General features: G+C 41.8%; 12 protein-coding genes across 24 annotated transcripts; 5 read left to right on the forward strand and 7 right to left on the reverse strand.

The window, feature by feature from the left end:
- The first annotated feature begins 7,841 nt into the window (after window positions 1-7,841).
- LOC100649250 (protein Fe65 homolog) lies at window positions 7,842-157,922 on the forward strand. 9 transcript variants are annotated; one of them, XM_048414415.1, is made up of 16 exons: window positions 7,842-8,153; window positions 33,185-33,241; window positions 44,874-45,226; window positions 97,492-97,810; window positions 148,122-148,274; window positions 150,121-150,350; window positions 150,498-150,616; window positions 150,698-150,810; window positions 150,921-151,119; window positions 151,204-151,331; window positions 151,434-151,439; window positions 151,517-151,767; window positions 151,838-152,040; window positions 152,107-152,283; window positions 152,359-152,529; window positions 152,638-157,922. In XM_048414415.1, exons 3-15 carry the CDS (start codon window positions 44,935-44,937, stop codon window positions 152,506-152,508), a joined length of 2,340 nt encoding a protein of 779 aa, XP_048270372.1. In that variant the 5' UTR covers window positions 7,842-8,153; window positions 33,185-33,241; window positions 44,874-44,934; the 3' UTR covers window positions 152,509-152,529; window positions 152,638-157,922. The 9 variants fall into 9 exon arrangements, with proteins under 9 accessions (XP_048270372.1, XP_048270371.1, XP_048270367.1 ...); XM_048414414.1 differs by having other exon boundaries at window positions 152,653-157,922; XM_048414410.1 differs by having other exon boundaries at window positions 152,359-152,497; window positions 152,680-157,922.
- On the reverse strand, window positions 18,805-24,946 carry LOC100649441. Its single transcript, XM_048411226.1, has 2 exons — window positions 22,883-24,946; window positions 18,805-20,941 (listed from the first exon to the last, which is right to left on the reverse strand). The coding sequence occupies exons 1-2, from the start codon at window positions 24,368-24,370 to the stop codon at window positions 19,448-19,450; spliced, it is 2,982 nt and encodes a 993-aa protein (XP_048267183.1). The 5' UTR covers window positions 24,371-24,946; the 3' UTR covers window positions 18,805-19,447.
- On the reverse strand, window positions 27,803-29,711 carry LOC100649871 (cytochrome P450 9e2). The gene has a single exon (XM_003393818.4). It carries the CDS (start codon window positions 29,561-29,563, stop codon window positions 28,073-28,075), a length of 1,491 nt encoding a protein of 496 aa, XP_003393866.1. The 5' UTR covers window positions 29,564-29,711; the 3' UTR covers window positions 27,803-28,072.
- LOC100649988 (cytochrome P450 9e2) lies at window positions 30,565-32,248 on the reverse strand. Its single transcript, XM_003393819.4, has one exon. The coding sequence runs from the start codon at window positions 32,144-32,146 to the stop codon at window positions 30,656-30,658; it is 1,491 nt and encodes a 496-aa protein (XP_003393867.1). The 5' UTR covers window positions 32,147-32,248; the 3' UTR covers window positions 30,565-30,655.
- A 166-nt stretch (window positions 157,923-158,088) lies between the features above and the next one.
- On the reverse strand, window positions 158,089-185,951 carry LOC100650109 (bicaudal D-related protein homolog). The gene is made up of 5 exons (XM_003393820.4): window positions 184,309-185,951; window positions 164,246-164,578; window positions 161,967-162,136; window positions 161,020-161,338; window positions 158,089-160,629 (listed from the first exon to the last, which is right to left on the reverse strand). Exons 1-5 carry the CDS (start codon window positions 184,546-184,548, stop codon window positions 160,012-160,014), a joined length of 1,680 nt encoding a protein of 559 aa, XP_003393868.2. The 5' UTR covers window positions 184,549-185,951; the 3' UTR covers window positions 158,089-160,011.
- A 1,496-nt stretch (window positions 185,952-187,447) lies between these two features.
- On the forward strand, window positions 187,448-191,236 carry LOC100650234 (coiled-coil domain-containing protein 63). The gene is made up of 7 exons (XM_003393821.4): window positions 187,448-187,752; window positions 187,980-188,360; window positions 188,439-188,773; window positions 189,185-189,408; window positions 189,564-189,826; window positions 189,951-190,240; window positions 190,402-191,236. The coding sequence occupies exons 2-7, from the start codon at window positions 188,010-188,012 to the stop codon at window positions 190,580-190,582; spliced, it is 1,644 nt and encodes a 547-aa protein (XP_003393869.1). The 5' UTR covers window positions 187,448-187,752; window positions 187,980-188,009; the 3' UTR covers window positions 190,583-191,236.
- On the reverse strand, window positions 190,747-192,325 carry LOC100644838 (cilia- and flagella-associated protein 73). The gene is made up of 3 exons (XM_020868342.2): window positions 191,567-192,325; window positions 191,238-191,477; window positions 190,747-191,156 (listed from the first exon to the last, which is right to left on the reverse strand). Exons 1-3 carry the CDS (start codon window positions 191,927-191,929, stop codon window positions 190,827-190,829), a joined length of 933 nt encoding a protein of 310 aa, XP_020724001.1. The 5' UTR covers window positions 191,930-192,325; the 3' UTR covers window positions 190,747-190,826.
- A 120-nt stretch (window positions 192,326-192,445) lies between these two features.
- On the reverse strand, window positions 192,446-194,852 carry LOC105667087 (protein sly1 homolog). The gene has a single exon (XM_012320154.3). It carries the CDS (start codon window positions 194,474-194,476, stop codon window positions 192,587-192,589), a length of 1,890 nt encoding a protein of 629 aa, XP_012175544.1. The 5' UTR covers window positions 194,477-194,852; the 3' UTR covers window positions 192,446-192,586.
- An 88-nt stretch (window positions 194,853-194,940) lies between these two features.
- Window positions 194,941-201,916, forward strand: LOC100650431 (jmjC domain-containing histone demethylation protein 1). Its single transcript, XM_048414409.1, has 8 exons — window positions 194,941-195,211; window positions 195,320-195,599; window positions 195,676-196,363; window positions 196,441-196,765; window positions 196,852-197,149; window positions 197,242-197,537; window positions 197,612-200,439; window positions 201,705-201,916. The coding sequence occupies exons 1-7, from the start codon at window positions 195,161-195,163 to the stop codon at window positions 198,623-198,625; spliced, it is 2,952 nt and encodes a 983-aa protein (XP_048270366.1). The 5' UTR covers window positions 194,941-195,160; the 3' UTR covers window positions 198,626-200,439; window positions 201,705-201,916.
- Window positions 200,465-204,443, forward strand: LOC125387172. The gene is made up of 3 exons (XM_048414422.1): window positions 200,465-200,610; window positions 201,757-202,727; window positions 203,337-204,443. The coding sequence occupies exons 1-3, from the start codon at window positions 200,512-200,514 to the stop codon at window positions 203,557-203,559; spliced, it is 1,293 nt and encodes a 430-aa protein (XP_048270379.1). The 5' UTR covers window positions 200,465-200,511; the 3' UTR covers window positions 203,560-204,443.
- A 1,003-nt stretch (window positions 204,444-205,446) lies between these two features.
- On the forward strand, window positions 205,447-215,417 carry LOC105667088. Of its 4 annotated transcripts, none has more exons than XM_020868341.2 (4): window positions 205,447-205,607; window positions 211,685-211,857; window positions 212,609-213,970; window positions 214,608-215,417. In XM_020868341.2, the coding sequence occupies exons 2-4, from the start codon at window positions 211,850-211,852 to the stop codon at window positions 214,861-214,863; spliced, it is 1,626 nt and encodes a 541-aa protein (XP_020724000.2). In that variant the 5' UTR covers window positions 205,447-205,607; window positions 211,685-211,849; the 3' UTR covers window positions 214,864-215,417. The 4 variants fall into 4 exon arrangements, with proteins under 4 accessions (XP_020724000.2, XP_048270377.1, XP_048270376.1 ...); XM_048414419.1 differs by lacking the exon at window positions 205,447-205,607 and adding an exon at window positions 205,637-205,904; XM_048414420.1 differs by lacking the exon at window positions 211,685-211,857.
- Window positions 205,660-211,664, reverse strand: LOC100650553 (glutamic acid-rich protein). 2 transcript variants are annotated; one of them, XM_012320167.3, is made up of 8 exons: window positions 211,491-211,664; window positions 209,045-209,291; window positions 208,483-208,770; window positions 207,650-207,969; window positions 207,321-207,564; window positions 206,771-206,972; window positions 206,427-206,706; window positions 205,660-206,359 (listed from the first exon to the last, which is right to left on the reverse strand). In XM_012320167.3, exons 1-8 carry the CDS (start codon window positions 211,662-211,664, stop codon window positions 206,198-206,200), a joined length of 1,917 nt encoding a protein of 638 aa, XP_012175557.1. In that variant the 3' UTR covers window positions 205,660-206,197. The 2 variants fall into 2 exon arrangements, with proteins under 2 accessions (XP_012175557.1, XP_003393873.2); XM_003393825.4 differs by having other exon boundaries at window positions 206,771-207,047.
- Window positions 215,418-259,012: the final 43,595 nt, after the last annotated feature.

The raw sequence follows: 259,012 nt of genomic DNA on the forward strand, positions 1-259,012 counted from the left end.
TGTCGATTTATGTCTTAAATTCCACTGTAAATTTCTCATATACAACGGCTCAGGAACTAGTTGCCTCGCGTGCAGGTAATTTCTCGATATCATCAATAATTTCATCATTTTCATCTTCTACCTCGACATTTCGAAAGAATCACGAAACGTAAAATTGTCTTTTAATAAATATTCGTTATAAAAACGATCGATGTTGAACGATGAGTATTTCCCTGAATATCGATGGTCGATAATAAAAGCTGATTTTACGTTTTCCAAGAAAGTAGAACGAACAAATTAATGGCAATTGGATGCCATATTTTCAATATTTATAACTGAAGAAGTGGCACAGGAATATTCTGGGACGATCCCAATTTTCTCTTCAAGATACGATAAGATAAATAACGTGCACAAAAATGTATAAAAAAGAGGTATGGAGATAGCGACAAACAAAGCAGCCAAAAGCAAAGGCACCAAAGAACTTTTTCCTATTACGCGTGGATTCATTCGTTTAATTATCTTCCGGACGGCATTGCAGTTGGCAAAACATTAATTGTTCGGTTGATTGAAATGTCTAATGAACCCTTTCGAACTTCTTGCTTTACGAACGCGTCTAAACTTTTTTAATGGATCCGCATTTCATTTTTCTCGACTTTATCCTTCCTTCCATTTTCATCAAGGTAATAACCAGTCACAATGCTACCTCTTCTTCGTCAGACCTTCGGGGCTCTCAATGTCTCTTAAACACGAACGGATACTCCAGTCGTTTATCGATCACTGGTTGAATCGGCAACAAAACAAGCGGACATACCGATTTAATTTGCTCTCGAAGAAATATTTTAATCCTTGAATTGTACGGATAAATTAATTCATCGCCACTTCCGGGTCACGAATTACGCTCCATTTCCAGCATTTACGCGTCTCCAGCAGTTAGGTTCCATAGGTTCCATCGATTGTCTCGATTTGACGGATTTCCGGATAATCCGGATAACACGATCGTACCCGCGCAGAATCGGCAGAACTTAGTTGTATTGGATGGAAGCCAATCCGGGCTACTGGCGATTGACAATTGGCGGTGTGGGAATGATTTCCGATGAGCGGACCAGAGAGAACGATGGCCGATCGAAGGCGGGTCGAGGACAGAAGAGAACAATGACGCGGAACAGCACAGATATTAAAGGGGAAATATGATGAAAAGCGTCCTGGATTCACCTCCCGCGAACTAGACGGTTTTTTGTTCGCCGCTGTTTTATGCAGAAAAAAGTCAAATAAAACTACTTGTAGGATGCGCACCCGAAAGGATGGCGCCGCAAAACGATACCGCATCACCGGTGCTCTGTTGAAAAACCTTTGTACCAGAAACAGTTGTATCCGATTTAGGAAATTAATTAGGACAGGATCCACGAGAAAATGAAATGCTCGATCAAGTATCCGTTAAGGTAACATTAACGAATGCAAAACGGAAACGCGAATACCATGAATACCGAAGGCACCCTTTAACCATAATGCTTTTCGAATAACAGAAGAGATAACGCGTTTGCGCCTGAGCCAATCCGCCGTACCACCAGCTGACAATTGGCGGCGTGGCAATGATTTCCGATGAGCAGAGAAATGGAAGCGAGAGAGGGAAAAGGCGGGGTGACGAGGAAATTTGAAAGGGGGGAAACTGAGCAGAAGGAGAAAGAGAGGAGACAAAGACACACGAATATACGTACGAAAGAGAATGAGAAAGGGACGAATATATTTCGTTCGGCATTTGCGGTTAGCCGCGCACGGATTGCACCCGATTTCCCTCTTTCTACCCAATAATTTTACAAACGGCCATTCAACCTTCGTTTGTCTCACTTTCCACGTTTTCCAACCCTCCTCCCTTCGTTCGCTCTCTCTGTTCGGGCGTGATGTTGGCGCGCGCGATTCGCAGTTGTTCGGGGGTGAGAAAAATTCTGTGAGAAGAGGCTGGAAATTTTTTTTACGCTCACAGGTTTGTAACGCGTCGCATCCGCGCCGATATCATCGGTGTGTGGTTAAAATCGGAGATAAAAGCGACGCTGATGGTTTGTAAAAGATTTTTCGTACAACATACAGCGCAAGGTAAACCAGCACGCCGGGATTAATCAAGCGTTATTCGCAGAGCGTCGGCCCGTTTCCCTCGATAAAACTGAAATATACGCGAACATCAGCTACGAATTATCTTGCCTGTTTACAGTGCGCGTTTCAATTAATCCTGCAACATTTGCCCACCTTTCGTCGGAGAAAGAGAGGAGAAATTGCATCTATTCTATGTGAATGATTAACTTGTATTTCCATCTGAAATAAGATACCGTACAACGGCAGAGGAATAATTAATTTTTTAATGAATTCTTAATCCGTTACGTCCGAAAGAATAAACTAAAGCGAAATGTAAAATACATATTGGAGGAGTTATTAAGATTTCATAGAAAGAGTGAGTCGGAGACAGCTCGTCTCTAAATTACATTTTCCAGCGTTTTCATCGCGACCGGCGTGGCATGGAAAGATTTAAAATAAGATCGCTCGGTATGATAAATCTAGATTTCGGTTTCTATCGGTTACTCACACCGCAATATACGTAGCCGATGAAAGATTCGACTAGAAAATATGTTGAGACGTCGATGTTATTCTCAACTATAAAAGTTTGCGAGACCGAGACTCGAATTCAAGAAATAACAAGACGTCGATTGGGGAAATGGCCGTAAATTCAAATGCACGCTGTTCAAACCCAGCCCTAGAGGCAGTGGAAATAAATTCAAACAAAGTGGCGAACCTGAAGTGCGCAGGGCGGGAGAACCAAACGAAGGTTCGTCGGAACTTTCTCGAAGGGAAAGTTAGTTTCTCACGATTAGACTTTCACCCCCTTCCCGGTATCACTACTTTCGTTTCCGCTACCTCTAAACCGCCTCGAGGATCGAGATAGAGAAGCTTAACCTGGCCGAATGAAATTTTAATTTTTGATAAGACGCTCCATTACTGGAGCCACCATTCCATCCCTTCTGCTTTTTCTCTATCTCCTTCTCGACCACCTCATCTTCTGCTCTTCGATTTCTTTCTCGCCTAGTAGGGATAATGCCGGTTTAGAGATATTAAATATCACCGAAACACACAAGGGTCAAAGTAAAGAAAATACCATTGGCAGAGCAGAAACGCAGAAACGTAGAAGCTTCCTAAATGTTTGAGAAGTGAGTGGCGAGTAAGGAACGTCGAGTCTTGTAGTTATGCAAAAAGAAATGTGCATCCACGAACGGATAAATGGGTTCGTAAGGCACGAATGTGCCGCGAAGTTATGCAAAGTTTACGTAGGGAATTAATTGCCAAAGCTATGCCAAGATAAAGAGCGTTTAATTAAAGGAATAATCAATAATCCTTGGGGCGACTAGAGCTTTTAATGAACAAACTTCTTGAAGTGTGCTTCGAGGAAGTACAAGTTTGAAGGTTTGTACGATATTTTTAGAAATTTATAGTTTAACCCTGGCTCGTAGTTTAGTTGGCTAAACTGTGCACGATAAACCGAACGAGACAAATTCATTGATCTTTAAAGCGTTTCTTCATCCCCTTGGATATAGCTGCTTTTAAAGCAATAAAGCAAACGGACATCGGATGATACCTCAGACGTATTCGACGATAACCAACATTTCTAATATCGTTCGTTTCGAATGAAAGACAATGAATCTCGCGCGTGTGCCTAATTCTTTTCAGCGCCCTTTCAATCGAAAATTTTAATCAGTACTGAACTATCAGTTGGTGGTTGTCACTACAGAAACGATTGCGATTTCACGATGATGCTGGTAGAAAATTGAGATACAACTAGAGGTAGAGCCACGAGAAGTGTTGCCTGTTAAACTGATAACGGAAGAGACGAGGAGTTTCATACCGAGGAAGAAAGAGACGAAGTAAGAAAAAGAGAGAAGTAGCGAGAAGGAGGATGAGAAATAAGGACCAGCGAGTTTTCCATAGTTGGTGTAGATACATGTATGTTGAACGTACGAAAGCAAAATACAACGGAGGCAAAGTGACGTAGAGGAGTGGTGACGGCAGAAAACGTGGTAGGGGGATGCGTTATGTCATGTGTGAAATTACAATCACCCACCCCTAATGCGTTTGCCTTGACTCACTCCATTCTGTTCAGGTACAACGGTGTGAGCATGCACGTACATCCGCATGTTACGACTATTTCTATAAGCACATGCTATTATTACACACACATAGTAGAGCGTTTGTGTATATACGAGTTACACGGTCACGCTGTTTGGCATTCCGGGTATAGCTCTTTATACCGGTACGCGAGATAATGAACACAGTGTCTGCAGGAAAGTGTGCACCATATGATGCGAAGGTCCGGTGCATCGGCCCTGAAGAACCTTTGGTAAACTTTGACGTGTAAACTAGTAGCTAGGACGCGACCCCGATCAGACTGCTCGATTATACGAGCGAGCTCGAAAATATAATCGTTTAATGTTCGTGCATGCTTTCGAGCCGGTCAGGTGAACCTAGTAAATTGATACACCGGATGATACAATGGTTGTTAATTCCCTGTCAGATACAACGGCACATTAATTAATTACGTATATGCAACTTTAATGTACTCTGTTTGTCAGTTTGTGCAGAATAAGTGGTCGTATTTAACGTTTACGAAGTTCTTAGGTATTTTAAACAACCACTCACTGATGCGCTACGATTTCTTGTCGACAAATAATATATATAACACGTATTAGAAGTTGTGAAGTATCGGTTGGAAAATTAACGGGAGTATAATTTAAATCTGATCGCATTAGATTGCGTGCTTTTGTTAACGAATGAACGAAAATTATCATTGATCAGGATTACTGTGCTTAATATTGTGTTCAGACGAACGGATGCCTGATACGGAATATGAGTCAAGAGTTGTCAGCACGAATGAGATTAATAAATATTAGAGGAACAAAGATACTCGAGGGATGCGCGTGATTTAAAGAGGTTCATGCCGCTGAGTGTTTTAATAAATAAACGGCCGCCGAAGTAGTAGCACACAAAATTACTTGGGAAATAGTACTTTTTTTCACGAGTCGACGGGTAATCGTTCCTGTCCGACCTACCGCTCGGGATAATTAACACGTCTGGGATCCTCGAATATTTGTAAATGTCACACGCAAAGCCAGTCATACATAAAGCACAAAGTAGGAAACCATATGAGACTATTTCAAAGTTTAACGTATGTTTTATGAAATGTTTTTGCTTTAACGTTGAATGATGGAAAGCAGTTTTTAACGATTCGCCCAAATGAATGGCTTACGGATATCACCTAAAAGCGCAACATGTGTACATATTAGATTCACAATATACTTAAATATATTCAGACTCTGTATTTGAAAGCCAGAATAACTGAATTCATTTTTTCCAAAATTTATTATTGCACCCTTCCTTTACCTCTTTCATTCTCTCATTTCCTTTGTTCACTCGCGCTCTTCCCTTTTTCTTCTCTCTCCCTTTATGTCATTCCATTAATTAATATACTAATGGCTATACGACTTTTATAAAATTTGTATTTATGGTATATGCATTGTGTTAAATTCGTCCCTATTTCTCTTAACTATAAATACCTATATATCCAATAAAAATATTTTTCCCATTTTATCATAAACATTCTCATCAAATAATAACAAAATCCTCATAAAACCTCTAGCTATTTCTTCAATACCAAATATATTTCTTTTTAGTGTCTGATGTCGTGCTGTTAAGTAGGCGACAGACTTTAATCATGATGTACTGAGCGTCAAGTATATCGCGAGTTCAACGTTTTACAAAACTGTTGCGAGTAATTACGAAAAAAGGGTGAAAAAGATGGGATCATTTAAATTAAACCGATATATATGGTCCCAGTATAATTACTCCATAACGTGTTCTCTTGGTGATCTAACGAAAATTTCTAATTTAACCTGGCGTCTGATGCGAACGAGCTCTAGCCTCGTTATTTTTATGGTGTTTGAATTTAACACCGTTTAACCACACCCTCTGAAGGATCGCAGTCGGCTCTGCTTAAAGGGTAATGGCGCGATATGCGATATCTCGGACTCGTTTCCTCCGAGTCGTGCTTTTACGAAATATTACATGACTGTTTTTATTTAAAAAAGCGGTGCAAGATACGCGTAAATTACGAGTACACGAACCGTTCGTATTGATTTTTGCACGCCTGTCCTAGGAAGCGTGTGCCACGACCCTGCAACTCACTTTTGTGGCCCTCCCTTCTGGCAAATACACAATTACACATACCGTTCGTACCACGCTTCCTGAATCCATTGTCTATTATAATCATTAACGGGATTTCGATTATCCGGCAGAACGCCTCGCCGCTGCACACGTAAGCTTTTCCATTTTCTGATTGTTAGAGATTTTATCGATTATTCGCTCCCTCATTGAAGGCTCGTTCTACGCCAAATGCTTGCTACAGATTATCATTCGACAATGGCTATATCTGATTTTGTTGTAATTATCGGATCGATCTAAAAATTTCTACAATGCTCGTGGTATTTACCCTTAACGCCATATATGTACTGTATGAGAATTATAGTTGTGCAGATAAGTTCATTGCTACTTTTCATAAATTACTGTTCTATGTTTATTGTTACAAAAAGTTCGTATTTTTTCAAATCATAAAACTGCATTGCGGCAGAGAATAATGTTTTAAGTTAATTAATTATAAAAATACAGGAATTCAAATTTTTAAAATGTCGGCTTATGGCACTGTAATTTCCAAACCGATATATTATTGGGACTCTATTAAATTCTTTTCCTTAATAATTATTGTTGTTTTGAACTATTAATTAATGTCAATGCAACCTTCCATAACCTCCAATATATTTCTATTACTAAGAAATTTAAGGTTATCCGAAAGACATATTAAGATCATAAAATGTTACTTCTAACATAATGATATATATATATAATGTAACAATTCAACATCATAGGAATTCTTAATATAACTCCATATGAACACCCAAAACACGATCAAATCGGAGCAATCGATAGGAAACGTACGAAATTACTCACTCATTTGTGTCTTCGATTGTTTTTTCTCGGGAAGCAAAACGAACCCAGTTCTTAAAAAGAATTGCGACTTGTTTGATGTTCCAAATGAATATTTCGATCCCAGTTGCATTAAATCTCGCGTTATAAAACCGTATTAAACATTCTGATATCTTGTTCGAAGTTTACACAACAGTACCGGATTATATATGTATGTGCATCAACCGTTGTTATCGTCCAAAAATCTGCCACGTTAACAATTTTGTCGGTACAAAAATCTATTTACACATTTACCACCGTTTATGCAACCAATAAAACAAAAATGCATGACGTATCGATCTATCGCATACCGCGTAACCGCCATATTACGATCACTGACACTTTAATATTTGAACTACTAAATACATACAATATTCCAAATTTCTCAAACATTACCAATAAAACACAAATGCGATCAATATAATCATATCTTAATTAAATTATGTATTTTAATAAGTATAATATTCTCTATGAAAGTGATACTTATTAAAATCAAAGTAATTAGCAATATTGCGTATGACTTGCGAACTATGTTGTTTGAACTTGCATCCAATCGGGAGTCGACTTCAGTGAATATATAATTAGTGCTTGTTTCCACGAGGAACCTGTACGTCACATATATGGAAAACGGTGGTGGAAATTTCGGAAAATCGTTTCGATAGTTGTTACGAGGGTAATCGTAGAAATTAGCGAACAATACGGATGAAAACCAATATTCCTGGATGGTGGCTGTTGGTGGGGATTGGAGGGGTGGCCAATAGCGTTTGCGCGGGAGAAAGGTACGAAACGGGGGACACATTCGTAGGGGGATCGTAGGAACGCGGTCGCATCGTCGCTCGGCAGCGCCGCGACGCCCTCGAGGCGAACTAGACGTGATACTCTGTGCTCGCCACTACTCGGACTTTTTGGCGTTTCTAACCTTGTCTTTGCGCTGGTGTGTTGCTCCCTTTGTTCATACGTATAACATAGTGTCGTGCGTTATCTTTTTTGCTCTTCTTTCTTACATACGTTCTTAGTTTGTGATCGTCAGTTCGAGGTGAATCGTTCGATTTGTGAGCAAGGAAAAGAAGAAAGAGTCCGCCGACGCGGATTTTCGTCTTAAAATGCAACAGATTTATACGGTAAGTGTTCTTTCTTTCCTTTAGTACGAGTCTTTTCGAGGTCAGTCGCGTCTTTCACGATCAATTTCAATCGCTGTCACTCGTTCGCGCTCACAAACATTTGAACGTGCATCTCTTTGAATCAACTCGTTCTATAGGTCCATTCGCATGCTGCGTATTTCGCGCGAAACTTTCGAAGCGAAAAATTATGAATCGAGTAATGTTATAAATTACATATTAATAATTGCGTTACGTGATCGACATTTATCGTGAAATGACGTTTTGTTCGTTATTACGTTGTAAGGACATCGACGTTTAATGTCGCATAAATCGGCCTTCAAATTTTATTCGAACGACGCGACTGACAATATCACCTCACCTGCTGTTTTGCAACATTTTGCTTGTAATATTTACGAATTGCGAAGCGTTGGGATATTCGGGGTATGGGATAAATAGGACACAAGTTTAACATGCCCGCAGGTAATTTGTTATTTTTATATTAATACATATACGCGGCGAAGGTAAGAAGCCAGTTGCACTTTAGAAGAGCAATATATTTTTCTATAGAGGGCAATAGTGTAATTTTCTGTGTATGCCCTTGACACGGTTAATTTGCTTGGACAGTCGATAACATCAACTGTCTACAGTTTTTAGAACACACTTAGCGTAATAATCCTGAATTAAATGTCTCCACCAAGAAATTCAATATTTTATGTATTTTTATTCTGATTGATCAATACAATCAGGTGTTTGTGATTTTTTTTTCTACGGTCAACTCTTATTTTTTACGAAGATTGTACGTAATGACGATCGAGCTACGATCGATCCTTTTGAATAATATTTAAAGACATAGCTAAAGGTCGACCAACTTGACTGTTAAATTTCCTCATACGCTCTTCGCTGTTGAAATTCTTCTATGATATAATGTAGATTTTACGGTTCGTGAACAATATTGGTAATACTTTATTTGCATTATTTCTCGTGTATATGCGTTCACTGTATATTATTTATAGTACTCCGGCATTTCCTACGAAACATCTAACCATCTATCCCAGAACATCAGAATCTAATCCGGATCGTTTAGAAAATATATTTATTAAACATATAATTCTAATGACAAGATCGGGGTGTTGAAAAAGGGAAAAGCGACAAAGGGAATATAACCATAGTTTCGTCTCCCATCAGAAGACCTCTTCTTTTTATTCTCTCGTTTCCATTCTCTCGAAGCGTCGAACGTGTCTCTTGTACAAACGGCAGAACCACGCTACCTCTCTCCGTGTATTATTTTTTTGCTCTTTCCTTGCTCTCCCTTCGTTCTTGTTTTTTCTCGTTTTTCTCTCTACTTTATCGTGGCACCGGGGACGGAAAGACTGGTCACGGATGTTGTTTCTTCCCTTGCTCTTCTCCACCGATTCTTCCCCGTTCTCACTCTCGTCCTTCGCCTTTCTGCATTCCATCTTCTTTCCTCTAGGCTTTTCCTTTGTCTCCCTGGAAACCTTGCGGTAGTTATGCGACGTTCAGCCCAGCCGCTCGGCTGGTGGGGTTGGAAAAAGGGGAAGGGGGTGACTCGAGGTTGTGTAGGCGGGAGGGGGCATCGGAGTTGAGGGTTGAAGGAGGAGAGGATACGGTCCTGAACGTGACTTGGATGCAATATTTAAAAGCGGCACAACGTCAATACTCTACTCTCTCCTCTTTCTCCTTCTACTGCTGTTTCCCTTGGTTTCTTCTTCGGCGACATCTTTGCGATCCCCTTTACGATCGGTTACAACAAGACGATCCTGAATCGGCTGCTTGGTCTGACCTTAACCCGGCATCATCCCCTTGTTCTTTAGAGGAGACCCTTTGCTATGGTCTGAAGGGAGCTAGACCCTAATGTTTCCTAAAATTCGTTACTTCATCCCTCGGCGCACCAATGACCGGTGGCCGGTTTACGAAATTCCTCTCCGTTTAACTTTCATATTCTTTGAAAATCTTATCCGATTACCTTTTACGGATCGAGCAATAGGAAATTAGCGAAGGGTGAATTTTTGAACAGTTACGTTCACGAATTCATAAGGAACATGAAATATAAGAACGTGTGCCATTTATCGTGCGGTAATTCATTGGGAATGACGCTTAAATTTTAGATCACTCCCGACCGAGAGTTATTGCCGCGCTCGTCTTTGCTAATATTGCCGCTTCGGGAATATTTTATCAATTTTTGACGCTGTTCGGTAATTTATCTCTAACGTCTTTCTTTGTGGTGGTCGGAGGAAGGACAACGAAGCGAAAAGGAGAAAAAAAGAAAGACTAACGAGCAGTGTGATATAAAAGGGCGAGAAAATGCAGGAAGTTATGACAATTATGAGCAGGGGAGGAAAGAACCGTCTAGGTGTGCGACGGCTCGTGAAATGAAATCGGTACGAGGAACGATCGTTTATAAGTTCGACAGATGGAATTTTTCTTTTCATCCGTTTCTTTTGCTCTTATCCTTTTTCTTCCTTTTTTCCTTTTTTTTTTTTTTTGTCACGAAACTACGGATCAGCCGATAAATGGGTCTTCTATAATTCAATTAGGATATGAACCGACAGGGAAAAACGAGCAGAATACATTCGTCCGCTAATATTCGATTTTTGGAAATGTTATTAAGGAAAACAAAAATCTTGAGGTTCATTAAATTATACCGATCGATTCGTTTTCTTTTCCGTTTCTTTATCTCTTTGTTCTTCGATCACGCGTGATGTCACGTTCGTGACTACTAAATCCATCGGGAAATTTTCAAGCTTAGCATGCGAGTCACGGAAAGAAAACTCTTTGTACTGTATGTATGTGTACTGTGTTCTAATTAAAAGGGAACTATAAAGTTCACCCGTTTCATGCTTATCTTTATCTTTATTACATTTTCCCGAAACTTTGTTTTTCGTTCTTTATCGAGTTTAGCTATTTTAAAATATCATCAAACTTTCCTTTTTGCTTGTCTTCTTTAACTATGTAGTCCTATTTCGTTGTAGTAGGTTATTGAATATATCGGTTACATTTCCAACATTATGACTTATTCATGAATTAAGTCAAACTCGACACAGTTTCATTTTATAGACAGTGTCTATATCAAAGATATTTGTATAAAACATTTCTCCAGATATTCATTGCGATAAAATAACTGCTCATCGGATATGCTTCATTACGTAAAATATTGTATTTGTTGATCATATTGTTGTACATTTTATGTAGATACTACTTATAACCTCAGGCATTTAATATTCGGAAAAATCGAGTTACTTAAATGTTAATTCTAAAAATACGAACTTTTTATTACCGACTGTAGGATGAAGCATCCTTGAGAAAATAATTTTAGCAATGTTATCATATTAATCAATAACAAACTCACGTGAATATCTTACACGTTGTTTTCTTCGCTGATAGCTAACTATGGTTATAAAACCGATTATATAACGCAAACACGGTATGGCCAAGGATTTTACGATGACCTTTACAAAACTCAACTTCTTGGAATTCGTAAAATTTAAAGGTTTATTTCTTTAGCGAATCGTTAGAAGAGGTAAAAATGGATAAAATAGCCGGTAAAACGCTAACACTGTCTGATCGATTTTACATTGCGCCCTTTTGCGCGCAGTTAAACATTGTCAATAATTCTCAGACATCGCTTTATCCGAAATTTAATGTCAGATTAAATCCGGGAAGACATAGGAAACGAGAAATTATTTTCAGGAGATAATTTTGAAGATTTTCTGGAATTATTTGAAGAAGCTGTTAAGGACTCGAAGAGACGTAAATTGATTCTGATGCAAAAATCGTATTAAATGGGATATTTTGATTTTTTCTTCATTCAACGCATAACAGAATGTAAATATTTGAATTCCTCCCCCGTTGTACGATCTCTTTTTCTTGTATTTCATTTTATCTGCACGCCCTTGCCCTTGACTTTCTCACCCTGACTGCCTTCAGATACCACCTTATCCCGAGCTTAATTCACGGAAGGAACGGTCGATGAAGGGCGTGTCTGGATGTTCGAGAAGAGCAGTTAGGAGGAGAGAAAAATTTTATGCTTACATAAGAAATGCTTGCTCTGTAATATATTCCAAAGTTGAACATTTCGCGGTAACGTCGGGATGACATTTAGCGTATTTTCAATGCCTTTACCATACAGCTGTGTTTCCTCTGTATCGTTCATCTTGTACAATACATTCTTGTATTATGTTTTGTTACATATTCATAACACAGGTTACAACGTCGATATTACAAGTTTTGTGTTAATGCTAGTAATGCATATTCGAGCATATTCACAACGCTTTAGCCAAGGACTATCCGTAATCAATATTTGCGTGTTGCTTTCACGTGCAGTACTAACTGTTATTGACCGAAATGCCACTCGGCCTGAGCGTCGCTTCGTATCGTTTCCTTCTATAATGATCCTATAAGGATTCCGAAAGGCATCCTCGAATCTATAGGTTTACACTTAATTCTGATACGTTGGCTATTCTGAGAACCGTTTAGGTGGTAACTGCTTCGTGATACTGGATTTATGAACTTATCACGCTCCTGTTAAATTCAATAATGACACCAAGATGATGATTTACGAAAGCTGCAGCTCACGAGATACAACGATCCGAGTTGTAAAGTCGATCGCGAGACGGTTTAAAAGCTTCTAGCAGGATTAGAATGGAGAGGGAAATGAATTCGTTTATTTACCATTAAAGTCGGGTGTCAACGAATAAATTTCGCACGTCACACCTTAACACGCGGGGGTATAAAACGAGACACGGGTGAAATATTTATTTTAACGCTGTTGTAATTACGTATTCTGCTATAGTAGCATGTAATTTAGCTGTTGAATGCACTTACGTCACGGCAAGAGTTTACGAGCTGTGCGTTACGAGCGATTCACATAAGTAAAATTATAGTGAAAAGATGATTCAAAGTAACAGTACGAAGCTGCGGGTCCGAGAAATTCGCTCGAATAATACAAAAATCTAAAAGTATATTACGGTGGCTAAAAAATTGCGTGAAAGAAGAATTAATCTTGGTCCTATTATCTGCATGGAAAACGTAATAAAGTTATTCGTATTGCGAGCACGAATTGATTTTCATCTAGATTGGAGATACTAATTTCGCGACTTGTCTCGCAACTTGCCCCATCAACTCGTCCAGACTTTGTCTCCTTGCTATGGTTTACAGGAAGCTCTTCACGTTGTGTTACAACGTAGCGACGTAACTGAGGGAGTCTCCCGAGAACTTTCGACCTGGAAATTCAATTTTCATCGCGAGACTCGCAGTAATGTCTCGCGACTTCTTTTTTTCTTTCTTTCCTTCTCGCCGCCTCCTTTTTTCACGGATCTTATCTCACCCGGGAGACGTGGAATGCCTATAACGGGCGATTTTTGCATCTTTTCTCTTCGCATGTCAAGAATGAGAGAGGTCGCGAGAAAATAGGAAAACCGTCTGGAAATAAAGCGAGAGAAAGGATAGATAGAAAGTGTACGTGGGCGATAAGAGGCATGACAAAACGAACAGAATAGTTGGCGTTCATAGGGACATTTTGCACAGCGAGAACCCCGAGTTATTTTGAAAAATTCAGAAACATTGCTTCTTACGGATTGTATTTTACGACTTGTTTCCAAGTAATGGCAAAGTGAAAATCGATTTCTCCCTTAACTTTATAGTCGAGCGTAATACAAACTGGATGATAGAAGTGTTGCCACCGACAGCTGTCAGACGTATAAAATACATTCGACTGTTGTATTCGATGCCGCGGACATATAAAAGTTTTAAACTAAAAAATAATCTTCTTGATGACTGCCCGTGCATAACGCAACATAATTCGGCTTTTGTGCTTCTGTAGCAGATTATATGATAATATTTGAGCACCGTATATCCATGTTAATATCTAAGTTAGATTGACCGGAAAGGAAGATCGTATCTCTCACAGAGGAGAAGGAATACACCTGTTACGCTGTTGAATGGACAGGCCCGGCCGTATGTAGATTTGCATATGCATATTCACACTCAGCAACGGTGTGGGATTACAAACAATTCCTTGCACGTTATCCTCGAGCAAGTATTTAGATCGTCACACACAACGCGAAAAGAAAATGGACGTACGAATTTGCTTTTACGTCGCCGTAAATAATTTCCAAAATAAAGGGTGTTTCCGTGCCTTCGACAATTTCGTCACTTTTATTCAGGAAAGGCTTCGTTGTGGTAGAACTGGCTTATCCTCCTTTCTTCCGACAATATTGAGGTTTGTACTGTCCAACGGTTCAAGGGTGATGCTTACAGGCTGATGTCCTATCGCTATCCTAGTATCTCGGTGAGACTAACTGGCAGAAAGGGTCGTGTTGCTTCAATGTGGCGTGGTTACATGTGTTTGCCTCATAGGTGATCGTGGTGTCACGTGCGAGGGTGTGCGCGCACCGCCTTTACTAGAGAACCAGCTACAGAGGGATAACACCATTTTATGTCCTTGGGAGGTCGTAAAGATACCAGCAGACGTGCCTTCGCCTTTTCCTTCTTCTTTCTCCACCCGGGGCTAACGCACGTTTCCATCCATTCGTACACGCAGGAAACGTGCGGAACACAAAATCAGGCGCAACGAAATTGCCCTATCGACCTGTCTTTCTTCGCAACTTAGGAGGAAGATCGATCGATTCATTTAGTAGCCAGACCAGGAACACGATAAAAAAGAGGAGGAAAATAAACGGTGTATGTTAAGTTTCGGATAAAATAGAATCTAGTCTCGAATCGAATTAAAAAATATCTAGATAATCTGATTGATTAAAGTTACTTAAATCGTGAAACGTTGAATTCAGTTCTGTGGCGCCTCTCTCTTTCTCTTTCTCCAAAAGCTGGTGTGGACGACGATGCTTTATCGGCTAGGGAATACCAGCGCATCGTGACTGGCTAGAGATTAAAGCTATTGTTTTCGCGCTTACTCGAATCGAATGACCTAAGGGAGGACGAGAAATACGAACTCGTTTCGAAGCAGCTTCTCTGTTCATTTCTTGCCATATACCGACTATACCTATACGTGCTTTGCTAATTTCCGGTAATAGATCTTCACCTCTTATATCAACAAGCTCCTCTTGTTAGTGGCCCTCTCGGTGGTGATAGGATTTTATCGATGTTCAAACAGTTCCCCGTTTCATCTTGTTATTGTTCGGAAGGTCCGTTTTATTTTTGCTTCAGCGGTCGGTCAAGTGATCGATACTTTTCAAACTGATAACATTTGCTACATAGACTTTCTAGTTATTACGAGTTTCATCGTGGGCCCGCGTGTAAACCGTGTAAATCGAATAAAACGATCCACTTCTCCATTGAAAGCTACTTGCTCGTGAAACGAAAAAACAGACTACACGCGTGTATACTGTTTTTCCAATGGCGCGCCCCTGTAGGTAGATTGCGCATATTTAACGTTGTAGCCAGATAAGAAAATTCCGTTGTGCGAACGGCGGAACAATTTCCAAGAAACCGTCGCGTTATCACACTGCGGATGTTGAAGACACTAATTCCTGAATTGACAAGAACCAAAATGACTTATTCTCTATAATCTGCCAGGGATCCCTGAGCACTCGCGAAAGTTTCACCGGCTAAATGAACTCCTAAATCACTCAGACACGATTTATTATCGTTATTACGCGTCGTCGCGAGGTGGGAGGCTGCCAGAACCAGAGAAGCGAACAAAAATCGAAAAATGGATAGACAGAGCGGGAATAGAAGGGAGGAACAGGATTGGCGTTAGTGTTTACCGTCCGTTCCCGCGGGAATCAACCGTTGTGTTGGTAGCACTGAATGGCACTATCTAACTTCACCCTGTTCGCTGATTCGCAGCAGCAATGTTTCAAACTCTCTTCCTCTCTTTAGTTTTTGTTGGCCCACTCTACTACGCTGCCCACTACCGTTTGATACGTCCCTGTTTCACTCGCGGTGACGCAATCTCAAAAAAATCCCCCGGTTATAAATGGCGTTAGAGATGAAAATGAAATTTCTCGTTGCTGCACAGTTCGCATTACACGCAATGCCGATAGTCGCATTACAGGTGAAAGCTTTGGTAGTCCTCGCGCCAGAAAGCTTTCATCCCTCTGATAAATCCTTTAGCGAGTCAGCATAATACGTATTTAATGACCTCCGCTCTTTGTTTCTATTCGGAATCACAGTTTTCCGATTTCCACGAAAAGGATGGGCCAATTTTCGAGCTATGGCTCCCTAATATTTTCTATAGTAGTTACTCGCGCGCTGTGGTGGTGCGTATTTGTGTGTCGAGAGGCGCTGACGTGGATTATAGGAAAGCGTGAGAGGGAGAAAATCTGTGTACGTATATATAATCGAACGAATGGTAGAAGGAGGAAGGATAAAGAAGGACAAAGAGATACAGGACGAAGGGAGGGAGGAAAAGAGAAGAATTCCAGCAGGAACACTGAACAAGAGGGACCCTTTCCAGGGCGATGCCTAGCTCCTAATTGCATGCCAGAGAGTGACTGCATCTCCACCCTTTTCCCTACTATTTTCACCCTCTCTATTGCACTCTCATTCTTCCTCTCTCGCGCGGTGAGTATTTGCAAGCTACCCCAACCCCCAACAGCACGCCACTCCGGAAACGTGGCATAAGAAACGTTATTGCGCCACTCCGTGAAATTTCCTGGTACGACCCTGTCTCTATCCCCTTTCTCCATTTCGTTACCCTCTCCCCCCTTTACCCTCGGCGATGTGCATTCGGAAAAGGCGGCGAGCAAGTATATTACGTTCTGGGTTGACGTTCTTCCGGTATCCTTCCAACCGGGATGCTAATATCGCTGAACAAGAGTAAAGAAAGAAACACAACGCTGAGAACAAGAACGAAAGCAGTCGAGGGAAATCGTTTCATGGTCGTTTAAAAAATTTATCTTTCATACTTGGGCTGCAATTGGTAAGCGTACGCTATATTTCAGTCCTTATGAAAACATTTCTTGAGAGAATATCAATCGTCCTTTATATTTTTCACCAACTTTTCGTTGTCGGAATACTTTTATCAAAGATTGCAAATAATTAACCTGTCAAATTTGTGAGTGAATACATGGTGAGTTAGTATACATGAAACGACGATAAATTAAAGCAAGAGAATGGACATTGTGAGATTGCATAAGAGAAGGTGAATAGTAGGATTTAGACATCAATGCTAGCAAGTATTGAACGTCCACTGAAGGGGATTGATTTATTGCCATAGCTTTAGTCAAAAACAATCGAATTTGTCGAGTTCTCTGTACCATGCCGCTAGTAATATTCCATTTAAGAGGATTAGTTCGCTCCGTAATTTTCAATTTACCGCATCACTGTTACCACTGTCCGTTTTAATTAAATTAAATCCAACTTCTACCTGGTCTCTCCTATTTCGAGTTGTCTCTGTCTCTGCGTGATCTGTATCATCAGCTTAACAAACCAAAATTTTCAATACTGTCCTTGTGTTTCCCTCCGATAATATACAGTGACAAACGAATTCATATAAATTCGTATTCCTAATATCTGTTGCGATATCTCTGTACATTAAAGGATAGCGGCTGCGATTTCTAGTCGAGGGATAGTGTCCTGTACCTGTTGATCCCTTCCTGGGGTCCTCGATCCTCCGATTCTGTTCGTCTTCTGTACGTAGATAGAAGGGGGTAAGTAACTGCTAGTAGGGAACGGGGGTGGAATTATGCTAGCTTCTCGAAAAGCAATAAAATAAATCATGCCATGCGAGAACACGCGTTGCGACTCTGTATCTATCTACCTTTCTCTATCCTTCATACTGCTCTACCTTCGATACGTAGCAGAAAGCTACCGAGACGACTTCTCCCACGGGAAATCAGAGAAAGATGCACTACGACGTGAAGGACTCTTTTCTCATCCCTCGAACCACTCTTTCTTCTTCATCGTTCTATGCCCTGCCTCGTTCTCTTCTTCTTCTATTCATAGAATGACGCCACACATTTTCGCTTTCCGTGTGCGCACGTGTTCTTTCCACTTTCTTGTTTTCCGGCAGGCGAACGTACAAATCGATCGGTCGTGAACAGGGATAAGATAGAAAAAGGACAAGGAACTGGCAGAAAGGAAAGAGAAAAAGAACGGAGGTACTAACCGGGAACGCGAGTGTATTGTGCTTCGCCTTGAAAGCGTCAAAAGGAGTTGCTCAAAGATACAATCTATCATTGAGAAAACTCAAAAATCGATCATTATTCGATTTACTTGTAAATTTATAAACAAGAATCTGGATATTTATTAAAATTGTTTCATATAATTTTGATGCAAATAATATGCCGAAATATATACTCGTTATGATATATAGAGGATGAAAAACTTCAAAGTTGGAAGCTAAAAGATTAGATTAGAAATTAATCTCTATTTCGCCTGTAGTTCACTTTTACTAAAAGTGATCTGAATTATTGCATAAACATTTGTAATCTATTGATAACACTTGTACCGCCTCAATATATCACAATTGTGTCATCAGGTTATGTTTTTCTTTTTTCTCAGAATTTTCATCATCTCTACAATTATCAGTTCGATATCCACAGTTCCACTCTTTTTTTTTTATGTCATTTGCAAAAAACGAAAAACAATCTTAAAGAATTACGTCAATAGTGTTACTATATTTTGTTTTATCTATTTTGTTACGAAAAATCACTCTTTTTTTAGTCGTATTACCGTGGATCAGTCTATATGATACGTTATAACAAAGGATTATTTATTTTCGAAAGTGCACACCAATTTGTCGCATCTTTCTATATACATATATTACGTAGCAGATAATACGATATATGTACTGTGTATATATAAAATATAGAATATGTACGCCACACACATACGTATATTTGACGCAGTTATGTATATATAGTCAGGGTGAACACGGGAAACCACTCAGAAAACTCGCTCGAGTCCCTTCGTTTTGAGACACGGAATATAGACCCGTATACGCACTCCCATAAATGCTATACGTCTAACTTTTTATTTTATTTTATTCATTCGTCTTTCACGCTTGCATCATGCTCAAAGCTTACATAACTTCCGTATCAATTTCGTGATGTTAAATTCCCTTCTATTACTAAGGTATATATATAAATATATATATATATATATATATAGAATGTCAAATCACAATTTATTATCAAGTAATAAAGGTCACTGTCATGATAACTTTATTTTTACCGATTAAAAGAAGCAACAGTGTAGTGATAAATATATTACGCCTATAATTATCTTTTCTTTATTCTTTTAGCAAACGTAACAATTCTTAGCCAACAGAAACTTCGTAGTATTGTACATCTAAATATAAACATATGAAAATGTATAAAAACTTTTCGATAACTTTAAAGCTTAGAGATATATACCCAAGCACCACCACGTGGGTGCGTTAGGAAATAATGCGGCGACATTTTCAATGGAAGTTGCATTTTTGGTGACAATTCCAATTTGTAGTTTCTCAATAAAGTAGCGAAACAAGCCTTCACCTGTAGCAAACCCATTCTCATTCCAACGCAAATTCTTGGTCCCTCACCGAAAGGAAGATATACCATTTTTTCTATAGTTTGCCTTCTCTCATCGCTGAATCGTTCCGGATCGAAAACTTCTGGATCAACCCAATAATTGGGATCGTTGTGCAGACCGTGAACGGATAGGAATATGTCAGTGCCAGGTTTCGCGCGATAGGTCAATCCATCGGATCCTTGAAGCTCGAATTCTTCCGTGCACACTTTATGCATGAAACCTAGAGCTGCGTGACATCTTTGAGATTCGCTAATTACTTGACTCATGTACGTCATCTCCTTCAACGCCTCGTACGTCAAACCGCCGTGCTTCTCGATCGTAGATATCACTTCGTTTCTCACCTTTTCTTGAATCTCTGGACGAGCAGCCAAGTCATATCCAACGTAATTCATGGTGACGCTGGATGTTTCGATACCATCAAGGTAGAAGGAAACTGCATGGGCTGCTACAATCTCTTCGGCGATGTGCTCTCCTGCTTTCTCCATGTCGATCATTAATTGAAGGAAATCTTTCCTAGGTGTCGATTCACTTCTTCTAACTTCCAAATTTTCAGCGACGACCTTTCTGAAAAATTGATCCACGTGTTTAGGCAGGAATTTGATTTTCAAAAAACGATTGACGGAAGGAAAGTGGAATCTGATTATAGATAATAATGATTCGGCGAATGCTTCTCCAGAAAGTTTATCGAATGCATTAGAACGTGGTTCATCTTCGAAACAGTGACCCTCGATTCCTAGGCCGGCGTTCGCCACAATTTCACCAGTGAATTTTAAAAATAATGTTTTTAATTCGATTTCGTACTTGTTGTTTCTTTCTAGTCGCCTGTTCAAGAAATTTTCGAATTTCTGACACACTCCGCTAATAGCTGCAAACAGGATCTTCAATCTCACGTTAGAAAACGCATAGGTTATACGTTTTCTTCCAGTTGACCATATATCTCCGGAACAGAAGAACGGATTTGTATATAAAAGAGGATCCGCGTCTGGATCGACATGAAATCCATTTTCGTGGAAGCTGGAGAAATTATTTTGCAGCACGATTTTCACTAATTCAGGGTCCCGAACGACTAGTGCCGGTACTATTCCTTTGTACACTCCAACCATACTGTAATCTTTGTAATCTTCGTATATTTGACGAATAAGTCCGGCAAGATTCATTCTTCTTATTACTACGGGTAATAAGTGGCCCACGATTGGAATACATCCTTTGGCAGTTGGAATTCCATTTCTTTTCCAATGATTGTATACCAAATACAAATAAAAACAGAATAGTAAGAACGCTCCTATAAGGAGCGTGACAAATGCAGAAGCCATAAGTTACTCACAGAGATAATATCGTTAAATTATTATTCGAAATCACAACTACTCCAACAGTTTCAAAAGCACAATGTAGAATGATCGTCGTGTTTCAGTTCAATTCGATTTAAGCTTTAATGCCCAAAATGATTCTCCCACTCTAGTTGCCTCAGTACGTATTATATTATGAAATCAAATTTTTCGGCCACAGTCGTTTATCTGAAAAATGTAGAAAGAGGACATATTGCATACTCCTATCTATTTCACAATTGTTGTGTTTTATGGTGATAACACTTTGAGGAAAACAATATAGTACATATACATATTATATATATAACTAATTACTACTGTTTACTAATTACTATTGTTTGATATCAATATATTTTCTAGATTAATAGTCTTTTTATGTAATTTATAGTTAAGAAAGGTCAGTATTTTCTTATAGAAATTAAGCATATGATTTCTCTACACTTCACTGACCCCACTGGGAATACCTAGTTGTAGTACGTAACAAGAAAAATTAATCACGTTAAATTAGATATATTCCTGCTAAAAAGTCTTAATCTTCCTTCAAAACACCTGTCAATATAGTAAACAATTGTGTAAGAAATATGTAGCAAATAAAATTTCGAGTGGCGCGACCTTGAAATATGCGAGCCTCATTCCTAAAAACTATACTACACTCTAAAGATACACCCTTTATCTAGTAGTCGATTGTCACATGCCACGCTTACGTCACGGTTATTTCTCTGTTGTGCTATTTCTTATCTGATTAACTGTGCATTGAGTGCAGCTATTTTATGTTATACCTCTACTGTTTATAATGCAGTCGTCATATCGAAGCAATGATCTTTATGAAAGCTACAGTAAGTATTATACAGATTCGTAATTTATCTTCCTTCCGCAGCAATACAGTCTGAAAGAGTGAGAGAGAGGGAAAGATTAGGATACCCGTTAGACTCTCCGAATGCCTGTTCGTTTTCACGCTAGCGAAATTATCTGAAAACTGTTTTGTTTCCCGAGAAACTCTTACTCTATTCCGTTTCGAAATGCAATAGATCAGACGAGACGAATTACCTGATTTTTCGGATTCTTGTTTGTCAACCTACCTCTTTTTTACATATTTCGTTTTAACTCAAATAAAATTGATGAATTTGTAATTTCGCCATTTACCATTTGGCAGTGTAATAAAATAACGAAGCGTTCTAAATGAATAATTTAGAGAGTAATTCTTCTTTATCTCTTCATAATTCTTCTGTATATCTGATGTCTCAGATACAAAAACTACATACTTTTAATCTTTTTACCTAAAACTTAAAAAATAAGAAATGAACATTAATAATCACATTACTTGAAATGTGGAATTTATGCTACTATATTTCACAGTTTACCTGAATCTGATTTAGGTTATACAAACGATTTAAAAAATGCCTGATTAAGAGACGAATCGGTATACCATAATGTGTATATATATGCAATATAGCTATATAAATAATATATATTTAACGAAATCATTGTACTTACCCAGAAACGCTGATCAGGGGAAATCAGTTCGGCAGTTCGAACGACTAGCTTTCTTACAAACGGGATATAGATCGGCACTCAACATACTCATCATTTATCTTATTTTATTTATTCATCTTCCATGCTCATATCGCGCTACGCAACTTCTATACCAATCCAATAATGTCAAATATTCCGCCGCAATAAGATATATATAATACGAAATCTTAAATTATCATAAGGTACACAACAATAATAGAATCACGATAATTTCCTTTTATTGTCATATGTTTTAAAAGAACAAAGAACATAGCATATACAATTACATTATTTTTTTACTTCTGTATATAGAGATACGTTTCCATGTAAAAATGTCCAACATAGCAAAAATAATAATTTGGCTTCGCATAATAGAATTTTGTATTATATAAACATAATTATGAATTTTTAGAAACATTATAGCTTAGAGATATATACCCAAATACCACCATCTATTTCCGACAGAAGATACTTCGGCGATATTTTCAGTGGCACTTGCGTTTTTGGTGATAATTCTAATCTGTAGTTTCGCAGCAGACTAGCTATACACGCCTTCATCTGTAGCATAGCCATTCTCATTCCAACGCAAATTCTTGGACCATCGCCGAAAGGAAGGAATGTCATTTTTTCTATAGTTTGTCTTCTCTCTTCGTTGAATCGTTCCGGATCGAAAACTTCTGGATCGATCCAATACTTTGGATCACAATGCAGACCCTCAGCGGGTATAATTATATTCGTCCCAGGTTTCGCACGATAGGTTAATCCATCTGAGCCTTGTAGCTCGAACTTCTCTGTGCATATTTTATGCATGAAACCTGCAACCGTGTGACATCTTTGAGATTCGCTAATCACTTGATCCATATACGTCATCTCCTTCAATGCTTCGTACGTAAAACCTCCGTGTTTTTCGATCTTAGACATCACTTCCTTTCTCAGCTTTTCTTGAACGTCTGGATGAACGGCCAAGTCATATCCAATGTAATTTAAGGTAAGACTGGACGTCTCGGTTCCATCAAGGAAGAAGGAAAGTGCATGGGCCGCTATAGCATCTTCGTCGACTTTCTCCCCTATTTTTTCCATATCGATCATTAATTGAAGGAAATCATTTCTGTATATCGGCTCGCTTCGTCTGATTTCTAAATTTTCTGCAACAACCTTTCTAAAGAATTCATCTAATCGTTTGGGAAGTAATTTGAGCTTCAACAAACTGCCAATAGCGGGAAAGTATCGCCAGATTAAACTTGTTAGTGATGCGACTAACGCATTTCCAGTAAGCTGATCGAAAGCATTAGGAGTTGTTTCATCCGCGAAACAATGACCTTCGATTCCTAAACCAGCGTTTGCTACAACTTCACCAGTGAATCTTAAGAATAACGCTTTCAACTCGACTTCGAACTTGTTCTTCGTTTCTAGTTGTCTGTTCAAGAAATCTTCGAATTTCTTACAGACCCCGTTGACAGCTACGAAAAGAACCTTCAATCTAGCGTTAGAAAACGCGTAGGTTAGACGTTTTCTTCCGTTCAGCCATGCGTCTCCAGCGCAAAAAAACGGATTTTTAGCCGCAAGAGGATCCACATCTGGGTCGATTTTGAATGCATTTTCGTGGAAACTCGAGAAATTACTTTGCAGCACGGTTTTTACTAAATTAGGCTCTCGAAGAATTAGTGTTGGTATTGTTCCGTTGTATATTCCGACCATGCTGTAATCTTTGTGCTCGTCGTATACTTTTCGGATAAATTGGCCAAAGTGTATTCTTTTCATCAATACGGGTAACATGTGGCCGAGGATTGGAACATATTCCTTAGCAGTAGGAATTCCATTTCTCTTCCAATGGTTGTACCTCAAATACAAATACGAACACAATAGTAGAAACAGCCCTGTAAGGAGCGTAAAAAATGCAGACACCATCTTCTACCGCAGTGTTGTCAGAGCACTATTCTGAATTACACTACTCGAACAGTCTCGGAAGCACAATGTGGAATGATCGGCGTATCTCAGTGGAATCCAGCTCAGGCTCTCATGGTTGAATCGTTTCCTCCCACTCCACTTGTTATCGTTCGAGTGTTTACGATCAAAGTATACGGTTATTTTTGTCTTAAAAATATAAAAGAATATTATATATCATGCCTTTACCTACATTCCTGTTATGTTTGTGTTATTTAATGATAAGGTGCGAGGAAACACAGAAAGGCAAATATATATATACATGATGGTACATGTATGTAGATAACATGACAGTTATAAGCGTATCATTTCAATGCCACATAGGCGTCATTGACAGGAACGGAGGTGTAAACGTGTCAAAATGATGCTCGTACCCTAAACGTTTGTATTATCTTCTGTCAATATCGCGTGCTAATGTAAGTAATTAATCATTGCATAGAGTGAACTATACTTACTTTCTAATATTTAATATTAGAATATTTCCTAAATAAACGAGCTTTAAGTAATCTTCAGATAAATAGCTTAATACTTGTTTATGGAAGTTAAATATATGATTCCAATTGGAAGAAAAATAGATTTAACCTTCACAGAATAGCTATAAGTGCACCAAATTCGACTTCGTTCTTGTTCTTCGTTTTTTGTCATCTGTTCAAAAAATCTTCGAATTTCTTACATACGCCGTTGACAACTACCAAAAGAACCTTCAATCTGACGTTAGTAAACGCGTAGGTTAGACGTTTTCTTCCGTTCTGCCATGCGTCTCCAGTGTAGAGAAACGGATCTTTAGCTGAAAGAGGTTCCACATTTGGGTCGATTTTGAATGCATTTTCGTGGAAGCTCGAAAAATAACTTTGCAGCACGGTTTTTACTAAATTAGGCTTTCGAAGAATTAGTGTTGGTATTGTTCCGTTGTATATTCCGACCATGCTGTAATCTTTGTGCTCGTTGTATACTTTTCGGATAAATTCGATAAAATGTATTCTTTTCATTGCTACGGGTAACAAGTGGCCCAGGATTGGAACATATCCTTTGCTAGTTGGAATTCCATTTCTCTTCCAATGGTTGTATTTCAAATAGAAATAAAAGCAGAATAACAAGAACAGTCCTACGAGAAGCGTGAAAAATGCAAAAGCCATCTTTCACCACGCACCGAAACAATGTTGTTAAAACACTATTACGAATCAGCACAAGTCTAACGGTCTCGAAAGCACAATGTAGAATGATCGACTTATTACTAAGCAATGAGACTTTAAACAAATGGCTAACTCTTGTATCGAAGGCATTTCTTTCACTTTGCTTGTTACGATGCATGTTATATACATGTATGCAATCAAATTTATCGATTAATGTCGGCTATCTCAAAAACTTATGTGAGAGATACATTATTTATGTTAATCCATTACTGAATTATTTGTTTTATAGTTTATCGAAAAATGGAATAATACATTGCAACGATACATGTATATGTAGTTGATTTTTCGTACATGTAAGCCATATGGTAACTGATAACCATACCACGTAAGCGCAAGCACGCGGAACGAAATAGTATTGCAAATCTGCATTGTCATCTCTAAATACCGCGAGGTTACTGAGAAACCTGATAGTTGTATAAAGTGAAATGAAAATTACTGCTATTTAATATGAGAATGTTTCTCAATTGAATAGCTTTTCTAATCTGCCGATAAATAGCTTAATGCCTTTTTGTGGAACTCGAATTGTTTTGTGGAAGACACGAAAGTAAAGGATATAACTAATTATATCGAATTATATATCTTCCAAAATCACTGATGCCTTATTTATAAAATCTATAAATACGCCTATCAGTTCTATAACACAGCGTTTCGCGAATAAAACCTCAAGTGATACGGCCTTGAAACATGCAAGCCTACAGTTCTGACTCTATATGTGATTTTAATGATACATCCATTACTTAAGTGGTTGTTTCCGCCACTATTATCCCTTGTACGTACTATGTTGTTTTTCTCTGAATTGTGCTTTATTATGTTTAACGCAGTGGCATTTTGCGAGTAATAAATTTTATGAAAGCTTCGCCAAGTAACGCCCAGATTTGTAATTTATTCTTCTTCCGCAATGATACATCCTGATATAGTGAGTGAAAGAGAGAAAAAGTGTTCCTCTGTCCTAGGCTAATGACTAGGCTCCACGAATTCTGTTAAGTTTTCACGCTAACTGCACGAAACTATCGGAAAACTGTTTTGTTTCCCGAGAAACTTTATCTCTATTCCGTTTCGAGGTACAGCACGCGTAATGTACGAAAGATAAGTAATGAAACAATACGTCCACAAGAATTTTCATATTTGATAAGCAACTTTTAGAAAGCAACCTTTTCTATTTAATCGCGTCAAACTATACGAAGCAATATGTAGCATTGATCGCATTTATTTTCACATAAATTTTGTATCGTAACCGTTCGGAATCAATGTGTTTTTTAATCTGTTAACCAGAAGAAACGAGTTAGCTGGTTACTTAAATTGCCCATTCCGTGTTTGAGTCCCCCTTTCCTCCCATTATTTATATGCCGTTTCACTTGGTCACAAATGATTTAAATGATCGCGGTAGGTCCAGCAGGGGCAGGATGGTTAGATTCCCAACAGCGGGCACACTCTAATACATGTTTACTATCGTTTATCATTCTACACACTGTTTCAATGCCGTTGTTTTATCACACGGTATGCGAATCACAAGATCGGTTAGATCGTAGCGATTAATTATGTATCACACCATTATCATAACACGATGTATGTATGAGCACAGCATATCCTATTTAAGATAATTTAAAACTCAATTGAAATTGATGAATCTGTAATTCCGCAATTTATCAACCGACGGTGTAATAAAGTAACAAAACACTCAGAATCTCTTATTTCTTTGTCTGTAAAAGTTGTCATTTTCCGCAATGTGAAATTGTCATATCTTATATTTGGTAATTTACCTGAGTCTCCTTCAAGCGACACAAAGGATTAAAAACAATTCCGATTAAGAAACGACTCAGTCAACAGGCCAATAGATCGCACATAAGTTACGAGACAACTAATAGGATATACATAGAAAATATAGAATGTGTATGTGAACATACATCCGTATATATTTGATACATTTGTATATATTTGACTTACCTAGCAATATAAGACAGGAGAAACCACACCGGAAACTCATTCGACTCCCTTTGTTCTGAAGCACAGGATATATATCAGCTCTCGACACACTCTCATAAATTCTATATATCGCATACTTTTTAATTTTTCACGTTCATACATCTTCCATGCTAATATCAAAGTTTGCTCTACTCCTGTATGAATTCGATAATATCAAATTCCCGCCGCAAGTGAGATGCATATAATTGCAAATCGCAATTTATTATAAAATGTACAAAAATAACATGGTTACGATCATTTTATTTTGCAATCTGTCCATTAAAAAAAGAAATAATGTAGTGACTAATACATTACGTAGAAAATTACAATATATATGTACTTCTTTATATAACACATAAAAATGTTTTACATAAAAATAGTCAATACAGCAAAAATAATAATTTGACTTTATGTAGTACAATTCTGTATTCCGATATTATATTGTAATAATAATATAATATTCTATAATATTGTAATATTAATACAAGCATTGAAAAGTTCAACGATAACTTTAAAGCTTGGTGATATATACCCAAATACCACCAACTACTTCCATCATAAAATAATTCGGCAATATTTTCAATGGGACTTGCGTTCTTGGTGATAATTCCAATTTGTAATTCCTCAGCAAACAAGCCAAACAAGCTTTCATCTGCAGCATAGCCATTCTCATTCCAACGCAAATTCTTGGACCATCGCTGAAAGGAAGAAATGTCATTTTTTCTATAGTTTGTCTTCTCTCTTCGTTGAATCGTTCCGGATCGAAAACTTCTGGATCGATCCAATACTTTGGATCACACTGCAGACCATCAGAGGATATGATTATATTCGTCCCAGGTTTCGCACGATAGGTTAATCCATCTGAGCCTTGTAGCTCGAACTCATCTGTGCATATTTTATGCAAGAAACCTGCAATCGTGTGACATCTTTGAGATTCGCTAATCACTTGATTCATATACGTCATCTCCTTCAATGCTTCGTACGTAAAACCTCCGTGTTTTTCGATCTTAGACATCACTTCCTTTCTCAGCTTTTCTTGAACGTCTGGATGAATGGCCAAGTCATATCCAATGTAATTTAAGGTAAGACTAGACGTCTCGGTTCCATCAAGGAAGAAGGAAAGTGCATGGGCCGCTATAGCATCTTCGTCGACTTTCTCCCCTATTTTTTCCATATCGATCATTAATTGAAGGAAATCATTTCTGTATATCGACTCGCTTCGTCTGATTTCTAAATTTTCTGCAACAACCTTTCTAAAGAATTGGTCTAATCGTTTGGGAAGTATTTTGAGCTTCAACAAACTACCAATGGAGGGAAAGTATTGCCAGATTAAATTTGTTAGTGATGTGGTTAACGTGTCTCCAGTAAGCTGATCGAAAGCATTGGGAGTTGTTTCATCCGCGAAACAATGACCTTCGATGCCTAATCCAGCGTTTGCTACAACTTCACCAGTGAATCTTAAGAATAACGGTTTCAACTCGACTTCGAACTTGTTCTTCGTTTCTAGTTGTCTGTTCAAGAAATCTTCGAATTTATGACAGACCCCGTTGACAGCTGCGAAAAGAACCTTCAATCTAGTGTTGGAAAACGCGTAGGTTAGACGTTTTCTTCCGTTCAGCCATGCGTCTCCAGTGCAAAAAAACAGATTTTTAGCCAGAAGAGGATCCACGTTTGGGTTGATTTTGAATGCATTTTCGTGGAAGCTCGAGAAATTACTTTGCAGCACGGTTTTTACTAAATTAGGCTCTCGAAGAATTAGTGTTGGTATTGTTCCGTTGTATATTCCGACCATGCTGTAATCTTTGTGCTCGTCGTATACTTTTCGGATAAATTGGCCAAAGTGTATTCTTTTCATCAATACGGGTAACATGTGGCCGAGGATTGGTACATACCCTTTAGCAGTAGGAATTCCATTTCTCTTCCAATGGTTGTACCTCAAATACAAATACGAACACAATAGTAGAAACAGCCCTGTAAGGAGCGTAAAAAATGCAGACACCATCTTCTACCGCAGTGTTGTCAGAGCACTATTCTGAATTACACTACTCGAACAGTCTCGGAAGCACAATGTGGAATGATCAACGTGTCGCAGTGGAATCCAGCTCAGGCTCTCATGGTTGAATCGTTTCCTCCCACTCTACTTGCTATCGTGCGAGTGTTTACGATCAAAGTATACGGTTATTTTTTGTTTTAAAAATATGAAAGAATATTATATATCATGCCTTTACCTATATCTCTGTTATGTTTGTGTTATTTAATGATAAGGTGCGAGGAAACACAGAAAGGCAAATATATACATGATGTTACATGTATGTTGATAACATGACAGTTATAAGCGTGTCATTTCAATGCCACATAGGCGTCATTGACAGGAACGGAGGTGTAAACGTGTCAAAATGATTCTCGTACCCTAAACGTTTGTATTATTTTCTGACAATATCGCGTGCTAATGTAAGTAATTAATAATTGCATAGATTGAACTATACTTACTTTCTAATATTTAATATTAAAATATTTCCTAAATAAATGAGTTTTTAGTAATCTACAGATAAATAACTTAATACTTGTTTATGGAAGTTAAATATATGATTTTAATTGGGAGAAAAATAGATTTAACCTTCACAGATTAGCTATAAGTACACCAAATTACACACTAGAAGAAAAATTGAATTATTCTAAATTATATTCCATCAGAAATCACTGAACCTATATTCAAAGAATCTGTATATATATATTTATTTCCGCGATAAAATATGTTGCTAATCCCTGTGGTTGATCGAACATTGCGATCGTTCAGGGTTTATTATATTTTTCACATGATTTGCTCGAAGAACCACCCACTAATGTGGAAAATGATTACTGGGCGATTGCTAAGAACAAAGATAATAAATAAACTAGCGAAGACGAGATCTAATTCGAGACAACAGGCTTTTATTGGCAAGGATAAGTGGCGACTACGAGTGTTGACTCGGAGGAGGATAACTAGAATTAAATAAGGCAAAATTTGAAATTGTAATTTATTATCAAGTAGAAAAAGATAGCAGGGATAGGCACCTGCCATTAAAAGTCGTAACAGTGAAGCCATACAATAACTTCAAAGCTTAGAGATATATACCCAAATTCCATCAGGTACTTCGGATAAAATATGGTTTGCCGAAATTTTTAACGGGATGTGGGTTTTTGGAGATAATTCCAATTTGTAATTTCTTAACAAATTAGCCAAACAAGCCTTCATTTGTAGCATAGCCATTCTCATTCCAACGCAAATTCGTGGCCCCTCACCGAAAGGAAGGAATGTCATTTTTTCTATTGTTTGCTTTCTCTCTTCGTTGAATCGTTCCGGATCGAAAACTTCTGGATCAATCCAATATGTAGGATCAGAGTGCAATCCATGAACGGATATGAATATATCGGTGCCAGGTTTTACACGATAGGTCAATCCATCTGACCCTTGCAACTCGGACTCCTCTGTGCACACTTTATGCATGTAGCATATAGCTGCGTGACATCTTTGAGATTCGCTAATCACTTGATTCATATACGTCATGTCTTTCAATGCCTCGTACGTCAAACCTCCGTGCTTCTCGATCGTAGATATCACTTCGTTTCTCAACTTATCTTGAATGTCTGGATGAATAGCCAAATCGTATCCAACGAAACGTAAAGTAACACTGGATGTCTCGACTCCGTCAACGAAGAAAGAAACTGCATGAGCCGCTACAACCTCTTCATCGATATGCTCCCCTGCTTTTTCCATGTCGATCATTAATTGCAGGAAATCATTCCTAGGTACTAGTTCCTTTCTTCTGACTTCCAGATTTTCTGTGACGATGTTCCTAAAGAATTGGTCCAATCGTTTAGGCAGGAATTTGATCTTCAAGAAGCGATTAATAGATGGAAAGTAGAATCTGATTATAGATACTAATGATTCCGCGAATGTATCTCCAAAAAGTTGATCGAAGGAATTTGCATTTCGTGCATCTTCAAAGCAGTGACCTTCGATGCCGAAACCAGCGTTCGCCACAACTTCACCAGTGAATTTTAAAAATAACGATTTCAGTTCGACTTCGTACTTGTTGTTCTTCTGTAGCTGTTTGTTCAGGAAATTTTCGAATTTCTTGCACACTCCGGTGACAGATACGAAAAGGATTTTCAATCTAACATTGGAAAACGCGTAGGTTAGTCGTTTCCTTCCGTTCGACCATACGTCTCCGTAACAGAAAAATGGATTTTTGGATACAAGAGGATCTACATCCGGTTCGATTTTCAACCCATTTTCGTGGAAGCTCGTAAAATTACTTTGCAGCACGGTTTTCACTACATTAGGGTCTCGAACAAGTAACATTGGCTTTATTCCTTTGTACATACCGACCATGCTATAATCTTTGTACTCTTTGTATGCTCCTTGAATAAATTTGGCAAAATTCATTTTTCCCGTTATTAGGGGTAACAGGTGGCCCATGATTGGAATACATCCTTTGACAGTTGGAATTCCATTTCTCTTCCAATGGTTGTGTTTCAAATACAAATAGAAGCACAATAGCAAGAAAGCTCCAACGAGGAGCGTAAAAAATGGATAAGTCATCCTTTATCAGCAGAAACGATATTGTCAAAACACTATTCCGAGTTAAAATTACTCTTGAACTCGCGATGGCACAATGTACAATGATGAGCATAGTAGATAGCAATCCACCTTAAACTCTCATACTTTGTGCGTTTCCCCTACTCCGTTTGCTATAGTGTGTATTATACGCGGTCGAACTGCTGATTTCTTATCGTTTGCTTTAAAAACAAAATATATCGACTGATAATGCGTTCTATAATACGTTTATCTATTTGTGATTTACTTTTATATTCTGCTGTGATAACACACTAAAAGAGAGAACAGTACATGTATGATATAAATCGCTGATGCTGCATTGTGTAATATGTAGGCGATACGGTATTAGTAGTTGTATCATTTCAATATATGTATATTTCAATAGTCATATAGGCATCAACGCAAGGAATGAAATTTTATCATTATCATGAGCGTTATCAATATCGAAATGTTGTGGTAGTTAATCTGTATTACTCCGTCCTAATATCGTGTGTTAATTTTAAAGATCTAAGAATCGTATTGAGTGAAATTAGTTAAATTACTCTCATTTGAAATTAAGGTATTTCCTAAGTTTTTCTAACCAATATATGGTTGACTAGCTCCTTTTTTGTGGAAGTTAAATATATCCAAAAATATATGGTCACTTTCAGAATAAAGATAAATTATTATTATTACTTTCTTGAATGCTGTACAGTTACACCAAGGAGTAAAAGAAGAAACTAATTGCATCAAATTATGAACTTGTTGAAATCAGTCAATATTTATACAAGAAGTTTATCGATATGTTAAACAATTTCTGAGATGATCATGTATATCAATTTAAATGGGTCAACCTATATAAATAAAATAAATTAGGTTTCAAGTGTTTCGACATTGAAAAATACAGGCATAAAGCTTTAATACTATCTATTACTGTAATGGATCAGCCATTATTTAATAGAATTCTTGCGTCATTGCTATCTCCTCTGCGTGTTAGTTCTTATTTAAATTGTGCATTGAGTGTAACTATATTTTCTGTTACAGCTCTACCGTCTTTAAAGCAGTGGCCTTTTCGAAGTTGTGAAGTTTATGAAAATTACGGTAGGTAATGCGCACATTCGTAATTTATCCTGTTTCAAATATGAGACATAATCCTTACTCTTTGTACGATATGAATATTAATAATTACATTACGCATGGTGACGCCTAAGATGAAAAGATACTATTATATTTGACATTTTTCCTGTGTCTCCTTCAGACAATACAGTTAGAGTTAAGTGACGATCCACTCGATAAATGAAATTATTTTTGAAACTCAAATCTTGAAAGAACAATTTAATTTAATAGAGAAGGAGATCGATCTCTCGGTGAATTTTGCGCTCGTGGAAGTCTGCTAAATGGAGCTTAGACTCAGATCGCTTCCGATAAGGTGTCCTCTCGCCTCTCTTTACCTCGCTGGTCTTTGCCAAAGGCAGCCTCTGGTAATTAAGTCGAGCCCACAGCAACGTCGCTTCCATTGTGTTGGGCAAATGGGCTGTTTAGCCCGGACACATGACTTCATCCCCCTGTTATTGTGCATGTACCGACGCAATCGATCACCACCCTTGCTTTATTCTCGCCATCTCAACCCCACCATCCTCTATCTCTTCTCCCTCTCTTTTTCTTCTTCGACTTTCCACCGATTCCGTTCCAACCCTCTTTTTCTCTGGGCTAATCCTGCCCTCCTTTCCATCAACCTCGATGTCTCGTCGGGCCTTCGATAATCGCGTGACATTAAATCGGAACGTTTAAACGAACAGGTAAAAAAAATGTACTCCGAAAGTTGATTCGAATAAATTCGGTTTGTCGTAATACGGAAAAGATAGACACTCGTCTCGTAGCCGAATGACAAAAACTCCCGTGTCAGTCTCTGTGCTGAAACCCTAGAAACATCCGGACGGAGGATTTGCTAGAACAAGTTTCCAGTTCGAGTCGAATCTGGCCGAATGAAACGTGATTCGACGGTAATAATACGTGGTGTATGTTTTCCCTTTTTCGAGTACATGCCGTCAAACAGTCTAGGCACAGATCACACACGAGAGGAAAACGAAAGTATTGTTCCATCAAGATACATTTTGTTTGCGTCGGCCAAGTGGCGCTCTGTCATCTCTTTGTACGTGTATGCGACCATCTCTGTTGAAGTATACCCGACTGAAAGATGGGAAATCCAGTTGAAACGAATTCAGGAAAATTCTCTCTAAGGAGTGGACGACGATTCGTGCTGCTTCCCCGCAAGAGTTTCTGCGAGCTCTTTGACACCGGATGCTTTGAAAACGTGCGACGAATATCTAAAATATGTCACTTTAGCGGTAACTATTTCCTTGGATATAAGCAGCACTTTTTGACACTATCGAGACGGAATTACTCCTCGTCCAAGATCGTGCTTTTTCCAGATTTTCATTCGAAGTATGAGATCTTTCCATACATACATACGTTACATACATAAAGTAACTAAATACTTCGGAATTTTTATGTTTATTTAGATAAAAGAAATTTGCTCGCTATATTTTTGAAAGACACGTTTGCCCACAAATTCATTCAAACTTGTTTGCAATTATATCTTCCGTTGTTTCGCGTTAACTTTCAAGTTGTTATATTCCGGAGGAATAGCAGACAGCTCATAACTTCGGAGCGTCGAACGAATCTAGTTTCGCGAGAAACTTTGGCGACACGGTGAACTTTCGCGACACGTTGCGAATATTTCACGTACGTGAAAAGAATGTAGGATGTGACTGGTTGGTTATTCTGTAGGTCGAGAAGAGAAAACGAGATGGTTCTGCAATTGATGACAATCGGTATCAATTACCATCGACCACGTACGATTGTCTTCATGTACGACGGATATTGAGCGCTCCATCGACGGTGCCCCTTGTCCTTAAACCACGTTTCTATCGATCAGATGTGGTTTGGGAACCACCTGACGCTTCGAGGATCTGCCTCGTTCCTGAGGAATTACACGATGTTCACCACAGATGCACCGATCCTTCGGTGAATAATGGCCTCCCGAACTAAGGAATCTTGTCACGAATTCTTAAAGCGATAAATCAACCGACGCTAAATACGTTGTGAATTTGTGAAAAGCGAACGATGCATGTCTAATTGGAAAAAAATGTTAACTAGAATCTTTCTTTGCATTATGAAACATCGTTGGCGGAGCAATTGCTGCTTTAATAAATTTATGACGTATGGAAGTTGGTTACAATTATGCGCTTTCAAATTAATAGTGTAATTATTCACGGGCGGCGATATGCGTCGCGCTTTCCACAAAATGTAATAAAGTAGACAGGTGGTTTTCAATGCGCCTGGCGACCGACCTCTGAAATGTCCGACAGAAAATAAAGCTCTGATATGTCGGTGTTGAAGCTAATAACTTAATTTATAATGTAATCACATAATTTTTAATAACAGAGAGAGAAGGAGAGAGAGAGAGAGAAGGAAACATCTATCTTTTTTGTAATGTTTAATAAAATGTTAACAGAGAATAACGTGAGACACTTTCCTGTTTTCGTTCTGGAACAGTATTAGATGTGAAACAATCTTATTTTGAATAAGACGTATGTGTCCTACACGTCTAATGTTATATAATATCTAATATGATACGATGTTATGTGAAGTAATCTTATCCTGCTATACATACATTAGTAAAGAATGTAATATAATGTTCCATATCAAGAAACTATAAATATAAGTATCTTCTTCACGGCTATTCATTTCGACTTATCGAAATCAAAAATTAAATCGACAAGCAGAAGATTCTCTGGCATAAGAGACATTTACTATAAGGATACATTTAAGGACAAAGAAGTTAATTCTGAGAGAATTTTCGATCAAATGGGCATTAATCTACGTATTACTATGAACGTCGTGCGTATTTGCATTCCTCAAACGAATATTCTCAAATTCAGCATCTTCAAATACCCTGACAACGTCATCATTGTAATTCCATAATGATTTGAACTATAAAATATTTATATTTACTAAATGACTGTGACTAGATATTTGTAATTGCACAAAAACAGTTTATATTCATGAAATAAACAATAATATTGTATTATTATTTATTATTACGGATATTACGGATTTATTATTACAGATATATATATATATATCTGTTTAATACATCTACTTTTATGTAAATATAAACATAAATATTTTACAGGAATGTCATTGATAAATGTATTTTTCTCGACCATCATACACAGAGTATCTTTCCACTTATCAATTGAACGCTGCTTGATAACATGTGGCAATGACTTGCATGAATCTCTGCGCAGTTATGGTTCAAATCATATATATATACATTAACAGAAATATTAAATCATTACTGGAATGACTTGCGATAAATTTTTATCCAATATTTATTACATGAAGGTTAAGAATTATTTCTGCAAGCTAATCTGTGTATTTGCACATCTCTCAATCTTTCACAAATGCATAAGCATCAGCAATCTATTTGTAAAAAAATCGTTTTTCTCACTGATTCGATCGACGATCGCAAGGATTTATTTTTTTCAAAAAATGCGTGTTCTTCGAAATCCTGATACGAAGGTATCTTCCATGTAGCACGTGCAGCATAATTTTCTTATGTTTCATTCAGTGGCATCCTGGATAAAGATACGGTTTGGCGAGCAACCTTTGCCGATTTATTTCGACACCAAATCCGACTGAGTACTACGACAATTTTGGGGTAGCCTCTTAGCCACCCAAGGCTCACGGTAGCTGAGTTTTCTCTGCGTTCGTTCTGAGAACCGTAAACTAGAACAAGCTGCCGTGCTCTCTCTGTCTTCTCTCGAGTGTGACGAAGTGGTCTAGAGTTCACTCTCCTCTCTTTGCATTCAGAAGTCTCTCTTCTTGTCCATCCTCTTTTGCCGTTACTTCCCTTGTCGTTTCTCCGTCCAATGTTCACGGATTTTAAAATTACGCCGAGGTCATCTTTCGAGTGTGTCGCACTCGCAACAAGTTCTCCGCTACTTTAAAATCAATCTGTTTAATCCTCGATCATTAACGTTGCACCGTGGGTAATCCACAAGATTTTAGGATGAAATACTTAATTTTAAAATAACTGGCCTTAATTTCTGTTCTGTGTTTTATATAGTAAACACCAATGCGCGCAGAGAAAATGAAATAAAATGAAACATAATGAAAATTAAATCGAATCTAATCTATCGTAATCACCTACGAACTAACGATCAAGGATTAATTCGATATTCCATAGGTTTCGTTTTCTCTCGTCTCGTATTCTATGATCAACAAAGAAACGAAATAATAATAAAAAACAGAAATATTTGGAAATATTTCCATGTACGTGAGATAAACGACGATCATCGAGTTCAAACGAGCGGAACGATTTTGGAAAGTTACACTACGGGAGTGGAAGCTAACTCTAGACATATTAGCGTTGGCTGGCGATGTCGTATCGTGCACAAAAGAGCGCCACTAGGGCGGAGGGAACAGAGTGAGGTCAGTGCATTTTATCGGGCGTATTTTCACGGAGCGGCAACACGAGCTCGCGGCCAACAGCATGAATGTTTGATGGAGCGAGTCAGATTGCTCGGAAGTAGCAGAGTTGCTTCTCTCTCCAATATTAGCCATGATAACGTCACTCGTCGATCAAAATGAAAGGTCCGCTCTTGTGCGGGAAGCCACGGGAAGAGAAAAAGATCAAATGAATAAGTGATTGACAGAAAAAATCCGAGATAGAAACGATAGGTAGAATCACGATTCCTGCGAAGCTGCAGTTTCAAACATTAAAAACTCGATCGTTTCCTTGTCGAGTCATTTTCCTTGTTTACCGCATCGTGACTAAAGAGAAAAAAGAAAAAAGAATAGATGAATCGTGATTAAGCGAAAATTCATTCGTTCGTTTCAAGGTCTATTTCATTCTCCGTAATTGCTTTGGATATATTTATCATTTGTGTATCATTCAAGAAAATTACGAGTCAGAAAATTTATGCCTTAATGTCGTGTAGATAAGAAAGCGAGGACAGATCGTAGAACAAGCTGCATGCTAGTCAGAGATATACCTAGCATGGCGCCAGGTTGAGAAACTCTGTGCTGGCGCCAGGTTGGCTGGAACCTGACACGCGATCAATCAACCCGCTGCCCTGTCCACTAGCCGGGTTTACCTGCTGGTTTACCTCATCACTTTAGTTTGAATTCGCGCTCTAAATGCGCTGCATAATTTCTGCCTGCAGAACGGAACTAAACAGAAACTTTTAATTAAAATAGCGAGCAGTTTGTTCGTCCGAAAGGTACGGCGAATTTAACGAACGTAGTTATGTACGAACGCCCTCTCAATTAAAAAACTCTTCCAATGATTCTCGAACAATAAAACGTTTAGACAGGCCTTTAGCGATTATTAAATAAAGATTAACGATCACTTGTTCGCAAATTTACTACATTAAGATACTGTATTCAAATCGACGTAAGTTTCTCCACTTCATCGACTGATGTTGATCTCTAACCTCTGCTGACATCGACCATCTGATGTAATTCGTACTCTAATTTTCTTCTTACGACGATGACACGTAAGATATTCCAGTTCATCGAAACGCGAAATATACTCGGTACATTTGTGAATTTAGATCAACGATAACTTTCTTACAAATTTACATACGTATCAAGAAATCGTGCTCGACCGACGTAAATACACCGATGCTTCCATGATGTCGTTTTCTAATCTCTACTAACATCGAGATCTTGATATAGTCTGTACCCTAATTCTCTTTTAACGATGACACGTAAGAAATTCTCACTCAATGAAAGTCAAATATATTCAATATATTCGGGTATCTGCGTTAGGGAACTGCAAAGTAGCATCCTCGCCCCTAGCTAACTATGTATATCGTCGTGTAAATTCACCTTCCGTGAGGATAATCTCGACTCAATGGCAAATCCCATTGCCAAGCAATCGCGATATCAAAACCCACTTCTATGTAATGGTCTGTCGTTAGTCGCCGATCGAAACGCGATACTGCTTGCCCACGTCCATTCCGTTAGTATTCATATTAATTCGTCGAATATTGTTTTCGGTAACGAACGTCTACTGCGCAGCTACAGTAAAATGGAATCGAGTCGCGTGATTCATCCTTGGTAGGCAAGATCAACGTCCATGAGTTATTTCCAACGTCATGCGTTTTGCGTAAACGCCGTTTACTCTGTCGCAAGTTCTCCAGTTTGCTCGCCAGAGTGAGGAATAAGACTCTCGTTTTTTCTTTCTCGTTTAACAGGAACCGTAGCTCGCGCGAGGATGTAAAATTACATCAAGTAGAATCAAGGTAACTTCCTGTTGTAACGCGAGAACAAAAGGAAGACGAAAGGAAAAACGCGATGGGAAATGCGGGTTAGATGTTGCGAACCGTTTTATTTTCATAGGCGAGCGTAGTTAGCGCGTGTCGCGAGAAAAAGGCGCGCGGAAGTACCGTCTTACCTGGCACGAAGTAAAATCTCATTTGGTCGAAGAACGAAAGGCGTGTATGTGTATATATAGGAGCGGCCAGACAGGATAAAATTACGTCGAGTCTGTCGTCTTTACGAGGTACGCCATGGCGACAGGGCGTCGTACGGCCGGTGTAACAAGCAGAAACCAGTAAATTACGTCTTGGCTTACCTGGCCGCTGTTGCACACGGCGAAATCCATTTCGGCCCCGGCCGCGTGTCTCTTGGCCCGAAAGGTTTTCTGAACCCTGAAATCTTAATTCGAGTGGAAAGCTTCCAGCGATGAGATCGAAGGAACGACGCGTTGTTCCTGCGAGATTGACAAAGATAATAGAAAAATTGCAAAGAAACGAAAGAGATAAAATGCGAAATAAAAGAATCTATCGTTGTTTTATAAAGACGATGATTACTAGAAAGTCAATGGGAATTGCGTTGGAAAGATTCGCATCGACCGAAGGTTTTCGTCCTGCTTCAGAAAATAAAGTCTATTTCCCTTTACGGCGTAAAATATCTGGAGAGATAGAGAGAACGAAGGCGTGAAGAACTAGAAACCTATTTGCATTCAAATCAAAAATCTTAATGACGAGATTCTTGTCGGCGCGGGACTCGTCTTCGATTTAGAAGATTTCGTCTTTTCCTTGGAGCTAAGGGGGAGCAAATGACATCTCTCTTATCGAGTCGACTAGCTACTTTTAGACGCTGTATGCAGTCAGATAAAAAATCCGTTCAACTTTCTCGTCGATAGAACTCCTATCTTCGCTCGTTCTAGTTTTTCTCCTTTCTTCTTCTTCTTTTTTTGTTTTTTTTTTGTACGTATTTGATGTTTGACGTAGTGTGTGTTCACAGTATCGCACATAAATCGAAGCGACGAGCTCGGAAAACTGTATGTTGTCCTTTTTTCGTCACGCGCGCGTTATTCATATAAATATTTTATCATCGTACGTTTGATATCTCTGGTCCCGTTTTGATTGATATTTCCGTAGGCGTACGCTTACATACCTTTACAAGCCTCGCTGGTAGCAGGTTATCAAACGAAGAATCTGTCCTACAGCTGTAGGGTAAACTCGATGTGTAGAGGTTAGCGGGGTTGTATGCTCCGAACGAGCGACATTGCGATATCGAGCTCGAGTTTACCATACATAAGCTCGACGGTTCGACGACGTCACGATTTTCCGCCAGGTGATATCGAGTCCCGCCGGATTTTCGCGGGCATAGTCGAGATTGGAGTCGGTAACGCCGCGTCGACGATGTTTACCCAGACACGAAGGGGTGAAAACGATCCACCAGGATTCGGTGTGTACGTGCTCGCAAGAGTACTCACCGAGTTCTGTACCGAGAGAAACTTACCACTCGTTTATATATCTATCGACCCGCGCGAACTTCGACTACTTTGTGAATGCGGCAAGAGTTCAACGGCCCTCGGGAATCGAAGCTACAGGGGATAAGAGAAATTCGTAGCTGCAAACAACGCGCGACTAATTTGAAAATCTACTATCATTTTCCCTGCAACTTGGGGTAGCCTGCAGGAAATTAGGACGCGAAATTTGTCGATCGGACCAGTGGCTACCACTGTTCTGATAATTCGCAGCACGATGAATCATGATAATTCGACGTGATGGAAATTATACGTGGGAATATACTCGAGAGACGAAAATAACCGAAAATGACTGCTGAATTCGTTGTCCACCCATCGTTGTTCCTTCTTACCTTGAGCCTAACGATCCGTGAAATCATCCGTTGAACACGAATATACTGTTATAAATCACGGCGTATTTAGCGGTTAAAAGCTGCGTTTAAGGTTATTTTATGAATGGCCACGGAGGTGGAACGAATATCTCGTGCCCAGTGCTCATACGTTTCGTGCTCTAGAGTCGAGCAAGGGGTTGTTCCAGTTTTGGATAAGCCGTTGAATAAAGGCAAGAGTGGAGTGGGGTGGTCATGGCGCCCGTTCGTCTGCCGCTCCTGGTCGATGGCTTCCTTCAACCCCTCCTGGTTTCCCGGTGTTATCTGCAAACTTCTTAGTATCGGTATCGCGGTAGTCCCAGCCGGTCATGACTCATTCATACCGGTAATAGTGTAACTCGACGATCATGAACATTATCCGAATCGCGTGCAATCAAGGAAAAACGAACTGGAGGAGCCAACAGAGTTGAACACGGTGTTTCGACTAGGTAAATTTTATTGATTCAAACTCGCCAACGCCACGCGTTTATCAATTTTGCATGTCTCGATCCCGAGCCACGATTGTTCTACCTGCCCCTTTTATGCATTGTTCTAACGATGGGTTTTTATCGTTTCGATTAAAAAATAGAAAAAAAAGGTGGGGAAAAATCGACTTGTTTCGTTATTCATTGCATCATTATTCTTTTTGAAAGACAGGGAAAACATCTGTTCGTTATTGTGATGTCTTGGCGAGACGCGTCGGCAAACAGCGCCCTATGCTGACAGGGAAAATGTATTGTTAATATTTGCACCTATCGCGCGTTGGCGCCGATCAATTTGAAACTTGTTACTCGATCAGAGTCGGAACGAAATTTGATATAGATGATGGAAAGTTGTGGCATTTACCAATGGAACATTATATACGCACGCGTCCGTTCCGTGAATATTAATGAACGGATTGCAAATGAAAAAGCCGAAACAAAAAATTCTCTCGGATACGTAGCTACATTTTCGAATGCGTTTATTATATCTGTATATCTGTATATGTATATATATCAAATTGAACATACCGAATATCTGTGTTACAAACATATGACAAATTGGAATAACGTCCCAATTTTAAATACGGGAAATAAGCTATACGGTTCATTAATCTTTAATAACGATATCATTAAACTAATTTGTCGTACGATACGTTATTTTGTATCGATTAGGAAGCCGAACGTTATACACATGTATATTTCGGACGATTTTCAGACTAAATTCACACACCAAGTCACGTCACTATTCAAGATTTTGTAACGTTATCTCCTATAGAATATTCCGTTCGCGTGTGCGCTATGCACAGTATGCTTTTTGGCGAAAATAGTGCATCGTAAAAGGTCGTTCTTCCTTGCTTGGGATTCACCGTCTTGCAGTAGCGTAGCGATGCGCACGTGTTTCTGGAAAATTAAATCACTTTAGTAATACTCGTTCTCTCCCTTCCTCTCTATCTCTTACAGTCGTTACACGGCATGAACATTTTCCTCGATTTCGAACCAAATAATAATCGTCTCAAAGCTGTCGTCGTGTTAAGAAAAGATGACCGTGAAACGATGTTTGCATATTCTACCTGCGATATCGACTGTGTCTGTTTTCGGTCGAGCAGCGCCGCAAATCGTATTACGCGTTTCTAGTTCTTGTAATTTCCAAAGCAACGAGCGATGCAGTTAGACTCCTCCTGTTTTCCGTGGGAGTGTTACACGGCTGCGCTTGTTCGAATAACATTGAATTTACAACGTGAGAAACGAGAGCAACTAGGTAGGAACGAGAGGATATTCAGTCAACATCTGCGTATTATTCCCGAAAATAGATTCGTTGAAAATTGGTAATCGATCTTGGTGTATCTGCGTGGCGTTACGCCAATGCACGCTACACACGTTCGAAATTCCGATCAGGAATTTCTGGAACTCAAACTCTACTACGATTTCTCGCGATGTAATCCGAATTCCCATGAAATATGTATGTCGCAGATAGTTCGTACATAGACGATCGAATTAACGGGAGATCATTTCCCTGGGTATTTCTCGCTTCTGATCCGTTACGGTTCACTCCGGTTGATCCGCTGAAAGAAATGCGTGCCAGTAAAGCAGGGCCGTATCAACGTCACGCACTTCGTTTCAAGCGACACTATTCTCGATACTATTGTGTAAGCGAGTCAATCTCTTTTCACAATGAGTTTACCGATCGCGTGTCCCTTTTGTATTCCTCGCGTGTATCGACGGTAGACTCCCTTACGCGTTTCGATTCAGAAACGTTGCAGTTCCATTCGATTTCTCGGTTGTCTTTTTCTCTGATTCGAACGGGTGATTTATGCGCGCGATAACGCACGATCGACGATACGAATCGATTAAACGAATGAACGCCGCGCTCCGCAGGAAATTCTTGGTGCGGCACCGCGAACGTGAGATCATCCAGTGTCCACACCCACGCACAATTCACCAGTGACGTCAGTCCGACAGAACAGCAACGCGAGTGGCCGGTCCCAGAAGAATGTCTCCGTTGCTATTGGATCGCTTCTGGTTTTCTCTTCGTCACAGTCCATTTACGCCCGTCCACTGCCGCGTTACCGGCTCTCCCTCGATCGTGCATCTCGACTGGTTCTCGCGAGAATACCCGTAAATTTCTCGTGAAAGTGATCCCTCGTCTCCGCTCTTTCGAAATTTTCACGCAAGATCAACGAGAAATAGAAGATTCTTGTGCACGTGGATGGATGGCACCGGTGGGTTCAATTTCCGGCTGTTTCGCCGTTGAAAACTTTACGATCGAACCACACGTCGACGAAAGAATTGTCAAACGCTCTCCTCGATCGCACGTTTCTATAAAATTCCAAGGCGTGTGTCGTGACGGACGAATCGATGCGAGCGGACTTTTACGAGTCGTCGAGTGCATCGAACGTTTTTGCATAACGCACAGGCTCCACCTCCGAATATTATCTTGTATAACGTAGGTCCATATCTCATCGGTCTGTGTGTATTGTATACTCGTGCCTCGCACACGTGTTTGGATAGCGTATGTATATGTGCGTGTAGCATTAATTTACGCGCATTTCGCGATAATTGTGCAGAATCGTATTGTTCCAGCCGCGGTGTGTCCAGCGTGTTACGCCAAATCTTTTGTTATGCAGATGTTTCTCCAAGTTTTGTTCTCAACGGCGCATAGCGCCTTTCGTTACGGCATATTATTCGGTTTCGTGGTCGGAAGCTGAAAGAGTAACGACCTTAAGTTACGTGGCATGCCGAGAACAATTTAACACGGTCCACGTTTCGGGTGTTTTTCTTCTTTTAATAGCTATATTCTTCGTGTACGCTTCTCGTTGCCTTTTTTCTCATTTCATGATAAAGATTCGTAAGATCGTAAAGATCGAGAGGATGAAGCGAACAAGATATCGTTTCTGCGGAAGGGTTGAAACACCGACGAAATTTCAGTCGACGAAGGGTAACGATCCCTGTGACAATTTAAAACGATTATCTTCTTCTTTTAATTCGATCTAGGCTAAACTGCGTAATCCCGCGACTTTTGTTTAATCCGACCTCCGTTGAATCTGTTGATGCAGGTAGTCGGCATCGAGGCGTTGCCAAGGTCACGAGGGAGGAGCTGAGGTCATCGCTGCACCTATGTTGTGCGGCGAACTCCTGAACGGTGGCTTCGTCAGTACCGGAGCGGTACCGGTGATTCCCTACGGTCTCTTAGGATTCTGGTTGCCGGGTTGTCTACGTGCTACCAGTCCCACTTCTCTCAACTCGTCTTATCTGACCTTGTTGGCCGAACTTCTGGCCACGGGCCACCTGGATCATCGAAGCGAACTGATGGACCTCGCGAAGAGGAGCCGTCAGGCTCCCACCAACGGGGCAGTCGACCTTGACCTCGACCTGCACGCCGACGACATCGATGAGAACGTCTTTCTCGGTGAGTAATCGTCTATGTTTGTTACTAGGAAAATGACGCATGATCCAAACGTGAATTTTTCATTCGTGATTTTCAACACCGTCGTGATTTCCTTGCGGACGAAGTTTTCTCGATTTAACGAGGACAAGTTATCCGTCAATGTGTAATTAACAGTATTAGGTCAAGGAGAATCTTTTCCATTAAACGCCCAGTACGTTTCTCGATAAATGCATGCATTTTAATAAGACGCTTTGAGTGTCGAAACGCGGATACTTCTAACTCGGTATTATAATCAAATCGATTTTTCACGGAACATCGGATTTCTTTGTCTTTTGTGCGCGTACTTTTAACGAACACCCCTCGAGCCAGCTTCGATATGAATAGTATATTGAATTCCGTTTCTGTCAAACAATCGGTCGAGCACGGTTTTACCGGCCCGCTCTACATACGTCGAACAAACAACGTCCGATGTACGAGTATCACGGTATTATAACGGCTCTATTTCGAAAGTGAACATTCCTTGGTAACGAAGGCGTCGTATTTCGCGTTAATGGGCAATACCCTGGTATGACGACATCGCGAAAGTAGTTGCGCGTTGGCAGAAGTGAGTGTGGCGTAGGAATCGCGATTGCGACTATGAGTAAATATGTCTGTCTGTTGGCTGGGAACTCTCTGTAATATTCCTCGTTTTTTCACGCGGTCTCTTGGCACGACATTTGTAGACTGATGCACCAAGAACGTACATAAATGTATATAATACGTTTGACAAATTTCACCAGCAAGCTCGTATATTAAATCTCGTTTAGAACGAAAGAAACTTTTTCGCGAAATTACGCAGAATGACTCGCGATGCACGCGTCCATTTAAATCGACGAAAAACACAGATATAGGGCGTAGGTTTATTTTAACTCGCGACATTCCAGTCGGCTCATGCATTTCAATCATTCTCGCGACAAAACGTTCGCGACGCCCACGGCACAGTCCTATAAAAGATCCGACTTTTTGGCGATCGACCATTCAGTCCTGAATACCCACGGAGCCTGGCCGGCATCCAACTTCTTTTCTTCTTCTCCATCCTTTTTTTTTTTTTTTACTTTTCCATCCGATTCTTTCCTTTCCTCTAGTCTTCCGAATTCGCGAGAACTCGGCCTCTCCTCTAAATAATGGAAGAACGTTAACAATCTTTGCAGCTGTTTATCAAGATTTAGACCCCAACGGGTCGTTGGGCGAATGTACCGCGCTATCGTTGTTCCCTTTCCGTCTCTCGACGAGAATTTAAGGGTGTCCTATATTAACAGGGAGCTTCCTCTAGCCAGACAGATCGTGATTCTTGGCAAGCTCTTTCGGTTCATTACGTCTGTCGTCGGCGCGCGACTTTTAATTCCGTCGATTCTTCTTCGAGATTCTTCGCAGTTTCGCCATTCCGGAAAACTTCCTTTCGACGCTAGAAAGGAGTAACACCGATGTGCGACGCGAAATAGGATCTATAAATCTGGATTTTCCAAGCAACAAGTCCAGCTGTAAACAAAATTTTTGTCGATCCTCCAGCCATGAGATTTATGTTCGTACGTGTGCAAGCAGACTTCGCCTTAGCTGGACTCTGCGGGAGTATTAAGCTTCCCCTGGACAAGCCGCTTTCTCCCAGTCGGGTCATCCTTCTTAGCTCGGCTACCTCGACTGAACCATGCAACATCTCGCATTTTGGTTTTCCTTCTGCTTTTCGAACTTTCAGGAATCTTAATAAATCGTTTCGTGACTCAAACCTATTCCGTTGGTGGCCCTCGAGAAAAATGGACTATCATCGTAGATCCTTCGGGATCTTTCGAGTAAAAATTATCCGATACTCTACCTTCTACTGCTCTGAACGCTTTTAATCCGAGGATAATATACCTCTATTGTCGCGCTATCTGCCTAACGGCCGACGATTACGGTAATTTCTTTTTTGCGATTCGTTGGAGAGAAAACGATTTCGGTGGAAAAGAGCAGACCATCTTTTCCCGGTTACATGTAAAGTGGGAATTTTTATTACGATATACCTGGAAGTATGGAAAGGTAGAGACGTAATATAGTTTCAGTATGAAAGCAAAGGTATAATTAAATATACTGCAATAATTCCAAGTTATTATAGTATTATACAATACATCACAATACACAGCTGTCGTTGAGGAACATAACGCAATATCCTCTAATATCTTCGTATTCTCTTTTTCTTTGTCTTCCCACTTCTTCCACTTACTTCAAATTTTCTTGACGTTTACACTTATAGAGCACAGATGCAAGTAGATTAAAAGCAGAATAAATTCCATTTTGATAGGATGAAAACAAAGTTGATCAATTCGCCAATCTTGTTTACCTTAGGAATACGATTAGTAGGATTAAATTGACCATAAGAAATATGGTGTTATTCTTCAAATAGAAGCGTTTATATATTTAATCCATTTATGCATTCTTACTCTGTCACTCGTAATAGAAAGTCGCCTAAAATTTTCGTTTTCTCTGCACGTTCAAACCTATTACCCAGAAATTAATATCAAAGAGAACGAAAGCGTCCTCGCTCGATCAGACGATCGATTAACGCCTCGAGGATACGAGCGCCTAGATAACTTCCGGTGATCGTCGAAGGAAATTTTGATCTCGCTCACGTACCACAATACACGAGTTACAAGCTTGGCATAATTCACGTAACAAACTCGTGGCCTATTATGGGGGCTGATCGAAGGTCCGCTCTGCGTTAGACGTCCCTAATTGGAATACTATTCCCCATCCGTCTTATTCGGCGGAATAATGCATCGGCTGGGAGACTGAGAGCTCGGGGCATCGAAAGTGGATTTTCGTGGTCCGTTCCAAAACCACTCGTCCTCTCTAGCCTGCAAAGTGGATGCGAGTTTGATGACAACACTCCGTTGCGTTGCCGCCACACGGCGGCCGAAAGTTGTCGAAATTGAATCGAACTTGCCAGCTTTCGAGCTACTTTTATCGGTCATCGCTTGCTGGTTCCCCTTAAGCCGGTCCGCGCACAAAGAGGCAATAACCCGCGTAGTCGTGTCTGGCTAAAAATAATTCCCATTCGAAGTCCTCTCGCGATATTACATTCGCTGGAACGAATTTACCGAGCGGGAACAGAGGCACAAAAGAAACGGTTTTCCGGTTTATTGTGGAAGAATATGAGAACACGTGGCATAATTCAACCGCCGCTAACTTTCCGCTATTCCGAGCAAAAATCGGGCAACTACCCGCTAAGAAGCTTCTAAATCGGGTTTGCCAGATCTTTTACATTCGTCCTTGTAAACGACTGATAATAATTAGAAATGTTTGTACATTTATGGGATTTTTAAGCGCACAAAGAAAGACAAAATGCAGGTAATATGCAAAAGTATACGAAATATCAGATCAAGTGTTCCCTGCGATATACAGAGTGCGACTAGGACGATATACGTAAACATTTGAAATTGTAGATGAACTGATTCATTCTTTTGATGTCTAAAATGAATCCCGTAAGCGGCACTCATTTTTGTACTTACACCCTGTATAGAAGATAGAATAGATTTTTATTTACGTTCCATTCCTTCGATTGTTCCCATAAAAATGCGAATTTAGAGTTAAAAATAGCTGGTACACGTTGGATTTTTCAATTAACTCGATCGGATCTGAAGATTCCAAAGAATTTCTCCGAGAGATTGAATCGAACCGTAGGGTTTGTTACTCTTATCAGTGACCGGTTAAACCGTGACAGTTTCTGAACACGGAATGGTCTATTGGTCACGACCAGGCATAACGTTCGGTTGATGAAAATACGACGAATCGTGGGCGACGCAAGCATGTTTCTTGATTATCTGAGGAATCGACGGAAACACGAAACGAACAGAGCAGGAATAAGAGAGAAAAAAGAACGAAAGTAAAATCGAATCGATGCTTTCGATAGGTATTGGAAATTACTCGGCAAATTAATTCGTTTGGCGGAGCAGCGAGTATACCATTTCGCTGATGTATTCGAACGACAGATTGTTCTCTTCCTATCGATTGAATAAACGTTTCAATCTATCCTCCCCGTTTCGTTTTGTTTTCCACGTTCCACTTCGAAGGGATACGATAGAATATGAGCGCGAGCAAACCTTTGTAAATAAAAAAATAAAAAATGAAACGCAGGGCGGCAGATAGAACAAAAAAAAAGACATACAAAAGAGCCGCGACAGAGTCGATTTATAAATATATCCTTCACGAGGTTAAACAATCGCGCGATTCGAGGTCGCGCTCGGCAGGGGATAAAATTGAGAAACGAGATGGAATCACAGTCTTTGACGAGAATTGAACGTGAACACGTAAATGGGGTTACACGTTTTACTACAGGAGACCGATCAAAGTGAAAACGAAATACGTCGGTTGATGTAGCAGAAGCATAGAAAGACGTGATATCTGTCTCTGATGGGAGTTAATAAAATTGATTTGCTCTGTATAATACAGTGATACAAGATGAAAGACACGTAAACATGCTATGTTACGTTAGTCTGTGCGTCGTTACAACCCTGGGCGAAAGAAGATATAAAAATCCTATTCGATAAGCGACCGTGTAGAACGAGCTTGTAAAGACGTAGAAATGCGTTAGCACTAAGAAGGATGGATGCGTGGAAAGCGCATTGTGCCGTGGGCAAAAAAAAAATTGATTTATTCGGCGAGAAAGCATCGCGACACAAAGAAGTATTACAGCTCCCTTTCTCCGTGTCGAATAAATGCTTCAATCTGTCGCGGATACTTCTCCTTCACTCCGGAGCCGTCTAAAATATGGGAATACGTGTGCCATTCGACAACCACTACGACTCGCGATGGTTACAAGTGGGTTGAAAAAAGATGAAGAAGCAACGTGGCGATGCATGAGACAGACGCGAGATAATGAAGAGAAGAGAAAGGAAGGAGGTGAAGGGAAATGATGAGAGAGGTAAAAGGGAGCTAGCGAAACTCGACAATGGAGAAGGGTTCCTAGAACAGACCCCCGATGTTAGCGGCGAGTGAATGAAGCGAGACACATACAGAAAAGCGAAACGAGAACAATGGCCGCGGTATTATTTTCTGTTTGCTGCGTCAGACCAACCACTCACTATCTCCCCCGTTCGTCGGTGTTCGTCCACCTCCAGTTTCTACCTTTCTTTCTTTCCCTCGACTCTTCTCCCTTTTTCTCCCTTTTTCCCCTTCGATCTTTCTCTCTTCCTTTTTCCGTCTGTCTTTCTAGCCGTGTTCGCTCCTTTTTCCCGGGTTGCTGCAACGCCACTGCCATTCCGGACCAGAATCCAAGATTACGGGCTCGATATTTGCCAAATAAACGAATAATCTCCGCCTGGCTTCGCTGTTTCGTTCGATCGACCGAATAAATCATCCCCCTGCTTAATTTCCTTGGCTGGTTCGTCTCATCGGGGCAAAAAGGGCGTCCTTCGTTATCGAATTTCCTCGATCGTGTCGCGAACGTGTTCGTTTAATTAAAAGAAATATTTATCCCGTTAATTCTTCCTCTCTTTCTACAGAGGTAGAACTTTTCAATCGTATTTCCTTCTTCGCTACCAAAGCGACGTCGGATGGAAATATTTCGCCGGGAATTGTCTCGAAGAATTTTAATCTTTCCAACGAATTGCTAACAACTGTTGAATCTGTACGCGTACTTCGTAACAACGCTGTTTTACAGGAAATAGTCGTGGATTTTATTATCCCTTTGAACGCTCGAACATCGCAATTTTTATAAGGTCCGTGGGCTGAAAGGCTCGTGGGCGAAGATCGTAGATAACGAACGCGATGTTTCTCAAATAAACGGACATTAAATAAATCTCCCCCATATCCTAATCGTTTAACGCGTGGGGGATGGAAACGGATAGTATTTACTGCTCGAGTTTATCGATAAAGTTTGTCAAAGCACCTGTACTTCGAAATTAGTAATATCCACGCGAAACAATCGACCTTCGTGTCTTCTTATCTTTAATTCCCGTGGTAAAATTCGCCCATTGTAGAAAACACAATGGGCACGAATTAATGGTAGATCAATAATTAAAATGTTTCTATTCGTTGGTAACTGGAAATCCGTCGAAGCCACAGGGTAATTGCACGGTCCTGTTCATTTTGTTCACGTTCGAGATTTATTTCTTCTTTCGTTCGATCGTCTCCATCCCGATCACGGAAAATCCGACGGAGACGTCCTTTTGTCGTTAATCATTTCCGTGCTCCTCGTCAGACCGTCTGCCCTCCCCCTTGGAAACGAAACTGTTCTCGCAATTAAGCGTATTCAAAGGAAAGACCTCGTTTCCTGCGGAGCACTCCGTCTACACGTGCTTTCGGCATTGCTCGCTTCGCGGCTAATTCTCGGCCGTTTCCTTCGTTCCGTCAAAGTAGACCGTCGTTTTTCTCGTTTCCGTTGTTGACATCGATATTTCAATATCTCTAGGAAAACCCCGTCGCAAACAATCTCTCAGCTCGTTCACAAATACTCCGATAGACTCTCATAATTTTTCCCTGTCTCTTTTTTCCTATCTGTTATCAACACCTTTGAGATCGAGACGAACATTTTCTGTCGAAATTTCCATCGTCGCGATGCGTCGCACGTTTACGCGCGACGATCCTTTTTATAAAACACGAGAATGGGTCGCTTATTCGTGAAAAATAGAGCGTGCCGTACCGCCATTTAAAATATTCCAGTGATACGTCCAGCGTCGATATTTTATTAATTCCGCCAGAATCATTTCCATTGGCACGAGACGGTCGAAAGAGCATAGCTGAAGTGTTGAGGTTTGGGATTCGGGTCGAGTTTTCGTAGCCTGTATGGAAACTATGACGCCGGAAATCACCGGTAGGCTTTAAAACGAGGACGAGCATGCAAATTGCACCTCGTGGATTACAGGTATATACGGTATATAGGGGTATGTACACGATGAAGAGACTCGTTCCGTGCCAGTTTTGCCGCGGGGCTTTGGAAACGCGGCGTAAAAGTCCTGTCGGGGGATCGAAGTGGTGTATAAGGTTTCCCTCAAAACTCACGGTACGTGAATATCAAACGACCCTGACGAGAGATCCGGAAAGAGCCAAGCTCGCGGACCCTTCCAAGCCAGATTTTCAAAGTGTTAAGAGAGCCACAGTGCCATTCACCGACCCATCCTGCTTCTAGCTTTCGTTGTCATCGTCAGTCCTCCAGGTTCATCTTGCTCTCATTCTGTCGCGTCTCCGTTCTAATTGTATTTTCTATCGATTTTCCTTTTCTCCACAGTGTAACTTAATTTACGTTTCATCGGATGTCTGGAGATCATTCACCTTCTTAAAGATGTTAAGAACTAGTGCATTCCAATCTGCATATACACTACCAGTCGCAGAAATTCGATTATTCAAAATAATTATGGCACGCGCTGTTCGCATAATCGGATTCGATGACGATCCCTATCAAATTATTTTATAAATATCGATATTAAAGTTTTCGAATGAAATGTCATCGTATTACGCAGAAGAATCGTAGGCGATATCTTGAAATTTCATGAGATATCGATCGCGAAGAGAACCACGGGTCTCGTCGAGCTACAGAGCTTGCGTAGTACTTGAATTGCAGCGGGAGTTGCAAATTGATAGCCCCGGAAAACACAAGCTAATTAATGCCTTCGAAAGAAATTACCTCCGGTGTAATTCGGCCGGTGTACTAGCTGTTAGTCTCGGGATAGGAGAGAAGCCACGAAGAATCGAAGTGGTTGGCCACGGATAATGGGAAGAATGGAAGATTGAAAGCCTCCATTTCCCTTTATCTTTTTTCCAGCCGTTCCGGCCTTTTTCCTCGGCAGCTCGTCATTTACGCCACGCTACGAATCAACTATCTCTCCCTGTAATTAAATATTTGTCGTTCGCGTAGCCGATGGGCATTTACGTTTTCGACGTAAGGGTAATTTTACGTAGCTTCTGGCGGATTTACTTGGGCAGGTTCGCGCGGTCACGAACTTATCGGATAAAACCAGGGATATCTAATAGTTCTTCTTTCATCGAGTTGAGTTCTCGCGCAGAAAAAGCGGAGATCACGTACGTTAGTTAAGACTTCGACAGGTTGTTGGATCTCAAGGGGATGACGTCGGTTAAGAAGCAATTCTCGCCGGATGAATTTATGGCTGGTCCGGATTAACACGGTCGACTGCAATAAAAGTCACGAGGTTTGGTCATCCTTCCTTCTTTCCCTGCTCACCTTATCTTTACGTTCTCGTCGTCCCTTCCCTTTAATCTTCTTTTTCATTTTTGTCTAGGAAGACTCCGTCATCCGGTATCCTTGTCTCACCTCCCCCCCCTCTCTGTCTCTCTCTCCCTCTCGCAGAAGTTTCTGCGTTCAAAATGCTTTTCTTCTTTATTCCTCGGCCTCTTTGTCCTCCCCCGATCCACTCCGATTTAGAAGAGAGAAAATGAAGAAAGAAAGGAACGAGAGTGAAAAATACAACCCTCAGCCCCTTTTTCGTTACGAATGGACGGCTTCATCGGCATTAAACCACCGGAATGTTCCTGTTTTCGAGACACTCTGCCTTCGTTCGGTGAATCTCTTTCCTTTCGCTCGCCCCTCTCTCCCAGTATCTCTCTTCGGCACTTTTTCCTTGACGCATCGGATAAAAAAGGCTCGTGGCGTAATACAATACGTACTTACGTGCAGATTGGTTTCGTACAGCCGCGAAGGCGAAGCATTTATGCCGCGACAAAAGACAAAGGACAAAGCAAGAGGGACGATTAACGAAATGCAAGAGGGATGGAACGAATGTATCGTAATTTACGATCGCGTTATATGAGAACAGTTTTGCATCAGAGCGATTTGAAAAACGTTGAAGTCGATGTGGTAAGGATTGTGAGAATTTTCCTGACAATGTATCGGTCGAATAAAAAATGTTCATCTTTAACTGTAACGTCGTTACGATGGATAACGCGAGTCTGAACTTCTCGTGAAAGAGTTCGTTATCTCGTCATTGATAAAGGCAATTTTAACATTTTAACTAACTTTCGATCGATCCTGTTAATTACGAACGTTTTGCCACTTATATTCTTCATCTAAATCGTACCGAGAAATATGCTATTCGCCTGCAATATCATCTATACAAAATTGAATGTCTATTTATTGCCTTTCTCTGGCTCCTTTTGTTTGGAAAGCTTGTCAAAATTCTCTTTTCAATGCAGGGAACATGCATGAAATTCGAGTCATTTTCCTCTATGCTTTTAAATCTATTCCGTGGTTAAATATAAAATACTGTCATAATACCAATAATACGTTCATCGCGAATATTATCTGTGAAAACGAAGAACATGCCAGACTCGAGAAAATTGTATCAAGCACGATAATCTTGAAATGGTTTTAGATACATTGTATTTCGATAGCAAGAGTGTGCTAGTTTCAATAATAGGTCCCGACCAACGTCTAAACGACGTTTTGTTCGATACAATATCCAAATAGAGTCGTCGATAATCGATTTCCGCATCTCAGATTCGATTAAAACGTACCTAACGAAAATTTTGTTTCGTCTTCTATCGACAACAGCTGTATTTATAACGTAATTCCCGATAACTCGACGCTGCTTAAGTTACTACATGGTCTGACCGTAGTGCGTCTTATTCTACTTGACGGCGGTACGTTGTTCGCGTGGCGGTTGTCGAGTTTCCTACGGGGCGGTACGCCGTTAAAACCGCCGTTCACGTAGAAGCCGGAGGTATATGTCGAAGACATTCGAATCAGCGATTTCCGAGAAGCGAGGTTGCATTCTGGTTACCCCGTTCGACGTCTGCACAAATCTCCCCTCTGGCGTTTTATCGGGCCGAAAGCCGGAAATACCAATGCAGGCGGAAATATCCAGACTGCATTCCTCGGTATCGGGCCGTTGCTTTGCGAGAACACGAAATGGAGTCCCGAGGAGCTCTTTCAGTCGGATATGTGATCGCGTAATGGACATGCTCCCTCGTACAAGGCACAAGGAAGACTTTTCGACTCTGCTGGTCGACCGATCGAACGGATTTAATTCGATTTTAGAAAAGTGCGGTGTCGTAGCCGGCGACGAAACGACGGTTGAGGATAAAATGCGATTCGACGACACCAGACAGTATCAACGATTCGATGTTTCGTTGATTTTCCTCGGTTCTCCTTTCCCAACGAATGAACGAAATCCACGGAAGACCTTCGTCGTCGTTCCTTCGTTACTCTCCCTTGATTTCTCTTGGCATCCTCGGATTCGTCCATTTCGTTGAACACTGACTTCAAATCGCATTTGCGATAGAACAACAGGAAACATAAGACGGAGAAGAACGACAGAAAGGGGTGCGAGGAGAAAGAGGGAAGTAGGCGGGTAACCGGAACGTGTCGCTAACGTAATAACATTTCAATTCGAGGACGGAAATTGCCAGAGGGCATGGCAACACGTCCCTCGCAGTTACGGGGTGACTACCCTGCTCTCTCGTTTTTCACCCTTGCGTCCACTCTCATTTTCTCTTAACGGAATGTCCGCGAACCTATAAGAACGTAGAGGAACGTCACGAACGTGAAACAACGTCGATCGGTTTATGATCGCTTCGACTGACCGATCGATTGATCGTTAAAAACGAATCGAGCCCTGGTTTAAGTCGATGTTGCCGCTCCGTTTTCACGCGAAGGAGGGACTAACGAATCACGCGCAGGATTTTATATTCGTTTCGGTTTTACTCGCGCGAAGGATTCTTCACGTTCCGTTTTAAATCGAGGCATTAATTACGGCGCCACCCTCGGCCGGAATAATTCCCAAAGAAGCGTGCCACGATTTTCCCGAAGTTGCGACATGCGAACCGAGAAATAGGAAAGAGCACGTTGCGATGGGGGTAAGGAAACAGAAAAAGGGAACAAAAATAAGCGAAAAACAGGTTGCTCGGTGAAAACGCGAGGCCCCAAATGAACCCAGCGCGTCGCGCAGCCCCGTAATTGCGTTCAGCGTCGGCGTCGCTTTTAATTAATGCGACATACTTTTTTTCATCGCTAAAAAGTGCCACATCCTCGTAATCCACACCTGCCCCTTGCCCCCCTCGCCCGCTGCTCGCTGCCTGCAGGGAGTACGACCGGTGGGTGATCGTTAAATGGATGAAAAAAAATATGCAAACCCTCCAGGCACTCTTCTTTTTTCCCCTCCCTCTACCTCTGCCTCTCCCTCGCATTTCTCGTTTCTCCCTATTTCTTTTCGCCACTCTTCCTTCCTCTCCTTTTCATCTTCCTGTTCTCCCTCTTCGTCTCTCGCTTTTCTCTCTATTATTTTTCCCTTTTGTCATTCGCGATTTCCCTGTGCCACCATTCCTCGGAGTCCTTGCGGCGGAAATAAATCCAACCGGATCGACCACCTTCCTTTTTTCCTTTGAGTTTTCGTCTCTATAACATTTTTCTCTCCGATTCGCGTGCCTTTTATCCCCTCAGCTCCTTTTTTCGTCTTTTCCTCGCCATCGACGCGCCGCACGACCCCATCGTCGCTGCACTTTCTCTCGAGAGTATTAATCCGCGTAACCTACATGTGAGCAGGGGGAGGGGGTTGTGCGCGAACGATGAAAAGGACGACGATAAAACCTCCTGTGTAGGTGTATGCAAGACTCACCCACGCCAACGACGACGTACCGCGCGTGTCGTAAAAATATGATGGTCGCCACGCTGTGATTTCTTCGTCTCTTTTTTTCTTTCACATCCTTCGCTTGGAGGAAAATCCGAGACAAGCTGCCCTCCGACGCGCCAGCCTGATCGTTTAATACCGGAATAAGTCTATGGAGAGGCGATTCCTTCGAGCTCGGAATAAAAAGGGAAATATCGTTCCTTTTATACCTTGAATTAACGTGGTTGACGTTTACGCTTTCCTCGTCGCTTCTACTTATACTTCCCTCCGGTATTTATTCTAGCCACTCGAGTCGACAAACGTCTCGAATTTCAAACAACGTATATACGTCCCCAAGTTTCGTACTCGTTCGTTAACCGATACAATTCATTTCTTGGTCGTTCTACGAACGGTGTTTCCTGTTATAACAACAGTGACGGTGCACCAACCGAGTTTTTCGCTGTCCTGTCACCTGCACAAGAGCGTCTTTCAACGAGCGATATTCAACGCCAACGGGATACCGTTCCTAGGGATGATTTGTGTAGGTCATCGAGCAGCTGTTTTGGTAGATACCAGACAAACAACGCGGCAGGCGAAGCGAGATGCGTGCGGCAAACTCTGATTTACTCGCAGTTTACACGTCGAACGCTTTCACGCCTGTAACCGTTGACACGAGTTCAGCTGTTACTGGTGTTTGATCTCGCATAATAATTCATCTGTTTTCAGCCAGTTTTCCACCAACTTTACCATTTTTTTCACATTTTCGTTCCTCAAAGTTTGTCGATAAAAAGCCAGAATCACGAAGATCGATGATTTTCTAGCAAATCAAACTAACGGCGTAGCATAAATTCCTGTTATATTCATTTTAAATCCTCCAAAGGAGAAAGTTTCGGTGCACGCGTTACAGTTCACTTTTGTCGGCAAACGTCGAGTTTAGCGTCGACGAAGTACGATTACGCTTTTTATCGCGGTACCGTTGACTATACCAGGGGGATCGTAAATTTGTAACTTGCGCCGGTCGGGCGTATGTAATGCCCGTTGAAAAATCGCAGATATTCACGTGGAATTCGTATCACGTGGCGGTAACGACATCGATATAAACCAAGGTAAAGAAAAGAGAAGAAAAAAAGATTAGAGTGGCGTGCAAAGAGTGGAAACTATGGCCCGTGAAAAGGCATTACGTATCGGTGATCCTTAATGCGACGAAACAGAAGGTATATCGATCGTCGAACACACGTGTTCGCGGAACTCGAGCTGATTCGAGAAACAGATCTCCTGGATACGTTCGTACGTGAAAAAGTCGAGATAACGTTGCTCGCGAGAATTGAGTGAAAAACGAAGGGTGTCCTCGAAAGAAAGAGATTAATCGGTAATCGCAAACCTGTCGCAAACTTTAGAAATACGACATGTAGTATCGAAAATACTTTTGCGTCCATCTCTGAGCCTGAAGTTGAGCAATGGTTATACGTATCGATGAAGCTACTCAGAACATTGACTTTAACGTTATATTATATTTCAAAATAATTGAAATCCATAGAGTGTGCTATATTCTATATAATTACCGATTAATTACGTAATCCATATGTCTCTGTTCCGCTGCCTTTTTAATCCTGACATTTTATCCCTTCCTCGTTTATATTACAATATTATAGAGAGTAGATTCGACCAGATGAAAAACCAATACGTTTCCATCGGTGGAACGTGTGCTGAAAGAGCGGCGTGAACAGCGATGGTAAAATGGATTTGAAATTAAATTGCGGCGCACGATTATTAAGTGCTGGAACGCGCTTTTAATTACGCGTCTTTCCGAGTTGCACGCTTTTAGCATATCCGAGAGTCAAAAGACTCGGGCAAGCTGTGGACTGCATGCTACTGCCCCGGTTGCTAGGTTCTTTCTCTTTTCTTTCTCATTGAAGAAAGTTAGCCACTGACCGAATGTAGTCGTAAACGAAAGCTGGAAGACGAGAAGAAGGAAGGGGAACGAAGAGAACTATTTCGTTTCGCGTTAACGTTTTTACGTTTCGCGAGATTTACTATCCGATTCCCCGTAAACCGATGATTACGCGGAATTTAATTTGGTTTATGGATTCGATGAATTAATTTCATTAATGAGAAAATTACGAAGCGCATAGCGCATCCAGGTCGGATAATAACTAATAATTACGTACTGCTTATAAACGTCAAGTTGATCGCCGCGTCGAACACGCGTACTGCGTGCCAGGTAGCAACAACGCGTTTGCAAAATGCAACACGTTTTGAGAATCGAAGACTCGACTGTCCTCCGAGTTTTGGCGAGCCAACGTCCTCGTTATATTCCCAGAACGTTTCTATCTCGACTCATAAATCGAAGTATATGCAGCGAATGTCAATATATTGTCAGATTATACAGTTTTTCCGATGCTATCACGCCCATTGCCCCTAAAATAATCCCGATGATCTCTATTCACGCGATATCCCTTGTTAATAGAGTCATCGATCGTTGGATGACATATTCCAAGAGGGAGAACCGATAGAGAGAACGAGAGGGTAGACGCGGAGATAACCGATCGCAGCTTTCCTTTTTCCATCCCTTTGGCCCGATGATATCTTCCGAAAGGATTACTCGTTTCCGAATCGCTTCGGAATTCAAACTAGTACGATACAAGCCGATCAAACGGCGAACTGAATTTCATAATCGATAATTTTCATGGCGAATAAGCAAACAATTTTCCCAACAAAAAACGGTCGATCTGTCGACTGTTTCGTGATCCTGGTACCTCGTTTATTCATGAACTGTTTACGGCATGGATTAACTCGCATTATTTTCCACCGGGCGAGATGAGTTACGGTGCACGTTTCTCGGGGAAAAGTCGACGGAGAAACGCAAATAAAAGGGGCGGGAATGGAAAATTTTTACGACGTACAAGATTTACGGGGAAGTTTTTTGGACGCGTAAAAGTTTCCCAGTAAATCCACATCTGGCAGCAGTACCGATCGCAGTGACGGCTGAATCGTGAGCCGCGCCGCCGGTAAGGCGATTTTTCCGTGGAAATTTTTCGGAAGAAAACATCTACAGCGTTGATTTACCACCGGCTTTCGCGCCTCTTCCACTTTCTTTCTCTCTGCAGCCTTCCTCTTTTCTTGCTTTCTCTTTCTTTCCATCCAATGCCCCCTTCCGCCGTTCTTTCTGCACCGTGGAATTTCATTTCAGCTAGAACGACGGCGACCTCGTAGCGTTACGTTGGAAAAACCTTGTTCGAGCGTGGAATACAAACAGGCAAGTTTTCGGCGCTAACCTATTTCCCGGTTCCAGGAAAAATGGTGCTTGGCATGCGTTGCATCGTATCGCAATTTATAGGGGCGCCGCCACTGTGTCACGTCCCGTGATCTCTTTTAACGAGTTGAATCGAACGGTTTAGCCGGCTGATATAGACGTTACGTAGAATGTCGCCAAACGTACGCTCAAAATCGTCCACTGGCTACTTGTAATTCTACCAACGATCCGTACCTTTCCTTCCTTCTCTCTTTTTATTTTTATAAATTGTTTCTTCCGTGGGGGGGCATAATGGCTTTTAAACGCTCCAATATCGAAGGTATGTAGAAGAAGAGAGCATTAGAGAAACATCAAAGCGTGAAAGGCTCTTTTGTTCGTGGACGTGGTCCGCCGGTACTTTAATCCTTCCCCGAGGATCCCAAGGATCGACAGTCCTGCCATTGCGTCACACATCGTTCCAAGATCGAACAGACCGCATGACCATCTATCCCTTCCACGAACGTTTCCCGAAGTCCGCAAATACACCTTTATGCTCGTTGTTCGTTCTCAAACTGTGAGAACCCCTGCGGATGACGTCACCCGGCACATGATTGGCCGACCTAACGGTCACGTGACCACTCGCTTGGCCAGTGTCTGGGGGGTTGTAGAGTGACTAAGGGAGAGGGTGGAAGCGCGAGCGAGATCGACGAAGGATGAGAAAGAGAAAGAGCGGAGAAGGGAGTTCGGAGAGCAGGTAGGAAAAAAAAGGAAGGGAAGAAGAGTGACGAGGATGGTTCTGGCGAACGTGCATCGGAAAAGGAGGGATTGAACCGTGGGGAGAAAAGAAGAGGGCAAAAGAGGAAGAAGAAAAGGAACGAAGTTGGAAAGAAAAAGAGGGGGATGAGAAAGGACGTGGAGGGATGATGTTCCGCGCAAGAAAAAGAGCGAGAGAAAGATATAGATGTATAGATAGCGGTTGGTGGCGCGTTGGTGGGGAGAAGCGTAGGGATGCAAGAGGGTAAAAGAGAATTGTTGGAAGGGGTTAGAATTGGAGGGGGTAGCCGTGAGTCTCGCCAGTCACTGCGACGACCGCGACGCCCCAACGTCTCGGGGTGCCATTTGTTCGCTGCTGACCTTAAAAATCGTCGTAATTTTCGTCGACACCTACTTTACCGATTTCGAGTCGATACGGAACCAAGTAAATCCACGTACGATTTCACGGCGTTGCGAAAGATTTTACGGGCGCGAATGAAACGGATCGAATGGAATCGAAGTAACCGCGCAAATTTGCGTATCAGTGCCGGGAGAGAACTGGAAACCGCGTTTGTTTCTCTTTCCGTACCGTGTTATCGCGTCCCCATCGGTTCCACGATACACGCGAAAATGTGTTAGAAACTTTTCACGTCTGTTTTATCTTTTTATTTTGCTACGTGCCTCTAAATCTCTAAATATCTGAATATTCCCCGTTCATTCGCGGAGAACCCTTTACTTCGCGAAAAAAATGAGTTAACCTCGTGAGAGGGTGGAAAACACCGAGTCCTTCGTGCACGAGTTTCGCTTCGGGAACCAGTGGAGCTATCGAGGACATTTTTATAGTTGCGTAAAACACGACCACGATGGTCATCCACGGAGTGAATCGTAAGTTATGTGTCCCTTATCATCCTCCTTTCGAGCGTATTCCCTGAATTTTTACAACCACCTAATCGACGTTGTCGCATGTACATATTCAAACATCTTCGAAACGATTTACCGTGCAACGATCAGGTGATTGAAAAGTCGTCGAATATGCTTCTAGTTCCTTCCTTCCCTCCGTCTGTTGTCGAAACGTATATACATGTACGATTAGCAACAAATAGAAACCCGACTAGCTAGTGCTCGTTTAAAAAGACAATTCATCCCTCCATGTGTTTGTGTTTCGTTTAAATGTAACCCAGCATCGAACGCATTATTTCCGATAAGCATCCTGATAAAGCAAACCCGTGTATATAACGGTTCTTAACAAATTGCATCCTGGCACGCTATGATTTTCCTAGATTCATCGTCCCTAAAAATAATTACGTTCAATCACTGCCATGCCATCGATCTAGTCGGTTTCGTTTCTACGTAGTCACGCGTTGCTCTTCCTCGAGAGTCGCTTCGTCGAAAGCTTTCCCAAGTGCCAATCACCGAGGTCTTTGGCACTTTGGTTATTTCGTGTCGACCCTGACCAATCGCACACACAGTGGCGGTAACGGTATACGAAAAACGGAAACGTTTGGTCGCGTGACCGAGGAAGCGGTCTCAGGGCACGCCTCATTACTCATTGTAACCGTTCGATCACGCGAGATCGGAACAGACGTGACGGAACCGACGACCCGGTCAGATACGCTCTGACGAATGGCGAAGATGCTGAAATCACGACCTGTTTGATCCGTATCGCGACCGCTATACTCTTACCAGTTTACACGGCCCCACCGGAAACTTCGTTAAAGATGCATAGGCACGAAGATGACCTCTCGACGCGTCCACGCGAACATCTCTGTACCGAGCGAGGAAAATATACACGCGTTAGAGCACGTTGATGGCGACGATCGTGGAAATTCCTCCTTTTGTTCCCGGCTCGATAGGTTTCAAAGGCAGTCAGCGTTAAAAATACTCGAGAGGCTTCCTCCGATCGATTAACGACTGACTTTTACTAAGAATTTACGGGCCGTTGTTGAACCTGTCCGACACGCGATCCTACCACTAGTTCGATTCTTTTTCATGGCTATCGATCTCGCGTTGCACCGACGCCGTTCCACACGACGTGGTCACATACGAGAACGTTAGAAGGGATCGGAAAAACAGTCGCGTATCAAGGATATGTAAATTTTATTACGAAGCTTTTCGTTGGCAAGAGGGAGAAGAAAGACGATGGCGAGCGTTAAACGTGATGGGCCACAGTTATCGACGGAGTTGGCTCGCCAGGACATCTGGGAAAACGAATTTCCTCGACGAATTTCCGACAGCTCGTAAAACTCGCGCACGCCATGCCCCGATAATACATTAGCTAATTGTTACATCGGTATCGAGATCGATCTTCTTGGTTCATTTTTGTCACTAGCTTTCGTGGACTTTGAGTCTCTTTTTTTATACGTATCGTACAGCTTTTGCCGCAAGTGTAATTTTTTGTCGGAGTAATTCGAGATAACGAACATCTATATCGTCGCTAACTGGTTACAGCTTTGTACGATCGCCAGATTGTCAGAGGTTCCAGTTATCATTCGTTTTGGAAACCAATAACGGGGCGCGTATCGTTATTGAAACAGGAGAAACTCGTCGGTAATCGAGCGAAAATATGATCGCGTTCCTTTCGCAGTTTTTCGACGAGCAACGAAAAAATTGATTCGTCTGGAAAATTGCATTTCGATGTTGTATATGGATCGCTGGACTCACGCCTATTGGCTAATTATCGTCGACGTATCCAATTCGTTTATCATTTCCGTTCGCCGTGCAATTCTCAGCGAGCTGTTCTCTGACCGGAAATTAGCGTAAGTAAATTTGCCTTCGTAGTAGATATCGACTAACCGACGCTTCTATATCGGAGGCCAGGTACTCAGAAAGCTATTTCCACCGCGGAAAATATCGTAGACGCAATTAGGTGGGTAATAACGCGTCTCGTGTTCGTGGAAGAGTCGTAAAAAAAAAGGGGGGAACGGAGATAGAAACAGAACCACAGGGACGAAGAAACAAAGATGAAACACGGTGTTTCGAGTAATAAGGAAGAAGTTTTATTCTAGCACGAGAAAAACTTTGTTCGCTCTTACATGCATAACAAATTTCAGGTTTTATCTGAAACACAGCCGTGTAACGCGATTCGTGGATTATCTCTGTTCCCAAGTAACTGTATGGGTTACGAAATAATGCATTCTATAGGATAAAGAGTTTCGCAATCCACATATTGCAAACAGGGTCACCCATCTTGGTCGTACGGAACGATCGGTATCGAAACATCGTTATAAATCGTAGGACTTTTTCTTTGCTGAGTACGCTAAACGACAAGAAGTTGGATGGTTTTAAAAGAACGATCGTTTAAAGTTGGACGAGATGGTAGTATTCTCGTAGTAAATTCCATCTAACCGTCGAGTCACGAATTTTCAATGGTTCTCCCTTTGTTAAAAAGCTCCAGCGAACGAGCGATATCGAACCAGCCACCGTCTCGCGAAGCTATCCTTGGTAGTTCCTTATAAAACACAATTACGAGTCTTAACCAAGTTTCAACGCACTTAATTACTCGAAAGTTAGAGCCAGTGCCCTGTTTCAGCCTGTCTTATCCTCTTCCATTCCCTGCATCAGCCATGACATCGTCGTACCAACGATAGTTAGGGCTTTTCAGTCGCGGCACAGGGCAATAATAATGAGGACGAAAGGTGGCTGACATACTCCACCATCAACTACGCCTATCGCCTTAGACAGCGTTCGCTTCGCAGCTACTTTAATGCCGCGCTCTACCACCGAAAGGTATAGATAACGACGAGTACCGAGTAATTAGCCTCCAGTTACGTGGAAGAACTATGAAAACCTCTTGTTAGAAGATTTCATGTTTATCCGCTATCTGATTCCTTCCGAGGAACATTTTGGCTTCGATGCACATAAGCCAATTTTGTCGAACGAGCATTTATATAGCGTATAGGTTGTATAAAACATTTTAAACGTCATTGGCATTGTGACGAGTCACATCACAGTTATGTTGGTCTTCGAAAACAGTTTGAATATGTACATAGGAGTCGCAAGATATTTATTGCAAACATATATTCGGTAAAAGACTAATATACGGCGCGAACAGGTGTCTTAAGCATATAACAAGTGTTAAAGATACTAGTTGTAATTAGTTACAGTCACAATTACCAGTGAAGTTCGGTGATGATGTTGTTGCGGAGGAAAACTATTGATGGGTGTTGCTTTGCGGCCGCTTTGTGTAAAAAGATGTTTTGTAGCGATTAAGGGCTTTGACAGTAAAATAAAAGGACTTAGTTTTATGACAGTCCCTTAGGATTATTGCGGTCCCACTTATTATATTTACACGCCGAGTGACCGTCTTGATCGAGGGATGAATTCCGGTTTATGTAGAGAGTCACCAGACGTAACAAGCTGTGTAGAATGTTCGAATACTCTCGTGCGCCACTGTATGTACAATTGTCACAGATCTGGCGGTGATCGCTTTATTTTATGGTTACAAAAACACTACCACCCATGCGCTAATGCTGCGAAAACGCACGAAACAAAATTGCTCATCCACATCCAACTTTACCATTAAACTTGCTGACCCTTTCGATATGCAATGCACTGTTTTGCTCTCACGAATTTCATTGCTCGCACAAATACCGCTAATCGTATAGACTTGGAACGTGCACGCGAAGCATTTAAATCTTACAGCGAACCATCGCGTTCAAAGCCAGAAGGTTGCGGTCTTGTCGTGACGTTCAAGAACCTCGAAGCTACCTCAAACAACGTCGGCCTCGAAATTTCTCCATCTCATTGCACGATATACGAAAGTGGCGGGCACGGGTTGCCGGGTCTACGCGGTCCCTGCTTCCTCCGGGTCGGGAACGTCTCGCCGGATACGACCTTCGGGGCTACGACCCTAAATTTCCACGTCTACCCATCTGTAAATTGTCCGACGTAACTGGAGGCATCGTGCCGGCGTCGCAACTGCGATGCCTTCGTTGAAATACGAGCATCGTACACTGGCGTGGATGCGCGTGCATGCATCAGACACGTTGTAACGCCTCGTAGATTTGTTCTGCGCGTCGCGTCGCACAACCGCATGCAACTCGCATTCCGCGTAATGGCAGCCGAACGGAATCCTTGGGGTGCATTCGCGATGAGCTGCAGCGATTTCGTTTGTTTGTCTTGCTCGATGAGAATCGATCGATCGCGTGTTTGCGCCCTTCGAAATATTAACAACCGTGTCATAATTGAAAACGACAGAGCAAAGACACGATGTATCTTATCTTTTGATTTCACAGGGAGACAATTTTTAAATTCAGTATATTGTAATAATCTCGTATTATATTACATTTGTATTTGGCTTGGCATACATATGTATTTTTCTCACCCTTTTGAATAATTCACGAACGTTAGTAGTCATGACATTAATTATGCCATTGATTTTGTATGTATAATACCTCGTTGATGTGTATACATATCGTGTATATTTACAATTTTCTTTTTATATCCTTGAACTTAACAAGATCGTTCTCTTCCCCAATTATTATATATATTGTATCAAAGTATTAGCATAGAAATTAGAATAAAAAGAACACGTTCATTACGTATTCCAATGTGATAGTCAATTATTCTGTTATTTTCTTTTCTTTCTTTCTTCGATTCTTGATTGTAATTAGGTTGACATTCGCGTTATTAGTTTCGCGTCATGTCAGCTTGAGTAGAGTTGTCTAAGGGAGTCAACGATGTTTATGTCGATTCAAATATGCTGGATGGATTAATTCATATTAAATTCGACTAAAATACGGGGATTACGTGGCACAAATGCGAGCAGTCGTCATGCATGATTGAACGATTCCACGGCATATTGTGTACCCGCAGATGGATGTCAGCTCGAGGGGAGATTCCGAAGGCGTATTCACGATATTAATAGTCGTAGTCTTTCCTCTTCTGTCATTCATTTCGTGCTAATAAATGTTTGAAACTGTACTACGAAGTGAGAATCGCATTTTATTTTCTAACTTTCATAAGATTCCTATGCTTTACATATTAAGCGAGTATTTTGTTCCTTAAATTCTATTTACGATATTTTACATATATATAAAATAACATACACCCGTCTTTTATAATAAAAAGAATTTAATGACCACCATTAGTAAAATGAAAAAAGAATTTATGCGTCGCGGGAATAGTGGCAAATTAGGTTTCCCCAGGTACTTCATCTTTCTTTCCACCCTCGAACTACGTATAAAATGATCGTACTCGAATCTCATAAACACGAAGCATTATTCCAAATGGGCGTTTGACGATGGCGCGAAGGGCGCAAAGACGACCGACAGGCACAAGGATGGTATTGGTATCTGACAAAACGACTCTCTCGTATCGTGATATACGCGAAAGGATGCCGCGGAACGGCTTTGCCACAACGATATTTTCCATTCGCAATATCCGTCGAGGCAAACAAAAATCTAATACATATTTGTCCGTAGTCGCGGCTGTGGTCCGCATAACTGGCTACGGACACGAAGTGTGGAGGAACAGAAGGTCGTGTGTGGGAGGGGCGGTATCATTGAAGGGGCAGAGGCCATGGTGGCTGCCTCCCGATCTGCCAGTCGAACACGCAGCCGTACGAACCAACACGACGACATTATCGGTTTCGCATCAACCGTAGTTTACTTCGGCTGCATGTGTCACGCTCCTTACCATTCACTCGTTTCGTACTTACACGCGTATCAGTGTAGATTTGAAGACCCGTGTGTCGCGATAAAGCAGTCTTTCCATAGCGCTTTCGACGCTGTGGAACGACGAAAGTCAGCGACAAAATAACGTTAGCCGATCTCTCCGTCGAAACGAGATTTTGCCTGGGAGAGGGGGCGGACATCGTCTCAAGGTGACGTTTACGCGGCGTAAAAAGCGCGGAAACGGTTATATTTAAGCGGAGTTCTCGCTCGGAGGGAAGGGTCGCGTCGTTTGCGCGCGTTACACTTTTACGATTTACTTTCTGCCCTTGATACACACACGGGTCGAGCCCTCGAAACACGAGGGGCTACTTATTCAATATCGTGCCCTGTCTACCTGGGGCACTACTGTTTGCACTCACGGATCGTATTCCGCTTTTCATGGCGCGATAAAACACACAGATCACGAAGGGGGTGAACGCGTGTATCTTCTCGGAGAATTGCCATGGCTGGCTCCGCGGTAAGGCAGGAAGGGCATGCACATACATAGTTGGATGCTCGGATGAAAGCGGATGAAAGGGATGTCTTTCTCCGATACGTCAGCTTATCTTCGTCTCCTGGCGATTCTGCGTGGGCGAGCAAGGTGAGGGTTACGCGCTTCTGTCCGACCTTCGCTGAGTTAGTACGGATAAAGCCGACCATCTTTCAATTATTTTCTGGTATTATTAGGTCCGACGTGCAGAAGATTCTCGCTCCGTAAGAATGTCGCTTTCGTCCTTTATAGTCACCTTAGCCGCGTAAACGGATAGCTTAAGTTATTCTCGTCGCGAGGACCCTTCTGTTCCTTTTTCGTCGTTTTTCTCTAACGAACGTTGCGAACACAGTGTGCGACAGGCACATCCGTGGTTGGTGGCCGTAAATCCGACCTGGCTGTAGAAAAATTTCCGGACAAGACGCGAGCGTGTCACCGTATAATATTTGAGACGTAAAAAGGGGCATAATTCGGTCGTTGCCAGCGAAGAGCAGAGGCAGTCGGTGAAACTCTCGACGTCGCGGCAGAAATTCGGACTGCGCGATGAGGACGAGCACGAGGACGAGAAGAGACGAGGGGAAAAAACGAGAGGAAATAGAGGAAGAGGAAGGAGAAGGAGGGCTGCACGAGTTCGCTCGCAGACGAGTCGAGTATCTCGACGACTTACTCGACTCGGTTTTTTAGAATGTGACGAGGATATGCGGTCGATGGGGAACGAACAATCTTGCAAATGAACGGATCGCCTGGGTAAAAACAGCGTTTACGGCTGCCGGTAGTTGATTTCCGGAGCCAAGTCCTTCAATTAACGAGACAAATTGGCTAAATGAATGTGCCTCCTCCGAGGTAACGAGTGACGCTACAATTCGTCGCGCTTTATTTCACCGTTCCGCAGGAATACCAAGGCCGAAGGCAAAGAAATTGTACGACGTTCCGAGTGAAAGGAGATCCGTTAACTCGTTTGTACCAAAGTCTATCGGCGTGGATGGCGGCAGGTGGCTGACTGAGTCAGAAGTCGACGAAGGGGCTACAATTTTTCGAATTAATAGACTCGGCTAAAGAGAGGAACGAAAGCGGTCGCCGGAGGAGCTGAAGTAGCAAAGAACCGTGGGCCTGGCCTGTTCATGCATAATACATGCCACGCGCGGCAATATGTCGCCCTCGCTGCTTCCCTTGTTTTATGAATCCTTCTTGTCCCTTCAGACCGGCTATCTCGACTACTTCCAAACGTTGCCGCAGTTTTTCACCGCCCCAGGCTAGGGACGAGATTCGTCGTCGTCGTCGTTGTTGTCGTCATCGTTGTTGTTTCCTTTTCTGGAAGCACTGCTTCTCGAGATCCACTAACCCGAAACTCCACTCTTCTAAAAATTATTTGCCGTGGCTCGGTCATCTCGTTACCCTGGCAACCCGAAACGCGAAGCAAATCAGCTAGGGAGCATCGTGCATACAAAATACTTTTACCGAAAAGGTTTATCATTGGTCTACAGAAGAAAAGTAGATATTTGCGTAAGTGGAACGATCGAAGCTGAAATAGGAAACAGAGAAGAAGAGAAGGAATGAAACGATGACAGTGGACCACGAGGTGGATGCTGGCAGAATCCTTGGTCCGTTTCCACTCTCTGACCTCCCTCTTCCGACAGTTTGCCTTCTAGCTGGAGAAAATTTATGGCAAATTGTTTTAACCGTCGGCGTGGTAGCACCTGGTGCACGAAATATACCCGGTATATCGGCCCGCTGGAAACAGGCGTGGTCGTGCAGCAGATTTTGCGATGACACCGAACCGGTGTCTCCTTTTTCCTGTGCCGAGCACGCTGGGAGATTTGGACGACAGCAGGAGAGGAGGAAGTCTCTCCCTTTATTAGTCGGCTTACACCTGGTATTTTCTATCTATTAAATTTCGAAGCTCGCCAGTTGAGCTCGACATCGTTGGAGACGCGAACAATTACGAAACTGGAGGCCGTAATCCTATTTACCGGCTTGCAAAATTATGATGGTCGTAAAGTTAACGCTAGACTAGCTAGAAAGCAAAGAAAGCGTCGTAAAGGAAAATGCCGAGAAGAAATGAAGGAAAGCTCGGGTTACGCGAGGACAAAAGTACTTCTAGGACTAACGAGGACTACGTCTTGTCGGAGAAGAAAGGACCGTACGTTTCGCCACTTTATTACGAGGCTTACGTCGAGTTTCCTACCTATTAACTTTTGTGGACAGAGAGGTAGGCTGGACGAAGAAACGAAAGAGAGCCTGCATCCGGCTTGAATTCCTTTCTTTTTTCCCCCTTTCCCTTTTCTCTCTCTCTTTGTCTCTCTTTCTCACTCTCTCTCTCTCTCTTCTCTAGCACCATATCTTGAAGTTGAAACGAGAGCAGGAGGAGCAGTTGAAACGAGAAACAACTGCGAAGAAGAGAAACAAGAGGGGAGAGAGGAAAAACACGCTCGCGCAGTGAACAGGCGTTGTTTTTTCCCATTTTTCTCTCGTTATAATGCAGAACAACGAGCGAGTTGTTAAGCGGCACGACCGCGAGGCAAATAATTATAATTCGCGTAACGTTCGGGGAATTAATGTCGCGTATATGTTTAAAATTCCAGCACGCATTTCGAAGTGGACCAGCGAGCGCTCTGACGAGACAGGGAGAGAGAGCGAGAGAGAGAGAGAGAGAGAGAGAAAGAGGGCCCGGTTTTCTGAAACGAGACGGGCAACTGCGCGAAAACACGGCAATGCGTCTTCGAACGCCATTTTTTAATTACGTTGAAACGCGTTTAAACGCGGATGCGCGGAGTTTATAGCGCGCCTGGGCCATTATTTCTGGAACGAGGCAAACTTCATTGTCGTCGTGGAACGAGGAGGCGAACCCCGGCTGTTCCAGGGGAGCATTGTGCGACCGCCGTCGCGGCGAGAGCGTCGCCGCCGCTCCAATTGTTAAGACAAAAAGCCGGATTCCTCGAGAGTCTGCGGAATGTAAAGCTCTGCGACCGGCACGCCGAACGGAGAAAATTGAAACGCTCGGAAGTTCTCGAATGACAAAGATTCTCGAAGAAATTGGAGCAGAAAGTGACGTAGGGATTAAACTGCGGGACAAAGCGCGTTGAGCGCAAAAGGTAGAAAAAGAAGGAATAAACGGAAGAAAAGGAAACCGTTTCCCGTTTTTTCTTTCGCTACATACCACCTCTATTCATATTGTACTTGATGTATACGGCCTAGTATGTATATGACCCGATCCCCAGACCAATACCATTTGCAATATTACGCAAAATTGGCGCAACGACGCGAGCCACGATTTATTCGGCCGACCAAACCGACATTAAAGCTTGATTTATGACACTTAAGAGGATAAGAAAGCACACAGAGCACGAGCTTGTAACTTGCGATGAGAATGAAGAATGGATAGGAGAAACGGTGAAATTGCGAAGGGATGGGCTTGTCCATTAGCCGCTTGGCGTATAGTGAATAGAATGCGTGTTTTTGGGAAACGCGGCGAGCAATAGCAACATTATGTAAACCGTGCAACAAAAGTACAGGGACCGCACCCTCGCGATGCCTTCTCTCTGTTGATGCTGTCGACGGCTGGATTATGCGGAGAACGCAAGCTGAAGAACGATTATGCGGTTGGGTCATGGACGAGAGGGTGATCCGGCTGTAGAAAGACATCCTTGTCGGTGTGTTTCGAGGTATACAGGCCGACGTACATCTACAAACGTATCTGTATAGATATATATATATATATATTATACATGTTCACGTATATACGTTACGTGTATACGTGTATTACCTCGAGAATTTCGTGGATTAGAGAGAGGAAATGGAAGCCCTACGCAAATGTGTCGAGACTAGAAATGTACCTTTCGAGGGTTATACCAACCGCAGAATATTAATACGTTCCTCTGGCCTCGTCCGCGTCTCACCAGCACTCGCAAGTTGTGCAGACTTTTTCTACTTATGGACATCGTTTTTGAGGATTTGGAGTTTCGAGGAATCAAGAAGGACACATAAGAAAATTGAAAATGGAACGGGAATAATTTAAGAAAGTATTAGAAGCATTTATATTATATTTAAAGGTAAACAGCTGGCAATAACCGAGGATATGCACCCACGAGAGTACAATTAAACCAGGGAAAACTCGGGGGACCAAAAGTCAGGATGTAAGCATGAGACGAAGCTTCTGATGAGAGTAACAATAATATCCTACGACAGTCTTCATCAGAGCATCATACTATTCATATTCAATCTCAACAAGATCGTACAACCGACGTGATCAGAACGTCAAACTCTTCGTGTATACGCAAATAAATGACCAAACCATAGTAATACTCGATATATTTAATTTGCCTCCACCTTGAGCGATAATCTCATTCAAGGTCCCCGATATCAACCGATCGGTTGAACTTGACCGATCGCTGTTTAGTTGAGAACAATCGCAACAATCGTATCACCTCGAAATTTATGCTCGTCTGTGCGATGCAGCTCGTGACCGATAGAAAGAACAGCGGAGTAACGATCTGGCAAACGGACCCGAAATCCTCCGTATCGGATACGCGTTTCGGGAAGAAAGAAAGATAGAGGACGAGACGCGAAAGAAGAATCAAGTTTGCAAGGAAATTCAAAATTTCTTGTCGCTTGAAGTCTTGTCGTTTGAAGAGTACGATAAGAAGGATCGGCGTATCGTAGAACACTTCGTTATCCGTGGTAGGAGTTTTCATTTTCAGAGGAACCAAAGCACACAAGCTTAGAATATTCACGTTACTCGACTTCTTCGATATTTATTATTCCCTATCTCTGTGTTCCTGGTCTATCACGGACGTGTGATGCTCGGAAAGAAACGAGAAGCCTGAATATGCAATAAAGTATGCAAAGGTGGTAGAACGGAAAACGCCCTTGTGGCGGGTATAACATCCCGATAGCATTCCTCGTCGAGGCAACGGTCTCGTTTCCTCTTCTTTTTCGTTTCGTTTCCGCCCCGCTTTTCTTTTTTCGTCGTGTCACGACTCCTCGTTCATTCCGTTGTTCCCTCGGCCTCTTTCTCGGTCCGTGGCTGAGTCGACGCGTACCCGCTGTTCCCGTCGGCCATCCCTTTTCCCTTCTATTGTCTCTGTTTCCCCCGTTCGACGGTCTCGCCGTCGCGCAGTTGGCACAACCCCATGCAAATGAAATTACCGCCCCACTTTTCCAACGGTGCACGGAGATCATCGGCCTGGTTGGTCGTCACCCTGTCGTCTCTTTCGTTCCGGGAGTATAACAGAGTTCGTCATGCACGTAGTAGCACGCGCGCACGCGCGACCTCGAGCACCAATGAGACAGACACACACACGCTCATAGCTACGTACACAAACAGGTGTATACGCGTGCAAATGCGATACACGCAGACGGTGACGAGTAACGCAGGAGAAATTCGCAGAGATAGTTGGCTGGAGCGCGGCCGACAAACTCACACAAAGAGCTAAAAGCTTAACACATCAAATGAAAACACGTATTTGCTCTTCGCTTGTCACGTGCAAACAACCACGCGTGAACGTGCCTGTAATACGCGCACGAACGATTTGCCACGATCTCTCTACTATCTCTCTATCAACGGTTCGCTCTTCCCTGTTCGTGCAACGCGCGAGTCTCACCGAGTTCACGTCACTGTATCCCATCTCTCGGTCGCGCCTTGCTACAGTTTCCGGTGCTGGTCCACCTACCTCCCCTCACCGTGATCTGATTAACCCTTGATGAAGGCGACCTGGCGCAATGCACGTCTACGAAATCCTTGGAAATTAGTTGGCCTCGAGATAAGACCAAGACCAAGACTGAGACTATCTCAGTCGACTTCCATCCTCGTTCTTGGTGAACTGTTTGGCTAGCTTTCTCACGGTCGTTTCGAGCTCGAGATCCCCTTCATTTTTGACGCTCCGAAGATGGCTGGCGGTTTATCGAGGGTTGACTTCTTCGTTTTATGCAGGAAGCTTGGTTAACTTCACAAGATACCGAGAAGTCGATTCAGTTGTCGGAGAAATTCTATACGAACCATTTATCTCGGTGATTTTCCTTGAAAAATTCGACGACCAGTTGGCTCCATTGTCATTTCGTAATTACCATTCCATTGTCGAAAGGGCTAACTCACGAGCCATTCTAGTTAACGCGGTTGGCCCGCGGGCTCCCCAGGGTTTTGCCGAAGTATCGCCGAGCATTTTAACATTAATTCCAAGACAGCCGGATTCAGGGCCATTGTTTGCCCTATCGTAGGTCGGGGAAGAAACGAGAATGGAGACGGCGATCCTGGTATGCTGGTTAACGTCCGGTCCGTCCAGAATGGCGCGAGTTGCCTCAAGGGTCGTAGTCTCTATTAAAGCGGGATAGTCCAGTGGACCTTGTCAGCAGATCAAAACGCGAAGACCGCTTCGAATGGAAGCAGATCGCCCGATTTTGTGCACGATTGCGTCATGACGTGAAATTGCACCAGCTAGAAAAACGTACTCGTTCGAACAAATAGCTATTTCGCGACAGAAATATTCGCTTTTGGTATCTAAAGATCGCATGCATTCTCGTAGAAACTATACGAAAGCGTATTACTTTGTGACGTTCCTTTCGTCCTGTCTCAAAGAAATGGAAAAGAAATGGTTAAACGAATGGCAACGAGGTCACCGATTTATTAACAATAAACGTCAACCTAGTGTTCAAAGTCAAAGACTCGTTTCTCGTTTTTTCGTTGACTATATACATATATACGTAGAGTGCGGTCAAGCTGATCCCTTAATGGACAGGATCCCTAGTTCGCGATTAAGCCACTACATAATATACATAGGAACGCGTATTGCCGTTGTTTCCTCGTGGGAGCGTTGAACAGGTTGCTGCTATTTGTCCGACCTAATCGAGGCCGATGAAGCACAACAGCGCGACGTCTCTTTTCTTCGTGCAACACGAAACGCCATTCGCGTGAACCTTTAATAACCTTCTTATCGATAATCGTTCCGGTGCACAGGGTTAACGAGCAGATGGACGGCCGCGTCAATAGACTCTCTGATAACCCAGAAATCAACTTTCTCATCCTCGAAATATCCGTTCAGCTGTTTTGTGAATAAATTAAACGCGTCGCGTACTCGTCTTCACGATCGATCGAACGCTCATCGCCCACGATGCACACTGCTTTTTCTTTTCCTTTTTCGGTGTTTAGTTTCATCGTAACGGTGGAATCAGATATGAGAGAAAAGCACGTCTCCCGTGACGATTGAATCCTACCCTTTTGTAATGCAAGACGTCCCTTTTATCCCTCGCGTCATTCGATTCACGCGGAACGGATTAAAGTAAGCAGATTTGGACTGTTCGTTAGAAATCCGTACAACTCCAAAGGAATTCGAGTTGCCTTCTACTTGCTTCTTACGGAGCTAGTTTTACGAAGCAACCTCGCTTATCTTCGGAGAGTAATAGGTATTTAAACTTATAGCAGGTTTGGAAGATTCCAAACCCGGAATAGAGATAAAGACAGCCAGGTTGGTTCGGCGAACGATTTGGTGTTCGTTCGTAGACAAGCTCCTGCGGATTAAAAGGGTAGCTATCGCCAGTAACAAGATTATCCTGAAGAAGAAGCACGAACGCGGGTGAGGAGGCCGAGGAGAGGGGCAGGGTCGAACGTAGTAGACCGGCACGAGGATGAATGTTGCCGGGAGGGTGGAACCCGCGTGCTCTAGTTGAAGCCCTATCCGTATAGGTGTCTGCCGTAGAAACGAACGCTGATCTCGTTACCGTCTAAAAAACACATCGGGAAAATCCGTGGAAGTATCGGAGGAAGCGGTAAACCGAGCTACCTCGTCCTGCCTCGTAGAATCGATCTCGGGGAATTTATCTCGTGGCCTGTGGCTCTTTTTTTCTGTGACCACCGCTACGGAGTTCTTAAAATCATTGTGGGTAAGTAGATACTTAGGAAGATAAAATCGATAAACTGGCGCGATAAAGAGGTCCGATACAGCAACGCCGAATGAACGCCAACTTGGACGCCGTAAAAGAGTAATTCCGAAGGATGTAGAAATTATTTGGCGATGAAGGACGAAAGGTGGATTCAATGAACTCGAAGAGAGTTATGACGCCAAAGTTGAAGCTTATCGGCGAAGTTTTTTAGTTTCCGCGATTCTTCCGCTCTCAAGATGAATTGCTGCTTTTTTCGACGTTCATCGAGCTTAAGGGTAGGAACATTCCCCGACCGCATTATCCGGCCTGCTACATAATTTATCCTCCGGTCTGATTCGTCTTTAGATCGTCGAATGGATTAACGAAGCTCGATCATAGACCGTACGATGAACGTTTTCTATCCTCTCTTTTACATTTTCTTCTTCGAATAAGTTAATCCGTTGGTAGTACGTTTCCCGAACTAATTTTCTTCCTCGTCCGTTCCATCTCATTTGCCGGATTTTTCGTTATCGTTTCCCCTCTCTTTGTGCTCGATATCGCGATCGCCCGTCAGACATTTCGGGGAACGATCCTACGTCGTTGGAAAACAGCTCTCCGGAAAACTTCCAGTCGATACGGTACCACGAAACACCCGTTTCGGCCAGAGGAGCTTCCATCCCGAACGAGAATACAAACTTTCTACCCCCGACTGGGGAAGTTCATATCAGAAAAGGGTCTTTAGCTGACCCCGAAGTGCTCGCGACTGAAACTTCCAATCGACTTTCTTCCTCGTCTCTACCAAGGAATTTGCATGTACCTTAACCCGTAACGACTCTTTTCATCGCGAAAACAGGGTATTCCCCCTTTTGCGTCCTCTGTATTAAGCAGCGCGTTCAAGACAACCTCTCCGAGCGAGCTGCGTCTCACCAAAGAATAATTTTTGACGGCCAAGCTCAAGATGGTAGGCGAGCTTCTTTTATACGAAACACTCGCTCCGCTGCTTGTTATCAAAGGACATTGGAGGCGCCATCGTTGGGACACTTTTCCTGGCTTTGTTTCTTTAATATTCCCGTTATTCCATCCCGTGAAACAATCTAGCATTTCGTACGCCTTCCGTTTCGCTCGCTCAGCTACTCGTCGAGAGAATGAAAGTCGACGCCGAAAGAAAGTTCCTACCTGTTTCTTTTTCATGGCCACCTATTATAAACAAGGCGGATCAGCGGAAATATTCCGCCAAGTATTTCTTCGAGTTTCCTTTATCGCGCTTCGGGCGTGAATAAGATGCCTCTTTGGCTCTCCAAAATAACTCGAAGAAATTAAAGATAGAAATGTGTGTAAAAATTCACCGTGGAAAATATTCCTCTCGACGATCAAGAAACGCCAACCGTGCTTCCTACGCTGCTTTTCGCGTTCGCGGGGGATTACAATTTTATTGAAGTAAGCACGGTGTATACCGTTTAAGACGCAACCATCGGCTGTGCGCAGCGTTCGTTCTATTCGTCAAACGTTTACAGCGTGAGCACGTAACACGAGGCGAGGTTGGAAAATTGAATAAGCTCCGCTGTAACCGCGTTTCTGCTCGCGTTGAAAGTCGTCGGTTGCGGAGAAACGTCCTTTTCGCGAGAAACCCGTCAAGTATACGGTAGCTAATGAACCTAAGAACAACATTTTACTGGAAAATTGTTTGATGGTTTTGCATTTCCGCGAGGTCCTATGTGCTTAGTTTGCAAAATATCGAATAAGTTGCAGAATGTAATAGAAAAGGCAATTATAACGGTTCGAGGAATCCTTTGGGGCCGCCCACTGATTTGCCCTTTTTCTTTTTCTCGTTTAGTCGACCGAACCCGACAAACAGTTGGGACAGGCAACCAATAAAACATTGGTCGATCGGAAGGTAAACGACGAATTGAATTTGAGTGGCGCGTGTTTCATTTTGAACAGAGGAAATGCAACAATCGGGAACGGAATTAATTAACAACGGAGTAGCTAATTTCCTCGGATTTCAATTGCACGGATTATAGAATACGAGACAAGCCGTCAAACGGCGTTTACCATATTTCAGTAAACATGGCCCGTAGCATCGTTGTTGCCACAGTTAACAGTGCGTTACGCTCGAGCATGTGGGACGATGCATGCATACTGTACCGTACGGTGTGCTCGACCTTCGACACACACAGATATAGACATACGCGTACAAAGAGGCAAGCTTGTCCACACACATTGGCAGGCCGTGTAAATACGAAAGGCGTATCGGCCTTAGGCCATTTATAGGTGAGATCGAGAGTGTTACTTCGTCTCTACTTCTCCCTTTATACTCCTATAACCTGCCATAATTACGATACTGGCTTAGGCGGCCGTAAAGGCAACACGGAGTAAAGTAACGAGACAAGGGTGCCTGTATCCGCGCTGGTGACAAATATTGACGATAAAACCAACTACGATACGATCCTATAATGTTCTCTGCAGAACGCGCAATTATCACAGGCTAGCTGACTATCGTTTCATAAATTCGATCCACGGAGGCCACCGGTCGTTTCGTTATTTCTGTCTGTCGACCTTTTGCGATCCACCCCTTGTAGCTTCATATCGTCTGACCAACCATACGGTCCGGATTATCCTGTTATTCCAGCGTTGGTAAACCGTAACGCACGCTGGATACGCGTTGGATTGTAATTGGTTTGTTTCTCCTGTTAGACGCGTGTGTGTGCTCGTGCTACGCCGCACGAAAATCGACGGGATCGTTTGGACCGGATCGAACTGATCGTTGCCAGACGGAAGAAAATCGTCCCGGCAGATTTCCTGCGGGGCGAGGGGGGCCGGATCTCACGAAATATTCACGAGCAAATTACAGTCGAGCATAGCGCGCTGCATAATCGCCGGGCGCGAAACGTCAGTGATATATCACAAACTATGTGAATTATTAGCGCAGAAACTCGACTCGGTGAATTAACACGCAACGCAGTTATCGTTTTATTGAATTATTCATGGAGGCGAAGCGATAGCGGCCGAGGCCGAAGTATCTCGCCTCCCCTCGCCCTGTTCCAACGTGATATTTAATGCGTCGGTGTCTTTAACAAATTTATCTGACCGTGTGAATTCCATTAGCACGGCCATTTGCCCCTCTCACGAGTCGCGTTAGAAAGTACTTTCGAATCCATTTCCGTAATCGCTACCATTGAAATTAAATAGTTTGGCGCCGATTTTCATCGATCTGGAAATTCCCGTATCTGTCTACCAACCCCATAGCTTGATTCCCTCAAATAACAAGTCGTACGATCGATACGCGCGACACGGACGAGGGAAGGTTTGATGGATGCTAGAAGGTTATCTCGGTCGAATCTTTCGAGACGTCGAGCATATTCAGATAGCATCGGACCATGGTCGAATCGCAGGGAGATTAGACGATCGAAGACGGCTGAAACAAAGGAGTACAGGAAGAAGGGCTGGGTAAAATAAAAGAGTGCTTTTCCGTAATGATTGGAAGGCTCGTCCATTAAAATCCTGCTTACTCACCGAGTGCTCCCACCAATGTCCTAATTAGTCACGAATTTCTCGAGAGCCACTCGTGCTCTCCCTTCTTTCTCTCCCATTCCTTTCCCTTCCCTTGCCTCCTTCCTCCTCATCTTTTTTAATCTTCTCCAGTGTGTGTCCATTGCCACGTTCGCGCGTCGCCGACTAGGATGCCCCGACAATCATTTCTTTCCTTTTCGTCTAATAGGCCGGAGATCAAATTGCTACGAATCAAAGGTATGATAATCCGACCTGAAATCGAATAACTCGGCCGTCGTCGAATCTTTGAACTTAAACCGACTGAAAGTAACTTTCTCCTTCGTGAATCTACCACTACTGATAAGAAAATGTGCCCCCGCACGAAACCCACGAATTTCGTTCTCATCTTTCTCGCTTCTTGACTCTTGAATTTTCCGTCGGAAGAAGGCGGCGACGCAGAAGTTCGTTTCGTCGTTTCCCTCGTGCGACGCATTCACGGCCTTTAACCGTGGAAACGACGTCGGCAGACGGTTCCCTTAAATCCCATCCGGACGGTATTTCACGAGCCTACGATGCATTTTGCCCGCGTAAATGTCTTTATCATCACGGGTATCGCTTTATGCCTTTATACTTTTATCTCAGAGACGCGACGGACGTTGCTCTCTCCATGATACGGACTACGATATTTCGCGACGTCGTTAAAGCCTGCTTGTAACTGAAACTTACGAGATCCACCGGCTCATGACGGCTATTCCACCTAAGGGGACTAACCATACGCCTATCAAGTGTCTTTTAACTATTTTCGTAAATGGATTTACGCGTGGAACGACGCGTTATGCGTCGCCTCGATATCGGAAGTGATTGTTCCGCCTTCCCTTATCGTTTTTACCCTCGACGAGCTTTTTTTCTGCTCCCTTTTATTCGCCCGGCTCCGTGGTAATATTTCGTGGAAGAGCAACAATAACCTGCTCTCATTATCACCGGTTATTTATAGGCCTTTCATGCTATGTAGACGATCGTATCTCGCCATTCGATCTTACTCGGCTCTTTTTATTTTTCACTATCGTACGTCGTTTGCCGTTTCCTCGCCTGCTAACGGAATTTCACCGGGGAACAATGCGATATCGCGATGTCTGTGACGACTGGCTACATCAGAAAGGATTACGCGATATCATAACGGTGTACCCTGAGAGCGAAAACCAGGATTGAAAGAGAAAAGTTAAAAGCGAAAAAAGGAAGGTGGGAGCGCGAGGAGCTCGACGTTATATGTATTGAGAAGCAACGCTAACGACTACGTCTCATGGAAACGAGAACGAGGGAAACAGACGGCACGTTTGTGTTCGCATCTCGTATCTCGCGATTCGCGAAAATTCGCCAAGTTATCCGCGTCTGGCGACGCCTTGGAACAAAGCAGCAGCCACGACTGCCACGTGACAGCTCGCAAATATTAAATTGCAGAGCAGGGGAACGCGAAAAAATGGAACGGGCCGAGGCGGTAGACGCGAGACTTCCGTCATATTTCAGGGGACACGTTTCACGCATCAGAACTTCTCAACATGTAACGTAAATAACTAGCGCCGTGGCATCGTGGCGCCGTGCGCCCAGCTTGCCACTTAGGTTTACGAAGTTTTCATATTTCATTGTATACCTTTGGCTGAAATTACTCCGTTGGATTTCACGCAAAGATTACAGCAGAATTTTATTTTACATGAACGATTTAAATGCCAAAAGTTTCAAACATTCAGGCACACCATTTATCATTCAGTCGCTATGGCTTTTCGGCATTTACCACCTTTACAAATTCGGAGACAAAGTAAATACCAAAATATATGCTATTTATATATGAATTAATATTTATTTACTTCGCCTTGAATTATTTAAGCTTTGCTTCGAAATAAATTATCGTAGTATTTTTATTTACCGCATTCCACGTGAAGTTTACGCAGGTTCCCATTAAGAAATATCGTCTTTTGATTTCCTAACATTTACATCGTTTATCATTTTAACTGCCCTAATAGGCAACCATCTGTTATTTAAAAAATAAGCAGTTTCCACCGTGTTGTACCAACCTCGATATCGTTACCTTGTAATCTGAGCAAAAGGGAGCATAGGTTATTTCGAATTAACCAGAAATCCAGCCCGATAACATTTCAAACTTCCAACCCTTTTTCTGTCTTTAGCCATATCAATTACGTATCGTAACTCTATTCGTTGTTTACCTTATTGATTCCATTTCCCTCGCAAGATCTCTACTTCAACGTTTCCTTCTTGATCTATCTCCTCTGCCGTTTTTCAAGTACTTACCTCACCCTTCAATTACTCATCTACTTTCTCTTTCGCGTTCGCCTCCGATGATAGGATGGTAAGCCCCAGGTTCTGGCGAAGAAAAAAAAGATTCACGATGCCGCAGTTAAAATATTGAAATATCACCACGGGGAGGATCGCGGGAACGTTGAACTATATTAATTTGAGCTAATTAATTACCGGCTGTTAACGGCGTAGTTCGCTCTTACTGCGCGCCGACTGTACTTATCGGAAATAATTAATTGCTTCGCAGACGATATCAAGTCGCGAAGTAACAGTTTACCACGCCCTACGCCATCGTAGAAAATTTTCAACAAATAATTACGTGAAAATTAATATGACCGATTGTTTTGCGCCCGACGTAATATCTGCCTCGGTGATCCTCCACATTTTCGTCAACCGAACACCACGTTCTCGTCTGTGACAAACACGGAACAGTGGAATTCGAAAAATTTCCTTTTATTCGCTAGAAACGATACAACGATGGTTGTCGAAACACCAGATCGGTTAAAACGACGCAACAATTCTCCGAGGACTGTAAATTCGTCATGCCGTGTTTCAACTGCGATTACATTTTTAATTACGCGTGGTCGTTTCGCGATGTCGTTGGGAACCACGTTACCGTCGCGTTATAAGGAAATACGAGGCGTAAGTATTCCCGTTGCTACGACCGGCTATAGCAGTAAATTATAAAAAAGAAAAAGAAGAAAGATGGCAAAGGTGAGGGGAGGAGAAAGAAAGATCTCCGGATAAATTTACGAGGAACGCCGCGAGCTTCGTAGACAAGTGGCGCGTCCACCTCGTAAAATCCATGCCTCTCTTTCTCCCTTCTTCTTCGGCTGTTCCCTTTTTCTCCCTTGCCATTCCTCTTGCTGCTACTTCGCAGTTCTCTCTATTTTCGACGAGCATAAAGTCCACGGTGGGCTAGCAGAGCGCATTTACAACCCTTGGACTCGAAAGCCAAAGCGAGTATGTGTGCACGTTGATTAACCCCCTTGTAATTCCACCCTCGTAGTTACGTTAACGCCACGTATCGCCCCCCACCGCAGTACTCTTTCACCCTCTTTTCGTCGTACCTCGTATGCCGCGGTTGTTACCGACCGGCTTTTTCGCTTTCCTTTATCCTCTCTGTACGACGTTAAACGCGCCGATTTTTTCCTTTATCTTTACCACCCACCCAACCCTTTTCGTGCCATTAATACGCGTTCTTTCTCGACTGAAACCAATTTTTCACTGGTTCGTCGCTCGTCAACGAGCTTTACCGCCACCTCGCAAATAATCGCACCAGCATTTTTTTCAGCCGCATCCTCCTCTCGTCCGTCGAATCTGCTCTCGTTCGCTCAGTGCGCTATTTCGTTTAGCACTCTTCTCCCCGCTTATTATCCGCGGCAAGATACAAAATCGTCGAGTAAACGCTCACGTTGCCGTTTAATCGCGAAGTACGATCTTGCGACGGTCGTTGGCGCGACGCGACCGATTAATGGCGCTCGTTCTGCGTTACAAGTGGTGAGCCCTAGGGGCGGAGGAAGAAGTTTCACGAGGCGCTTGGTTCCGTCGCCAATTTCAAGCCAGTCTATTAATTAACAAGCACGCTGCATCACATTTGCATATCGCTCATATTTTATTTATGATTGTAGGAGCGCGCGCGCGCGCGCGCTAGCGAGCTCCATGCCACACCCGACATCGTCTCCGCGATACGTCGCGATTCCAGGAGCACGCATAATTCTCCATAATGCGGAAAGTTCGTTTTTCTCGAACGGAACAGGCATGTGAACGGCATTAAGAGAGACTTACACGGTGCCCGGAACATGTAGTGAGAATACGCGTGCAGGCTCATTACCGTCGGCTATTCATGTATTCCGGTATGATTATTATCGTGCAGCGATTTATGAAGGTTCACGCGAGAAACTGCCGCGCCAAGCGCGCGAGACGACCCGGATAATTTGCGAGAGGATACTGTTTCGGATTTCGTAACAGAGGAAGAACATCTTCCGCCTTTATTCCGCCAACATTCTCAACGCGACTTCCGTGGTAAAGCTGTTCGTCCGAACGCTTAAATGTTTTCAAACATTTGTGTTTCATGTTCTCTTTCACTCTCACCCTCTTTCTTTCTTTCTTTCTGTCGTGTCTTTTTACAATGATAAATTTCAAAATGTTTTATATAATACACAATATATAATGAAGGTTTTGAAATACTTTTGTCAAGCACGAAAGGGGTTGCATCTACGTTGAATGCCTTTTTTTCGTACAAAAGTTCCAAATTGCTTTTGTATTTCACGTTTAACGAATCGAACCTTTTCTCTCATGGATCTGTTATTCATCGTATCGTGGAAAAAATATTAGCTACCTACGTATAGAAATATAGGTTGTTATTTTTAGACGATGAATTGATAACATTACGATCTTCGCACTTTCATTTTCAAATAATTTCAAATATCTTTTATACCTACCTTTTATCTGTAAAAAGTTTATCCTAATAACTAATAAACGTGTAATAAACAAGCGTCGTCAAACATCTCACAATCCGTGTTGAAACGATTAAATTCAATTAGAAACGTTAAACATAGAATCACTCCCGAGGCTCACGAAAAGTGTTTCTGATCGCGTTTTGTTGCGAAACGTTGCAAGGAGCAGCGTCTATCGTCGCCTGCAGGCATGCAAGGAGCTTCGGCACCGCATAACTATCGATCGATCGAGGAACGTAAAACCGTTTCGTGACTGGCCGCGGGAAACTCGTCGCTTTTCGTTGCTTCTTATTGGCGGCTGGCGAACAGCCAGCAAATCTTCTCTGCAATTTCTTTTCCCAACCCGGACCAAAGACACATAGTCCGTAAGTCAATTATAAGGTGAGAAAACGGGGACAGTCGCAGGTTGGATGGCTAGCAATAACGGGAATGGACGATATAAAAGAAGCCATGGCTTCGTGACGCAGTTACAGAAGCTTCCTCGGGGGGTTTGCCAGAAAGCTTTGTCCTTTCGGCGCGTCTCTCTCTCTTGAGCGTCGATACAAAGACGGCTTTATGAAATTCCAGGAAACGAAGCTGCAAAGAGGCGGCTGGTTTCGTTCTATCGTCGTACGAATTCTTGGAATCTCTGATTGTCAGTTAAATTATGAATGAGACGCGATAATTGAGTATTTAAAATAGCTCAAAGAACGTATAATATTTATTCGTATTTGTCCCAGAGATTGTTAGATATTTATTAGGATTTTGAATGTAACAAATAGTCTTTTGTTCTTATGATTTAATAGCATCATTTAAACGAAAGTACTTTTCCAAATTGGTTAAAATATGTATAATTTATCAACACCTATCTTGAAGGATTTTAAAGATGTATTAGGGTCCTGGATATATTATATAGGGTCCTGCACATTTCTACAATTTTTTAGAACCATAAATAAGGTTATAATAACGAAATATATAAAACAATCAGGAACACGCATCAAATCGTTCGATCTTGGCTTCATTGATTTCGACTTCTGAATAACATTGAGCGATATAACGGAACGCCCAAGCTGGCTACTATTGAAAACCTCTTAAAGCCTCGCCTACTTTTCCATTGACTGGCGATTCGCCAGCGATACGTCCCGACGATTTCGACGATTGTTCGAGCCCGACGAAAAGCCTCGAAGGGTGAAAGCCAACGAACAGAATGGGCTGGATCAATTAAAAGACGCGAGAGGAGAATTTACGGAAACGCGAAAGAGAAATGGCCAGCTGAAGAAACATCGTGGAAGGGTTACGAGCTGGAAGAACTAAACGACTAGCAGCTAATATCGCGAGAAATACTGTTATTGCTGCTGATATTTCGTGAAAACTCGGAGCACCGCCAGAGGGAAATCTCCTTATAACCCCTTCCACCGCGAAAGGATTGCGAGCGATACCAACGTCCATATTGCACCTCGTTTCACCTCTAATGCCTGCTTCCCGATCTCCCAACGAGAACAGACAATTCTCTCCAGATTAAACGCAATATAGATGGGAAAAAGTGGAGAAGTTACGCTCTCACGAATGTTTGTGCAAATATTTGAACGATTCTGCCCCGATACAATATTGTTTGACAACTCTTTCTCTCTCTCTCCCTCTCCCCCCCTCTCTCTCTCTCTCTCTTCCACGCCCTATCTTTCTTTCTTTCTTTCTAATGCGAAGGATAAATCCTTGAAAAATGATCTTCATCCCATGAAGATTGTATTTGTATTCGGATTCAAATTTAGATGTCCAAATACAAATTCAGTGATAAATCTTCGAATTGAAATTCATGGCTCTAAGTTCAAATCCAAACTAGCATTAAAATTCAAATTTAAATGGAAATACGAATTTAAACGAATTAAAATTTGTTCAGGCAATTCTAATTTCCGGTTTTTCTTTTTAGATATGACATTTCGAGGATCATATACACATCTCGATAATAGTTTCCTCATATCCTTTGGCACAGTATTTTTGTAATCTGTACTCTAACTTAATTGTGATCGCACGTGTTTTCCTATCGATGTACCTTTTTTTCGCTCAATAGCTAATATCGCGGCAGATATTATTGTCGCTGATGTAACAGGGAAAATTTGTAACAGCAAAATTCGCCTCGGGAAAGCTTCTTGCAACTGGTTTCGTGCGGGCGGAAGGTTTGCGAACGATACCAGCCGGGTTTCATCCGCTTCCCACGTAATTCACGTCGACTCTTGTTACCGAAGCCCGGCCGGAAAATTCACGGCGAAGATCCGGAGGGAGAATATTTTTTCGCGAAATTATTATTGTTTCGCGACTAAAATTATATACGACGCGGTAGCGTCTGGCTTTTAAACGCTACGTTACAGGAACAATATGAAATTCACGGAAGCTACCATTGTCCCGATTCGCAGAATTTCTATGCGGAATTCGTCTCGCGTTAAAATCCAATACGTATAAATTTTTTAACAGAACTGAAAAAAAGAGTAAAACCGTATTTTTCAATTTTCGTAATTAGTGGCGTGTCTCTGCTCTCGCTAATCGAGAAGTTTCTTTCTCCCAGACTGCAGGTGAACTTTCTTCTTTTGGAAAAATTCTAACCGCATGCGATAAATCGCATAGTTTATCGCCAATGCGTATCAGGCTCGCTAAACGTTTAAAAGGCGGCTGCAAAACGTACATTTTATGTTAGTACGAAAGTTAAACGTCATTAGAAGGAGACAACAGCGATTCCTTTAGCGTAGTTTCGGCATCGGAAGAGAGCATCGTGGTTCCGCCAGTGTTATCGCTACTTACTCAATTGAACAATCGAATTACGATTGTATCGTCTGTACGCGCAACAGGACTGTCCAAACATTGCAACGCTTCTCGTTTAATACGTAATGCAACAGTGTTAAGGTAGCGTGCACGAGATAATCAAAGCCCCGTCTCGCCCAGCTGTAATCCGGGATAGTTTCTTCGTCGAAGAGGTGTACCAGCCGCGTTTCCCCTATAATCCTGTAATCCACTGGTTCTAGAGTCTGTTACGTTCTCTTTACATAATCTATAGGATCGCCGCTGTCGTCGTCGTAAGGAAAGGCGCTATAAACAAACGGCCGATACGTGTACCAAATGCGTCGTTAGGCGGTTTACCGGCCGTTCGAGGGAGCCGCACTTTTGGAACGACAGAAATTATTTCGCAATATTGATCGTACCGGAAAATTCTCGGGAGATCTAACGTACGATAAACCGGTATCTAAGAAGAAGAAGGGTGAGTGGAGTCAATAAAACCGGCATGTCGTAAACTAAACGTAACGCCACGGAGAAAGTCGGTTGCCTGTGTAGTTAAAAGGATTAGTCGAGATGCCATTGCGCGGAAACGGTAAACGGATGCCAGCACGACGGTTCCTTCCTTGGTAAAAATTTCACCAGAAACCGGCGCAATATCGGTTTTACGGGCGCGCTTTAAAGATGTATCTAAGCCGCTTGTATGACGTGTACGTGCTGCTCGATGGACATTAAGGGGTTAAGGCACGTGAGAAACCAGACAAGGCCAACTTGTGTATCGCTGAAGTCAAAACCCCCTTCTTTTCGTGACATTAGTCACTTTTCCTATGAAATACGAACGTTAAATTTTTTGATAAACATTTCTGTCGTGAATAGTAGATAGAACGGGGTTTATTCACCGGCAAATAATATCAGCAAATTACGAGTTACAGATTATAAACTTCTCTTTCACGATATTACGATTTTTCCTCAAATACGATAATCGAATAACCTGTACAGTTTGGAAAATTTATTTGTAAAATTTTGTTCGTTTCATTAACAGGCTTTTCACCGTTATGCAATGGTATTTATTAGCAGCGATAAGTTGTGAAGCTGTAATCTCGCGCTAAATCACGTTTCAGCAAAAAAGTGTCGTGAAAATTCCATTCAGCTTAGCGAAGCACGTTACTTACTCAAATAACGAAACTAAAAGTCGTTACGTTAAAAATGCAGATAGTCGTACAAGCGCAGAGCTTAATAGACGACAAGGGAAAGTACTGCAGGATTTCGGTACATAAAAGGTTAAAGGGGAGTTGATTTATGGCGCGTTGGGATCTTAGGTGAAAAATGGCCGATCGAAAGTACGGGCAGAAATATCTAGCTGGCGGCTTTGCCGCTCGTACGAAATGGCTCGGTCTCATGCCGCTTAAGTACATATGCCAACACGATTCCCCGTGAACCGAGCACGATCCGAAATGGAGAGCGCGTCCGCAAAGCGCGATAAAGCTCCTAGATCGTAGTGCGAGCACGCAACCTGCCTCTTGGAACGCGTTAAAATTGCATCATGCTCGGGATTTATCGGTCTCCATCATCCGTAATCCTCTTCTAATTCGTCGAATTTTCATTTCACCGACCGAACGAAGATTCTCGCTCGAAAGATGTGGACGTTTATACGAGAAATCGCGTTGGAAACACGTTGATCGTCGCCATACGATTCCCTGAGGGAAATCTTCGACATACTTTCTAACCGAATATCCAGAAGTTGGCAACGCTCGTTGCCCGAAATCGGGCCGCCTGGAATTACCAAGAGGAGTTGCTCGAGTGCGATCGTGCCGCCGGAGGAGGAAAAAATGATGACCAAACTTAGGTTATTACCGCGGCACCGAGTTTAATCTAAATGCGAATCTAACGAGGACGAACCCCAACCTCGTTCGTGTGATGGTGCACACTCAAAGTCGTCGCTCTGCAATTGTATTCCTCTCGTCTGTACGTACCGCGTCTCTGTGTGTTTCCGAATATACAGATCCGCGACTCGCGCTCCTCAGACAGCTTCTGTCTCGCCGACGACATGTATAACGGTTTCTGATAACTAGCACGACCTTTCGAACTTTCCAGACTATCTTGTAATTAGACGAATTCGCTTAACTTTCGCACCGTGTATCGCCGTTCTCGAGTCAACCGATCCTCCACCGAACATCCATAAATAAAAAGAATACAAAGTGACGAATAGTTTTCTTCCTTGCGCCGTAATTCATACTTTATCAGTACGTGTAACTGGAAATTATTGTACTCCAGAGTATTGCTGGTATCAAGGAAGACACGAGTTAAATTATTCAACGGGAAAGGTAAATAGGACCTACAAAACGTCTACTCGATATTCTTTATTCCACCGTATCCTGCTGATCTTCTTCTCTTCCTCCTTCGATCGCTTAATACGAATACGATCTTTCTCTCTGTCCGCCAGCTACGGTAGATCGTCGTTAAATACTTCGCGTACGACAGTTCGTCCTTGAAATATCGATTCGCATCCGACGAGTACATCGAACGGTTTCAAGATGGCGGTTGACGAACGAAGCAGACCAGAAGACGCAGTCAAATTAGATTATCTCTCTGTCTTAGTTTCTAGAATGTCTCTCCTCTCGCTCTTTTCTCCCATCGTGCCCGGAGAACACGAGGACAGGCAAACTTGGATTTCTGATTTACGTTGAAACGCAGCCACACTTTGCTCTGACGTTCGCATAGATTTGCATAATTCGTCTTAATAGCGATCAGCCGGAATCCTTAAGAAGCAGTACCCTTCTCTCTAAGGATTCATCTCGGCGGCGGATAAAATATTCCCTGCAGCTGTATAAAGTTAAGGATTGCTTCCGGAAATTTTCATAAAACGACGTACGAAGATGTCAATGATCGTCTGGTAGAAACGATACGAGCTATTTATTAAATTGCCACGTGCGAAATGTTTTTCTGAAGCTTACATTTTACGAAATACGTAATACCATCTATGAAATATTATTCCGTTGTCGATCAACCATACCGAAGATGAAGATATCTGTTGCAAATCATACACATCGAATGCTACGAAGATTCGTAACAAAAATCTGAGGATAATTTTCTTATGGGCTTAAATTTGAAAATACTGAAGTCATGAATAATTAGAAACGTAAATTTATTTGCCATGGTCTAAGTACATTGAAAAAGCGCGTTGAATTACGCGGAGATTACTTTAACCAAATATTTTATGCCTTAAACGAGCTACGTATCGGTGTAATTTTATGTTTTCAAAAGCAACACTTTACATACGCCGACCTAATATTTTCTACGATGCGTTAGTCCATGAGACGGTTATTTTCACCCTATGAAAACACGTCAGAAACACCCAAAATCTTCGCTGCACACGCTCTTCCTTGACCTGGCACAAAATTATTGCCTGTCACCGGGCATTCCAATCGAGTAATCTCAATTCTACGTCGAAACTACCGGTCGATCGCAATTACTCGCACGCGGAATTCTGCAGCAACACACACGCGAGACAGGAGAACCACTTACGATTAGATCGATAGCTCGAGTCAGCGTTACCGCGACGTATGGCTTGGTGCCAGACTCAGTCACTTCTGTTTTGTTGCCGTTTTTAGCGCTGCCTGTACAGACGTGGTCGCATACCACGTACCTACGTATACGTATCAACCCGTGGCCTTTTTCCCCTTGCTACGTCGTTCTTCGAGCGACTAAGCGTGGGAACGGCTATTTTTACAGATCATCCCTGAGTCGAACGTGTGACGAAGCAGCTGTCATCGTCACGAAGAAATCCGTTTCGTCAGAGCTCTTTGCGTTGAATTCCCATCGCCAAAATTCGATAACCCTTTTGAAAGCCATGTCACCCACGAGACGCACGAAACGTTCGATGACCAGAAATATAACGCCGCGTCGTTGACTCGTTCAAACTATCGCATAGGAGATATTAAATTTGATAATTTTCTGCTTTTCAAACGCCAATATTGCAAATGATACATTTCCAATGATGAGAGAAGAGTAAAACCGTGAGTTGAAAGAAATTCTATGAAAGCGTCCTTGGGTCGAGAGCATTTACTCTTCATTAAATCGCGCGCTAACGCATCGGCAAATAGCAATCGGGAAAAGTAGCCGTCTGGAGCATTAAGTAGTAGACTGAAACCGAATGCCAAAAGGACGAATTGAAAAAGACGCCTGGCATCGGCGTGTAGGTATACTTTGCGAATTAGACTGTCACTTATTCATATTCATTGAACGTCCCTACTTTACACGAACCATAAACCAGCAGGAAGGTTTTAACTACCGACCCATGACCCTTTTTACTGGCGCTAGCATGGTTAAGTGAAAACGACCGGTGTCTGGTCAGACACGAACGCGTCTCCCATCTACTTTGCTTCCTTATTCTCGTTGATGAAAATTCAAGTGTTTCGCGTGGAGATACTATCTTATTCGTATTGTTACTAAACGTTTGAATGTATTAAACGAAGGATTTACTATCCACCACTACTGCTGTTGGTAAGTTTGAGCGAAAACGATCGGTGCTTGATCAGACACGAACACGCCTTCCATCCGAAATTCATACGTATTGCATTACATACTATCAAACATTGCAGAGTTCATACGAGTTACGAATTGTTACTGACGCTAATATTTCTGAGTGAAAACGACCAGTATGTGATCAGACAGGGCGCATCTTCGATTCTACGTCTATTTCCCCAATGACAGTCATAAAGTTATTTCTAGTAAAGACACCATTTTATACGTATTATTATTAATCACTGGAACTACCGATCATGTCACACGAGATATGATCGAAATTTTCACTAGCGAAACTGCAAAAGGTCGAATGTGCTTGATGGTTTACCGATCGTGTTGCTTTTATTAAAAAACAGTTACCAGGATATTCGAAGCGCCGCGTGGACGTAGTATGAGAATGATATATCGTTGTCCAGTCCACGGCCCACACGACGTAAATCATTGACGAGCCACGGTACGAAGCACGTCGAACTATCGTCGTCTATCGATCGCAATTATCCGGTAATAATATCATGCAATGCATCAATTTTCTTTAGCGGTCATACGTGCATCAGTGAAACATCCTGAGCCAAGGTTATAGCATCGAAACAAAATATTCGATAAAGTAACGAGAACACGTCGATCACTTTGTAGTCTAACGGAAGACTTTATTGGTCCACTGCGAGTGACCGTTGAACGGTATCGAGAAGCCAGATAAGATCGTACGGAAGAGGTCGACGTTGTTGGCGAGAACAGGCGGGGTTAGAGACTAGTTGGAGGCGGCATGGCGCGGCTAATAGTGTTTAAGGGTTGCGTGCGGCGCCGTAGGTGAATGGCGCCAGGACGTCTAAGCGCCAACGGGCCGACCGTTTCCAAAGTATACAGTATACGTGGTTCGATCGTCGGGATATAGTCGACGATTCGTTGCTGGGAGGGGACAAAAAATACGCATAAGCATCCTTCTGTGAAGCCAATCTACGTAATCATGCAGAGTTACGTACATCCCCGGGAAACGGTATTGCCAGAGTCGAGCGAAAAAAGGGCTGAAAGGCCAATTGCCCTCGAACGAGATTGTTCGTAGCTTGTTCGACGAAAATGAACGGGGGAACCGAGAAGAGTGGTTGTGCAGAGGGAGGGGTGGATGCTCTTGTTCTTTGATTCTTTTCGTCGCTTTTTTTCTTTCCCGCTCTTGTCCTCGTTTTTTTCTTTTTTTTTTTTAACATTATCCTTGTCGTTCCTTCTCATCGACTTTCGTTTCGAGCAATGGAAATGTAGCAAAAATAGGGTGAATAGTTCTCCGAGTTGTTTCATCGTTTGCATTCAATCTTCCCTCTCGAATATCTTGATACTTCGCTCCGTCGTCTCGTTACACGACCATATACGTACGTACGTGCACAGGAAAGCATCGGGATCTCGAATAAATTTGTCTTTCGAATGTGTCTTTTAACGATCGCTTAGGAGACGTCGACTTCGGCCACTTTCGGATATTTGGAGAACACGATGATCGGCTATGAGGACCTCGGACAGGCGACGAATAGAAATTCAACGATAGGGGAGAAGACAGCGTTAGACGCCATTACCTGAAAAAATCTTAACCTTTTCGAAGGTCCGCCAACATTTTCGGCGCGCTGTAAAAGTTAACGATGGGTTTTGAAATTGCCTCGGCCTTTTTTCGCCGTAACGAGACACGGTGCTTGGTTCTTCGCACCCCATTCTCTATAGTCTCTCGTGCGAGAAACATTTAAGATCGTAACTCTATTGTTATGGGGGTAAGGGAAAAACCAGAAGGGGCTGTGAAAGAAGCGGGCAGCATCGACAGCCGGCCCAGAGCGTAATCGCAAGGCCGGGCTCGAATAAACGTTGAATTCCGTGAAAGGGTTAACATGGGGTCGAGAATCACTTTATTTCTCGGCCCGTGAAGAATGTTATCGCGGTGAGCCGTAAACGAGAAGAATGGAACGTAGATCGCGAAGGATTTTTCTGCTGCTATTTCGTATTATACAGCGCAAGAGCTATTCTGTTACTCCGTTACAAACGAAACAAACACGGCATACATTTTCCTTTTCTTTTCCTTCGTCTCTAACCGGCGAATTAATCCGTCTGAGAAAATTGTAGGAGGAAGTCGACTTTCAATCGAGACATTGGATATTCAAATTATCGTCGATCGACCTTCAGGAAAATTGGTTTGCATTGCGTCGCCCTGTTAAAAAATGGCTATCCTCGGTCCCAGGAATGCTCGACGGACATAGTCAATCGCCTCCGGTACTTATGAGATACGTGACCCCCGCAATTCGTGGGGCGGAGGTTGCTCCGCGCCCATGAAAGTTAATATTCCGTGGAAAGGACTTACGTAAGGACGTCGACGGAGGAAGAAAGAAAGAGAGCCAGGGTGAACGCGAGAAGAGCAGAGGTGAAGGGGCCAGAGAAAAGAAGAAGGGATAAAAAGAAAGGGAAAAAAACGGAGGAGAGGTACTCGTTGGTGGTAAAGAGCCCCTTCACCCCCTAGACTTTACCTAGACTCGACCGAGGAATCGATAGGGTGACTCATCGAGGGGCGGTGACGGAGTTCTCTCCCTCCCTTATTCCTTGTCCTCCTTGTTCAGCCTTCCCACGCCCTTCTCGTACTCTTTCCATCACCTTGCTTCCGGTTCTAACGCCGAAAGCGTGTCCAAACTTTCAAACTTTCGCGTACGACCTACGTTCCGGTTACTTCTTCCCGTAGACTGTTCCTCGTTCTTCTCCTCCCTTGCGGGGTCGAAATAACGAAATGCACTATTCGGGGGCCTCGTTTCGGTATTCGCTCGTCCGCGGAATTTGCTGACTTCGATGGTGACTTAAAAAGTTGCAAACAGAAAGAGTGAGAGAGAGAGAGAGAAAAGGAGAAAGAGAACAAGCTTGCTATTTTCTTGTTCGGCGCGTGTCGTTTTCCTCCGCAGTGCGGTCTCCTAACCAACCTCGGATCGTTGCAAACATCGAATCGATGCCACGAATTTGGCCACGTTCGAACGATATCGTCCTCTTTCTTCCTTGTTTTTCTTGCATTCTTTCTTTACCCGGTGAAAGTAGAGCGACAGACGCACGGCATAAGTGTAAAGTTTTCGCACTTCGACCACCTCGAGGAAACTTTTCTCCATGAAATAACGAAGTCCGTTGGAAAAGACCGTTGCAGCTGCAACTCGCAACTGCAACTGCACTTCTTCGGTCGTACCTATAACGAACATGCGGCAATATGATCGCGACGCCAGCCAATTTATCGTACACGAACGATCCACCCTCCTGCTGAGTCATCCGACGTCCCTCCTGAATTAACGAAATCTTTCGCACATTTCCATCGGACTTACCTACGAATTACACGCTCTCCTTTTGCTTCTTTCCGCCATTCGATCTTTAAATAATTAACCATCCAAAGATCGTAAGCCGATTGCACAGCTAAAATATTCACGAAAAGAAGTTAATGGAATCTAAACGAGCGTTCTTCTATCTCGAACAATTACCACGAATCCGCTCTTTTTGCTATAGCCATGTTCCCCCGTTCTTGCTAACGGCAGTGCCGTAAAATCAACCTTCGGGTTTCCAACGCTTTCCAACCGTTCCTCTTCTCCTAAAACTTTGATGCTTCCTTTCTCTCCCCTCTTGTCTCTCTCTCTCTCTCTCTCTCTCTCTCTCATTCTTTGTACTTCCTTCTTCGTTCCTTCGAGCTGCTTTCGAAATAACGAGATGTATTGATGTTAACAAAACACTGGAGTATCTACTTCGTGGCACGTGTAACGAGCACGCGACCACATGGCCAATTTGTCGCCCCTAACCATGCCGCCCATTCGCTGATTCATCTGAACTTCCCCTTCGAGTCGTTCAACTTTTATCGGACATTCAGGATAATCATGAAGTCGAGCACCTGGAAATTAACGAACTCGTTTTTTACTCTGTCGATCGTGAAATTTTCAACGTGGCGGTTCGTAAAATCGGCGAACAAGGATGATTCATGGTCGTTCGTGTGTCAGAGATAGATGAAACGCGAGAAAACTGATTACCCTCTTGTTCCGGGCAGAAATATAGCTGCAGTCGATGGAAACCGGCGAGGGTCGTAACAAACGTCGAATTAGCCGAAAGAGGTAGCATCAAAGGGTTGCAGAAGCAACTTTCGTTCGCGTAATTCGATCGGTTAATTATCTCTCCTGTCGATGGCCCCATTGTTTCCTCAGGCCCGCGGAAAAAGCGTATGGGACAGAAATTCGCGAACAAAAAATAGCTTGTCTTTGATCGAGTACTTTGTAATCGTGCATATGTCCGGTCGATTAATTTCATTCATATTTTTATCTCGTCAGTGTTTTCCTCTATCGTGTTTACGCTTGCTATTTCAAATATAATAACACGATTCTTGATTTAATCCACGGAAAGTGATGCAACTAACGAAAGGTGGCGCGTTTTTTGACAAGCGACCCTGGTCGAACACGAACTCCGCGTCGATTTGGCCGAAAGAAGCTCGGGCTCTCGAAGTACAGAGCTTAAAGCCCGCGGTTGAATCAATACCGAGAACAGGAGGGAGATAGGTAGACGGCAGAAGAGATAGGAGTGTCAAGGATAGAAGAAAGGAAGGAAGGAAGAAAGGAAGGGACAAAGGAGGCCAAGGAGATTCGTCTTAGACACCCAGATACATACACGTACACGTAACCAGACACACACATTCTTCGGGCCTGTTCCCTGTGTACAAGCCGGCGTGTCTGTACACCGTGTATATACTCGATAGTTTGTCAATAAGTACATGGAGGTTCTTCGCAACGTTTTGCGATTAACTGGCGAGATTTTTTTAACGATATGACCGGCGTCGCGTCGGCATGGATGCGTTATGCCGGTTTCTGTACAACGTCCTTCTAACTACTGTCGTCTTGCTAAGGAGCATCAGTGAGTAGTGTAAACGTACCGTGCTAAATATAAAATGTCATGTTTAAAATAGTAGTCATCGTGATCATCGGTATATCTCTGTCTCTGTTTCCGCCTCACTCTCTCTCTCTCTCTCTCTCTCTCTTTCTCTTTGTGTTACTACGAGCTTGAAACCCACTCCTTTTTTACGCTTTCCAACCTTCAGCCTATACGAGACTTGATCAGTCGGTCAATGTTTTTAATCCTCTTACACCGTCAAGAAGAAGACTTTTGGTCTTCCCTCTCGAGGATTCTCGAACGTATTTCAACTCGCGAGGTCGTCTCTTCGCGATTGATCCGCTATACCCTTCGTTTCGTTTCCTATTTACCGCTCGAACGATCTCTCAATTTTTCTTCCGTTGATTTATTTTCGTTCGCGTTTTATATCACGAATAAATCGTGACGCTTTCGTTATCGTAACGTCAACCACACTTTTCTACGAGTGGTTCCAAAACTAGAACTATCGACCGTCTGGTTATTCATACCCGGGCTTTTATCGCATCTTCGTCAAACGCAAACTTATCAGACGACTGAAATGCTTTAGTTTCTATATATGCGCAATAGTATTTTACGTACTTCTCTTTCAATGGTTACGTCTATCTTAGGTTCTTGCGAAACTAAACTTTGACCTCCGTTTTTAATCTACCGGTTTGACGCATGTCTTGCAAAAACAGTCTCACGAAACAGTCGGGCGACCTCCGAAAAATATAATTTAGAACTATTGCTCAATGATTTTAACCCTCTAACATCGAGATCAAATCTTTCTGCACCTTGGGAAAGTTTTCTTCCTGTTTTTATAAAACGTAATGCGCTGTAATTTAACACTAATTTGACCGAAAATAAGTATAATTATCATTTGGTTCATCATTTAATTAATAATTTCTTCAAGTATAGTGAGTGGAAGTTATTTCCTTACATTCTGCCTTAGTTCTTTCAAATAAATGTCCATCGTTCTTAGCAATTGAACGATGAATTACAAACTCGAAACTACCAGAATGTAAATTATGACTTCTAGTACTTGGCTCACATATCTCTCAGTTTACTCTCAACTCTCTCTCTCTCTCTCTCTCTCTCTCTCTCTCAAATTACTTGTTGTGAGTGTAGCCATCGAAAATTGTAAGTGTTAGTCATCGACGAATTTTAGAACTCGCTATGTCGTGTCCATCTGCTGTGATGTCTCCTGTACGTAATTTCCACTGTGAAGTGATCAAATACTCCGATGAACGTTGCCCTGCGTATGCCTTTAAGCAACTAACAATTCTACCGAAGTTACTAAATTAATTTTAATTCACATAAATTTTTCTCAATGTGTTTCAGAAAACGGTCTTCTCTCCTTTGAGAATCCCAACTATCACTTGGACCCAGCTCGTCTGGACGATGCTTTGAACAGCAACGAGAACGGCAGCTCTCTGTACGATGAATTGTATCAGGAATTGGTCGGAAACGGTGGCAGAAGCGGCGAAGTAACTGGCGGCGGCGGCGGTGGCGGCGGAGGCGGTGGTACGAGGGTGCAAGCCCGCAGAACGTACGCCACATTGGATCTAGGCAGCATGGGCGTTGACGTCACTCAAGGTCCACTCACACAGGATTCTGTGACAGAGGACGCACCGGACAATACCGACAACCATAACCTAGGGTGAGTAGAGATTCACTAATTTCGTTTCGTTGACATTAAATACGAATTCACGTTCGCGAATAATATATGAAACGGAGAACGTGGTCGTGATTAAATTCTTGGATACATGCGAAAATATTATAAACACAAATGAGGAGACCACACGGTCTAAACATAATAAATCCACTTTTGGTAAAAGTTGAAAAGAAGAAAACAATCAGATATATACAGAGATACTAATAGCTTAAAAGTAAGTGATGCAGAAGATGTATTTAATTCCAATGTATCTTCAGAAGGACGCGTGTAATTCCAGAAATAAATATAAAATGACATTTGGAAATGTTGGGCATTAGGAAAATGTAGTTTTAGGAAATGTAGGGACATTAGGAAATGTAGTTTAATGGCATGTACGAGTAGAATTTTAAAATAAGAGAAATAGAATTTATTATGTTTCATTCTCATGACCGAATACCGGTTAAAGAGACGATCGATTATCGTAATTTCCATTCAGAAAATTTAGAATATAAATCTAAAGGTAATATTACATTTTTATATAAAAATATTTATTTTTGTTTAATTCTGATATTTAACGATCATGTGAAGATAAAGTTATTGTACCGTCGAAAAATCCGATCGTTCTAACAGCTTGTATTACGATCAGTTTGTATAATTAAGGTTCTACTGTATGTATATCTAAAATCGATAACGTAATGCCTAATATACTCGATTTGACGAAACAGATAATCTGATCTCCAGAACGTCCATAATATAATCCGCGATTTATATTAGTCGTCACAGAAATCCACCATTTTCATCAGAATATCATTACGTTTCTGCTTTTAAACGGGTGGCGAGCTCGCAACGGCTCTCCGAGTTTCCCTTATTCGTAATATTCCCGGGCGGCTGTCGAAAGCTTCGTATAAGCGAGAAATCGGCTTCTCGAAGCGAAATCGAGAAATCGACTCGCTGAGAATGTTCCTCGTGGTCGTACCTAGGTAATATAAGATCCGGCCAGGCAGAATCGTTGATAAAAGTCCCGAGTCGGACCTCATCGGACTACCGCATAAAATTTCAATAAATCCGGATTCGTGAAAAGGACTCGGACAGAAGGAACGTATAGTCGATGGTACAAGCCAGTTCGAACTTATTCCCGACTGTTACACGAGAGGGAGGGTTTAGGTATTTGTTCGATCACTGAAACTTCTCTTCGTTCAGCTCCGACACTCTCATCGAAACTCCTTTGTCTTCCACGGCTGTTATCGAGCCCTGATAAACGTTGAGAACCACCTTAAAGGGAACCGTCGTTTCTCCCTCTTTGTTCTTTCTTTTTTTTCCTCTCTCCCTTCGATGAAAACCATGAAACAAGAGATTCTCATCAATTCGATGTCTATTTTTCCAATTTGATCGGAGTTCTTTTGAAATCATGGCAAATTAAGACTTTTTCCGGATTGTCGAGAAGCGAACACAGCACCGATGAATCGAACGAGCAACTTCGTCAAACCATTCCAAGTTATTCGAACGCGACTGTTACACCGGCCCTCCCGTATTCGCGATTGTTCAACGGCCTGGAACTCTCCGCGTCTCCTTCGTTCGACACTCCGGTTCTCGCCCAGCTGTTAAGTCCTTTCGTCTCGAGGACCTTTTGTCGGCGATGTTTGGAATTACCCCAAGTCTCGTCCCGACTCGTTAATCTCGCAAACGAGGTCTCCGTGAACTCGATCGCGGCTCCTTTTTGTCGATTTCAGAATTAGATTGGAAACGTTCCTCCGGGTTTGTCATCGCTTTTCACGATCGTCGACGAGTTTGTCGCCACGATTCATCCACTACAAACGATCGAAAATTGTGTTTTATCATGAGAAAGATATCTCGTTGGAAAGCTGTCGAGAAACTTACACGTCGTATTAATATTTAAAAAGACAGACGTTAAAAGTATAATCTTTGGAGTTGATAAGTAAATTGTCACATGGCTTAATCATTTTGAACCGTTGCTTACCTAACAACTCTCTCTTACCATTGCCTCATCTTTCAACATCTTAAGAATTCGTTCAGGATCCGAGCTAAAAACGTGAAAACCAATTGTACAGTGAAATATTAGAGAAAAGGACGAACTTAGAGTTTACCAGTCGATGAGTTAGTGATTTGGTCATCCAACAACTCGTTCATTCCCAAAGAATAATTATCTAAAGCGAAGTTTAATGAGGCAGAAAAAGAATCGTAGCTGCTGTGAACACACACACTCTAGCTGCACCAGGTTTCGACGCGTTCAATCAACACGTATTTTAATGAACTACTACTCCTTTTTCTCCATTTCATTTTGTTCGGTCTACTCTTTTTCTTTTTCTGTACCTTTGACCCTCGTCTTCTTTTCGCTGCTCGGAAATCCGGACAAACATAAAAATGCAATTAAGGAAACGCCTGGCGTCTGGCAGAGGCCGCATACTTCTTGTTCCGTCGTGAAAGGTGGCTTCTTCTTACTCGTCCCGACGACTTCCTCCTGTACCACCCTTCATTACCTCTTCTTTCTCCTTTGTCTTCCCTTCGAGCTGCCTAAATTCAGTCCACCGTTCCGTTGGCTTGGTTAAATGGCCGCAAACCCAGGAAACAGACTAGAGGGAACGCCACCGTGACATCGAACTTTGAAGCATCCAGTTCAAGCAATTAAAAAGTTCTACGGTGAAGGGATTCAATAGGCGATCGACCAAAGGAGATCGTTAATCGTCCCTGGTATTTTGATGCCGTGTTCCTTCCACGAAGACGATCACTCTTCTCCTATTAATCGTGAATTCTGAATACGAATGGAAAAAAAGGAAACCGTTCTTCGCTCGCCATCGATATTTTAGGATAACGATTTGAAATATACTGCCACATCGAAGAAGGAAAAATATCAGCCCATGAAATCTCCAAGCTAAAACAAGAAATCGTGACTGTCGATGCTGCTACGAGGTAAATGGTTAAAAGGCTCGCACTGATGCATCTGAATGCTCGCAAACTACATAAACAAACACTTTGGACGTTTCATCGGTTGGAATCGACGCCTGTCGCCAGGTCCGACGCATAGTAAGGTAATGAAGCTATCGGCGAATGACAATCCGTCGCAACTGATCGAATTTTACGGTCGAAGCAGAGTGGAAAAGCGAATTTCCCTGCCTGCAGGCCGGCCCGCTTTCATCGTGGGTGTAACGTTAACTTCGTTTGCGTTGATGCGCCTGAAACGTACGCAGTGTTACGTTGTTAGGCGCTTGACGTGCTCGTATAATTTCATGCATCCGAAGTGGCTACGTCACCATCGCGTCGCCGGAAAATCGGTAACCTAATAACATGCTTGATTATTCGACAACCGTCCGCGGTAATTGCCGTTCGCGAAATCTTTTCCCGCGACCTTCCCGGATAACTTCGTTTATGTCGCATGGAACATCGTTCAAACTTGGGATCGCTCCAATTCATTTACGCGTTCTGCGTATAGTAACTCTGCTCCGATAGTTAGGCTTCAGATACGATAAACGATTTACGTCTTTCTTTACGAGAAATTATGGTGGACAGATACTAAAGTCGAAACGAAGGGAACGTTGTTCGAGTGTGATAAGTACATTGGTTGGATACAGTACTATTACATGGTAGACGATGAAAGTTACACGATAAATTGCCGGACTACTTTTCCCCCAAATTTAAGCGATCTGCCTAATATCATGGGGCCTCGATTTTACCTAGTTCATCTTCTATAATGGATAGGCAAAGTTTGAAGTGTTAGCGAAGAAGCTATTCTAGAAGTCATCGTGGCCAATTGGAGCTTTCCAGAATTGGATATTTCCAATCTTCCAGAATCGCATGTTCGAAATGTAGATTCGATTGTCTAGAGCCTTTCAGAATCGACTGTTCGAAACTTCTTGGAACTGAAGATTCCACTTTAGTTGTTCATCTGACGAACTATCTTTCTACGAAATGAAATATAAGAGCGCAGAGCTGATTCACTAAAAAATGAAATACACGCGATGTAGCTACTATCTTCGCAACATTTTCTGTTCGTCGGAGAACGCATGCATAATATTACACTCTTGTATATTGTGTCGTTAACTCTTTGCGATTGCCATATTTTCTTCCATGATACTACCAATTAGTCGAAGCAACAAACGTTTACGGTTTGAAGAGAAATTTCGAATGCCGTCACATTCAGCTGCATAAAGTTAAAAATGCAATACTGCCCAGTTTTGTCATCACTGCAAGATCGCCAAAATATCGCATCGATCTTCGCTTACGCCAAACTCTAAGAGGAAAACCCAATGGCCATGGCGATTGCAGAAGTTCTACGATGAAAAGTTCGTCACCGTATCCGGTGTCCAGACGGTATCTGGTAACATTCGGCTGGCAAAAATGGCTTGGAGAAGAGTCGGTGCAATTTCGAGGGTCGGTCGCTTTGTCAAAGACGAGAGAAGAACGAGCGCGAACTGAACGAACTCTCAGCAGAACAGAGGAAGCGAAACTGGACGGTGATGGGACTAGACGCGAAATGTCCTGATATTTCGTTCCAACCTCCGGCCCTCGAGGTGGGATATTAGACGATAAGCCTGCGAAAAAAGGGGTCGTTGGACGGATGAGTAGAGAGCTGCAACGACCCCTCGGCTCAGAGATTGAACTTCATCTAAACTTGCGACAAACTTTGCTCGTACTTGCCGCTATCTCTCATACTTCTGTCGAATCTCCGCCTACAACCCTTAACCTTGTTCCATTCTGACGGTGCCGCTAGGAGGGATGAGAGAAAGTTAGGTGACAGGCAACGAACTGCTTCTGTTCTCCTCCGTCAGAAGGATGTCTCCTGGTTCTTTGAAACCAAAAGAAGGTAAACCAAAAGGGAAAAGAAGGTATTCAAAGGATTCGATTCAAAAGAGGACGAGATAAAGACGAGGGAAACGAAAGTTGAGAAAATCCGAGTGTCTACCAGGAAAACAGAAAGTAACATGTTTCACGATGAAACGAGCTAAAACGATCAAAAGTAGAAATCAAAGGAACGACTTAAGAGAAGCCAACGTTATCAATTAACGGCGTTTGTCTTTGCCATTCGTCTTGCGAATTTCTTTTTGAAAAGATCCTCTTCAACAAGCTCCTATTTTCTCTTTAAAAGAAGACAAAATCTAGGAAGGAATAGAAGAAAGTATAGGAGGAAGAGATAGAGAGAGATCCGTGAAATTCGACGCGCTCGAAAGCGAACAAATCGCGTTTCAACGTTGACGTGCCGCCAGAGAGCGGAAATTTGCTACCGAACGGAAGGAAGGGCCGATAGAGCGCGGTCGGAGCAGAGGTACCAAGTTGGACGTGCACGATCCACAGTCTGGATTATATATTTTCCAAAAGCATAGCAGAGGCTAGAGAAGAACGAGAACGCCGGCCATCCGGCGCGCTTAATATATCCGCATTATTCTTCGTCTGGTGAAAACTGGCTTGGTCATAGAGCTAGTAACTGATGCAAGTCTCTGGCGGTAGTAGTAGTAAGGACAGACCAGACAGAGGTAGATTAATGCAATCCGCATCAATCTCCATCGGGGTTGAAGGGCCGTCTTCCCTCCAGGAAGCCATCAGCATCGCCGTTCGTATTCACTTACGCCTGTTCGCCGTTATTATGCATCATTTTGCTCTCGCTTTTTTGGCCAATCATCTCATCGCCATACCGGTAGACCGAGTGCTCAGGCAAATGGCCCGATTACCGTCGAGTAGCCGCGCAATGTAAAACATCCGTGGCCCAACAGTTCCCTAGTGATAATTGAATTTTTATCGTTGTTCCCTTCTTCGGGGCATTATTCGTCGAGCTATTACGCGAATATCTCGTTATCGATGTTCTTTGTGGTGCTGTGGGAAAAAAAGGACAAAAAAGAAGGAAAAGAGCGTTCCATTAGGGACCTGTTAGTGAATTTGTCAGTAGACTGCCTAGGCTTCTGCTTTTAAAAGGTAGGTCAGGGATTACGTAGGATTGATACGCAGGAAATATAGGGATCATAGAAGACTTTCGCTCAAACATCTTAAAACGTCTTTCATTCTTAGCAAAACTCCGATATTTATGTACACCGCTCAAAACAATTGGTACAACAAGTAATTGTTTAGATTCAGAACTTCCAATTACATGCTGTTTTTTTGTAAATTTTCATATGTTTCTTATATACGAGATACCAAATATTTTTGTATTATTTTCCTTTATTACATATTTTTTCACGCTTAACCACATACAACAACTATCCCAGTATTTTCCAGTGGTACACATGGAATATGTCTGCGAAATATTTCGACAATTATGCCTTTGCTTCATATTCCTGTAGCTGTGAGTGTAGAAGAACCTCCACTTTTTCTATGTAATTCGAATAATCCTTATAATAATGAGAAAAAATCACCTATACCACGATGCATTCGTGTCTTTCGTGCTTTTTCCCGGTTTCGAACCATAGCAAAGCTATCGAGTTAACGTACGCCAGGAACCTGCGCCTTTTCATTTTTATTATCGCCTGGTTATTATGCGGCGGCGAGCATGTGTCGCGATACGTGCGGGCAACGTGAGCTTTTCAACGACAGACACACGCGTCAGGGTTGAATATGCTCGCATAATCGCGACCTGGCGTACAAAGCGGTGTCTCGTAATGGGCATATCCCTGTATCCTGATAAAATTCCCTCGCAGATCTGACCCATTCAGGAAGCGTAAACCCGTAAGAAACGACGACGGTCGCTATTCGAACTACCCTGCGAATTGCGGGTCATCCTCTATAATACTGGCACAGACGGAAGAGAGAGAGACAGAAAATACTCTTAGCTGTAAGTTTTCTCTATCGGTTTCGTTGATATCATTCATACTACGAAAACTATAAAGAGGTATAGCGTAACTCAACGTGTGACACAACATCAAAGATTTACTTTATCAGTGAGTTTAACAGCTCGTAATAAAAATCATCCTCTATCGTCTCTTCGATTTCTGTTCAGTATATCTCAATTCTTTCGTATTTTTTATATATAATTAAATAAGGAAGTTATAGCCCTAAAATTTTCATAGAACCGTATCGCGCATGTACCTATATTTCTCTTAGCCCTTGATATCCGACGATACATCCATGGCAGATTAAAAGCCTCCGGCAGATACGATATTATTAGTTCTATTTTACATCGACTTCGAAACAGCGTAACGTCTACTGTACTTAATAAAAAGAGGAGAAAGTAGGAAAGATGGGAAAAAGTTTTCGGGTAATTCACGCGCCAGCGTTCAGGGAGCGTTGTAAGTCACCTCGACAACACCCTCCGGAGCACTCGAAGCCGAAACCCACACACCCGTGAGAAAGAACGAACCATTTTCAAGGGTTCTGTAAAAAAAAAAGAGAGAGAAAGAAGAGAGGGTCGGAAGACGAAGGAAAGAGGAGGGAACGAAGGTATCGTGGAAGAGGCTAAAAGTGGCGGAACTCGCACCTCGCTAGGATAGGTATCTTAACGATCGTGTCTGAGGCGGGATACATTGGGCGTGAAATAAGGCGCCTTTGTTAGGGCAGCTTTTCTTTACAGTCTGCACCCCGCCTAGCCGCGACTCATTCCCTCGAAGCGTTCGCCTTTAGTTTCCTTCGTTGCCACCCTCGCAACCGCAACCTCCGTCAGGATCACCGAACAGAGGGTCCACACTCTCTGACGCTCCGTGTCTATCGCCAGGATCGTTCTGCTCGAACTCGATGCAGGAGGACTGACAGGACTGACGAACGTTCTCTCGAGACGTTGTAATTTACATTGAAAACTGATACTTTCGATCCAGAACAAACATTTATTTGGTAGACAATTTTATTACAGCATATTTAGAGCAGTGGGAAAAGGAGGATTTCGATACCAAAATAGGAATATAATTAGATAGAGTCTAAAAATTATGACTCAACGACTATGGTTAAGGATTTTTATAATATGAAACTTGTTAAGGACTAACCCTCGCATTTTTCACGCGATATGTCCCCAGGCCCCCGCATTCTCTGTCTCTTGAAGTAGACTACGAAAATTCCTCTCTGCTTTTCTCTTCTCTTGACTTCGAATATTTTCACCTGGGAGCTGAACATTGCTTGACCTTGAAACGAAATCGAATCGGTGGCAGACGAGCGATATCGTATGCATTCCGCGCAGTCGTCACTGTATCTTCAAGCCCGTCACGTCTCACGCTCCCCATATACGATGTGGAAATTTATGATAGGCTGGCAGGCGTCCTCGCGTCCCTGTAATCCCTTAACGCCGTTACCTGCAACACGAGTCTTGCTTTCCTTATTTCTGCCGATCGTTCACAGGGAATTTCGAGCCGCGACATTATCGTCTATCACGCGTCGAATAAGGAACACGATGAAACAGGGGGTTGACATAAACCAGGGCGTCCCTCGTTCAAGATTTCCAATTGATATCAACGCATAATCCCGCTTCTATATACCTCCGTGTATCCTCTGATTTTCCTCCGAACCGAGGTCACGCGTATTATTCTATCGTTCTTTGATCCGATCCTAGATTTCGTATGTTAGCTTTGACCCTAGCTACCCTTCGAGCGGATACGGAAAGAATCGAAATCATCCACCTCGAAGATAAAGATAATGGCAAGATGGAGCAATACGGATTTTCCGACAACACGTACAACATATAGGAATCAAAGCACGACAGTTCGATGGAATCTGGCAGTTCCAAGGCGCCCAAGTTTAACCTGCGAGTGTTTGCTAATGAACTCCCAGTAGCGCAAGTAGAGACGGTCAGTACATAGTCGGCCACGGAACTTGAGGAACCTCGTTAATGAGAATAGGCATCACGAGTACCGTACAACTACCGTGAAACACAAACGTTTCAACAACGTCTAACGAAGAACCAGCTACAAGGTACAATAGGGAGGCACCGGCAAAAGGTAAACGACACATTGTTCTCGTACCAGTGCGGTGGTAATATCGAGTATACAGTGGACCACGTTGTCAGGGACGAGTAATATACTCGTGGACGCTCGCTAGTGGGCCGAGCTTGGTCAACTATAATTCCAAACGCTTAAATAATGCAACGAATGCATCCACAGACCGCGCATACGCGGCTACATTCGAGCGACGCGGTTTCTCGTCGACCGCGTTTTCCTCGCCGATAAAACTTTCACGACTATCCCCGGATCGAAGTTTTATTGCGGCTTATCGATTATCTGCCATAGACGTAATTGGATTATTTCTCTGTTCAGGACATTGATACCTCTCCCCCCCTCCCCTTGGTCCCTTTCGACCCGATTCGTTTAACTACGATGAAATTGAACTCGGTCAACGACATATTTTTTTTTATCTTCTCGCGCCCCGAGGAAACCGAATCCGGATCATTTTGATGCTCTTAAATCAAATCGAGCGACAGGGCTGTTCTGCGTTTATCCGCGTTTCATAGGCATCACTCTCCGATTTGTCCGTACTGAGTTTGTGAGATACGTTTTCAACGATGAATTGAATAGGTTATCCATAATATTAAAAGTAGACTAAAAGGATTCAGTCTTTGTTTTCCTACGTCAAAAGCAGATATCGGTGAAAATCTGTAAGTGGATCGACACGTTTAATGGTCGGACGTTCCGACGTTCGCCGTTCGACTGAGGATTTTATTACGAGAACAGAGAATGTGGATTTCCGGAAACATGGAAATAGCAGTTACTCGAAATCGAGGTCAGATAGGGCAATGGTTTCTAGAAACGTTCGGTACGCTCGATTCATATTATAATACGCCAGAGAAATTGCTCTCTTTCTCGTCTAGCAACGCTGCATTGCGGAACACCGTATTGCGGCACGTTTGATGCAGTTCCCCGGCGTAAATGTGTCGTGTTACGATAGATCCTCTTCAACGGCTTTTGCAACTTGCTTTATACGTCATACCTGGCCATCTTACAATAGCGCGACGCCCAACTATAAATGTATATCGATTCCACGCCCACGGAGATAAATACGTCACACGGCGTACAGAATGCACGACGTCGTTTTTGATACCAATACTGATCTTCAAAGCAGCCGCGCGAGACGCCAATGCGTTTCGATCGCGAGATGTTTTTCCAATCAGATTTAATCTCGACGTCGCGCGTTCAACGACTCACGGCATCGAGAAGAGAAAGAAAGAGGGGAAAAAAGGGAAAAGAAAATGAAAGCGTGTCGCGTAACGGGATCTCGATGTTCCCCTGCGACTGATGAAAACGAGGCTGTATCACTATGAAAAGTTTCGATTCCCAGCTACGAGGAAGAACCTATATTACGCCTGTCGGTCTCGAAATTTCTAAGGGAAGATCGATACTCCGCCGCGATAATTATTTAAAGCAACAACCCGGGATGGTTTTTCCATTACTTAGTAGGGATTAAATGAGATCGCCCTTTTTCTTTTTACGAGGAAGAACTGAACATGGTTTACGTAATTGATGAGGTTTGAGGAAAGTGTCGGATACAAGAAACCAAATATTTCGTGTAAAATAATTATAGATAAAATTGGTTTATAATAGAGAAATTTGGATACTACTAAACGTTAAAGTGTATTTTTATATATATCTGTAAAGATTCTGAAGCTCATGACACGACGCTTTAAATAAATGTAGCTGTTACGTATCGTTGCCTATATTTAGTTCGTTTTTGGAAGAAATGCACTTTTCTCGTCGTACATTTAGTAGAATAACGAGAACATCGATATCCAAATTGATGTTATTCTCAGAATATTAACGATCAAATGACGTGAGAAATGAAAGCATAGAAATAGATGTGGAACAAATAGATCATAGCCCGAAAGTTGACCCAAAATTCGAATTCTAAAATGAGTCATCAACGTCCACATACATGTTCCATTTATTTTAGTGATATGGAACACATGATCAAATAAAAATTAAGAACGAGAAATGTAGAAGTACGATTTATAGACAGAAAATAAACCTATTTAGCTTCTAAACTTGGTACATCTGTTACTTCTAAAGTATGAAAATTGAAGACGGGGTAGAAAGCAGGGAAATAAAGTAACGAATTGTTATCAAAAAATTAACCCAAAAATTTATGCTGCAAAATCACCAAATTGTTGCAGTCCAAATTTCGCTTTATACCCAAACCAACCAACAACGCTAAATGAAAATTCGATACGAGGGAACTGAAAATACCAATCGCCCGTTAAGTTAAAAAATTAACTTAGAAATTGGATTTCTAGAATTAACGTTAAATGGGCAGAATTTTCTCGAGGAAAACGAAAACGTAAATTACAACGAGAGAAATCGTTCGAATAGTACGGGATTCAGCGAGGCGTCTAAATCCGCTATTCTTCGGCCGAAGAATACGCGTCGCATCCTATCGATCCCTGCGCCCGGAAAAACGTATCCGACCGGGCGCATTCACGCACGAGGAGGCGCGGCCGGCCGCTGAAAATTTCAATCCGCGATTTCCATTCTAACGAGAGGCGGCGGACGTCGATCGCGGCGCACCGCCAAGAGGCTTTCAATTTCATGCAAATCGGCGGGCATCGTTGGAAGAGGTGCACAAACACATCTGCGTATCTCGACAGACGTAGACTGGCGCGCGCGCGTCGCTTGCTTGTTATTAAAATGCTTACACTGGCCGGTGGGTCGTCGAAATACACCGGATATTGCGGATTTTTCGAGCACCACCGCAGGAAACGCTCGGCCATTCACGAAAATTTCTGTCTCCGAATGTTACTCTTTTTCCGCCCCTTTCCCCCTACCATTCCTGGAGCTTATGAAAACCAGCTACCACTTTTTTTCGGCCTTCGATAAAAGGGAACGATTCGAATCGAGGGATTTCGTTCTGCTCGTTATGTTTCGCGCTCGATAATTCCGACAAGCCCGATGTTAGGGGATGAAATTGCAGGATGTGAACCTACAACGGCTCACAATCGTATATGTAGATACTTCCAGAAAATTTCTATGAATATATCGTATGGAGATAGGATAGGAGATATTTTCAGATTCCATAAGTAAGCCGTAACGAAATTTTACCATTATCATCATTTATTTATTTATTTATTTAACAGGCATATAGTGGTTATATTAAAGGGTATAGAATAGACGAATGTAAGAACTGATATAGAAAGAACAAGCATTAAGTACGAGCAATGAGTTTTACAATTTCATCGGAGATGCTATGGCTGCTTTAAAGGAGGTTATTACGGTTCCGTGAAAGAAGTCGACGATTTCGCTAACATCGTTCGCAGTTGAACAAAGTCCATTAATACGATCGGACATACCTAAGTTAGTCCGGTATTTGGCCATATAAAAAAATTGCCATCTTTTAATGGCAATTACAGAAGCGAGTATCATATTAGTAAAATTTCAACAAATTTGGAAATTTGCATAGAAGCTACGAGTTATTTAGTGCAAGTCTGTATATTTCACAGAGATGAGAGAAGTATTTCCACGGTTAATCCATTATATCGATAAACCTCGATATACAGTTTAATGCTTATTATATGTTTAAAAATGACTGTTCACACTTTATACTAATTTTTTACCGGATACACCGTCTTGTAACTTCCATAAACATTTTCAGATTGATTCCGAGTTTCACCGATATAATCACGACAGCCGTGATTTCATTATAGTATTAATAATGAAAGTTTTCTACGATAAGTATCCTTTATACTATTTTCGTGAACCGCTATACATGTAAATAGATATGTATCGAGGTTGATTTCTATCTTATAATTTCGGTCCGGTAACAAGAAGAGGAGAACGAACGATATGAAAAAGGAATTACTTCGGTCGGCAAAGTTTCGTCATTTTGAGGCTGCAATAAATACTGACCTGTTTTATGCAAATTACTGGTTACAGGCGCGAAACTGACTACCTCCCTTTAGTCCCGCATAAACGCGCTTCCAACGCCTGTTATTAAAGCGCTTATGGTACAGCGTACTTCCGCCGAAAAGAAGCATTTTTCTTTTTTTCTCTCTCTTTTTGTTACGGTGAATGGCGAAACCCGTAAGAAAAGGAAGGGGGATCGAGAGGAAGAGGGAAAAGTGAAATAAAGAAGAACGAGCTGGAGTAAGGAGGGAATGCAGGAATTTTAAACAGGTCACAGCAAACGTTTCTCCATTTACATTCCATACATTTATAATCACGCTGTAAATTGTACAACAAAAATACCGTAGGATGTCCGTGGTGGTCTACAACCTGAGTCGGATCTCCGCGTTAAATATTTAAAATAGGATGATAGGTCCTTCCGCATAGCGTAGCGAAAAAATTTTGTTCTCCGATATAGATAGAATATAGAGCACCTTCTTAGTATGTAGTTGGAACAAACATTATATGTATTAATATTGCATTCCACGAAGTATAAAGCCAACTATAGAGCTGAATATGCTGATACTTGCGGGTCGTAAGAAAATATTTGATCTATCTTTTCAATTTAGAAGCATTAAGGATCGTATAGATTATCTTCTGTTAAATAAGATTAGCATTTATATGTCATCTAAGAATATTAGAGGAAATATTATATTCTTCGCTAAAAGTATCGGATTAAAAGTATCAGATGATAGTCTCGATTCGATTTGTTAACATCGCAATTTCTTCTGCTAATCACTTCGACTGCTTTCGTGGAAATTCTTATGTACTTTGTGTAAATCTTTAAGGTACAATTATAGCTACAAGACATAATCTATGTACTTTTACCTCTTTCTATTTTCTCTCGTGTGAATTACATTATCGATTGAGTGTTCACAGTTCGGAAAGTCATCTTCAAGCGATATTCAGTAACAAAATCTCACGATCTTTATCCCAGACTAATTGAAAACTTCTTACGATCACAAAACTAATCATATTTCGAACCATGTTTGTTAATCCTTTCTTTCCGCGTTTTAACGAAAATTACATGGTCCCGAAGTTTGATATCATCTTTCCGAAATACCACGTATATCACGCTCTCCATTAACAACGCGCAGCAAAACTCCGTTTCTGTGAACTTGTCGGACGACAAATAGTTTACGTAATTGAAATTCATATCATGGGAGTCCGTTCGTTGTTCTCGCTATCTATTACTCTTCGTTCGTATTCGAATAAACGGATTTAACAAACAGAAATTCATTCAAACCTAATGAAAAATTTCCTTACTAAGGCTCCGTTCAAACAAACGGAATTTATATAAATGGAATTCTACCGCATAATTATAATGATAATATCCGATTTCTATCTATACTTGGAGAATCCCGATGAAATCGTATATAAAGCATCGGCGTAATTGGCTCAACGGTCCGGCGAAACGAAGCGGGAAAAAACGAAACGAGTAGCATCCTGCCCGATAATACTCTTTCCTCTCAACCCCTTGGCAGCTTCTTTCGTATTCATCGGCAATTTTCGCCGCAGTGCGCAAAACGTCGATAAATCGCATTATCCTGGGAACGGGCCACAGTCAGCGAGTGTCCGGGTTTATTCGGCCACGCGTTAAACTCCCGTTAGTGACGGTTTTTCCGCGATGGGACGCGCGTCGGGCTGCCATTATCCTCGAAAACGATATTTACATAGCGGCACGTTTCAAGGTGTGCTTATTAAATTTTAACAACGTCCTGTCGACGCGTCAATAAGTGTGAACCGTAAAGGAAAATTACGGATGGCCATGGTAAACGCTCCTCTAAACTCATGATGACAAGATAACAAGGTGATAACAGGAAATCGACCGTGTACACAGGTACGTGGACTATACGGCTTAAAAGAACCCGTGGCCCGTTTCTGAATAATTCAATCGCTGCCAGCCGGTCGAAATATGTACTTCCATTTTTCGGGCTAGGTTGTGTAATATACGAATACTATAGCGGGCCACGCTGCTAATTTGGCACACGAAATAACTAGTTTGCCGAGAAATTAGATTGCCGTAGAGGCATGTCGTAAAGTGGGATTCCTGAATGGCTGTGTATCACGTTCGTGTATCTAATAAAGAGAAGGCGAAGGTTATCTTAATAGGCTGTTTTTGGAGGCAAATCTCGAAAGATAGACCTGGATTTGTTCGCCAAATATTCTGTATTCAACATCAGAATTATCAGAATTACTGGATAAAATGAGCAATTGTTTAGTAATTTGTCATTAAAATTTTGTACGTTTATATCGGTATATTTTTGAAGATTTAAGCGATCTTTTTATAAAACACCTGGTTAAAAGCGAGTTTTATATCTTCTCACGTATCTATCATTTTAATTTTTTTGATACGCGATGCATTCTATATTTTAATCTTTGATAATTCAAGCGTTAAGACGTTTGATCGGTTATTTGAATTAAGCCAGCAACATGTATATGTATAACAATGTAAAATAGTAATTGCAACATTAAAACAAAATTAAAACTTCGACCGTATCGCTGTTTAACGTTGACCATAATAGGATCAACAGGAAAACAACTGTAGTCCAGTCTATGATGCTTCTCTGCACAATAAGAGGATAATTACGGATTTGCTCGTTCAATCAGAGCGTTTCGGTTGAGCCACAGTAGAAGAGCTACGTTCTTAGTCGTACGTAGCTGAAGCGACGGTAGCGCAGCGTTTGGCACGAATCGGTTTCCATCGATGCACCTTAATTGCGATTGCACTCGCTGCTCCGGTGGAGAGCTCTCGTCAAATTTATGCGGCGGATAACAGGCGCATCGCGAATGTTCCACGAACCGTCGTAAATCGAACAACGCTCCACGGCTACGAAGAATCGGAAGAGTTTTCATTGCCGCGACCAAGAAGGCGAACAAACCGAAAGTACTCTCGTCGATCCTCTTTCGAACTTGAATTACCTTTCTCCATTATTTTTCGTCTCTCTTCTTTTTCTCCTTCCACCTTACAAATAAATTACCAGCGGCTATTATTTCGTTGGCAGAGCTAAACACGAATCTCGCGTGAACACTCGTTTTCTCCTATTCTCTGTTCGTATCTAGCTCGATAAGGGGTAGAGAAGGATCACTATAGGTGGAAAAAGGGGGTGAAAACGCGACGGAGAATGCACTTGGCACGAATCGGTTCTCTCCTCCGGCGGCCTTAATTGTAGTTACACTCGGCTCCGTGGCCATCGTCGAATTTGCCCGTTAATGCCGATAATGGGCACGCCGACGCCCGGCGAAGTTGCGGCAAGTGAATGTGCGGCAGGCGCATCTTATCGTCGTCTCTAGCACATCGTGTAAACGTCCGCTAGATAACGGCCGATCCGAATAATTATTTTCCGGAGGCGCCGTTTAACGTCCGGTAGGTAGCAGAAGTTTCGCTTAGCTTTCTGTGTCTCTAAGCTTGCTACGAACTTCCGTTGTAAACTTTTAATTACCGAACAGTTCATCGTTTAATCCCTACAGATCACGTTAATTTCCTTGCTGCAACGTTAAAACCCTCCACCTTTGTTTTACCGTTTTATTCTTTCATTTTGTTTTATCGCCTACCCCTCGCCTCCTATCTTGTTTATTCTTCAGCGGTGGAAAAAAGCGTTAAACGTTGGCGGATAAACACAGACGCTTTTTGTATCGATCGATAAGCCGCCATTCAATGCCAGTCACTTCATTGGCGGCTTCGATACCGAACGCAGGTTTCGAGCGCGCGAGTTCATCGGCAATTTCGTGTGTATACCACCATAGAAAGAAGGAGGAAGGGGGAGAGCTGGAAATCGGCTTTGGTCACACGTTGGCATCGTTTTTCGCGTACAATGCACGGCGACGCGGGGCCGATCCTTCGAACACGAGCGCATTTCCCCGGGACACGTTATTTCGTCGATAAAACCGTTGAGCTCATTGACATTCTGCCAACGGTGCCGGATTGTACCATTGCCCGCGCTACTTCCTCTCGCCGCCGCTCTCGTATCGGCCATCGCATTGTACCGACTCAATTAACGACGCCATAAATGATTCATACCGATATATTACACGAAACGGAAATTACGGGAGCGGAATTGCCGCATGCCCGACGAACGTCTACTCCCTCCCTCCCTGGCCGGCGAAATAAATTGACCGGGAAAGTTGCAGCTAATGACGCACGGCCGCGATGAAATCGCGCGAACACTTCCATTTCACGCGGATCCGTGTTTTCCGGATTAGCGACGCCACCGATCCCATATCGGGATAACATACGGACATATTACTCGATAAAACCCATGTGAATTTTTTTTTTTTTTTTATTCTCTGTAGTTAGAATGAAATAAATTCACACTGTATCGTATCATTTTATGTTTAAATAAATTTTCGTTTGTGAAAGTTGAAATTTTTGATAAAGGTTTATGCGTGGAGATATATTATCGTCCAGGAGTGTTCGCATGTTCACTTGTTTCCGACAGAATGTATTTTATCATTGGCCGAATGAAACTGCAATAATTCTCTTTTTTACAATCATTACTGATATGTATATAATAGAATATTATGAGGCGACTAAATTGATTTTTTAAAATCATTATGCCTTAATGAAACTGACGTTCGTAGTTATTAAACTGTGCAGGAAGTTAGATTCAGAAGATTCTCCTCGATTGATAAACAGATTTCTAACAGACTATCTTTTTTAACTTAAGCAGCGATATTTAAATAGTAAATATATCTGGTAGCATCTCTCTGTACGCATCACTATCGACTTGCACAATTTCATCAAATTCAAACACTGTTGCCATAGAAGAGTTTATACGTATAATTCTCGTTCTCGATAATCCCCGAAACAAGCTGAAACTGTACGTGAACGTAATAGCATTTTTTTATACTGAAAAAAGTTACGTTGATAAAGATTGAAACTTTTAAAACAAACTTGCAGAAAAGAATCGTATCTCGTACGAATTGCTCAGTGCTCCTCGTGATAAAGTATGAGGGATTGAAATCGATACAACTTTAGCCAGAGAATTGTTTCCACAGACAAAGAGCCTCTCGCAAGATATAATCATTCGAAGGCCGCGTGCGTCTCGGAGGAAAACGGTCCGCGTGTTGCACACACGTGCAACACGGTTGAAACCCTCTTCTCGTCCATTGGCATTCACCGGACCACGGCGAATTTCATTTATATGCTAACTCAAAGCCACGCGGCGGTCCCTGTTTTCACCTTGAGATCCCGACGAAACGTGTCGGCCTCATCTCGACGCCGCTTCCAGGGGACCACTTACGCAGCCCCGCCGATGTCAGGGACAAGTTCCTAGCAATAATTGATCCACCCTCGCTTCCTTGTCCGTCACGAACAGAGAACAGCACGAACAATTTTGATCAACGTTAATGATCAACGTTAAATTTCATTAAATAAATTAACACGCACACCTTCGAATACGAAAGACCGGTATGTATATACAACAACGTAATAACTGGAGATAATTCAATATTTTATGTCAACTTTTATATTACCTGTTATCTACTTTTTATTTAATTTTAGAATAATCTTTGTGCAGACTCATATTTTTATGGACTTAACTGAACAATCGATATCTAAATACAGAGTTGTTTCGTCTATTAAATACTACAATCGGCGCTTTGCTTTGAATATTTTTTGTTTGCATACCGTGTGCATCCTCTTTAAATGCTCTATAAATCCACGAATATCCACCATTTAATAATAATAATTTCACGGGTAATTTGGTTCTTTAACGCATTGATTGCCAGTCGATTTCATTCGGCTGTACGTTTCGTCAATCAATTTAGCACGTTTTGTTCACAACACCGAAATGATTTTGCGCTTTTCAACATGATACATTATTATATCCAGATATAATAGAATATCTTATTAGAAGAATAAAGTTAGACGCATTGTGGTATATTCAGTACTTTATATCGTTTCAACGATACTAAAATTGCACATTGAAATTATGATCGTTTCCTTAATTTTGAGTGCTTTAACCGATTCTAGTACCTGTGTTTCTTTTCTTAGTTAAATTATCCTATTCAGTATTTGTTCGTTTCTTCAGATATGTCGAAATATGTGAAACTCTCCGTGATTTTTTTGATTTTATGCGGAATTACATCGCACAGGCTATAAAGACTAAATACTTTAGCCTAAACGAAAAGAAACAAGTACTGAGATGTTTCGAAACTATGGATAGAATATTTTATGATATCATGGCAATACCAGTGACGAGTAGACAAGGCTGACATAGCAATCAACGTGTTAATATTAACGTGGTATTCTTAACCTCATTCCGAGTTATTTAACTTCTTAATTACCAGATTGGCCCGAATTTCCTCAAATTTACTGCAAATACCTACCAACTAAGCACGAGGATTTCCGATAGCAGGCCAAGCGCGGGAAATTTGAATTTTCTCGCGGAGCTCGCGCGATTGTGGTCGGTCCGTTGGCCGGTTTAATCGCAGCGTAATTAACGCTTGGCGATAATTAAACGGCCACGGGAGCAGCCGCGGGAGTACGTCGTTATAGCGTTGAGACGCGCGCATTGCGTTGCACTTTCTCACTCTCTCTAACGTTCTCTCCGTTTCTCTCTGACGCTCCCTTAAGCGCGATAATTCGTCCTGACGCAGCCGTCGTCCTTAGAAGGGGCGTCGTCGCGGAGGAGGGACGACACCCTCGTATAACGAACGTTGGCCGGGCACGGCTCGTTAGCGGACCGGCCGTTAATTGAGAGTTAAATTTCTGTTCTTCGTGGCCTTTGTTTACCGCGACGTGGCAGAGAAACGCGTGACGCGCTTGAAACAGTCGTCAACGCGAAGGAGAGATCCGAGCGTGAAAACGAGTCGTTGCGTTAATTAAAATGATTACGAGACTTTGTTCACCCGTTTGATGCTCGCTTCATCAAAGTCACCAAACTATTCCGACCTATTTAGTTTATCATGTTTGTTTTCCTTAATTATTCGCCATGGAGAGCTCTCTAACGAATGGTAATCGTACAAATGAGTCAAATGTGCCATTAAACATTCCTGCTATTAAAAGCACAGAAGGCATTAACATGGATATAGGTATTTTTACGTTTTCTTTGTGACACATTTTTCTTTTCCGTTCATTGTGGAACGTAATTACGTGTTATCTGATTGTATAATAAAATGCAAACGCACTAAAACGAGATAAGAAACGCGAAACGAATGAAAACGGTTTATCACGTGAGACACGTGTCACGTCGTAAACTTTTCTTCTCCGTGTTTTCTCTCTACAGAATCGTTCTGCTCTCATCTTCGCGAAGCACTCGAGGACGATAGGTGGCGGAAAAAGAAAGTTTTCCTCCGGGCGCGAGAAATGTGTCGACGCGTGTTATGAGAACGAATCGCTCTAGGGGTTACGTCTCCCTAGATGCCTCAACTACGAGTGGATGAGCGCTGAAATCGACCAAGTTTTACAAAAATTTTGCATTCTCAAAACACGTGAAATTATAATGAGTAATTTAAAATTACGATTGTAACAATCTCTATATAATGGCAATGGTTTTAGTAGTTATTTTAAGCAAGCAAATAATAAGAATGGGAATCTTGTAAAAATGCATAGAATATTCCATGGGAACGCTCCACGTATACAGCAAGCACAGCTAAAAGAGGAATCGACAGAGCTTGAAAAACGTGTCAGTTTCCGGAGACAAAGATCGTTGGTGCGTGAGCAGCGTCGTAAAGTTCCACGATCCGACCGTTGTCCACTCGAACGGAGGGGCGTTTCGGTTTCCCTATGCAAAATTAACTGCTCTATCTATTTTGCAACGTTCCACGTGAACGCGAAATCGTTCCTCGAAACGGTACACGAAAACGCACCGGGATAAAAAATTACTCTCGTTTAAGAACACGAATGAACTGTATTTGTAAAGACAGAGCGGAAACGTAGGAAAAACAAAAATACAACGTCAAAGATCCGTAACTGGAATAAACTGTCGGTGTGCACCGGATAGGCACTAGAAGGTATACGAGAAAATTTCGCAATTTCGACGCGCGCGACCGACTCGTTCGCCACGGCTTCGAAATTGCGAGTGTAAACATTTTCGACAAGGACTTGTTTTTTCAAAATCCACGAGTGCATTGTGTACATTGGATGTAGCAAAGTCAGAGAGGAAAATTCGTGAATATTGAAATATGCAAATACAGTGTGAACATGAAAATCTATTTCTTTGGCGAATTTCTCTAAAATGATAACGTTAATTCGACGAGAAAGCGTAAAGGAAATTTATTTATCCAGAGTGAAATACTCGTTATAATATTTAGTACATGACAGAAATGCTTAAATAATATATTAATTTTTACGTAAGAGTAATTTTAATTTTTAATTCTTTTACCTAGAAGTAATTTTTACGTATTTTTAGAATTTACGTAAATATCCACGGTATATTAATAACATTCCCATATCATTATGTCATAAAAAGTTAGATGAAATTAAAATCAAACGACGTGGATCGTCAAGGACGAAAGGATCGAAGCAGAAGGTCGTGACTTCCGGTTGAGGCGTAATCGTTGATCGTCTGGCAGGAAAGGGGAGTGGAAAATAAAGTGGCGACTGAAAGCGGGCGTGTAGAAGGGATGAGTTTCAACCGCAAGTAAATGCATACGGATAACACAGGTTGATACTAGATGACCTATACGGGGGGTAGGGGAGTTGATAGAGGGCCAACGAACCCTTCTTACCCTTTGACCCTTTCGTACAAGTCCCTACCTCCCCCCTTTAGGGGAGTCACCAACAGAAGGATCCTCTCGACCGGAAGTGCTTTGCAATGCAAGTCGCCGCTATGAGTGTGCGAAGGTCTTTGTAGCAAGGTGCACTACGATGCTTGTAACCAAGTGCACCGTACAATCGATCGACGAGAGAGAAAGATGGATCGAGCAGCTGCGACAGCCACGCGAACCGCTTTTCATCCTTTCACGTTTAAATTGAGTCGCGTCATATAAATTCGCTTTTAAGCGTAACCATGATTTCTTGGAACCTTTGACTTCGAACCGATGCAACCTCCTATTGTATCCTTTATTTCTGTCGGTCTTTCTAACACACGATTACGACGGATGCATATTTGAACAAACTGACGTTCCGCAACGTTGCAACATCTGAAGATCGCAATTCGCATATTCGTAAGAATCAATGTACATATTTGATCTCTTTCATGTATTGAGTTCAGACCGCCATGGCAGTTCATTCGAACACGCAACCGTGATACGAATACGTAACCATAGCTTTATATAGATACATACGTACTTCTCAGTTTTCTTTCTGCGAACAATTTATTCTTAAGAGCAGAACGATGTTACGATTCTTTTATTACGACGAAACAAGACATTGGAAAATATTCATTGAACCTTCGTTTTCATTCCCTCCTTCAGAAGGTGTCGACATCGGTCTCGGGGTTAATAAACCATGTCTCTGGATCTCGTTTCGAATAAAATTGTGACAGACCGTGCACACGAAGGTAACGTCGCACTTAACTGCGTATATACGCGCAAATTACTTGGACTAACGTTGTACAGAATGTTGGACCGATGGTTTACCAGCTCCGGTATTCGAAATGAAGTGCTCTCTCCGCGAACGGACAATTCGCGGAAGTCTGAGTGGAGGAATCGAGTGGACGCAGACTGTGGCTGAAAAAACTATGAATAAATATTCAAGCCTCGTCTACTGTTTCCCTGGTTTCCTTCGAAAGAGAAAGAGATGGAAAGAGGATAGAAAGGCAGAATCGTGTTCGAGTGGACCCTCGACACCGCACCAAGCCCGTTTCTTTTTCCTGCTTACGAAGTTGTCCCTCTCATCCCGCGAGAATCGTAACTCTGTCTTACACCAGTCACCCTCTATTTTCGTCCCTTTAGTTCGTTTTCGTAATACCTGACTAGAGAGACAAGAATCGCAACTCGAAACGAGACGCACGAAAGAGAATTGCTAACGACACGAAGTCCTCTGACGACTTCCAAAATCGTATTGTTATTTTGTCGAGAAAAACTGTCACGTCACGAATACGATAATGAATCGAGCTCCACGAATATCTTGAGCGTTGTGTCCCTATTGGTCGTTAAAAACAGGTTTATTGACACCTTTTCAGTAATGAGAATGTCGATGTTTTCGTGAAGATGTATTTATGGGGGTGAGAATGAGACAATACAAAGGTTATGTTTCTAGGAATTTCCCAATGTCGAGATTTGTATGATTTACGTTGAACAATCGCAAAAAGCGGACAATGACTCGAATCAGGCTAAGTTTCATAAAGGATGAACTGGAAGAATTTTCTAGGAAAAGAACTCACCGTACAAAATGACAAACTGAGTAAATTGCATTGGTAATTTTAGTTCTAGTTTTTAATATTACTGAATTTTAAGTTGCAATTATTAGACCGCGGATTTTTACATATTTATGGGAAATTCGAAGGTGCACAGATGAAAAGAATGCACATAGTATGCAAAGATACTACCTACGCAATAGGATAGTACTCGTAATAACATTTCATAGGTAAAATAAACTTTTACGTAGGTTTTTATTTTGATAATTATGCTTTATTCTTTTCATATGTGCAAACTGAATAAAAATTTCATAATTTATCCAGATGACTAGAAAATACACTGGCTGTCAATAAATGTACCACCGATCTATAAACTCTTTTTTCGTGAAACTCTTCGATTTATAACTCTCAACACGGAGAATATATAAGCTGTAAATTCCACGTTTCTATTCGTTTTTCGCTCTTGCGATTCGATCGTTCGAATTAAATGAACGAGTCAACTGGCTGAGGTGTCGTTTAATCGTAACACATGGGCTCGAGTTCGATCGGTCGCCAGCTGAAAATTTCACGCTCAAGAAATATTAATCGAACGATCGACGCAGCCCGTTGGAAATAGGTCGACGACTGGCATCGTCTCGTATTTTTACTCATCGAACGGCTAACGAACTTCCGCCAGCACGAGAACCAAACGATTTGAAAACATTCCGCTCCTTGACACGCGATAAACGATGTTAAACGATTTACGTGTCGTCCGTTGTTCCTGCCGCCTATCTCTCGGCTCGTCTTCTCTCTCTTCGCCTTTCTCGTCGTTTCTCATCGCGTCGCGTTCTCTCCGTTGGCCAGCGTGATAACGAAATTTCAGGAGATCCAGCGAGCCGCGTCGCTTTGAGCCGTGATAACTTCCGGTTCAGCAATTTCATTGCTCACGCGAGTCTGCGCTTAGCTCCTGGATTTAATTTATCGTCTTCGTTGGAGCAGCACTCGGGGATCGTGTTCCGTTCGCCCTTCCCGTAATTTCTCTATCCATCGTTATGGACGTGCGCCACATTCGTCGCCTCGCCCGAAATAATTCGCCGGCCTGATGTATGTACTCTGTCCAATATTAAAAACGGGACGTTCCAGCTTGTCTCTTCCCCTTCTGTTCGTGAAATATGATTCTTACAATCATATTTAACCGTTCAACCCTTAAATCCATGATTTGTTCAGATGTAATAAGATAATAACGTAACGTACTTTTACTATTACGATACGAATATAATTATAAAATGACCAAATTATGGCCAAAATTATTCGACGATCTAATGTCTAAGATGTACAAGCTCCACGTAAGCTAATTATAGCGAAAATATAATAAATTACTTATCTCGTTAGATGTAGATAAAGCAAAATTACTAAGGCACTTTGTTCATCTTTGGCCGTAATAGATTTTATCTATTCTTTTAGCTATTCTTAACGATAGAATGACGTTAAAATCGAAGAACCAACAAAACTCTAAGTATCGTGTTCCCTTCCTGTAATCTTTAAATGGTATGCACTATCCTTTTAAGGGTTGATTACTGTCCACTTACTAACTCGATCGATAGCTGCATTCTTTAAATATTACTCTTATAATGAGATAACGATTTGCAAATTATCGACATATAAAAGTGTTATTCTGACGTAAGTATAAAATTATGACGTATATATAGAAGGGTGCAGAGCGTCATTAAATCGACCTTGAACCTACCTTAACGCCCTCGTAAAGTTGCTCGTAAAACGTAGTTGTCCAGGTCGCGTAGGGTTGTATAATGTTCGACGAAGTGATTTGACGCGGTGACCACAAGGGAGGAGGAAATTTCGGCGGGTCGTTTCGAAGACGGCGACGCGACGAGCTCCTGGCGGCGCACGAACCGCGAAACTTGCGACTAGGGGACGAACTTGTTTCAAAGGCGTCGATAATCCTGGCAGGTGATTAGAAATTCTGTCGCGAGACCCGAGGTCCAAGACTCGGGGGTATTGGACATCCTTATCGAGTTTACGCGAGTTCTCCCGCCTCGTCTGGTAATTAACTTGCGCAGTGGGGAATCATGAGAAACACAGGCTGGTTGGTACACGCGATATCTCGTCATCAGTGTCGGATGTGATACACAGTTTGCAAGCCGTCCATCATGTATCCCTGATACTCGACGCGCCTATCAACGAGCCATCCCCACATATCGTTTCGAATCGAAATCCAACGTTGACGCGAAATTATAGCAAAATGACGATCGATATAATATGTAAAAATACGTTTGAAGCAGCGATAATCGATATTTCCGCGTTCCGGTTCTCTTTTCTAACAACAAGGAACCGCTAAATAAACAGAGAAATTAAAGAAAACGACTATCAATTACGGAAATGGTGGAAACCGAGGTGAATATCGCGATGAAGAACCGCTATACATAACGGACGGTAGGGTGGTGACGAATGAATCCATAAAACTCCACCCTCTGGCGTTCTACCTCGATGGGCTCCGATACTATCTGCAATTATACTTACGAAACGCTCGAGCTATTTTACTTCGGACGTTCAGCACCGGTTTGGCGAGCCCTTTCCTCGTGGTTAGCTTCCTTTTCCTCGCGGTTTATGCACGGGGAAGAACCAGAGAGAAATGTCGCCAATAAAAACCGCCGTCTCGTTGCACGACTCGTATATATTCCCGCGCTACTCGAGTACGACCATTTCGCATGCAATAACGTTTTTCCCGGTATCGCCGTTCAATTTCATTCTGCCCCTGTAATCGACTCAATAACGAAGCGACTCGATCGAGCAACAATTGCAGCTATATGGAGCAAACGAACTAACCTGGCTGGCCCAACAGCGAGAACGAGACTCTGCTCCTCTCGTTGGCCTCTAAAAAGAAAGAGAAAACCGCGGGCGCGCGGCTGTCGATATTTCTCCTGCGGACACATTGTTTCGGCAACAATTTTGTTATCGCGCTGGCAGGGATAGCGAAGCCGATACACGAGATTGCTCGTCGACGAACGGTCGCTGCTTTATCGGTGGTAATTTTACAACGGACAGACAATAACAATTCTCTCCCTTAGAAGGGAGATAATAGATATCGGGTACAGAATCGAAGGAACGATTCTTCTATTTGGCGAAGCGAGAGAGAATCTGACCGCGCGCCGTCTCTCCCACGGGATACAGAGAGAATGGTTGGCCCCGGCGTTATTATCAGTTCGTCATCTTTGTCTCAATCGTTGCCAACGACCGGCGGTAACCCTCCCTCTCCTCTATTTCCACCGCCATTTCCTTCTTTCCAGCCATTCTACCGGCTAGATGAGGGTGGAACAACCCCTCGCGTTTGGTTCCGGTGAGGAAAGCATCGAGGACGAGGACGAAGCGGCGGCACTTCGGTCACGTGGACGAGAATGCAGCTCGTTTAGGAGGAGCGGCAATATATCTGGTATCGAGAGAATGCACTCGATAAGGCCGGGGCCAGTGTACTCTATTGATTGGGCTGCGGCATTCTGTGTCGAATTCTGTCTCGTAATCTCCGGCTGCGTTGCACGCACGCGTGCGTTTCCTCTATTCAAAAGGAATCTGTTAATTAAATAAATCAACGGGACACAGGACATGGAAGAAGAACGGAAGCATCCTCCTGCCATAATTCGATCGTCCGTGCGCTCTCCTCCGATCGTCTCGCAAAACCGATATTCAAACAGTGGCGACGTCGAAACGAGGCAAGAATTATTTTATTCCTTCTTTGCCTTTTATCTTTGTTACGGTTACATTCGTTCATACGCGAGCAAAAAGGTAATAGAATGAGAATGGAGACACTGTTATTCCACTGGTTTTTCCACGCAAAATCGAGCGCCGTTTCCCGTGTACGCTGTTTGCACGCTGTTTTTATTGTCTCGCTGTGGAAAATATTTAATCCCCTCTTTGGTAATAGATTCGACGGCGAGACGCGATGAATAAATAACCTGCTCACGGGTATTTTTATTCCATTTTCTCTCTCGTGTATGCGGAAAATATTTATCTGGCTGCGTTTGCCCTACACGATGAAAGATAGCACGTGTACGTTCGAAAGAATCGTACTCCTCAAATTCAATGGACGCCAAATCGCATAAATAGTTTCGTACAGCAAGAACCTTTTAAAAACCTCCATTCCAATCGATGAGTCATCTTGTTGAAAGATTTCCCGAGCGTTGCACCGAGAAGAAAACCACTCCACTTCTTTCTCCCTTACACCCCTACAGGGACGCCGATCACAGCCTGGTTATATAGCGAGTAGACTCGTTTCTTGCGTAAACAAGTCGTTTCTGCTGTTGGCAACTTCCACCTTATCTAGTCAATTAGACAAACTACTTCTTCGTCGGCAAACAGAGCCGCGCTTGTTCGCGTTTCCGCGCTGTGTTCGGCTTGTTCCTGGGGCCGGTTCGTCGCGCGTGTCTGTGTACGTGCGTGCCAGGCCAAACTTTCGAACTTACTTTGCGGACTTCTCTGCCCTCTCCGTAGGTAGCTCGCGTTTATTAAGAGCAGGGTGAAAAGTTCCAGGAAAATATCCAGGAAATGAAAGCCGCGAGATCGGTGTTTCCAATCTACTAATGCCGTGCTTGCTGTGCGTTCTAACTCGATTACATATATTTTCTGCTTATTTATTCATTATTATTTTACCAGTTGTTTGCGATTTTACATTGTTGCCTTATATTATTCTTAAACTTTCACATTTCACCCTTTAAACTTGGTTGGCGTCAACGAGGAACGACGTGTATTATATTTGTTAATTATATCATATTTAAACTCGTCTTTTTGTCGCGTTTGAAGAGGAGAATTTATGAAATTGGACTCACACTGAAAGGATTAAAAATTCGCATATATCATAACGAAGAATCGCGATTAAAAGAACCGAGCTTGTCCCGTTAAACAACCATACATTAAGGATTACGCGTTTTCGTCGTTCCATATTCCCTGGCCGTAGATTACGTTATCGCGATCGAACTGATTTCAAATTCGCGTGATCCTGACTAATGTCACCAACCCGGTGCACGTGCCAATTACTTTCGCCACAGAGACAAAAGCCACATAATAGAACAAGTAGAGGAAGATCATGCTTTACGCTTGAACTTCGCTTACTCTGTGTTTCTACTTACATAGTATTGCGTGACCTGGCTGCAATCTAATAGCGTGATTTTCGGGGTTTATTTGAATATCTTCAAATCACCATGATCTTAACTTAACGTATACGGCCTCTAACTACCGTAATTCCCCGCGTGTGTTTGAAAAGAAAGTAGCAGAGATCAAGCGTATAGCCAGTCAGGCAAACGAGCCCTGATTGCAGGCATTCACAAGACATTCCAACAACGACGGAAGCGTCTAATTCAAATAGCGGCTTATACGGTGCTTTGCATTCCGCTGGCTTGCGGAAATTCGAAGAAAAGCGGTAAGAAAAAGTGGCGGAACATTCGTAACTGGAAAATACATCGTGATCCACCTGCGGGCGACCGCAAGGCGCCAGTAGTATGGGCACGCGATGGTACGGCAGAATGACGTCATGGCCCGCGACGAATATCACCGAGGCGACACGAAGTTGCGCGAAATGTACCGCCTCAATCTCGAACGGCGCTCAGTCTGTCGTCGACCGTTGCGAGGTTGTGACGTTTTTGTCGTCGTGTTTCTCATATACCTTTCAGAGTAACTCTTTCTCGTTTCTCTCACTCCCTTTCTCTCTCTCTCTCTCTCTTTTTCTCTCCGAGTTCTCTATACATATCATCCCCCGCCTCGATGAATCGTTCGCGTGAAAATCGAACGGTGGTTGTTCGCCGAATGGCTGCTCCGGTGATCTCGTGCCGGTGAAACGAACGTTCTCTCCGTGTAAATTGGGTAAGACCATCGGTACGGTTGAAAGAGATTTCGCGTTGAAAATTCGAAATCGGTTTTGACTGCGGTGCAACGACGATCCACCTGGCCGAATTAGAAGGAGGAGAGTATTGATTAGCACGCTTCTAAATGAATAACAATCCCGGCGCGGTGGAGGTCGAGCTCGTGCCGCGACTCCCGTTGCACGCTGATCTTCGTGGCAGCTGACTGTAAGTGGTTCCGATTCCCGTTTTAAAGTTCGTTGCCCCCTGTATTCGTAGTGACGAACTCCTTACCTCGCTCTCGTCCCCCTCAGCCACCCCTTCCCTCCTCCTCGCTGCTGCTCGTCCTTCCTACCCGTTCGCCACCCTCTCCGCTAGACTACCCTGCCTCTTTATTCGCGAACGGGTGTAAGTTGGCGACGTCGAAGCGTCTGGAAACGAGTGGAGGCCGGTAATCGAAGTTTAAAGTCGCTGGAAGAAAATATTGATTCGCTCCACTGCCGTGCGAACCACGACGCTCCGCTGGATCCCAGGCTAGGGGAAGTCGCACCGACGCGTTCGTTCAGCAATTTTGGGACCGCATTATAATTCTGGGAACGTCTCTCTCGGTTCTTCTTTCTTTCGCGGTCATTACGTACGTATTCATTCCTCGATTTTTGTCGCCTCTGTGTGTACTTCTGTTGAATTCACTCATACGTTTAGAAAAAAAAAAGACAGCCGGTGAGAAATTGCACTTGAAATTCTGTCGATGATCGCGCACACTCGCGACCGAACGTACGAACAATTGAATCGTCGAAAAGCCTCGATCGTGATTCACACATAGATCGATCGACGTGCATCGTTCGCCGGACACGATCGATCAGAGCGTCGCGTCGTGACAAGCTGGTGCAATCGTCGACGACAGTGCGTCCTCGGGCGCACACGCTTCGCTTGCTGAAGTGCGTGTCTCTCCGCTGCGCGGCGCAAATTCTCGTCCGCATTTTGTTCAGCATTGCGTGAAATGGATCGGATGGCGGAAAAAAGTTATCGAACCCGCGCTGACCTGCCACCGTTTTCACGCTGAACCTGTCTCTCCATTTTTATTTATTTGCTTATTTATTTATCCATTTATTTTATTTCCACGTTGTCGTCCGGCGAAACGTTCCCTCTCGCATGAACGAACTTCGATAATTCCATGTCACTGTTTTCGCGAACATATGGTTAGACGTTCGAGCTATGAAATTGTCCAGCACCCTACCAAATTGAAAATACCGATCCTCGTGTACGCGAAAGGTATAAATCCTTGGAGGGGACGGCTATCGTCTCTAGAGTATTCCTAAGCTACGAATGAATCACTCTGGTCTTGCACGGCGACACTTTCAGCAGGATGAGAACCAAAGAAATGTCTGCGCTATTTCACTTATTTAACGCCTCCTTCCATACATTGTACATTTACATTTTTCGCTCTTTCCGTTCTTTTCTTTTCGAAAGCTTGAGTCTCACATTTTTTCAATCCTTCCATTCATTTTTCTTAATTTCATACTTCTCAAGCCTACGAAGAAAATATAGAAAATAGTACAGTATTGTTACATGAACGCGTTATAGTCATAAACGAAATGAAATTCGTAAGAGGCACTTGATGAAACTATCTTTGCAAATACGATACGTACGCGTTGTTGCGCTAACGTAGAATAGATGTAAATAAAATAAAATTTCAACGTATCGAGCAAGCTTTAAAATACAATATATAATACGATATTGTTGTAATAATCGAGAGTGGGCATAAATAAATTAAAATTCGTAGGGGCGATCGAACGAAAGTTGGTCGTAATACACAGAGCGATCTTCACGATGCATTATCATTATGCCAACAGAGGGTAGGTGTAAATAAAGTAAAATTTGAAGGGGCAGCCGGTCGAGCGATCTTTCGCGCGAGTTAAACAGGGATTCGCGCTGTTCCTCCGCTCGAACGTGTTAGGGGAGGTCGTCAAAGTTGCGCGTTGCGAGTTTACCGTTCGCCCGGAAGCCTGTCCGTTTGAAAAAGTAGTCTGCTGGAGGATTCTAGGGGCGGATAGAATGTATAGGGGGCAGGCTAGGAGTACTAGACGCGAAGGGGTGGTCGATAAAAGCTACCCTCGCGTGGCTGCGTTATTACGTATAAAGCGAGGGATTGCGCGCTCGATGACTGCACTTTGCTTCTCGCGTGCACGCGCTTCGCTTCGTTTCGAGTCGCCAGCTCGCCAGTCGGCCCTCCGTTCGATAACGGCGATCGAACGATTAAGCCAGCGTAATCTGGCCTCCGCATCGCGGCGATGGCGCTGCGTCGTTGTTATGCGAATATCGATCGGACGGTTAGCGAGAACCGCGATCCCCGTTCCTGCTTTTCTTTTGGCGCAGTCTTCGACGCGCGCGCTTCGTACCTCGCCGAGGAAATCCATCCAAGATCGTCGAAAGTGTTTTAAAAACTTTTCGAAATTGTTTAAGCCGATGGTGGATAATCAGCAAGATTTCTTAAGATGTCCGAGTGTTCGAAAATTTTCTGGTTGATGATATATTCTATGTACAGAAACGTAGATCTAGTTGCTTTATCCATTGATCTTCACGGATTCGAGCTACGATATTATATCTTTGTTTTATCGTATAAAGATTTAATCGTTTTCATTGGTAATCTTTCGTTAAAAAATTATAACAAAAATACGAAATATGAAGAGAACGCAAGGTAGCCGTCATTGGTACTATAAGAATATTTTTTTAGTCAATGTAATCGCGAGTTGTTAATATTCCATTTCAAAACGTTCACCGATCTGATCAAAAAAAGAGACAGTGATAAAAAAGAACTGCTTATTCTTACAGAGTTCATTTTTATACTCTTTCATATCGATTAATCAGTCAATTTTTTTATTTCACTCGATAAACCTTTTTCTTCGGTGTTAACCCCATAATAAGAGTTTGGTTGTATAAAATTGGAAATATTGCTTTCTTCGCATTTCCTATTTTTATTATGATTTTTAAAAAACGTTATGTAACATCCTTCTCTTCTTTATATCCGAAGAATATCCTGAGAAAGATTAGCCGAAAAATCCTAAAACGGCCTGTACATACAAATATAAACGGTGATATTATTTCTTTTACCAAGGTTTCTCCTTCGGTTTTCTGGTAATACGAACCTCTCACGATAGACAGACGTGATCCGTGCTCGAAATGCAAATAGCTGAGAATTTATCTAACCCACTTTGCGAATAACTCGGTGCAGGGGATATATCCGACCGGCTGGTTTAGCCTGTTAACGTGACGGCTGTTTAAACCGAGTTTCGTTTATAAACACGAGAACGTAATAAAGTTAGTACAAGTATGTTAAAGTTATCTTAACCGTATAGATTAGCTAATCCATATTGCAACGAGGATATCGCGCAAAATTATCCATCAACGTTCTTCTCGCTACCTGAAAATATCGATTCGTCGTAATATGTTGTCGTCAAGTCAGAATCTATCGCTCAAGTGTCACCCAAACGTTTTATTAATTCGTTTTCAGGGATAGATCGAGGGGAAGAACGATGGATGACAGCTAAAAAAAAAAAAAAGATACGAAAGAGGGAAATAGGAAGGACACAGGGATTTTTTCAGGTGGAAACCGATCTATCGAGGCTGGCACGCTCAGCTGGGCCACTTCGCCATTCTAACCCTGGCGACAATCGTTAATTAAACCCAAATGTCCTCCAGAGCACTCGCACTTGCACTTGGGATCAGCTGGCGCCGATCTGTCGGCCCTTTCTCCCCTTTCGTAGCCGGAGAACGTTCAATGCCTCGTTAATCGCGGCTCGCCGCCAGTGAAATGGATTTTATAGCGGGGAGAGACCACGATTCGAGTATAATCGCTTTCAAGGGGGGTTTATAAATAGAGTCGCGTGGCATTCCACCGCGAAACGCGTACAAATAAAGAACGCGACGTTCTCAGTCATCGACAAGCACGTGATGCTTGCCGGATCCGTCGGATCGTTTCTTTGCGAGCGAGTTTGATCTCGGATTGATTAGCCGCCGACACCCCATACATCGCTTCGTTTTCGTCCAAATAAATGAACTAAACTGGAAGGTTAGGTTACCGTACCTACTTAATTAATTTGAATACTACGTACGTGGTGTCGAGGTTGCGTCTCTGTCCAGTTACGACGTTTAAAATGAAAATAGAACACTTGGTTTGTTTATCGACGCGTAGATCGATCGACTAATCGTAGTAGGAACGATTCTCGCTTGGCCGTATAGGATCGATTAGATCGAAATTAAACTCCTGTGGTTAGAACGTTGGAGCAAATATGAGCTTCGTTTAACGAAGAAAAATTTTAGGAGGAGTAGCTATAGATTTGACAATTGATAGGACACTGGTTATAAATATCGAAAGAAATTCGGTGTAAAAGTGGCAGAGCTAAATGGTGTCTGCTAATTCTCCGAGATGTGGTTCCCTCAGACTCGAATAAATTATACTTCAAAGGGGAACATCGGTGTTTCACTTGCCTTGTATTTTCGATCGATGAATGTACCGCACGTGTGTCGTCGAATTTAGGAGAGAAACGTTGAACAGTCGACAGTTTCGACGCGACTCAAGGAGGATTTCGTCGTTGTTTGCAAAGTACTCGTGAAAGTGGCGAGCACGTCGTAATCGTATTTCGTTGCAAGGCTGCACTTGAACGCGTTTTCGTATCATCAACCGGGCTGGTTCTGTGATCATCGAGACACACGGGCTCGATACACACGGTGTCTCTCTAAAATTAGAATCCACTTCGCCCGTCTGATCCTACCCGTCCTTCTTCCCTTTCGGTCGGCTTTCCGCCGTGCTCTCTCCCTGCCGCCTAATCACTCCCTCGCTCCTCTTTGATCGCACCTCCTCTTTCTCTTTCGACTCCGCGCCTACATCATTCCCATCTCTCCAACGGCAGAATCTAGTAGCTGTACAAAATTCATGCGCGAGCAAACACGGTTTCGTTGTGTTCGTGAGGATTTCAGAGAATCGGCCGGTCTCGTCAAAATTGTTCTCCCTCTCTCTTTTTTTCTCAGCCTATTACGGATTTTTCCTTTGGATGTTTGCCTTCGACGTTCATCGTGTTCACCGCGCGGCGCCTCTTGATTTTCACAGATCAATTTTGGACGTAACGTTGCTCCCTTCTCGGAGTTATATTCCCGTGAAGCGCTTCGAGAAACAATTTTCAAAGTTGTAGAGTTTTACAACCACTCTTCTGTTTTACTATCCGACACTTATTCCCTTGTTGAAAAACTTGCCAAGCTTATTCCTCGCGGGCTCGTGCCTTCGCACCACTTAGAAAATCCACGATACAGCGTCGCTCCTCCAGGGCATGCTTTACTCGTGTATTCCATTAACGTGACAACGACAGATTCTCTCTAATTGAACGATCTTCCTCCAGCGTACCTCCCGGAGACCCGGCTTAATCGCTTCGAGACAAAGAAACCGAGCAATTACCGAATAATTTTATTTGCCGCCACTGCGGGAATTCACTTTGCTCGTCTAATTCCGGCCCATCTGTTCCAGCCCCGCCATTCTTACCGTTACTCCAGTCCAATTCCCATTTTCAACGGCCGCGTTCGCGCTTTGATATCATGCGGAAAATAGCTCGAAGGAGCAACATTGCAATTCCATACACGCGTAGCCGGAAACGAGCGGAATTCCAGCGAATCGCTAGGAATCTCTCGCCTCCGCGATCACTGCCCAACGGAAGAACAGAGGAAGGCTCGATAAACGCACGATTCGAATTCAATTTGGATGATGCAGTCGGGAAATCTCGTTAAATGGAGACAATCCCATGAAGTGTATTTCGCTAATTGGACAGTCGGCCAAAATGTCGACCCGTTAATCCCTAAAACCAATTATAAACGCGTTATTGTACGCATCGCTATTTCGATGAATTCCACGCAAACGCACTCGGTGCTCGTTAACAATTTTTTACCTTTATTTGTTCTAAGGGTTCTTTACAAATAATCGCTGCAATCGATAACAGACATTGCATTCGTCGATCGATATAGCGAGTGCTAGCAAGAATTAGACGATTCGAAATGTTTGACTTTACGATCTGCGTAACGTTTGTCGCGACAGTTTTCCTCCAGCCACTTCGACTGTTTCTAACGCGTCCATTTCCCATTATCATCCACCGACACTGCCCGTTCTAATGGTAATAGCGGCGCTCGTTCCACTCTAGATAACACAAGGTGCGCAACGATGTACCTGTCCTCGGTTAAAGAACCACCTTGCGAAACATTCGTAGAATCGCCCTCTCCGTGGACGAGAATTTTATAACTGTTGGCGATTAAAAAGCCTCGATGATGGAACCGGCTAATATCACTCAGCATTATGATAAAATGATATTTATGGGCAAGGAAATGCTTATTGCTGATAATTCAGAAGAAACGTATTTTCATTTCCAGAAACGATACTCGACGGTATTCGTGCGAAATTTAGAGGATTTTATTAAGAACAGATCATTGTTCGTATCGCGAATCAATAAAACACGAGGAAAGATTCGTTTAACCCAGTAGATATTATTATCACTACTGTACTTAAATGAATATTTTACTGAATATTTTTACGTTGTTTATTTGTTTAGTTACTGAATAGTTTATTAACGTATTACGTATATTCTGTTCATTTTCGTGCCTTAAATTTCCTAAAAATCCGCGAACATCCGCAGTCTGATTATGAATTTTCGAACCATTACGATTACACGTACTAAGTGTTTTAATATCTATACACTATAATTACATCTACATACGGACTTTTTTGTTAGAATTCAATTTTATTCGCAGCTCTTGCAAATCATAGATTTCATCATTTTCATCACTATCACTCTGAATCACACATTTATCTCTGCCACGACGAATTAGATTTAAACGATAGTCGACAAACTTCAAGTATCGATCAGAAAACGGTTAACACGTCAGTTGGCATTTTATACAGATCAATCTAGAGTGTCAAATTAGCGTAGATGCGTGGCGATTTTGATACAGATAAATGTAGGAGATCAATTTTCAAGCGTATTGTCTTGTACGTCATTCGTAAGTAGAATGTGACAGTCGAGGACAGACGTTCAGTGAATTCTAAAGGTCTTGCCAGCACCGCGAGCTCGTTTCTTTCAGCACGCTCCGGGGAAAGCTAGCTCGTTACTCCATCGAAACGTTTCGGCCGGCTTGCTAAAAATATATCCTTTTAAGACTCGCGATGGAGGGCCTCTTGACTCCGGTGCACCAAGTATTTTCGTCTGTCCGCCGTAGACGAGCTTTTAATGGTTCGCTGGAGGCCTTCAAGGCATTCAGAACGAGCAAAATTTCATGGCTGCATAATGCTCCGACGTGTTTTATAGCTAAAGAAAAACACAATTTCACAGATGTGTAAAAGTTCTATTAAGTACAATATGTTGAAATTAATCGGGATCGACCGTTAAAATATGGCGCTATGTTAAATACCGTGGCATATCGTCGATGTGCTGGAAGAACGATACGTTTTTTCAGTTAATCAATCGTAAGATATTTGCAAAGATTAAAGCAAACTATCTAGAAATCTATCTACTTATATTTATAAATTATTTCAAAGACTAGTTGCTAAGATCGCGCTTAATGAAGCCATACCATTAATTTTATTATCGTTAGTCCTTTTTTCAATGGTAAGCGATATACATTAGCAATATTTTATCAAAGATCGGAAATTACCTAAATCGCGAAGAAAGATTTTACCTTCAAATCGTCGTATTATTTTCTACTTCGCAGATTCTGTTTCAAATCGATCTCTTAACTTATATTGCTCTTCTAGCAAACTAGCAATATCGCTGGCACATCACTATCCTGTAGAAACACAATACCTGGATTGAAGTTTTACTCGTAAAATTACGATCTCCTAACCGTATCATCGATAATATTCGATACGTATCTCGAGGCAAGAAACAACCGCATAATCCGCAACAACTCTCAACGTCGCGTTTCATGGGTTCCTCGGCATTTTCGACGCGGATTGTAAATCGATCTACAAGCAGGAGCAATCGTTTATCGCCGAGAGAAATATTTGCAACACAGTGAAAAGGGAAGATCCGACGATCCGTAACACGAACGAACGTTCTACGATGCTAGCAGGCTGTTGCGCAGATTACGCATTCGCTCGTTGTACCGTTGGATGCGGAGATATATTTCGGTCGTTAAAAATGCACGGTTCCGTATATTACCCGTGGAACAACCAATCTTCGATATCGGCGATTTAAGCAACGTGGAACACTCGCAGGTGCAACGATAATGGCAGCTACGAGCTATTCCTCAAAACGCGGAAGAATTATTTGCGAGAATAACTTCGTACTCCCCTAGAGCTGGCCGGTGAGAAACGACTATCGATGAGTATGATATCCACCGCAAGATAAAAATTGTAGCTTTCGACAAATCAAATTCTTGATGGAAAATTCATTGAAAACTAAGCGAGAAATACAATCAGTCGTTACTAGACTATGAATATTTATATATTTACGGTGAAATTTAGATGTAAATAATATTCAAGAATACGAGTGAAAAATATGAATTCGTTATTCGTAAGACGATATTATTTATCCTGTCTGGCCATCAGGTATCGTTCTACTCGGCTAATTTAATTCTGCTAAAACCACATTCTATTAAATTTCTGGAAACATTCTATTATAAACACGAATTTTTGCCAACATTATTTAGCGAATATCCATTTAACTATTACTCCATTTATTTCGTCTAATCGATTCATCATTGTTCTACCGTGAAAATCACGAAAACCTAATACCCTTTCTCAATTGTAGCGACAAGAAAAAGCTTCTTATTCCCACGGTAGACTTTCTTGTCAGTCTTTTAAAACAACCAGCGGACACATGACGAAAACTGCACTAGCCACTGCAGGAAACGTGCTCGAAACACAGATAGGCAAGTTCCTTGGTAAAATTCGTCCGTGAGGTAAGCCTGCCCGACAAACAAGAACCGCAGGCAACGAGAAAAAGAAGAAAACGGCATAAAACGGAAGCGGGAATGGGGCCAGCCAGTGCGGGACAGCTGGTTCGCGGGCGTCCCCGTTCTGGATTTCAGTTTAGCCCGATAATCTCGTCTCGGCTGAAACCCCGGAAGGACTTTTTCCAGTATTACTATTTCTCCTATCCGTGATAGCCTCCGAGACGCCTTTGTCCTCCTCTGTGTCCCTGAATCGGCCGAGCTTTTACAAAGCACCACGCGGCAAGACTTATCAAGCGCACCAACTTCCCTGGATCGCCGATTACGTCGCACAGGTATTACCGTAAGAAAAAGTGCGAAGAAAGAAAACACGGTCTCGAGCAAAGGAAGGGCAGCAAGCCATCGTGCACCATTTTAAGAATTTATGGAAACGGCATATGCGTACTTGCTTGTTTGTTTGCCTGCGTTGTTGCGAGATTAGTAGAGTTTCTCATTGTTACACGAAGCGAATCTGCTTTCATTTAATATAGCGGATGTTGATGGGCTCTGTATTGAACATCGTCTCGCGTACGAGATTTGCAAGATTATTATGGAACGAACAGTTTAATTGTTGAAAGGTTATGTTGCGCGGTATACTCGTGGAATACAGAAGTGGTGGATTTCAGAATATCCTTTTGTTATGGTAATATGGCAGAAGTAGTCTTTGTTTCCATTAACAGGAGGCTGTATGAGTCTTGATTTAGCGTTGAAATTATTATGAAGGTAATGTTGGAAGAGATAGAAATACCGACGTATGTGATGTAAGACTCGATGAATCTTAATTTGATATTTAAGCTATAAAAAAAAGAAAAAAAGACAAAAAAATGGCCAGAGCTTATATCGAGCCTCCGACGTAGATCGAACATTGACTCTCGAAGAACACGTAGTCTTTTGGCTCACCTAAAATATGCGATTCCATATAAGGGACACGTTGACTGCTGTCAATATTCCTGCCCCTATTTTATCTTTGCTCGTGTTCGACTTCTCCCTCGGCCCGATAAAAAAACGTATACGATAAATGGACCGACGTGTAAAAGCCCTAAATATTTTTCGATGGAAAGAGCCCTGAAATTTTCTCATCCTCGTATAAACGAATATGTTCTCCAGACGTATATAAAACATAAAATGCCAAGTAAAGTCGATGAAATCATTCCTTGCACGCGTAGTTGATCGATATCTTTTTGGTCGACGCTTCCGACGTCGTACCGTTAGATTAAAATCTACTTTTTGAAAAGACGAACGAAGGAAGAGGGGAATGTGGTGTGATCCGAAAGACAGAGGGTGAAACATGGAGTATCGTAAAAAAAGAAAAAGAAGGGAGCTCATAAACCAGCAAGCCGGCTAGCGATCCTTTTCAGAACCGACAGTTTATTAACCGCATTGTACGCGCGAATTCCGTGCCGAAAGAGAATGCTCGATTTAGTGACGTCAATCATAAAGCTTTACGGTCGACGGCAAAAAAGTTTCGCGCTTTAATCGCGACTTCGCGGTCTTCGCTTGTTGTTTGTGTAATTTATTCGACACGCAAGAGCTTGTTTCCATTATTATTATTATTATTTTCAAGGACGTAAAGTATAAATATTAAAAAGTACCGCCAGTAATGCTTTTTTAAATGCCCTGCTGTAGGTATATTTGAAATTCACAAAGGTTTTCCTAGAACGCGTTATTCATTTTCTTTTCTTTATTCTGTGAAGAGCGTAAACGAATCAGTAACGACAGATTTCTAAAGCCGAACAATTTGACCAGCGGAAACTGAATAAGAAATATTCACAGATTTAAAAAAATTGCTTGCATTAGCTTTATTTGCGCGAAACGATTGTGCGTATTTTTTGCCCAGTTCAATGTTGACGGCGATAAAAAATTTATACAAAAGCAGTGGTTGTCGATTTACTTATGCTCTTCAGTACATATACATAGTAAATACGTAGATAACTATAAATAAATACCTGTATACGTATATAGTTATTTTTCCGAATAGAAAGCAACGAAAGTTTTATCGAAAGCACCTGCACGTTTTTATAATTGGAAAACCAAGAGATCTGAAACTCGTCAAAGTGATGATTTTACCAGTTCTGCCAGTGATGTGAAAGACCAAAACAATTTTCAGAATATTTTTATAAATCAAATTACTCACTCGAGAGACACGGTATAGTCAATTAACGATGGGCAAGGATAAACCGAGGGACCCAAAGTTATACACGGATCGTGAACGCAAACTATATCCGGCGACGCTTCGTGTTTCTCACGGATATGAGTCACCTCTGGAACCAAGAACTTATCAAGTCGTTCGGATCGTTTATCGAAACTTTCTGATTACGAAACTGTCATAGTTTCGTGATCGTTTCAATCCAAAATGACCTCGTTTCTTACTTGCGTGAACCTTAGAGAAGTTTGCTGATTAATATTTCGCAGCAAATAACTCGTGTCAATTGCTCGTCTATCTTATATACGTGTACGTAAGTACTTCTAACTTGCTAACTCTTAAACGCAGAGTGTTGCTATTTGACGACGTACTTATATTTCCCAACGTAGCAGACGTATTTCAATATCAATCGTAGCTATTATCGCCTCTTATATTCGCAGTCTTATTAAACTAAAGTGCTTAAAAACTTGTGCTGTACAATCAGCAACGTAAGCTATCTATTATATTTCCACGATACGTAATTTGTTTATATATTTTATAACCGAATATCAAACTCTTCCCAAATGAAAAGAACGGGTCGAGCTATTTTACCACAATTTATTAATTAACTCATTAATCTGTGGATGTTTTATTGTATTAGGTTGTCCGAAAACTGTCTTTCTTTTACAGACATGTCTTTCACAACGATGCATTTTTATACAAACACGAAATCTAATCTGTCGAACGTTCATTTGATGGAACAAAATGGATCATACGTAATTCGATAAAATAATGTAAAACGGGAAATGTGCATCCATTATTTCTTTATAAAACGAAAGAAACTTTTTGGACGACCTAATATTTGAAGAAACCGTGCATCTAAAAATCAAAATACCGATGCAGGGCATTACTTTTCCGCTATATATAAATATTGAAATATTGAAATATTGTTTGAAAGTAATTATGGCTCTCAGATCTGCCACTGTACACAAGAATGAGAAGTCTTGCGAATCTAAATTCAAGCCATGACTTCCGGCGCCATACGATATTTATAGAATTTAATCTGAACGTGAAAGACGGTATCTTGGAAGAGAGCAAGAACGCGTTACCGAACTCCGTAGCGTTCCTTCCTCCGCTCTAAACTTAATTACCTCAGTTCACTGTGTACAGCCCTGGAACCCTTTGGAAGGGCGCAGAGTCCGCAGGGAATACGTTGTCGGGTCGACCAGACTTAAATGGCTACCCTTCTTGCGCAAGCCAGTCGATTCCAGTGATAATATTTGGAAGAGTATCGTACCCTTTTTCGTATACCACTCATCAACTATCTCTTAGAATATTCTTTAAGACGATGGAACTAAATTTAGTTTCAGATCCAAGTAAAGACACCAGATAAAAAAGAAGCTTCGACTTTTCTGCGTTTATTTTCTGCTTATATTATTACGTATCTGTTATTTATTTTTTATTTATTAGAAAACTTTTGTGTTAGAAGAACTTGTCTTATTTAGCGATATAATCGCGATGATCGAATCTTAACGTAATATCGATGAAATTTTTGAATGTTCCACACAGAGATACACGATATATTTCTAAAAGGTTTCTACGAGCGTTCAAATACTTTGTGATCGATCGTACGCTTTCTAACGTAAATTACACCGAATAAGGCAAAATTTGTTTGAGCTTTCCAACGGATACTAGGCGGCCAGATGCCGCAACACTTAACGTGGAACGGCTCAACATCAATTACGCGTCACGATCACAGTGTTTTACTCTCCGTCGATATAATCGATACCTAACTCTCATTTACCCTCATCCAGTGTCGAAAGACTCTCCCAACTCTATCAAACATTTTCAACAATCTGCCTAAACTGAAATCGAGACCAAACATTCCGCCTCGTTCCCAGTCGAATGATCCCGATCGGAATTCCACCCTTGTGATTCTAAAACGAAATCAAAACAGCTCGTCTAACCCCAATGAAGTACGGCAACCCGCGAGCGCGATAACAAAGCCCGGTTGAACGATCTGTGCCGTGAAAAGCCAGGAAAAAAAAACGCGTGCACGCTAATCGGTTTTTCCTCTCGCGAGTGGCGCGAAAAAAGCGAGAAGGCGCTCGCGCGATAAGACTTGTAGAGCTAAACGACAGCGGTCTCGAGCATCTAAACCGACGATAGTAGGGGTCGTTCGAAATGGAATAGGGAGGATAGGGTGTCAGGGGTGAACGAAATGGACGAGGGACGGCGTGGGACGCAGAGGGGTTGCTGGTAGTGTGTATTGATCGAGCTAGAGGAGCACCCCCCGACTCCGCTGTACTTCGTACGGACGCCCACGTACGCGGTGTTTCGCTCGTGTACGATTCTTTCTTCTTATATCGTCCGTTTTCATTTCACCCTGGCAGCCGTCGTTCGTCACCCTTCTCTCTCTCTTACACACACGCACACACGCAACCCCATGTGCTTCTTTCCTACCTGCGAGTGTCACACCGAACGCCTAACAGATTACGCGACCTCGCATCCGATTAATGGTCCGCCGTGTAAGTAATTCTATTTGGCGTCTCTTGCTCGAGAAAATTGATGGCCTGTTCCCCTCGCTCGTGCAACGACTCAGATTGCCCAGATCCGTGAATTTTGAATCGGCTTGTGATTGATTGAGAATGGTAATTAAACCGCTCGTTGGCCGTGGCGGGGAATCGCGAAATTGATGAAGCGCTAGAACAGTTCGTTTGGAAGTTTGAAATTCGCCACTCGCGTCGTCGGGGTGCCATTGTTTTCGGGTTACTTGGATCATCGGTGATGAAATCTTTGTTCGATACTGGTATTTCTAAGTAGGTGAAATAAGCGACCGGGTGTACAGGCTGGCAGTTTGGAATCGTTTCGTTTTTTGTGGAACTTAAGTACGTATTTTTAAAAAATGCGGAAATATAGGAAGTCTTCTACTTGGGAATAGTTTCTAATCGAAAATCTATCGTGATATTAATTTCGAATTGGTAACAGAGTTCACAGAAGAGATTCGATAGTATAGTTGGGAAACTGATCCGATGCTTTTAGCCTGCGATTTATGTTTCTTTGTAAAAGAAAAGAATCGTAATTAGACTGCGGATGTTCGTGTAGTTGTAGAAAATTTAATTTGTATGTCCGATATACACGTGATATGCAAAAATTATTCGAAATATCAGAAGCACTCGTTAGAATATTCACAGGCTGAAAGAGATATTTATTTAAAGAGATATTTACACGCGTTTACAAAAATATGAATTTGCACAAAGTTTCGCAGTCTAGTTATAATTCACTGGCAACTTTGCTAACAACGATAGAAATTCGTTTCTAAAGCAAAGTGCGTGCAAGTAGAACCCGTATACTACCAGATGCAGTTAAATCAGTCGCATTCATCCCTTCGTACGTGACTTGTCGCTACATCCCTCCCATTAATTGTAAATATACCAGCAATGACACGCCTGATAACCTAACACTTGAGATAAAAATTGCACGAAAGCAACGCAACATTGGACGTGTTAATCGTAATTCGAAATCTTTCCACCCTTCAGCGAATAAAATTACAAGGTCGGCCTGTAACTGATCGCAACCTCGGTCACGATCGTTCTAAACCAATGGTTTTTCCACCAGAGACCGCAAATTCTTTACGATCTTGCTATTTAAATAATAGACAAATACCTGGTCTCGTGAAGTCCATTACGCCGAGTGTCTGTTAACTGCGATTCGAACGGTCCGCAGGGAACAGAAAATCCAGCGATTACCAGTCGAGTCACGATTACGCGAAAGAACTAGAATCCGATTGCGTCGATCGGCTTTTCAGCCGAGAGGCTCGCGCCAAACGGACTGTCTAATTTCCACCGATATCCGGACACCGGTGTTCCGGCCAGAAATTGCAAAGTTGCGTATACCGTAATCATGGTCGCGGCGGATAGAGAACTTGCCGGTGTAATTTACGGTTCAGCCAGGTGCGTCAGAAGTTGCTCACCTTACGACCTAATTGGGTTTAATTACAACTCACTGAAAGTTACGGCAACACCGTGTGTCCATATATAGGGTGGGTTTACAATTACGAGCCGCCGACAGCTGATTTCAGTTACCGTGATCGGCCATATTACGTAGTCGTCTATGATTTCTCGTCGTTGCCGTCTGTGCCGGCTCTGGTTCTTGCTCCTAAGGTCGTGAAGCTAACCACCAGCCACGGTTTATATTAAGATTTCCTACGCTCTCTCCTATTTCTATCTTCGCTCGAGTTTAGATCTCTTGGATAACGACACGATTCTACGTTAGGTTAGCAGTCTGTTCGCTGGTTTCTCTGATCGTTCATGTGTCTGAAGGTAATCACGAGCAGAGCAAACAGAACGGCTAATCGATCATGAAACCGGTTGCCAAACGTGATTCGATTCACGCTTTGATTGGAAGGCTACCATTAGGGGATCGAGTCTCGACTATGGCGCCAAAGGTAACTTGAATGAGATGGAAATCTCGCGATACAGGTCGACGAGGAATTTAGTAATGTAATTGGATTAATACTGGATAGTACCCGCAGTTCTCTGTGGTGGTATTATTTTACGCAGAATAGACGTTATTCGGAAGATATGTAATTAGGGCTATTAGAGTAGATTTAGAAGAGACGGGGACTTGCTCCAGATCGTTTGCTTTCAATATCTATATTTTGATATGAGGATGGTATATTTAAAAAATCTTCGATTTTAAGATTTTACTTGGATAGGAATGTCATAATTATTTAATTACATTAGGGTATTTATCAAGAGACGTCACAATTTGCCCCTTTTTTTAATTGTAAAATATATATATATATATAACATTTTATTAGAGATATTCAAAATCAAAGTAATATCTGCTACATTGTAAAAGAAGAAAGTGAGCAATTAATAATTATGTGTTTCAAGATTTCTGTGTCCAATTTTTTTTTCTTATCTTACCTTTTTCAATCGTGTCACTCTTCTAGCAAGAGATCTAATTTGTAAACTAATAACAAAATTTTATATACTCTGTCTTCACTGTTGTATGAGAATAACGCTTATCGACATACTTATTCTTACGAAAAAAGGCACGAAGTAATTTTCGTCGCTACACACAGTAGTAGACGCCGTTTCGATTAAAAAAGTATTAAATTCATCATTCATAATATCAACTCTGGCTGTTTCGACTTTGCTACTTGCGAAACAGCCCAGCGAAATTACAGTGAAAATACTACGAGAATTCCCTTGTACGAAGAAAAGAAACTAAATATTGACGCTGGTAGGTTGTACAATATTCTCGGTGGCCCTTGGACCGTAAGCTACGAGTCTCTGTGACTTACATTCCGCCAGGCACGTCTCGAGAGAACGTAATAAGAGACCCGGGAAACGGAATCTAAACGCGCGAAACACTGCTTGCTCGGAAGTCGCGAACGACTTGCGGCGCAACATTGTTCTACGTAGTAAGAGATGCAAATGAGCGGTTCTCTCTTTTTCCTGTAGCACGAAGGCAGTATCGAAGCTATTCCACGCTAGCGATTTTCAGCTAGTTATTTTGTCGCACAGTAATTACGTTGTAAAATATTGTTTTTCGCTTCATATCGCTCCTAGTGGTTTTGCTCGAACGATTTTATTAACTTCACGAATGATTGGTGGTCAAGATTTCATTATCGTTGATTGAACATTGGTCCGATGAACGTATCAGTGAAAATAAGGAAAAGGAATAAAATTTTAAGTGCATGGATAATCAACGTTCTCTTAAAATCTATCTTTACGCTTCGCTTTCTGATTCAATTACATATAAAAAAAGAACGTTCTCTATATTTTTATCTGACGCGGCATATGTTTGTCAAATTATTATCAAACACCAGGTATAATTTAATTGAACAGGGAATACGTTTGCGAGTATTTGTCTCTTCCGAAAGATAAATACCAGTTATCGCTATTACCTGAATTTCACATTGTGCGCGTATTAACACTGTGCTGACCAGTGGCGCTACGGAATCGTCATGTTAATGGCCACTGACGCTATTGGCCTCGTGCGAGTGTCAACTATTAGCGTATAATTGCCATGGCTAAATTTTGTACAGTTCCCTTATACATTTAGAGGAATGTCTCTAACTGGTCGTCATAGTATTAAACGCGGATTCGACTCGTGGAAACGGCACATAGCAACGAAATAATGCTCATCGTCGTGTGTGTTTCGCTCGTGCATATACGTAGATGTACAAGTATTCCTAATCGTACGCCCACGTCAATTAGCAGCGACCAAATAATGCTCATTGTCATGTGTGCTTCACTCGCGCGTATCTATAAATGTATAAAATACGCTTAACCACGCATCAATTTCTACGTACACGCGATGTACCTACTTGCGTGGAACGCGTGAATCGTGAAAACGTTAGTTCGTCGGAAAATGCATCGGCTGTCCAAACGTGGTGTAAAACATTCGGCCGTAAAGTCAAAGCGAAGGAGCGTAGGTTCGTTAGCAAACGGCGCAAGAATCGCTCGTTTCGTGTTAGCCAGCTGCGATCGGTACACAAACGGACAATTGGCCGCCGCGAAAGTTGTCGCATCGACGACGATCGATAGAGAATTCCCGCAAAGGTATTCGGCTTAATCGATCGCCATCCGCGCTCCGACCGCATTTATGTACATTGCCTTCCTCCCCGTAACTTCTGGCGAATTTCCAAGCTTCTGGCCGTACCTTTGCTAACCCACATACTTGCTTAAAACGGTGTTATTAAGCTGCGGACAGTCGTTCGCGCGAAACCTCGCGCCTTCCTTCTCCGTTCCAAGTACAGATAGTTCTTGGTCCTCTCTGTTTTCCCAACAATGCACTCTCTTCATTCTCTACTTTCCTTCTCTCTGTTTCTTGTCTCCTTCTACTTTAAGCGTTCAAAGCTATATGCACTGTAAAGTTTACATAAAAGACGTCTTTCTATGCGGAAGTTCTAAACGAAAACACGCGATTGCGATCGCATTTGAACAAGGAAAGGGGTTTGTTTCGCATGGCGCATGATTCAAAGGCAAGCTAACGATCGCAGTGTGTTAATGCGTTTTTATACGAGAATAGGGACATTCTTTTTCAAGGGGAATCATAAGTGGAAACTACAGGCAGAGAACGTAACGAGTATAATTTTTACTGATCTTCTGATTTGAATGTTATTTAGTCGTTGAAGGAGTGTGCTTTAAATACGATATAGTTGAAAAGAAGGACAATCCAATACCAAATATTGAAACTGTGATGATTTTTATTTGAAAGTTTCATGAGAACCCTCTACGATCAGATTCAATAAACAGACGATTTTGGTAATTCGTATTTGATTAATTGCCAAGATGGAATTTAATATTGCTCTCGTACGAAGATTAGCTTCTCATCTGATTTTGTAATTGAATACGTGTCTTTGTCACCCTCTGGAGCATTCAAAAAGTAGTAAGACTGATTAATTATATGCAGACTGAAATTAATCAAATTAAACTGACATTACTTGTTTCTTACAAAACACTGTAGATTTATCAATATCAGATTATTCTCTTTGACAATTTCGTACCAAAATACCTCTTTTTACTTACCAAATGACGTAAAAGCCAGACGATTTTTTCTGTGGCGTCAAAAAATACGAAACACCTGACTCATCGTGTCTTTTCCCTGTGGCTTTCAATTTTAATTACATTCCTGGAACGCGTCGAGATTCCCTTTATAAATAACGTACGTACAAATATCAACTACAGCATCATGAAACGCGCCGCGTTCTCTGGTTTTGTTTCGATATTTCGAGCCGGTCAAAGGGGTGTGTTTAAAGAGCTAATTAACGACATATACAAGAAATTACAACATGTTCGTTGGAAACTGTAATTAACGGTTACCAGTTGAGTCTACCGAAATCTCTGTCGCGTTTATTAAAGCTCGATAGCCAGTCACAGAAATATATGGACGCGAAGGTGTACAATTGAGAGAATTTAATATCGGACCGACGAAGACCCTGACAAGTCCGTGTCAACTTAAAATATGGTCGAAGTCGAGGGAGCAGAGGGATAAGTGTCATTCATGGTCGGGTCATCCGGTCCGGATAAAGGATCGAGTTTCTGACTGTCAAAAGGGATCGGGATTCCCTCGAATAACCTATCCGTCCTTTTGCCTTCGCATCTTGATACACGATGAATTAATAACCTATTGGCTTCTGATAAGAACTGTTATTGCTGTCGAAGAATCCTACCATCAGCGAGATATCGTCCGAGAGCTTTTCCCTCGGAAGACAAATATTTTTCCATCGGACGATTCGTTACAGTGAAACTTGTCCAAGTAATGGATTATGAATGTGAAAGATTGGAAGAAATTGGTAGATTGGCCCTCGGCTTTGGTCACCTTAGCAAGAAAATGTGCATCAACGTCGAGACATTTCAAAGATCCGGAGACTTTGCTTTTCTTAGCATAGTGATGGATAACCGTGATCTATATGAGAAGGCAGGAACACGGTATTGAAGATCGCGCTTGCTACTGCAGCAAGATATTACAGAACCTTCGGAGGGTGTCATAGTTGCAAGAAGAAAATGCATCGGTGGGATGATGGGGAAGAAATCGTTTAAAAAGAAAGTTCCAGCTAGCTGTACTTATGGGCTTACGAACGCTATAAATCATTCGAAAGGTAGACGTCAAAGTCTATTCGTGGCTTAACGAAGCGTATTTCCCTCATAAAGGAATCTATTTCGAGAGGTGTCCTGTGGAAAATAGATATTAGTAATTATTCGAGGATAAGGTGTCGTTGTAACGTTCCACGAATATCTTATAATGGAAATAATAAATGATTTCCAGAATAGATGCTGTCAAAGTCTGTTCGTAGATTCGGTTAACTAAAAGTAAAAAATGGAAATTTGAAAAATTATTGAGAACGCAAACGTTAACGAATCGTGAAAAGACTAGAAATAATTAAGAAATATTAGCACAGTTGCTGGTTGTATCTCGATCGTTAACATCGACAATATTTAGGACACTTAGACAGGGACGTACACGGTATATCAAAAACTACTCCTTATACTTTATACTTGCGAGAAAATTGAAATCCCAGTGGCGATCGGAAATTAAAAGTTGACCGGTTCGAGATCGAAGGAGACGGCGAAGACTAGGCCAAACGACGCTCCGGAGAGACGAACGACGTTAGTCAGCAAACCGCTCGGCTAATCCCCTAATTACTTCGACATGGTTAGCGACCCTGTACTAACCACGTCGGTGCCTGGCTCCGTTCCCCAATCGTTAATTAAAATGGCACTTCCTTGCAGCCGCGGTAATTTCCAGCCAGTACGGCGCGCACAAATCACGACGTGACGGTTAATCGAGCTCGTCTTTAAGCCGTTGTACTCGCTCATTGGAAAATTTATAACCGTCGATACTATTTTCGCCGGTAGCTCGACTCGTAGTCGAGTTTTTCACTTTGAGACTCCCAGAATAAATAGACGGAACAGTTACCTCTGAATTACAACGACGCCTGTAGGCGTATTTAATTATTCGATCGAGTAGGTGGCGATCGTTTTGTTCGATATGTCGCGTGGGCGAATATGATTTTGTGAAAGGAGGAAAACAGTAGTGAAAGATATGTTCGGACTTTATGGCACGATTTCTTGGAAAATTGCGAAATTTTGAAATGCAGGAAAGAATTCGAATGGAGTTTTTGTAGGAGAAAATAAGGGTGGACGAGGTTGTAGTACAGTTTTCAGGGAACGACGTCAATTTCCAATAAATTCTCGTAACGAAAATTCTATTATTCCCTTTTGAAATTCCAGTGAAAATTGAATTTTTGTATTACCAACGTGGTAAACTACATTCGCTGAAACTGACGTCATTCGTGATATTTTCACCACGAGGAAATAAAAAAACATCTGTAACGCGTATTTATAAAACGAGAAGTAGGTTCTGAACAAAATCTATTTGCAACGCTCGATTCGACCGGTCAAAAATATCGGCGGGAAAATTCGCTTGTATAAATACCACACGGCCGGCAAATGCTACCAAATCGAAGTTTAATTATGCAAAGTACTGTCAGTGGACAGTTATCAATTCTCATCATAACGAAGCCAGGTTCATGACTTTGTAATAATCGCATCGATATGATAATGCGACCATCGCGTACAATGTATGCATCAACCAGAAACCAAATACGCTCGATTTCGTACAATTTCGGTCGCCGAATGGCATCAAAAAACTTCCCTGCAAGAAACCTGCTCTTGTTTATCATGAAACGCGATGGAACCGTATTTACTCCGTACACTCGACCCATTTGAACACGATTCTATCGTCGATAAAAAAATAGAACGACAGAGAAAATGATAGCGAAAATGATAGAAAAAGACGAAACATGGTCCAACGACGATCGATCCCTTAAGTAATGCGCACGACGACGTGCTGATTCAGGTACCGCAGCGAGGGTGTTGCGGAGTCTGCTCTGGTCGACGACACCCTCAACGGAAATCCTCGATCTTCGTCGTCGTCTTCCTCGATTCTGCCTCCCGTTCAGTCAGCATCCGCGGACACGGTCGACGCTGCGAATCTATCGGATTCGAGAAAGTACGTACGATAGAGCCACTCGTCGTACCCAGAAACCTTATTAAATCGCTGCACTATTTCTTAATTGAACAAAGTTGTTGCTTCACAGTCTTCTGTTTGTTGGATGTTCATATACGTATACATATTATATTATTGTTGTTATTGTTGTTGTTGTTACTATACTATTTGCTGGCTGCCCCGCTGCTACACACAATTTCGTTTATTATTATATTGATAAACAGATAACTGCTAGCGTCGCGTCTGGATACTTGTTCCAGTATATTTATATTATATATATATATATATGTATGTATGTTTATATGTATGTATATATATAATTCAATGGCTGACCCGATGCGATTTTCAGCTGTAATCGCGAGCTTTTGTAGGCGGCAATGTTCCTCGCTGCTCCGTAGGAAACTCGAGCCCGAGTTGTTGTTGCTTATCCTTGTGCCAACCTTTCCCTCCATCCAACACCCTGTATACTTTGCAGTATTGTGAAGTTTGTTGGCTGTGGACGCGTTCAGCATTGCATGCTAGGTACACCGCGCAGGTTCGAAACGTGGGACGCGTGATCAATCGAGTATTCGAGGTAACTCCTCTTCGTATCTCTCGGTCGACTACGCCACCCATTTTTTTTCAAATATTAAGTTTAACTAAGAGAATGTAAGCATTTAGACGTAAGATATATGGGAAATTGTGATCAAAGTTTGGCTTGTGGTGAACGACAAGAGAAAAAGAACAGGAAGGAAAGAAGGAGATATTCTTTCTGATTAATCAAACACGGAAGGAAACGCGCTCGATGGAAGATCGCACTTTTCCCCAAGGAAAAAACGCGTCAGTTCCGTTGAAAACGTGGAATAAAGTAAAAATTCTGCCCGCCAGACATACCACACCGTTCACGGTGCTCGCATTAGAAAGTAAAACCAAGTTTTCCCCGGGTTCGCGTCGATCTTTCGACCGCGCCTTTATCCGCTAGAAAGTGGGCGTCTGAATGCCGCATCAGTACCTACGGCCTGAAGAATGGATTTTATTCCACTGAGCGGCAGTGTTCCGCACAGCGGAATAAAATCAACTCCTATTCGATATAGATTCACGTCTACGAACGTTTCACTGTCGCTGCACCGCTTTTACCATGTTTTTAATGTAGCACTCTCTTCGTCCATCCGTACCGTTTATGCATCTCGTAGATTGTGCGTTTTACGATCATTGTGAAAGTAGCGAATCGTCGCGAAACACCAAGAAAAGAAATTCCAACGTGAACGGAGTGTCTGTGAAGATCGATCGATTTAGTTCATCGCCGGTTTCTCGTTTCACTCGGTACTCGTGGTAATTTCTATTCTCACCTGGTACGTTAATCACAAGCTACGCGCTATTCCCAGTAAGTAGGTCCGATGACGCGTGCAATCATCGACGCGATCGCGATTCGTCATTGTCGAATGCTAGTCGCGCGATCGATAAAACTCTACCAGCCACTGTCCATTGGTCAATTACGTGATCCGTAATGCGATTGATCGTAATGCGAACGGCGATAAGTAAAATGTTAACGAGAACCATCCATCTGTACCTGGCGCGCGAAGCTTCCTCCGCTTGAACGTTGAATTATAAATCTGATAAATCGTTGTCTGCTTGCGAACGATCAGGACATATACGCGTACGCGATAATGTAACCTTGGCGAGAACGACGTCAAAGTAGAACGTTGAAATTAGCATCGTTGCTTCGAGGCTGCGGTCTTTTTGCTTTCGTAAAGTCTACTATATCTATCAGAGTAAATTCTCGTGGTAAAGTGAGTGGTTAGAATCGCACAGAGAATATCGTAGGGTATGCTCGTACAATGTGATAATCTTGAGCCGTGGGATATTACAGTTATTGCGAGAAGGCGGATAACGATACGACAGAAATGGGAGGCGTTCCGCACGTGGAGGGTGGATTGAACAGCGAGCTGTACGCGGTTCCTGTGAAGCGGAGACAGCCCAAGGATCAAAAGAACAATACCACTGTGCAGAACAATACCCAGGAGAAGCCGGCGGAGGTGGATACCACCGATTCCGAGGATAAAGATGAGAATCTGCCACCCGGATGGCAGAAACACGAGGGTGAGTATCGGATCTGAGCTACGAATATGTAGCGAATGAATACATTACCGATAGATGACTTGTTGTAAACTTATCTACATCGAGACGAACGAAAAACGCGAAACGTTTATTCGGATCGATTCGACGAACGATTCAATTTTCTTCCAGACGAGAATGGACCGTATTATTGGCACGTTAAAAGTGGAAATATACAGAGAGAGCCTCCAGAGGCGCCACCACATTCCAAGAGGGAGTCGCGCAGGAGTCTTATCAAAGACAACGACAGCGTGAGTAGAGATTTAAAAAATACTTTTAATAAATAGAAATTTGGAAAGAATACCTTTATGATTTGGTGTTATCGATAACAGATAAATAATTTCCACACTCTGAGCGGCATGGTGAACACCGTCACCCGCAGTAACACGAGCTCGGCCCTGGATCAAGAGTTAGAAAACAAGAGGAAAGTGGAGCTAGCTCTCAAGTAAGATATCATCGATACTTGTTTGTCAGTTTTTCTTCGATATAATGGTTCGCTTCACAAACACACGCACTCTCTCTCTCTCTCTCTTTCTCTGTCTGTTCACCTTTCAGACGAAGGAGCTATCCCGCACGTGCGGACTCCGAGGGCAGGGACAAACCTATCAGATTCGCTGTACGTTCTCTTGGCTGGACAGAAATCGCCGAGGAGGACCTGACGCCCGAAAGAAGCAGCAAGGCTGTCAACAAGTGTATCGTAGACTTGTCGCTGGGTAGAAACGATCTTCTCGATGTGGTTGGGCGATGGGGTGACGTTAGTGTCAATTGCGAATTCAATTTTTTATGTTGCAACGAAAATAAAATAGCTACTAAAATACGCGATTTTAAATGTTACCAGGGTAAAGATCTGTTTATGGATCTGGACGAAGGCGCGCTGAAACTGATAGACCCAGAGAATCTTACCGTTCTCAACACACAGCCAATTCACACGGTTAGGGTGTGGGGTGTTGGCAGAGATCACTGCCGGTAAGTAAATCTCGATGGATATCCGAAGAAGTTTTAACCATCTCTATAATGAATTTATGATTCACGTTTCATGGCTGTTCCATCTGACTGATCCTCGCACAGTGAAAGGTAAGACGCATTCCAAACGATGACATTTAAATTCTTTCGCAATCTGTTAACCTGTCGACGCGTCATTTATCTTTCAGAGACTTTGCTTACGTGGCAAGAGACAGATCGACCCGGAAACACATGTGCCATGTGTTCCGTTGCGATATCCCGGCGCGCACGATCGCGAACACGCTGCGCGATATTTGCAAGAAGATCATGATCGAGCGGTCGCAACACCAAAATCTCGCGAAACCAGTCGACATCAATGGACGAACAAGTTTGGCCACAAGACCAACTAATCTACCCACAGAGCATAGACGCTTCCATAGAAACGGACAAGCACTAGTCAGTAAGTAATTTCCAAAGTTTGAAGATTTTGTTTCAGGCGAGAACTAGATGAAACATTGACCTGTTTTCAGCACAATCGTTTCCAACACCGATGGAGGAGCCAAAGAAAGTGTTGCGAGCACAATATCTCGGATCCATGCAGGTTTCTCAAGCAACTGGAATGGAGGTTCTGAATGACGCGATAGATCACATTGTAACTAACACACCGATCAACCAGTGGCGAAACGTGAACGTAGCAGTTGCACCCAGTATGATTTCCATCCTTACACCGAACGTAAGTGGATCGATGAGTAACGATACTTTTAAGGAGGGCAGACAGAAATAGTGGTACTTATTTCAGGAAGAGAAACTTATCACCGAGTGCAGAGTACGTTATTTGTCGTTCCTTGGCATCGGTCGCAACGTGAAACAGTGCGCCTTTATAATGCACACCGCGCAAGATCTTTTCATCGCACACGTCTTCAATTGCGAGCCTAGCAGCGGAGCCCTATGCAAAACTATCGAAGCTGCTTGCAAGGTGATTAATTTGTTAAAACGATTCCGTGTATTTTTCTAGACTTATTCCATTTACATTCTGTGCTTAATTATACAGCTGAGGTACCAGAAATGCTTAGACGCACATCCGCAAGGCTTTAGAAACGCTAGTAGCCTGAATACTCCAAGTGGAAAGGGTCTTGGCGCTACCTTGAAATCTCTGGTTGGTTCTTTGACTGGGCGTAGAAACAAGCAGGGTGAGTCCTGAGACGAGGCTCTCTCGCTGCAGGTAAATGATTGTTCGTAGCTGCTACAATATTATCTAAAACGAGAGAAAAAACAAAACGACCAAGTATAATTTTTCGCGATCGATGAACGATACGATCGCCAATCATAGAACACTATGTTGTAGTTGATACCTTCGCTCGTTCCTTCGCAGGAACTGTGGCCGCTGCCTGCTGAGCGAGAAGTGATCAGACACAGACATCTGCAGTCACCCCTGACCTTGAAGTACTTTAGCGGATCGCCACCGAGCGCATCCCTCAGGTCGCTCCTTTCGCCCTCTCTGGACAACAGGCGTATTCAACTGGCCCGTTGGGAGAGCAATCCTTAAGAGGAACGTAGCTGCAGGTTAAGACGATTCTCGACGAGGAAGAACGAAGGAAGAAAGAAAGGAAGAAATAATAAAGCGGAAGATCGTATTCTTACGTTAACGACTGAATTGTGAATTCTGCAGAGTGCTATACTAATTACCACAGCTATAGTGGACTACGCTTACGTGTGTCGATATAATGTTATGTATGTTACACGCAGTGTCTGACAAAAAGAAAAAAATAAGAAAAGATAAAAAATATATCGTCGGAGAAATAAGACGTGAACCTCGTGGATTGGCGCCACGAAACTCGAGGTAGGATTCTTCTCAAGGTCGAAATGTCCATCGAGTGAACGCTTGCATGTTTCACTTGGAATGACCTTCGAAGAAACGGAAACAGCGTTATCATCGTTTAGGATCCTTCGATCGTGATGCGAAAGCACGTTCAAGGAGTGATGGTATCCTGCAAGGTTTGGGACAGGATAGAGAAAATATCTGTATATATACGGGATGGTAATTTATCGCGCTAAATTTAGTAAATTCGCTGGATTTAAAGGAAGTCCAGAGGAAGAGTGAAAGGGGAACGATGCGTGAGTGACGGAATGACTGAAGTAGCGTCCTAGCGTATCCACGAGGCATTCGAAGATTAAACGAAAAGACAAACAAGCTATAGAGAGCTTAAATGTATAACATACATGTGTATTCTCGGGTGTACAGAAGAAACGAGACGAGGATGACCAGACCACACGAAATAAAACACGTAATACACGTATTATATAGAAGAGACACGCATAGAGACACTCACGCGATGGAATACACGAGTACACATATGCATAACATGTGCATGCGCAAAAACACAGACGCGCGTACAGATACACGGACACTTACACGAGCAGGTAATAGGAAGTTTATTTTTTATGGCGAATTATAGAAAATAATTTTTTTGCACCTTTTTGAAACGAAGGTAATACGACAAATGCTATAGCGCGACCGTCCTTTAAATCCACGGCAAAGAAAGAGACCGAGTCGAACTTACCAAGCTATGTACCGATCTTGACACTCGCAATAAACAATATTATATATTATCGTACGCACAATCGTTGTGCAATAACGCTAACGCCTACACAAAAACGATTAACAACTCTATTCTGTTGAAACGGTGTAACGAATCGTTATCGTCAATCGTTGTTATCGTTGTCGTCGTCGTCGTAACGCGCCTCGCTGAACAAAACTAATTATCGCTGAACATCATCATGAGCCCATGTGTTGCAATGGCGTCGAAAATTTTAACGATAATAAAGTTCCGTATAAAGGAGGAATAGAAGCAGAAGAAGAGAAAAACGAAAGAACATTAACACCCAAGAAATTGTCCAGGGAGCTTATTCACCGCCACGACGATGCCGTTCTGCGGAACAGCTCGAGCATCGACGCTTTAACTCTTGCACGTGTGTGTCACGCGATCACAGAGAGGAATAAATTATATTGCGTACACGTATATTATCCGCAAACTCATTATTCGCACGTGCACAGCGTCGACTGCACCCTTTCACACGCGACGAACGTTCAAAGACACCGTAGACTTGGAACCAACAGAGCGAGGATAGCATTCGCTCTGTTCGGTGTCGGTCAACGGAAATCGTGGCACGTTTTAATGAACGTTGCATCAACGCGCATCGTATTCCGCGAATCATTGCAGCTCGCGTGTTTGCGCGTACGTGACCACGCAAAAGCACGACATCGGCGATTCGAAAGTAAACTCGGAGCTTACCAAATTGTACTCCTTACTAGCTAAACGATCGTCGTTTGAAGTGTTCGCGATGCCTAATGTCAATCAGTAGTTTAGAAAAAAAAAAACCGTGAATAATTAATCCGTACGTGTATCATCGTGCGCCGTTTTCCCTTCGGTTCTCGTTTTCTATCGATAGCTTTAGGCATTTTTCCATACGCGCCGAATTTTTGCAGCAAATCGCAGCGAATTGTACAGAGAGCGAAGAAGAAGGTCTACTTCGCCCGATCCTTGATTATTTTCGTACGATAACCTCGCGATTAGACACGTGACGATATCGCGAACCGACGTCTCATCCACGTTGTTCCGGCTGTAATCGAACACGACTATGCCGACTGACAACAATGTGTCTATCGACTAAATTTTCTTCGCTCGTTCGGTCGCGCTTCTCACGTTTGACCGAAAGAAAAACGTTCCTAGCAATCGCGGCAATACTCTGGTTTGGTTCTCCGCGTGATAAAAAATGTCGCGACGGACAGGCGGAAAAGCGGCGTCATGCAACGATGCAGAAAAACAAGAACGAACCAGAGAAACAAGATGAAACGGGACAAGGAGCGGCAAAATTCACCGGTCGTTTACGTAACAACGCATGTACTGTCAGCAAGAAAGCTACCGTGGCCAGCAGTAGGTCAACGTTAATGTCCCAGAACGAATCGTCCGAAGGGAAAACTGCTTCCGCACGAGAGAACTAAAAATCTCTCTGATTCTCAAGGAAGAAAGCCGGTTTATTTTCTTGCTTGCAGCACATCCTCGTCGTCCTTCGATGACGGTCACACGTCGTGGTAGCCATCGTCATTGCAAAAGATACAAAGTTGTGCGGGACCCAGAACGAAGAGAGATATTTCTACATATGTAGCGTTTAAATAAGAAGGGTGGCTGGCCAGAATAGGAAAGAAAGTTGAGTGGAGCGAGCGTGAATGTGTTAAATGGTAAGAAAGAGGAAAGCGTGCATGGTGTAGGCTGCTTGATGAGGGATTCTCATGTGACAATTATACGTAGATGAGGATGTAACGATGAGAGACAGAATCGCGAAGATGGTTTTCATCCTTTGTACATAAAAATACATGTGACGAGGATCACCTGCCTTTTACTATAAAGAAGATGAGAAATAAGAAGAGAAATGATGAGGAACGTAGCGATATTATGAAAGAAAGATGAATAATGCCGCGTGTGCGAAACGCCTCGTCTCATGGCTGAATGTTATATACAATATCTCGGAAGAGAAGGTCCTCGAAGGTCTACTAGCATTGCATCGCGGACCTTTTTGGAAATTCCCTTTCGATCTATCCGCAGCTTCGAATTTTCTTTCGCCTGTATCTATCTTGCGTTCCTTCCGTTATCTGGTCACTCTCAATCTCTACGCGGGTAGGTTTGAGAACCGTGTCACGAACAATAACTAAATGAAAGCCGCGCGACGAGGCCTCCCGTGCGACCCACGCTCCGGAAACTCGATCATCCACGTTTTATAGGAAAGAACCAGCGATGTTTCTTCTGCTATTGATATATCGTTGATACGATTTCTTGCTTTGATATACGAATATATATATAAATATATATATATATACAAATATATATACATATATATGGTTGTTGAATTTACATTATCATAATGTTAGATCGGGCGGGCGATCAAGAGTGGCACGAGATAGCCTCGTGAGCGCGACGAGTGCGCAGATAATATGGTATGGATGTAAATATAATTATTATACATTTGTGTAGAAATGTAAGAGACTAAAGAGGAGAAGAGGAAAGGTCGAGGAGAAGTACAGAAGTTAAGGACACCATCGTTGCATCTATCGTCCGAGAGATCACTTACGTCAAGTGAAATGAAAAATTGAAACCGACATATTATTCAGGCGTACACTTAACGATACATACATGCACACACGGACATGCAACACACAGGCACACACATTACACACGAAAGAGAGAACACACACATACACAGGTTCACAAAGTACGCGTAGCTTAACTATCTCCTTAATATAGGTGTTGACACGCTGTCGGGCAAGATAGGAGGATATCGTGAAAAGAGCGAATACTGAAAATACCAACCACGGGTTGAAAGAGGCGGAAAAAAAAAGAAAGAGGTGGAGGAGGGTAAAGGAGAAGGGAAGCCACTTGTAACTGACATAGAATAGTGCAAACCTAACTATATTTACTGTGACATGTAATATCCTTAATGAAAAAAAAAAAAAATGCGATCTACTTGATAGGAGAGTTGTTCTGCACAAACACGATGCTTCATTGATAATTATAGTGTCTCTCTCTCTCTCTCTCTTTCTCTATCTTCAAAAAGTACGTACCTCTCTATACCTTATGGCAATTTAATGTATCCAACACGATATTTTCGATCGACAATTCGTTTCGGCAAATAGAGGACGAACGCTTTTCTTCGCGTTCGCCCTCATTACGGACGACTCTCGTCATCGTTTACTCGATTCGAGCTCATCATTGAAACGAATCACGCGAAGATACGCATCATCGAACGATCATTGTTAATTCTAATTGTAGTCACGGTCACTATCGTCGCGTTAATATGGAGTACAAGTATAGGGAATTCACCGTCATCGTCATGTCGTCGTAGTTAGTGGGAAGTATTCTAAAACGGAAGAAGAGAAAATATCGTTACCACCGACTAGTAAAAATCATGCAGAAGAAAACACATGGATAAGAGAAGAACGGGAAGGAATTTTTATATATACGTATAAAAATATGTAAGTATATTCCCGCGTGACGATCGGCTTTGTAATGTCGAGCGATCGATTAAACGTGTAACGTAGACGATGAAGAACGATCGACTTCTTTCGTCAACATTACGAAAAATCCCACGCGGTGCGACGCGATCGTCGTTATCCGAATGGGAAGCCAACGAGATTCTATTTGGAACATTTAGACAAACCAATTTCCGTTCTTTCGTTTATCCCTGGAATAGAATCTTGCTGTGCGCGTGTATCTTGAGACGAGAACAAGTTCTAAAAGCAACGAGGAGAGGAAAAAACAAAAATGAGAACACCGAGCGACGCGTTTCGTAATATTCGACGAGTCCACGTGTCGTTTTTACAGCGTACGAAAGGACGAAACACTTTGTATGCACCCGCCCCCCTTCCCCCATTGTTCATGCCCATTTATATTGCGTAGATGGACCGATCGATAATTATAAACGGACGTGAGAATACTATTATATATATACATATATATACATATTATATATATAAATATATATATATATAAAAGCGACAGAATGAAACTACTGTAACTACACCTGCCTCTTGTGAATAAATGCCTATTTGTTTCTTTTCAATCTGGTTGTTATTCTCATGATAGTTTCAATGTATATCGATCGAACTTATAGTAATTTCCGCAATTGTTACTTACGAAAATAAAAGTCAATTTTCGTCGAAAACCCTAGGATTTAGAATATGTGTTTTAACGAACCTAACGCGATTATTATTTGAAGATACGACAGATCCGTAAAACAGATTTTTATTAAATAAATACGTTGTCACAATTGTTTAGATCAGGTGGAATCGTATAGCTATCGTAAAATATCGACGAGTACGTTTCGACTTCATCGATTACTAATTTACAAAGAAGATTACTGCGCGCGCGAACGCCAGCACAAACGCTGCGCGGCCGCGTTAAACGAACCGCGTGCAACCGCTTCGTTGTTACTTAATACCGATCGTTTAATTAAAGCTAAGCGTTCAGACTGAAATGGAGAGAAAGAATGTCGAGGAACATCGTCGCGGTTGACCGGCGCAAACGCGTGTGAAAAAATTTCTCTAGCATGATATTGCACTGCCGTTGTGTAAAAGGTTCGCAGGGTTATAGCTTGGTCGATCGACATTCGCCACTAGCCCTAACAATGTCTTTCTTTTCTTTGTATACAATTTTCGATTCGTACTACTTAATTTCCTGATCCATTTGGACAGATGGACGGACGGACGTTATTAACCGTTTGAGTCTCAAGCAGCGCGATCACACTGTTTAGATTTTATGTCAAAAGTCCCAGTACATTTGGACGCTACGGACGATTGACGATATTTTGTATTTCATTGTTATCTTCTTAATAATTTTCATGGAACAATACTTGGAATGTTTATAAACTAATAACACGCATATATAATAATATAGAGATAATTCATAAAGTAACAAATATGACGAGCGCTATCGTGCCGTTTGGTTCTCTTCGCAATCGATTAAAACAACTGCTATCGCACTGTTCGAGAGTTTTCTTTTTTTTCAATAACCCCTGAGACTCAAACGGTTAATGAACATTTAAAAAATAGCATAAATATAAGCCATTAAAATCCTCTCCTAACTTTTGGATTTAATTTTTTATTTCTCCTTCCCTATTTGATTTAATTTTTGTTCCTATAAGGTATTCTTGTCACTAATGTAACGACGATAGCGCCATAAATTCAGTTAAAATTTATCGTAATAACGATAATGTATATTACATAAATCCGTATCATCGCAATCAACGTCCAAAAGAAATTTCGCTCTCGTAAAAGTCAACGTAAAACTCATTTGTCTTACGTTATCAGAAACGTTTCATATAATATATTTACAGCCACGGGTTGAAAAAGATCGATCCTCTTTAGGTCGCCTCGTCGCATTTCGTCCAATAAAGAGAAAGGAGAACGAGGGAGCTGGCTATAGTTTCGCTTAAACGCATCGCTCAGAATAATGATAAGTTTGTACCGCGAGTCCGGAGATCTTTACGAGTAGACGCCGCTAGAGATCGTTCGGTAACGAGTTGTTCCATGATTATGGGAATGACGAGATATTCGCCCGGAGGGAAAAGAAACGTTCGCGCTTCACTGTATACCAAGTAATCGCTTAAGTCTGCCGATTGACACTTTCCTTCTTTTCTCGATGAATCACATAGACATCTGAAAAGAAGAAACTTTCTTTCGTTGTCTTGCATTCGAACACGTAACTGTGATATACTGTTCGACATTAAAAAAAGAAGAAAATAATAATAATAATAGCAGTGATGAATCTATTGTCAAGAACGTTTAGGAAAAACCTAGCCACGCCAGAAAATCTACTCCAAGCAAGATAAACGTCCCATGATCGAGACTCGATTTCCTGATCTTGCTAGTAAAAAACGAGCTGCCCTGTAAACTTAACAACTATACAAATTGTCGTAAAAAACGACGTACGCGAAGCGCCTTCTATGGCGTGTTTGCTGCTCAAGGTTCGAGTTAGCAGTCTGTCTCCAAACGTGACGGGTAGATGAGCGGGCGAGTGGTCCCTGATACGCTGGCCGCACAACGAAAAGTAAAAAACCTTTCTTCGAGCGCAGTCTTTTTCTCTCACCGTGCACCGGTGTCTCTTGGCTTTCATTTCGCGCAACGCGAAGTCTACGCGAAAAGTCATTTTCGTCAAAACAGACCGAACACCTTTCTCGACGAGGTGCTCCGCTTTTTCCTAGCCGGAGCCACGATTTCTGAATTCTCAGAGTTCGCGGCGGTGATAGAGTTCGTTACAGGCATCAGTTTGCTTCGAACATGTTCATCCAGAAGTAACTGCACATCCATTTGCCATTGTTCCAGCTGTTGACTAAGTTCGACCTTCTGTCGAATAGCCTCCATCAGCTGGCTGTCAGCCTGAAGAACGTCTATCCTCGTTTTGGCCAGTTGCACTTCCGCCCTGTTTTTCCTAGCCACAGCTTGGTCTCGAACTTTGTAAGCCTGAGCCAAAATCTCGTCCTTCGTTAACTGCGAATGTTCCATATCGTCCCGAGCTCTATCGCGTTCCTCTTTAACCCCGCGCAGTTCGGCCTCGCTCACACTCAGTTTGCTCGTCGTATCGAGCAAAGCCTCTCCGCGCCTCTTTAATTCCTCTTGCGTTTGCTTGTGTTGGTCCTTCAGGTTCTCCAGCTCTTCGCGCACCCTGTGAAGTTCCACGGCTAAACCGAGCTCTCCTGGTGCCCCTCTTCCGGAAAGAGCCAAGTTGTATACCTCCTCCACCAAGTCCAACAAAGCACCGGGACAATTGGCCTGTAAAAAACCAGAAGGAACGCTTGTATAGAGAACATATGGCGAACTACTTGCGAGTACAATGCCATTGAAACTCGGATCGATCGTGGAAAGATATCTCTGTCGTGCGGCAAATTACGAAGAATCTTATCGGTGCAGGCTATATGAAAGCAACCGTGTAAACAAACTCTGCAAACACGAGCCACGTCGAAGCGTTATAACTATAGTGTACTTATAGCCGTATCTCTCTTAAAAGTACCAGTCACAGCCGATTTGTTATCTACGATCGAACCAAGCGTTCCAATCGGTGAACTGAGCACGTTCGTGGGCGCCCGACACGTGTTCCCTATATCGCATAGCCGGAAACCGGAAATGGTGGAACAAAAGGAGCGAGTTACGCGAACCCCTTACCGAACTAGCAAGAGTCTCCTGTCCATTGGTATCCGCCTCCTCCGTTTCCGTGGTGTTGTTCACGATCACGAGCATAGACTCGTCGCAGTCACTCTGCAAACCGGAGTCGTCCTCCCCTCGTCTCAAATGGACGCACAGCTCCTTCAATCGCTTCACCGCCCTCGCCACCTCTGCACGCAAATCCTCCTGATCACCCAGCGAGCTTCCGCTCTCCTCGCACTCCATCTCCGCCTGCAGGGACCTCGGTGGTTTCTGTATCGAGCCGGATCTGCCTCTCCTTTCCGCCTCGATAGTTGCCAATGTCGCCGCCAGCTCGTCCCTGTGGATTCGTACGATCAAACGATCAACGTCAATCGTACGATAAATCCTTCCTCTAAACTCGATCCAACGAACTCAACTCGTTCCAACAAACTGACATTCGCTCTCACGTTTACGGATACGTGGTTACCGTCGTTCGCGTTTCTATAAGTTTCTACAAGCAAACGAAAGAGATAAACAAACACGATTACCGTGCTCGAGAAAAATCGATCACCGCTTAAAGCGACTGGAAAACCTTCCTCTATTTTCCGGTTCTCGCCTCGCGGAACGAACACGCGTAGGCATTTGAAACGAACAAGTATTAATTTCTGCCCTTTCAATGCGCGCCATGAAAAAACTCTCCGCTGTACATACGTGGGCTGCGAGGATTAAGAAGAACAATCTCCTATGATTCTAACAGACGGTGATAGATAACTGACCATTATGCGGAGATATTGTACTATCATTGTGGACCAAAACGATGTTGGTTGTAAGAGAATAACAAGTTAACGACGTATAGTGTCCTATTACGATGTTAGATGCCCGAAGGGGTACAGAGGCGCTTTCTGGCCATTATCCTTTAATTTATCTTTATTAATCTTTATTGAATGTCTTTCGGTTAAGGACCCAGTTAAGAAGTCGTATCTCACCTCTCACGTTCAGCTAGTTTTGCTCGGTGTTCCGCCTCGTGACCGAGCCGTTCCAAGGCCGCGGCTCTATCCTCGGCTTCTTCAAGAGCCGCCATTGCTCTCGCCCTCTCTTCCCTCAGCTCCAAGGACCTCCTCTCTAATTCTGTTCTTTGTGCGGACACCAACTGCACCTGGAACACGTTCAACATAAGTGGCTTATGTTCTATACGATTTCGCTATATCGGCCTGTGTCAATCAGCTTACCGATCTTCCTACGATCTACTACCTACGTTTGCGTATCCGTACACGGATATGATGATGTTTCGTACACGTGATGCAGCCTGAGAGCGCGTGCTTCCGGTACTTTCGTAAGGAGAAACTAGCACGTAGAATATAGACGTGCGTACAATCGTTGCCAGAGTGAGATTCGATAGTATGTTAATTAGCGAAATAGGTTTTGGATACGCTTGGTGCTGGTATCGTAATAACGATAATATTGGGTACTGCGCATTACTCCTTTCTTTCTATTCGACCTTGTAATAGATACGTGAAAGGGAATACCGGTTCTGTTTGCCTAATACAAGGAACGCTTTTTAAGTTGTAGCAAGGGCAGGTTAACATCTTTAGAGAAAAATTTACAAAGAGGAAAGTAATTACTTTTTAGTTATCCGTGAGAAATCTATTAATCAGGTTAATTATCTGACCTATGGACTACTAATTTCTTATTAATATGTAATTATTTTTCTTTATTTACAGATCATATTTTATTTCTCTTGAAAACGTATCATATCATCTCTAAATTTGCAAGAATCGATTTGTCCTCATCGGCTTTTTTAATTCCATGATCAAAAGAATTAGGACATGTTAAATCAAGCTACCTGTAAAACAGTTTCATCTACTCAGAAATATTTATATACAAAAATGTTCAGCGTATCTTCCGAAATTATGTTTGGACGAAGGAGGAACTAAACGAAAGTAGTACGTGCTAGTATTCCTAAAACGATTAAGTTATTCCAAAGACACCTTTGTTCTCGCTCATTTCCACGTAAATTGCTTCGAGTTTCTTTTCACGAAGTCATTTTCCAATCTCTCGCCGATAAACCGATAGCATGACATAATCAATAACGTGGACGTAACTTGTAGACAATGTAACGAGTATATTACTCGGAGGGAATTCGCGCGTGAAGGGTATTTCCTGAAATTCGAGTTTCTTCCACGTAAGAAGAGAACAAAGGGCGCCAGTACGAAGGACGAGGCAAGTTAAGTCGATCGTCGAGGGTCACGACTCACGACCTGTTTGCTTCGAACTGGCGTACCGCGCGAACTTCTCACGGCTACGCGTACTTCCTCCCGCGATCTGCCTCGAATTATTAGACGCTCGTACACAGCCCATTGATATCTCCGGGGTCATACATATTCAATGCTGCTAACGCCGAACAATATCCATTAACCACGGTCGCAACGGTAAACATCCAGCTGGATTCCCAGAACGATCTAGCTACGATTATCCAACAATCGTAAGCAAAAACAAACGGGTACTGCGCTCGAGACAATCGTTCGACACAAATATCTGCCGAAGTTACGAGGACAATTCCATAATGGCGTGAAACAGAAGAGAAATAAAATACTCGATTGCGGAAGCGCGGATCTGTTTCGAGAAATCCCCCTGAAGCCTCATTCACATTAGCCAAATTAGTTGAATTCACGTTGCCTGAATCGATTGAGTTTAGTTTCACGTTCATACATGTTGCATCGCTTGACTTTAGATTTAGATTCTGATTTTAGATAAATGTCGAAGGCAATATGAATAAATAAAATAATTGCGTACGTTGTGTACCTAACGTTGCGTTTCAAAGCGGCATAACATATTACGTTGTTTAGCAACTTGTCTTCTTTTCAAGTTAAAAAACATTTAAGGGAACCTTCACGATCTTACTCGAAACTTGACAGGATATTTCGACACAAGTAACGGGATCGCGTTAGTCAAGGAATTTCAAACTACGCTCAACACGAATGACTCGAAGATGGATGACTGTACTGACGAGAATATGTATAGGAAGTTGAATAGATTAAGAATATAACATATTTCCATTAGTAAAATGACTTCAAACGATTCGAAGTTAAAGCAACTTTGCTGATAAAGACTCAAAGTTTAGACGAGAATATTTCAAGTTACGTAAACAAGAAATTCACACTAGCAAATTGTTTGAACTGAGGCTTCAAATGATCGATCAAATTGAAAATAACTTGGCTAACCTGAACGTGGCTGAATGCGCTACTCTCGGAAACTACTAATTTACCTCGTCCCTGAGAACCTCCAAGCTACTGACGTGATCCTGGAGCGTGGTACTTCTGAGGGCACACTTTTCCCTGAGCACCTTGACCTCGATGAGCAATTGCTCTTCCTGCTTCGCGGCTTCTCTCAGCTGATCGGCCAGCCTCGTATTTTGCGCGGTGAGCTCCGCGACAAGCGTCGCCTGGTCCCGTTCCGCTCTTCTAGCTCGTTCATTTTGTTCTTCTAGCTGACTCCTCAATGTCTCCACGTCCGCCTGCAGCTCCAAGGTTCTCGCTTCGTTCTCGCTCCTGGCTTCCTCTAACCGTCGACGAAGCAGGTGCCTCTCTTGTTCCAGACTCTGTGACAACAAACAGCGGGAACGTTAAGACTATTATACGAGATCGATGAAAGCCAATTAACAGGCTGTCGCGTGTTTCGATGTCGAAACTTTTCGTCCCGGCACGTGTCGAAACACTCGACTGTGTTTGTCTGTATATACAAATGATCTCGCTATATACATATGTGAAGAATTTATAGAGAGAAAAAATAGGTGAATAAAATGCATCTTTTTTAAAAAATGAGATAAATATAGCAAATGGCATGTAAGATCTGTTTCTTATCTAATAGAAAAACTGTACAAATATTTCACCACGATAGTGATAATCTTTAGTCAACATAAGGTAGTGATGATATCTAATGTTTCAATATTTGATAACATCAGAAGTTTTTCGACTAACTCTTTGCAGTTCGTGTAGCATTTAACATTTTGCCCTGTGTAATTCATACTCAGTAAATTACTTTCAAAGATATTAACTATTTGACTATATGTTTGTAATTAATTGCGTGTATTTATTGCCATATTTCTATTAAATTAAGTTACAACGCAAAAGAATATATTTTATAGCTATACTTTTCATAAGTTAGAGATTTTATCGCGATGTTTCTTCAAATCTTCGGTATGCGTTTCATATGATCTCGAACGGAATATTTAGTTTCGAAAGTATATCCGAACGGAGAATACTATACTTTCTCGGTATCCATGAAAGTAGATGTTTATTCACGCAGTCTGGTCGATGTAATAACGGTGAGAAATATTCCTAACAAACGGTCGTGGCAAGAAAGCCTCAGCGCTATTGAATAATAAAAACAGAAGTGTTAAGAACGAATTGCAGAGAAAAGAGCGGCGGTCTACCTCAACGATGTTTGTAAAATCAGCAACTTGAATCGCTTGGTTACCTTCGACCTCGAAACGTCGTGATCGACCTACGAACGAAGGCTACCGCAAACGTCCCTGACTAGAATATCGAAAAACAGGATTCTGTCGTCGAGTCTCCTTTCTCGAAATTGTCACCTCGTTTCACCGACTTGGCATCGTTGGACGAATTTTAAAAAGGCACGCGGTGACTCACCGGAGTCGACGCGACGCTCGCCTACTTCTCTCAGGTTCAATGATGACGCTGATCCTCAAGACCTAACAAGATCCGGTGAAAGGATAATGTTTGGGTGTTTCGTAAGAACGCCAAAGCTCCTACACGAGTTTCATCATCCGTTAAAATTGAAAACATGCACGCTTGCTTCTTCGATTTATTATTATCCGCGATTAACCCTTTAAACACGATTGTCGTCAATATCGCCAAAAGCGATATCAAAAATTTGAATCGAATTTGAGGTACGGATATCATTTATTAACGACTTCGTCTGATATTGCATTTATCTTTGCTATCTTTCTGCGTTTGAAGGAGGCAATTTATGAAAATGTACACGTACTTAAAGAATTAATGAGAGACAATGGTTTCTCATTAATGCGTGTAGGAAGACTACAAACAAGATCATCTAGTTTATAATTAATTACACACTCTTTCTTTTTAATTCGTTGAATCGGTTTCCGGGAAACGACAGAAAAATTCATTCATTCCGCTAATCGACCATCACGCGAACGCTTCGGCACGAATAATTCTAACATATCGATAATTTTCATCATAATTTATTTATAATCAGTATATTTATATCCGTAAAAAATTCCTTTGTAAATTATAAACGTCTGAGCTTCGCTTTGGACTTTCTTCGACAATTACGAATCAAGTAATGAGCTAGTTATATCTACCTCTTTTAATTGAACGCTTAAGCGTTATAATCAAAATCATTCTACGTATTTTCATCATCATGAAGCGTGGTCTGATTTATCGATCGCTTTTGAATGAATACATTCCACTCGATAACGATTAAGTATAATTGGCCGCGGCACATTACGACTGATCCCTGCAGTTATAAATCACGAAATCGCGAGGCTAGAAAATAATTGGTCGTGCTGGATCCCGCATCTGTTATCGTGAAGCTCGTCCAAGAATAAAGCCAACGAATGGCAAATGCTTGGAACGTTCGATTCACGGGGAACGCCAGAATTTTAATTCCAATGCGTTCACGCAACGCTAATATAGAGTTTTGCGGTACGAATTGCGATGTATTTGCGAGGTGCCGAATGAAAAAGCAGCTGTAATACAGGCCCGCACACAACGATCACACGGTTCGATGTTGGCGGAGTTTATCGAGCTAGAAGGTAAGTACGGCCTTGGTTTCCCGTGGTTACTCATCGACCGATCGTCGACGCAGTCAAAGGCTCGTGGTCGCTCGATCGTTCGAAAATCGTCGACCACTAACGATTCGATCCTCGAATTAACACTAATGTCCTTTATTAGGATCGTAATTACGTGTCTCGTAAAAGGCGAGAGAAAGAGGGGAAAAGCGGAAAGAGTTTGAAATTAAATTAACCAATGGATAAAGAATTATCAATGGATACGTGATTATTATCTTTGTACTGGGTTTTCTTTATACGCGTGTATCTTTTACCTTTCAGGTAAGGTTGTATCGTACAGACTGTTACGAAGTACGTAACGACGTTTAAGTTGAATGAAGAAAGACAAAGACAGAGCACGAGGAGAACGAGAAAATTGCGATTTTTTTAACTCGATATATTATGTAGTATATATATATATAAATCTACAAGTGGCAAAACCAAGTTCACGAAAAGGTAAGAATTATGCATTAATAAAAGATGCGAAATAATAATTATATATCTCGCGTGTGTACGAGTTGAATCTATAAAAATGAAGTGCTGATATAATATGAAAAATGAAAAATCGGGTTAAAGTTACGTGGCTTCGACGGTTGTGAAACATTTCCTCGATATTTGTTTGAAATTGAGCAACAAATTAATTCAACGAGTAACGCAATTTCACACGACCGAGGTATCTGGAAATTTCGCGAGTATTTCAAACATTTCTATAGAAAGCATAATGCAGTCACGTCACTTTCAATGCCTCTCCAACAATGCCTATTAAAGACTAACAATGCCTGACATTTTATTGTGCCGATACGTTTATCAAAAAGGCTACGGAACAGCCTTTGTCTTCGCCGATTTTAACTTAAACGTCGGCTAATTTGAAGCCCTACCGATTATATCCACCTCAAGGTGGTTAAACTCTTCTCGGGTGCACAAAGAGAGGGAAAAAAACGAGGAAGGTGTACGTGGAGAATACAGCAGAAGGGACGAGACACACGGGGCTACGGACAAAAACCAGAAAGGCAAACACGTGTGTGATGCATACAGGAAAGACAAGAAACGTGCGTGTACGCTTTTTCCATAAGGTACATAACATGGCCGAAGGCGACTAGCGGAGATCCATGAGTCACGAATCTCCAACCCGTTCTCCAACACGACTGTTACTCCGATTGCGGTGGTTTCGCTATCCATGACGCTACCAGCTAGCTCCCACATCGGTGTACTTCAGAAAACATCATTTCTGACACCTCATCGACCTTTGCGTTCACATGGAATGCGCGATTTCTCGCGTTTGATCTCCCAGGACTGTATTTAAGCTTCTCGAGTTTTTGTAATACTCACAATTGGTCCTATTTCAAAGTTCAGCATACATCAATTGGATTTAAATGTAAATTTCTGAATTAGGAAAATCTGTATGTAATCTAAAGAAAGATCACGTGTCTGGTATCATGGGTAAACATTCGCTTCGGTACATCTCGCTTGTCTACGTCTTAGAAATCGATAAAGTAAAGAAGTTATTACGGGACAATAGTAATAAAACAAAATTAATATAGAATGGAATTTGATAATGTCGGGGACTTTAGGAGGTAAATTTGAAAATCGAGATTTCAATTCGAAGATTTGTGTTTGAATGTAACTATTCGATTCAAATTACACTTTTCAACAGAAATTTATTCGTGTGCAATCCTTCGCAACGTAGATAACGATAACATTGCTATTCATACCGGACTCAACCTGTTTCGCTATCTATCGGATAGGATGAATCATCGATAAGCAAACGTTAGTGATCCTTTTTATGGATCGAAGCATCTGTTACTTGTAATTAAAATCAAGCTCGATTATAATAAAGTTCGACCCCAATTCGATTACAATTATATTCGATCCCAGTTCGATTACAAACTACACATACGTATTCATGAGCAAATCGACGTGCATAATTACAGACGACATTCAATTGTAAAAACGTGAAAAGGTCCAAATATCGATTGAGTCACGAATCATGTTCGATGTTCCATACTCGTTCATTCCTGTGCTCTTTCAACATCGAAGCTAATGTCGTCGTTAATGGTCGTTGCTACATCATGACATGTAACGAAATACTTTCATCAAGAAACAGAATTAATTCGCAACGGATTTGAAAAAAGTTTCTGTCTATTAGAGACGTTAAGTCTGTTACGAAATATTTTCAATATCTGGGAAATGCTATTGATTGAAACGTAAAGCGGATGTAAAACTTGTATACGTGTACTATACTCGTATATCAAGCTTAAAGAGAATCCTTCATCCTACTAGACAGTTCGATCGATTAAAGGAATCTGATTTGGCGAACGAAAAATCTGAATTTCAATTCCTCATGACTACATCAACCGATATAGCTCGCTCGATGAATTCTGTTTCTCGAAACATGCATAATAACGTTTCCTCCCGTTAAAGGGAAAACCATCCACGACAAGGAGATTATTCTAATTATACAGCCGTGACCAGCAATACATCTTCCGGCACACTTTATCGGACTTCTAATTTAATGGCTGAGCTCCTGTCACTTTCTGCTCGAAGAAACAGACATCCGCCCGATAGAAAGGGAAGTAACCGAAACAAGGAAGCGGAGTGAACAGTGACTGGTACGTATGGACGCGGATCTTCGATTTATCATTTCTCTGTCCAACCGCATGATACCGCTCTGACTACGAACATTGCATACCTGCTTCTTTGATATGGAACGAACATCATTTTCCTCCGTATACGCAGTCATATACCATAAAATCCGACTTTTTTCCTTGCGACTTTCTTACAATTTCCACTTCGACTAATTTCTACAGCAAAAACTTTTAAAAGTTGAAGTATACGCCTATTCGTTCTCATTAACGAGCTCTAACGATCCGCCAATTGCGAAAACGAAATGACGAGTATTTTACGATATGTGGCAATCCGCGTATTTCCTTCCTCGTTGCCGAGTCTAATTCTAATCTTCGTGCCGCGTCTAATTTAATCACACGACTAAGAACCTTCGCGCAAATTTATTTCCTGCGACGAAGGATCCTTCATTCCGCCTTTCATGGATCCGCTGTACCGTTAAATAAAAGACAAGAAGTACCTAATGTAATCACAGAAACTGTGCGACATAATTACGACGCAATCCCTAAACGAAACGAATCACAGTGTTATAATCACATCTTAATTGCAGAAGGAAAGAAACGTCTTAATAGCTTCAACTGCGAACTACTCTTCGTTCACTTTTCAGGACGCGATGTTGCGATATTATTCGAGAATACTATAATTTGCTCGATGGAAGAGCGGCACAACTGCGTCTTTTCCAAAAACGAGATAAATACAGGGGACGATTATCTCATGAATTTCTAAATCTTTAATAGTAGACTGTGGATTTTCATGCAAAATTATGAAGGCACCTAAAGAAGTAGAGATTCAACAAAAAATTGTTTCATCTAATGTAAGCAGAGTACAATTGATCCTCGAACAACGCGAAAAGTTTGCTTATACTCGGATTGTTTTCTCGATCAATATTATAGAAGTTTCCGGGATGACACGCATACTATGTATGTAGTCGGCGTAGTAAAACGTTACTTTGTAACAAATTAGACGGCTAACGAAGAGCTGTTGAAGAAAAAAGCGAATCGCTGTTGTTAACAGACGATCGAACAGACTGTTCCCATATTATTGCCACGGTCGTGAGATCAGTCGTATGCCAATCGATGCAGTATAAATACGATATATCTATAAATAATATAACAAATGATATGTGTACGTATTTTCTCTCTCTTATATTTACGTAATTTTTTAATAACATTTTCTTCCCTCCAACTTATCTTATTATAAGAATAGAGTAATAACGCATATATGTAATATGCAGAATCATGCTTTCAGTCAACAACAGGTTATTATATTGTACATGTACGTACATACACAGTTAAGTTTTTTGAGACTCAGAAATTATACGCGGATTTTCGACTACTCGGGGTGTCTGTGTCCATCGCATTGTTCGAGGGTTAACTCTACTCTATTTTACTTAAATGCATAAAAATCCGCGGTCTTATTAAATTTATGCGTATCTATAGCCTGGATTCAGTCAAGTCGCGATCCCGAAAGAATCTCAAATTGAACATTTTTAACGCCGTAATTAAATATTAAGATACAATCATATTCCGAAGAAATACTTATTTTTCGGATCTTCTCTTTACCTTGTTACAATTTGTTTTTTCTGTTATATAAGGGAGAGACAGGATCATTGGTTGCTTGGCTAATATAAAAGGAGGTCGCGACACGTAGTAATATATTTAAATATTCCAAAGCATACATATTTCTCTAGCAGAGTTCGACTTGACCCACAATTTTTCTAAAAAAAATATCTTGTCACTTACACCACTTTTTCACTCGATACATTCATTACACTTTTCCATAAACCGCTTTTATAAATAAACGGTTGCCGATAAACAGGTCTTGACTCGTGCACAGCTAATCGAATAAGTATTATCTAACGGGTTTCCTGGCGCATGCCACAGGTATAAGTCACAGTTTATCAAAAGAAATGGTGCACGTGTTTCATGATTGGCGGGTGTAGCGAATGTTCGGGAATAAAAAAGAAACGAAAAGATCGCGATAATGGCCGTTTTAATTGGCATTGCACTTCGCGGTGACGCATTGCGCTCGCCTCGGCTCGGCTTTTGGCGTTGCGCCGCACCGTTCCTCGTTCACTTTCCCTCAGAAGAAAACGATTATGCGAGGTGAACCTTCTCAGAGAAGGAAAAGGAGGAGAAGTAGGGAGGCTCGTAATAGAGAGGCAATGGCCCGTGACGAGCCAGGCAATGATCGTATACTATTGCAACAACCAAAGTCCATCCGCATATTGCGCGACCTGCTCCAGACGGTGGATTAATGTAACAAAAAGAACTAGATTATGGTATAGGTAGGTAAATATACCATTTTGAAAGTTTTAAATATACTATGTATATAGTGATACTAAGTATATTATTTATTCGTTTTAAAAATTATAAGTATACAGCATAAAGATAATATTAGACCATGGTGTGTACATATATATTGTTTTAAGAATTTATCGTATTCCTTTCACCTCTATGGTCACCTGTTTTGACCTGTTATGTCGAAACGGAATGTACAGAATGTAGATATATATATTAAAGATATGTATATGTATATTAAAATTACTTATAGATTCGACGAATGATTTGTCAATTTATATGCAATTTTATATATGTAGTTTGCGTACTGGTGTAACCAGTTTATTCTACGGAAATTTTTATAGAGTTTGTCAATCGAATAACGTGACCCAATTAAATATATGTTTCTTACAGATGCATATGAGTCTTGCGTCTAGTAAAAGGCTAAAGTTCGTTTTACGCTGCTAGAAATGTTTTCTAGTATAGCCAATGAATGTCAATTTTGAATTTAAAAAACTTCAAATTCAAAAGCTACTCTTCGTTCAAGAGTTACACTGAACTCTGCACACAACTTTACATTCGCAAGATGTTAGATCACTGACTGTTCAGCTTTTAATCAATTTGGAAAGTTTTCTAATTTCAAAGTTGCTATTTTTAGACTCTATTCATTGAACACTATAAGGAATAATTTTCGCTTCTAACAACGAACTTTAATCAATGAAAAATTTCGACTTTGAGATCCTTGCGGTTTTCATGTACCAATGGCGATCAGGTAACAGCAAAGCCGGATACGTCCATAAGCATTAACGTGGACGAGAGCAAAGGAAACCCGTGGCGATCGGCGTAAAAGCGTTGTGTAATTTCTCCGGGCCTATTACGGTCAGAATATCGCTTCATCATGGAAAGAGCTAATTGGATCGAAGCGTGACTCTTGTTCGATTGCATTTGCCTCTGATTTCCAAAGTTTTTGCTCGAGGTTCTTATTCGATGCTCTTCCATCAGGTTCTTGCTTAAGTTCCTAGCAGAATTCGAACGGACAAGGAACATTATTTGATAACACTATACGATATTTTCTCGCAGCGGTAAGAAACGAACCGATATATTCTCGAACGTAAACGTGTTGTGTAATTAGAGCCACGTGAACACCTAACCAGGTGCGATGCGTCGAGCGTCACGATTACTCCATCGACATTCGATAATCTAACACGCTCGATTCGTTGTGTTATTTAATTTCGCGCACAATGTACCGAATAACGGGTTCACCAACTTCGACATCGCGTTATCGTTTTACGTAAGCGACAGCTTTAACTCGATTCCGCGATTGGTTGTCGTTGCCAGCTCCAAGGTGGAACGATTCAGAGCCGTTTGCACGATCGAATATTTAATCTACTGCGACGAACCGTAATAAAATCTGCTACGTGTCTTAACGAGACATTTCGCGATTTCACTGGAAGTTGGAACCAGCTAGAAAACTGTGCCGCCAGAATGGTTTCGGAAGATTACGTTCGTCTCGTGTCGATATATCTCGCTCCAACTATCAGCGAGCAGGTATCTGAAAGCTAAGAACGTACCTAGAAACTAGAAACTGGTATATCTAGAAACTGGTTGAAATTATAGGCGATAAGACTATCTCTGTATCGATTCGGTTTTAAGGAAAACTGCGTTTTGTACAGAAAGAAAGTAGATCAGGAGATCAGTGCGGGAACGCGAACACAATGCGTTATTAATGGTTATCTTGAACGGTAGTGAATTCATAGTAACAATCTGCGCTGCAAATCGAGGCTGATATTAAGTAATTATTGTACTAAATGAACGTTCCCGTGGAAGTTGCGCGAAACGCTGATAAAGAACGCGTATGTATGCTCCGTTAGCGTAATTCAGATCGATGATCGAAACTCGTTTGAGAACGCGGAATCACGCGTTCCGTAGGGGGAAGTCGCGTAACTAAGTAGAAAACAAGGCTGCCGATTATCTGTAGAATCTGCGAAAGTAGCCAGCCAAGTACACGATTAATGAGATTAGCGGCAGATTACGACAAACCAAAAGGAGGCCGGTGTCGCAATCGTGTCAGCGACAGTTACCATCGTTTCATGGCTACTATTATTGTTTACAAAACTTATGTGACTCACCAGCAATTAAAGCGATGTTGAGTAACAAGAAGTTTGCGGTTCGTGCACCTTTCGAAATGTATCAAGGCTGCCACGATGCGACTAAGTTCGAGTGTTTGCCAAACGTTTTATCTTATCGACTCGGCCGATTCGTCGCATGACGTGTGCCTCGACCAATCGAAGCTTAAAATCTTACGGCAACTTCGATAGCGATAACGATTAAACGCTAGTTTAATTAAATAATGGGAATTATTAAATTGAGTGGGATCCACGATCGCGTTGAATTTGAGATATAGAAGGATGACGATGGCGTGAAATATCATCTAGAAGAAGATGCTAGACGACATCCGATGCTTCTTAGATTCTAACGTAGCATTAGTACTTGATCATAGGTAAATCAATCGACCGCTGAAATAAAACGAAATAATCAATGTGATAATAATAGCGAAGAGAGAAAAAAATGTGTTCCTCTGTGGAAACTGTGAATGATCTAAAATTCTTTCGCACGCGATCTACTCATCTATCGGCGCCATCGACTGAAATCGTGGGAAATAAGGAAACAGTCACGAGCCGGATCGATATTGCCATCAAGAAAAATTAATATTTTATTTTACAATGGTCCTTTAAGCGGTAAACCGCGTCTCGAGAAACGAGCGTACCCGATCTCCCGTTTCAAATCGTTATCCGACACCGACAGGTGAGAGTGCACGCACTTCACGCACGCACTTCATGCACGCACGATGGCCGTACGAGTATTATGAGAGCGAAGGAAAAAGCGACGATCCAAGCACGTAGCCACGAAATTTTCCCCGTCGTAAAATTCGCGTAGACCGTGTACAATTGAATTGGCGTAGAATAATCACGGAAGGAAAAAAGGTGATTCACCAGAGACACCGTGCGATAATTAAGTGCCACTTCGCAGCACCATTTAGAAGAATTTCTATCTTCGCCTTTTTAAGTTTAAAAATAATGCAGTGCATCCATCGGGTTTCACGATTGTGTTAACCGGATCGTGCCTTAATCGAAGACTCTTACAATTACGAGGTTAGAAGTTAGTAAAAACATGAATTTTGTTTAGGTAGGTTTTAATTCTTGCATATATAAATACGATAACTTGTTTTTAATAGAAATGAAACAATGTAAAAAGACTGGCTTCTAAGAAATAAAAAATCAAATGAGTAACAGATTGAGTCGTCTCCTCCGATTAACTCCGACTTGTTAACAATGAATATAATTTAACAATTTCCTTTTAATCAAATAAACCATAATATGGAACTATTACAAAATCTTTCATATAACTTCGATCCTCCTCTTTTTCCCGTCTCGATACAAATTAATTAATTCTTTCAAAATTTATTGAACGAGTAACGTTTTCTTACAAAATAGAGGTCTTGAGAAATACGTAGCTTCAAACATATAAAACATAACTAGAACAACTGGAATGAAACACTGGAATTTCTCAAATTGGCACGAGGTGGAATTTACTTTCCCTAAACTTCAGTTCCATATACCTGAAGCCTACGCGCCGACCTAGTTAACGACGACTATGATCCTGAACATCGATAAAACTCAAAACCTGAAATAACAGGAAATCCATAAAATCCAGTCGCCTGCATCCTAGGGAAGAAAGCATCGACCTATCAAGCAGGTATAGCCATCTTCACGAGCTATCTCCAGAACCGTGTAGTTACCTTGTTAAAGCGTCACGGTACATTTGGAAATGGCTCGGCACAGGTTCACCGTCAAATCAATTTCACTGCATCTTGACTCGTTTGCAAGTAAATCGTTCGTGGAACAGGCTCGCAGCCACGCATGTTCGCCCGTACGAGGATGCTCGTTCTCCGGCCTCTACGAGCACCAGCCGCCGAGAAACTGGCAGAACAATGGGGAAAGATAACGAACGAGGTGTAATAAAATTGAAAACAAACAATCGGAGTTTCCGACTAACGGTACAGAAGCTCTTAACTAGCCTGTTTCGTGACAAACAGCGCTGAACTTTTTCCACCGTCTCTTCTTTCCGCTCTTTTAATTCCATCTACCCGTAGGGTGTCTCTACGAACTGTTTCCTTTCTTGCACACCAATTCCGTTCAATTTGTATCCTCGTTGGTACCCAACAAAGTATAATATCGTGGCTTTATGATCCATCGGGTATAAGTCGTATCCGTTCGCGATAGAGTACCAACTCTGTACAATAAAAGAGCCAAAAAAGTGTAAGATTCTGCGGCTTAGTACAAGGCTTACGGCATCTAACGTTTATCTAACGATCGCGTGACATCCTTCTTAATGGTATTTCGACGAAATCTCTTGGAGTTCGTAACAAAGATTTAATGTCGTAACGATTAACCCGATTGGAACGGTGCTCGTGATCGTTTCTTAAGAGAAAATACTTGTTTTACTAGTTGATCGTTTCGACTAGTTGCTCGTTTCCTCGGGACGGCCCTGTGGCACACGCCGGCGCTCGTTCAGAACGAGCAGTTGAAAACACGAGTGCCCTTCTGACTCGAGTTTCCGTGTGGTGTTGTTAAAAACTTTCCCTATACAGTTACGCTCTTACCTACGGCCGGAAACTCGAGCTAAAGAACGTTTGCTTCGTTGCAAAACGCGAATTCCGCGCATGGGACCAGGAGTATGCATTTTCCGATGCTTGCAACGAATTCGCGAAATTTTCTAGATTCGTTTGCTAGGTTGTCGCTTGGTTCGTGTTCCCTTTAATGCGTTGGTAGGTAAACAAGCCGAGGAAAGAGGGTAGAACGTTCCTTTGAAATAACGGTTTGCTTTTTCGCGGACTTCCGGTCTGCTTCGCATTCTCCTAGACTTCGAATCACACCGTCGCAAAAGCGACTGCTCGTTCTATGGCAATTAGTCCTGCCTGGGTCTGGGAACACATCATTGTAACACGCACAGATATTCATTCTTCTTCTTCTTCGTGAAAACTGTATCCGCCTTTTGAAATCACACTTTTGCGTCGATTGAATGCTCGGTTGAATCTTGGAATTCTGTTGCTAATATTCTCAATGACTTCTTTAGTTACCTCTGCATCGAATGTTTGGAAACGAAAGAGCAGGTAGTCCATGATCTGCTCACCAAATTCGTATAACTCAGAAAATGTATCCCTTTGTGGAAAAAGAATTTTCCACAGGTCATTTCGACAAAGAGCCGCCCCGGGAATCCAAATACCATATTAAGATAACACAGGTAACCGTATTAATGTACCTGAGAAAGCGATTCTAAAAAGCGGCGAATATTGTTTCGTATCTGACGCGCTCGACAAAGGAAAATACGTCAAGCTGTGGAAGTAAATACGATAAATATTTAGAGGGAAAGGCGTAGCAACGCTGGATCCCCTTATAATCGCCTAACCGCGATCTCACGATGCACTTTCCTACAAATATTAGCGGCATAATAGTGGTCCGACAGAAACTTCGCATCATAGGCGCGGGCCAACCTGAATTGCATTCGCACTTTCTCACAAGGATTCCTAAGGAATTGTATAATGAACCATTGAAATCTCTCATCGAATCGTAAAACAATAAAGCTAATTGCGTTACGATTTACGATTGAATTATTTGTAACGTTTACCAGTGCAGGATTACGTTGCCGTCAACTTAATAATTTCTGCCAACGATCGAGAACCTAGACAAATTGAGTAACAGTTGAACAACATTGTTACGAAATACTCGTTTCGTTCTCACGACATCTGCCAATGCTATACCAACACTTTGTCCAACTGTTTATTCTCTGCGTATCATTAACGTGAAAAGAAGAACACTGGGATAACAAATTGCTGATACGAACGATAATGGGGATACGCCAATGGTTAGCAGAATGATGGTGCGTATCCCGCGGTTAATTATCGCGAGGTTAATGAATTTTTAATAGACAGAATCGCGCCACGAGCAAATGGGCAGATCGCGTAATTCACGCGCTCGAAATTCCCAGGTCACCGGCTGCGAGGAGCCCGTGGAATCTCGGCTTTCTAGATCTCGGCTGTGCCAACCGTGTAAGTGCCGCTTTTTATTGCCGACACGGTGCCGCGATTATTCTACCGCCGCTTTCAGACTACCAATTATACAATAACGAGAGGCAAACATAGCGGCTCGATCTCATTGCTACTTTAACCCACTTCTTCTTTCGGCATCTGTTAACAGTGCATCAAAAGCTCGGTAAATTTGGATCGGTGATACCGAAGTCCTTGGAGCCTCTTAGGTTCATCGCCCTCTTTTTTAAATAAGCGTTTCAGCTACTCTGAATTTTCTTTAAATAGACAATTTGAAATAGCTCTCTGTTATTAGACATGTGACGAATGTTTCGCAGTATTGCAGCTTTCATGTAATATATTTAATAAGATAATTTAACGAAGTTTTTTTAAAACTGTTAGGTCCGTTGTTTCTTTTTAAAATACACTTTCCAGTTTTGTTGAATTGTTTCGAAATTTGAAATTACGAATAGCTTTCCGTTATTGTATAACGAACATTTTTGATACCTTTCCGTGTGTAAAGTGTTCCTACGAACGGTTCTACTTCTCCCGATAATCATCCAATTGCGTTCAATTCATACTCTCATTAGTCTCTAACGAAGTATAATATCGAGAAATCTTGTGATCCGGAGATCGAACAGCGACAGTACAGTTCTTAAAGATCCTTACACGCATTGCTTCCCTTTTAACTCTGAAATACTATGCTGCGGTATTGTGTTCTTCGTTCGATTTTATCTTGCTTATTTTTAAAACATAGCACTTCTTTATAATTTCCTGATAATTTCATGTTATAAAAAGGCTAGAGCTAATCAATATTTAATTTGAATATCTTTCAAAAGATTTACATTAATAAAATTATACCATTCAACAAACTAAACTCTAATTTAACTCATTTTCATAGTTACTCCAGCATAGATATGGAACTATAGAATTAAATTTAACAATTTTTTAAAACACAAAACCGAAATAGCGTCTCGTTATTGTGTATAAAGAATAATTATTTCCGAATAATAATATTTCATTGAATATTAACGCTACACCATTACACATCATTCGTAGTTGTAAATGAAGCAAGCGTGCATTACAAGATTATGCCACGCGAATATTAATTAGAATCTTTAAACGGAACTCACTGTCCTTTGTCTCGTTAACTATTGTAAAAACACAGGTCAAATTCCTAATGATAGAAACATCAATTCCTAACCGATGTCTTTTAAAGTTCAATCGCCGATAAATTAACGACATTTGAATTTCATAATTTCAAAACTCTTCCATGACTAATTGTGAGTAGCTCCGTTTCAACGCCTATACGCATAAATCCATTGTCCGTTTTCGCTATTAAAATTCTTTTCCTTCGATTACCATACTATTTTTCGTTGTTTGGCCACGAAAGGATTACCATTGAACGTTCGGAAAGCATCATTATTAAATAATCGGATATTTCGCAACGCGTCGATGCCATCGACCGATCGTCCGAAAAGGATAACACACGATCGAACAACCGTTTAGTTGCCACTCGATTCTGCATAATTCATGCGAGGGTATAACAAACCACGATACAATGGAATCAGAAAAACAGCTGGCGGACGAGTTGGAGGTGGATTGGTCGGGGAAACCGTCGATCGGTCGTTGTTAAAATGCTTTCTAGAGGCTTTACGTAACATTTTAAGCATACACCACATGTGCGATAACGCCGAATACGCGAACTTGTAAAAGTAACATGAACGGGTTTAATTAAAGTAACCGGAAACGAAACATTGTAACCATTCGATCAAAGACTCGTCGTGGCTGGTTCATGCGAGCCCTTCTTGCAGTTCACACGCACACCTTGTACCAACGTGTATTTAGACAAGTTCACGCATAGTCGTGCGTCGTTTATGAACGAGAAGGCCATCGTGAAAGTGAAATTGTTGAAAGCAGCGCGGAGTAAATCGAACAAAAACCGGAGGAAAAAGGAGAGAACCGACGCGTTCATGGATATTTTCTTAACGATACCGGATAAGAATGTACTCCGGTATCGTTCATTTCAGAAATAATCCATTCACGTGAATCGCACGTGAACATAACGAAGTAAGAATAGGCAGGCAATAACGCGGGTATTAACGACGCGATACAATCGATGACGATATCTTTGACGCGATACTGTTCTAGCTTTGTATATTTATCGACCAAAGTGACGATGCACTACCGATAAAATATCTCGAATGTGTCGCTTCTTTGACGATTCCATGCATCTTCGCCGATCGCTATGACGCAAGCCATAATTATATCCGGTAGCAAGGCGGAAGACACGTAGATCCGTTCGAAAGAAAGCACAATTATTTCTGGAATGCATCACGCTGCAATATAAAAAGAATCGCGAACGCCCAAGTAATCGTAATGTTCGCGTGTTTTGTCTTTCGCTCGCCAGAATTTTTCCTTCCAGCGAAATGGAATGAAAGCCAGAGCAGAAAGAAATATAACATTCGATAGAAATTCTCCAAGAAATACGCATTCCGGCGAAACCAACTTCCATCGTGTTGAATCGCTCTGTACATTAATTCCACCACCTTGCAAAATATCTTTTCGATATTCGACAAATGATCGAAAGTTTCGAGTCTCAAACAGACGAAGTTTGAAGTAACCCAGTGAACTGAATCCCAGTTTATAAGCGTGAGCCAAGCACCATGAGTAACTAGCATTGTAACCAAAGACAAAAGAGAAACACGGGAGCGTGCTCATAGCGTGTTCTCCGGAGGTCAAAAATACGGTGACAGGCAAAACGCGGAAAGATAGACGAAGAAGCGGGTACGCGGGCAGGCAGACCGTGGTGCCGGGCATTGTCTTTGACGTTACGTTGCCTAAGACCTAAGTGACTTGTTTCCACGCTTTCGTGGCTTTCTGTCCACCACCGTACGACTGCCTACTCCAAGTCGGCAAGTTACATGCCATCGCAACATGCGGACAAGCTACTCTGTATCTTTTAGAATAAAACCAATATCTACGATTGAACGTTAACACAATAGTATACAAATTCGTGTTTTTATGATTATAATAAATAAAGATTGAAGTTAAGTAGAGATTGATTATTATAACAAATATTATAGCAAATGCAGTGGCGTAAATCCAATAACTGTATCGTGCAAAATTTTATTTCTCTCTTTTCCTATAATATAAAATTTAAAGATACGTTTCTTGTACTTTGAGACACAAAAAATACCAACCAAATGTCAGAATTTTATTTCCAGTAATAATTACGCAATAAGTTAATCCGAATGTAAATTTATTCGTTATTTATGTTCATTATACCAACATCTTGACGTCCGCATAAATATACTAATGACTTTAACCAGTAGCCGGCGTCTTTTCTTAAAAAATTTCAAATTTCTAAATTTTACATAATCGATCGACTTACACGTGACACCAATGTGATAGTGTCAACGGACATTTTATTTCCTACATATATGCATATATGTGCATAGTTTATATAACTATAAACAGTTTCTTTTTCTATGCATGCATTGTATATTCACAGCCTCCCGATAACTTTTCGCGGAATACATAATTTTAATGAAAAAGATTTATATAGTTACGTGGTTCGAACATCTCAATTTTACGCTTTCCAAGCTGTAGGACGATATTACGAATGCATATAAATTCCACTTGTAGTAATGATCTCGCGTGAGACTTCCATACAAAAACATACATGGAAAGCCATTGTATATGTATATCTAAAATCGCGTTGAATGCTCTAACAGTTAGGTAGAATTACAAATACTGTACAGGAAGATTCGTGATTATTGCGATTAGCGTGTTTTCCGCTGCTTCAAATAAGTGATTCCGTGATTTTCCCTTAAATTCTGATTGCTCGAGCATCGTTTAACAGAGCGCTGTTAATAACATTTTCACAAGTTGCAAGTTACGTGACACATAAGAGTGACTCGGCAACGAGCAAAATTAACGATAAAAACGGCGAAAAATCTGGAAATTTTATTCTGGTATTCCCGACAATTTGATGTATAATATACTGTTAGTCGAATATAACGGTTTTAAAATTTTGGATTCTTATTCTGTAGGCACCAAGTGTAAAATAGAACACGATATTAATCTTATTAGTAACATGTAAAACTCAACAGTTAAACTTATAAAATATTTATAATATAAAATATTTATAATATATATATATATAATTTTTGAGGAAGAAAATGACAAATTATTTTCCAATAAGATTGGATATAATATAATTAGATATAGTATATAAATAACACATAAAAATATGTAATACAACGTGAAGGACGCGAGAAAGAAAACGCTAACAATTACGTTATTATTGATCTTTGTATTTCAGTGTCAAATTTTGTGAAAATGGAATATTTCACTGTAAAATAGTAGAGATATACAAAAGCTAAAATAACCAGAGGTACAGTTAACGAACTTTTATAGACTTTAAATAGAAATTGGAAGCTTTTGTGTGATTTTATAGTTATGAGATGCGATGTAAACTGTGTAAAATCATTTTTTTTTATTTATTCCTATATAGCTGTCGGTCGCAGCAATATCAAGCAGTCGAAAGAGAAAAGTAACACGTTGATCGCGGTACAAATGCGTCGCACCGAACGCGAAAGCGACGCGACAAGGTGAAAAATGAAATCGGCACACGTGACGGAGAGAAGTTTATCAACGAATGACGCTGCGCTCAATGTCAGCGTTGCTATTAGTTTTCGCAGATAAATTTATCGTCCGCCACGATCTCGAATCTCCATCGCGGCACGGCACTCGTTAAAAGTGCATTTGAAATTCAGAGTCGTGCCCCGTGGCCCGATTCCGGCGAAATCCGCGGAGAAACGTTTTATCCGCTCGCGAGCCTGCACCTCGACTTTCATTTTTCGTTTTTCTCCTTTCTTTTCTTTCCTTGTTTCGATTCATTCTTGTGAAAAGTCGGCAGAAGTCATGAAAACTTCCAGCAGGAGAATGCGCACACGCAATGCGAATCGCTCGCTAATAAACTACCGTTTGAGGCAGCCGCTCCAACAACCCTAACCGATCCACTTGACTCTTTCGGGAAATATTCGAGTGCCATTCAAAACAAATGAATATAAAATGTTCGTTACTGATCGAATTTTTATCATCACAATCCCAAATATTTTGTTTTCTTTTATAAGTGATTCTTGGAGGTCGCCTTTTATGACAGAAACAATTTTACCATTTCTTATGACAAGACAAAACTTGATCCAAAACAATAGTATTTTCTAACTGTACACGATAAATATAGATATATACATATTTATCGTGTACAGTTAGAAAATACTATTATTTATATATATATATATATATATATATATATATATACAGTGTTATAAAATCCTAAAAATATGTACTTCATTCTCCAAGTCATTATATCGCGCATAAAAAATAATGAAAATTTGTTTTCCGCCACGTTTCTCATAAATCTACCAACTACAGGAAAAGTACTGAGTAATTAATAGCATAAACATCCTGTATGCTAACAAGCAAGATCTACTGCCATATTGTAAAACTTTACGTACTTATGCTTACGTGCGTATATATGCTTTGTTATTTATTATGGAAGTTTTCTTTTTTAACGTCATGATTTTTGCTTTACTGGTGCGATCAAAGCGATATCATGAACATATCGTAAAAATACACGCAGTTTCTGATCTGAAACGTACAAAATAAACGCGTTAAAGCTTTTATGATAAGAATAATTGTGAAAAGATAACCGTATTTTAGAATGACCTAGACTAAGGACAGCTAGTTGATTAGGTTTTTTTTTCAACGATTCACGCGCGTGTTGGCATACAGTCATCCTATAGCTCTACCTACACTATTCATAGATCAGTTAGAGGCTTTTTTTATTCTATTAATACGAGATGATACGGCGACTCCCTTAATGCGAGCTTTCAGTGTAATGAAACGGTGTGTAACCGGTCTGTATGAGAACTCTAGAGGCAAACCACTCCTCCACGATTAATCTAATAAAACCTTCCCTTACGCAATGCGAATCGGTGCCGTTAATCTTCCGACGAACTGTTATGCCATATCACTTTCAGCTATAACATTGATTTCGATATAAACGAACCTATCGCGAGGCAACGATTTTATCGTCTTATATTTTCTTTTTTCTTGATTAAACAGACTACCTTGATCGTACCCAATTATAAGAAACTTTCTTTATCTCTCACAACACAAATTGATATATAGTAGTTAAAAAACTTGTGCTGTTTATTACACAAAATTCCTTCCATGAGACGCAATGGAAATGTATCATACATATAAGAAAGGAATCTCTCGTAATTTTCGCAACAATTTCTTTATTCTCATTGGTAATATCATATACAATATAACAATTCGTTTTGCAGTTGGTAAATTAACGAGATTTAAGTGAATATCGTTTCCTAACAACGAAATTAACAACGAAGTATATCTAGTGTTATAATAATGTGATAACTTCATGATACAGTAATGAAGTAACTAGAATGAGGGGCTAGAAACCCAAAAACATAACCGATCAACTTCAAATAAAAGCTTACCTCTAATTTTGAAGAGTACTCCTCAGTGAGTGCTTCACTCTGTCTGGTTAATTCCTGGTTCCTTTCTAAAAGCGCTTTTCCCAATTCTGCGGCTAATACAAGGTCTTTATCGCGTTTTTTTAGAAGCTCTACCGGATCCTCGAGGTCCTCCTGATCTAGGGAATTTCGTCGCGCTTGAAGATCGGATATCATATCCTCCAGAGCGTACGGCTCAGGATGGCCGTCTTTTTTCGGTAGCATCGTGGTAGCGAGTCGTTACACGCCCGCCAATTGTCGATCGAATGTCACGTGTCAGGCCAACGCGTGACTTTTATTGTTGTTCGTAATGATGACACTCGCGAAACCAGGTGGCCGATCGTCTCAACGTCACAGTCATTTGTAATGCACAAAATGCGGGTATACACATTAATCAACACGGAAAATCCAATAGAAGTAACGTAGTTTGAATGTCGCGTACCACGCGATGCTTGTGTCGCGGATGATTGACATTAATACGTAGTATATACATATCTAAAATCTCACTGAAAAAGCGATGTCATCGAAGCTTGCTCAATCTTCATTTTTTATCAAAGAAAATCGTTGGCGTATGGTATGCAGGTAATTGAAAATGTATCGACTCCTCGACAAAGTATATAAAATATAAAGTGGGATCTTTAACTGCTTCTTCCTATACGATTAAAAGCTTTGATAACTAAGGTAGCTTATCTTCAAGTTAGAAATATTCGAATGTGCGTTGTGCGAATATCACGCTGATTTAAAATTTCGAAAACAGTTGAATAACGTGAGTCATACCGCTCACCTTCGAATATTGTAAATAAATTACACGACGTGTGCAAAAATAAAGACCGCGTAGAAGTTCACTTTTTCCTCGCCTCGACTCGTGCACGACACGTTGGAATCTAAACAGGTTCTCTCGCCGATCAGTAAAGTCACTCACTATCAGGAACGATCAGCTGTGATCACACTCACGGACGTAATCTCCCGACGAGTATATTGCTCTCGAATACTTCCATAAATCGTAGCCAATACACAATTCGTCGCACTACACATGCACGTTCGCACGATCGACTCAATTCGAAATAATTTGAAAATAAAGAGTCCCTGCGAGATATGCCGCGATAAAATCCTAGGTTAGCATCGATCGACATTCGACTGATCGCTTGTCGATCGATTGTCAATCGATTGTCAATGCAACATTCTCCGACGAGTGAAAAAACCAGGTGAATTGTTACGGGACTAATTCCGTTGTTCTGCTCCGTTTCCTCGTTACTACACGCGAACGTAGAGGCAGCAACGATTCCTGACTTTACGATAGAAAGTCAACAATGTAACCACGCTTCGAAACGACCAACATGGGTATAACATACGGACGTAACCCCTCTACCGTCTTGCTCACGATCGTTTCCAGGTACGATACACACGCAAAAATTGCCGCACTGCTCACTGATCGATGCACAAATTGTATTCGACTACTAATAAAATTACAACGATTCAACGTAGTATCCTGAAACTCAATGTTGGACATTAGACTAATATATCAAGGAACACTAGCGTTCTGTTGTCGATCGTATTCTGCGACCCATTTTTACGAATATCGATATAACCTTCGCAACATAACAAGTGCTGTACTTGTTTTCAGTTATCCTTCGATAAATATGACGTCAGTGGTTCGGAATATTCTGCCTAACACTTGAACTATACCGATTTCAATGAGACGATGATGCTTTTGTATTCCGTTCCGCCTTGGATTTCGACAATGTGGAAACGATAGGATCGCCGTGAGATCGATACGATCGTCGTGGAAGGAGAATGATCTTTTTCACCAATAATCCCCTTTATTCTCGTTGTCCTTTGCAGGTCCTTCTGTACAAGACAATCTCGACTGGCTCGTAGCGTCACCGCGAACTCACTGTTTGCAAGAAGCACGCGCAGAAGGACACGGACACACGAGGCGACCAGCTCGCCGCACCGTGGTCGGCCAGGTAGTGACTCACTAGCCGCCAGTAGAAAATAAATATTACGGAATCGTGCGCCGTGCTTCTCAGCCAAGTAGAGATCCTCCCACCTCCGAGACCTCGGCTGAAAGTAATTCGTTCGACTGGTCAGGCGCGTTCCGCTACGAAAACGTTCACTCGCACTGCTAAATTCGATCCTCGGTGTAATTATGTATCTCGATTGTGATCGTTCGTATCACCACCGACGCTACGTTATCGCATTAGATTATCTTCCGAGTAATTTACGTTTATCTCGCATCGTGTATGCATAGTATTCGGTATTCACTTGTTCTTCGCATTGTAATGGCTATAGAAAGAAAATAAAACGCGGGATAATAAGAAAAAATACAGTGTGACAGGATTTTATATAAAAACATAAGACAATCGACCTGTCGACCTTTCCCTCTATAAGCATACTAACCTCTCCCTTGGCTGTACCCACCACCAGCGTTACCCCCACTGCTTGACCCACCTGGTCGAACCGCCACCTGACTCGATCTCACGAAATCTATGGATCGTGTTTAACATACGATCCTCCTACGTTTACCGCTGTTACCGATGTATTATGTTAAAATAAATGTTGAAATTCCTATTACTTTCTTTTATATCGACCTATAAATTAATATAGCACAAAATAAATAAACTCTTTCGAGAGTTAGAAAATATGTTTCATACAAAATGGTTCGAGCAGTTTCACTGTAATTCCAATGTGAAATTGAACGAACGAATGGAAAAAAAAGAGATGCATCTTCGCGAAAGAAAGAAACTTACATTATTATACAGCACTTTACAAACTGCCTAGTAATAGATCGATTAAAGGAAAAGTATGTAATGAAATTTACATTTTTTTGAAGAGCTGGTGATCACATGACACTATTCGTTAGCAATCAGGCGTTCTTGGTAATGTAATTATTTAATAACATTAGTTATTATTAAACGGCTTGCACCATCTAGTGGTTTTTCGAGTAACTGGTCTTATCAGAAGAAGTAAAGCGTCACTTTGATATTCAACAAATCATTTTAATCTTTCTGTACTGTATTTTTCCTCTTTTTTTTTAGAAACGATATATTTCTTCGTTATATGCTTTTTTTAATTCTTTGCAAACCGGTCTTTCTTGTATAACGATGAAAGATCACTTGAACATTTTTCGTAAAACGAGGATCCTGTTACTGTACACCCCTGAGAGGGTGCTTGGCAACCGGAAACATCAACAAGAAAGAATAACGGTGCCGCACGTACAACTAGTAGAACTATATAGGGTGGCAGATGTGTTTCTCAAATGTCGCCGCTGAACCTCATCGACAGTTACATTGGGAAAGTGTTTTCCTCTCCGTGGATCCTAAAGATCATCTGCGTGGACGGTGAGGAAGACACGGATGCGAACGTTGCCAACTTCCGGAAAAATCTCGGATCCATTGAGCGTAACTTTCTATAAATGATTAATAAATAGTGAGTTTCGCACTAACCTTTATACTTAGACGTCGATCGATGAAAAGAATCTTAAACAACAAGTAGTGTATAGTTTGTAATAAAGCTTGCTCAATAAATAAAGTTTGAGAAATTGTAGACTAACTGTAACGTGTATTTTTATTGTATGTCGAAAGAGATAAGAAATTAACATTTAAAGGAAAATGATAGTGATAAAAATATAACAAAATCGTATTATGTTTTGAAAGGTTGTAATTATTGAAAAATAAAGCTCCATAATGGCGCATAAACTGCAACATATACCGGACGAGATAGAACTTGAGACGATAGCTATAGCTGAACTTTCAAGATTGAAAAGGCAGTATAGGATAATGGAAAATGATCGAGGTGCTTGTACAGAGGATGCAAAATTACAACTGCACAGTCAAATGAACATGATTAATCGCCTGGAGTACGAAAAGGCAGAACTCGTTCTTCGTATTAAAACTGCAACTTCGAAAACGTTTGTTCGTAAAGATGAGGAAATGGAAGAAAAATTAAAGTGCATGTTAACAACGCAAGCAAAATATGACGAGATGATAAAGACGGAGAAAGAGGAAATAGCAGAGCTCGATAATGAAATTCGCAAGGTTTATCAATCGTTGATCTTGATTTCAAGCATCAATGTTTCAAGATGAAACGATACTATTAAAATGCTTTATTTTCAGTTATCAAAAGAGGTTGATATTTTCAAAACAAAAATTAGGACAGACACGCAACTAAAAGAAATATCTTTACAACAAAATAAAATGGTTTATATATTGGAAAATCGACTGGAAGTAGCAACGAAAAGATTCAATGTTGTAGTTGCTCAAAACAAAAAGCTTCGAGAAGAAATCGAAAATATGTTGAAAGAAAGATCGCAGTTCACAATGCTTTGGAATAAGTTAATCAATCAATTAAACGCCGGGAAACAAATAATCAATGATTTAATAGAGCAAGCTACCATCGCGTTCAATCAAAGGGACGAAGAATTGAACAAGATTCAAGCTCTTCGTGAGAGGTACGCTCTTAAAGAATCTTTTATCTTGAATATTAGTATAAAATGAAAACTACACAGAAACGTACTTAGTATTGTTGCCACAAGTTTCACGACACTCTTTACCAACGAATAGCTGCGAAAGTTGAAAAGATTGGATCGTTGTCCCCATAACTCTAAGGATTACATTAATGACCTGAAAGTTATTCGTATTTCACGTCGAACGAATTATCCATCGTTGAATTAGAAACTCGGAACCAAGAGTAACGATCGGAAATCAATGACGCGTGATAACATCCGGTGATCTCGCTTCTACATCGGTTATCCAATATTTTATTTGTCGGATCATTAATTGACTTACACTTCAGTTGCTTCCGGTGACGGTGTACAATCTTTCAAACAGAAATGAACATCGAAATATCATTTTCTTTAAAGGGGGCTAAGAGATCTAAAGGCTCACGTGTCCGAAATGTGCGAATTACAAAGAACAATGGACAATGAAATGAAATTGCAAGAATTTCTTGGTGTAAAAGGACAATACCGCGAAATGGGTGATTTGAATGCAAAACGTGCAGCTGAAAAGAAAGCGAAAATGGAAGAGAAACAAGATAAGATCGAGAATTATAAAAATATCTTACAATTGATTAAAGAATTCACCGGTATTTGTGTTTTCTTTATCTTCCACATATATCGCGATACAACACGGAACATAATATTAAAATATATATATATTAGTATTAATATTATAATAACATTAAAATAATATTAAAATTCAAAAGTAGTAAATTTTTGTAACGAATAATCATTTTTGTAGGTGTGCACGACGTCGATAAGCTCATAGCGTACTTTATCAAGCAAGAAGAAGAAAACTTCGCTTTATTCAGTTATGTGAACGAATTAAACGATGAACTGGAAGGTCTCCAGTCGAGGATGGCTCAGTTGACGATAGCTATACAAGACGCACGAATTATGAACGAAGTTACTGATCAAAAACAGGCCGAAACATTGGAGAAACTCAAACGAGAACTTGAAGAACAAACCGCTCTCGCTGATGCGGCTGAAGAAAATCTGATACAGGTGATATCTTACTAATTTCATCGAATATCAGAGAATCAAAATCTATGGAATCAAACTACGACGTTGAATGTCCTTAAAAATGATATATTTCTGTTTAAATGAGTAACTTTATTATTTGTTTCAGTGCGACGACGTAATAGAGAAATTGTTAAAAGGAATAGATTCTCTCTTTAAAGCAATTCGTTGTGACAATTCTCCGATCTTACAACTGTTAGGTGATAATGAACAGATAACAACGTGTAATGTCATGCTATACTTAGAAATCATTGAAAAACGTATTACTCAGATGTTCCACAAAGTATATTGGTTAGATAAAGCTACCAGAACGCAACAATTGCGACTTGACGAAGAGAGAAGACCAAGATTGAAAGTGCCTCCTATTGAATATATTGCTCCTACTCAACCCTGTGCCTTGTAAGTCCTTCGATTCCATCTACCTCCATCTATTCCTCCTTCCTTTCTTATCCTTCCCTATTTCCAATATTTTTGAATTTTTCTTATCTCTTTGTTTTCGTTTAGCTTCTTTGCATGTAATGTTTATAACGAATATTTATTGAGAAAATTAAATCGTATAGATGTATCGAAAAAGAAGAATTACAGATCGTATCCGAAGGTTTAGAACAGCCATTAACGCGCGATGAAGCTACTAAAAAGTTAAAACAAAGACTCGAAGAAGATTACTCGGAACTCCTGCATAATATATCTGGTTGTCATTTACCGGCAGCTAGAAAAATCATACAGAAACGATATCAATAAAATGGTAACAGAAAGCTTATAAATTGGATACACAATCATTAACATTTACGAAGTACAAGGTAATTGGCCGAATCATCGACGTAATTGTGAGACTCGTAAAACTGTTCCGCCACAAATTTTCAATCCAATTTTTAGTAACAGTAGTAAGATACTTATCAGTATTATATATATATATATATATTTAATTTCTTTAGAATATTTATTTACAGTAGCTGGACAAGTAATTTCAAGTAAAACGATTCTCTTATTTCGCTGCGCGTTTTTTTGCAACTCTTATGATTCGTTTTAATTCAAGAATGGTTCGTTTAATATGATTTAACTGTTGCTCGACGTCATCTTTGCTTACAGTCACGGGAATATCCTTTCTCTTGCAGATCTGTTGATATAGATTCCAGCAACACGTTTTTACTTGCATGTGCTCCAAATTTTTCTCCGCTGCAGTTACTTTTATTTCAGCCACGATTGTTTCCCATTTACGAGCTTGTACTTCTGCCCAATCGCGTCTTGCTTGTAGTTGCGCTAATTTACTATTCAACCCCATAATTTTTTGTGACTTTGCCTCTGTCATATGATGCTATAAAAAAAAGAGATACGCATCCTTTCCATTGTACAATTATAAATGGAAAACTAATAAAATATATCTTAAGAAAATTACCATTTCTGTTCCCCTTTCTTCTAATATCTCGAGATTTTTATCCTGATGCTCGGACAAAATCGTTCGTGCTTCGATTAAAGTTTCGTAACGATTAAAAATCTCAAAAATCGAATGAAATTCGCCTGTTTCGACAATGACCCTGTCTAAATAATCATGATATTTTTTATATTCTTTTACATATTTCTTCATCCTATCTCGAACATCATTCATGTAACTTAATTTTTCTTCGAGTTCTTTTATCTGAAACATGTTCTCTGCTAAATAAAAAATATTATATTTCCACTACTACGTAAATAATTTTATTTATTAATTTTATTGTGATATGTTACTTCTTCCATCCTACTTGCTTGACGATCGCGTTCTTCTTTAATTTTGCTATCCGCGCGATCGCGTTTTTCTTGATTTTCCCTCACGAATCTGTTGAATTTTATAAATGATTCTCGGAGAAACAATTCCTGACGTCTCATCTCGTCCCATTGCTCGTCCATGAATTTCCGCTTTTTCTCTTGTTCGACCCATTTTGCACGTAATCTCTCTTCGGTTTTTGCTAACTCACAACGCGCTCTAACTACTTCTAATGCCGGGTAAACTCTTGGCTTATCCCATTCAGGATACTTTCTAATACATAAAAGACAAAACTCACATATCTTTGGAAATGTTAGCTTTTTTTTAATTATATAAAGAAAAAGCATAAAAATAAGATACTTTGACAACCTTTTTCATAAAATTTTACATCAGTTTCCTAATTGTTATCGAACTGAAAATAAAAGAATGCAAAGAATATACTTGTAATGTATCGCAAATTGATTATATGAAATAGTTTCTTTGTTACATTACTTAATATCACGATCTTTTTGCTTCGAGAAGAAATATTCCGTGACAGCTTTTTGCGGGTCTGTTGTAATAACAGCTCGTCGAATAAAATTTTTTACTTCTTCTTGTATGGTAGCCATTTTAATTTAGTACAAAGCGATGTGAATAAAAATGAATGTTTTAATACGATGTTCACTAAATTTTTAATATTCCACGAGAAGATGTTAATTGTATGTATAATCCATTGATCAAACAATTTGAAATACAGGTTTGTTTCTTTACTAGTCAAAAATCCCTAGATTTTTATATAGCATATTTTAATTGAACATACATCTGGACCACGGACATGTATTAGATGTAACAAGTTCAATGACAGGTAAATACAATTAGAAAAATTGTATTTAAAATAATTAAACGTATTTTATTTATTTTACATTTTTACAAAGAGTAAATTACGGTAATGTGGAAAACCACTGTACGCTATAAGGGAATGGGAAATAAGTATTTTCAGATATTTATTGTATAATATGCAAATTTTACGAGTGAACTTCTTGTCCTAAGAGTGAAAGTTGTTTAAGTAACTGTTTTGCATTAATAAATGTTGTAGAACCATACGTGATTCGTTTATTGACCCCAGCCCCACTTTTTTGTTTTACATAGTCCACTAGGTTTTGATATTCTATGTAATTTCCACCACCAACAATAAAAACAATTACATCTTGGAATGTTGGTCTGTTCTTTGGCATTTGTTCTGTAGGCTTTAAGAGTTTTGGATCTAAATAACAATAATCATCTGCTTGAGACGATTGCCTTGATTCCATTAATTCATCAACTATTTTTGTGACTGGTAAATTATGCTTCTTAACAACCAAATTTTTTACTCCCTCCATTACAAAAGATGATCCTTGGTTCATTAATTTTGAAAACATACTAACTGTTTTAGTACCACCACCTTCATAATTATTTTGGATTTCTGCTATTCTGGTGTAACTTCTTAATCGTTTTATGTATATTAGAGGATTTAAGTCACATCCAGCAGCAACTAATGCTGTCTCAAGTTTACTATATTCGCTGTCTGACATATTTGTACAAATATAATATATAATAGCAAGACGTAATTTATCTTCTGGAGTACCACAATCTGGATCACTTATTGTTTCTAATACACTTCTATCTAATGTTTGCCTGCTCATTATTTTCTCTTCTAATTCAAAAAATGTGTCAAGTCTCCTGGACTTTATAAAATTCAGAATACCTGTTGCAATTGATGTATGCATATCAATCAATCGTTTCATTTCCAAGAGTTGTGGTAAATTATTAACAGCATTTGTCAAACGTGCTGTATTATTGGAAACCATTGATAATGCTACTTCACTATCATTATCAATACCCATAGATGATTTGAGCTTTTTAACATCATCTTCAAAAGTACGATACTGTTCCAACTCTTCTTGTATAGCTTCAGCTACTCTAGGGAATGGACTACCTTTATGTTGACACCAAAATCTATCTCTGTTATCTAGTTCATAAGCTCTAGTCTTTGAACGTGTTCCTCCTGCAGGAGATCTTCCCACATTTTCCTCGACAACAAGTCTATTCAATGTCATTTCTAATACATCATGCGCCAATGCTTGATAGGTCCATGTATGATGTAACGGTGTTGCCATATCTATGTTACGATCCAATATAATTAAAAGTGGTCTTTGAAAACTATAATGACCAGTTGTCTCACTTTCAAATAAATTATTTCTTGTGTCCCAAACATTTTCCCTTAGTTTTTTATCAATCATTTTAGCAACCATTTCTGCAGCATTTCCTCTTGGACATCTTATAACTGGTACAGTACCCAATGTAACAAACACAGAGAAAAGACAATCAACTATAATTTCCATTACAGATTCCATTTCAGTGTCCTTTACTTCACCCCGATTAATTGCATGATACGATATGACATCACTATTTTGATGTCTTAGGATAAATAAATCATCCTCCAATGATATAAAATTCAGATATTGATCAAATACTTTGTGAATATTTGACACTACACCTCCAAGCAATGCAGCAGCTGCTAAATCTTCCATCTTCTGCCTGGTTATTGGTGATATAAAATTCAAATGATAAATATCATATAATCCATTTTGCAAATCTTGACCAATTCTACCAAGATTTTCATCTGTAGGTGCACAAAAGTAAATAGCTGGTACTTCAGGAATAGAATCTCTGTCAGAATGTAATTGCATATGGAGTGTAATACCAAGTTCTCTGAGCTCTTTTACAGATATTAATGGCGAAATAATATCCTGTCCAAGTCTATCATAAATTAAAACTTTCCACACTGGTATTGCTTCTTCTAATTTTTTTTCCGGTTGATTCAGATTTAACATCAGTTTTAAGGCATTTATTTGCCTATCACGAAGGCTCATCATGGTTAACTCGTTTATTGAGATCTTTATTTTTTAAAACTTTCCTCGCTTTAATAAATACTTTAAGTTTTATAGATAAAAAGATATCTTTACAACTCTCTATGATTAATATCTTGTGATTATATAAGAAAAATAAAAGATTTAAAACACCATAATATAAATAAATATGTCAATATTCGATTCTTAACTCTAAATTGTCAAAAAGTACTCATACAATGTAATACTACTAGTACTTAACACTGTAATATGGAACACATCAATAGTTCTCTGAAATGATGCAAAATCTCTAGATCATTGCTAATATCACTTATATGAAATGTAATTAAAAATTCTACAATTATAATATCTTTAAAAAATATATACTTTTATGTCCTATAATACTATGTAAAAATAGGGAAGTATTTTTTTAAATATATATATAACCAGATGTAACATAACATTATATGAAATGATGCGAGATTTTTTATGGCTCTTATTGGTAACATTGGCCGGCAACAAAATGGCGACCTCATTTTACTGGGAAAGTAAAATCAAAGAAAAGTTCGATGTTAACATTAGACTATTGTGCGTGACATGTAAATAATAAACGAGATTGTGTTTATATAATATTAAAGGAACTAGTTTGACCTTCAAAGGACAATATACATTGAATATTCGATGAGATTTCGGTGATACGTTTCTGACAGCATGTCTGCAATGGCCGATGACTCTACTTCTCTGCCAAAAAGGCGTCAATTGGTAAACAAACCTAGCATAACTTTTTAATTTAACATTAATTCCAATTGTTCTATATGAAGTTTGCAAAATTTTGCAAAAAAATCATATTTGTCATGAATTTTATTGTAGCGAGAAAGAACTCGAAAGTTATATACAGATGACTGGACCATAGGCGATGAGGAAATTGAGGGTCGTAGGACTTTCCAACTCGACGAAAAAATCGAGTGTGAAAGATACAACCTTAACAATTTCACTGGGTTATTCCGTGAAATGGCAGGTTCTGAATTCAATTTAGCATACCTGCAAAAGCATGGTCTGAGCATACCATTGCTCTTTAGGGATAAATCTGGATTGGGATTAAGAGTCCCAAGTACAAATTTTACTGTGAATGATGTCAGGACTTGTGTCGGTATGTTTGATTTAGTTAAACATATTTTATTTGATATCCAGATTATTCAAAAATATTCATTGTCAATGTTTGTCAGGTTCAAAAAGGATATTGGATGTAATGGATGTTAATACACAGAAGAATGAAGATATGACAATGAAAGAATGGCAGAAGTATTATGAAGATCCCAACAAAGAGCGACTATTAAATGTAATTTCATTAGAGTTCAGTCATACCAAGTTAGAAAATTATGTGCAATCACCTGAAATAGTGCGACAGGTTGATTGGGTAGATGTTGTATGGCCAAGACACCTAAAAGAAGCACAAGTGGAATCTACAAATCTGTTGGAAGATATGATGTATCCAAAAGTGCAAAAGTATTGTCTCATGTCTGTAAAGGGTTGTTACACAGACTTTCATGTTGATTTTGGTGGAACCAGTGTTTGGTATCACATTTTAAGAGGCGGTAAAATATTTTGGCTTATTCCTCCTACTGAAAAGAATTTGACTCTTTACCAAGAATGGGTATTAAGTGGTAAACAATCTGATGTATTCTTTGGAGATATGGTAGACAGATGTGGTAGGATAACTTTAACAGCTGGCATGACTTTGTTTATTCCAACTGGTTGGATTCATGCTGTGTATACTCCTCAAGACTCTTTAGTATTTGGTGGAAACTTTTTACACAGTTTTGGTATTGAAAAACAATTAAAAGTTGCGCAAGTAGAAGAACATACAAAAGTGCCACAAAAATTCAGATATCCATTTTTCACCGAAATGTTATGGTATGATGAACTATTTAAGAGCTTCAAAAGAAATCTGTTATATTATCTATACAGCGATTTTTTGTTATTTATTACAGGTATGTTTTGGAGAGATATGTTCATGTTCTTCTAGGCAGAAGTCACTTAGATATTTCTGAATCACAACGTCAACATTCAGTACCACAACACCACCAACATGTACATTTAACACCATTTGAATTGCATGGTTTAAAAGCAATAGTTATGTATCTACATTCACTACCTTCTACGAAGAAGAATGTGCCTGAGCTAATTCGTGATCCGGTTGCCTTAATTCATGATGTTCGATGTCTAGTAGAGCAACATAGACATGATAATCCAGAAGCAGCTGTAACAGGGAATGCTGTTTTACCATCTCCACCTCCCTTGACAATTGCTGAAAGAGTATGTATAAAATGTTAAATTTTATTAATAATGTTTATTTCTTACATCATATTTACACATATCTTATGGCATCACTGGTATAACAGGAACGCTTGAGGATAACTAAGAAAAGTTTTACAAAGATTCAGAGACATCACTCGCAAGAAAAGTCTGAAAGAGCTTTTCCGCGACGAAGGCGTACTAGATGTAAGAAGTGCGAAGCATGTACAAGAACTGATTGTGGAGAATGTATGTACTGTCAAGATATGGTAAAATTTGGTGGAAGTGGTCGTGCCAAACAAACGTGCTTAATGAGGCAATGTTTGAGGCCTATGCTTCCAGTTACTGCAGCTTGTAAAGTTTGTCGATTAGATGGTTGGGGTCAACCGCCTGCACCGTTAATGGGTACTTATTTATTTTTTTATTTCTTTCGATGAATTATCAATCTATTGTTAAGGTAATAAGTAGAGATACTTCATTTTTAATCTTCGATACAGGAAAGCCAACACCTACAGCTTCGTCAAGTTTAGTAGAATGCTCGATATGCTTCGACATTGTACATCCTGAATGTATAGGACTGGATCCACAAACCATAACCGTTAGCGACGATTTACCGAACAGTTGGGAATGTCCCGAGTGTTGTGAAAGTGGTCGAAATCTAGATTGTAGACCACGGCAACCTAAGGCTCGTGCTCGAAAACTTTCCGTATCTAGTGCAGCTTCATCAGCACTCACAACAGATTCTGAAAGGGCTACCACACCAAGTAAACGTTCAAGACCCGATCCCAGCGATGTAAGTCCCCAAATGGAATCTGAAACGGTCTAAGAATACGAAATTATTCATGGTTTCTATACAAAAAATTCCAGGCATGGAATGACAGAGAACCGGCTGAGGGTGAACAGCGAACAGCTTTGCGTACACAATTAGCTGTACAATTAACTGGTTCAAGTAGTAAGTCATTGAAGAGGCCCCACGTGGTGGTTAGGCCTGTTCCACTTCCGCCTGTTCAAAGACCAGGGCCCGATTTTAATGGACAATCTTTAGCATATGACAAGACAGCATTACTTGCTATTTTTAGATTTTTAAATATAAAGGACCTGGCGAATTGTGCCTTGGTTTGCCGTACATGGGCCAGATATAGTATAGATCCTAGTTTGTGGAGAAAATTGGATATGTCTCATTCCCATCTAACAGCTTTACACTTAACTGGTATAATACGCCGCCAACCGGAAAATCTGTCCCTTGACTGGACAAATGTTACTAAAAGACAATTAGCTTGGCTATTAAGTAGATTACCACAGCTCAGAACATTATCTTTACAAGGTTGTACGTGGACTGGAGTCTGTGCTTTAAGAACATGCACTTGTCCACCACTTGTTACCTTAGATCTAAGTCATGTATCTGGACTAAATGATTCAAGTTTGAGAGAAGTGCTCAGTCCACCTACAGATTCGAGGCCTGGTCTAATCGATAAAACTTCAAGATTAAAACATCTTAAAAATTTATCTTTGGCTGGATGTGATATAACTGATGTAGCTTTGAGATATATAGTTCAACATTTACCTTATCTGGAGACACTAGATCTTTCTTCTTGTGGTAGAGTTACTGATGCTGGTGTAGCTCAATTAGCGACTCCACCAGCGCAATCAGTGACGAACCTGGCATCATTGAATTTGGCAAACTGTAGATTACTTACAGAAGCAACATTAGATCATTTGGCGAGATGTAAAGTGCTTAAACGTTTAGATCTTAGACACACTACTCAAGTCTCAACTCAATCTGTAATTAAGTTTGCTGCAAAAAGTATTCATAATTTGCATGTAACTGATGTTAAATTGGTAGAAGAAAAGAAATTTAAAGCAGAAGTTAAAGTTACATGAAAACATGTATTTTTTCTTTTTTTTTTTTTTTCCTTTTTTTAAACTGTTACGAAGACTTTCGACAAGTGCAATTTGGTTACCGTGTAAAACCATAAGAAATGGCAATGAACTTAGTACTGGACTTCAATTAATAATTATTTATTATCACAAAAACCCATTAACACTATATCGCATCTTCATAATATAAGAGAATGGACCTGACTAGTATAGGATTTCTATTTGATAATGTTCAGTTTTATCGATGTCACCGTGCAATCTGGGCGAAGAAAAAAAAAAGGAAAATACTGCTTATATATGATTTAAAATGACCAAAATATTTTTTATGTTCTGCTTTTTATTATGGTAGATGCTGTCTTCCTTTATGCCTGGATAGCTCTGTGCATTCTTCAGAAGTATTTTCACGAATACAGGATATTAAATAAGTAATGCAGATTCTAAAAAAAAATATTTATAAGAGACTAATACAAACCTACACTAGTTGAATCTAAAATACGTCGAAATATAGCAATGGTTAGCATTCCTAATACTAAAATTGTATAAAAGCGAAATATTAGGTTCTACTAACCTTGCCAAGCAAGAAAATCATTACTCGCTTAATATTCAGTATTCTATGAAATCGAAATATAATACTTACATCGATATGGAAATTTTTACTGTCGTACTGCTGAAAATGCGAACGTTCAGTATTTATTTTGTAATTCTATGTGGATGTAAAAATACAAATGCGGGTAAAAAACATATTAACATTCATACTCTTATGAAAAACTCAGCAGATTAATACACCGACGCTATCATTCGCCGATATATTGCTACAAAAGAAGAGGTATATTTATTTCTGCTGTGTTTGGATAGGTGTCCAACATGAAGATTACTAATTCATTCAAAAGTTACAAAAGTAAAGCAGTTTGTTGACTATGTAAACTCATACCCTAATTATAAAAACGAAAACGCGCAATGAAACGTATTCGATTATACTATTTCATATTAGATACATAATTAACGTTATACTGAAAAACATGTATATTACACAAATGTTTTAATTTTCGACGCAAGCTATGTTAAACGTAATGTCGAATGTTTTTATGTAAACGAATGTATATACGTAATTTCTTTTTTTTTTTTAATAAATTTACTTCCCATTTTATTTTGTTAGCGTACATATTATGTATGTAATTTAAGAGTGATAATAATACCGAGCAATAAGAATTTAATTACCTGCACTTTCAAACTAACTCTAGCTGTATAATTAAAGTATCTCACATTGTTTGTATCATCTCTGTGAAAATATCTTCTAAAGAACACGATTTACCCGTGATTAAAATTCAGCATATTTTTTTCAGTTTAGCTTCGGTGTAATCAGTTTCACTATACTCGTTATTGTCAGATTGTTTATGACGAGTAAAATTTTTATAAATGGAACAGGTTTTAGGAGCATTTAAGATACAAATAATGTTCTAAAACTATAACACTACTGTATATATATATAGAATATGTAACCCATTGGAAAACAATAGTGATATTCTGATTTTTCAAATATAATTTTGAATTTTAAAAATACCGCCATCATCTTCGCTCATTTATTTTCGGCATTTTACATTCCTTTTCTAATTGTATTAGCAGAAATGTCGATGCAACAGAAAAATAGGAAAAAAGATATTGTTGAATAAACATATAATTATGAAACAAAAATTTGATATATTTGTTAACGATGATGACTATACGCTTGTAATGTAAACTATATGCAAGTGAAATGTTTGCGACGCTAGTGTAAGAAGCATCACTAGGGATTTTATCATACGTCATGTTAGATGTAGGTAAGCGTTCTTTTCAAACTATGTTAATGCGTAGTTGCAGTTTCGTTGAAACTGTAATAAACGTAGTGATTTATGTTATTCTGTACTCTAAATAAAATATCATCGTTGAAAAAATATAGCTTGTACATTCTGGAAATAACCTGCTCGTTGATTCATTTCAATTGCCAACATGTAAGTGTTGTATTGATTTTTTAAAAACTGTATAGAAACTTGATGATCGAGTAATAATCGTCTTTATTAAAAAATATTTAACAACAAAATAGCAAAAAAGCAATATTCGTAATCTCATATAAACATTTCCGGTGTTCATGGGAAATATTACGATAGGTGTGTATAGATGTGTTATATAGAACGCATATTACATGACATGCGCCACAAGCATTGCGTCTTTTCTTTCGATCAATAGATACGGTTTGACATTTTATCTCTGGTCCGTTTCACCATTCCGTGTAAGGACAGCGTAAGTATCGCTACGCGTACACAAGATATTTACCATAGATACTAAAGAAAATAAATTATCGCGTTTTATAATAATCGGTGCAGTTAATAATCAGTAGAACAACATAATAGCTTTGTACTTTGCTTTGATTGAACAAAAATTCTATTTGTATAATTTTCTACAAGAAATGTTAAGCAATAAGTGAGTGTGCGTATAATAGTTGCTTTTGGTTTTTCGGACATAATATTTTCTATATTTCCAGATGTAATAATTATATGTGTATGTATACAATTGTTCATAATCATTCTTAGAAATGTCTTTTTTACATTAACTTAACTTTGCTAACACGCAGTCAATATCTTCTTGGAGAGTGAGACTATTTTTCCCGTTGTTTTACTAGATCATCTTTCATTCTGCCGACTTGTGCTTTAAGGAGATAATTACTTTTTCTTAATGCAGCTAAACGTCCTCCGTGTTTTTTTTTGGCTTGTTCATGTCAAAGTATATGTATAATTAAGAGATTCTTATTTGACATGTCGTATAACAATTTGTATCACCTGTAAAGTATTTCGTTGACTTTCTAGAGATTCATCTTCATTTTCAGATTCCTTAGATTCTGATTCTTCTGATTCCGTTTCTTTTTCTTCCTCCTCTTCCTCTTCATCCTTATCGTCATCTTCACTTTCTGATATTAACATTGCCATTTTATCAACTTCTTTCTGAGGATGTTTATACTTCTTTTTTTCTTCTTTCAACAATTTTTGTTGCTGTTTAATTTGATATTTCGTTTTCGATGATTGATTAAATTTTGTTTTTTTCCAATCAGATTCGAAATATTGTCAAGAGATCATCAACAGAAGCTTGTCTCGTGTTTAAAGGTTGCGACGATATCGAGAGAGTCAATCAGTACAAGCTGGGACACTCTTAAAGGTACTAATCTTCAGTATTTTCGTGCTTACGGAAATTCGATAAATGTTCGTCCAAGTGACCAAAATTTTCATCGTGGAGGCTTAAAAATGAGCGAAAATAGCGATAAGATCTCCCAGGAAAAAGAAATTGCACAGACGGAACCGAAACCTCTGCGCTATCCTCCGTATCCAGGATATTCGTACCACGAACCTGGAAGGCCTGTTTCCAAGTATTCGGCTCGTTATGCTCATCAAAGTTTAGAAAATACTAACATGAGAACTAACGAATCTGACGACAATCCGTCAAATAGTTCGTTTGCTGCTTCTGGTTCGCCAAATAAAGAAACTCCTCCTCAGGTAGATGATAAAGAGACCGCAACAGAACTAGATATCATGGAAAACAATTCTGAAAATGACACATTAAGCGGAAGTCGTCCACCCAGCCCGAAAGATGAAGAATCCAAGAACCTTACGGAACAGGATGATATTTCCAATCAAAAAATCGATCAGGATAGTGTGGATACATGTAAGGTAGAAAGCTCGATAAACAAATATAATAACGACAGAGATCAAAATACAGAAAAGAAGGATACTCAGGAGTTCGAAGTTGAGAAAACCATACCCTGGTTGCGAATGATTCCCGAGGACAAGAATCTCTCGAGGCAGATGTTCCTTTACTTGACCCACACGGAACTAAAATCTAAGATCGAGGATGTCCAAAAGAAAGAGACGCAGGCGTGCAACAAACAATGTTGGGACGAGGCTCTACGGTTGAGGGACATGAAGAACAGACTGGAACTAATTCGCGAAAAGAGGATGTATCATACGGAAAACGTCGATTTGGACGAAGAATCGAGAAAGTGTGGATTCGCCAACATCGATAAGAGGGAAGCAGAACTCCTTCAACGAGAAAAAGTCTGTACGGATTCAACAATGTACAGGTAAATTTTAACAAATTACAATTTTTGATTGTTGGAAATGTTATTTCATGACCGTTGGTGACGAGCGAGATTATTTCTCTTTCTCTCTCTCTCTCTCTCTCTCTCTCTCTCTTTTGATATGCACTGTGGCGGCACTCGACAACAAATACCGCCACTTGATACTAACTCGTAACGGACATGGTAGCGAAGTGGTTGGCGCCTTAGGTTTCGAACGTTGATTCGATTTTTATTCCACGCATCAAAATAGAAGAATAATTAGCAGTACCCCAGCAGCGACATCTACAGCCGGCAACTGCAACCATCACGGACAACATATACCACCTCTACAGCACTAACCGCTTACACGCATCGAGTGTTTCGTAAATACGTGCCAAGGCGTTCGTCATCCTGTACGCCTTAAGTTCGGTCCTCAATAGATCGCAAATAGGTGGTCTACGATAGAGCCTTTAACGATAATGACGCGAATGGTACAAAACATAATAAAAAAGAATTGGGAAGTCGAGTTATAAGTAATCTTGGGTCATAAGGATGATGAAAAGTACTAGAATTATTTTATTGTAATTTTCTGTTCATCTTTAATAATCTTTGTTTTTGTATATATTATTTTAGCGAAGATGCAAAGGCCATGTGGAAAAGATGGGTGCACGAAGATGAACGATCCACGATCAAGGACGCTCTAATGCGCAGGGAAGATTTGATGAACAGATTGGAAAAAGAATGGCAACGCCTAGCAGTTCATGAGAAAGAGAAGATCTCACAATCGTACCAGATTGTAATGAATGATTCTACTCTGCAAGAGCTGCCCAAACTCGCTGCAACCGTTAGCGGCTAGAATGAAACGGTTTCCAGTTTCTTGAGTTAAATCATAAATCGTATTTACTCGTAGTTCATGATTTTCTGCCCACAGTGTCAGATACTGTTGGATATATTCGAAGAAAATTTAGAGAACTGATTCAATTATAGTAAACTATAGATAAAAAAATAAAAATACAAAAAAATAAGACAAAAAGGAAAGAGATATGTTTAACAGTTTACAACTGTTGAAAGTATTACATATATTGAAAATGTTCCTAGTGATTTCGTGCATTTTTTAATATTTTAAATGATTGTTTGTAAAATTGAACGCTATGGTACCATTACTTACTTGTAAAAGTTACATCTGTAAGTAATGGATTTTTATTTCCGTTTTAGCATTCTAGTGTTTTAGCTTTACTTTGTGTTGGCAATATCACGTTATTGTTGTTAGGTAACAACACTTTACACTTTACCGTCAATTCCAATTATTTTTTTACAGATGTTAATAACTATATTTTAATAATGAGATTACTGGACGTTGTATTAGTGCCTTGGAAAAAATGTTCACGAATACAGGATATTAAATAAGTAATGCAGATTCTAAAAAAAAAAAGTGACTAATAGAAACCTACACTACTTGAATCTAAAATACGTCGAAATATATCAGTGGTTAACATTCCTAATACTGAAGTTGTATAAAAATGAAATATTAGGTTCTACTAACCTTGCCAACCAAAAAAATTATTACTCGCTTAATATTCAGTATTCTATGAAGTCGAAATGCAATACTTGCATTGATATAAAAGATTTTATTGTCGTATTGCTCGAAATGCGAACGTCCAGTATTTATTTTGCAAGTCTATATGTAAATATATGTATAATATGTAATATGGATGGAAATAAAATATGGATTCAAAAATATAGATGTGGATGAAAAAAGAAATATTAACATTTATACATTAGTACACGGATGCCATCATTCGCCGATATATTGTTACAAAAGAAGAGGTATATTTATTTCTATTGTGTTTGGATGGATACCCAACGTGAAGATTATTAATTCATTCAAAAGTCGCAAAAGTAAAGCAGTTTGTGGACAATATAAACTCATACCCTGATTATAAGATATATTAATTTTCGACCTAAGCTATGTCGAACGTAATGCCGAATGTTTTTATGTAAACGAATATACATACGTGATTTCTTTTTTCTTTTTTTTTTTTTTTAATAAATTTACTTTCCCGTTTTATTTTGTTAGCGTGTATATTATGTACGTAATTTAAGAGTGATAATAAAACCGAGCAATAAGAATTTAATTACCTGCACTTTGAAATTAACCCTAGCTGTATAATTAAAGTATCTCACATTGTTTGTATCATCTCTGTGAAAATATCTCCTAAAGAACACGATCTACCCGCGATTAGAATTCAGCATATTTTTTCAATTTAGCTTCGGTGTAATTAGTTTTGCTATACTCGATATTGTCAGATTGTTTATGACGAGTAAAATTTTTATAAATGGAACAGGTTTTAGGAGCATTTAAGATACAAATAATGTTCTAAAACTATAACACCACTGTATATATACATACAATATGTAACCCATTGGAAAACAATAGTGATATTCTGATATTTCAAATATAATTTTGAGTTTTAAAAACACCGCTATCTATCATTTCCGCTCATTTATTCGGCATTTATTTTCGGCAATTCGCATTCCTTTTCTAATTGTATTAGCTGAAATGTTGATGCAACAGGAAGATATAAAAGAGAAAATATTGTTCAATAAAAATTTGTTATATTTGTTAACGACGATGGCTATACTCTCGTAATGTAAACTATATACAAGGGAAATGTTTGCAACGCCAATGTAAGAAGAATCACTAGGGATTTTATGACTTCATGTTGGATGTAGGTAAGCGTTCTTTTCAAACTACGTTAATGCGTATTTGCAGTTTTGTTGAAGTCGTAATAAACGTAGTGACGTATGTTATTGTGTACTCTAAATAAAATATCATCGTTGAAAAAATATAGCTTGTACATTCTGGGAATAACCTGCTCGTTGATTGATTTCAAGTGCAAGCATGTAAGTGTTGTATTGATTTTTTAGTTTGTAAATAACCTGTATAGAAACGTGATGATCGAGTAATAATCGTCTTTATTAAAAAATATTTAACAACAAAATAGCAAAAAAAGCAATATTTGTAATCTCATATAAACATTTCCGGCATTCGCGGTAAATTTTACGATAGATGTGTATAGATGTGTTGTATAGAAAACTTACATTACATGATATCCTTGACGTTGCGTCTTTTGTTTCGATCAATAGATACGGTTTGATGTTTTATCTCTAGACCGTTACGTCATTACTTGTAAGTACAGCGTAAGTATCGTTACGCGTACACAAGATATTTACCATAAATACTAAAGAAAAGAAATTAATGCGTTTAATAATTGGTACCACGAAATAGTAGCTCTATGCTCTGCAGTTGATTGAACAAAAATTCTATTTGTATAATTTTCTACAAAAGACGCTAGGCGCTAGGTGAGTGTGCGTGTATTAGTTGCGTCTGGTTTTTCAGACATAATATTTTCTATATTTCCAGATGTAATACTTATATGTGTATGTATACAATTGTTCATAATCATTCTTAAAAATGTTTTTTTTACATTAACTTAACCTAACTCTGCTAACACGGAGTCAAGATCTTCTTGGAGATTGATACTATCTTCCCGTTGTTTTACTAAATCATCTATCAGTCTGTCGACTTGTGCTTTGAGGAGGTAATTACCTTTTCTTAATGCAGCTAAACGTCCTTCGTGTCTCTTGGCTTGTTTCTGTTAAAATATACATACAATTAAGAGATTCTTATGTAACATGTTGTTGTATAACAGTTTGTATTACCTGTAATGTATTTCGTTGATCTTCCACAGATTGATCTTCATCTTCTGTTTCAGTTTCCTCATCTTCAGATTCTTCAGATTCTGATTCTTCTGATTCTGTTTCTTCTTCCTCCGCTTCCTCTGTATCTTCATCTTCACTTTCTGACATTAACTTTGCCATTTTATCAACTTCTTTCTGAAGATGTCTATATTTTTTCCTTTCTTCTTTCAACAATTTTTGTTGCTGTTTAATTTGATCTTTTAACGCGTGTCTTTCTTTTCTAGCATTAACAGCTTTGTCCCTATTTGATGAAATTGACATTAGTTTCTTTATTATATATTAAACTTTAATATATTATTACTCACCTGAAATTTTTAATCTTGGTTGTCAAAAGCTTAATCTCTCTTTGTAACCGTTTCTCTGCTGCCTTTGGATCTTTGTCATCTTCTTCCTCTGAATTTTCTTCTTCCTCTTCTTCACTTTCACTCGGTTCTTTTTTGTCTATACTTTTTTGAGAAGCTATTTTTGCTACATCTTTTGCACTTGGACAACCAGCCAGTGCCATTCCTGAAACATTGTACCAAGCTGCTTCGTGGCCATCATCTGGTAGCTCAATTATCGGTACAGGCTCTAACTCTTGCTCTAATTTGCAAAGCGTTTAATAAAGAAGCAAAATTAGTATAAGCATAAGCAGGTTTAGTACTATTAATGAAAACCTAATAACAGGTCAGATCAGACATTTAGTTTTTCATTAAAAGTTTTTGTTATGCATATTGTTAAAATATTTCTAAGATTATGATTTTTTTTAGTATTACGTATATAATATGTGCAAATGATCTTAAGTAGAAATGAAAGTTAAGTAGCCTAGTCTAAGTTAAGTAAGTTAAGTAGGTGTAAATATTGATTGGCTTGTACCAGCTTTCATTCGTTTTTCTAAAGCAGCATACATCCTTCTCATTTCCTCCAATTCATTTCTTAGTTTGTCTCTTTCGTCCGAGACAATTTCATATTCTTTCTCAAATTTCTCAGCCTCTTTCCTTGCTTGCTGAGCGTCCTTTTTCAATGATTCTGTTATTTGCTCGTCGTACTTCCTTTGTTCTTGCACGCTTTTCTGAGATTTTGCATGGTCTACTTCGGCTTCAAGATTTAAAATCCTTGCCTGTAGGAAACATCAAGGAAAATCAACAGATTGTCGCCGTTTTTTCTGACGATACTCTGGCTTAACAATACTTTAAGAAACGTACTTGTAATCTTTTGTTCTCCCTTTCTAATGCCTCCTTATTTCTAAGTTCAAGCGCAAGCATTTGTTTAGTACTTTGTAAGTCATCCCTTACGGCATCAATGTCGTCCATGTCATCCGAAATAGAGTCATCCGTGGGTTCTTCAGACTTTTGCATTTGCTCCTCTATCGTTAGCTGCCTTCGGAATTTCCTCAAGCCCTCTAGCATTGGTCTCGATCGATCATTGGTCTGTACTCTCTTTAATTTTACACCTTCCTGAATCTGCTTCAGCAATTGGTTATGCATGTTCGATTTTTCAGATTCGAACACAAAGTGTGCCTTCCCTAGTTAGAAACACTCAATCAGTACAACTGACACACGTACACCGTTTATAATAAATACAATTCAGAGACAATCTCCATGATTCCAGCCTTAAAGTTCATTTAGGGGATAAAGGAAATAGGAAAAAGAGGTATGTCGATAAAAACCCACTAAACACGAAGACAACAGTTAATTCAACGATAATAATATTATTAAACTACAGACGAGAGGGGTTCTCTTCTAGGAGAACGGGATCAGAACAATAGCTACTGTGTGTACTACAAACAGGTCATATCACAGTTTAGAAACAAAAGCTGATCGAATGAAAGCTTATTAACAATTTAATTGATTATACTCGTACGAGCCCCTTTAGATCGACATTCGCAAGGGTAAAAAGAGGGTTCAAGGGGTACGTAACAAAACAAAAGGGTTTTCTACTAGCGACTAATCGACAAACACGGTGAAATCGGTTGCTCGTTCCGAAAAGTATCACCCAAGGGAAATCTGAGTAGAATCGAAGTTCGATCGACGATCACCTGCTGGATCAGCTGTAACCTTGTTCACCCTTTCGATCAAGGGCGCGCTTCTGTCATTGCATTTCACGTGTCTCAAAGGTTTTCCGCTTTCCACTTCCTTCATCATGCTTGCCCAGTCAGGACGTTTCCGTGGTCTCTGTTTCAACATTTCCAGTTGTTGCTGTTGCGTGTCGTTTAGTGGCGGAAGATCTTTCAAGATCGTTCTACTCGGAGGTGGTGGCGGAGGTCTTGGAGGTGGTGGTGGTGGGATCGCTGCCCTCGACGAGCTTTTTGATAATGTCGGCGCTCCTATTTATACGAAAATTTTATTTTTATCCTGACCGAATGGTATCGCAAATTTTCGTGCCTTTTATTACGTTTGATAGATGATCATTACTGCGAAGAAAGTTAAATAATTGAAAACGTTTGTTACGTTTAACATGATATACAACTGTCGTGTTGGCTCGATATAAAAGATATCGATTAGAATAGATCTGATAATTTTTTGTCGTTTATGACGATATTACGAATGTTTATGGTTTATGGTTAAGCTTTGTCTTTACGGAGAGGATCATGCCGTTACCTGTAGTGCTCTCACTCTTAGAGAGAGGTATCGTGTCACCTCGAGATCGGGACCTCTCGATTCGAACCTGTCGTTCGAGCTGTGGCCTCGAATTTGGCTCTTGTCGTCCATTCTCGCGAAGCTTCGTCGGTGCCGGTTGACTGCTCGTATTCTTCTCGCTTTTAGGCTGTGACGGGATTATTGTGATCTTGCTCTGTTTACGTGGCTGTGCTTCCGCCGAGGGCTTCGCTTCTGGTTTCGATACACTCTATAAACCAATAAACACTTTTATTTCTCTTTTTTGAATTTTTTATCATTTTATCAATATCACCTTTTATCAAGATTTTCACTATGAATTTTTCCCTCTTCTATAAAGTATTTTATCAAAGTATTTTCTTATCCCTAACGAACAATACTTCGTAGTGTGTTTGTACGTTTTAAAAATATGCTTTCCACTTCTTTCACGTTTATTCTATTTTCATCTACTCGAAACGTTTTTCGCGAAGAGTCTAAAAATTACTACTAATTATCGTACTAGTAATATTTACGTGCCAATCGGCAGTCGTCGCGTACTTAGTTTTTCGATTACAATCACTTTATCGTTCACGATCGACGAATATTTATATTCGCAGCAGCCTTGTATCTTGGATCAGCCTGTTGGCAATTACTCGCAGGACTCGTTGATTATGACGCGTGGTAAAAGGAAGAAAATGATAGTACGTGGTGCGTGCCGCGAAAGATAGTCGTATTGGAAAATAGATAAAAAGAAAAAGACCGTACTCCCCCACCTAGTATGCTTCGTTCCTAAAGAAAGAAAGTCTCGAGAATTCTCTTGGCAAGTATCGATGTTCGTTCGGTCGTCTTTAAATAATCTAATTCGCACTTGCTACGCGATCGTTTTCAATCTAGAAACTTCGATCATTATTTTTCATGATATCATCCTATTGTTTCTTCTGTTTAAAACGAATGTACTACTTCTTTGTTGACGCTATCGTTTTATGAAAGAAAGTTGAAGCGCGGATGGGAAAATTGGGACGATTATCAGAACATGGAAACGTGCAGATCTTTAGAGTAGAATTTGCAAATCCAGCACAACTTATCGGTATATTTACGCAAAACCGTAATATAAACTCGTTAAGAAACTGGCGGAAGACGCAGCTGGCAAGACAGTTGAAATAGAAACGCGTGTTCTTTAAATAATCGTGACCCAGAGGCTTATATGCGAGGACCCGTAAGGCTAGCCTTCTCTCTCTGATCGTGCATGTATCGAGAAAATCAAATTAATTCAATCCCTTTGATGTCTCATGTAGGCACGTGTACGAACAGCTTGACGATTCTAATAAATCTCCGTTTAATTATATTAAAATCCGATAATCCATTCGCATGATTCAAATTTTAAAACGAATCGATAGGTCTCTATCGTGCGAGAAGCTCGATCATATTACCAATCATGGAATTAAAAACTTCCTTATCTATCGTATTAAACGTTTGCGATTAAAGAAATTCTAGAGCAAACGGAATATTTATAGAAAACAGTTTATTTTTGTATTATGTTAATTGGATTATTCATAGATATTTTTGGAATTTCTGAATTTCGCATTTGTTGGAAAATTTTCAACTTAACCGTTCGATAGAAAATTTCGTATGCGCTTTAAAAATATCGAGACGTAGCGAAAGTGATCGCGGATTTCGTAAATTGCGATCGAACTTGTCGATGATCTAACTACTCGCGACAGTTGTAAACAATAGCGTGACGCGAATGATCATGACGTTTCCACGTGTCTTTGGAACTTCGAACATCACGTTTCTCGCGTTTTCGCATGATCGAGGATCCATTCGTGTTCGGTCGTTTCGCGTGGCCCATTGCCAAAATATCAAAAGTACGCGTTTTCGAATCGTCGCACGACGAAAAATGCAAATAAACAAAAGTACGATAACTCGGATGATTTGCATAGGTGGCGTAGTTGATTTACACACGTACAGAAGCGCATACAACGAATCGTAAATATTTCCACAAATTAGCTGCTCACGGTTTCTCCAAGTGTAATTTCATATTTCTAATAATAATCGCGCTACGTTGTACAATTCAGATGCAACGCCCTTGTAAATTTCTACTTGTCGAAATGATTATACGCGAGAACTTGTTACTCGACACCCACGCAAGTTATTAATAGTGAAGCCTGGTGACTTTGAAACCTAATATCTGAATGGAAAAAGACTGCACAAGGCGGGCCTGATTCTTCGTCGTTTCTAGTAGCATAAGTCCGTATTTGATCGGACAATGAGCTAGCGCCCTGACGATCCCGAAACCAGACAAAAAAGCAAATTCAACCGGTGAACGTGTAATTTGTTTGAAATAAATTAAAATTGGCTTTTGCTGATAATTCTTTCGTATTGTTCGATAATCCGTTTGATCGTGTGTTAAAAGTCAACGATGACAAAGTAAACTGAGAAAAGAAAGACTCACTTTTAAAGTAACTTGGGTAAACGGAGGTGGTTCCTCGACTTTTGATTTCGAATCTCTTCTGGAATTGAGGGTCCAGGGTGCAGTAGGCATAGGTAAAGGTGACGGACCATCTTTGACCCAGGGCGGCCTGAAGGTGGTCCTCTGCGGTGGTGGTTGACCACCGGCACCAGGCATTCTTCTTTATTCTGTCACAGGGTTCTCTTCTCGTCTTAGCTTCGACTTTTCTATCGACTTCCACCTGTCGATGGAATTAGACAAAGAGGCACGGGGATCTGTGTATCGGCTCTGGGCGTGCGTAATGACGAGGATCCTCTCGAGGACGTGTACGATGCGCCACTGACGGACTCCTGGACGACGAAATGAAAAGGTGGGGATCGGTTTTACGTGGGAGAGCCACGACCCACTTTCCTCGAGACGTTTTACACTCGGGAAATCTTCCGGATTATCCTCGCGGTTCACTGGTCCCGTTGGACCTAAGCGAAGAAATCTCGCGACCGAATTAGGATCCCTTTTAGATCTACGAACGATTGATCCTCGCCAACGTCGACAAGAGGAATTACCGAAGAGCGAAGTGGTTGAGAATTTTTGGGAGTCTGGGAAAGATTGAGACCTGGACCACACATCAGGGCCACGACTGCACCTCCCTAACCGCGTGATATTTTCGTCGACGTGACGTCACAGAAAGACGCAAGCTCGAAATAGAAGACGGTCCTCTTCTTCTAGGATGTTTTCGGTGACTCTCTCGGTTGAAACGCCTCTTCGCTTGATCCTACGACGTATCCCACGTCTGTTTACGATGCATCCGTGAGCCGATCGACACGAAGGTCGGATCGATCATCGCGCACGTTCACGAGATGAACATCGTTCGATGAATCTGTTCGACCTACTAACGCTTTGCCACTTTGCGCGTCGATGATATAATAATCGGATAATAAAGACGATATGTAATTATTTTTTATAAAATATTGTATCATCGATAAAACGAAATTTCTGCACCAATTTGATCAATAAAACGTCGCCATCGCTCTATTCAATGATTGATTAAATCTTGTTTTTTTCCAATCAGATTCGAAATATTGTCAAGAGATCATCAACAGAAGCTTGTCTCGTGTTTAAAGGGTGGGACGATATCGAGAGAGGCAATACCAGCTAGCTGCGCAGAAACACAACCAGGCGTTGCTCAAGCACGATTATTACCAACAAATCGCGAGATACTTCGAACGAGAGTGCCGAATTGCCAAGCATTACGATTCTTGGAATTATAGGAATTTAGACCCCAAAGGTGAGCTCGAGAAGGCTAAAAAAGCGGAAAGGTTACATGTCAGAAGGAACAAATTGAGAAATTTGTTGAAGGAGGAGGATGAGACGTACAGAAGGGAGTTGGAGGAACGAAAAAGAGTAAAAAGCCGCGAGGAAGAAACGTCGTTAGAGGCTTTGAGGCAAAAATTACGAGAGAAACGAGCGGAACAGAGTCTGTATCTACCTAGAACTTGTCGAAGATATCAATCTTACTTCGTCTGTCCCAAAGAATCAACCAATACGGGTTGGGACACTCTCAGAGGTACCAATCTTCAATATTCTCGCGCTTACAGAGATTCGATAAACGTTGTCCGTCCAATCGATCAAAATTTTCGTCGTAGAGGCTCGAAAATGACCGAAGATAGCAATAAGACCTATCGCGAGCAAGAAATTGTACAAACGGAACCGGAACCTTTGCGCTATCCTGCGTATCCAGGATATTCGTACCATGAACCTGGGAGACCTGTTTCCAAGTATTCGGCCCGTTATGCACATAGAAGTTTAGAAAATACTAACATGAGAACTAACGAATCTGACGATAACCTAAGTAGTCCGTCTCCAGCTTCTGGTTCGCCAAATAGAGAAATTCCTCCTCGTGTAGACGATAAAGTGTCCACGACAGAACTAGATAACAAACAAAACGATTCTAAAAACGACACATTAAGCGAAAGTAGTCCGTTCAGCCCGAAAGATGAAGAATCCAAGAATCTCGCTGAACAGGATGATATTTCCAATCAAAAGATCGATCAAGATAGTGTGGATACATGTAAGGTAGAAAGCTCGATAAACAAATATAATAACGACAGAGATCAAAACACAGAAAAGAAGGATACTCGACAGTTCGAAGTTGAGAAAACCATGCCCTGGTTGCGAATGATTCCCGAGGACAAGAATCTCTCGAGGCAGATGTTCCTTTACTTGACTCACAAGGAGCTGAAATCCAAGATCGAGGACATCAAGAAGAGGGAGACGCACGCGTGCAACAAGCAGTGTTGGGACGAGGCTTTGCGGCTGAGGGATATGAAGAATAGGCTGGAACTAATTCGTGAAAAGAGGATGTATCATACGGAAAACCTCGATTTGGACGAAGAATCGAGAAAATGGGGATTCGTCAACATCGATAAGAGGGAAGCGGAACTTCTTCAACGAGAAAAAGTCTGTACGGATTCAACAATGTACAGGTAAATTTTAACAAATTACAATAGTAGATTCATTTGATTGTTGGAAATGTTATTTCATGACCGTTGGTGATGAACGAGATTATTCGACTATAATGTACATAAAATTATATATGTACGAATAGAACTCAAAAATATTTATCCGCAAATATATTGTAAGTTCCTTTAATGTTCATCCGATGACCAGATTTGGTACAATATCGCTATGTGACCGTGAACGATGTTAAGGGTCTAGGACGACAAATAGCATCTCTCGAATTAGTCGAGATTCGTCGATGTTGCAACCGAAAGCCGTGACTCATTCATGTCTCTCTCTCTCTCTCTCTCTTTATCTCTTGATGTACACTAACCGCTTACACGCATCGAGTGTTTCGTAAATACGTGCCAAGGCGTTCGTCATCCTGTACGCCTTACGTTCGGTCCTCGATAGATCGCAAATAGGTGGTCTACGATGGAGTCTCTAACGATAAAGACGCGAATGGTACAAGGATAGATGAGTGAAAACATAATAAAAAAGAATTGGGAAGTCGAGTTATAAGTAATCCTGGATCATAAGGATGAAGAAAAGTACTAGAATTATTTTATTGTAATTTTCTGGTAATCTTTAATAATCTTTGTTTTTGTATACATTATTTTTTAGTGAAGACGCAAAGGCCATGTGGAAAAAATGGGTGCACGAAGATGAACAATCCGTGATCAAGGAGGCTCTGGTGCGAAGAGAAAATTTGATGGACAAATTGGAAAAAGAATGGCAGCGCCTTGCAATTCATGAGAAAGAAAAAATTGCACAATCGTACCAGATTGTAACGAATGATTCTGCTCTACAAGAGGCGCCTAAACTAGCTGCAACTGCTAACGCGGCTAAAATGAAATCGATCTCCAGTTCCTTGAATTAGAACATAAATTGTATTTTATATTTACTCGTAGTTCATGATTTTCTGCCTACAGTGACAGGTACTGTTGGATATATTTGAAGAAAATTTAGAGAACTCATTCAATTATAGTAAACTATAGGTGAAAAGATAAAAATACAAAAAAATAAGATAAAAAGGAAAGAGATATGTTTAACAGTTTACAGCTGTTAAACATTATTGAAGACTGATTATATTTTTATTAAATTCCTGATTCGTTAAAAAAGTATTACATATATTGAAATTGTGCCTAATGATTTCGTGTATTTTTCAATATTTTAAATGATTGTAAAATTGGACGGTATAGAACCATTACATACTTGTAACAGTTGCATATTTAATTGCATTTTTATTTCAATCTTATCATTTTTATTATCTCTAGTCGTTTTTGTGTTGCCAGTATCACAATATCGTTGTTATCTACTACTCTTTACCGTCAATTCCAATTTATTATTCACAAATGTTTATGACGATATTTTATTAATGAGATTACTGTACGTTGCATTATTGTCTTGGAAATAAAATGAACTTGGAAGTAACGGCGCATTTTTTCTATGTTTATAATTTGAAAAATCTGAATTTTACTAACTATATGTATATGTATAATGTAGAAATATATCGACTAGGGTTTTGGCCAACTAGTCGACTAGCCAATTGGCTCCCAAGAAGCCGATTAGTCATGTCTGTTAATCATTTTCAAATATCATTACAAAAGGCATCACATTTATGATTATTTAGTACTACGAATACAAAGAGAAAATTTGTTAACATATATTTATTTTATTACATCTTGTTTCTTCGTTCTAAAGAGCTTTTTCTGTTATGATAAAAGTTGAAAATAATGTCCAAAGTTCCTAGTTAACTGGTAACTATTTCGCTTATTTCAATGAATACTAATTACTATATTGAATTTTGTATGTAATAATTATGTAACATTCAAATATATACCTATAAGTAAGTAGGTATACTACATATTAAAAAATAGTAAAACTATGCCAATGACAATGAAGAAAGAATATTATATATATTTTTATTTTTATGCCTTATCAAGTTATTAGTAATACTAAAAATTTAAGGCTGATCAATCTGCCTCTTTTGCCGACTAGTCTTCTTCTGTAAAAGTCGCTTCACCACTAATACGATGTAATGTGGCGAATTTCAAATTTACCGCGAAAGATTGCACGCCGATAAAATTTGAAATCATTTTCTGTTTGGTACGCAAGATGGCGTGGCGAGGCTGGCAGTCGACTCGCGAAAATAGCGCGCAGCACTCGTGTTCGCCGTTATGAAGTTGCGTTTATTTGTAATTATTGATATTGTCAAGGCGTGTTTAAGTGATAATTAGTGCATCAATCACCAAAAACACAGTGAGAACGTGTTTGTCTGTCCACGCAGAGACAGTATCCTTGTATACTTCACATGCTTTCAGCGATTCTTCAGTCTTCAGTTAGTTAAGTACAAACTTTGCTTATACATATTTTATAAAGAATTACATAATTTTCTGCCTGTAACATGTAATCAAAAATGTATCATATGCTAGATTTTGTTACTATTATGACAACTTGTCATCGCAAAAAGGTTTGATTGTATAATACATTTAGTGTTACATGCTCCAGATGAGTACATATTATCATATAACTATATCAAACATATAATACGTGAATTTCTATTCCCTTAATTATAAACGATGTATAACCTGAAAAATATACAAATTATGCCATCGTCGTAATAGGAAATATACTTTCGAAAAGTGAGAACGTACCGCACGTGCGTCGCGAATACTATACATATATGCGTATAGGTATATCAACAAACGTTTACAGTACCGTGAATTCGGATAGAACCTGTTTTTTTCATTACCACATGTGTTTAGTTACGAGTTGTGACAACAAATCGAGGATAGCAGCTTTAGTACTTTATTATTGTTTCCATTCGGATCTGTTAATTAAGGGGCAACCTTTTTTTCGTCTGAACGAAGCCACGAAAGAATTTCCAAGGAATTCGCGGTAGCATAAGCTAGGTGGTCGCCATTAATCGTCAGGCATACCCCGTGACAACGACCAAATTAGTCGGCCGATCCGTCAAAAAGAGCATTTCTGTGGTAGGCGTGCATTATATCCTCCGCGGACCGAGCGCCACATGGCACTTCGCGCGCAGACACGCCTGCGCATTCACCTTCCGAGTATTCCACGGCAAATGTGTTTGCATATACAGTGTTGTTTAAGCGTTATTACATTAACGTCGGTTCTATTTTTTAAATTATTCCGAAACTGAAGAAAAAATCTGTAATTTAAATCATTGAAATGAACATTTCATAGAAATATTTATATTTATTCATTTGGAAAAATATTTGATGGGAAGTATCCCTTTAGAAGAATTAGAAATAGCAAACTACAAGTCACGAGTAGTTAAAGAACTTAACCTGTTACAACTCTAGTCTCAAATTTGATGATTCTTGTTTGATTCTTCCATTTTTCTATGTATCGTTCATATCTATTTTTCTAAATAAATTACTCCACATTTAGTACATTTGCAAAACCTATCGTTGATCTAGTGACTATAATTTATTGATTCAATAACTTTGAATTTTGTGATTATGCAAGTTTCTATTTAATAGGTTAACGTTCTCTTTCTTGTAATAAATTTTCTTTGAACCGCCTGTTTACGCATATACGGACGGTATCATAAGGATATTGATGGTCTTTTTTTTATTTTCAGTTATAATAAAACAATTAATATAGTATATGATGACGTTAGGTATTCTATCTATTTGGCGAAAATAGGGTATATGCAAATACTTCCTGTCCCCACCCTGTATAATATTATCCTACTGAATTACACTAAAAAAAAACTGGCTTATACCAATACGAAAAAGAATGTAACTCTCAAAAGGATAAATCATTGTTCGATCCGCGGGCAAAATGGTCCAAGTCTAACAAACTACTTATCATGTAGCCATGTATCCTTAACGACCATACAAGATGCATCCGCGTTGTATTTTTCAGCGGGCCATCGATCTCGAATTTTCGTGTTAACATTTAAATCACACCCACACTGTACATCCGGGACCATGGTAAACTCAAAGCAAAAGACATAGAGGAAACGAGAGAGAGAGAGCGAGCGGACGAGCGAGAGGGAGAGAGAGAGAGAGAGAGAGAGAGAGAGAAAGAAATATAGTTCGTAATACGTGGTATCGTGCGTGCAATGGCCCGTGAAAGCTGACTGTCTGCTCGGCACCCAAGAGAAGAGGGATGCAGCCACGCCAGCTATGTTAATTAAACGCGTTTCTAGCCCCCGCATAGGAAATCAGAGAAAAAAGGAGATGAGACGAGCGATGCTCGAGGAGATGGGGCAACGTGAAAGAGGGTGCCGGCTAATAACACGTCCCGTACGACGAACGCACGCCACACGCCCGTCTTCTGCTTCTTCTTCTTCTTCTTCTTCTTCGTCTTCCCCTCTTCTCCTCAACCTCCACCATCTTTTCGTCCTCCGCTTCTTTCTCCGTCTGCTTCTTCTTTTCTCGTTCTCCTTCCACCATTGTTTTTTGTCTTCGTCCGTCACTTGTCTTCTTGATGCCAGAATGTCGTAATAATCCGGTCGACTGTCCGAACGACCGGGTTTTTTGATATTTCGAAAGGTTGAAAAAATTGCGAGGGTTACGGGAAAGATGGCGTTTCTTGTCTTGTAATTTCATAATTCAAAAATTTGGTAAAAGAAAAAAGAAATAAATTCGTTCGGGGGCAAAAGCAATTTTAATGCATCGTAGGTTTGTTTGACGCTGCTTTCCAATTCTTTGCTTCTTCCAAATAAAAGCCACAGCGCTCGAAATAGTTCCCTTTGAGACATCACTTTCATCTTTCCTCTTACAATTAGTTTCAAATCATTAAACTTCAATTTTGACATTAATTTTGAACAATCCCGTAATAAAGATCGCTCGTCGCAACGCTAATAAGCTCTCGGTAAGTTTCAATTGTCCTATGAATTTCATTAAGTCGTTGAAAAAACAGGGCATCGATAAGATCCTGTCCCAAGACCGATTAGTTCAAATCGCGATAAGGTTATTGGGTATCACGGTTACACGGAAATTACGCTCGTCACGGGTTGACGCTTATACATGATAAAGAGAAAAAAAAAAAGAAGAGAACGAGAATAAAAACGACAGAAAAAGAGTGGTGCCAAGTAGATGGAAGGAGAAAAAAAGACACGCTTTAAAGGGCCAGCTAAAGTTACGCTAGCGACAAATTAGTCGACCAATAACGGGGTGTGAGGGGTTGCTGGGTTTCACGGAAACGCATACACGGACCACGTGGCTCCCCATAAAGGGAAGCAATGAAGACAGCATATGTCTGACAAGCGCTTAATCATCGGGGAAAATTTTCTGTCGTCGACAGATTAGCCTTGCGAGAGCGAGCCGGTTCGACTTCTAACACTTGCAGTTTGTGTGCGTTTCGCACCCTTGGTGTCTCTTCCGCGACGTTCGTTCCTTTACGATCGTACGATCGGCTGATCGTAATTTCTCTCGTTTCCTTGTCCTTTTTAGAAGTTCCGCTAACTTTAATGCTTCCGAGAAACGCCGACCGAATGGGAACACCGTTCGCGTGCAATTAAGTATCGATTCGCGGACAGAGGGAAAAAAAAGACACGGGAGAAGGGGGAAGAAGAGAAGAGATTAAGAGTAAATTGTGGCATAATCGTCTGGTGCGTCCGAGTAAAATTTTGGTCGCAATTTTGCCCACTTTAAACTCAATTTGCACGCGTCCTGGGTCATTCAAGCCAGTCGAAGAACCCGCGGAAGAGTGTAACGAAACGTTAGTACGTACAAAGTTGTTCAAGCATGCAAGTCGATGATGCGTTAATTTTTTCTTTTCTTCTCTCTTTACCTCTTTCACTTTGATCGTTGTCCCTCATTCCCCGGCGGGTAGTACGCACGCTGGGGGAAAATTGATTTGATTATTCGCGACGAAACGAAGTGAACACCGTCGGTATTATGTAAATTTTTGTCCATTCGATGTTTCTGCCCGGAAAGTTCATTATACGCTCTATGAAACTTGGCCGAAATGCGAACAATAAATCGCGATTATTTGGCCTGGTATTAAATAACCGTTAAATAAAATAATATATTATAATCGGTGTTTACGCGGCTCCTAGTATTCGCTGCGATTTTAATCGCGTTACCGATCCGATAATTGAATACGATAAATGAATCCGACGAATTCGATAGAAAACGACAACCGAACACGGGCTGTGCCTTTGAACGCGTTCGCGCGTTACTCGTTCTCGTTATTCGCACAATGTATCACCCTGGATGGTGGCGTACAGCAGCGACGCAGTTTCCTTGATCCGCGACGCGCAGGTACATTTTTTCTACGATATCGTAACAACGAAGCAATTTTGTTAGGAAGTTGGCGAACCGTTGCCAAGACCGACGCTGGATGATAAATCTTCCTGGAGAAACTTTGTACGCGCGTCGAGTTCCGCGGAAAATCTATTCCCTTCGTTATCGTAAAGTTTCGCGCCGGCCTTGAACGTTGATCGTATCCCTTTTGACCGCGAAACTGGAACTAAAACCTACCTGAATGAGAATCACGCGGTTTACACGGAGAAAATTCTCGAAAATTTGCTTGAAATTTTGATACGTCGTATTCCCCGACGAGTGCCAACTTGCAACGATCGAATTTCGATGTAAAACGTGAAACGTAAAAGTGATCGTTCTTTGTTCTTCCGGCCGACCATTTTCCGATATGAAACGTTCTTTCGTTGCTTTTAAACGATTCAGAGAAGTTAGCATTTCGGCCTTTTAATCCACTTTGATGCCAATGCTTTGACATCGCTACAGGGGAAAAAAAGCAACGGAGGAAGAAAGCGATTCTTTTTATTTATTAGCCGCGAAATGGTTTTCTCACGGTGTCCGTGCCATAGTAATTAAAGCGTGTCTTTGAGGACGGAACGGAATGGAAATGCACGCAACGTGATTTTCGCGAAATAGTTCGCGGTTGGACAGATTTGGTCGATGGTCTTTTTCCAATCCGAACGAAACGATCTTTTCCTTCTTTCTTCTGTTCGTTATTATTCGAAACATTGGCGGCGTTTGTAGCCTCGGATCGCGATTATTTTCCAGCCAACGAGTCCGAGGACGATGTTAACGACGTTTCAAGCTGCTCGATGGTCGCGCTCCCACGCGACGACACAGCTTTCCCGTTTTTGTTTTATGGAAGACACCGCTAATAGCCAGAAACAAAAGTTCAATTTTTCCTGCGTACACGCCGAGATCGTAATTACACCTTGCGAGTATAAGGGACATTAATTGCAGGGATTATGATTAATCGATGCATCGATAGTGATTCATTGTCGCATCTAACGATACTTCGCTCGTAACATCTTCCTTAACAGAAAGCTATAATTAAGGATGAAGGACGGTGACCCGCGATTTCGAGACTCTTTTCAATTTTCAAATAAAGGCCTGTCGTCCTCGCTAACCGAATTATCCGATAGGATGAAAGGAACGTTCGATTAAAACTCGCCTGCCGGTTACGTCATTTTCCATACAACCATACAAATGATAAAAGACGCATAGTTTTAGAGGCTTATTCGATGCTTACAACGAGGTATCGTTCATGGAAAATTTGTCCCGTTACTACGAACGTCTGCGATGTATCGCTAATTCTCATCGAAACTGATGGTATCTTTCGTGGAGAGGTCGAGATAGTTTCCTCGTCAATAGGAGAAACGTATGTGCGCGAACGTTGAAGCGTTAATTACCAGAAGAATTAATTACGATATAACATATGTAATTAGAAACAAAAATTTCTCTATAACGCAAACAACGTTTACATACTTTTTAACGAGAAGATTTCTTGTTACTCGAAGACTCGTTACAACAATTTTCGTAATGAAAGGATTAATAATGTTATATTTAACATTCATTACGTCAAATCGATACAATTCGTTGTACGGGAATGAAGCTTGTTCCAAGTCGGATTTCTCGTTCGATATAAAAACATCGAAGGGGGAATATCTCCATCGGCACGCGTAAACTTAACACGGAGCTACCTTCCAGAGGAGATACCTCGTACGCAATCAGAGCTAGTACGTGCAGAAACGCTCGGTACGCGCAATCTCATCAACTAAAATCGTCGGAAAGCTCTGGTGCAATAGGTGGGGCCGATGGTGATCGCGCGCAGAGCTCAAAGAAAATATATTTATAAAATTCATGGCAGACGTCTGGCTCGGTTAATCGGTTTCCCGAGGACGTTGATCAATTTCGCCTAGAAAGAGGAGAGAAAGATATACATATATATATATGTATATATATATATATGTATATGTATATATATATATTTAATATATACGCGCCCTCCGAAACTTCTCTATCCAACGTTCACCCTTTTCATCATCGCCTCTATCCTATCCCCCTTTTTCTCGTTCCGATCTCTTTCCCCTCGCTCCCGTTTTCGTTGCCTTCGTGCACCCCCTCCTCCTTCGTCCCTCCTTTTCGAGTCGCCAAAAAAGTGCCCCTTCGGGCAGAACTCTCGTAGCTTCCGCCGTTCCGAGATACTCGCCTCATTCCCGCCTCCGCTTCGGTCCCGATCCCCACGTCAATGCCACCACCTCCACCTTTTCTCTCTACGATCTTGCTCTTTCTGTTAAAGACAAGCGAAGTGAGCGCGCGGCCTAGGTGCTCCGTGTGCCAGTGTGCAAAACCATGCGCTACTCTTCTACTCCGTCCTCTACCTGGCAGCGCAATATCGGTCCGCGTGCATGCATATACAGCGAGAGAACGATAGATAGAAACGAAGAGGGAGAGAGAGAGGGAGAGAGAGAGAGAGAGAGAGAGGGATTAACAGGGACAGAGGGAACGTGGCGGCATAATATACGCGAATACGGATGCAGCATTGCACACGTATATATATATAGGCGTAACGTGGTTTTCTTCTCTCGCTCTCGCGAGCCTGTTATGTAGAAAAATAAGTACATGCAGCCACCTAGGCACCCAGCGTGAAGAACAGACGGAGATACGGAGAAAAAGGGACGCGGCACTGATGGAAGAAGGAGAGAAGAACGAGAGACCAGAGTCCTGCACTCTCGGCCCGTTCACCACCTCTCTCTCGATGTGTCCTCTGCCGTGGTTCATCCGTGTGTTCGCGTGTACCTACGTGTTTCATGTTAGTGGCCCGTACGCTCGTCTTCGTCGCCCGGCTCGCGCCTCTGTCTGCGTGCACGTACATTAGGTACCTGCACGTATATATAGGTACCTATCTATAGGTACCAAATGGTAAATGAGAGGGTAGACGCGAGGTCCGGACGCCCGCAGCTAGCGGCGACCCAAAGCTTCGTCTACCGCGGGGCTGTATGTGCCACCACACGTACCGGGTGAGCTTTAAAACCGCACTTTTTATCGTCGCTCATTCTTCGTAGCGTTCGATACGATCGTCGACGCACGATTGATTTCCGGATCTATGGATTGAGAAAATAAACGGTGACTGATCGATGTCGGACGAGAACGAACGTAGGAAATGAATTTAGCGAGAAGGAAACGAGAGACGAAGATCTTGGAGCAAATTTTTCGCGTGCGCCTCATCGCGAGTACGATTTTCTCGTAAACATGGAGCGAAAAGTCGGATAAAACAAAGGAAAACGTTGTTTTTCGAATATCTGTATTTTATCAGATCGACGCATCGTTTAAATCGAGTTTTCCGCAACTTGTACAAATTAATTCCTCGTAATAATAATATACACCCGTTTCGAATTTATTCGTTCGAATGTTTTAATATGTAGCTGGGCAATATTTTCTGCGCCGATTCGTAAAGCCGTTCGAATTGATGGTTTATCGGTCGGCGTGAAACGTTTTCGAAGGCATAGGATAAAAAAGAAAGACAACGATGGCAAAGGGAAAGGGAGAAAAAAGGAGAGAGAGAAAGAGAACGAGGGGCGCAGGAAATGTTGTAAAGTTCAGTCTCGGTGTGCATCGCAGTCAGAGATGAAAAATTTTCTATATCGCCACCTATTATCGTTGCTTTAACTGTATTCGACCGGCGCGCTTTTTCAATCGCGCCGCCGGCTGTTGAGTGTATTTTGTTCGCAAATCGGAATGAAACGGTGGTCCTGGGTGGCGGGACGGGTAGAGGAGGATGGCGAAAGGGGCAGGGGGAGGGGAGAAAAATTGCTACGGTTGCACGAAATTTCATATTTTCCCGCCGTACAATAGGCGATAATTCAGGAGCAGACCGAAAGGTGCATCGCGTGATAACGATGACGCGATAACTCGAGGAAAATGGAGCAGAAAGTGTATTTTAAAAAAGTCATGTACTGGGTGAACGGAAATTATTCCACGATTGCGTGAAATCATTACGAAATATCAACCGAATCGTATACACGTGCATCCAAGTACATATGTACGTGTAATATCGTGTGTTTCAAGTTTGGCGAACTGTTTGAATGTCTATTGAGAGTCGCACGAGTACCTCGTAGGCGTTGATATTTGCGAAGTCGTACATTGGATACGAAGCCCCGGAAAATTTCTCTCGCAATCGGCATTGTCGCAATTCTACACGCACACGCGAGCGCACCGAGGGGTTTTCTCGTGCGACGAATGAAAGCGTTGTGTCGAAGCTGTAAGATGTAATCTGGTCGGCCGATCTTCCGAATCGCCCTGGCGATTCGAATTGATTAACTTCTCTATTGGTCTCCGATCTGCTGTTGTACGTTACGGTAGAATACTTGTCATTGAATCCACTGGACATTACTCGCGCGTACATGTAAAATTACCGAAGCGAATAAAATGTTTTCATACAGTTATAATTTTAATTCAAATTATAACGAATGTTACGTTTAAATGTTGAAATTTTCGAAATGTTAAACGAAGGTAAAACGTCCAAACGATAATTGCGATTATCCGACGTGTAGCTGATTCGTTGGCACGAAATAATTAGATTTTTTAATTATCTGCTAATTACTAAAGCTGCACACACTCGTTGCAACATTTTTCTTTTTTTCTTTGTTACGAACAAGACGCGTTCGTATCGCGGTATAACGATAGTTCGTGTTCCTTCGATTTGGATTCTTAGCATCGTCAGAACGTTGCTTAGAGAGTCCTTTTTTTCTCGTACTAGAAACGGACGCGGTTCGCGGTGATTAGCAGGAACTCGTTACTCGCTGTGCACGTGCTCACACGTGCATCTCGATTTCGCATTCCCGGCTATTCCAACGCCGCTGACTTCAGCGTTTGACGTTCGAGAATCCGAAACAATTAACGACGAATAATAAACTTGCCTCGTCAAAGGAAAGAAGCGAACCACGATGCTTCATCTGCCAACGCTTCGATCTTCCTGTTCTTGCATCGTGATTTCAGACTCGTACAGACTTACAAAAGTTATCGAACGAGCGGATAATTGTTCCTTCTTACCGATTATAGTTGCCCATCTGCGAAATCAATATAAATTCGATCCTTGATCGTTCTGTGTTTTTCTTCTCGATTTTATTTCGTGTCGGCAATTACCCTGAGAAGGGACAAAGATTAGCTCGATCTTTTAATCGGATCGTTGCTCGAATGGAAGCTTCTATAATCGCAGAATTAAAAATTAACAGGGACGGATCAATATCCGGTTAGCTTAATTTCAGTCTTAGTGACCGTAAATGCGATACGGTGGAACTTTTATTCTCCGAATTAATCACGACCAAACTGCGAATGTTCATGCCAAGTCATATTTTTGTCAAAATGATATAAAACATACGATGTAAATAGAGAAACACGCTTCGCTTTGATATTTAACATAGATTTTCTAGTCACGCGCGTTCTACAAATTTTTAGATTTTCCATAAACCCGCAAGCATTCGCGGTTTAATCGTGACACACGCGTTGTTCGAACCTTTCGAACTATTTTAAACACGTCGATGTTAATTAGGAACAAATGATTTCGACTAAAAACGTAACAATTTCTTCGAATTTCTATTCCGTTTTTCACTCTTCCTTACGGGAGATTATCCTCAAATTTCTATTAATCCACGTTTCGACGATCGTTCTATCGATCAAGATTCCATCGCGCGGTCTGTTCTTAATAGAAATAGAAAAGGAATAGAGGGTTTTTAAATAAAAATATTATCAAGTTCAAGAGATTAGCAATCCGAGTAAACGAGTTAGCCAGTTAGAGAAATAACTGGAAAAAGAATTACAGGTTGTAAGAGACATTAAAATTCACAGTAACATCGGTTAATTACCGTAATGCACGATGCGTGTGGAGTTTAATATTTCGCGGAACGCGGTTGGTGTTTCCGGTGACGGCTACCAGCTAAACACCTGTTATCGGTGGTTCCGCACTATTCGACATTACACGGGTTTCTGTTATCAAACATAGTATTCGCGACCAGAGGCGGATCTTGCGGCACTTTAAATCCGTATTGGACATACGGTGACTGTCCGCGTGTAATTTAAATTGCAACGGCGTCGAAAGGCGAAACGAGCTACCCGGGGCAAAAACGCCTGGCCGAAAGCTGGCTGCGTTCGTTCTTCGTCCATCGAAGCATTATCGTTCCGTGGTTTTGCAACAATGAAGCGAACAAATTCCCGGGGAACCGAGCCAAAAACCTGCGGCCCTCCGAAACCATGCAAACACACAGGGTGCAGAAGTTGCCGCACGAAACTCCCATTGTCCGTTTCAATCCTGTAAATAAAAATTCACCGCGTGCATTATAAATCTCCTTGGGTCGCGCAAATAATCGCCTGTCCGGGTATGCTACCGGCGACGAAACCAATTAACCGGCGATCTTCTATTTTCGATACGCTCGGACCCGCTTCGCTCTTAAACATCGTCCCTATTGTCGACTCGGATCGAACCCGGGCAAGAAAAAAAGAACTCGACGGTCTATGATTATCGAACGTACGGATGTTTTCGAGAGGCCGGAGGAAAGTGCGTGAGCTGTGACGCGGTTCTTGCACGGACACCCGGTATAGAACGACCCGTGTTCCCGTCCACGAACACAGCCGAGCCAGGCCGCGGACTATATCGGTGTAAGAACGGTCGGTCGATGGGATGAGAGAGAGAGAATCGTCGTCCGGAGCTCGCGTCTACCCACCGAGTTGATAGGTTGTTCGAGCGAGAGAGCAAGAACGAGAGATGGAGCGACGGAGAGGGCGAAGAGCGAGGGTGGGACAGAGAGCAGTGACCGCGATTGCCACGGATCAGACAGAGAGGAAGATAGAGCGCGAACGAACGAGGCTGAAAGTAAGAGAGGGACGGACGAGCGACGAGATAGAATTAGAGGAAGATGGAGGAACCTTTACCTCGCCGCTGTTCGAGGGTTGAAGCGAGAGAAACGGCGAGAGAAGCGGCGAAAGAGTGCGAGAATATCGCGGAAAGGAGAACGAGAGAGATAAGAGGTCGCGAAAGGAACGTCGGAGTAAGAGGAAACCCTCTTTCTCTCTCTCTCTTTCTTTCTTTCTCTCCCCTTCTCTCTCTCTCTCTCTCTCTCTCTCTTCGTCTCTCTTTCTTTCGCGAGGAAGAGAGGCCGCGAGAAAGAGCGGCAGCCGAGTGTGCGTATATGCAAGAGAGGTAGGAGGTGGAGCGAATAAGAGAGAACCGTGTTTCGTTTCGTTCGGCTCCGGCTTTACCTCGGCTTTCGCTCGGCACGAAACTCGGAAGGGTGGAGAGGATGAGGTGTACGTGGTGGAAGAAAGAGAAGAAAACGAACGGAGGGATGGGCCACGTAGAAATCGTCCTACCGTACCCTGCTACTACCTGCGATCCTGCGGTGAATCCGCCTTCCAGGATCCCTTCCTTCCTTCCTTCCTTCCTGACGCGCTTCTTCCTTCTTTGCTTCGCATCTTCTACGTCCTCCCTCTTTACCGCTTCTCGCGGGTTGCTTCTTCTTCTGTTTTCTTCCAGTTCCATCGACAAAGACCAACCCCACTTTGCATCTCTATCTCGTGCTTGTCGGATGTTCTTTCCTTTCCCTCTTCCTCTTTTCCAATAGGTAAGCCTTTCGTTTCTTTTCCTCCGCCTCATCAGTGGAAACTTTTAAATTTCGAAACTGGTATTCGAATATCCGTCGCCGAAAATTGAATTTTCCCCGCGAGAAGATTCTTCGACGATCCGGTTCGTTTCTATGCCGTTCCTCGCCGCATCCCTTTCGCGCGTTTCTCTTTTACGCTCTCGTTTCTTCCCCTCCTTTTTTACTCTGCCACGTTTCTGGCTTCAAAGCTTTCGCATCCCACCTAGCACCGGGATATATCCATTTTTTCAAGATTGAATTCGTCTAGCCGCTATTCTCCTCTCCGCTATGCTTTCCTCCTTCATTTTACCTCTTTCTCTCTCTTCGTTTTCAGCGAAGCGTTTTTCCGTTGCATCTTCGCACCGCACCCTTTGAAATCTCGTTCCGCGCGAAGCTCTTTGTTCGCGGAGATTTCAGCTGGAAATAACGCCAGGGAAAAAATCCTGTCTTCCCCGCGAAAATAACGATGCTCGTTTCCCCGAGAGAGATTTCGAGTCAAAACGATTTTCATTCGCGTATTTTTCTTTCCACGTTCCCTTCTTCCACCCTCTTTCTTTTCCCAGCTCTTCGTTCGTATGCCTATCTCGTGCCAACCGTCGCTTTTATCGATGCTCTAATCTCGCCCGTTTGCGATATCGAGGACAACGCCAGGTACACGATCCAACGCGCAAACTTTATTACGACCTCCTTTTTTGGCCGTCCGCCGCGGTCGCATACTACTTGCACCTGTCACCCGAGTTTTGCCCTTTGTCAGACGTTCCGCTTCCACTGCAGACCCGGTGATCCGTTTTCTGCGTGCTTTCTTTTTCCTCTTTGCCACGCTGCGCTGTCCTTTAATATCCTTTTTCAATTTAAGATCGCGATCTTCCGCGCCTTTTTCACGCCCGCCCTTTTTTGTCCTCGTTTACCGAACAATTGCACCGTTCAACGACGCGTGCCAACAATCCCCATTTTCCATCCTCGTTAACATTCGCTAGTTTTTTCCAAACTTTTCTTTCCTCTCCTTTCGTTTTCCTTCTCTTTCTCCGTTTCTCTCCACTCGGGATCCTCCTTTATTTCCCTTAATTGTACGTATCGCAGGCACGAAGAAAGTTTCTTGCCGTTGTTCCCGCGTCGAGACGCCTCGAATCTTCGCCGTTCCGCGAACGACTCTGTCTTCGCTCGTTCGGACAGTACAATTTAAGTTTCGAATTAGATACAAGCAGCCTGTTAACGTTAGGGAATCGATCTTCTCGCGAGGCACGATCCTCTTCGAAGGTATCGGCTTTTCGCCCACCGAAAACGCGTGCCTATTCGTCGGCAGACTCGTTCCGCAGTTGGAAGGAAAAAAGAAAAGAAAGAGAAGAAAAGGAGAGACAAGGGTGGCGACGGCTGTTTTGAAACGGTCCAACGTACGTCGAGTTTCGAACTCGCATGCCTCTCCGCGCGATTAATCGTCTTCTTTTTTCCGACGTAACACGTACCGCGGCAGGAGAAACAAGAAACGAGAAGGTGGATCGCTTTGGAATAGTTTATACGTGGCAGCCGATCGAAAGGAATCGCGTGAAATCGAATTCGCACGCACGTACGACACGCAGGAACGCGAGGAAGGGAGCGATCTACGGGGTTGGGAAGGGGAAATAAAAACGAGCCCCGAGGGGAACCGTGTTCGAAACGATCAAAACTCCCTCGATCCTTCGACCGAACGTCTGGTCCCGATCCTTTGGTACTTTGAGCAGCTGAGATCGTCGGCTGCCAACGATGACGAAGCTGTTGCCATCGAAGAAAGCAAATAACGCCAGCTCTTATCGAACTCTGTGCAAACGTGCATCTCGTTTGCCCGATGATTTATCTGAAAATTTCATCGTCCGCGAACCAGAAACTATTTGCGATGATCGAAGAAGAAGTGCCGTCGTTTTTTTTTTGCCACGCAACGACTCGCTAATACGCGTTTATACTTTCTCGAATCGATCACCTTCAATGTTTTACAACTTAACTGGTCGTCAAGGCACCCGGGTGTGTGTGTGCGTGTGTGCGCGCGTGTTAATGTGTGCGCGTACAGAAGTTTTAAATTTCAACGAATAGTTGAAAATTTTGTTAGCGCATTTAAAAGTAATAAAGAAATCGTTGTTTTCTGAATAGCGTTCGTGAGAATACCAAAGGTTTACACAGGAAAATCGTAAAGTCGACTGTCGTAAAACATTCTTCAGCTTCTCCGTCGTCTTCCTGCTGTTCCCTCCAACCTCACCCCCGATCATTTTTTCTTTTACTCGCCGTGTTCGTTCAGCGCCAATTTCAAGTATTGCGTAAGACGGTCGTTCGCAAAGTTAAAGGCGGCGAGGCGATAATGATAATCTTTAGCCGCAGGTCGGACCACCGAGTTCGAAAGGTAAAAGCGACGCGGTTGCAAGGATGCCACGAGATATCGCGGGCCCCTTGCGACTCGCCGACGATCGAATGGAATCTCCAATTCTGCGCTCACCTTTACGTATTCGGTATTTCGCAAATGTCACAAACGCTGCCGATATCGGGATACGACGTCAGATTCCGCGGCTGATTTCATTAGAATTAAGAACTCGGGAAGCGACGCTAATTATTCCTTCTTCCTTAACGACCGTCCCGGCCATATGCCAACTACGCAAATGTTTACACAGTTGCTTGTACCTACAAATCGATTAACTAGAAATTCTTGTAGTTTTAAAGAGATGTTTTAAAATGCCTATTCGATCCGGTCGTCTTTCATTCAAAGAATCGATTCACCCGTGAGGAATAAAAAGATGGACGACGCTCGATATTTATGCGAAAGTAATCTCCGCTTCCTCCTCGTGGACGGCCGATTTCCGGCATTGCATAAACCCGAGACGATTGTTCGAAGCCAAAGGGCGCGGCACGATAATAATGTTAAATATTATCCTTGGGTCAGAGCACCGAGTCCATGTGCGATACACTCGCCGCGTTCCGTTCCTGGCTTTGGCAACAAAAAGCTTAGTGAATATTTACGGGCTTTCCCTTTGATTGAAACGCGAGCAGTTTAATTTAACGTTTGGCGAAATTATAGTAAGAGTCGAGCCGCGATTAATTCTTTCGTTAGAGAAATGTTGATTTTTCAGGGGCACGTTGAAAATCGTTTCCGTTTCTACTGTTCGGCGAAAGCAGCGACGGCAGTCGCGCTGATTTTTTAATAACGCTGGAAAATATTTTCGCTCGACGAGATTACGCGCGGTATGCGTCGGAGAAAATTAAACGCCGACTTCGAAATGCAGGAAAACGAAAAGGGCGGGGGGGGCAGGATCCGATGGTTTGGACGTTTCGCTTGCGAAGCATGAGAAAATCTCGACGGACGATGTAACGACAACAATCTCCGTCATCTCAAGCGTTCGCTGTTTCTTGCCATATACGTTTTAACTCAGCCACCAGTTATGCAATATACAGATGCTATCGCTAATCGGTATCTTTTGCTTTTTAATACGTCTTTTTCTCATGCAATTAATTGATAAATACTCTTATGAATCAGCGACTCGATGCTAAAGAATTTAATCATCGGTGTGACGCGACACAGATCACCGATAAATAAGAAGTAATCGAACGATTAATGGTTGAAATAACGATTTTATAGATTTTAACGATTCTTTGTGAAATATGTATATTTTTTTTTTATTTATTTCTTAATATTCGCAATTTATCCATTTTGGACATTAGGTCGAATTTTTTAGCAGTTATATTATCACGTAGGTGGCTACCCCCAGCGGGATACCATCCAAAATATGTATATGAGTGAAAATTTGTTTTTCTTATACGTACATTTTCCTACAATTTTCGTTTTATTGTAATTCTCTCGATACAAAATTTAACGCTTTATTCGTCGGTAGTTTGGTATTCAGCATAACGAGAAATTTGATAGATTTCACGGTTATCTATGAAATATACCATTGAATCTTACATTGTAGCTACATGTTTCTATTACTTTCCGTTTCAATTTTCTTACTAGAAATTTTACGCTATAATCGGCGATAGTTTTAGCGTATCGCAAAGTAACGATCTATCTACCATGCGTAACTGAATTCCTGACAAGTTCAATACATGAAAAACGTTAGACATAACGACGTCGGTAATTCCACGTAGATACAGCGATCGATCGGACCGATATCGATACTCGCGGTCTTCTATCACGTTCGAGCAGACTTTTGACGAAACAATGAAACACGGTTCCGGCAAGACGGAATACTTCACGCCTTGAACGTTACGCCGCGTAATTTCGTTGGCGCGTAAAACTTGATCGTTTGTCGACGTGTGCGTACCTATGGCGGAACTTAAGCGTAGTTCACACTCGGCCGATGAATCGCGTATACGTAAAGTACACGTGCTATGCCTGACAAGGTTGGCTTTCTCGGTGATCGTGAAGGGCGATAATGATCGTGGCCAATTTGTTTTCCCCGTGGTACGCCTCTAGATACAACGTTGCCGTAATTATGATAATCACGTTGTCGTAAAAAGTGCGACGGGCGCATGATTTTTCATGAGTTACCAGCCGCCAAAGGCATTGCGAATATACGCAGCTTTCGATTTTCCGTGCCGCCTCGCAACTTTCTACTCAGAAGGGTTGTTTTTAATTGAAATATCAGTAGCTTCGCGGCGTTAATTGCGAGCTTCTGCGAGAAACATTCATTACCACCTATAAATGGAATATTTATATACGCGCAAGCTACATCGTCGAAAATTTAATCGATCAATCAAAAGGAAGATAATATACGTGTAGACAGAGAGGTGCGCGTCAGTATATACCTGCGTATATATGTGCGTGAATATTTGTGTACGTATCAAAACGCGTATGACCGCGGTACTTACTTGTCAACGTCGATGATCAATGGTGTCAACTTTTGTTTCTCGTTAAAGAATCGTGCTCGCAACGGGTATCAAAGTCGATCACCAAGCTACGGGCTTTTCGGTCGGTATAGTTGATTCATTCGATAATTACGATCGGCTACATTGTACCATGCACGCGTGTACGTTCTTCCTTGAAACAGAAACGTCGCGCCGCGTCGCAACGTAACGTTCAAACTCGGCTGGATCGGTTTTAACGAGTCGGACACCGGTTTATTATATTTTTCCGGACACCATGTCGTTCGTTGGCATATCGTTTTAATTATTTCAACGATATTACAGCGAAAGCATCGAACGTTATTTAATACTTTCGGAACACGGGTGTGTGGCCGCATAAAATGTTGCTTTGTAGTTACCAAAAGCTCCGCTTCCAAATATCGAGTAACAACGGTGGCCAGGTACAGAAGGACGGTAGCAAAGAGAAGGAAGGGAGGGTGTAGCAGGTTATTAATAATCCTGAACGATTTATGCTGCTTCGGAAACGTTCGTGCCTACAATTTTCAATAGTTTCGGGGAGGACGAGGGTGGTGAAACTCGAACGCAGACGCTGTATATCGGCGGGGTAAACTGTTTAGCTTAGCGCAAACAAGCAACGCGGCCGGTAAACATTCAATTCAAGAGAGATACAATGGCTTGGACGAAAACGGCGTACAAGGCAATTTGAATTTTCGTGCAATAAGCTTTCGCTAGACGTGCGCGTCGTAATGGATTAAACGAGAGCTGGAATACGTAGATTTTCGGCCGATGATCGCCGCTAGACCGATAGATTTTCGAGACATCGAGCGACGTTAGATCCTCGATTCGTTTCGACGAGTCGGCGATTTATTTTCCCCGGGAAACGTGCCTAACCGGCAGGCCAGCTTTAATTATTTCAACGACATCGCAACAAGTGCATTAAACGTTATTTAATCTATCTCAAAACGGGGCGCGTATGGCACGGCCACATAAAATATCGCTCTGTAACTGCCAAAGGCTCGACTCTCGAAACGAGGAGGGCGTTAATGATCGTGACCAATTTGTTTTCTGCATGAAACGCTTTCCCGCGGCGACTCTGCCGGCCCCGGACGGAATTTTTGTTCCTCCCGTTGCGCCGCATTGTTCTACGCGAGCGTGTGTCCTCCGTGTGTACCAGCTCCACTTCGCACAAATGCAAACGCATTTCGCTTTGCCAACGTATTGTTAATCATTAAACGACGTCATTATGAATTGTCGACACATCGAGCTAATATCGTTCGAAAAATTCGATTATTTAAAGTTCAAAGCTTTTGAAATGGCGCGCGATGCTCCGATCAACATCTGTTTCCTTCTTTGCGATTAGAAACTGTTACGAATAAATTTACCGTCTTTGTATTCGCCGTATAAAACGACTCAATTACGTGTTTATGAAAATTTACAGAAAAGTATGTCGCTGATTTCGCATTTATAGAAAATTTGAACGTTCAAAACCCGCAAAATGCGCATAACGCGCTGCCCGATTATTAACAGAACCGCCGATATTCGGTGTAAATCGAACGCTTTTATCTGCTTTTATTTTCTAATTATTTTAATATCAATCTGTTATTTCGTTATCGTGCGTGATGTGTAATATAAAATAACGAAAAAAAAAAACAAAATTTAGAGTCGTCACGATAGAATATGTAAAAGCGTACAAAGCATCGAAGGTCCTTACAATACTCCTTACAATATGATTTAACGAATTTCTGTTCAAGTTCTACCTTTTTACAGTCAACTTTCGTCAAAATATGAATTTGCCTAAACACGTGTAATTTACGGATGTTATCGGCGATTCGTTTTCTAATTCGCTTTCGATCTACAACCGTATAGTTGACTTTGTGGCATAGTTCTCGCTGTAATTTCAGTATTTTCTCGTACACCGCCTCTTTTTACTTCGTAATCTCTCCCCAACCTCATGTCATTGCCTCTCGTGTACCAACACCGATACACGTTTCGCGCTTGTCACGCGGTCAGAAGGTTTTCACGTCGAAAACGCGACCGTAAATACTCCTCGCGTTGGTAACTTTCGACCAACACGTTCCACCGTGTCATTTTCCATCCAGCAAGTTTTCCATAACGATTAGAATTATGAATTTCTCCGAACGTTCTCTACATTGCACGTGTGTAATCGCGCTCCTTATGGATAACACCAGGCATTGGAAAATAAGTCTCGACATTTCTTCGAGCCTTTCGAGCGCCCTCGTTTGTTCATCACTCTCAGTTTCTATGCCGTGATCGTTGCGAGGCCGTTTGAAACGAGCCTCGCGCTGAAATACGTTCTTGGTTATTTATGATCTGTTTATGGTATTGCGATAAGTGCGTTTGACACGTATTCCGATTTCCGATGCAATTCCCATGGCTGACTGAACTACGATCATAAGTCTCCTTTAATGTGACTTTTCGAGTTCTCCTTTCTATCCTTTAATAAGTATTTCCACAGGAATTGAGGAGTTGCGATGGTAAACGACGTGAGTGGCCAGAGAATAAAAAAGGATATTTTATCGAACAAGGACGTAAATTCTGCGCGGAATACGGTGAGGAAAGTTGTAAATGTTAGAATAATTTATTTCAGCTTGCATCGCAAAATAGTACCGTGGTCGTAATTGACAATTTGATTACGATCGAAGAAGCTGAATATTTAACGTATCTGCAAACAAATAAATTCGTACAATTACATTTTTATCGTATATTCTACTCGTCGGTGATTATAAAAATGGTAAACGCTGAAAATCTGTACAGCGTTGAAGAAACGATTGACGCATGCGGTCGATACAGATATCGTTTACCGCTTTAGTCTATGTGGCTACTTTTTTAAGCAACGGCATAAAGATGTCGGGACGACGTCGTACGACTATTTCTTAGTTCGACACACGTGGACGAGAGCTACCAGGAATTCCGGATGCGTTTCAGAACGAGTAGGGCGACACACCTAACAGTCGTTTTGATCCTAATCTCGAGACCATCCGAGCCGCTCGTCTTATTCGGGTGCTTTAAACGTAGTATCCTGGTTTGGTGATCACGTGGGCAGGATTTATGCGTGTTACCTTAGGCGTAAGTTTCTCCCGTGGACACGTTGCATGGAAATGCCGATCGGTTTCGTCGCAGGGATCGTTCGTAAATTACGATGTGTCGTTAAGCTAGTAAATACCTCTTTCGGAACAATTAAGGACACGTCGTAACTTTCGCTGCCGTATATCGCCGATACGTATGAAAGTAGAAGATTGGAAAGTACGAGTTTGGTGATTTTCGTCGCGGCAATTAACGCCGATTATTGGAATAGGAAACGATCGGTCTGTAAGTTTACTTCGATCGTCGAACAGTGGCCCGCGTTTCCTGAACCAATCGCCAGTCTGCCGTTCATTTTAGTCGGCGTGATTTCTTTTTCTACCGGTAATGGCTACGAAATTATATCCTTTCAAACAGCCAGCTTGTCCTCCCGGCCACCCAGTATAATTTTCGGACGACGAATCGTCACTTTGCATTCCATTCACCGGATACACGAGCATCGTCCTGGCGATATCGTCGATACGCGCCACGGGTACCCGTTCCCTCTCCGTTAAAACGAACGAAAATACGGATTTTGTTATCTTAATGAATCCATGTGAACGAGACCACGAGTAGCACGACACGGCCACGGTAGCATCGAGAAGCGGTCTTAGGAACTCGGAGCTCGCGAGCGTGACATCGCCGATAAGATTACGTTTCTTTATTGGCGCCATCGGTCGACTCGATTTAATTAATTCGACATTAAGGAACGACAACCGGCCAGATAAGAACGTGCTTTTGGTCCGTGGACGATTTCTTTTTTACGCTAAACGCGACTGTTTGAAAAGGATTATCGAAGTCGCCACCGCTGTAAATAATTTCTCATTACGTTTTTAGTTGCCTCCGTAAAGATAACCGCGAGGTACGCGCAACACTCGGTTGCTTATCGACGGTTAAGAGGAAGTAACACTTGTAAAATATATTACAACACCGTTCACGCGTATATCGAAAGATACACCGGTAGATAAAGAGCGAACAGTTCCGCGCTAGCTTTTTCGCGGCGAACTGTTGCGCAAAAATTCGCCAGATCGTGATCCCGCGAGACCTAATCGACTTACAGAGAAGTGGCGGGCTCGGACGAATTCCCGCGCGTATGCAACTCCGTCGCGTTTGCCGACGCCGCTTGTTCTCGTGTTGCTTTCATGTCTATCTACGCAACATGTTGCTGCGAATCGAGAGTCTATCTGATAACGCAGATCATATTTATAGAACGCTTACCGATCTAATCCGACAGCAGAATTGCCTAATAAAGCTTCTCTCGCTAACGGCTATGGAAAATGAATATTACTGCTTTTATCTTCGAATTATATAAGAAAATTGTTAGAGAGTTGTCCCGCATTCGGTATATCAAACAACTCGATCGTTAATTATTCTAGCCTATTCATATATTCGTATCATTTTAATAAATAATAATTACACTTGTTTATATTCCCATTCGTTTATTTACGTTTCAAGTTGGTTCGTGTACATTTTGTTATTATTTGTTTACATTCCGCGGTTCATTTGTTTGGTTACACGTATCAATAGAAATTAATTGCTACAAAATCCGTACCACCGATGGTATATCCTTACAGCCGGGCAAAAGAACGTACTCTACCGCCGTCTTAAATTTCTTACGTATCTAATACAAAATCGTAGATGGAGAAAGACTAACAGCTCATTCGCTTTCTCCATGAACTTAAATTTTAGTTCTTATCCCTGTTAATTGGCAATTTTATCCGCGATACGCCGGAACCATTTCACTTTATGATCGCCCCTTCGGGAAGAAATTCCTAGTACGTTGCGAGTAGCTGGCCGAGCAATTCGATACTTGCCAGTATCGTTGGTGGAACAGGCGCACACCATCGAAACCCCTTGATGATATTGTATTACTCGGCTGGTACGCTTATTACGTTATCAAAACTCGAAAACGTAGACACGGATCGCGAAAGGGTAACGTTGCGAAGGAAAAGAAGCAAAATGAAGGAACGGCCATAATGGTAGGCGCTCGGTACGTTGTTACGTTCGCGGGTCACCGACGACGTAGCCACGATAAAAAGTCGGTTTTCGTTCCTTTCTCCCTCTCGTCGATTTGCCTCGAGTCAAAAGTTACGAACGGACTGACGGACAGGTGACGCAGACGGATGCCGCTCATTTGTCTCGCTTCGAGATGAACGACGAGAAGAACGAGAGAAAAGGTGTGCTCCGTGGTAGGTGCGAAAGGGATGAAGATAGAAGGTGCTCGAAGCGAAGAATCGGAACGGAGAAGGACGGAAGATTTTTTGGGCAAAGAGGACTCCCCGTCGCGTTGGGCTTCCCGCTGGCAGCGGTCAATTTGCTGCTCCTTTTTTTCTCCCTCTTTTTCTTTCATTACGCCAAACTCTCGACCGCGGGAATCTCTCTTTCTTTCCCTACCTTCGTCCTTCTTTCACCACCGTCGATCCGTGGCTCCTCGTCTCTTTCTCCTTGACGTTCCTCGTCTTATTGCGTTTCTTCCCTCTATGTTCCTCGCCCCCGTTGTCTTTCGATTTTCGCTGAATTTTTCCCAAATGAAAATCTTACGGCCCGTCACTCGGATACACCGTACGATCGTTGCCGAGTAACAATAACGCAATGACTCCGCTCCAGCTACTAAAAAATAGATTCCTCTTGCAGGAGCATTCGTTGTTGCCACTCCCCTAGGTGTTCCAGATTCCACGGTCGATAATTGAGTTTCCTTGTGAATCGAACGCTTCTGATCGCTAGTTTCTCGAGTTTCCCGCGGGAGAAGTTCCGGCCACGAGAATGCCGTCTTTCGAATGGAAATAAAATGGATGGAAGTTGGTTGACGAAATACCGGAGCGTGCTCCGGTCGCTTGTTGAAATTGCCGCGTCAAAGAAAATCGCGACAATCTGTTGTTCTTGTTCCGCGAATGAGAAAGAATCGTAGCGACGCATGGAACGAGATCGTAACGGTCCGATAAGCTATGAAATTTCTCCTGCCTTTAAAAAGTCCGTGGACCATAATGTCCTTAATCCGGACACGGGAAAACGTTTTCCTGCAGTTTCTTCTACTTCTTTTCTGTTCGCCCACCTCCGTCTCTAGTTCCTGCTCCTCTTCTTGAATTTCTTTTCTTCCGCGTGAAACGGCACGGCCGAACTTCGTCCTCATTATTGCGGTACGACGGAAGGAACGGCTCTTTTTATTATCGCCACCTTTTCAAAGGATTCCCTAATGGCGTCTCGTCTCGCCGATAACACCCCGGCAGCGTCCTCTTGTCGCCGGAACTCTCCTTTCTTTCTCTTCTTCTTTTTTCTTCCCCCTCCTCCCCCTCCCCCCAGGCTAAGGAGAATGGAAATCTCGCGGAATTCCAAGACGAAAAAGGTCACTTTCTTCTTGAACAATGCGAGAAAAGCATCGATACGACGGAAACTTTTCCACGTCGTTCACGATGGTTGGTCCGAGTCTCTTTGTCCTTGAGAAGTCGCGAAGGCAACGAAGACGATAAATCTTCGGACGATGCGCGTGGCGGATAATAAACTGTTTAAATCGAAGCTACTTTTATCCGGAATATCTGGGAATTTCATCGACGCTGGACGATATTTCGCGTTCGCGTACGATTAAGGAGAATGTTTCCGATGTCTCGAGCGACCAAGTATTCTCTGTTGGCTGCTTAAAAATCGTACTGGTACGCGATAAATTATGTACTGTTTATACTTATTACATAGCTCTTGATCGCGTTTATCTCGAAGGATGTCGAAGGCGAGCGAACGTTCGGTTGTTGGGCTTCGCAGCCGACGTGTTTCTGCTATTACGTTTGCTCACGTTTCGCTTTCTTTTTTCACGCGATCAACGCAACTACTCACACGTGAAATCGCTCGCACAATCGTCCACCGATACTACTCCTTGCCTTCTGCGAAGCCAATAAAAAAAAGGAACGCGAGTTCCTCGGAGAGGTATCGGCTCTCGCGGACGTTATTTCTGCTATTATGTTTACACACACTTATTCGTCGGCGTTCAGGTCTCTGTTCACGTGCTTACACCGCGAAGAAGGCGTTACGAGCAATCCCGTTTTCTCGAATACACACCGCGCTTCGCCGCTTGACCAGGAAACTCGTCTCTCTCGATCGTCTTCGAAAACGGGTTCTCGATTCTCCTCGGTTCGTAAAGATCTTTCTCTTCCCATATATTTAACACTACGCGCCGCGGACGCCTCTTATCGATTTCTTCGATTTCAAGCTGCCAGCGTCCCGGCACCGCTTTTCTATTTGCGTAACTGGCAAAATGGATTCCCTATTGGGCACCGGTTTTATTATCGGTACCGATCGCACGTAATTAGTAGCTGAAATGGATTAATGTCGGAATATTCTCGTTACGTGGTTATCGTATCGCGATGGAGCGACAGTGACAACGCGTCTAATCGTGGTAAATTATCGATCGTGGTCGGTCGATCAGCGATCGATACGAAGGTCGGTCGACGCCGTTACATTACTATCGTAATTTCGATATCGATCGGAAGTATCGTACACGGTTTTGAAGAAAAGATTGACAAATCCATGGTACCACCTCCCCCGGTCTGCCCTTTCTCGTCTTTCTGCCTTTTTCTCGTGTTTCACGTCCTTCGAGTCCGGCAGCGGTCCGAGGTCCAAGAGAAGAAGACCGTGGCGGCGCGGCGGTCTCCTCTTTCTCCGCCGGTCTCTCTCGCTCGCACCCTCCCTTTTGCTCGTTGTCTCTCTCTCTTTTTCTTGCAGGCCAAAGACTTATGGATATCCATAGCAACGAAGTCAAAGCCATTAATAACTCCGGTGGGAACGCCCATCCTCATCTCGTGCCTTTTCTTTTAAAGTCGAGCGTGTGCAACAAACGCTCGTCTCACGTGAACGCGCTCGCTCTCGCGCTTACTCGTACGTTAACCAGACAGAAACGGAGAAACGGTGGGAAAAAAGAGACAGAAAGAGAAAGGGAAACTGGGAGCATACAGAGGGGTGTGTGTCTGAGTGCGTGCGAGCGAAAGATAGAGTGGGATCGAACGAACGAACGAACGAACGAACGGACGGAACGAAGGGACTCCGCGAGAGACGTAAGGTAAAAGAAAAGACGAAGAAAACGGAGAAGAAAGAGGGAGGAAGGGAGCGAGCGAGGGAGAGAGAGGAGGCGCGGAACAGGTAGATACGCACCGCGGAATATATTGGAATACCTGAGAAATTTAGTGGCGGGGCACTAAATTTCACTGCCGTGACTTTGCAGGAGGCGATGCTCGGCTGCAGGCCGTGAGCCACCGGGCGAAAAATCCCCCTCCCGCCCCCGTGGCGGCCTCGTGGCGCTCACTAGCTCGGCCGGCCGGCCGTCCGCGGCCACCAAAGAAACCATCTATACCAGACTTGCACATTTTTTGACCAATTACATACTTTACGGTCCACGGCCTGGTAAATGAAAGGCAACCCGATGACATAAATCATTGCCAGTTTATAAGATTTTTGTAGTTTTACGCCAGCCTTTTCCTTATCGTCACGGATCCGCGAGAACTGGAAGTTCCTGTAACCTGCGCTCATTCGAACTCTCACATCCACGGATATCCATTCAACTTCTTGAAAGCTTCTCGCGGGCGTCCAGGTTATTAGAAAGCGACTTTTTTTCTACTTGTCGCGAGCTACTCTAACCGTATTCAGGTTAATTAGTAACTTGCTAATGATTTTTTTCTCCCGTTTAAACCCTGCACGTTCAACCTGAGTCGTATCGACCCGATGCGATGGCAAATTAATTGCGCATCTTCCATTCGATTCGCGTTGCTTTAACGCGAACGATCTTATCGCATAGAGTATCGTTTGAAGATATATCTTTAAAGAACAATTATACGAGCATCGCTTAAACTCGGCTATCCGAAACGTTGATTAACAGAAAATTCTGTTCGTGATCGTTCTTTAGAAAGAAGGCCGGGGGACAAGAAGAAAAACCGAAAGGGATTCGTATTTGAAATATAAAAGCTTTTATTCAACTTATTCGAAAGATTTTACCGTCGTTTAATCTCGATATTCATTGTTCGAAATAAATCGATAATCTTCTCTCGTAGAAAACAAAGTTAAACTGCAATTATTCGAGCAGTGTGTCTTCTGGTTGATTCAAACGATCAAAGTTCTGGCGCGTGTAACAAAACCTACGTATGCGCGAGTGTATCTCGAATCATTTCCACTCATCTCCGGTGTTGCTACCGAACGCAGTTTCCAAGGATCGAGATATCTTACGTAAAACATGTTTGGTACACACGGAAGTTGGAAATACCGAGGATAAAAATATCGTCTCGTCGACGTGTCGGCGACATTTCTTCCCGGCATTTTCTCGTCACGGTTCCGATGATCGGGGGGCGGAGTAAGTAGGAGAAGGGCTAAAAGAAAAAAAAAAGAGAGGAAATTGTCAGAGGGGAAAAGGAGCGAAGTAATCAACGGCGGAGAGTGAAAGGACAGCGTCGCAAGCACGGAAACGACGACTCGAACGGCGATGTCGAAGGAACGAATTTTCATGGAAGCGTTTTCGCTTGGTCGAAATGAAAGTGGCGAGGAAGCCGGAGCAAGAGGAGAGGAGGAGGAAGAGGAGGAGGAGGAGGTGGAGGAGGAATGTGGGCGCGCTTGCACTCGATTACGCGTTCGATAGACGTTGATTATCGACAAAACACGTTGGTTCGACAGCCCCCTGACGATGACGAGCGGCCCTGTACGTGTGTTTACGTATTTTACGTGGGTGCCGATGCGTGGCGCGGCTCCGCGATAAATGAAGTCGTGTCTCCGTGAATCGCTATTTTCATTCCCGGTGAAATATTACGCGAAGAAAATCCGCTAGACGTTCTCGCGTTGGATAAATAGGTCATCGAAGGTAGCTCTCCTCCTTCTTCTTCCTCGTTGATTACATTTATGACCTACTCGTCGAAAAATCCACTTACATTCGTTCCTATAAATCAACGGAAGAAATAAATGTTTCTTATAAAAATGTGAGATAAAAAATGCGAATGGACTGTGGAATAATTCGTGGAAGATTCGATGCAGGAAGTTAGAATGGCCGTTAGTTCCTCTACCGTCGATACGAGAAAGCACGGGGATGTCTCTCGTAAAATTATTATTACACGGTCGGCTCGACATTAATCACCAATAAAACTCGTCAATCCTAAAGCAGTGACGATGACAAACGCGAACGTGGGTGCCGATGCGTCGTAGGGGGTCGCCATACAGTGACGCGTATCGTTCTTTTTATGGGGTGTCAAGACGTCTTGTCGTTGCGATCATTCCCTCGCATGGGAGTCACGGGCAGGTGCTCCGGCTCCCCCACAGCCTACGCTCGTTTCGTTCCTTCGTTTTGTTTCTCTCGTTCTCCTTCATTCTTAAATATCGCGCGTACACGCACCACGGTGACATTGGTGCTCCTTTATCAAGTATTTTAAGGTAGCGACCAGTCTCGTATTTATATCCGGGACAAACGCAAGCTTATTTAATTGAACAGAGAAACGAAGCGAAAGGACGATCGGGTATATTCGCGTTGCTGCGGCGAACGTTCGAGCCGTAGTGTCGAAACGCGGATGTCTGTTGGTCATCGAAGTGTAAAGGAAGCCGCTTGGTCGCGAGAAAGCCCACTGAGAAAATCCGAAGACCCGATTCCCAGAAATTTCTCGTGGTACGATCTCACTTACCGGTTAATACGATTCCAGGTTGTCGCTGCGGGCCACGGTTTCAAACGCTCTTCTCTCTTTTCTCTCCGTCTGCGCGCAAACGCCGCGTGCACAGTGTCAAGGGGAGAAAAGAGAGACGAGCAATGCTCTCTCGGTGCGGCGTTTTCGAGAGATCCGCAATTCCGATTTCATTAAAAAATGGAGATGGAGCAACAGCAGCAACGGCGGCAGCAAGCAGCTTCCAGGTGGAGAAACGGACGGAAACAAAGAAAGAAAGAAAGAGAAAAAGGTGGGCCGGAGAGCAATAGAGAAACGAATGGGAGGGTGGGAGTCCTAGAAGGCAGCGTGTGTCGTGTGGCGTGGCCTATCGTGTGTAAAGGTAGCCGGTCGTCGTCGAAAGAGCCCGCAGAAGAAGAAGAAGAGGGCTCAGAGGCCAACTGATCATCGCATGCATTTAAATTGGTTCATTAAAGCCCCACGGTCCACCCCTCTCACCCCCTCTTCTGGCCGACTAACCCCCTCCTCGGAAACCCCTCTCGTTCCCTCGTGACGGCCAGCCTCCAACTCGCCACCGGACGACCCTATGGAAACCCACAACACACGCTTCTCTTTGCGTACTGGGCGCAGCTCTGTCTGCATCCACCGACTGCAACCACCGAAGTGCGGCATCCTACTTATCACGCCGACACCGGACGAGATGTTCCACCGTACGTGCTAAATCGTCGATGCAATTACTACGAGAACTTCTCTTTTCCCTGTTACTCTAAATTTTCAAACTTTTTCAACGACGCATGCACATCGGTTCTCACATCGAATCTCACATCGAATAGATGCAATTTTTCAAGGGATGATTTCTCTTTTACAACTCCGTATACCATGACAACGAAAAATGAATCGTCTCTAACGAATCTCTCTCTTTTCATTGGATTCAACGTCCAATTTTTACATTACAATTTACCGTACGATTTTACAACGAATTTACGATACAAAATTTCGTATACTGGAATCTAGTTAATTAGTAGATCTAGGTAATTAGTATATTATATGCTATACATATCTACTATATCATTTGCGTAAGTAGTGGTAACATGACGTAGTAGATACAATATCTTTTACGCACACTGTGACTGTATCGAAACTTTCTCCGTTGCACAGTTCGAATTTTCGTTCACGCTTCTTTCTTCCTACATGATTTCGATGGTTCGAGAGTCGCACGGAGCGACGTTCGATGCCCTGTTCGACACGCCGGCATCGGAAAAGATGTTCCGCGCTACGTGGTAAATTGTCGGCGCAATTACGACCTCCGCCAACGTCCACCGCGAATATCTAATTTCGTTGTTCATCCTAAGGATTGCAAGACAATTTTTTATTTTTCTATTCCGATACATTTTCTCCGGTTCGCGTGAACAACGTGATCCCTGCTACGCGATGACGTAAAAATTGTTCAACCAGATTTATTTCTGCGTGTTTGCAATCCGGCAATCTGCGATCGAAAGGTTAACGCACCCCTACGGCACGTCTGATTACTTACTGGAAATGTGCGTGCGTGCATCACGCCCAGCACGTGTGTTTTCCACGCGTGTGCACAGACGCTCACACGTGCGCATCATTGGTAAATTTTTTAGAAGGCCATTGGTTATACCTGATTCACAAGGTGCGAATCGAAATGGCGCCTAAATTCGCTTGAGAATCGAAAGGCAGATGATCCCAGTGATGTTATTTAGTCTACCGCTATTTCTCGTAAAATAGTCTGTTCTACGTTTCTTATTATGCAAATACGCGACTAGATTAAAGTTCTCAAAATCTCCACCGTATCACGATCTCTATATATTGTGTGATTTTTAGCCCGTCGATCGAGAAGCGGTTAGAGTATCGCGGAGGCTGTTCCAATATTTAAATTATATTTGTTGGAAGAGGAAAAAAAGCTGCAGGCTTCGTATCGAAGAACGTAAACGTTTATTACTACGAACATCAGATAATTGTGAATTTATAGCGTGTTTCTACGAATGACTTGATTTTTACCGATCTTGAACTGATTTTCTTGTTCCGTTGTTTAATCAAAACACTAGAAAGTGCTTGTTTGCCTGAGCAGCAGCCACTTCGATCGATCTCGAGGATCGATGTTCCTCTTATATTTCTGTATCGTTCCATAAGCTTCTAATAATTCACACTAGTAAAACGGCGACAGTATCGACTAATAAAACGACGAACGTTATTAAAGCGACAACGAAATTCGTTTTCCGTACACGAGCGAACGTAAAATTTATTTATCCACCGGTGGATTGTTTACGCGCTACAAATATGACAAATAGCCGATACCGCATCGCGACTACGGCGATGTTCGCAAATACGACGGGCCGGGCAAAAACCGTACAAAACTTTAGACACATCCTGTTGTCGGTCAACGATTGTCCGGTGTAATTTGTTAAAGGTGGTTAAGGATGAGCGTTCTTGTACGTTGCTGCCTGCAGGTTCGTTCGTTGCTTCCCCATTAAAATTCCACTGGGATCGATGGAACTTAGACTTCGTCTCCTTATGTATACGCACTGGTTGTACATATACATGCGTGAGGAAGGTCTAGGTGCTTCTTCAAAACCGATTACACCCGAATTGATCCTTCGAACCATCCAAGGTCGGACATAATTCGAGTAAATTAACATCGACTCGTTCGACCGCCGTTGAAAAACAGGATCGGTGTTGAGCTCATGCATCATATTGACATATAACCGCGTAAAATTTCTGATCCTTCGTTTCTTTTTTTTTTTCTTCTTCTTTCAAAGTTTGTACAAGTCTTGTTATAATTTTTTTATCGAAATATTAACCCTTCCTAGTTGAAATCAATTTTTACGGTTATCTTTCAAGTTGGATCGATTAAGTCCATGTCGGAGACCGTCTATCGGAAGAACGTTAATTTTATAAAACGAAAAAAAGAAAAAAAAGAGAAGAGTCACGATGAAAATATGGCCAAGAAATAATTTACAACGGTGTACAGCATATTACGGTATAATATGGCTAGGAGTAAATATCGGCCTTCCTCCTGTGTCGAATGCTGCGTGAAACAAGAAGAAAGCATTTGCCACTTCATCGCGGCTAATTCCGTTGGAATTGCCTTTCCGATGCAGTCAAGGTCGCCCGTAATTCGCGTACATTACTCCCGAATTCATCGATCGATGACCGCGAATGGGTTAGAAACTGTGTCGACGTTAATTTCCGATATTATGCGATATTACGGTCTGGCGAATGGAAAAAATTGAGAAAAAGGAGAAAGAAAGCAGAAAGTACGATATAGACCGTGGTACGTCGATCGTGTTTATGCTCACCTCGAGGAACCGGCGACGAGATAAAGATTCTGCCAACTGCTCTTCTCGTTATCCCCTATAAATCATACAAGGAATGGCTAGAAGCGTGAGTATACCTGAAAGAAAAAAAAGAAAGGGGAAAAAAGAAGAAACGAACGAAAGAGATCAACACGCTTATGTTAATACCCGAATGAAATTATGTTAGTGGGTCCCGAAAAGAACAGTTTTCAATTAACGTGATTAATCGTGTCATTCGTCATCCTTATGCGCGGTCAGTGATAACATTATCGTGTTGCGGGAAATTGAATTTATCGCATTGTGAGCCGGTAGCCCAGGAAAGTGTTAGAAGTGCGCGATCAGTGGACCGATGATGATGATGATGACGATGATGATCGTGATGATGAATTCTTCGCAGGGGGTAAATCTATTATCTATCGTTCGTTCAAAATCGCGCGAGAATCATGCATCACGTGCCACGACTATCATTATTGTTCCGTGAAATATCTGTTCCGTAAAATGAAACGATAGTATCGGTCAGCCCAAGGCACAACGTCGTTGCAGACGCGATAATTGATAATAATTGACAGTTTATTCATTGATCCTGACGGTACGTGCGTACCGGGCGATCACGCGGCCGCTCTATTCGCGGCTTCCACCTGGCCGTACGTCACTTTGAGAAAGTACGATCGCCAACGAGGCTTCCTCGAGTTCCTAACTTAAAGACGGTGCTGGATGGAACGTCAGCCGTGATGCTATAAATTTTGAGAATCGCGACGAACTACGCGGTCGCGAACAAGTCTATGGATACCGTTTTGCGTTACCGTGGCTGGTTATGAATAAACGCGCTAATCTTGGTCGGCTATAAATCTAAACTGGCTGCGAGCAGATCCGCCCTAACGACATGCAAACAAATAGCATCGAGCGTGTAAGGTGTCACGTCACAAAACGATCGCACGACAGTAGGTGGTTATCCCGGTTGGGCAGAGGAAGACGGAGCGGGAAGGAGAGTTTTCCAAAGAGACAGGCGCGTGACCATGGTGTGTGCAGGCCGTGTGCCGTCGGGGGCTGTCCGTCATGGCAAGCCCCAGTAGTTACCGTCACGCGGTCGTCCCTGCAATCATCCACGGATCCACCACCGCCGTCACTATCGCCCTCTTCTCTTCCTCCCTATTGTAGCCAACCCCCTGACTAATCCCATTCCCTTTTGAGAGTGACGGTTGCACGTATAGGTGAGCACGCGATGCACGACGTTTGCACCGAGCAGCACGTGGGAAACACGAAACGTGCATGTCCCCTTTCCCTTCTTCTCCCTGCGGTCTCTTCCTCTTCGTCGAAACACCCGACGCACCCCCCATGCACTACGACTCTCCTTTTTCCCCCGTCGTATTTCCGTAGTATACGGTATACTTGCTTCTCGTTCGTCGACTATCGTGCCGCACACGATTCTCTTCCTCTGTTTCTCGCGGTCTCCTCCTTCCACGAGTATACAGGGGCAAAACATCAACGATCAAGCTAACCACCCTAAGCGAACGTGGGCCACCCCTTCGTGGGCACGAAGAACGAGGAGAAGCGTGTAACTGCCGCGAGCTGGCCAAGTGTCGGATCGGGGGTGGATCGGCGGATGAATGCGTGCACGGGACAGGACGCATTCCTGGCCTGCGTGGGGTTGCTCCGAGGCCGCAGGAATGGTCTTACGGTGTTTGTCGATGACCCTTCGCTAACTTCTACCCTTCGTAATCGTGACGCGGAGTACGTTTTCAGGATGTTGGTCGGTGTTAGGGTCACGTGGAAAGGAAACGAGGAAATACTTTGGTCGGAACGGGATTAAGTAGCTTCTTCCTAGATTCGAATCTAATTAAAGTAACATCGTCGTATCACCGGCGGTGTCATAAACGTCGTGTCTTCGAAATTAGAATTATTTCGAAGGCAGAGAACCTCGGACCGATACGGTTATTCGTTTCCGTGCCGTCGAATCTCGATTCTTAATGAAGTAGTTTGCAGCAACGAGTGCGCACCCTTTCGAACTTCGAGTTCCACAGCCGACCGAACGATCAATTGACTCGTCCGTTTGATTCCCTTGGTATCAGCGAGCAACGTTGGCTCTCAATTATCGCAACAGCCTGTTCCCATCGAAGCTGCACTTGCCGCTCCTCCGCAACGAAAATATTAGTAAACGGGCAAAGATCGGGGCACGATGATGAGAGACAGAGAGGAGAAGATATTTTGTGGGTCGATCGACGAGTGTAAGAAGGGACGAGGAGGTGCACGAGGAGGTTAAAGGGGGCTCCACGCGGGACCCCTGCTGCGCAGTTTTGTACCAGAAGAGGCCTTGCGCCCGAAAGGGGAACCCCCGTAGTGATAATTAGGGGGCCAAGCGAGTGTTTCTGGCCTTCGTGAAGGTCCTTGAAGTTTCGCCGCCCTGATCTCGAAAAAACGGATCGCCAGTCATCGTGTTTCACCATCACCTTCGTTCCTCTCTTCTTCCTCCATCCGCCTCTACCTACCACCCTCTCGATCCTCTCGGGGGTGGGACCAACGCGGGAACATCAATTTTTCAGTGCCTCGTCCGACGTACGGCTCCCAGCCTCTCCCTTTCCCCTTCGTTTCGTGGGATTTCCTAGGTCATGGCTCTGTCATCTGGTGACCGACGTTCCACTTCTTCTTTCTTCTACCTTTAAGAACCGTCTCGGTGGTGTTTCTTTCTATCCGTGCCGGCACACGCCGTGCACCCCTTAGAGACACACCCTGCCGTTCCACCATCTGTCTTCATTCGCGAGTATCGACAGCCTGCGTTAATTTCTCTGGTTCCTGGGATGTAAAACATTCCGTGACGGGTCTAAGAAAGAGATGCTGCGAATCGTCGAGGCGAATCACGTCGCAGATGACGTTCTCTCCCATCGAAGATTGAAACTATACTTGTCGAGAGAGTCGAAGGGATGAAACAGGAGATCCTGGGAACTCGCCGATCCTCCTTGGTGACTATTTTACGACGGATTCCTCTTCTTGACCATAAAACGAACCTTACCCTAAGTCAGAACTTAATCGATCGAGAAGGACGTTTAACTCAACGACGGCATTATCCAACTTTGCAAGATCTTCGACCTGATTTGTTGGAAGACCGTACGCTTATCTTACACGAGAGAGGGTGAAAACGTAGAATACGTTGAAAGATAAAATTGTTGGCAAAATGTTCAACGATCTACCGAACAACCATAGGCTAAACAATCAATACGATATACGTGCATAATGGTGGGCGGTCTTATCGCCAGTTTCCGACGAAATAACAGAACACAGAAGAAATCGTGGCACCTGCACGCTATCGCGTAGGTGCCGTCCGTCGCTCACGCAGCCAGTCTGTCTTCCGCGCCCTTTGCAATAACCGGCAGACAGTTCCACTTGATTAACCTGATTCATGCGTGCAACGGGGCTGACGTAGCCCGGCGTGCCTTCTACGCCCTATAATGCACGATCGAAACCACTGTTGCGCACAAATGATGTACACTTACACGCGGCTACGGGACGAGGCGGTGCCGCCAAAATACGGCACACACCATGCTCTATTGTCCCGCACGAGTTTTACGCTCGTTTGCCGGTGACCGACCACCGATACGCACCGGGTGTTACGAAAACAAAAGGGATCCACACCGAACACGATCCGCCACTCGTTGAAATCCAAACGAGAGCCTCCTCAAAAATTCGTCCCATTTGCTTTTGTTTACCTGCTCTTTTTAACTTTTTCTTTTATTTAGCTTCTGTGGTTTGTTAGGAGCCGGAATAGGGATGATGGAATTCTGAAGATTTCTGTGCCACGCGAATCCTGTCGTTTCACCGTAAGGTACAGTCGAAATACATCGTACGTTTGCTTGGTCGCAACCTATCGAGCAACAAAGATCGCGGTTCTCTTTCGTGCGATTTCTGTTCCTTGAAGCAATAAAATTCGCAAGATTTCTGTATCGCGTACGTTCAATTATCCTCGACTATAAAGTGTATAGATTCAATTGCGCCGTGTTTAGACGTCACTTTCCGTTTTCCAAGTATGAAGGGAATAAGATTTTGAAGGTGTTACGTCATCCTAAGTCTCCTTATATTTGCATACATAGTCCGATTGTAAAGTATAAGCGTATCCTGTATTTATTTTCTATTACGTGATATCTGGCGACTACGTAGCACCGTTTTCTGCGCGCGTATCCTATGAACGTCACTATGAAAGTATCTGCCCGTATCGGGGAATCGATAGAGACTCTTAGTATCTGTTCTACGCAGCGTCCGTTTCGTTGCTCTGCATCGCTAACTTCGAGACCGGCATCGCATCTCAACGAGAAATTACCTCGACCCTGACGTCGACCACGAACGCGCGTCTCCTCTAACTTAATTTCTTATTTGTACCATCGATATCGCAAAAGATTAACGATATTTCCATGCACCTATTCGATTATGCACCTCTCCGAAACGACGTGTTCCACATTCTCCAGCAACTTCCATTTACCGGTCGTATCTTTAACCGTAAAAAAGCGTCCAAACGATGGAAACGTCGTCGACACGTGATTCAATGTGACCAAGTAAGCAGGCAGCGGCTCGACGCACCGCTGAACCCATTTCTTCGTTCTGTGCCATTAGTTCCAGCCAGTGCAGTGGTACGCTCGTAGCAGAAAGAGTAATCGCGTTCGCGGAAACGCAGCAGCGTTTGTTTCGAGAAGAAGCAACCAGCGTGGAACGAGGACATCCGCGCGATGGTAGGCGTCTGGCACAAAATTCTCTTTCAGCCTGATCGTGCCTCGGTCGGCGACGGGGCCAGTCGAAGCTCCAAGTTTGGAAATTCGTGGGGACGATCAGTCACCAGTCGGTGAGATAAATCTGACTCATAAGTTACCGGGGAGTTCCCGTAGGCCAGGGGCGGCCGTATCTACGGGGGTGCCGTGGCAAGAGAGGAAAAGAGAGACGAAGAGCAAGAGGGCCTCGATGTAGCCCGTATCAAGATCTCTTTGCATCTCTGCTAGGCGGACGACGGGGGTGGGCGAGTGGGCTACGGGGGTGCTTATCTCCGCGTTATTCCCGAAGGGCGAACCCCGTCAGCCTGGGTCCCGACAGATAACGTTCCCCCGTTCCGTGCTACACCCCTGTCCTATACTGGGTGTCGAAGTCGTCGAATTGACTGTGTGCTTTCGTGCTACGTCGAAATAAAAAGAAAAAAAAAAGAACGTAATGGAAGAAGTGAAAGGAAAAACACGAAGAAATAGAGAGGAAAACAGCGATGGATTTGGATGAGCGATTTTTTAGTCGCGTAGGAAATATGAAAAGCCGTCAGAGAAGAACGTTGAAACAATGACTTGGAAGGGACGGAAGGTTATTGTCGTGGTAAACGCTATTGTACGCGCCTCGTTTTCAGAGAAGGTAGTCGCTGTGAAAACTGTCGTGCGCCGATAGTAACTCGTCACGAGCTTAGAACAGCGCGAATACGATATAGAATATCGTGGAATCGTAGCGTTGGCGAACCTATGGGAGAAAAAGATCTCGCTCGATTCGATCTCGGGCAATGGCCGCGGTATCGTTAGCTTCGACAGGATACAGCACACCCAGTATAGGATGATCGAGTTTCGCTTCTGTACCGAGTCTCCGGTCCTGGCGGCTTCCAGATAAGCCACTTTCTCCGTCTCTTTTTCTCGCATGCTTAAGAGGGGTTGCTGGGGGTGGTTGCAGGAAGGTAGAAGGGAGGGAGGGAGGGCAGGGAAGAGCCGGAGAAAGTGTGTGCAGAGACACAGAGTCGAGTAGGGTGGCCGGTCGTTCGTGAAATAAGCTCCGCAGGGTTTTGGTGGTCGCGCTTTGGGGCGGCTTAGGGGCGCCTACACGGTCGCCTGGAACGACTGACTGCCGTTACTCCCTTCCATCCCCCTTCTAACTTCGCCAAAAATACACCCTGAAAGGGCCACCCCGCGATCCCAGCTGCCGATGATGTTTCCACATGGATACCCGCGAGGCTCGCGTGTTTTCGACGTTACCTCGATGATTTCGATTTCGTGCTCGTGCCACCCTTTCTTCTTCTCGTCGTTGGCCTCTTGTCCGTTCGTTCTTTGAAAAGTACTTTGGTCAGACGTGGGTTGCGTTCGTAATACCGGTGCTCGCGTACCCTCTTCGTTTCATACGCTATCAACGTAGCAAACGTTAAAGATAAATTTCACGTAATTTGTCAAACACGGCACAATGGCAGAGCATCGCCGGAAAACATATGTCTTCTCGGAAGGAGAGTACACAGAGCGAATATATCGAAAAAGCGATCCCTCGCAAAACATTGATCCATCGCGTCGCGAGAACTGTGTCAATCCATAGACGCGCCGAGACCTGTTTATGTATCGGGACGATCGATTATATCCCGGCGTAGATTCCTGGCCGATATACACGTGCACGGTAGCACCACCTCGGGCCCCGGAGGATCACCATAAGTGGTCCTCAACGAGACATTCAGGGGCCCTCTACGCTGCGGGGGTCCAGGGCACGAGATATGCATCGACACCCACTCCTTCGACACCAAGTCAAATTTCTAGCGGGCGCAAGAACTTGTCCTCCGTGGTGGCGACAAGGTGTGGTTCCAGGGACGTAACCTGCCCGTATAAACGGCCGCCACGCCGCTCCACCTAAGTGGTTTCCGGCTTTTTTCGATTTATAATCGGCGGACGATTACCCGAGGTAGCGTTCTGGGGCTGGACCTGGCCGCCTACTGTTGAGCCTTTCGGCCCGAGGGGATGTTCGATTATTACCCGTTGCTCTTTCCTCTATATAGACCCCTCCGATGATGATCTTTACGGATCAGACATCGTCTGCTAAATTAGCACCTCTTATGAGTCAAGGACAGACGGCGAAAAGATAGAGGATACGCTCTCTATCCAGGAAGTACGTCCAGAAAATTCGTATGGGAAATACTATCGCGTTGAACGTTGAAAAAGAGCGGACACTCTTTACTCGTTTTATCTCGCGTTTAAATTAAATGGAACTAAAATTTTTAAGGAAACGAAACGATATAGAATGATTAGCGCCATATTTAACACTTCTGAAAGACACGCGTAGAATTATTCAGTTGATAACGTTTGAACGTATTTTATTCGTCTCGGAGAAGAGGTATTGACATTTATTCTTTCTTCGTTGGCGTTCCATGAACAAGACAATCCGTCCGATGTTGGCAAGGTGTGGTTTCACCGACATAACTGCCATATAAACGCCACACGGTTTCGGACGTAAGTGGTTTCCGGCTTTTTCGGTTTATAATCGGCCAGCGATTACCGAAGTAGCGTCCTGGGGCCGGTCCCTGGGTGCCTACTGTTGGACTTGTCCCTCCTTTCCCCTCCGACTCGGGCCCGACGGGGGTGTACGATTAGAGGCGTAGCTTTCCTATACAGGCCTCTTCAGCGATGATCAGATACCAGCCTTGCCTGGACACCCACCTGATTTTTTATCTTTATTCTGAAACGGTGACACTTCCGACAGGTTATCCCTGACAAATCGAGCTCGATCAAGGAGAAATATTACGGAGGTGTGTCCTGAAATTCGCTATTATTCTTCGAGAGTGCATCGATCTTCCAGAGTACAGATATCTTCGCGTTTGCCTCGTATCTTTTTCACTTAAGCTGGCTACGCGTTTCCACAGGTATCTTTGAATCATAATCGCGATCGTTGATACAGCTTCGAGCATTTCGCCGAAACTCACTGCCACTGAATTTCACCAAATGTCTATTTTTCTATCTTCTTCGTCGACGTTGTTGTCCATTCCCGCTTCTATTCTCGAGCAGCGCCTCAGCAACGTACGAGACGACAATGTTTCTCACGTGGCGAAAAATGATCGGCGATCGCATTGAAAGGCCCTGTACCGGCTTCTAACCGCGTCCACCGTCGGTTAGCCGTGTAGGTGTACACTCGGATAGAAAGAGGTGGGGGTAAAGGTCGGGGGAGGGTGGTTTAATCACGGGGGCTATCACAATCCCTAAGTGGGCTTCCTGCCCGCTTCGGAATTATAGATAATGTCAGATAATAATAACACACCCTGTAGGGGCAGGCCCCGGAGCCCACCACAGGCAATAAGTATAAGGTAACCTGAAGACGAAGAAAGGGGAGCGGAGGGGAGGTAAACCTGGCGGTGGTGGTGGTGGTGGTGGTGATGGTGGTGGTGGTATTAGTAGGAGGATAAGTATAGGCTGTGAGAAGGCAAGTGGGTTGAGGTGGACGAAGGAGAAACGAGAAGAAAGAGGGACCCCGAGACTTCGCTTCTTCAGGGTTAGCCTTCTGGTAGAAGCTGGGAGTCAGGAGTCGGGCCCAGCAGTCTGGGGGCCTCATACGTGCCGGGCCATGGGGTCATCCGGGACCCCCGTTTCCCAGCCCCACCCCCCGCACCCTTACTTGCCAACTTTTTCTTCATCTTACTTCGTACACCTTTCGCGACCCCACCTTTCCGACTGCAACGCGGGATATCGCATAACATACTCCCTTCAGAGACTCCGTCCCTTTCTTCGTTTCGTCCTTTTGTTTTCCTTCCCTTCGCGTACCCCTTTCGATGCTCGCTCTTCTTCGTCCTACGCTCCTTCTTTCGCTCGTGTAGATGCGAAATTTTATCCCGCAACGGTTAGTAGACGCACGAGGCCCGTTAAGAAAGTCTCTCGCGTTGAAATCCCGTTTGAAAGAAACGTATCAATAACCATTTTACCGTGTCTTTCGGAGGAGAGACAACGAGCAACCACCGATAACATGGAGGCTTCTTATCGTTTGATCTTTGCACGCGATACGACGGCAAGAAGCATCGAAAGGTAAATTGGTTCGCTAGATACGTACCGGAGGTTTAACGTTCTCCAGCGACGGTTTCCAACCACGGCAGAATCTGCGTCGGTTTCGTTCCACCGTCGTCAGTCAGCCTCCTTCCATTAATTACCACGCAGAAATGAGATTACGCCTCGGCGCCGTAGCGAATCTCACGCGTACGCCACGATCCACCCCTTGTGGCGACGTAACGCTACCATAACACGGCGTGAAGCGACGATGCGACCTTCGTCCTTTGCCGAAACCTCCGCGGACACCTGTTCCATCGTATTTCTTTCATCGCGAAACGACGCGTACCGAATGCACGGAGCTGCTGCATATTACGCGTTAAACGGGTTAGAATGTTCAAAGAAATCACCCTCGCCGATCACACCCCCTACGGTGACCCGTTCACCCCGTTTGAACGCGTGCCATCGCCTATCGAATGGGAGGGAAGTGTCGTATTCGGTGAAGGGATGTAGCAACGGGATCAAGAAGGGCGGACAGATGGGGGGCGTATCTCTACCGACGCCTCTGCATATCTGCGCGACGCTTTTCCACCCCCGTGCACGCACCGTAAGTGCCTGTATGACCGCGGTGTCTTCCTTGCTTGCCCCGATTCGTTTTGTGCCCCGTGAATACCAGCCGTTCGTAGGGGAGCCGCTAAAGAGAAAAATTATAGCAATAACGAGTGATCGTGTCGCGCGGGGTAATTGTCGCGGAGTCGGTGGGTTACGTTCGTGCGATGGGTTCGTAATGTATTGGCCATTATGGCAACACAACGAGTTGCGGTCATAAAAATTGCTTTATAAAGGATGCAGTACATATTTGCTTCTTCGATACTCGGAGAATTTTTTAACCATTTGTTCTTTATTCATTCATTCACGGGAACAAGATCATTGAAAATAGACGAAGCATCTCGAAAGTTAAACCGATCCACTCTATCTATTCTTCATAAAATTCTCGTTTCATGGTACGTAATTAGCGTTCTTCGTCTTTAAAAAATCAAAGGACTGTTTTTCGTGAATGTATTTGCCATTAAGCGACGGCATAAGTAATCGCAGATTCCAAGGTAAATTTTAGAGAATTATATTCGCAATTGTTATTTTTCTCTGCATTTCAATCGATGGAGATGATCGGCATGACTTTTGAAAATCTCAAATAACGACAGTGGGATGTGAACGACGAAGATCTAAAGCGAGTTACGGCTCGGTAAACGTTTCGGAGAACGAGTGATAAAAGAACACGGCGGATATCCCAGTATTATTGGCATTTATGATCGTTCGAACGAAACGATTAAGACAGGCATACAAAGAACGATGATATTCGATTGATACAGACATTCGATAATTTGGAACGGAATAAATTTTTGGATCTAACGTTCGGAAAGATTGATAACGAATCGCGACCGGTAACGCGTCGATTTGACGGAAAATGCATATCCCCATGGCACTGAATTAGATGAAAAGTTGGACAATAGTTTCAACAAGGAAGATGATATTCGAATGGGATTTTCATTTCCTCGCAAATTCCAACATCCGCTGGTCCCCCGCTGATGGAATATTTTTCCAGTAGCAACCGTAAAACTGTATACCAAACTCTGGCAAACTATGTTAATCCCCCTATAAGACCTGCTAACACAATTAGGACAACGGGAAACGTAATTATCCTGGTCGGAGAATCAGCCCGTGGCGCGGCATCCTGGAATTACGAATCGACGGAACACGAGGCGAAAGAGAAAACAGGAGAACGAGCCGGAGCGAAAGGAAAATGCATTTCAGCCGGCAATCTAAGACAATATCGCCCGGTCGTATGAAAAGTTCGTTAATTGCAGGCTGGCACACGGAAGGTTGATCGAAATATCTGCGTGTAGCCCGGCAAGCAATGATTCCACCGGCAAACTCAAACATCAACGCGCGTATAATATTTACCTAGAAACGTGCAAATAAATGGGCGCTCGACATTGAAATTGCTCGACGCGAAATCAAATTATTTGACATCAAAGTTAAACGAACGGTTTGAAATATCCATTGTGCGCGCGAAATTAAAAACGAAAAGGAATATTAAACGAGAGCAAACAAATTTAAAAAAAAAAAAGAGGCTGGGAAAAGGGACAAAAAAACACGCACACGGACACACACACACACACACACACACACACATACTGCAAAAAGAAGCAAATGGGAAAAAATAAAGCGGCGAACAGAACGGTAAATTCGTCAGTTGGTTGGTTCGAGAGAAAATTATTTACATTGTCCAGACGAAATCGCTATTCCGAGGACCGAGATCGTCGGTGATTTTCGTCTACCTATCGACAGCCCTAAGGGCGTCTCGCCGCTCGAGGAATCGCGTCGTCATCGCCGATGGACCGTAATAGTACCTGTTGTTAATAAAAACACGAGGTCAAACGTGCCGTAACATCATCAGCTAGGGAAGGAACGAGGAGGGGGGAATCGGGTTTCCGAGCGAAGTGTGATTTCACTGGAGTGTACTCTGTCATGCGCCAGGTGCCGGAGGATCCTCGTGTCCATGGGGTGGAAGAGGCGAGGGCGGTGCTGATTGCAACGCTAGGAACTTCTAACGGGTGTTACCGAGGTTCACGGTGGTTCGCGAGAAGTCAAGTGGGGCTTTCGTCAGGGCCACCACCACTTGTAGCTAGGTATCGGAGGTGTGCAAGCCGGTTATTTTCGAGGTCTGTTCACCCCAAGCGGCGTTAGAGCTCGCTTTGCAGCAGCCTCACCCCGTTTACACGTTTCGACCCTTTCGTCTGTGAATTCGACCCCCGTGTAGGCGATCGACTGGTGGCCCGTACGGGCGCCCCGAATCGAAACGGAGCCTGCCACTCCGAGGACTTAAGAAGAAATATGAACGGAGATATTTTATGAATGTGTCCGTACGATAAAAACCCGGAACAACCCTACGCGCGTCTCTCCTCCACGGTTTAGTAAGAACGCGCGAATACATTATTAAAGGGAACGATATGTAAACACAGCCGCGTACGAACAGTGCCTGGAATAAATAATTCCCGAGAACGGAGTTGGCGAAGGTCGATCGTCGGGCAACCAGAACAGAAACTACTTGGAAGTTTCGATAATCGTCGGGGCTGACCTCGGAACTCGGTCCTAAACTACTCGACGTTCTATCATCGGGTTGTCGCACGAAGAACAATGGACGCGTAGAAAAGAGAGCGATTTTCCGAAAGTTTTGCCACCTGTTCGCGTTACATCTCGCATCCCATCTTTTTTCCTTCTTTTATTCCGGAATCAGCGATCACCGGTCGCTCAAAAAGTATTCAAAGTTTTTTTTCGCGAGAGGTAATACGGCGCGAGGAGGGTGAGATTTTGGCGGAGAAGAAGTCTAGGGAGAGGGTGGCTGGTCGAGATTGCGTGCGTTTACAAAGCAAATGGCTTGAAAATAACCGAGCGGTGTGCCCCGTGGGCTCCGCGGGGAGAAAGCTTTCGATGGACGTACGAGGGTGGCCGAGGGAAAAAGACAGGGAAAATCGAGAGAGGGATGGAGACACGTTGTACGACAGAGGGGGTTTGAAACCACCCACCGGTGGCA

This window comes from Bombus terrestris, chromosome 2 (genome assembly GCF_910591885.1).
Source record: "Bombus terrestris chromosome 2, iyBomTerr1.2, whole genome shotgun sequence".
Taxonomy (NCBI): Eukaryota; Metazoa; Arthropoda; class Insecta; order Hymenoptera; family Apidae; genus Bombus; species Bombus terrestris.

Bases quoted from the DNA above. Each gene is read 5' to 3' on its own strand.
- LOC100650431 (XM_048414409.1), top strand. From the start codon at position 195,161: ATGTCTGCAATGGCCGATGACTCTACTTCTCTGCCAAAAAGGCGTCAA. The intron at 195,212-195,319 runs GTAAACAAACCT...ATTTTATTGTAG, and splicing joins TGCCAAAAAGGCGTCAATTG to CGAGAAAGAACTCGAAAGTT. The intron at 196,364-196,440 runs GTATGATGAACT...TATTTATTACAG, and splicing joins TTTTTCACCGAAATGTTATG to GTATGTTTTGGAGAGATATG.
- LOC100649871 (XM_003393818.4), bottom strand. From the start codon at position 29,563: ATGGTGTCTGCATTTTTTACGCTCCTTACAGGGCTGTTTCTACTATTG.
- LOC100649250 (XM_048414410.1), top strand. From the start codon at position 44,935: ATGTTGTGCGGCGAACTCCTGAACGGTGGCTTCGTCAGTACCGGAGCG. The intron at 150,351-150,497 runs GTGAGTATCGGA...ATTTTCTTCCAG, and splicing joins CGGATGGCAGAAACACGAGG to ACGAGAATGGACCGTATTAT. The intron at 151,120-151,203 runs GTTAGTGTCAAT...AAATGTTACCAG, and splicing joins TGGTTGGGCGATGGGGTGAC to GGTAAAGATCTGTTTATGGA.
- LOC100649988 (XM_003393819.4), bottom strand. From the start codon at position 32,146: ATGACTTATCCATTTTTTACGCTCCTCGTTGGAGCTTTCTTGCTATTG.
- LOC100649441 (XM_048411226.1), bottom strand. From the start codon at position 24,370: ATGGTGTCTGCATTTTTTACGCTCCTTACAGGGCTGTTTCTACTATTG. The intron at 20,942-22,882 runs TAATGTTTCTAA...CTCTGTGAGTAA, and splicing joins GGGTATATATCTCTAAGCTA to CTTATGGCTTCTGCATTTGT.
- LOC125387172 (XM_048414422.1), top strand. From the start codon at position 200,512: ATGTTATTCTGTACTCTAAATAAAATATCATCGTTGAAAAAATATAGC. The intron at 200,611-201,756 runs GTAAGTGTTGTA...TCGTGTTTAAAG, and splicing joins TTCATTTCAATTGCCAACAT to GTTGCGACGATATCGAGAGA. The intron at 202,728-203,336 runs GTAAATTTTAAC...ATATTATTTTAG, and splicing joins ACGGATTCAACAATGTACAG to CGAAGATGCAAAGGCCATGT.
- LOC105667088 (XM_020868341.2), top strand. The intron at 213,971-214,607 runs GTAAATTTTAAC...ATTATTTTTTAG, and splicing joins ACGGATTCAACAATGTACAG to TGAAGACGCAAAGGCCATGT.
- LOC100650109 (XM_003393820.4), bottom strand. From the start codon at position 184,548: ATGCTACCGAAAAAAGACGGCCATCCTGAGCCGTACGCTCTGGAGGAT. The intron at 162,137-164,245 runs GTAAATTAGTAG...AACGTGTTCCAG, and splicing joins TGGAGGTTCTCAGGGACGAG to GTGCAGTTGGTGTCCGCACA. The intron at 161,339-161,966 runs GTGAGATACGAC...ACGAATCCACAG, and splicing joins AAACTAGCTGAACGTGAGAG to GGACGAGCTGGCGGCGACAT.
- LOC105667087 (XM_012320154.3), bottom strand. From the start codon at position 194,476: ATGATGAGCCTTCGTGATAGGCAAATAAATGCCTTAAAACTGATGTTA.
- LOC100650234 (XM_003393821.4), top strand. From the start codon at position 188,010: ATGGCGCATAAACTGCAACATATACCGGACGAGATAGAACTTGAGACG. The intron at 189,409-189,563 runs GTATTTGTGTTT...TCATTTTTGTAG, and splicing joins ATTGATTAAAGAATTCACCG to GTGTGCACGACGTCGATAAG. The intron at 189,827-189,950 runs GTGATATCTTAC...TATTTGTTTCAG, and splicing joins CTGAAGAAAATCTGATACAG to TGCGACGACGTAATAGAGAA.
- LOC100650553 (XM_003393825.4), bottom strand. From the start codon at position 211,664: ATGCCTGGTGCCGGTGGTCAACCACCACCGCAGAGGACCACCTTCAGG. The intron at 208,771-209,044 runs GTAACGGCATGA...TCGTATAAATAG, and splicing joins TAAGAGTGAGAGCACTACAG to GAGCGCCGACATTATCAAAA. The intron at 206,360-206,426 runs GTAATACAAACT...ATATTTTAACAG, and splicing joins ATCAACGAAATACATTACAG to AAACAAGCCAAGAGACACGA.
- LOC100644838 (XM_020868342.2), bottom strand. From the start codon at position 191,929: ATGCTTTTTCTTTATATAATTAAAAAAAAGCTAACATTTCCAAAGATA. The intron at 191,478-191,566 runs GTAACATATCAC...AACATGTTTCAG, and splicing joins AAGCAAGTAGGATGGAAGAA to ATAAAAGAACTCGAAGAAAA. The intron at 191,157-191,237 runs GTAATTTTCTTA...TTTTTTTTATAG, and splicing joins AAGAAAGGGGAACAGAAATG to CATCATATGACAGAGGCAAA.